Source organism: Pinus tabuliformis, chromosome 7 (genome assembly GCF_031772625.1).
Source record: "Pinus tabuliformis cultivar Carrire ecotype Pingquan chromosome 7, CPIR1, whole genome shotgun sequence".
Classification (NCBI taxonomy): Eukaryota; Viridiplantae; Streptophyta; class Pinopsida; order Pinales; family Pinaceae; genus Pinus; species Pinus tabuliformis.
In genome coordinates, this window is record NC_142293.1 from 1,579,973,950 (window position 1) to 1,580,262,307 (window position 288,358).

Sequence of the window (288,358 nt, forward strand, 5' to 3'; positions counted from 1 at the left end):
CGAGAGGCCACTATGATATGATTCGGCCTCCTAAGTCATGCTAAGGAAGTGGAACCGATAGAAACACACCATACAGACTTTCAACATCAACATTAGGACCCTCAGGAACTAATCCAACCTTTCTGCCAACCAGCCCCTAGGTCCCACTAAGCTTTTGGACCACTTGACCTCTGGACGCTCTCATGCTATGGGCATGCCAGCGTCCAAGGACCTCTGGATGCTCTCATAGGCCTGCAAGCCATCGTCTAGGGAATTTTTTTCATATCGTTGTGCCAACATTCCCAAGATTTGAGCCACTTTTTCAGGCCCAGAGCCCAAGTCACTGCCCATAATAGAATGACATCTTCAGAATAGTAAGATAACATGGAAATGACAGTGCAAAAGCAATTACTTGAATAATACCTTGACTGGACCCCTACTAGCCATGACAGGCATTTCATCAAACATATCATGAATATGTAATCTATAGGTGTAAATAACATATATAAGCATAAGGGTCTCATACTTAGTTGAGAATCGCTAAGAGACATTGATGCCTCAACACATTAACTGCCATTTCATCCATTAGGTCATAGATACATTGTTCATTCATTTACAAGTAAAAACATGATGAGAGCCATACATAACTACTGTCATAAAACACATATATAACGATCATAATAGCAAAAAAAATACAAATGAAATCACAACCATATAAACCAATATAATACTCATAGAAATACAAGGAGAAATAACCTCATATTAATAATGCAAAATCCAAACTCGGGATGGGACTTGCATGTTCCACCCGACGTAGAATGACTGAGCCAAATCTCTCGTCAGCCATTCACCCTCGTGCCATATTGCAAGCACGAATGTGGGATCTCATAGAACACATCAATCCAAAACCATCCAGGGATTCTAGAGGCCATCCACCTCAACCCATCAAACAGTGATTCCACCTCATGGTCGAACATCACAAAACCATCATCATATTGGTCTCTATCCAAGACTTTCAGGGCTTCTAGAGCGTTTGTCCAAACAAGGCTACTAGGACTAGCAACTCAACCCACCAAGGGCTTCCAAAGCATTTTTCAAACCAAGGCTTCCAGGACTAGTAACTCAACCCAAGCTATTACAAGGCTTCAAGAGCGTTTGTCCAACCAGGGCTTCTAGGAACTAATAAATCAACCCAAGCTAAGGAAAGATGAGAACCAACCAAAACAAAACAAGTAAATAAACCCACAATCTCCATGGCTATCCAAGAAATGGAAAAGCTAGGCAATCCACTTTCAATCCAGGGAATCCTCCATGCCAGTGACAGATCATGACTAAAAATCCACATGCATATGTCATGCATGCCAAAAGTAGTGAGGAAAACATACATGCAACTTGGTACCTGCAGGAAAATCCCGTTGTAGTTCTTGATCCTGATGTCCTCTGACACTTTCCTGGTCTTCCTTTGCCTTCATGCTCTAGGAATCCAAGTATGCCACACTCTCTAAGAGTGCTCCAAGTATCCAAGAGTATGAGAGAGAAAGAGAGACTAATGAGAGTTTCAAAACTAAACTGACAAAAGGTTACCAACTGATCCTCATAATCCTTTTTATGAATGAGACCTCTATTTTCTTCATTTTCCATTATTTTCCTTTATTTTCCTCCTCACATTCAACCTTTGACCTTTCACCTCCCTTTTCTCCCGATTTCTGTTATTTTCATAAAGAAATGTGCCAAAAATGCCATTAAAGTCTTAGCCACTTCCTTGGCCAATTTCCTTAGCCATTAATAACCAAATGAATATCCACACTAGGATGTCTTGTCCAACATTCAACTTGGAATAAGTGTCCCATCAACTGTGGTTATTATTTTGCCTTTATTAACTTTTATTACATGGAATTTTCACTAGGGTTGTTTCAATTAGTCATTGATGCTTGAGTGGTTAAGCTCCTTTTCTTTGGTTATTTGTTCCACATGATGAAATTGAGGGCTAGAAATATTATGCCTTTTAGTACCAGGTGACAAGATCTTGGATCCACTTGGCTAACAATGGGAACTATAACCTTAACACTTCCAATTGAATTTGGTGTCTAAAACACCAAACACGAAATTTGTTAAATGTCCACTAGTTTCAAATACACGGCTAGTGACTCGATCAAATCAACGGTGGAGAATTCACCCCCCCACCTATCCTAATTTTAAGGCGGGGGGTTTGTAATTTGTCTTATAAGTAATTAAATTCCCTCCAACTATTTTTGGTATGCCTTGTGATCCCATGATTTTCTCAAATCCGATAGTGGAGAAGTCACTGCACCAACCCCTCCAACTATCTGAACTTTAATAGGGGGCTCCGAAGTCTTTTTTCTTTGCAGTTTAATGCCATTCAAGGTGAAACTGCCACCTGGTTCCATATCCTTACTTTTCCATATCTTCCATATCATCACTCTACCACTTATCATGCCATGTCACCTCCACATCATTGCCATGTGTCACTTCCTTCGACTACCACATCATCACTCTACCACCTGGTGCCCCCTGTATTGCCACTTTATGCTATCACTTGTCTGAAGTCCATATGTAGGCTTAGATAGGGAAATCTCATATTTGACCTTTATTGGGTAATTATCTTGGTGCATCCTTGGATGCTTGGATAAGCACTGAGAACCCATATCAGTATGATTACCCGCCCTTCCAGATTGTTACACACCATCCTCCTAGATCGACCCCATAGATGACTGGATATCTAGTGGCTATTCAGAATCATGACCCGTCTTAACCATGGTTAGATTACATCACTTCAAACTCAAATTTTTCTTCACTTTTGGAGAGTTAGACTGTGTGTCATATGCCACTAGAAAGCTCTTTGAGAGGATTATCCAGCCTAACACTTTTCATGTGCTTTTGAACATGTTATTTAAATATAAAATGCATTTAAAGATAGGCTACCCAACAAACAACCAAGTCATCATAATTTTAGCATATTGTTAATAAAAACAACCAAGACATCAATAACAACATAAGCATTATGCATGAAAAGTCAAAAAGTTCCCCCTAAGCTTAACATCTCTTGACATTAATGACAAAACTTGACATTAATGACAACAACAAATTTCCAACACCACTGTGATGAAAACTTATTTACTTGAATTGTTTTGCCAGGGTCTTAATTTTGATGAGGAGGGACTTGAGTTTAATATCCCTAGAGGGGATCCTTCTTGTCAGAGCTCTGATAACTAGCCTTGAATCTCCTAGCACGATGAAAGTTTTTAATTATTCCTCAAGCGGTGAGAGGCCTTTCCAAAGAGCTAAATTTCAACTAAGTTATTAGGAATATTGCCAAGAATTCAAGAGAAATTTTGTTGTCTTTTTATCTCTAGGATCATGTAGACTCTAACCCCCACCTACCACACCAAGGGTTTTCATGTATTTAGAGTAAAATATTTACTTATCAGAAAAATAAAAATTGTTGAATGACATATTTGAGTTGTCAAATCTGTATAGGTTGAGTTCCCCTAGGATTTTTCAAACTGTTGTAGCGGCTACAACCACCCTCCAAAAAATTTCCTCAGCCCATTTTGGATCCTCCCTACTAACCTTTCACAACACCTTATCTATCTTCATAAAGTACACAAGCTTCAGTGTTACAAGCATCCCATGAATTAGGGAGCTATTTTTAGCAGCTGGGGGTGACATGCAAAGTTGTTTTAGAAGTTTCCCTCCAAGTGTCGCTTTTTCCTAGATTTGTGGCATGCGCGTCATGAGCAGAAACTTATTTATTCGACGCATCAGAGCTCATTCTTTTACATCGATCTTGGATCTCTGACATCCCATAGCACATCCAAGACTCTTTGACACATCCGGCTCAGCTATTCACAGGTAAGTGGCCTCAACTTGTCTTTTTCAACATTTATGTCGCTTTTCATGTATTCGCTTGTGTGAGTGTTGGTTGCTTGATTTCCTTGAATGCTTGCTGTCGTTTACATGTATACTAGCTTGTCCTAGCTCTGTTTTAGTTTTCGTTGCTATCTCAATATTGTCGTATGCATGAAATTGTTTTGCACGAATGTTCGCCAAACTGATGAGTCACTTCACCCACATGCATGTTGATATATTTGTTGAATCTTTCATTCAAGTTCTGCATGCATTTTCAATCACTTCTACTTTCACTTAGTGTCACCATGCATTCACTATCTTATTTGCTTTCAGTTGCCCATCGGCGATTCGGGCCAACCTTGGCCCAAAATCTGCCTTCCCTGAGACTGCATTGCACAATCTAGGGAAGGAAGTCTCAGCCTTCCTCTCTAGAAATGTGCATTTATGAGGGGTAGTGATTGCTGGCCCAAAAAATTGTGCAATGCAGTCCCTGAGCCTGCAATCACTCCTAGCTAGAATTGCACATTGCACAATCCCAACAGCCAACAGCCAGTCTAGATTGCGCATTGCGCAGATCCAACAACCAATCCTGCCTCCCAGACAGCCAAGACTGCCTTTTTCGTAGTTCTGGCAGTCATTCACCCAGCCTCCCAAAAGAAATTGCGCAATCTTGCCCATTAGTTTCTTAGGTATGTGTTGTGTCATTCCCCGAATTTTCTTTGTTTCCACTAACAAATTTCTTGCCATGCTTGTTGCTTGTCTCAAGATATTTCAGGTGTTCATCTGTCTCAATGGCTTCCAAGACAACAGGATCATAGGACACTAATGGAAATGCAACTGGAGCTACAGTTGAGCAAGTGTCCTCTAGTCTGCCGATCTATGAAGATACAAAGTTGTATCTAGACAAGGACATAAAACTTAAGTGTTAAGAGGTCAATGAAACATTTGCAGGCACTTTTAGGGAACACCTCAAAGACCGTCAAGTGTACGTGAATATTCACAAGTCCAGCTTGTACCGGATTTCATGTAGATATCTCGCGTTCCCATGCGCGGACAAGATACACTGGATTGTCTCTCACACTGATCCCGAGAGGCTGACCTTGAGTAGTGTCAGTGGGACGAAGCTTGCGACCTTCTGGGAACAAGATTATGATGAGATGTATTAGATGTCAGAGCCCGTGACTATCATGGAGACTCCATTCAGCTTACCCAACAACAATGCTAACTCTAGAGACATTATGAAGAATTGGGTAAAGGAGCCAACTCGATTCAGGTTGACACCCAACCAGATCTACAAGACAAAGATATTGAGGAAGGCGTACCAATACTTGATCATATTTGCTTATCGATTGTATGGCCAAGCAAGCATGAAAACCTTCCCACAAAGTTGGGTGGTTGCACTGGACCAATTGGCTAGAGAAGGAAAACCATGTAACTAGTCTGACATACTGGCTCATCAGCTGAAGGAACAAGTAACGAAGGCTCGACAATCACCCGGAGGTATGCATGCAGAGATTTACATGTCCGCCTACATCCTAGATGCAATCTTTGCTCGACAGGAGTTCCTGAGCTTGGAGTGGGCTTTATCACTGGCGGAGACTGCTGTGAACACATATTTCAAGTCGTTGTCCGAATGCAGCTTCAAAGGAATAATCACACAGTTGTCTGATCATTTTTTCACCCCTTTGTACAAGATGATATTTGAATAGGATCCACCCTGCATGTCAAAGGAAGCAATGGAGGCATTGATAGGCATTGTAGACTGGTATGCCTCACCATCTGACACTTTCGTCCAAATGCTCAGTGCGGAAAGCCTCCGCATGTTTTGCCAAAGTTTGCCTTGGACGTAGTTGTCATGTAGGAAGTAACATATCACATTTCGACAGGATTGACATCTAGACTGCATCGAAAGAAGAAGACACCTTGGCCCGCTCTTCTGTTGCAGATTAGGTTATATGAGATCCGAAGTATCAAGCAAGTGGATGTTGAAGCAGAACTGATGAATAAGTACCCATTCAACCTCCGACACTACAATCCGTATGACCCACATTTCACTGTGAAATATCATTGCACAAGAGTTCAGTTCAACTGGATCCACGAGGCATGTCATTGGGCCGAGGAGGACCCATGGATATATTGCTATAGTTTCTCCAAACCCAATGAACTAGTTGGCTTCGTTGTGGAGTGGTTAGCGAAGCAACATGAAGCAGCATCACAGAGAGCACTAGCAGTAGCAGCTATAGCATCAGTGGCAACAGAGGCAAGTATACCAGTGCACGATAAAGGTAAGAGGAAGATTGTCGATCGCATGGAGGAGGAGAAAAGCTGCAAGTTTCGAGCAGATCCACTTGTAGAGAAAGCAATTATGGCTATAGAGGAAAGAGGTAGCAACGCAACAAGCGAATCACGTGAAGGCAGAAGGATAAGAAGAGAATGGAAGAAGCAGAGAAGGAGTTGCATGAGTTGAGGGAGCAACTTCGAAAGGAACAAAATCTGCACAAATAGGAGAGGGAAGCGCAACAACAACAGATACAACAGGGGGAGAAAAATGTGCAAACAGACAAAGCAGCACCTGTACAAGTAGTTGATTCATCAAAACAACTGGCATCAGGCGAACAGGGTGAACCATCACAGGGGTAAGACTTCGCTCATGAGATAGAATAAGCACTTCAACAATTGGATGCAGACATGGAGCAACAGGAGTTGGAACAGGATGTCGACCTCATGCCTCACCACAAAGAGGTTGACTCACCCGCTTCAATGCATCCAGATGATGAGAAAGTCTCAGATGACCAAGGAGGCACTGAGATCCTTGGTGATCAGCCAAAAGAAGAGATGCACAACATCTCGTTTGATGAATCCCAACATAGAGTTGTGCAGTCTTGCAGAGTGTCAACTCCGAAGGATCAAACATCTCCTGTGCAAGTTGAAGAACGAGTGATCGTGACTGATGTGCGCAAACATCCAGCTGCCTTGGCCGATGCAACCAGAGTGTATGCCGAAGCCACTAGCTCAAGTGTTCGCTTCCTAATAGCTGAGAATGAGCGAATGGAAAAGGAACTACAAACAACCAAGCAAGGAGGAGACTTGGTGACAATGTCCGCCTGAGCTGAACTGAAGAAGGAAATACTAGATGAAGTATTGTCCCTTGACACAGTTATGTGAGCATTGTACTCCAAGTTTGGTACCATGCACAAGGTAGTCGTCCATCTCAACGGATGGTAGCAACAATGTGCTAGAAGAGCACGTATCTTGATGAACTTGCATGTTGTTGTTGATGACATGCAAACATGGACGATGAAGTACAAGGGAGCCCCACTTCACTTGCCTAAGATGATGAGGGCCAATGCGGTCGAGCTGAAAGCATGTATCCGGAGTCAGATCTAGAATTACGAAGAATTCTCGCATTTCATCACTAGCATACAAGCTTCCCATGCATGAGTATTCAAAAGTATGGATGTTGTGGTGTGCACACATGTGATCCCATCACTTGGGACTCTCACCCAGGTGAAGACAAAGAAATAGGTCTGACTCGAGCTTGAATCGTACTTCGATGAGTTGATGCGCATTGCCACCAGCCCAGACTTGCCCATCAGTGCAGACATCATGCACAAGTATGTTGCTAGTCCGGCCACCTTGAAGACAATGATGCGCATGCTTTCAGATGAGTTGGACACAAAAGCCCGAGTAATGTACCCGGATGCTATGGAGGCAAAGGTCAGGTTTTAGACAAATGTCACCGCGGAACACACAGATACCATCAAGGACTACAGATCTTGGCATCAATATGTCACTGTCGATCAACATGAAGATGTTGAGGAGTTGGACTTCCATGGTTTTCTAAGTCAGAGTGATGTCTAGTTTGGCTTGCTCAAGCCATTTTGTTCACATGGGTACATGTGCATTGTAATGTTAAGTCATGTCAAGTGTAAGTCAAGTGTCAATAGTGGATGTAACAGTCATAGAGTAGGTGAAGAGTCATGAGGGTAGTTGAACAGTCACAAAGGGGAATGTCAAGGGGCACCCCACCCTTTGTTATAAATAGTCCCTCATAGATCATTGTATAGGCTTTTGGTTAGTCGAGCTTCTGATAAGACTATCTTGGAGAAAGCTTGGACAGTATTGTAATGCGCCTTGGCTTCTCCACTACACGGAGCTAGTACATCTCTTTGGAGGAGCAGGTGGATGTGGTTGTAACGTTCCACTGTTGGGGCTAGCGGGATTGCATGGATGTATTGTATGACTGGAACTTACACTTGTTTATATAATAAGAGCGAGCACGTTTTCATGCATATTTTGCTATTGTAGTTGGACTGTTCTGGTTGCTTTAGCGATGTATGTTGTTTAACTTACATAGTTGTGTATGAACTATTTTTTATGCAATTATATGAATCTTGTTGCAGATGTGATGTTGGTTTAACCATCACTTTGGATTGCTGGTTGAACTACTTTCTAGCTTGTGATGCATCTTCGCTCGTGTGTTCCCTTCCCAGTTGAGTATTGTTATAGGTTGCCAAGGGGCGCACTCATCTCACCCCCCATGTGTTAGAACCTATCATACACCTTCCTTGACTCACTACAACAGTCACACCCTTTCTACTGACAGAGTTATATTACTTGCCTCTGTGTGACATCGCAGTCAAGGCATTGATTTACGACCCACTACTGGGACTCCTACACCAAACGGTCTGAGGTCTAATTGGGACTTCTTACCGGGGAGATCCCCTTGACGTGTTGGTGGGTCCAGCACCATCAACACAAACCTTTGAATTTGTTTACACATTCAAAAATACATTTCATGTAATGAAAATAATGATCTCACCAAAAATTGTATCACCAAATTTTGACAAAAAAGGCAAGGACATAGAATATTTAAATTTCACCATTTTTTAAAACTCTTTGCTTGTTAAAATAACATATTATTATTATTATTCATCATGTAAAAAAAACATATATTTTTTGCGTAAATTATATTAACTTGTATTAATAATGCAAAAGGTTACATAGTCCATACTTTTTGTCTACCACTAGGAAATTGGACTAGAAGTGTAATGGCATTTTTGAAGTATTAAAAACAAGATCAATAACAAAGAAATATTTAACTAAATAATCAAGTCTAAGACTGACTAAGACATTAGAAATTAAAATATTGTTACAACTATGTGCAAGTTTATTGAGCTTACACTCATAATCTAGAAACGAAATTAAGAAAACCAAAAATCACTTTTATCTATTGGGAGATTCCGCTAGGATAGGGACAATGGGTTGATCATCCTCTGCCCATATTTGGAACCCACTGCCCCACATCTTCTCTAACTAGTATATCAAATAGAAACCTTCTTTCAGACTGAGCTTCATGTTCACCTGCTTCCAATTCCCCCTATATTGTGTAAGGAATAAGCTCCCCATACTTATAGGCTACTTCCTTGGCACTAGTTTTAGCGTGAGTATGTGGATAGGGCTCATGTCCACTATTATTGGGCCTAAGAGTGCAAAACCCCTTCGAGAAATTGTAATAGAGAAGGAGGGAGAGGCTACATTTCTTGGTCAAACGAGAGTAGGGGTCAGAGATTAGACAAGGGGATTACGAGAGCACAAGAGGGGGAGGAGTTGAGAAGGATGAAATAATATAGGAGTTTGAGGAAACAAAAAATTCATGGCTTGATGGCAATGATCAATGTAGGAGGAGGTCGTCAAGGGAAAACCAAAAGGAAATAAGCAACCAAAAGCAACATTCCTTGTTAATCCATGCATTAGGAAGGGATGAAGGGAGACAACATTTGGGTGCACAAAGAAAGTAAAGTGAGAAAGGCCCAAAGAAAATAAGGCCTAGAGGGAAAGCATCAAAATTGAAAACATAGAGAAAAATGTGTGATTTTGAAACAAAGAAACACACATTGATCTTATAATTGTATCTCCTGCCTTGTGAAAGCTCTTGTAGAGGGAGGAAAGAAATAATGCCTCTATTAACAAAATCACATGCTGAGAATTGGAGTACTAGAGGCACCTTAATACTAGACAACACACTATGAAACCAAATTGAATGTTGATTGCAAACTTTATCATGGTGAGGAGTGGGTGGGGAATGAAAAGACTTGAAATTAGTAAGATGATAACACCCAAATCACTCGTGCCATCCTGCATTTATTTCCTATTCAATGGTTGACGAAGAGGTGGCATGTGCATGTACTTGATGGTTATCATGGAATATTTTGGTGGCCATCCCACACAAGGATTTTTTTTTTTTTTTTTCACTATTTCAAATTAACTCTTGTTATTAGACACTAACAATATTCTTATTATTGATTATATTGCAACATAAGATATATGTATTCTATATAAGGTGAAACCCATTATATGACATTCTCTATGACATCTTCCACATATATAATAATAATAATCTAATTTTAGGGTCATGAGCAAACTAAAAACCGAATTGGTACGAGAGACCCTCTTGTTTGTAGGAGAAGTGACCCATCTCCATGTAACGATTTAACCGCTAAAGTCTACAAAGTTCTACATACACAATCCCACCTTGGATTTGAACTTGTGACCTCTTAAGAGGAAACACATGTTATTATATATTTTTTTATCTAAACAAATACAATTTAGTTTTTAATTAATATATAATAAAATATTACCTTTTTAATTAATGAGATACTTTTAAAAATAATATAAGGAAATTGTTTTTTGTTTTAATAATAATAATAATCTGTTTTTTCTTTTACAATGGTGAATCAGTAACTCGTTGGAGTAATATGCGTGAGGCCCAATATTAAACCTAGCGGTTGGCACTATAACTCCAAGTGTATATCTATTAACATAAGTCAGATATATTAGGAATTGATGACTTAGCAAGAGTTAAGACTCCACGAGGGTGGGGAAGCATACTGTAATAGCCTCGGGTTAAAAGTTCATGTAATAAAGTTAATAAAGACAAAATAAGACCAAGGTGATGGGACACATATTCAAGCTGAATGTTGGGCAAAATATCCTAGTGGGCATCACTTGTTGTTTATTATGGCTAAGGGGAAATTAGCAAAAGGCAATGGCAAAGGCTTTGAAAAGGAAAAAATGCATTATTGGTATTTATTTATGAAAATAAAGGGAAATAGGAGAAAAGGGAGGTGAAAGGTCACATGTTGTATGTGAGGAGGAAATTGAAGGAAAATTGAGGAAAATGAAGAAATTAGAGGCATCAATAATGAAAAGACATTAGAGCATTAGTTTGGGGCCTTTTTTCAGTTTTGTTTTGGAATTAATCTCAGAGAGGAGAAAAGCACTAAGAGGAGAAGGAAAGCAAGCAAGCAAATAAAGGACAAGGAAAGCAAAGGAAGGACAAGGATCAAGCAAGGAAAGGTTGGATCAAGTAGCTTGAGCAAGAATACTTGCATGTAGCAGGTTGCATGTATGATTTCCTAGTTGGTTTGGCATGCACGGTATGTACATGTGTGTATTTGGTTCATTTGTCATTGGATTGAGTTTTTTTGGGTTTCGACAGTGGTTTTAGCCCTTCCTTTCCATTTCTAGACAACCATGGTGTGATGAGATTCTTTCTTGGTTGAGCATTGGATTGCCAGAAGGTTTTGGATCTGGGTGAGGTGGTCTCAGGAAAATTCCAAGGGTTGGGGGTGGAGATGGTTTTCTCTGGGAAGCCTTCAACAGGTGGGTGGAGATAGCAAAATTCCTCAAGGTATGGTGAAGAAATTTTGAGGCATCCAAGCTCTGTTCGGTTTTGTGATCTCGGGTCTGGTTCAGGTGAGATCACAGTATAGTGAGGGTGGAGGTGGTTTAATCTATGGATTCCCTTGGTTTTTTATGGATTGGTTTATCCCATGAGATCCCACATTCATGCTTGGAATATGGCACAGTGGTGATTAACTAAAAGAAATGTTTGGTTCAACCCAATCTATGGTCGGGTGGTACCTGGAAGTCCCTGACTTGGTTGGCTTTTGCATATGCTTAATAAGAGTTAATTTTCTATTGTATTTGGTGAGTAATTGTACTTGTATTATGTGGCTTTAATGGTTGTTCTATCATTGTTATCTACCTAGTTATATGCTGGTGATAAGCATGGTTATATGACAGTTCTAAGTATGGCTCTTATCACATTTTAATTAATGAATGTCTAGTTAATGAATGCATGACCTAATTAGCGTTACAAAAACTATTTTGAGAAGGCATTAGTCCTTCTTGGTAAGCCTGAGATAAGTTTCATATCCCTATGTTCAAATATGCATTCATGACTTGTAGATTGCATGTTTATCATGTGTTTGATAAAATGCTTGTCATGTTTGGGAGGGTTCAATTCAATTCCTTGCTCAAGTACTTGGTTTAGAAGCTTTATTTCTAAGTTATTCATCATTTCCGGAAGTTTCATTGAGTTTTGGGTAGAGCCCTAAGTCTTATCCCTGAAAAAGTGGCTCGGAATTCGGGTTCACTCACGCAAAACTAACTGGAAAAATCCATAGTTGCTGGGAAGCAGGCGTATGGGAGCGACTAGAGGATTATAGTCACTTGGAGGCCTCTTCAAGGGAGTGACTGAGAGCCCAACTCAGTGAAAAAGAGAGTTATCTCAGGGGTTGGGTAGCTCTTGTAACACCTGAGGGAAGTCAATAAGGTCTTAAGTTGTTAACTCCATTTGCTTAAGTTTGTATAGGAGGTTGAGTCTTATCATAGTGACCCTCATCTCATGTTTACCCTCAGAAAACTGGTAAAAGTGGGTAAATATGGGAGGAGGCGGTTACAAGGTGATATCAAAATGGGTTGCACTCTCTTTGGATAAAATCTAATGTTGTCAAGTTTATGTTTGTCATGCATGGGGTCATGGTATACAATTAATATGGTCATGTATGATGTTGTTATGTTGATATGATTATGATTATACATTTAACACGCTAATGTGGACTAATTTTGCAGATGAGATAAGCCTCCACTGAATGTCATTGAGGTATGGTTTTGATTTTGGTATCTATTTAGTTTATTTGACATGACTTACTTGCAGGAAGAAGAGAATCAAAGATGACGGGAAAAATGGTAGACTAAAATTCTCGTGACTCTCCCTATAGATTAGTTTGGCAGCAAAGAGATGAGCATTCTCCTGGTATAGAAAATACATTGAGGAGTTTGAGGGCAGAGATCAAAAGTTGCAAAAAAGACAATGACAGGTTGGTTGAGGCTCAGGAAAAGCAGGCAGAAGTCAATGTAGTGTTTCTTTAGAGATTGTCAGGTTTGTAGAGACAGGGACTGTTGAGGATCATTCAAGAGAAGGAATAGAAAACTAATGGAGCCTATGGTAGTAGGTCTTGGTCTAGATACAGGTTGGATAAAAGGGATATCGTTAGAGGCGGTAGATCACTAGATACACCTGACATGAGGATTGTTATGTATGGGCATCATTCTAATTCCTCATCCAGAAGACAATATCACCATCATCACCATCATTATCATTATAGAAGGAGTGAGTACTTTCCCGAGGAGTTCAAGAAAGTCAAGCCTCTTACATTCGATGGAGAGATGAAGAAGTCAGAAGATGTAGAAGCTTTGTTGCTTGGGATGAAGAAATTCTTTAGATTGTATTACTACTCAGAGGACATGAAAGCCAAAATAGCCATGTTCAGTCTTAAAGGGAGAGCCGACATTTGGTGGGTAGATTTGAAAAATGTCACAATATTCGAGAAGAAGAGTTTATTTGGGATCATTTCAAGAAACTCTTCAAGAAGAAGTACCTATCAGAGAGGTACTATAACGACAGAGCTAAGGAAGTTTATGAGCTACAGATGGGTTCTATGACAGATGATAAGTGTACTAGCAGGTTCCTAGAACTATTAAGGTATGTGCCTTGCCTCAAGGATGAGAAGGCTAAGATGTAGAGATTCATCAGTGTGCTTCCAACAACATATAGAGATTGGATTGAGTTTGATGAGCCCAGATCGTTGGAGGAGGCCATCCGGAAGTTGAAGCATTTTTATGAGTAGTTAATGCGAAAAGCTGAGCCTAAGCATGATTTGAAGGGGAATGGAAAAGTTAAAGGGAAGTGGCCATCGAAGTGGGGAATACCTCAAGATTCAGGTGAGAAAGAAAATGTTTCTCCTTAAAAGAAGTCCAATGCAGTTGAGAAGGGACATGGGTCACAACCTGGAGAGAAGCAGAACAAAGGTGATGGTAGGGGACCATTGTAGTGATGGATATGTGGGAAAGATAATCACAAGAAGGATTGTCCATTGTACTAGGGTGGCAAGCCTCATATCTATAGAGCTCAGGAATCGCCAACAGTTGGGGATGTTGGTCATAATATTCCTTGGATTTATGCAACTATGGACAACAAGCAAGCATATCATCATGCATCCATTATTGAGGTGTAAGGTAAGCTCTGTGGTTAAGTTGTTTCTGTTTTGATTGATCCTGGATCTAATTATAGTTATGCTAATCTTGACTTGGTGGATAAGTGTGGCTTGAGAAAATAAGTGCATACAGGGTCTTAGTTGGTGCAGTTGCCTATAGGTACTGAGAAGAGAGTTCATCACTGGGTAAGAGCTTTTGCATTTGAGCTTAATGGTATGCCTACAAAAACACATCTGAATGTACTTCCATTGGGATCATATAGTATGCTTCTCGGTATGGATTGGCTATACCTTCATAGGACCAAAGTAGACTCTTATGACAAGGCCATTGAGTGCCTAGATGATAATGGGGACAATAGAATCTTGTAGGGAAAGAGGAAGCCTACGTCAGTTAGGTTGGTTACAACTATGTAGGCTAAACGTAGTTGCAGGAAAGGCTGTGTAATTTTTTTAGTTTGTATTTCCAGTGACAAGGGTAAGGATGTCGAGGATGCAGAAATCTTCAAGAGGTACCTTGTATTACAACAGTTTCAGGATTAGTTTCTAGTAGAGATTCCAGATTTGCCTCCCTACGGGGAAGTGGACTTTTCTATTGAGTTGGTATCAGGAGCAACACCAACATCAAAGGCACCTTACAGGATGAGCACACCTAATTTAGTAGATTTGAAGTTGGAACTAAAGGAAATGCTTGATAAAGGATATATTAGGCCAAGTGTATCGCCTTGGGGTGCACTAATATTGTTCGTGAAGAAGAAGGATGCTTCTCTCAGGTTGTGCATTGATTATAGGCAACTAAACAAGGTGATGATCAAGAACAAGTACCCGTTGCCGAGGATTGATGACTTGTTTGATCAGTTGAAGGGAGCAACAATGTTCTCGAAGACTGATTTGAGATCATGATACCATCATGTACGCATCCAAGAAGAGGACATCTACAAGACTGCTTTCAAGACCATGTATGGGCATTATGAGTTTTAGGTGGTTCCTTTTAGTTTGCCTAATGCCCCAACTACTTTTATGCGCTTGATGAATAGTTTATTACATCCTTATCTGGACAAGATTGTGATTGTATTCATTGATGATATATTGATATATTCTAAGAATGAGGAAGAGCATACCGAACATTTGGCAGTAGTATTGAGATTTCTAAGAGAGCATAAATTGTATGCCAATCTTAGCAAGTGCATTTTCTTTTAGACATAGGAACATTACTTGGGACATGTTGTTTCCAAGGAAGGCATAGTAGTGGATCTAGAAAAGATAAGGGCTATCATGGAGAATGTGGATTAGGTCATATCATTCATGGGGTTAGCAGGTTACTATAGGAGGTTCATTAGGAACTTCTCATGCATTGCATATCATATTACACCATTGTAAATAAAAGGTAACAAATTTGAACGGATAGAGAAATGTGTAGCCATTTTTGAGCAGTTGAAGCAATTGTTGACAAATTCTCCAACTCTTAAGATTATAGATTTGAATAAAGAGTTCGTGGTGTGTACAGGTGTTTGCAAAAGAGGACTTGGTGGAATCTTTATGCGGGAGGGTCAAGTGGTGTGTTATGAGTCAGAAAACTGAATGAGCATGAGCAGAACCGTGACTCGTGATCTTGAGTTGGCAGCTATTATTCATGCCTTGAAGATGTGGGGGCATTATCTTATTTGTGTGAGGTCTGTATTGATGAACGATCACCGTGGGTTGAGATATTTGTTCGACCAATTGAATCTGAATGCCAGGTAAGCTAGGTGGTTGGCTACAATCAGTGAGTTTGACTTCGAGATCAGATACATCAAGGGCAAGGAGAACAAGGTTACAGATGCTCTCATTAGGAGAGTGTAGATGAACCACATTGCAGTTGTGAGCTCGTATGGGATAGATTTACAAGATCAGATCTTACAGGTAGGACAATAGGATGAAAAGTACAAGGAACTTAGGCACACGTTACAGTAGGGTACATCTGATCAGGATGTGGACTATCATCTCATGACAAATGGTTTGTTGAGATTCAGAGATAGGATCTATGTGTTGGATGACAATGGGCTCAAGAATCTTATCTTGAAGGAGTTTCATGTCAAGCCATATTCAGGTCACCCATGATATCATAAGATGTTGAAAGCAGTGAAATGGTTCTACCATTGGTCGAATTTGAAGAAGGAAGTGGTAGAGTTTGTGGATAAATGTTTGGACTGTCATTGGGTGAGAGCAGAGTGTAAGCATCTAGGTGGGTTTCTTCATCCTATTCTGATTCCATAATGGAAATGGGAGGTCATTTCCATGGATTTCATTACAGGTGTTCCAAGGACATCAAGGCAGCAAGATTATATCATGGTTGTGGTCAATAGGTTGAGCAAGGTAGCTCACTTCATTCTAATGAAGACTACTTATTCAGCTAGTGAGATAGGACAAGTATTCATCAGGGATATTGTGACATTGCATGGTGTTCCGAAGAAGATTGTGTCAAGCAGGGATGTTAAGTTCGCTTCCAAGTTTTGGAAGGAGCTATTTGCAGGTTTTGGGAAAAAGTTGGCCTTCAGTACAGCTTATCATCCACAGAAAAATGAACAAACAAAGAGGGTCAACAATATTATGGCAGATATGTCAAGGATGTACGTCATACACTAGCAAAGGACATGGGAAGAGTACCTTCCATTGGTCAAGTTTTCTTACAACAATGGTTATCATGAGTCACCGGGGATGAGTCTGTTTGAGGCACTATAAGGGAGGAGTTGTAATACTCCCATCACTTGGAGTGATCCAATGGAAAAGGTACTTATAGGACTGGACATGTTGGCAGAGATGGAACATGAAATGCAGGTTATAAAGAAGAATCTAAATGCAACATAGGATAGACAAAAGAGTTATACAGACCAACACAAGACATTTAAGGAGTTTGAGGTTGGGGAGCATGTGTACTTGTGCATCAAGCCCAAGAACAACTCCTTGAGGATTGGGTCATGTGCCAAGTTGACACCTCAGTATTGTGGGCCTTTCAAGGTCCTTGAGAGGATTTGACCAGTGGCCTACAAACTTGCACTTCCTCTGGCAATGAAAGCCCATGATGTTTTCCATGATTCATTACTTAAAAGATATGTGAAATATGTTGATCATGTTATTGATTGTTCTGTATTGCAAGTGGAACCAGAAGGAGAATTCCAGCTAGAACCTTAGTGCATATTGCAGCGAAAACAACTCGTGCTCTAGAACAGAGAAATCGAGCAGGTTAAAGTGCAATGGAAGCACTTTGGTCCTGATGAAGCTACATGGGAGACGACTGATCAAATGTGGGCTATGTATCCTTCAATGTTTTTCGGTGGAGGAAAATGATTTTTTTGTATTTGCACATATTTATGTACGGTTTCTCTGGTAAATACCGCAATGAGTTGTGTTATAAAGCTCCAATAAGAAATATGGTTTTCATGTTGTCATGATTATCAAGATGGTTTTGCTTTTGAGCAGGTTGTTCATTGTAAATATTGCAACGACTGGATTATAAATATCCATGGGTAGTATGTTTTGGTTTTCAGTGGTTTTTCTAGTTGTAGGTGTCATAAAACACCGAGGACAGTGTTCCTCTAAGGGGGAGGGGTTTGTAACAGCCCTGGGTTAAAAATTCATGTAATAAAGTTAATAAAGGAAAAACAAGACCAAGGTCATGGGACATGTATTCCAAGCTGAATGTTGGGAAACATATGCTAGTGGGCATCACTTGTTGTTTATTATGGCTAAGGGGAAATTGAAAAAGTGAATGGCAAAGGCTTTGAAAAGGAAAAAAGGAGTTATTGGTATTTTATTTATGAAAATAAAGGAAAATAGGAGAAAAGGGAGGTGAAAGGTCATAGGTTGCATGTGAGGAGAAAATTGAAGGAAAATTAAGGAAAATGAAGAAATTAGAGGCATTAATAATAAAAAGACATAAGATCATCAGTTTGGGGCCTTTTTTTCGTTTTGTTTTGGAATTAGTCTCAGAGAGGAGAAAAGCACCAAGAGGAGAAGGAAAGCAATCAAGAAAAGGAAGGACAAGGAAAGCAAAGGAAGGACAAGGATCAAGCAAGGAAAGGTTGGATCAAGAAACTTCAACAAGAATAATTGCAGGTAACAGGTTGCATGCATGATTTCCTAGTTAGTTTTGGCATGCATGGTATGTGCATGTGTGTATTTGGTTAATTATTTTTGTCATTGGCATGGGTTTTGTTGGGTTTTGACAATGGTTTTAGCCTTGCCTTTCCATTTCTGGATAGCCATGGTGTGATGGGATTCTTTCTTGGTTGAGATTTGGATTGTCAGAAGGTTTTGTATTTGGGTGAGGTGGTCTCAAGCAAATTCCAAGGGTTGGGGGTGGAGATGGTTTTCTCTAGGAAGCCCTCAACAGGTGGGTGGAGACAGGAAAATTCCTCAAGGGATGTTGAAGGAATTCTGAGGTATCCAAGCTTTGTTTGGTTTTGTGATCTCGATACCAGTTTAGGTGAGATCACAGTATGGTGAGGTTGTAGGTGGCTTAACCTCTATATTCCCTTGGTTGTTTATGGATTGGTTTATCCCATGAGATCCCACATTCTTGCTTGGAATATGACATGGGGGTGACTGGCTGAAAGAAATATTTGGTTCAGCCCAATCTATGGTTGGGTGGTACGTGGAAGTCCTTGATTTGGTTGTATTTTGCATACAATTAATAAGAGTTAAGTTTCTCTTATATTTGATGAGTAATTGTACTTTTATTATGTGGCTTTAATGGTTGTTCTATCATTTTTATCTACCTGGTTATATGTTGGTTATAAGCATGGTTATATGATAGATCTAAGTATGGCTCTTATCACATTTTAAATAATTAATGCCTGGTTAATGAATGCATGACCTAATTGGTTTTACGATAGCTATTGTTAGAAGGCATTAGTCCTTCTTGGTAAGCCTCAGATAAGCTTTAGATCCCTATGTTCATGTATGGATTCATGACCTGTAGGTTGCATGTGTTACCATGTGTTTGACGAAATTATTGTCCTGGTTGGGAGGGGTCAATTCAAGTCCTTGCTCAAGTTATTGGTTTAGAAGTTTTGTTTCTATGTTATTCATCATTTCTGGAAATTTATTTGAGTTTTGAGAAGAGGCCTGAGTCCTAGCCCTGAAAAAGTGGCTCAGAATTCAGGGTCACTGGCATAGAACTGACTGGAAAAGTCCATAGTCACTGGGAAGCAAGCCTATGGGAGCGATTGGAGGCTTATAGTTGCTTGGAGGCCTTGTTAAGGGAGTGAATGAGAGCCTAAGTTAGTGAAAAATATAGTTAGCTCAGGGTTTGGACACCTGGAGGGGTTGGGTAGCTCCTGGGGGTCCTATAATACCCGAGGGAAGTCAGTAAGATCTTAAGTTGTCGAATATGTTTCTTTAAGGTCATATAGGAGGTTGAGTCTTATCATAGTGACCCTCAGCTCATTTTTACCCCGAGCGAACCCACGAAAGTGGGTAAATGTGGGAGGAGGCGTTACACATACTCCTTGAGCCTTAACATAACGAGCCAAAGATGTTCCCCAATGGGATTTGAAACTGGGTGAAGGGGATAACATCCCATCGTGGCAACCAATCAGTTGTCCCATGAGGAGATGTAATCTAATTTTAAAGTCATGACAAGCTAGACATCAAATTGTACGATAATAGATCCCATTATGAGCAACAATTTAACTACTAAAGTCATGAAGGTTTACATACTACACTCCTTTGGATTTCAAATTATTTTTAATATATAAAGAAATATGAAAAAACAGTTTAGTTACTTATCTCTCTCTCTCTCACTCTATCTCTCTCTCTCTCTCTTTCTCTCTCTCTCTCTCTCTCTCTCTCTATATATATATATATATCTTAAACATATTAAATGGAGGAATGTTATTATAGGTTTTTTTTTTTTCTTGAATTAAAATCTCGCCTATAGTATAAATAGTATGTAAGAGAGTTCTAATGGTGATTGTGCTCCCATATGCAATGGTTAGTGGTTTTGCCTAGCCACCTACAACGAAAATTTTAGTGCTAAATTTTGTAAATGGGCTAATTTTCCAAGTTTTTTCCCAAAACAATATTTGTTAATTCCATTTCTTCTAAAAAATTCACCCAAATTTTATAGGACAAAATTATTTTACCTGTAAAATCACCATAAATTTATAGATACTATAACAAATATTAGAAACTAGAATATTTTACCAAAATATTGCCAAACATTTTAAAGTTTGAATATTAGGGACTAGGAAGATTTGCCAAGGTTCATACACTTTTAAAAAAAAATCCATCCTTAAAATTTTCCCTCACCACCTATGCATCTCTTCCCTCAACATATGGCCTTTGGTCCCACACCCTGTTTGGGTGATCCTCCTCTTTGAAGCAGTCCTCTCCACCATATATTCCCTTGGCTACTTTCGCCTATGTGACCCCTCCTAGGATGACACCTCCCTTTGGTGTGCCTCGCTATGTTTGTTGGTTCCTGATACTAGGTCTCCTTATGATTTATCATCATGAGATCTAGTCTTGGGCTCCGTCGGAGTTATCCCTTTCAAGAATATTCTACCTATTCTTTCTCTATTTTTCTTTACAAATCTCCCTCCATTTCCATTCCCATTGGCTCAAAGGTTGATTAAGAAGAAGATTTTCTCATATATGGTAGTTTGGTTTATCATTTCTTTTGGTTTTGGTTGCTCCTTGCATATCTTCATGCCTATATTGTCAAAAATTGGCTCCTCGTGTTGAAGCAAGACATTTTCATGTACCCTTGTGAAAATGGTTTTTTGTTGTTGTTGCTAAGATATATCTATATATATATATATATATATATATATATATATATATATATATATATATATATGTATATATTAAACATATTAAATGGAGGAATGTTATTATAGGTTTTTTTTTTTTTTTTTCTTGAATTAAAATCTCGCCTATAGTATAAATAGTATGTAAGAGAGTTCTAATGGTGATTGTGCTCCCATATGCAATGGTTAGTGGTTTTGCGTAGCCACCTACAACGGAAATTTTAGTGCTAAATTTTGTAAATGGGCTAATTTTCCAAGTTTTTTCCCAAAAAAATATTTGTTAATTCCATTTCTTCTAAAAAATTCACCCAAATTTTATAGGACAAAAGTATTTTACCTATAAAATCACCATAAATTTATAGATACTATAACAAATATTAGAAACTAGAATATTTTACCAAAATATTGCCAAACATTTTAAAGTTTGAATATTAGGGACTAGGAAGATTTGCCAAGGTTCATACACTTTTAAAAAAATTCCATCCTTAAAATTTTCCCTCACCACCTATGCATCTCTTCCCTCAACATATGGCCTTTGGTCCCACACCCTGTTTGGGTGATCCTCCTCTTTGAAGCAGTCCTCTCCACCATATATTCCCTTGGCTACTTTCGCCTATGTGACCCCTCCTAGGATGACACCTCCCTTTGGTGTGCCTCGCTATGTTTGTTGGTTCCTGATACTAGGTCTCCTTATGATTTATCATCATGAGATCTAGTCTTGGGCTCCGTCGGAGTTATCCCTTTCAAGAATATTCTACCTATTCTTTCTCTATTTTTCTTTACAAATCTCCCTCCATTTCCATTCCCATTGGCTCAAAGGTTGATTAAGAAGAAGATTTTCTCATATATGGTAGTTTGGTTTATCATTTCTTTTGGTTTTGGTTGCTCCTTGCATATCTTCATGCCTATATTGTCAAAAATTGGCTCCTCGTGTTGAAGCAAGACATTTTCATGTACCCTTGTGAAAATGGTTTTTTGTTGTTGTTGCTAAGTTTGATAGTGATAAAGAGAAGGAATTGATATTTAACACGGGTTCATGGTTTTGGGGTAATGTCAACTTGTACCCAAAGCCTTAGTCTCCTTCTTTTGCATCCATGAGCAAAAGTTCTAATTTCAACTCATGTTTGGGTGTGGCTTTCAAATTTCCACTACATATATGGGGTTTTCCCTCTCCCCAAGCTATTGGATCCAATTCCGGAAAATTCAGTTTTGTCTCTCGTAAAATTCAATGGAGAAGTATTACTACTTATACTAGAATTTGTGTCAAAATAATTTTCATTCTTGGGTTCTTAGTTGAAATTATTTTGATTAGCAAATATTTTTCCTAGATTAAAAAATTAGTTTGTGAGTGTGTCTCCTTGCTTTGGTTAAAGAACTTGTTGACGAGCCAAAATGTACCGCCAATGACTAAGGGGTCTCCCTGGTGTGAAGTCCCAATTAGACCTCACACCATTTGGGATAGGAGCCCCATCCGGTATGTGGGCCCGACTGCCACCATGAATGTTTTCTGCTCTTGGTTATCAAATGAGAAGGTGCCAGAGTGGGGCGGGAATGAAGTGCTCGGGCAGCGAAACAAAATCAGACCAAGATTGACAAATTGCAAAAAGAGGTTTAAACAAATCACAACAACGATAAGAAGAGATGAACGATGAGGGCGATTAGTTAGCTAAAACCCCATCAGACATAATAAACAAGAACATGCCGGAGGTCAATTGCGAAGTAGTTCACAATAGGTCACCGACATGGCAAGGAACAAGTAAACACATATTCTAAAGTGAAACATACATGCAACCACTATGTATCAGTACATAACATCTCGCGTATATGAAAGCACTCATACAAATATGGTGAGGTACCAGACAACTAATACAACCACCATGAGTCAGCATGGGAATCAATGCAAAGGGAAGAGAAAACATCTTATTAATATTGCTGCAACTTCAAATACATATCATGCAACTGGTCAATACCCAGTAGTGGAACATGGACTGTTCATACCATCGCCTGGTGTCAAAACCCTAGCCCTACTGCAAACCCACTCTCCTAACTACCAAGAGCTAAGTGGCCTTAGCTCTCAAGCATCAATCAACTATTTCTATTGGCCTCAACTCAAGTGCTAAAGTCCCCTCCTAGTAAGTGAAGGATGAGGGCACATTTATAGAGGTCAGGTGACTATTCACCTACCGTGACTCTTGACGTTCCCTCATGCCCTTTCGGCTACCCTCCTGAATCTTGAGCTTCCCCACTTCTTTCTCAAGCCAAGAATGCTTGTTACATGCTCACATCAGTCTCAGCATACTTGCTGATATAATGATGGTTGAAATTTATGTTATGATAAAAGAGAGAGGAGAGGGGTATAGAGGGTTATTGAAAACCCTAGAATGCTTGATGCCTATGTTTCATTATGATGTAGATGCTTGGTCCTGAACTGATTTGTTTTCTTGCCACTATGATTTTCTTTCATTCATCAAACCTCTGGTGATGTGCCTTGGGGTTAATCGAGGGGTTCTTCAAAGTTTGAAAGGGACCATCTGGCTTGCTAAAGGGGAACCCTCGCCAGGCAAGCTTCATGACATATTGTAATCTTGCTGCATAGCTCAACTTCATTCTTCCTTGCTCCTATTTCTGTGGTCGAGGCAACTTTAAGCAACTGATGAATGTGTGCTCATAAAGTTGAATAGTTCTCCAACTGGTGGTGAATCTATATGATTGAGACATTCATGCCCTTTAATCCTGCAAGAACATAATTTACCCATTAAAATTCAAGAAGAACATATGGCAACAAGACAAGAAATGATTACTACAAAAAATCAATTAATGAATGATCAATTTGAGGTGAAAGAAGAGAGTTTGTTTTCACGGGTGTTGGTGATGGGTTTTTCAACACCATTTGACTCCCCCCTTTTAGCAAGGGTGTTTCCTCCTTTTTTTAGCTTCTCAACGCGTACTTGAGTATTCCAACCATCACCGTTTAAGTCCCCTTAGGGAGCTTGACCTCATCCACACCACATTTTACTTATCCAGATCATAGTTTCCCTTTTCCTGGAAGTTGCACCTTGGGCAGGTCGCCCAGTCGCATAGCAATGTGGGTCGCATGGAGCTATGGATTTCTTAACTGCAATCCTGTGACTAGTCGTATTCCAAGACTGCGATTTGTGAGTTCATGTAGTCTCATTAAAGTGGAGATCGCATGGTCGCAACTGATGGTTGGTCGCTATTCAGGGGATTTCATTCGAGGAGTTGTAATGCAACCCAACATCTTGGTTGGGAGTGCGATCCTCTTGAGGTCGCCAGGTCGTAGGTCGCAGATTTTTTGGTAGCTGTCTCGACTCACTAATATGACTTCGCAACTGGTCGCACTTCCCTGTGATAGCACTTCATCTTTTGCCTATCTTGAGCTTCTATAGTGCGACTTCCATCACCTGGGAAGGGTCTCAATGAAACAATGCGATTTTTTTGGTGAGTTGCACAATCACTGCACTCTGGGGGTCGTGTTCTATCAATCGTTGTGCTTTGGATGGCAGAACATGTGATGCCTATTTTCTCGCTTTCTTCTGCCATGAACAACAATATGTTTCGTGACGATGGCACTGTTGTGGCCTTTACAGCTGATGGGAACACTGCCCTATAGCTCTGCGTTGCGTTGTAACTTTGGTTACAATCAACTTACCTTGCAATGGAAAATATCGTGTTGGCCATGGCCTGTTTTGTCAGTTTACACACTGACTCGTTTACACGACATGAAAATGCATTCTGGTCCTCCTCCGCATGTATTTTAACTCTCGGATTTCAATACACAGAATCGCAACTGAGGTTGATGCCTTGTTTGCTGTCATCCTCTTCGAACTACTGTCTTCAAGGCTCTTTCCTTTTGACGGGTTGTAATATGAAATTGCGGCATCACCTGCAAAAAATTTTAACGCGGCCGATCATGTCCCTTTAACGCCTTCCATTATAGCCAGTTACTGATGCTAGAAGTGATCTTGGATGATTCGAAAGATACGACTGGGTGCTCCTTCGTGATTTTAAACTGTCCTCTCAACACACACAATTAGATGAATTGGTCTCATGAGCATGAACTCCAACCGAGCTGCGAGTGCTATGAAAGGTCGGAAAAAACCCCACATTGTTCAGACATTAAACTTTCGATGGTGCGATTTGTGTCTTACGCGTAGCTTGAGCGTGGACCAGTTTTAGTTTTTTTATGATGGCACCAAATGTGCTTCGTGAGGTTACCCTAAAGAATACGAGGGAGCATCTCCATAGCGCAACTGCAGGGTAGCACTCCTTTGCATTTTTTCGGAGGTAATTTTAAATGACTTCACTTTACACTCATAATATTACTGACGCATCCCGAGATTTCTTTACACAGTCGATGTTAAAATGTAGACTTCATGCCCATAGGAATGAGAACTTTCAACCATGCCTTGTAGAATTTCCTTCATTATTAGACGGTCTTTCTTCCCCATGCAATGTCACTCATCCTTGTTGGTTCAATTCCAAATTTCTTCTTTTGATATGTGCCGTAAACAACTCCAATTAAGGTCCCGCAAAGAGAAGTAATCAATAATTAAAATGCAGAAAGCAATCGATTTAAGATGGTTGGGGTGATAACATAATTATAAATCAATTCTAAGCACATATTGGGAGGTGATTTCACTTTAGACCAACTCCAAATTTGGGAAATTTAATGAGCATGCTTAGTGCAAGGAATTTTTATATCCCATGCTTCCCGGGGTGGCGAGGCAATCATAATGCGTGTGCCTCGAAGTGAAGATACGTTATGGAGAGCAAGGGCTAATTCCAAACAGGGTTGGATCCTTAATCACATGCACCTAAGGCTACGAAGGCGATAAGGGAAAGTCATGATGCTTACAACCTAATGTGCGTTTTGAGATAGGGAACCAACCATGAACCTAGGAGGCCATGACACCCAATGATTATTACCATAATGTCGATCATTTTCTATGAGAATGTAACTATAGAGGTAGATGAATTAGGCTAAATCATGAAGGGAGACATTCGAGGGTCGATTTAGGGTTTCTCTCCAAACCCTAGTATGACCAATCATATGAATGGCAGATTGGGGTCTTGCCCACCCACGCACGGTGTCACCATTAATTTGAACTGTATAGGGAAAATATCTGAAGTCTGGGCAAGACATGACATTTCCAAAACCCTAATGGAAGGTTTGGGTCGATGCACAAGGTGGGGCATGACAAAAGGATGCAAATATATATCACATGATTGCACAAGTGAATGGATTGACGAGGTCTGACAAGAACAAGCCATGTGGTGAATTAACCAACAAACAACTGGAGCATCTCTGGATGGCTTGAGGCAAGCAGCAGGGGACCCAAAATTTTAGATACCACCCAAAAATTTGGGTGGTGTTGTAGCGGCTACAACAATTGGCGAACCACTGGTAGAATCCAGTATCTCTGTTCAACATCCTTGTAATAATCCGAGTCCATGTACGATGCAATGAATATTGAACAGTTACTATGGGAACCTCTTGCATTGCCTCGACCTGTGTAAATATGCCTTCCCTCGTACCCCAGCTAGATCTTGCCAATCAATAAACACCCAATTAATAGTTCACACATGTCGGTAGTTAATGATGATGCAAAGAACAAGGCAGAGGGCTTATTGTATTCAGAATTTTAAAAGTAAGCTTTTGGTGTTTTTCCACTGCCAGTGGGCCTGGACAGTACCCCGGTGGAGTCACTTCAAGAAATCACAAACGTTGCTCCGCTTCCAGTGAGCTTGATCAGTACCCTGATGGAGTCGTTGCATACCTCTCTGCGTAGGAAGCCTTTCTCGATCCTTTATCCTTTATTTGCTTTCATTTTATTTTATGTGTGCATTTGCACTTATCTTGAGGCATTCATTGCGCCAGGGTGGATGAGGGATACCGACTTATTTTACGAGCAAGAGAGGTTATTTCTTGTTTGACAAAAACTAAGAGATATCCTGATTTAGGTTTGCCCTCATGCCAAGCTTTCACATCTCATTTCCAGTCAGCAAGTAAAAAAAAACACAAGTCATTCAAACAATCAAGACCATACGGGGCACTAGGTTTAGGTTATGGGTATCAGTCATTTAAATAGATTAGGGTTCCCCACGAGCAATTTGTTCATATTTTCCTTGTTCATAAATTTGACTCGTAGGAGAGATATTTAGGATTCAAATTTGATGACTAGATCTAAGAGAGGCTACCCATAACCATCACAACTTCACACAATTAGATGGCTAGGGTTTTAGTTTTAGGGTTAGGTGACTAGGAAACTCTGCTAGGGTTTACAAACTGGTGTGAAGAGGTCGAAACAATGCACTTGGAGTAAGAGAAAAAGGTGTGAGAAAGAAATTCATGGCACCACAGGTTTTGCAATCTTCAGGCTCATGAAGGCCCATGCAGCGGCATGCAACATAGGTGAAAATTTCAGGCGAGGTCAAAGGTGAGCGTGTGCCAAGTGAGAAGGCAGGTGTATTGTGTAATGCAACAGACGCGGTGAATGACACAATGTAATGCTATGTGCAGAAGAGATCAACTAATTGTAATTAAAGGACCAATGGAATACATATGCAGAGGTTTCATGAATGTTATTCAACAACAAATAAATGAAAGGACATGAGTGCATAAGGAAACAAGCAGGGAACTAACTACCTACAGTAAAGAGAATGCAACATGACAAATTTAAATCATAAAGAAAATTCCAATGAGCCAACTAATAAGCAAAACTAAAACCTAACTAGTCTAAAGCCCTAGATCCTAATTTTACCAAAGCATAGGTCAGGTTATGTGAAATCAAACTTCCAATGCAGCCACCGCAATAGTTCCCAGCCTGCAAAAACAAATATGACAACAATTAGAAATTGTGGAAAGAGTTGTGCAAAACATAACATGTTTACCTGTAAAGCATGCACAACAGAAAGAACATCTCATCCACCTACAAGGAAATGTGTCAGAAAAGACCTTTCAAGGCGAACTACAACCCAATCCTAGTAAACCGAACCACAAGCGTGAAATTTATAGTCATCCAGCCATAACATACATTCATTTATGCCTAACCCTAAATCCAATGCAAGTAAGACAAGACACTGCCGTTTAGTAAAGGAATGAGCCAGATTGATCCGATCAATGACCCTATCATGATGTAGAGGATGATAAACTTGATAACCTTGAAAAGAGGAGCCCATGTCGGGTGTAACTAAGATCCCTAAGGATTCAAATACATAAACCCTAATTTCAAAAACCCTAGTTTGAAATTGTTCATGGACTGCGTCAAGGATGTGAGGACTTAACATAACCATCAGCGGAAGCTGAAGTGCCTCATCGTCCTGATTGACCTCTGAACCTTGAAACGACACGCCATCCAATATTGGTAGCTTCACAAGATTTGTAGATGGGTGTATACGGTTATTGTTGGTTGTGACCGGACAACTATCAGTGAAAATATTGTGGATGGGATTCATTGTCTGAATATTTATAGATCGACAACTCGACAAATGAGACTCTTTAGATTCCCAAGAATGAACTGAATCAACTGCAAGAGTGTCAGGCAAAGGGGAGATCACGCGATTGGCCCCTTTCCACATAGGAGATTGAAAGGTATCATTTGATTGCATATGTTGATAGATTGTATTGGCTGGGAGACAATAAAAAAGATTTGAGACAATGGCCAGAGCACTTCCTTCAGCAAAAAAATTAGGATATAGAGGTTGATGCACATCAGTTGAAATGTGATGGAAAGATTTGCTCAGAGAGACATTGCTCGAATTAGAGGGTTTCCAAGATGAGCTCGCATTTGGCGAGAAAATGTTGTGAGGAGCGTGATGTGCAGAAACCCTAATTCGACTTGGTTCAGGGGTCTCATCAGGAACGTGAGAACCTAACATAACCATCATCGAAAGCTGAAGTGCCTCAACTTCCAGATGAGTCCCTAAACTTTCAAAGGGCGGGTCAGCAAACTTTGGTGGCTTCGTAGGATAATCACCAAAGGAAAAGTGAATATATATCCGATAAAATGAGAATCGCTGAAACCACCAGTTTGATCAAGCTGGGTATCTGATACATAAGGCTCTTCTTGGATTGGGGGGGAAGAGAGATTAATGAGGGAACCAACTTGAGCTAGATGAGATGCAGGGCCCTCTTCTTTACCTGTTAAAGAATGTGAGTGGCAAAGATCAGGCATAAGGGATTCAGACTCTGCATCCCTTGACAGTGAAACCTCACCCCCATGCACATCATTGCAATCAACATGGGTAAGATAAAGGTATGAATGATATGAAGGAATCTTCAGTGCAGTAGACCCATGAACTAAATAAGGGTAGAATGGATGCACAGGGTGAGATGAAGGAGCACCGATCGGACTCAGACTCACATCTTGCCCATTTATGTCCGCTTAAGAGTAAGACGGATTTACATGCCTGATGTGTTCTGTGGATTTGATAAGACAATCATTACTTGAGACAAGACCAACACCATCGTGTACAATTGAATGAGATCCCATGATATAATGTGACGTATGTTGAATGGATTTGATCGGAGGAGATGTTATTTGATTTTCAGATTCAAAACCAAAAGAATATATGAGGGATTTAGAGGCGAGACCATCAGATCCGTTTCCCATAAAGTATTGTTCATCGTTTGAACCATTAGAAATCCCACAAATAGTAATCACTTCCTCGAGGTTTTGATGTTGTTCCAGATTCAAAGAGATAGGCCAAACAAAATTATGGGAAGAATATGGACACTTTGTAATATGAAAATTATGATGATACTCATGCAAAACAGGACTTGTTTATAATTGAAAATGTTGTAAAGAAACGAGAACCAATCGTTGAAAATTTATATTCAAATACACCCAACCAATATCAATTTTAGGAAATTCAAAACAAAGATGCACAAATCTGAAAGAAAAGCCCTCTAAAGATTCCTCAGGTTTCCTCCTGAGCTCATTTATCCTCTTTAACACATCTTGAAAATCGTACCTGTCAAATGCTTGTTGGAGCTTACCGACGAGTTGCTTGAACGAATGAATGGATGCTGCTGGCAACGTGTGCCACCATTGATTGGCGTGACCTTCAAGGGTGAGGGAGAGAAGTGCACAAGAAAATTCTTCATCGCCAAAAGATTAACAAAACTCGAGGAAATCATAAATGTGCTCGATTAAAGTTGTTCCATCCTCACCATCAAACTTTAACTGAGACAAGTGATGGAGCTACTCTTGGGGAATGGAAAATCGGAAACTAGACAAACCAGATAAACACCCTAGGAGCAAGATTCTGGTCGGAGCCATTAACATATATGAGACTAAACTACAGGCTCCAAGGGCTCTACTTGTCATCTGGCCCTCCTTCTAGCACAAATTTGTTGACGGGCCAAAATGTACTGCCAACGACTAAGGGGTCTCCTTGTTGTGAAGTCAAAATTAGACCTCACACCGTTTGGGATAGGAGCCCCATCCACCACTAATGTTTTCTTCTCTTGGTTATCAAATGAGAAGGTGCCAGAGTGGGGCGGGAATGAATAGCTCGGGCAGTGAAACAAAATCAGACCAAGATTGACAAATTGCAGAAAGAGGTTTAAACAAATCACAACAATGATAAGAAGAGATGAACGAAGAGGGCGATTAGTTAGCTAAAACACCATCGGACATAATAAACAAGAACATGCCGAAGGTCAATTGCGATGTAGTTCACAATAGGTCACCGACATGGCAAGGAACAAGTAAACATAGATTCTAAAGCGAAACATACATGCAACCACTATGCATCAGTACATAATATCTCACGTATATGAAAGCACTCATATAGATATGGTGAGGTACCAGACAACTAATACAATCACCAGGAGTCAGCATGGAAATCAGTGCAAAGGGAAGAGAAAACATCTTATTAATATTGTTGCAACTTCAAATACATATCATGCAACTGGTCAATACCTAGTAGTGGAACATGGACTATTCATACCATTTCCCTATGTCAAAACCCTATCCCTACTGCAAACCCACTCTCCTAGCTACCAAGAGCTGAGTGGCCTTAGCTCTCAAGCACCAATCAACTATCTCCATTGGCCTCAACTCAAGTGCTAAAGTCCCCTCCTAGTAAGTGACGGATGAGGGCACATTTATAGAGGTTAGGTGACTGTTCACCTACCGTGACTCTTGACGTTCCCCCATGCCCTTTCGGCTACCCTCCTGGCTCTTGAGCTTCCCCACTTCTTTCTCAAGCCAAGAATGCTTGTTACATGCTCACATCAGTCTCAACATACTTGCTGATATAATGGTGGTTCAAATTTACGTTAAGATGAAAGAGAGAGGAGAGGGATATAGAGGGTTATTGAAAACCCTAGAATGCTTGATGCCTATGTCTCATTATGACGCAGATGCTTGGTCCTAAACTGATTTGTTTTCTTGCCACTATGATTTTATTTCGTTCATCAAACCTCTGGTGATGTGCCTTGGGGTTAATCGAGAGGTTCTTCAAAGTTTGAAAGGGACCATCTGGCTTGCTAAAGGGGAACCCTTGCCATGCAAGCTTCATGACATATTGTAATCCTGTTGCATAGCTCAACATCTTGCTTCCCTGCTCCTATTTCTGTGGTCGAGGCAACTTTAAGCAACTAATGAATGTGTGCTCATAAATTTGAATAGTTATCGAACTGGTGGCGAATCTATATGATTGAGACATTCATGCCCTCTAATCCTGCAAGAACATAATTTACCCATTAAAATTCAAGAAGAACATATGGCAACAAGACAAGAAATAATTAATACAAAAAACCAATTATTGAATGATCAATTTGAGTTGAAAGAAGAGAGTTTGTTTTCATGGGTGTTGGTGATGGGTTGTTCAACACCATTTGACTCCCTCCTTTCAGCAAGGGTGTTTCCTCCTTTGTTAGCTTCTCAATGCATAGTCGAGTATTCCAACCATCACTGTTCAAGTCCCCTTGTGGAGCTTGACCTCATCCACACCACATTTTACTTATCCAAATCATAGTTTCCCTTTTCCTGGAAGTCGCACCTTGGGAAAGTCACCCAGTCGCATAGCAGTGTGGGTCACATGGAGCTATGGATTTCTTAACTGCGATCCCGCGACCATTCGTATTCCAGGATTGCGACTTGTGAGTTCATGTAGTCGCATTAAAGTGTAGGTCACATGATCACAACTAATGGTTGGTCATAGTTCAGGGGATTTCATCCGAGGAGTTGTAATGCGACGCGATGACTTGGTCGAGAGTGCGACCCTCTGGAGGTCACTAGGTCACAGGTCGCAATTTTTTTGGTAGTTGTCTTAATTCCCTGATGCGACTTCGTGACTGGTCACACTTTCCTATGATAGCACTTCATCTTTTGCCTATCTTGAGCTTCTGTAGTGTGACTTCCATCACCTGGGAAGGGTTGCAATGAAACAATGCAATTTTTTTTTGGTGAGTTGCATAGTCGTTGCACTCTGGGGGACGTGCTCTATCACTCACTGTGCTTGGGATGGAAAAACGCATGATGCCTATTTTCTCGCTTTCTTCTGCCATAGACAACAATCTGTTTCATGACGATGGCACTGTTGTGTCCTTTACAGCTGATGGGAACACTACCCTATAGATCTGTGTTGCGTTGTAACTTTGTCTACAGTCGACTTACCCTACAATGGACAATATCATGTTGGCAATGCCCTGCTTTATCAGTTTACACACTGACTCATTTACATGACGTGAAACTGCGTGCTGGTCCTCCTCTGCGTGTATTTTGACTCTCGGATTTCAATACATTGCATCACAACTCAGGTTGATGCCTTGTTTGCTGTCATCCTCTTCGAATGAATGTCTTCAAGGCTCTTTCCTTTTGACGGGTTGTAATATGAAATTGTGGCATCACCTGCAACAAATTTTAACGCGGCCCATCACGTCCCTTTAACGCCTTCCATTATATCTAGTTGCTAATGCTATAAGTGATATTGGATGATTCGAAAGATATGACTGGGTGCTCCTTCGTGATTTTAAATTGTCATCTCAACACACACAATTAGATGCATTGGTCTTATGATCGTGAACTCCAACTAAGCTTCCAGTGCTATGATAGGTCGGAAAAAAACCCCACATTGTTTAGATGACATAAAATGTGCTTCGTGAGGTTACCCTAAAGAATACGAGGGCATATCTCCATAGCACAACTGCAGGGTAGCACTCCTTTGCATTTGTTCGTAGGTAATTTTAAATGACTTTGCTTTATGCTCATAATATTACTAATGCATCCTGAGATTGCTTTACACAATTGGTGTTAAAATGTAGTCTTCGTGCCCATAGGAATGAGACCTTTCAACCATGCCTTGTAGAATTTCATTCATTATTATTAGACGGTCTTTCTTCCCCATGCAATGTCACTCATCCTTGTTGGTTCAATCCCAAACTTCTTCATTTGATATGCGCCACAAACAACTCCATTTAAAGTCCTGCAAAGAGAAGTAATCAATAATTAAAACATAGAAAGTAATCAATTTAAGATGGTCGGGGTGATAACATAATTATAAGTCAATTCTATGTACATAGTGAGAGGTGATTTCACTTTAGACCAACTCCACATTTGGGCAATTTAATGAGCGTGCTTAGTGCAAGGAATTTCAATAGCCCATGCTTCCTGGGGTGGCAAGGCAATCATAATGTGTGTGCCTCGAATTGAAGATACTTTATGGAGAACGAGGGCTAATTCCAAACAGGGTTGGATCCTTAATCACATGCACCTAAGGCTACGAAGGCGATAAGGGAAAGTCATGATGCTTATAAACCCTAATGCGCATTTTGAGATGGGGAACCAACAATGAACCTAGGAGGCTATGACACCAAATGATTCTTACCATAATGCCGATCATTTTCTATGAGAATGTAACTTTAGAGGTAGATGAATTAGGCTAAATCATGAAGGGAGATTTTCAAGGATCAATTTAGGGTTTCTCTCCAGATCCTAGTATGGCCAATCATATGAATGCCAGATTGGGGTCTTGCCCACCCACACATAGTGTCACCATTAATTTGAACTGTATAGGGAAAATCTATGAAGTATGGGCAAGACATCACATTTCCAAAACCCTAATGGAGGGGTTGGGTTGATGCACAAGGTGGGGCATGACAAAAGGATGCAAATATACATTGCATGATTACACAAGTGAATGCATTGACGGGGTCTGACAAGAATAAGACATGCGGTGAATTAGCCAACAAACAACTGGAGCGTCTCTGCATGGCTTGAGGTGAGCAGCGGGGGACCTAAAATTTTAGATATGCCCAAAAATTTGGGTGGGGTTGTAGCGGCTACAATAAAACTATAAAAAAAAATGACAATTATCAACTTGGTAGGTAGGTTCTTTGAGGATCACTAGCTAGTTTTGTGAGATAATTCTCCTCCAACTCCTCCTTTGTCCCATGTTCCTCCAATATCTCAAGAAAAACAATAGGATTAGGTTCCTCAAAGTTTATCGAAAGTAGATCCAAGGCACATGACTTGGGCCATGAATCCCATGGCAAGTCAAGTCCTAAGACAATTAAAAGTTAGAAATCAACTTGATGGTTTTGAATCTCGAGAACAAGAAGAATCTTTAGAAAAAGACACTCTAAGTCTGAATGAACCAAAAAGCACTCTACTTACTTCCAAATAAGTATGGACAAAATTAGGGAAGAAGTAGAAGAAATCTCCAACAGAATTCCACCCAACCGTAATAACAAGTCATATCTGAAAGCCAAACTAATCATATATTTCTTTTGTATGTTTTATGTAATCAATTTGTGGGAATATATTCAAGTCAGAAATGTTGGACTATAACTCTTTTAAGTATTTTGAAATTAAGTCAACTAAGCTCTTCTTGGATATGTTGAGAGTATCCGAGTTAAACCTTCCTACTTGATAATTTTGGAAAAGATAGAAATTTTCGATGTAACCTCATTATGTTTCATAGATTTTTCTTAATATAATTCTCTAATTACTCTTCACACACACACACACACAGATATATATATATATATATATATATATATATATATAGAGAGAGAGAGAGAGAGAGAGAGAGAGAGAGAGAGAGAGAGAGAGAGAACACAAGGTTTTAATAAAAAATTAGGTCATAAAAGTGATTTTTAAAAGCATGATAAAAATTAAATGATAAAAAGTATGATATGATTTAAATCAAAATATTTTTAACCACATTAACATTTGTTAGAAATCATAGTCTAGACAGTCATAATAACTGTAATGCCCCGCCTTAGTTGATTGACCTTGATACAAGATTAACATTGATTTAGCCTTAAGGCTCACACATTATTCTTTGAGGACCTTAGGTTAAGGATCAGGACACTTGACTCTACTATTAGTGGATATGATGGATGTGTTTATTTCTAATTGATGTTATGACGATGATAGCTTTGAGGGATATGTATGTTTTCTATTGATAACATTAATGGATATGTATATTCTCTATTGATGATATGATGATGACAACTTTGATGGATATGTATGTTTCCTAATGATATTATGACGATGAAAGCTATGATGGGTGTGTTCCTTATGTTAGCTACTTACATTGGTTATGATTCATAATGAACAACGATGCAAGTGGCTAGGTTATGTTGATGGTATTATTATGACAATTACTAACACTGAGAAACTTTGTTACTAATGATTATTGAGCATGACAGGAAACCATGAGAGGCAATTACATGTAATGAGTTGATGACATCTGGTTTGATGGAATTAATATTTGGTCTTTGAAATTCTAAGTTCAGTTTGAAACCTGTTATATATATATATATATATATATATATATATATATATATATATATATATAGATATATATATATATATATATATATATATATCTATTGATGATATGTTAGTGGCTACAGGCACATATTAGTTGCTTGGCCGAATGAATCACACGTGGGTGATGGGGTTTTACAATTGGATGGAATTTCATGGGAGGGGTGGGACAACATCCATGACCTCACTCGCTAGCGCTCCCACCGTTACTTGGGCTAGAAAGGTTGGGGGCGCGCATCAAGGCAAATTCCTTGATCCCCAACACCATTAGTCTCACTATAGTGGGCAACATAATAGATGATATCATTCTCTGTCATTTCACCTAGACTTTCCCCTCGTAGCCATTGGATGCTTGAAGAGCAAGTGGCGTGGCACCCTTGGAACTTCAAGGAAAGTTCTTGAAGGGCACGACTAACTTGGCACCCTTTGCATCACAAATAAAATGTTAGGTGTGGCACCCTTGGCATCACAAATAAAATGTTAGGTGTGGCACCCTTGGCATCACAAATAAAATGTTAGGTGTGGCACCCTTGGAACTTCAAGGGAAGTTCTTGAAGGGCACGACCAACTTGGCACCGTTGGAATCATTAAAAAAAACTAATAAATTTAATCAAGATATGAAAATTCTACAAATTCACATCTAGTGGTAAATGACATTAGAACCAAAGAAATTAAATTAAGAATAAAACTTGGGGCATGGGGAGAATATGAAGAAATTAAATATTTTACCTTGAGAACTCTACCCTTCCCATGTTGGAAAATATTAGGTAGATAATGTACATTAGTAACTTAATTAGGTAAAAGGGAGAAAGAGGGACATAGAGTTAAGTATAAATATTAATACTAAAATAGTTAAACTTCATTAAGAGAAGAGGTTACTGAATTAAAACAAGATTATAAATTAAAATTAGAGAATTTTAGAGAACCTCCATGTGGCAAGAGCCAACCTAAGAATATCCATCTAAGAGGCAAATTGAGTTAAATTAGGAAGTAGTTAGGGGACCAAATCTGAGACTTATCAATTGACTTCAGTAATGAACACAAATTAAGGAGTAGAAAAGGGGGATCAGGAGACAACTATGAGAGGAAATGGTAAATCATGTTGGGGTGAGGAAAAATATTATTTTTAAATTAAAATTTAAGTAAATAATTTTGGAGAGCCTTAGTGAGAGGGTGACACATGGGTGGGTGAATAATAAAACTTTTGGATTAATAAAAATAATTAATTATGCATTAAATTCCAAGGGTCACCTATGAAGCCTCCTATAAAATAAGGGGCAAGCCATGGGAGATGGGACTTTTTATCCTATGGGTGGATGGATAAGACTATCATTGTAGTGGCTACGAGCTATAGTTGTGTTTGGTGAGGTTGAGGACTTTAGATAGGGGACTCTTGAGCTAAGGAGTGCTCACCTCTATTATCTAGCACACTTCCCCCATTATACAACCTCATTGCAGCGCAGGGGTCCACGAGGAAGGAGAATACTCAAGGAGTAGGTTGGGAGGTCAACCGTTGGGTCACTACATTCGGTCCAAGCACGTCAACTTTCACACTTGGAGGCGAATGACAACAAGGGAGTGCAAGTAGCGGCAGTTCAGATTGAATTTTGTCTCTTGGTGAACGATATCTATGTTATTTATGATGTTCTTTTATATCATTTCCTTGTTCCTATAGCTAATAACATGTTGTTAGGCCAAGAGGTGACTCCTCAACTGAATTGTTATTTTGCATTAAGGTTGATCATATATATATACATGGAGGGAGAGACTCTTGGGCTTCATCTCTCAACACCTCTTCATATTCGATGTAACAGTACAAAGTAAATATAAAGTTAATTTCCTAATTAAAATCATAATCAAACAAATAAGCACATATCTATATTACCTGTGATCAAAATCTGCCAGATGACAACAAGGTTTTGGGGACGACTCTCCACCCAACCGTAGGCTCAATTGTGCAAGGATTTGCTGCAACTGGCCACCCCTGAGCCCTCAATCAACGTACTACTACCAATGACTCCTAAGTTTTAGAACATTATTCTCCCAAGAGAATGAAAGATAGAAACTCGTAAAGATGGAATGCCTCCCCATCCTCCTCACCCTCTAATAAATAGAGTAAACATTGGATGGGGAACCACATGCACACACTCCATGTGTCTACATGCGACTTTCATTTTTATCTTTCTTTACTTTTCTTTTGATTTTTTAGTTGTCTTGTTTTATTTCTTTTCTTTTCTTCACCTTTCTTGTTTTAGTTTCTTCTTTTTCTTCTTTTATTTCTATTTATTCTTATTTAGAGAATAATCATTTTTATTTATTATTTTGTATATATTTTTAATATCATTTTTGATTTATTATTTTTATTATTTATTATTTATATTATTTATTATTATTTATTATTTATTGTTTATTATTTATTATTTATTATTTATTATTAAGGGGAGGGATATTACATACTCTCCCACTTTAAGGAACTTTGTCCCGAAGTTATGTTTTTATTATTATTTATTATTTATTTTTATTTACTTCATGTTGCCAACACCCTTTGTTGAACTAGTGTAACCAACAGGCATCGAAAGTCCCCAACACCCCGGGAAATCTCAAGGAATCTCTGTCCTTTTTCCCACTTTCGGCACAAGCCTAACCCGGTCTGTATCCTAGTCCAAGGTTGGCCCCAAGGCTCGCGCCTGACTCAGACCTCATCTGCCCCAAGGCAGGCATCCGGTCCGATACTCAATGACCCTGGGCATCTCGCAAGGCTGGCCCACTCCCTCCACAACTACTAAGGTGCACAGCCCCAGGCATCGAAGTCCTTTACATCCCTTCCAGACTTCGGCATCCCAATCCAATAACAGGAACCTAGCCTAGAACATCAGGCACTTGGCCTTCTCAAGATGTGGTCCAATAGCTCTTCAAGAGCTATCCATCAAGAGCTATACACAAGACAAAGGAACCACTGGCATATGTAGTGTTGATTGAGTTTGTCCCCAACCCATATGGTGTTACTTATTCTCCCTTGTGCGTATGGGCTCGCACGAGATCATCAAATAAATGGGCGCTCTCAGCGCATTTGTGGATTCCCGTGAATCATCACACCTCAACATGCAACCAATGCATTAACCATACCATCATAGTATCATAGAAAATAATCCACATGCCAAGTCTTGCATGTCATCATGAGAACATTCATCAATGTTAATCGCAACATTATGAATGATAACGAACTGCATGCTCATGCATGTCATAAATTTGTACGCAACTATCACATGAATTCCATCATAAGTTAGAACATCAACAAGTTTGCATCAAAGACATATCATTACTTCACATAATAACTGAACCACATGTCCATAACCTCATATTATAGCATCATTATTCCTATGCCACATTATGCATATCATATCCCATCATGAGTATTTAACATTAAATACCTACCATCACGTAGTAAATGAATATAATATCATAATACCTATGCATATCACTATCATCATAAGGATACATCATCATTATAAGAACCACATGTACATCATTATCCTCCTACCATCATATCATGAAACATCGTCAATATGAGAAACATCTCAATACTTATCAAATATAGAATAATACTCTATAAGAATTCTTATCATGATTCATCAGAAAAATCAATTTCATTTACTTTACAAACATTCAACTATGAACTAAGATTATTCAACATCCATCTAGGCTCTATGTTATCTCATCAGTGTTATTAGTGTTATGTTTTCATCAAGATACCAATTAGACAAGGGTCTTTAAAAAAAAAAAAAGATTGTTGGAGTGTTTGAATCGCTTTTTTTGATGGTGTAAATGGAAAGAGCACCATCAACTACCTCTAAGACACCCAAAATCCTCAAACTTGACAATTGTAAGGTGGATTTCCAAAATATCAGTTGTATTTTAGTGAAATTGAGGCCTCCTTAGACTACTCTTTATATATAGTAAGTCTTCATTGAATATCATTTTATTTTGGTGCAATAGAAATTTATATATATAGTAGATCTTTTTTGAATATCATTTTATTCTCACATGATAAACAAGGCCACAATTTTAACTAGACAAATTTCTTGTAGTAATTAAAAAATAAATTGATTGTTGAGTGTTTGAATGACTTTTTTTTTATAGTGGAAATAGATTCAGCATTATTAACAATCCTTAAAGCACCCAAAATCTTAAAGCTTCACAAATCTATGTTAAATTTCCAAAAAATTTCAGCGAAATTGGATTCTCTTTAAACTACTTATTATATACGGTAAGTCTTCATTGAATATTGTTTTATAGTCATCCAATAGATAATTTATATGTAAAAGATATTTATTAAATATCATTTTATTCTCGGTTAAGAGATAAAGTATAAAAATGGTGAGTCAATAATTGAGTTATGGCATGATGATTAATATCCTATTAATGTAATGCAGTAATATAAATATTAAGCCAGAAATAAATAAAAAGACAACATTGTAGGGTGTGTGTAAACTTTCGCAATACTGAGCTCTCTCGCGCTCTTTTGTAAGACTGCATTCAATAAGTAAATCATTTCGTGCTTAGTAACAATACTTATATGAGGGTAAAAGAGGGTTAAAGAGTTACTTTCCAGTAAGGCAAAAAAAATATGTACCTTTGAAGTGGATTTCTAGCTATTTTAGATTTCTAACTTTGAAGCGGATTTCTAGCTATTTTAGATTCCTAACTATTTTGGGACCTGTAGTGATCAATCTCAGGAGACATGTTGTTGTGGCAATTTTCAGGGCAAAGTTCCGCAAAATGTGTTGCGAACTAGCTCTGGCATGCCCGCCCTAGCATATCGTTCGAGCATAGCCCAATTAGTGCTTTTCAACTATTATTTTGTGTATTTCAATTTTCATGTACTGAATACACTGCACTTTCATCATCTGTGATCTAGAATATTCTTTTTCGTGTGTTTGTTTTAAGATATACTTGGAAATTTTGTTTCAAAATCAATTCAGACCTTTTTACCAAACATTCATTTATCCTTATCATGAATTCAGTCCTTCACAAGAACTGTAACGGCTACCTATCCAAACAATATTATGAGCATTTCAACCAAGATTTCTGTAGCACCACTGGTATATAATCTATATGTCATGGAAATTGAAACCATACATTTCCCAATAAAAAAAGTGCAGTCCAACATTTTAGAATATATGACACAACAAAATCATTGGCATTCAAACCAATAGTTCTATCATTATATGCTATGGCATAGAGCCTAGGTCATGACAATACATGAAGAGTCTAGCTTCCTATGGCATAGCACAAAACATGAAAATAGATCTCAACAAAATGAGCAGGAAATCCACGTCTAGAAAGTTCATTTTTGGACATGATTGCATGCCATAAGGTCCAATATCAAAATCTCAGGATAGCCGAAACAATCATCAATTAGCACATAGGTACTGCAAATTTTATAAACTCACCAAGAATTTCAGTTTCATAAGCAGCTCCAAAAGACATTCAAAAGATTTCTAATACTGTTACTGCAAAGAAAATGAAAACAACTGCTTCACTGGCAGCTCAAAGCCTCAAACAACCATCTAAGAGAATCCGGATACTCGAAATTTAACAAGTATAATGGAATCTTACAATGGGCTGGGGAAAAAACTATCTAAAACAACAGTTTTGGTAATTAATATCTACAGCCTATGAAGACACTTGGGCCAAAATGCCATCCACAATAATATAGATTCTTAAAATTCTGCAAGCTGATCAAAAATATCAGGAAGACCAACTAAAATAGCCTAAGTGTGGGAACTCAAAATTATGCCATCTCATAGTAGAGTAAGGTCCCTGGCACAAGGTAAATCGCCAAGCCAACCAAAAACAAATCTGTTTGGCCAAATATAACAAAGAGAGTATGGGTACCCAACATTATGCAAGGACACCCAAAATTCAGTTTGACATATGTAACAGTCCAATCCTCTCAGGTGACCATTGCACTATTGTGGATCTTTTTCGTTCATATTCTATTCAGACTAAATATTTCATCGAGAGTCCTTATTATCCTTATAAAGTTACAAGGATTCATTCATTTCTTATGTGCATGTACCTGTTTTCTCTCACTTAATATTTGTGTTATGTTATTATTTACGCTCTTTGTTTATATTTCATATCATTTATAGCAGTAATTAAACTACAAGGAAACTTGCGTGCATTGCTTATTTTTTTATTTTCTTAAGCACATATCTATATTACCTGTGATCAAAGTCTGCCAGATGACAACAAGGTTTTGGGGACGACTCTCCACCCAACTGTAGGCTCAATTGTGCAAGGATTTGCTACAACTGGCCACCCCTGAGCCCTCAATCAACGTACTACTGCCAATGACTCCTAAGTTTTAGAACACTATTCTCCCAAGAGAATGAAAGATAGAAACTCGTAAAGATGGAATGCCTCCCATCCTCCTCACCCTCTAATAAATAGAGTAAACATTGGATGGGGAACCACATGCATACACTCCATGTGTCTACACGCGACTTTGATTTTTATCTTTGTTTACTTTTCTTTTGATTTTTTAGTTTTCTTGTTTTATTTCTTTTCTTTTCTTCAGCTTTCTTGTTTTAATTTTTTCTTTTTCTTCTTTTATTTCTATTTATTCTTATTTAGAGAATAATCATTTTTTATTTATTATTTTGTATATATTTTTAATATCATTTTTGATTTGTTATTTTTATTATTTAAGTGATTTATTATTTATTATTTTTATTATTTATTATTTATTATTAAGGGGAGGGATATTACATTCGAGCTCTCCTTATTTTCTATTTACACTATTTTACATATTCACCCAATCCCAATGATTAGGTGTCAACATCCCTCCCCCCTCCTCTGAAGGGATGTTGGTGAATCCAAGCATAGTTTTGAATCTTTCGAACTTTTCTCTTCCAAGCGCTTTGGTGAAGATGTCTGCAATCTGATCATTTGTGGAACAATGGCGTAGATGGATAGTCTTGGCCTCTACATGATGTTGAATTAGATGGTATTTTGTATTGACGTGCTTCGTTCGATCATGGAACTTTGGGTTCTTGTCCAACTTTATTGCAGAAGTGTTGTCAATCATGAGTATAGTTGAATGCACTTGTTTCGCCTGCAAATCTTCTAGAATTTTCTTGAGCCACACAATTTCCTTTGTTGCTTTAGTTGCTGCCACATATTCAGCCTTTGTTGTGGAATCTGTTGAAACTGATTGTTTGCGTGACCTCCAAGAGACAACTTTTGATCCAAGACTCATAACATAACCTGAAGTAGATACCCCATTTTCTTTATCTCCATCGAAGTCTGGATCAGAGTATCAAATCAAGTAGAAGTTCCCAACTGTGTATACTTAAGTCCAAAGTATTAAGTTCCCTTCAAGTACTTTAGAACTCTTTTCACAATATGCCAATGTCCCTCACGAGGCTTTTGCATAAACCTGGACAGGATTCCATCAACAAATGAAATGTTTGGTCTGGTAGTAGTCAAGTAGTTGATATTTCCTACAAGTTGTCTATACTTTGTTGCATCCTCAAATTCTTTTCCTTCAATGGATGTGAGCATTAAGTTCTCTTCCATTAGAGTAGTCAAAGGATTGCACTCATCCATGCCAAACTTATTCAACAGATCTCCAATGTACTTCTTCAGAGAGAGGAATATAAACTTCAGATGCTGAGTTACTTCAATACCAAGATAGTAGTGAACATAACCCAAGTATGTCATTTCAAAACCTTTCCTCAATTCCTTCTTTATAGATGCAATATTTCTTTCATTGTTCCCTATCATCAAAATATCATCTACATACACCACAAGAAATACAATATTTTTCCAGCTTTCTTGACAAATAAAGTTGCATCATCAAGATCATAATGTGTGAAGTTGTGTTTCAAAATGTGCTTCTTTAACTTCTTGTACCAGGCTCACGTTGCTTGCTTGAGGCCATACAAGGATTTTACAAGCTTACATACTTTATGTTCTTGACCCTTCACAACAAATCCTTTTGGATGGGACATAAAAACATTCTCTTTCAGATCTCCATTCAAGAAAGCAATTTTTACGTCCATTTGCTGGATTTTCCAACCATTCTGAGCTGCCAAGGCAAAGAGTCTCTGGATGGTAACCCATTTTTTTGTGGGGGAAAAAGTCTCCTCATAGTCAACCCTTCATTCTATGCAAAACATTTTGCCACAAGCCTGTATTTGTGCTTGTCAAGTGAGCCACCAGCTTTATACTTCTTCTTGTAGACCCACTTGCAACCTATTGGTTTGGTTCCAAATGGAGGATCAACCAGCTTCCAAGTGCTATCCTTTATCAAGGCATCATACTCTTCTTGAATCACTTCTTTCCATTCACCGTGAGAAGAGAATTATTTGAAGGAAGTTGGTTCAAAATCTGAAGATAGGTTCAATTCACAATCATAAGAAACATCCATATCAACAGGTGAATAAGAATCATCTACATCACCTCCATTTTTCTTGGTTGGATTTCTTGTTCCTGTCTTTCTAACCTCTTCAGGATGAACACTTTCAAGTGTCCACCATTTTGCAGGACCTTTCCGAGGTGGCCCAGGCTGCTCAGTTGACTGAGCTGAGGCTAAATCAAGGTTGAGACTCCCAATTATGTCAATCACATTACTTAAATTGTCATCAGTGGTTGGAGCTTCATGTGGGGGAGAGAGTGTTTCAGAAAAAAAAAATCCTGTTAGGTCCCTATAATACTAGTGATTTTCCCATTACTATTGTTGTTGTATCCCTTATTGTTATTGTTGTGCCCCTATTATCCCCATATTGTTATTATTTTTCCCCATAGAATCCCACTATTATTATTTTCGCGCATTTATATTATTATTGTTAGGTCGGCTTTGTTTATATTGTGACCCCTTAGGCTCCTATATATAGAAAGGAGGTTTTGTCATTTGAATAATCTAAGAATTGTTCAGTTGTGTAATGTAAAGGAGGTTTCCCCCTCAAGAGGCTTATTTCTAAGGCTTTGATCTATCTTTTCTATCTTTTTGTGAGCTAGTTTCGTAACATTTAGTATCAGAGCTTTGGATTCTAGGGTTTTGCTGATCCAAACAAGTCATCATGGAATTTTTTGCTATATCTTTTTTTCTACGACGTTTCAGAAGCTAAAAAAAAAACCATTTGAGACGAAATCTTGCTGAACCTTGGGCCTGAATTTCAGATCTTGTCTTTCTATATTTTCGGAGATATAATATGAGGAAGTTAGGGTTTTTGCAGACCCCTGAATTACATTCCAAACAGGTGACCTTGGGAAAACCGTCATAACTTAGATTGAATTTTCGTAAGAAGTTACAGAAATAGGATGGATTGTAGATTTTTTGGGTATCATTTTCAAAACCTAAGGTTGAAACAGTGACCCGCGGAACGTCGTACAAATTTGCTCTACTGAACCAGCCTATACTCAGGTCATTGTGGGAGATTTGGCATAACTCTTCATTGGAGAATCCAATATTGATCAGACTTGCGGGGTTAGAAAGACTACTCAGAGGGTTACCTCAGGAAGAAATTTCAGACCTTGGAGATGCACAATTACAGAGATATATCAGATTCAATATCGAGCTCCTACAAAGTGAAAAAAGGTGTGTAGTTTTTTTTTTTAATTTTTGCATAAGCTTGGTTTGAAAATTTAGTTTGAAGGAATTCAAAGGGCATAGTGAAGCAATATTATCTATAATTAATGCCCCGAAGAAAGAAAATGGAAACACCTAGTAAGCAACCTGAAAGCTCTAGCATGACTCATGAAGAAGAGGAAGAAATGCAACATTATAATATCAAAATTACAAGACCAAGTGCAACAAATTTCACTCGCACAAAAACTAACAAAAGCTAATATGGATGGTTTAAAGAAAGAAATAGAAGTTAAGATGTATGGCGTGGAAGCTAAGATGGATGGTTTAAAGAAAGGTGTAGAAGCTAAGATGAATGACGTGGAAGCTAAGATGGATGGCGTGGAAGTTAAGATGGATGGCGTGGAAGCTAAGGTGGATGATCTAAAGAAAGGCATGGAAGATTTGAAGACAAATTTGACAAAGTTTCTACAAGAAATGCTTACTAATGGCGAAAGGGTAGTAAAGGTAAGTCATGATGAGAACAAAATAAATGTTAATCATGATTTCATAGACTCTAACGTTGGATCGAAGAACTACCATGTTCCAAAGATTGATATGAGGAAGCTTGATGGCAAGGATCCCGGAACATGGATACTACAGATGGAGCAATTTTTCAATCTCCATAATGTGCAAAACATACAAAAAGTACGCATTGCAACTTTATATTTGGAACCAAATTAGTTTGTATGGTATCGATGGCTTTGCTCTCGTAAACAAATTGTCACTTGGGATATTTTTACGAATGAAATGATAGCACATTATGAGGATACAAAAAGCAACACTTTTTTTAGCCAATTGATAAATCTCAAACAAAAGGGTTCAATGATGGAGCACATTAAGGACTTCCAATAATTGAATATAAGGGTAAAAGATATTCCAGAGGAGCATAGGATTGATGTGTTCATAGGGACTTTAAAAGATAACATCCAACATGAGGTTTGCCTTTGGGAACCAGATTCATTGGAGAAGGCATTCAGGTTGGCAAGGAAAATGGAAAGCAAAATTATGGCAACAAGGAAGCCTACCACTCACAATCATAAAGATGGAAGTGTTGTTGCCCCTAGACATCCACAACCTACAAAGTTGACACCACAACAATTGGAAGAAAAAACAGAAAAAGGGCTTTGTTACAGTTGTGATAGAAATACACTAAAGGTCATCAGTGTGCCGAGAAGAAATTATTTTACATAGATTGTGAAGAGGAGGAAGAAAAGGAACAAGAAACGTCAAAGGAAGAGGATATACACTAGGAACAAACCCTGGAAAAATAAGAAATGAATCTGACCATATCTTGTAATGCATTGGTTGGAATTACCACTCCTCAAACTATCAAGATAGAAGGGCATATCAAGAAGAAAAAGGTAATAGTGTTGATTGATTCGAGAAGTACCCATAATTTTATTCATTGTAAGATAACCAAGGAATTGAATTGCTTTCTATATCCAGCACCAGAGTGTCAAGTGATGGTTGCAAGCGGAGGAACCATAAATTGCTTAGGAAAGTGCCATAATATCAAGCTATCCATGGGAGAATATGTATTGAATAGCCCAATGATTTCCATTCCAATGGGTGGTGCTGATTTTGTACTAGGAGTCCAATGGCTACAATCCTTGGGTCTAATAGCTTTTAATTTTCAAGAACTTTTCATGAAATTCTCTTCAGAAGGAAAGGAAGTTGAATTAAGGGGCATCGTAGGGAAATCGGGAAAGATAATGAGCTCTAACGGAATGACAAAGCTTCTAAAGAAAGAACAATGAGGCATAATTGCACAATTATGTTCTCTAGAGGTTCACACATCGAAATCATCCATTTCTCTAGATCTCCAAAAAGTCTTGGACAATCATTCCAAGGTATTTGAGACTCCCAAAGGCCTCCCACCTATTCGTGATCATGATCATGCTATTAATTTGATTCCAGGTAGTGTTCCTTCAAACATCAGGCCTTATAGATATCCCTATGTCTAAAAGAGTGAAATTTAGCGTATGGTTGCAAAAATGCTCGAGGTTGGTATAATTCAACCTAGTCAAATTTCTTTCTCTGCTCCAGTAGTATTGGTTCACAAGAAGGATGGATCATGGTGCATGTGTCCAGATTCTAGGGAGCTCAACAAGCTCACTATTAAAGATAAATTTCCCATTCCTGTCATTGATGAATTATTGGATGAACTGCATGGATCAATTTACTTCACCAAGTTGGATCTTCATTCAGGATATATTCAAATCAAAATGAAGACTGAAGACATTCCAAAAACAACATTTAGAACTCATGAGGGTCATTATGAATTTTTGGTCATGCCTTTTGGCCTTACTAATGCACCTTCTACATTTCAAGGTTTGATGAATTCCATTTTCAAACCCTTCCTTAGAAAAATTGTGTTAGTATTTTTTGACGATATACTAATCTACAACAAGTGTTGGAAGGATCATGTCCAACATGTTGACATGGTGCTCGAACTACTGGAGGAGAAACATTATATGCAAAAATCTCCAAATGTTTCTTTGGAGTACAAGAGGTGGAATATCTGGGTCATATTGTATCTCATGAAGGTGTTAAGGTAGACCCTAGCAAAATTAAAACCATTAAGGAATGGAAAATCCCCACATCCATAAAGCATCTACGAGGATTTCTCGGGTTGACAGGGTATTATCACAAGTTTGTTAAGAATTATGCGAGAATAGCAGCACATTTAACAACATTATTGAAGAAAGATGCATTTTCATGGACTCCAGAAGCAACGAAGGCCTTTGAATATCTTAAAGAGGCAATGTGCCAAGCACTAGTCTTAGCTACAACGAACTTCAAAAAAACCTTTATTGTGGAATGTGATGCCTTAGGAAATGGAATTGGTGTTGTTTTAATGCAAGAAGAAAGACCCATTACTTTCGAAAGTCGTCCAATCAAAGGAAAGTATTTACACAAAACTATTTATGAGAAGGAAATGTTGGCAATACTACATGCACTTAAGAAATGGCGACCCTAACTAATGGGAAGACACTTCAAGGTAAGAACAGATCATGATAGTCTTAAATATTTTTTAGAAAAAAGATTATCTTCAGAAGAGAAACAAAAATGGGTCACAAAGATGTTGGGTTATGACTTTGAAATCATCTACAAAAAAGGGAAGAAAAATGTTGTGGCAGATGCACTCTCAAGAAAGGATGAGGATGTGGAAGCATTTCTTTGCGCCATTTCTATTATCCAACCAGATTGGATAAATGAAGCAAAGAATGAATGGAAGAATGACGGGGAAGTGTGGGCACTCATTCAAAAGATACAACAAGATACCAGTACATCTGATACATTTAGCTAGAAAAATGATTCGTTATGGTACAAGGATTAGTTATACATATGTAAGAATTCACAACTCAAACAAAATATTCTTAGGAATTGCACTCCTCTCCCTTAGGAGGGCACTCAAGATTTCTAAAAACCTACCACAGGGTTAAGAAGGATTTTTTTTGGGATGGTCTTAAATAAGATATTCAAAAGTTTGTGGCAGAATGTTTGGTTTTCCAACAAAATAAAGTTGAAGCGATTAAGACCCTAGCACTATTACAACCTTTATCCATTCTAAGCCAATGTTGGGAGGAGGTTTCAATGGATTTTATCACAGTTTTACCAAAGTCCGAAGGAAAGAGTGTTATCATGGTGGTAGTTGACAGACTTACCAAGTATGCACACTTTTGTGCATTATGTCATCCATTTAAAGCGGGTATAGTTTCTACTGCATTTATGGAAACAATTCAAAAGCTACATGGAAATCCAAAGATTATTGTAAGCGATAGAGATCCCATTTTCACTGGAAATTTTTGGACAAAATTATTTTCTTGTCTTGGTATTCAGTTAGCTCATAGCTCATCTTATCATCCTCAATCTGATGGGCAAACTTAGATAGTAAACAAATGTTTGGAAGGATATCTTCGTTGCTTTGTATCTGATAAACACACACAATGGGTCAAATGGTTGCCTCTGGTTGAATGGTGGTATAACACTTCCTTCCATACTGCAACAAAAATGACCCCATTTATGGCACTTTATGGATATCATACACCATCCATCAGATCATATTTAAGAGAAAATTCTAAGGTTCAAGCAGTTGAAGATCACATCGAGCATCAATAACAAGTTCTCCAACTCTTAAAGGATAACCTCACCTTGGCGTAGAATAGAATGAAACAATAGGCAGATCAACATCGCAGCGAAAGAAGTTTTGATGTAGGTGATTGGGTATTCCTATGGTTACAACCATATAAACAAATGTCCCTCAAGAAAGCTAAGAAGGATAATAACTTATCACCAAAGTATTATGGTCCGTACAAGGTCTTGCAAAAGATAGGTACTATGGCATACAAATTGGAGCTTCCTGCAGCTTCCCGAGTGCACCCTATTTTCCATGTTTCATGCTTAAAGAAGGTTATAGGTGACAAGCTTCCTGTTTAAACAATATTGCCAGAACTTGATGCGGAAGAAAAAATCATATTGGAACCTGAAACAGTCAAAGAAACAAGAACTTGATAGCTACGAAATCGATCAATTTTAGAGTATCTCATCAAGTGGAAGAACTTACCCGTTGAAGGTTCCACATGGGAGGATGAAAATTTTATATAGAAGCATCTAGAACTACTCAAGCATTGGGGACAACACTTTTTTGAAGGAGACGAGCATGTTAGGTCCCTATAATACTAGTGATTCCCCCATTACTATTGTTGTTGTATCCCTTATTGTTATTGTTGTGCCCCTATTATCCCCATATTGTTATTATTGTGCCCCATATAATCCCACGATTATTATTTTTGTGCCTTTATATTATTATTATTAGGTCGTCTTCGGTTATATTGTGACCCCTTAGACTCCTATATATAGAAAGGCGGTTTTTTCATTTGAATCATCTAAGAATTTTTCATTTGTGTAATGTAAAGGAGGTTGCCCCCTCGAAGAGGCTTATTTCTAAGGCGTTGATCTATATTTTATCTCTTTTTGTGAGCTAGTTTCATAATAATTCCACAGATTGATCCAGTATAGGAATCCCCCCTTCAAGATGTGGAATCTCATTATCAAATTCTTGAAAAGACTCGACATGTCTGAATCTATTCAAGCGATCAAGCTACCGCTCAACTACATTATCATCCTTGGAAGATTCAAGAAAGATCACATTTCTAGACACTACAAACTTCTTATTCACTTCATCATAGAGATAATATGCTTTGGAGGTATTTGAATACCCCAAGAAGATAAACTTACGGCTCCTTGCACCAAGTTTGTTTCTTTGTTCCTTTGGTATCAAGGCATAACAAGTGAAACTAAAGACCCTGAGATGATTTACTGAAGGAATCTGGCCATAACACATTTCATAAGGAGTCTTGTTTCTAATAACATTAGATGGACACCTATTCTTTATATACATAACACATGGAACTGCATCAGCCCAAAACATCAATTTTACGTTCTTGAAGAACATCATGGAACGTACCATATTTAAGATTGTCTTGTTCATTCTTTCAACTACTCCGCCTTGTTGGGGATTATAAGGCACAGTTGTTTGATGTTTGATCCCATGCTTGTGAAGATAGTTTTCAAATTAATTTGAAGTGTATTCTTTTCGATTATCAGTACGAATAGAGCCAATATGAGATTGTGCATCATTTTCAATCCATGCATGAAAGTTATTGAATGTTTGAAAAACATTATATTTGTTCTTTAATAAATAATCCCAACACATTCTGGTGTAGTCATCAATAAATGTCATCATATATTTATTTACATTTGTATAAGGAACAATCATTGGGCCACATAAGTTTGAATGAATAAGTTCAAGTTTTCTATGTGCTCTAGAATGTGAATCATGAAAAAATTGTTTGCTATGCTTTCCTAGAATACAAGCATCACATTTCTTAAGTTTCCTAAGAACTGTAGGAAAACCAGTAACACCACTTTTCTTCAACATATGGAGGTTGTCATAATTCAAGTGTCGAAATCTAGCATGCCATAGAAGACTTGATGGAAATGTACCTTCATCATAACGAGGATTGTATGAGAAATTTTTTGCATGAGTAGAGGTACCTTGAAACTTCAAAAGTCTTTCTTCTTCTATCCTTGTCATGACAAGTTAGCGATCTGATGATTTTCTGACCTCAACCTTGCCATCAAACATATGAATGGAGTGTCCTTGCTAGTGGATGTGGACCAAAGAAAACAAGTTTCTCCTCAGCTCCGGGAGATATAAAACATCATGCAGAAGAAAGTATGAAGACCAGATAGTTTGAGCCTGATTGTGCCAAGCCCTGATGGCTTGAGTTTTGATTTGTCTGCAAAGTATACTGCTCCATCAACATTGTTAGTAAATTATTCAAAAAAATCTCTTCTAAAGGTCACGTGGTAAGTTTCTCCTCAATCAAGCAACCAATAATTTTTCCAAGAAGCAAGTGAAGCATTAAACAAGTTTTCAATTACTTCAATATTATAATGTGCCACAACATAATGAGCGGATTTGGGTGCTTTACCTTTCCCTTTGTCATTGTTTTTACCTTTGGCTTCATTTCTTTCTTGCTCAATTATGTCCCAAGGCAACTTACATGTGGATGCATCATGTCCATCTCTATTGCAACATATGTAATGAAGATCAAACTTTTTTCCTTGGAACTGTATGCCCCCCTGCCTCTAAAATTCCTTCTTCCTCTACCTCTTCGGCCACCTCTTCCTCTAGAAGAATCTTGTGCACGATTCTTCTCTTTATGTGCAAGACACACATCTTCTTCAGAAGACTGAGGAGTTGTATTCTTCCCAAAATCCTTTTCTCTCTTAGCAAACTTCTTCTCAAGGGAGTCAAAGGTAATCTCCTTGAGGTTTCCACTTGCTTGCAATGACTCAAGATAATTTGAATAAGTGGGATATAGTGCCTTGACATAAGCTATGAGAGGAATGTATCTTTGAACACCAGTGGTTTTGATATCATGCATAATAGATCTTACTTTTGATGTTAAAGTAAGACGATCATCATTTTTCAATTCAAGACTGAATAATTTAATCATCAATTGGACAACTTCAAGTTCATAGTGCGATTCATAGAGTTCCTTCAACTTATGTAAAGATTCAAAAGCATTTAAAAATGGTGAAATATGACGACTCACCTCTTCATTTACAGACGCTGCAATCAAGGCATATGCCTTGCTATTCTTGTTTTCCCAGAGATATATGAGGGAGGCGATTTCGGGCCCCATGGTAATACAACACATACATGTTATATATTAAAAACTGTAATACACGGGACACGTTATATATGGTATGTGGGCTTATATGACGGAGGCGGGTTCGGGCCCCACGATGATATGGAGGTGGCGTGACAGAGGTAGGACTATGGTATGGGGTGAAGTTATATTATTCAACGACCATACGTTATATAAAACTGATTGTTAACCAACATAATGTAAGAAAAAACGGGAGTGGGAGTGGATTTGTTTGGGAGCAAAGATATGGGCAACGACGGTTGCAGGACTCTATGGTATGCAGTGGATTGGAAATCAACAATGTTCAAGCAACCACAATTGGCCTCGTTATATATGGAGTGGTGTATATGAAATCGAGAATTGCGTGATATTATATGGAGGCAATGTGGTATCATACAAGGCAGTATATGCACACAGCGTGGTAATACCACCCTAACACTCGGGTCCCAACGTCAAGAGCGACGTTCAAAGTGTGGTATTGCAGCGTATTATTCAGCATGGATAGTATGGAGTGGGATTGGGAACGTGAAAAATTGCAATGTAAAAAATTGGTGGTATACAAAAATGTTATATGGACAACTATAGGGACCAACCCTAATCCCGAACAATCTCAACAAGTTCTTTCACAAAACTGAAGTTGTGTAGGCAACTAGCTTGGTGAAGGAATTATTTTACATGGACCTGGTGCCCTTTGGTTGATAAACTAGGGTAATTTCAAAAAAAAGAACTAACTTATGTAGATTTGCCGCTTAATCTATCAACGGTTATATCAAATTTGGGTATAATTTGTTTATGCTTTTATTTTTTATTTTATTTTATAAGATAATTCCTTTAGTTGTTACTATAAAAAGAGATCTATGAGTGCATTATCTACCCCAAAGAAGGCCCCAAATCTAGTCACCACGAGCAGCATACAAACTCAAAAAACAGATGGTTTAGAAACAAAAAACGACCCATTAGATGAATATTGGCCCATTGGCAGTACAATAGCTTAACAGTCCATAGAGAGTCCCAAAAACATCATAAAAAAATAGCACAAAGTCTGAGAATAATCATAGAACAAAAATCATCAGCGGCTGCTTGAGAGGCTCATTAGTGGACAATGGTTTATAGGAGTCTTTGGGAATTACACCCCAACGAAATAGAACTTCTCTTAATATTATAGTTTTTTGTTGCACATTAACTAAAATCATAAGCATGAATTCTCAATTTACTCTATCAAACAACCATCCAGTATATTTATGGAATTTCTGGCTGAACAGAAAGGCTCAAGGTTTAAAATAAAACAATGACTAGAAGGCAAAATTAGTGTATGTGCAAAGAAGTGGCACTCTACATTGGCCCACAAATTTGGGTAAGCTTCAAAACTGGTGGAAATTGGTCTAGCAAAAACCCTTCGTCTATGTCCAACTAGATAACAAATAATATAGTAGATAATTCCCTTTCCAAAACCCCGGTAAACTATTTTTAGTTATCATACAGAGAGATGAAGCACTTGATATGAACAGCTCCAGAATCCCTAGGGTAAAACGGATTTCCTCAACATTCTTGGAGCACATTGCATCCATTCAATTTAACTGTAGAATGCATAGTACTAATTGAACCCTGGAAAAGGGGCCCACATTACTCGGTGAAAATAAAAATCTCGAATGCGTTGAATGAAGAGCACAAGTGCTCCTATTTGAGCACAGTTGGAAAATTCAGGACAAAACTACAAAGATATCACTTAAATTGCCCATTATCTAAAAATTCCCTAACAAAATACTTAAAAATAACCTTATCTGACAAAATATCAATAAGCTGACCTCGCCAACCTAGCGATAAGATATGACGAGCTCAATGCTGCCCCGAGGCCGCAATTTATTTAAGATGTAAATACAGAGGATGGAGTGACAATCATCTATGCTAAGTGACAGTATAAAAGCAATGAATATGAACTCTATGGAATCCATTAATATTAAATAGAATGGGCCGTGGAGAAATTACAGGCATGAAGCCATCGAACTATGTTGTAGCGACCATGTTGGTGATTCTCAACACGTCTTTCTCGATGGTATTTTTTCATGTCTTGCAAGTTGATCTTGAAGACCTTATAAAATATACAAATTATAAAATTTAAATTTACCACTTCAAAATATCTTTGGAAAACAAAATTTATAGAAAAATATCCCAATTTTCCAAACAAAATTTATATAAAAATCAAAATCATCTTTCAAGTAGATTTTGCAAACAAAATTTAACAAAACTTGAAATTTGAAATCATTTAGAGGATTAAAATCACTTCTACCCAACAATTGCAGTCTCTTTTTTTGTAGTATCCATCGACTCTTGAGAAATGCTCTCTAACAAAAGAGAGAGACCTCCAATTCCCACAGCCATTGAGTAGTAGGCCAGCGATCCATTGCAAACAAGAGGAGATACCAACCTCAAAACGACTAAAATAAATTTGTGGACACCAAAGAAATCAAGTTGTAGAACAGAGGATAAAACCACCAAAATCTATGCAGAGAAAGCACCATAGCATGGAGCCTTGTGTGTACAGCTCTAGATCTTCGTAGAGAAGACTATGTGTAACAAAGTATGGTGAATTGCATGGGTACAGAAGGGAACTGAACCAGTTTTCAAGGTACAAACATAATTTTCAATTGCAGGATACAAACACATTTTCAATTGCTGGAGTGTGGAAGCAATGGAGTTAATTTGGCTTTTACAAACTTGAGAACATTAGCTCAATACGTTTTAAAACAAAATTAGGAATAAAATCTTTTGAGTCAATCAGAAAATAAACAAACCTAAAGGAATGTATATACGTTGAGATTGTATTAATGTCAATTCCACACTCCTTTGGTCTTTTTCTTAAAAGCTCTAGCTCATGGACACGCTGAGACCCTGATATGATTTCTTCACCGTTGATCAAATTGACAGTACACTGATTAAATATCTTAGTAACACAAACCCGCATCTCTGGGTTGCAATTTGACAACGAAGAAAATTATTATATCTGCCAAAATGTGTTTATTTGTTACCCCAAAATTTTGAAGTATTATTGATGTACATGTCAATCACTAATTAAGTGCAACAGAACTCAAACCAATTTTTAAGCACAACTTTGCGCAAAAATGTTGCTACGTTGGCGTTCCTTTGGTTTGACCTCTCTGGACGGATATTATAAATTTGTTCGTCTTTAGTGGGTAGTTACAAAAATGCCCAATTTTCAGAATGCAACCAACACCCAGTTTCAAATCCTCCATGGCACCGCAAGGCAGCATACAACCTCGAAATAGAGCTGGAAACCCAAGAACAACGTTGTGGGCTCTTGGCATTTCATTTCAAACCAAAATAAAAAAATAAAAGCCTGTAGTTCAGGAGGATAGAAAGACTGTCCATTTCTTCAAACCCGGCCCATGCCCATGAGAAAACAACCTGATCAAGATTGCAACAGACCATTGGAATGAATATGACTTTTTTTTTGTTTAAATTATGGGAGATCTGTATTTGATTAAGTATTCACTTTTGTTTTTGATTTTCTTTTTCACCAATTTTTTTTTGCAGCTTATTAGGGGAGAGCCATGAATGTCACCATACACAAGTTCAGGGTAGAGTGTAATAGATATTTAACAAACAATCATGCATGCATGGGCCCATAGGTCTCAAGGGTTCAACATGGCTCTGATACCAAGTGTAGGGACCAACCATATATATATATATATATATATATATTTTTTTTTTTTTTTAAATACTAAAAATACAACCACAAGAAAATATCATTGGGAACTAAAAAATTATTAAGCATTATATAAAACTTTTCTGAATTTCACTTTATTGAACATATCATCTAATTTACATGTTATTAACTAAAACCCATAATGAAGTCATACAAAAGAATATTATAACAACATAGGTACCGTTCACCAGGAGATAAGATTCAAACTTGTCTTTCCTCTATTTTCCCTCCTTTGTTTTTGGTCACATCCAAGTGTGAATGACGACGTTCTTAATCCGAATGTAATGACCCACCGGTTGACCTCCCAACCTACTCCTTGGGTACTCTCCTTCCCCGCGGACCCCCGAGCTGCAATGGGGTTGTACAATGAAAGAATGTATTAGCTGGTAGAGGAGAGCACTCTTTGGCTCAAGAGCCCCCTCTCTAAAATCCTCTACCTCTCCAAACTCATTATAGCTTGTAGTCACTACTCTGACATAGTCTCATCCATCCAACAATAGGGTAAAAGAAAACTCCCTTCTCCCATGGCCTGCCCCTTCTTTTATAGGAGTCCTCATAGGTGACACTTGACATTTCATGCATAATTAATTATTTTTGATAGTTCAATAGTTTGATTATTCACCCACCCATGTGTCACTCTCACGTCAAGGGTCTCCAAAATTATTTACTTAAATTTTAATTTAAAACTAATATTTTTCCTCACCTCAACAAGATTCCTATTTTTTCGCCTAGTTGTCTCTTGATTCCCCTTTTTTACTCCTTAATTTGTGTTCATTACTAAAGTCAATTGATAAGTCAAGATTTGATCCCCTATCTACTCCCTAATTTAACTCAAATTATCTCTTAGATGGATATTCTTATGTTGGTTGTTGCCACATGGAGGTTCTCTAAATTTCTCTAAAATTTAATTTTTTAATCTTATTTTAATTCACCATCATCTTCTCTTGATTAGGTTTAACTATTTTAGGATTAATATTTATCCTTTACATTTATGTCCCTCTTTCCCCTTTTTACCTAATAAAATTACATTATCTACCTAAAATTTTCCAACATGGGAAGGGTAGGGTTTTTAAGGTAAAATATTTTATTTCTTCCTATGATCCCCTTAACCCAAGTTTTATTCTTGATTTAATTACCTCGGTTCTAATCATCATTTACCACTTGATGTGAATTTACATGGTTTTCATATCTTGATTATATTTATTAACTAATTTATTTATTAATGATTCCAAGGGTTCCAAGTTTGGTCGTGCCCTTTAAGAGCTTCGCTTGAAGTTCCAAGGGTGCCATGCCTACAAGTTTATTTGTGATGCCAAGGGTACCAATTTGGTTGTGCCCTTCAAGAAATTCCCTCGAAGTTCCAAGGGTGCCATGCCACTTGCCCTTCAAGCATTCAGTGACTACGAGGGGAAAGTATAGGTGCAACGACAGAGAGCACTATCATCTCTTATGTTGCCTACTATAGTGAGACTAATGGTGTCGGGGATCAAGGAATCCGCCTTGATGCGCGCCCCCCGGTAAAATTCTCATGAGTGACCCAACTTTGGGACCTACCCTTATGACATCGTGATATTCAAGGCGTAGGTGTTTCAACCTTTCCAGCCCAAGTCACGACGGGAGTGCTAGTGGGTGATATCAGGGACACTGTCCCACCCCTCCCATGCAGTTCCATCCAATTGTATAACCCCATCATCCATATGTGAGTCATTCGGCCAAGCAACTAATCTGTGCTTGCAACCACTAACATATCATCAGAATATAGATAAACATATTTAGCAGGTTTGAAAATTGACTTAGAATTTCAAAGATGAAATAATATAAATTTTCATCAAACCAGGTGTCATAAACTTGTCAGATGTGAGTGACTCTGGTGGTTTCCTGCCCTACTCAATAATCACCAGTAACAAGGTTTCTCAGTGTTAGTCATTGTCATAATAACATCATCACCATCACCTAGTCATTCACATCATTGTTCATTGTGAACCTGAACTAATGCAAGTAGGTAACATAGGGGACACACCCATGATGACTATCATCATCATAACATCAATGGAAACATACATATCCATCAAAGCTATCAACATCGTAACATCAATATAAATCATACCTATCCATCAAAGCTATCATCATCATGATATCAATTGAGAGCATACATATTCTTTATTGCTACCATCATCATGATATCAATAGAGAGCATACATATCCTTTACTACTATCATCATCATAAAATCAATAGAGACCAAACATAACCATTTATGTCACAATCATCATAATATCAATAAAGGACATGCATAACCATTAATTCTACAATCATCATAATACCAATGGAGAACATACATAAACATCACAACCACTACTATCACAACCACTAATAATAGAGTCATGTGTCCAGATTCTCAACCTGAGGTCCTCAAAGAATAAAGTGTGGGTCTTAGGGCTGAATAAATGTTAATGTCATATCACTGTTAGTCGACTAGAGTGGGGCACTACAACATCATTATATAGTGGACAAGTGTTATGTAGTGGCCAATGGGGATTTATAAGGGAAAAGAGGGAAGCCAAAAATGAAGCTGTCTCTAATACCATGTCGGGCCAGGAGGTAACTCCTCAAATGAATTGTGATTTTGAATTAAGGTTGATCATAAATATATACATGGAGGGATAGACTCTTGGGATTCATCTCCCAGTGTCTCTTCATATTCCAACTCTCCTTATTTTCTATTTACACTATTTTACATATTCACCCAATCCCAATGATTAGGTGTCAACACATGTAAAACAAATGATATGTTTAATGCAGTGAAATTCATGGATGTTTGATGTAAGTGCTTAATATTTTTGAGTTCCCAATGTTTATTCACTTACAGTTGTATTCTCGGTTTATCTTCACTGTTAAAAAAAGTAAAAAAAATAAAATAGTGGTATAGGGAAGGGTCCTTACATTTGGTATCAGAGCCTAGGTTCAACCTCTATGACCTATGGAGCCTTCGGGTGGAATGGAGTGGATTCAATCTCTATACCTCATATAGGACTTCAGATTCTTATGATTAGATAATAATTTGGATTACTGAAAAATAAAATAATATATATATATATTAATTTGACACTCCAAATAATATATATAAGTAAATCATCCATGTCATGTACATGCATAATTCCTTGTAGATCTCTTATTAATTTACTTAGCTAACTAAACACATATATTATTGTATATACAAACTTTGTTTTATTGAGTGACCTTGCATATTACAGAAAGGCACTTCATTCAACTGAGTTAGCAAAAAAATATCCCATCCAATTATGAGCGAGTTAAGTGAAGAAATTTGGATACATAATTATGGAGGTCAGTTGAACCAAAAATCAAACTTATGCGTAAAATTATAGTCATAAAGAAAAAGGTGGGTATTTAACAAAGATTACTATCCATTATGGAGATGAATATACAATTGGAGGCCTTGCCTTTAAAAAAACAAGCAAACTAATGTTGATTTGGTATAGCATCAGATGTGCTCTAGCCACGAAAATTGGTGGAGAGGCTAAAGCATATGATATCTCCAATACCCAGGAAGGGTTTGAGCAAATTCTAAACAGTTTGGAAGATATTAAAATAATTAATATTTTTAATGGAGTCCGTAAGTCTAAACTTAGGGAAAATAAAATACTAATGTGAATTAATATAAAAATGTGTTAGAATGGTCCAAAAGTCATGGATCAAGCCAGATCTAATCTTAGCCGTTGATTAGGGACTTAATCTAGGCCGTTGATTTGTCAACGAGAAAAGTATAAGAGGAGGCTTGAGGGTCACTTGGAGAACACACCAAGAGATCAAGATTTCGACTTTCTGAGGCTGGGTTTGCTGAGAAAGTTGAGACAATGATCAGAGTTGTAGCTAAGGGGAAGTGAATACAGAAAAAAAGAGGCAGAGATAACACCAGGAAGATCAACTCAGTAGCCAGAGAGAGGGACGCAGAACCAGCCAAGGGTTCACATAGAGCCAACCAGGGCTCACGCAGAGGAATCCAGGAGTTGTGCAGTGCCTTAGAGGGCCAGCGTGAGTGACGTAGAGGGCCAGAGTACTGATGCAGTGCCTCCAGAGGCTGACGCAGGCAAGCCAGAGTGCCACTGGGCTAGAGAGAGTTAACGCTGTCCTAGAGGCTGATGTTGGGGTTTCGTGGGGCAGATTGGAGCTGTGGAGTTGTCGGAGTTTTTATCCGGGGTTTCAGCCATAATATCTGCTTCCGAGTAGAGAGGTACTACTGCCGAGATTTTTCTCTGTTGGGTGAGTCGGACTTGGCACCCAGATTGTATTTTGAAACTGCTTAATAAATCAAAGCCTCAGATAGCTGCATCAGTTTTCCCACATTGGGTTTTTCCAGGGACATTGGTCCAAAAACAACGGTGTCACTTGTGTGCTTGTTTTTGTTTCCTTCAATTGATGATCTATAATGTGTTGAGCATGTACTTGTATTTATTTCCATTATTTACATGGTAAATAACTTGTTAATTAACAAAACAAGTGGGTGGGAATAAATCATTAAATTACATGAAGGGTTTCTAACAGTTAGACTGAGAAACTTCAACATGGTATCAGAGCGTGGTTGTTGATCATAAGAGAATTGAGGACATCAACCAAGTAGAGTAGCAACAACAGATTACAGCTGTCCCGAGTGACAGAAGTTGTTCCTAGCAGAGAAGCAGCAAGGAAGGGGTGACGTAGTGCCTGTGTCATTAAGTTCGAAACATGGCTCACACAGAGCCCAGGAGGGCTGACATAGTTGGCTGAGGAATCTGTTTTGCCGGTGCCGGGATTGTGCAGAGCCTAGGAGCTCTAACCTTCAGTTTGCTGGGGTTTAGGAGGCTGTGGGTAATTTGTAGAGTGGAGATGGTGGGGTATTGTAGTCAGAACAATACCTAACAGGGCAAGGCTAAGGAGGAGGGAGTTGCTACCGAGGATTTCTAGCTTAGGAATCTGGATCAATGGTGCAGCTGCACTAACAATTGGAGTCGGGGCATCTCGACATTGGCAAAAGGATTTATAGGAGGGAAGTAGAGGAGCAGCGAGATGGCAGTGAATGGGGTAAGAGACCAGGACAGACTAGACGGAGCCTCAAACTTTGTAGTCTGGAAGGCCAGAATCCTATCCGTTCTAGATAGAAATCGTGTCAAGCACTTCGACTTGAGGATGATAGCTATCCCAGTTGACCCAACTGATAAAGACAAGTACAAGGAGGCAATGGGGATGGCCAAGAGCATCATTATTGACGGGGTTAAGGACCATGTAGTACCACATATTGCTGAAAAGGACACGACAAATGAGATGTGGGAGGCCCTAAATAAATTGTACCAGCATACTTCTGTGCAGAGAAGGATGTTACTAGAAAATCAGCTACGATCATACCAGATGCAGAAGGGAGAACAGATCGACCCTTTCCTTGGTTGATTGAAGGAGATCTAAGATCAACTGACTTCCATAGGGGTCACGCCAGATCAAGAATTGATGGTGAGAACAACCCTGAATGCAATCTCAGAAGATTGGGAGGTGTTTTTCCAGAGCATACTAGGCAAGGCGACCCTTCCAGATTGGGAGGAAATATGGACTGCTCTTCGCCAAGAAGATATCAGAAGGCTGAGCAAGGCGGGAAGCAGCGGCAAGGGGATCAGAATCAAGAAGGAGGAGGAGGTGGATGCTGCCCTAGCATCTGAAGGAAAGCATGAGAAACAGAAGAAGAAGGACCTCTCCAAGGTTAAATTCTTCCACTATGGGGAGTTGGGTCATTATGAGACTCAGTGTCCAAGGAAGAAGAGCAAGGGCGAGGCCTTCGAGACCAAGGCTATGCTAGCAAGGGTAGAGAAGGAAGTGGAGACAAATGATGACTCTCCCATGAGTGTCACATGCCACTTGAGCGGAAGTGGGGAGACAATGAGTTGTATTCAAATGGACTATAGGTGATGAGGGGCAGGATCCTCGAGGTACCTAGCCTCTTGGATTAGACCTTGCTATAGGAGCCCCGAAGAGGAGTAGTAGTACTGACGGATGTCAGTAGAGACAGATGCAGATGGATTGACAGAGGGAGCTACAGTGAAGGATTCCCATGACAACGTGAGGTAGTAGTGTGAGAAGAATGGGAGTGGTGCACCAGTGCAAGATGGAACAAAGAGGTGTGCAACGATGTGAGATGCAGGGAGTTGTTGCAGCAATGTAGAGGTCAGATTGGGAGCACTTGTCAACGACAGAGGGAGCTTCAACATCGAGGGTGTCTCTAGCCTGACATAGATGTCAGAGTTGGCAGATTAGTTACTTGCTTCTCAGTAACTGGGTTGCAGTGCAGCAGTTAGCAGTGGCAGTGCTATGGGTAGCACGATGCAACATGATGAGAGGAGTTGCAGTGCAGATGCAGCAGTGGCAGTGGAAGGGCCATGGGAAACAACACGGATGCAGAGGGAGCTGTTGTACAAATGCAACAGTGGTAGTGCCAGGGCCATGGGTAGCAGTACATGATGATACAATGTAGAGTATGTTGGGCAGCAGGCCTAGCATCAGCATAGGGACCGATGCCAGATGATTAGGGTGATGCTCAGTGAGGAGTATTACTAGAGCATAATCCTCGCTAAGAGGGAATGTTGATTTGGGGTAGCATCGGATGTTCTCTAGCCATGAAAATTGGTTGAGAGGCTAAAGAACATGAGATCTCCAATACCCAAAAAGGGTTTGGCCAGATTCTAAAGAGTTTGGGAGATATTAAAATAATTAATATTTTTAATGGAGTCCCCAAGTCTAAACTTAGGGAAAATAAAATATTAATGTGAATTAATATAAAACTGTGTTAGAATGGTCCAAAAGTCATGGATCAAGCCAGATCTAATCTTAGCCATTTATTAGGGACTTAATCTCGTTCGTTGATTTGTCAGTAAGAAAAGTATAAGAGGAGGCTTGAGGGTCACTTGGAGAACACACCAAGAGATCAAGATTTCGACTTTCTGGGGTTGGGTTTGCTGAGAAAGTTGAGAGAGTGATAAGAGTTGCAACTGAGGGGAAGTGAATATAGAAGCAGAGAGGCAGGGGTAACACCGAGAGAATCAGTGCAGTAGCCGAAGAGAGGGATGCAGAACCAACCAAGGGTTCACGCAGAGCCATCCAGGGCTCATGCAGAGGTAGCCACGAGTTGTGCAGTGCCTTAGAGGGCCAGCGCGAGTGACGGAGAGGGCCAGAGGACTGACGCAGTTCCTCTAGTGGATGACGTAGGCCAAGCCAGAGTGACGCTGGGCTAGAGAGAGCTGACGTTGCCCCTAGAGGTTGATGCTGGGGTTTTGTGGGGCAGATTGGAGCTGTGGAGCTGCCAGAGTGTTTATCTGGGGTTTCAGCTAGAATATCTGCTTCCAAGTAGAGAGGTACTACTGCCGAGATTTTTCTTTGTTGGGTGAGCCAGACTTGGCACCCAGATTGTATTTTGAAACTGCTTAATAAATCAAACCCTCAGATAACTGCATTAGTTTTCCTGCATTGGGTTTTTCTAGGGACATTAGTCCAAAAACAACAGCGTCACTTGTGTGCTTGTTTCTATTTCTTTCAGTTGATGATCTGTAACGTGTTGAGCATGTACTTGTATTTATTTCCAGTAATTACATGGTAAATAACTTGTTAATTAATATAACAAGTAGGTAGGAATAAATCAATAAAGTACATGAAGGGTTTCTAACAGTTAGACTTAGAAAATTTTCTTTTTTTGATCAAGTGAGAGTAGGACCATCTATTAATGTGAAAAAAAATTACATAATATACATAAGGCAGCATTAGCTGCAAAGGAGCAAAAGCCCACACAACTGCTTATCCAAGCATGCAAAGAAACTAAGGGACACCAAAGAACCATCCACCCTAAAGGCATCAATCGGGAAAACCGATGAAATAGAGCCCTTCTATCCTTACTGCCGAGCCACCAAAAAACCTTTATCGACGGGGTCCACCGTATCAAAGGCCCACAAAACAATGCCAATAACTCCCTCAAAACCTCCATAGAACTTGAAATCCCGAAGACCGTGCGATCAACCTTCAAAGATCCAACGGTCAAGAGGTGATCTCAGGATGCCAACAAGCATGCCCTTTATCCGTTCAAATGGACCCGAAAAGAACTATGTGCCATCTTTCTAAACTATTTCGGGTCTGAATGGGGAGATAACCATCGAGCAGCTTAACCGCCCGAAATTCACCAGATGCAAGAGATCCATAAAGGACAGTGCAACTAGCCTGAGCTATAACTGCCTTAACGGACCCAAAACATAAATAAGTCACCGCCTGAAAGAATTTTCAGTTCGGATGGAAACTTATCGGTCATGCAGTTTGCCGCCCGAAATCCATAGGATGGTAGCGATCTCATAAACTTGCCCACTCAATAACTAAGTAAACGGGCCCAAAGAGTTAATAGGCCATAAACAATGTATTTCGGGTCCATTCATAGACTTATCATGTATGTAGCTTCCCACCCGAAAACCATAGGAATATAGAGTCCAGGGTGCAGTTTCCGCCCGAAAACCAAAGGCGACCTTTAGTCGGGTGTCTGTCATCCTGCCCGCACTTAACTAAATGCTCCTTCCTCATATTGACCCAAATTCTTCTGTTTCCATCAATCTTCACTCTGCTCATTTCTCATGCTCTGATAGTGCTCCCTGTCTAAGGTCGCTTGTCTGTGATAGTCTTCCCGCAATCGTCCTTGGGGAGTTGCCATCCATTCATATCTTTTATTTCTTTTGGAATAGAGTACTCCTTCATTTTCCAAAATATTTGCTAACCTGTTGGCTGATCGGCGCACATGAACAAAACTAAGGGTTCTCATGGTTCGCAGGTGGGATTGAATACGTTGATAGACCTACAGTAACCGCCAATGTTTCAACACTTTTTCTGGAGCTGAGCCATTGCATATCTTCTTGACCGAATTAATTATCAATTTAGAATCAGCTTCAATTATAGTATTATGTAAATTTGACTCCATCAAGATTTCTAGGCATTGCTCAAGGGCCATTAGCTCTGCCATATTATTAGTGGCCTTCCCCAAATGACTATGAAATATGGCTTTTATGAAACCCTTGTCATCTCTTATTACTCCGCCATAACCAACTATACCAGGGTTTCCTTTAGAGGCTCCATCTATATTGCATTTCATAAAACCATGAGGGGGAGGTTGCCAGAAGTCCTTATCTGCTATTATATGACTTATAGTCTTGTTTATGCCCTGGGGGAAAAGCCCCTGTAGGCCCAAATGAAGAAGAATCTGCTCATCCTGGTCTTGAGGTTGGTTCTTAGGGGGTTTCTTTAGAAGGGTTCCTACAGTCTCTTTGAGTTGTCTTAAGATCTGAGCCATGATACTCTGAGATGAACCAGTTCTATTCTTGAAGATCTTGTTGTTGCGTTCTTTCCAGACATCCCAGATTAGAAAGCCTGGAACCATGGCCCAAGCTTTGTTGATTATATCATTTTCAGAGAAGTTTCTCCTCCAATTCCTCAAAGTACTTGTGATGCTGCAAATGTCCCTGTCCGTTTGTCTGAAGATTGAAGCCACCCAATTCCACAAGGTGGAGGTGAATGGGCAGAGGTTGAGTAGGTGTTCCATTGTTTCCTCTTGTGATTCACATAGCTGGCATCTAGATGGACCAACTATACCTCTTTTTCGAAGGTTTTCCCAAGTCAGAATTTTTTTATGTTGCACCAACCACATGAACAGTTTGATTTTCATCCAGTTTTGGTTCTGCCATAGGTCCTTCCATAGCTTATCAGGTTTGGAAAGTCAAGCCTGAGGACTATTCTCTTGGCTTCTTTAAGGTTGAAGTTTCCTTCTTTGGTTTAACCCATCTCAGTTGGTCTGAAGATGTTGAAGTCAGAATCTTTCTCTATTCCAAGATAGCTGCAAGAGCTTCTGCCTGGGCCTTCAAAGGGGAGTCATCACTATATACTAGGTTCTTCCATGTTCTCCATTTTCCATCGTTTCTATCCTGATCCCAGAAGTCATTTACCCTGAGTAAACCTTTGTCATTAGTATCATTCTTGAGATTGGTAAATTCTTCTCTTAACAAGTTAGGTTCCTGTTGCCAATTGTCCTCCCAAAACCAAGCTAGGTTTCCAACTCTGATCTCGGAGAAAATGTCTTTCTAAACAATGGCTCTATTTTCCCAAGCTTTGTTCCAAATGTGGGAGCCTTTAATGAGCCCCGACATTCGAATGTGCTCCTTTTCTTGCCAAATATTTGCATATTTCTATTTCCATACCTTGGCCCAAGGGGATACCGATTCCTTTAGCCATCTCCACCAAATTTTTGCCCCCAAAACTTTGCTTAGGGTTTCAGGGTCATCAAGTCCCAAACCTCCATGTGTCTTGGGTTTACAGATTTTTGCCCAAGCTACCAAATCCCATTTCTTTTTCTCTTCTCCTTTGCCCCAAAGAAAATCTCTTTGGATATTTCTGATGCGTTGCACAACTCCTTTAGGAGCTGGAAGGGCTGAAAACATAAAGATGGGGACAATTTGTAGTGTTGAGATTGCAACAAGATGATGGAGCTTAGTGAAAAGAGTCACCTTCACTAAGTGGGCCCGCAAGCAAATTATGGCGCAAGTTCTATTTTTGATCACAGTGTGGATGATCACAGTGTGGGTGACCACAGTGTGAGTGATCACAATGTGGGTGACCAAAGTGTGGGTGACCACAGTGTGGGTGATCAAAGTCTATTTTTAGACTGGCTGTCAAAAATAGAAAAGTCAAATATTATTGTCTCGTAATAATATTTGGACTATAAACTTGATCTTATTCTCTTGGAGCACTTCAGTTTGAGCTACAGATGTGGCCCATGCAGCTGTCAGAAGGAAGTACGCTTTTCTTATGAGTCAGTTGAGTTGTTGCATGCATGACTTCAGTTAGAACTCAATCAGTTGAGTTTGGTGGAGTTGATTGTGGAGTTGATGGAGTTGTGTTCAGTTTGACTTGGTTAAACTAGTTGTAGTTAGTCTAACTGCAAATAGACTAATGATGAGTTGTTAAACTAATTATTAACTCATAATACAACTATAGAATACATCAGTTAACTCAGTTGCATGTCAGTGCATGTTCAGTTCAGCAGGGACAGGTGTTAGAGAATCAGATTGCTATCAGTTGTGACTATAGTTGTGCATCAGATCTTGCACAATCAAGGGATTGAGTATGCCAATGAGTTTGCTCATGTATTTGCCCAGTTTGTAGCTTCTGCTCACGTCTTACACATTGTGAGTGATTCTTTGGAGGTCAAATACGAGTTTGGTAAGCCATTCTCATTCATTCTTGAGCAGGTATTGAGCAGTGGAGGCAGGCAAGCAGTGGAATAGATTTGGAGATCAGATCTTAGCTGTATTGTGTGTAACAGGTGGAGCTGGTACTGGATTGCTTGTGATAAGCAATTGTACTTTGTAATGTTACATGGTCTCAATCATTAATATACAGATAGTGTGGGGTTTTTAGCGAGATGCTTTCCCCGGGTTACATACTGTGTTAATGTGTGAATGCTCTTGATGTTTTATTGTTATTGATGCTGCTATATTGATGATCAACGTAGAGGAGCTTATGTATTGTGTATGTATTCCACAATAGTACATGATCAGGATAATCTCTGTTGAATATGTGTTAAATTATTCAAAATTTCTACATGGTATCAGAGGTGCTTGATTTGTAGAAGAGATTTTTTACAGGATATCAAGCAAGGATTGATCATCAGCTCTACTATTCAGGAAGTGTTTACATTCTATTTCTTCAGGCATAGTCTGTAATCGGGCCAGGTAGCCTCTGGATTCATCCTTCCTTTGGAAGGTGAGATATCCGGTGAATGCCCATACAGTCAATCTCTGTACGAGAAATATTGTGTTCTCACGAATCTTAGATCTGAGGCGGTTGAGTTGGTTGCTGGTGGAATTCGAATTTGCAGCAGTGTTTTCTTGGTGACAACGCAACAATGTCTTTCAACGGATTGCGATTGGAGTATGCTCTTGAGGGCAGCTCAAACTATATTGCATGGAAGGACAGGATGGAGGCAGTATTGGATGCTAACGGGCTGAAGGAGTTCATAGATACGGATATCCCAAAGCCTACTGATGCTGCTGAGGCGGAAGTTTGGCAAAAGAAGACTGCAAAATGTCGAAGGATTCTATTGGAGGGCGTGAAGGATCACATTGTGTCCAGCCTCCATGGAAAGGCTACTCCATATTTGATGTGGAAATCATTAACAGAATTATTCCAAAGCAAGAGCGATCAGAGGAAGCTGGCGCTCAAAGATAAACTCAGAAACATCAAATGCGAGAAGGGTGACAGTATTCCCAAGTATCTCACGAAGTTCACTCAGTGTCGAGATGAGCTGGGAAGTGTGGGGGTTACTGTCGATGATGAGGACTTGGTGAGCTTGGCTCTCCTTGGTCTTCCAAAGAGTTGGAATTCCTATCAGGACTCTGTGAATGGTCGGGAGAAATTGCCAGGATGGGAAAGACTATGGTCAGATCTTGTGCAGGAGGAGATCAGGCAGAGTACCAGGGGAGGATCTTCGTCAAAGGGAGCTGATGAAGAGAATTGTGCTTTGGCTGCCAGAGAAAAGAAAGGGAAGAGCAAGAAAGCTTCTCAGTCTGGTGCGAAAGGCAAGAAGCAAGATATGTCCAAGGTGAAGTGTTTTCACTGTCACCAGCACGGACACTATGCCACTAATTGTCCGCAGAAGAAGAAGAACAAGCAGGCTGCTGGATCTTCAGCAGGAGAGGCTCTAGCCTCACAGTTTGAGCTTGATTTTTCATTGATCGCATTCTTGGTTTCAAGTGTGATGGGATCAGTGTGGTTCTTGGATAGTGGTGCGTCTTTTCACATGACGGGAGATAGAGATTTGTTCTCTGATCTGGAGGACAAAGATCTTGGAGTTTACATCGAGATGGGCGATGATGGTAGATACAGTGCGACCGGTATCGGTACCATTTCCTTTGAGAGGGAGTTTGGTAAACCCTTCGTATTGAAGGAAGTCATGCATGTTCCAGGATTGACGAAGAATCTCATCTCAGTGGCGATGTTAGAAGACAAGGGGTATGATGTTGTTTTCAGCGAGGGAAAGGCTTTCCTGCATAGCAAGACAACTGGTGAGACCCGGAAGATAGGGGTTCGAGTGAGGAACCTTTATCAGTTGCATGTAGATGGATGTGCAACAATGGCGGGCAAGGCAGAAGGATTGGTGAGCTGGGATGATGGCGAGTTGTGGCACAGGAGATTGGGTCACCTTCACCATGGAGCCTTGAAGATATTGCAGCAGATCACTACAGGGCTTCCTAAAGGCACACTTGCGCAGTCAGATCAGTGCAAGGGGTGTACTTTGGGGAAATTTGTGAAAGCCACCTTTCACGAGAAGGATAGTCGCGCCACGACGATCCTTGAGAGAATTCACACAGACGTGTGTGGACCTTTCTCAGTTGCTTCGACAACAAAACACAGGTATTATGTGATTTTTGTTGATGATTTCTCTCGTAAGTGCTGGATCTTCTTCATGCAGAAGAAGAGCGAGACATATTCAAAGTTCTGTGAATTCAAAGCACTAGTCGAGAAGGAGTCGGGGAAGAAGGTGAAGGCTCTTAGGAGCGATAATGGTGGTGAATACATCTTGGACGAGTTCAAGGATTTCTGCAAGGCAGAAGGGATTCGTAGAGAGCTCATAGCTCCCCATAACCCACAACAGAACGAGGTAGCTGAGCGGAAGAACAAAACGATTGTGGGTGCTGCACGGGCAATGTTGCATGATCAGGGCCTACCCCTTCACTTGTGGGCGGAAGCATGCAATACAACAGTTTATGTGCAGAACCGTTGTCCTCATAGGATACTTGGCATGAGTACACCTGAGGAGACTTATTCTGGTAAGAAGCCTGATCTTTCTCATTTGAGGATTTTTGGTGCTAACGTTTACATGCATGTGACGAAGGATGCCAGGAAGAAGTTGGAGTCGACCGCAGAGGTTGGGATATTTGTGGGGTACACTGATACGCCCCACAACTATCGTGTGTATTTGCTAGACAGTGGTAAAACTGTTGTGCGACGGGATATAAAATTTCAGGAGGAGAAAGCCATGAAGTGTTCGCTTGAGAGGGAGCTACACTTGCATGCAGATGAGGAGCTATTAGTTCCTAAGGATGAGCTTCAGGACATGGATCAGCCACAAGACGAGGTTCATGGAGTGGAAGAGACCACTCATGCAGTGCCAACCATCAGAGGGCGAAAGCGCTTGACAGAAGCTGAGCGACTGGCTCAAGATGCAGAGAAAGTTGTAGGACCACCTACAGCCCAACGCAGGCAAAGACAGTCACCTGATCGGTACACTGGATACATGGCTCTGATGAGCAAGTGTGTTGTGACTGAGCCATCCTCTTTCGAGGAAGCTGTGGAGGATCCCGCATGGGTAGACACCATGGTGGAAGAGTATGATTCTATTGTCAGAAACAGTGCATGGGAGATTGTTCCTAGACCGGAAGGGAAATCAGTGGTGGGTTCGAGATGGATCTACAAGGTTAAGCAGGAAGCTGACGGGAGTGTGGAGAAGTGCAAGGCAAGATTTGTTTCCCGAGGCTTTTCACAGATAGAGGGGATCGATTATGAGGAGACCTTTGCACCTGCCGCAAGGTATTCTTCCATACGGACGATTCTTGCTCTCTTAGCGCAGATGGGATGGCACATTCATCAGATGGATGTGAAGACTGCATTCCTCAATGGAGTCATTGAGGAGGAGGTGTACATTGAGCAGCCCGAAGGCTTTGAGGTCTTCAGCAGCGAGTCGCATGTGTGCAGGGTTAAGAGAGTGTTGTATGGGTTGAAGCAAGCACCACGTGCTTGGTACACACTGATAGACAACTATTTCACAGGACTTGGATTCTCCAAGAGCGAGGCGGATCCTAACCTATACCAGATTGTGGTGGAGGGTAAGTTGCTTATCATTGTACTGTATGTTGATGATTTGATTCTAACGGGTGATGAGCTGTTGATACTGTCATGCAAGAAGGATCTTGCTACAAAGTTTGAGATGAAGGACTTGGGCCTCCTTCACTATTTCCTAGGACTGGAAATATGGCAGCGCAGTGGTGGACTGTTTGTTTCTCAGGGCAAGTATGCTCGTGAGATACTAGAGAAGTTCAACATGCATGGCTGAAAGCCTGTTGATACTCCTCTTCCTGGAGGTTGGAGGAAGGAGGATTCCACTTCGGGAGAAGAAGTGGATGCCACTGTTTATCGACAATTGGTGGGGTCGCTGATGTATTTGGTCAATACACGACCTGATATATGCTATGCAGTTAACCAGCTTTCACAAGCTATGGTTAAGCCTACCAAGCTCTTCTGGAAGGCGGGTAAGCATGTATTGCGCTACTTGAGAGGCACATCGGGATATGGTTTGTGGTACAGACAGGAGGATGAGGTGAAGCTATGTGGCTTCACGGATGCAGATTGGGTAGGGAGCCCAACGGACAGAAAGAGCACATCAGGAGGGGTCTTCAGTATTGGATCAACAGCAGTTTCTTGGTACAACAGGAAGCAGAGATCCGTGGCACTCAGTTTAGCGGAGGCCGAGTATATGGTAGCAAGTTTGGCTGCATGCGAGGCTATATGGATGAGGAAGATCCTGGTTGGTTTGTTCGGTTCTCATTTGGATCCTACTGTGATTTACTGTGATAACCAGAGTTGCATTAAACTCTCGGCTAATCCTGTATTTCATGATAGATCTAAGCATATTGACATCAGATACCATCATATCAGAGATTGTGTGCAGCGGAGGATCATGTTGCTTTCATACATTCCAACGGAGGATCAGGATGCTGATATTTTGACGAAGGCTCTCACCAAGAGCAAATTCGAGTACCACCGAGGCAGGATAGGGGTTGCTGATAATCCATATCTTGTCGAGAGGGAGTGTTGAGATTGCAACAAGATGATGGAGCTTAGTGAAAAGAGTCGCCTTCACTAAATGGGCCCGCAGGCAAATTATGGTGTAAGTTTTATTTTTGATCACAATGTGGATGATCACAATGTGGGTGACCACAGTGTGAGTGATCACAGTGTGAGTGATCACAATGTGGGTGACCAAAGTGTGGGTGACCACAGTGTGGGTGATCAAAGTCTATTTTTAGACTGGCTGTCAAAAATAGAAAAGTCAAATATTATTGTCTCATAATAATATTTGGACTATAAACTTGATCTTATTCTCTTGGAGCACTTCAATTTGAGCTACAGATGTGGCCCATGCAGCTGTCAGAAAGAAGTACGCTTTTCTTATGAGTCAGTTGAGTTGTTGCATGCATGACTTCAGTTAGAATTCAATCAGTTGAGTTTGGTGGAGTTGATTGTGGAGTTGATGGAGTTGTGTTCAGTTTGACTTGGTTAAACTAGTTGTAGTTAGTCTAACCACAAATAGACTAATGATGAGTTGTTAAACTAATTATTAACTCATAATACAACTATAGAATACATCAGTTAACTCAGTTGCATGTCAGTGCATGTTCAGTTCAGCAGGGACAGGTGTTAGAGAATCAGATTGCTATCAGTTGTGACTATAGTTGTGCATCAGATCTTGCACAATCAAGGGATTGAGTATGCCAATGAGTTTGCTCATGTATTTGCCCAGTTTGTAGCTTATGCTCACGTCTTACACATTGTGAGTGATTCTTTGGAGGTCAAATACGAGTTTGGTAAGCCATTCTCATTCATTCTTGAGCAGGTATTGAGCAGTGGAGGCAGGCAAGCAGTGGAATAGATTTGGAGATCAGATCTTAGTTGTATTGTGTGTAACAGGTGGAGCTGGTACTGGATTGCTTGTGATAAGCAATTGTACTTTGTAATGTTACATGGTCTCAATCATTAATATACAGATAGTGTGGGGTTTTTAGCGATATGCTTTCCCCGGGTTACATACTGTGTTAATGTGTGAATGCTCTTGATGTTTTATTGTTATTGATGCTGCTATATTGATGATCAACGTAGAGGAGATTATGTATTGTGTATGTATTCCGCAATAGTACATGATCAGGATAATATCTGTTGAATATGTGTTAAATTATTCAAAATTTCTACATGTAGGACAACTTTTGTAAGCACTAGCCGTCCTGCTAAATTCAAAGACCTGGTTGTCCATTTCCAGGTTTTTTCCTGTAGTTTATTAGTGACTGGCTCCCAAACTGCCTTGCTTAGGGGTTTATCTATGAGAGGTATTCCCAAATATTTGGAGGGAAGCTGATCTCTTTGAAAACCTAGAATTCTGGTGAGGTTTCTCTGAATAGCAATGTCAATATTAAAAAAGAAAATCTTTGATTTGGTAAGGTTTACCTCTGTACCCACAACCATAGCAAAGTCGTTTAGGATTTGCTTGAAGGCAAGAGATTCCTTTACTGTGGGGGTACCCTGCAGCATGGTATCGTCCACAATTTGTTGATGGGTCAAGGCATCCCGATTTAGGGATAGTTTAAGACCTTGGATTTTGCTTTCTTCTTTGGCAGATTTGATTGCATTCCCTAAACCTTCCATCATGAGAATAAAGAGGAAGGGTGAGAGTGGATCTCCTTGTATGAGTCCTCTCGAAGGCTTAAAGGTTTTTGATGGTGAGCCATTAAGCAGGATTGAAAAACTAGAGGTAGTAACAAGGGCCATTACCCATCTTATCCAGTTATGGTCAAAGCCATATGCTATGAGAACTTCCTTGATGTATGCCCAACTTAGCTTATCATAAGCCTTCGCTAGGTCAAGTTGTATGATCATACATGCCTACTTATTGCTCTTGAGAGAGTGTACCACCTCATGAGCTTGAATGATATTATTTAGAATTTGCCTTCCTTCCACATATCCATTTTTCTCCTCAGACACAAGAGTTGGGAGAAGGGGCTTAAGCCTGTTTGCAATTATTTTGGAAATGATTTTGTATACCACATTGCATAATGCTATGGGTCTAAATCTGTCTGGAGTCATGGCATTTTCCTGCTTTGGAATCAAAGATATGAAAGATGCATTGAGTGCCTTCAAAAAAATTTTTGTTTTTCCTCGAGTCCTCCACCACATCATTGATATCTTGCTTGAATATTTCACAACTGGCTTTGAAGAAGTCGACATTTTGCATCTCTTTGATGACTTCACTGACCTCTTCTTCAGTCACTGGCCTGTTAAGATTGTAATTGTCTTCTCTTGTCACAAGCTTAGGAATGTGCTTTGTGAAGTCCTTGATGAATTGTGATCTATCTATGAGAGGCTCCTCTGCTATGCTTTGGAAATGTTGTACCAGAGAAGATTCTATTTCTTTGTGGGTATTGAGCTATTTTCCTTGAGTATCTTTGAGTTTTGAAATCCTGTTATGAGACCTATGATCCATGGTAGACTTGTGAAAAAACCTTGTATTTCTTTCTCCTTCTTTTATCCATTGTACCCTCGATTTCTGTCTCAAGAAGATCTCCTCTTGCTTGCATAAACCTTCCCAGTCCTGTTGAAGAGAGTCAGCTTGTATTTTACTTTCCTCAGTGAAGCCATCTGTGATGAGGCTCTGGTTAATTCCCTGTAGTTTCCGCTCAACTACTTTTTTGGCTTCGAAGATGTTGCCAAACTCATTCTTATTCCAATCTTTAAGCCTGAGTTTGATGTGTTTCAATCTCTGATGCAGAAGGAACATTTTAGTTCCCTGAACGTTCATATCTTCTGTCCACCATTTTTCAATATTGTTGATGAAGTCAGGATGTGTAAGCCAAATGTTTTCGAACCTGAAAGGTCTGTTTCTCAAAGTGCCTATAAAGGAAGCCTCAAGTTGAATAGGCCAATGATCCAAGCCTCCAAAAGGGAGGATTAAAGCCGACAAGTCAAGGCCCGTAAGGATGAGGTCCTCAGAGATAATGAACCTATCTAGTTTAGAGGCAACTTGAGCAACCCCTCCCCTCTTATTATTCCAGGTGAAGGTACCATTTCTTGTCTCTGTATCTACTAGCTTCATGTTGTTTATGAAGCTCTGAAATGCTATGGAATCTCTGCCTAGTGATCTGGTCCCACCCTTTTTTTAGAGAGAGATCTGATCATATTAAAGTCCCCTCCCAGAATCCAGGGGATAACCGAATATCTTTCTCTTAGCTCCTCCAGTGAGGTTAGAAGCCTGAGTTTATCTTCAAGTTTTTGTGGACCATAGAAATTTGTGATCAAATAAACTTCCTTATCACCCAAAGGTTGGATAACCACTGATAGGTAGTTCCTAGTTGCTTCAGCATCTAGGATTCCAAGTTTCTGGGGGTTCCACAGTGTGAGAATTCCTCCTGTTGTGTTGTCTGCTTTAACTTCTAGATATTCATACTTAATAAGCCATTTGTTGTGTATCTCTCTTATTTTATCTATTGAACATTTTGTTTCCTGGATAAACACCATATCTGGTTTTTCTTCTTTCATTCTATTGCTGAGATTTCTTTGTTTCCTTTTACTTCCTAGACCTCTAATATTCCATGTTGTAAGCTTCATTAAGAAAGATTTGTAAATGAGTAACTAGTTAGATCTTTCATCTTACCTGAGTTGATCATGAGTTTTCCACACTCTGTCAGCAGCTCATTCTGTCTTTTTCTTCCTCTTTTCCTACCTGGGTTCTTGGGAGCTTGTCCCAATGTTGCCTCCATCGTTTTTACCCCTCCGTTTTCCTAACTATCATGGTTCCTTTTTACCCCAGAACCCTTTGCTTGAGATCTCTAGAGGAAGAGCTGTTGTACTCTGTTAAACTGCTCTTGAGGTAGCAAATCCACCCCTTTGGTAGTTCCTTGCTCCAGGAACTTTTCTAGATCTAGATTTTCCCTTTCAAGAATTTCCTGCAGCTCATGATCCTCCGTTCCCACTTCACTTGGGGTCATCTCATGGTCCCTGTCAAGTTCCATAGTGCTTGGCAGATCTTCCTTTTGTTGGTTGTTTTCAGGTCTATCCTCCATGCTGTCATCCTTTTCCTTCTTTGCAGGACTGTCCTCCATTACCTGATTCGCTCCATTGTTCCCATCTTCTTCTTCTAATATCTTGAATCTATTATGACTTGGCTGCTTCTCCTCGTTGATTTTCTTCTGGTTCTTTCTCCCTCCTTTCCCTCTGCCTCCCACTTTGGTAAAGCCTTCCGTATCTTTGCCTGAGGTGGCTTTAATATTGTTCTCCATTTTGTTTGAAGGGCAGTCTCTGAAGAGGTGCCCGTGTTCATGGAATTTGTGACATCTGAAAGGGACATGCTCGTAGTCCACTGCCTGCACCCATTCTTCATCATAAACTTCTAGAATGATTTCATTCGGCAGAGCTCCAGAAAGGTCCATTTCTACGCATATTCGGGCAAAGGAGGTGTATTTTCCATGCAGAGTGGCATCTGATACTTTTAAAAAATGCCCTAGTTTATTGCCTATGGCTTTTAAGGATTCTGGCAGCCAATAATCTAAAGGTAGGGAGTAGAGTCTTATCCATACCAACACTGATGTGAATGTCTCTCGCTCCGGGACAAAATTCATCACCCAAGGCTGCATATAGAGGCCTGCAGCAGCATAGAAGTATGGTCCTCCTTCGAACACTCTGTCTTTATCCTCTAAGCTTGAGAACACTACTGTGAAGAAACCCTTGGATCCAAGGTGCAGATTTATTTCTCCCTTAGGTTTCCAATGGTTCTTTATCCAAGCGTGCAAGGCCTTCTCCATTGGCCATATCCCCATAAATTTGCATATTACTACATAAGTCGCCATGTGATCCCTATGTGCCTGTAGCGCTGGATCACTTAACACCACTCAGGGTGTGATTGTTGACCTAGGTTTACATGGTCCTGTCAGATTCCTGTGGTCAGTTTTCTGACTGCCTCCTCCTATTCTCTTCTCTCTTCTGACTTCCTCCTGATTTTCTGCCTGGCCCTGTGCTCTACTGTTTTCCTGTTTTTCTCTGTCGATACTCCCGGTTTCTGCTTCTATTGGCTTCTTGAAGCGGTTCAAGACTGCATGGCTGTAGGAGGGAGTGGAACTCCCCCCTTCTTGCCCCTCCATGGTGCCCAACACTGATACCCTGCTTCAAACCCTAGTTCCACGCGTTTGCCCCGCAGTTCGCCTCCTTCATTCGAGTTAGACTTAGAATCTTCAAGAACTAAATGGGAGAAAATTTAATTTCTACGAACTATATGTAGAGGCAAAGGTAAAATATATTCCATAAACACTTTTGATGTCGAATTTGAAATTTTGGATATTAGAGGAGTTTGAGTTGAATGTTGTATTTCTACATTGGACTCGCTTGCCTCGTTGTAGCTTTGATTTCAATCACCAAAAAGATTATAAAATAAATGCTTTACTCTCTCAGATGAGTGACCTGATTGTTCCCATAAATGACGTGTATTGCTTGACACATAGATGAAACCAAAAAAGCTACCATTATCATCATAAAACGGGCTATTTGGTTACCTTTTCTTGGAACACCTCCTCAAACTTCTTTTAATAGGAAAATGTCTTGCCCAAATGCCTCTGAGGCAGAATATCCATAAAGTAATTCAACAATATGATTCCAAAACGCAATTTGACCTAAAGGCTTCATAATGTATACAGGTTGGCCCATGGAGTGAAAAAAATTATTATAGTGTTTAACTGCAACCTATTTGAAAGAAATATTGCTTGTCTCTGCTCCATTATTCTCAGTAGAATCCTCTCGACACCGAGGAGAGCATCCTGATTTTTCATGTTGTCCTAGATCTGACATTTCATCGCCTTTTATCTTAAATTGAAGTTGGCTCTCCTCACAACGACCAAACAAGACCTCTGAGGAGAAAACAAGTGCGCCTTCAGAGGGGATTCGAACCATCGACCTCTCTGAGCCCCATTTTCAAGAAAATGTAAGGTTAGGGTTCTATTATGATGATGGAGGTAGTGGTGGTTGTATGTGTCGTCCAACAATTTGGACATGTCTTGTCACATGAGCTCGTGGATCTCTTCTAGTTCATGAATTCTCTGCAAGAGAACTCCAGGGGAATCCTCTCACAGTGCTACAGGTGGAAACCCTTTGACATGACTCATGTTTGTGGTGAAACTCTTAAATAAAGCTTAAAATTGGCGTGTTGTTTTTTGAAATCATTGATGCCTTCTTAAATATGTTATACCATAGACCTTAATTACCTTCTTCATCTATTTTGATGCCACATTATCTAAGTGATATTCCACCATTAGGGGTTTGAAATTTCATTTTGGTTTCTACTACCCTCCATATCTTCGTACCCACGCATTAATGAAACTCTAGTTGTAATTGAAACTTTAGTTTATGTAAATTGTAGATTACATTTTAATATAACTAAAACTAGTATTACCAAATAAATTAAATGGATAGTAAATTTTAATGGGCATTATTAGAAATTGAGAGTTACTTGGGTATATTGGACATTATTTTATTAAGTTAAATAAACATAGTTACAAGAGATATGACTCACCATAATTTATGCAATTCTTGGCATAAAAGGTAGTGTTAAAATGCATACAAGTAGGTAGAAGTAAAAGGGTAAATAATGTTGATTTACAATAAGAGCCCACCAAATGATATGCAAGTAGTTGAACAAAATTAGGGTAGGAGGAACCTATTAGGTCTAGATAATCAATTTGAATGTATTCACATAAAATAATAATAAGATATGAGAAATTTTACCTCAATGTGTGGTATTAAATTATAGTATTGCGAGCAAATCATGAAATAGATATTTAAAATTCCCATTTACCATCAGTGCTAACTAGAAAGTAAGTCATGAGGAAGTGAATATCTAATCATGAATGTGAATGTGTAAGAGTGGGTGGTAAAACTTTACATTCATCTAATATATTTTCCCTTTTTGATATTGAATTTCATCATAAAAGTAAATTCACGAGTATATAGTTAATAAACATGTTTCTTGTCTTAGGGTATTATAATAGTGAGTTTGGTCCTGATGATGGATGGAGTTACCATCTGAAACGTCAGCCTGGTCACAAAAACCACATAGTTCTATTCCGTAAATATTCAAGAACAATATGAAATTATAGTTAAAAACATTTGGAATGAGAGATTTCACATGCTCTAAACAATTATGAAGTTGCATGCAAAGTTGATCAACTACCTTTTTGGTACAAAGATTATATAAGGGTATATATATTTTTAATATTTTTAATAGTTATGCTTGTAAAATTCAAAAAAATTGTAATGAAATCAATCCTATATAAAGGAGTGTGAGAGATGAAGTGATATGCTAAATAAATTAAACACGTCGGTCAAAAATTTCTCTCATGTGATTTCTACCGAAAGACTTTGTTTAATTCATTATGGATCACAGAAGCTTGAATACAGAAAATGCTAAATAAATGTTTTAAAGATAGATAATTTATATCCTTTGCCATCTTTATTTTTTTTAAAGGAGGTTTAGTTTACAATTTTGAGTTTCAATGTGAATATGACATGTTATGTGCCACTAATTAAAGTTAGGTTTAATGTAACATACAACACACATAATTATTTTGTATTAAAAATAAAATAAAACACCTTTATAAACATTAGATATCATATAATAATAAATACATAGTTTTAAGTGGAGATAATTGTAAAATTTATATATGAAAAAAAAAGAGGTGAATGATTTGAAGATAATAAGTTATGGATATTGATGATTGTAAGGTGTATTTAATACAATTAGGATATGAGAATTAGAGTATGTTTATGATGGGAATTTCCTATTTGTATTTCCCTATACTTTTGGGGTGATGGTCAATTAATTATTATATAGGTCTATGTTTGATAGGAGGAAATGATTTGCAAATTTAATATCGTTTATGGACATGAAAATATTTTCATGTTATATAATTTTAAGGAAAAATAGTACGGATATGGCTACTTTTGTTTAAGGTCAATTTATGAAACTTAAGCTCAGCCACTTCCATTCTTTTGATAAGTTTAAGCACAAAATAAACTATGCACAAACATTGACACCTATAAATTTGAGAAAACTACCTAAAATTAAAGTCGATGGATCACACTACGCTAACGAGTCTTTGTTGAAGCATAGAGGCAAATTGCTATGTTATCATTTAGAAAAAATTTAAATTTTGACTATGTATAACTATATTTATCACTAAGGAATTTGAGCATTGGCGTAGGCAGTTGGGAATTAGTTTCATTACATCACAAGAAAATAAACAGTGATCCATCCCAACCATCAACTTCTACGATATTTGCATGTATAAATACAGCTCTAGAAAACTCCAAAAAAAAAATACAATATAAGTGGATGGGTTTATTGTAACAATCCATCTAGTGATAAAATAGAAGAAAGGAGTCACAAAGAGAGTGACAAACTTTATTTCTAGGTCACCAATTCTAGGAAAATGGCATTATGTGCAAACTTGGAATATGGACCATTTGTTCACAAAAAGTACACCAACATTATTCACATGACATATTTTTCAGAATTATATTAGTATGCATTGGGTCACAAAAACCATGACAAGAATGAAGTAACAAATTTATATAGGATGAACTTGTCTACAAGTTGGGACAATTTTACATACCTAGAGGAGAAGATCTAGTTCATCTCAAAAGAAAGGCACAATTCTATGTAGCATGGAAAGAAAATATATAAGAAGATATTTAGCTTGTGAACAAAAGTTGGTGAACATGAATAAATGTACCATAATTTTGAATAAACAGTGGGAGTAAGTCAAAAGTTCCAAATTTTGATATTTACTTGATGTATATGGACAAGTTAGAAGTTCAAATTTCGTGAAACACTATATTTAAGTTGGTGAATACTTAATGCGTTTTTACATGTTAGAAACATCGATTCTCGAGAAGGCCCGAATGTTGAAAGGATTGAGAGTGCTAAAAGAGATAAGAAAAAATATGTGGCCTTAATGATAATTAGGAAATGTCATAGATATGAATTGTAGAAAAGGCTCAAATGTCTTTTAGTCACGTTGAAAATATAAAAAATTTGGGAAGGCCCCTTAAGGACTTTTATTCATGTTCAAAAGTTGAAACGTTATAAAGGTTTGCATTCCATATATTATATATATTTCACGTCATTTAATCAAATTAAATGATCTAATGTGGTGAAGGTGTCATTGCCTTTTCATCATCTAAAAGTATCAAAATTTTCAGAATCATTGATGCATTTTATTCATAATAAGCTTGATGCATTTGTCATGAAAGCACTGATCATTATAACTTTACGATGACACCAATGATGACTAGTTAATAGCCAAATAACTATTTGATACCATCCGCATGAATAAGTTAAGGACAATGATCATATTAAATCCAAACTTTTCTTTGAAAAATCTGAGTAAGATGTCTATGAAGGTGCCAATGCCTTATAGTCATCTTAAAAGTATAATCGATGCATTTTAGTGAGAATAAAATATTGAAGATTTTCAAAAAAATTGATGACTATGATCAACTTACAATAATAATACTGTAAGGTGGAATTCATGCCTTTTAGGCTAAAAAAAAGTCAAATTTTGCGAAGGACAACTTAAAATGATCAAGTTTATCCAATCCTAGATGATCTTGGTCAATATAGAAAGATTTGTTTTGGTGAATGACCTGATGACATTATGGTATGTTAAAAGGATTAAAACTTATAAAGTATTTGACATGAATATAAAATTGTTTAAAGATCAAATATTTTGAAAACATCACTGCCTCTCATGCAGGTTAACAATACGACTTTTCATAACCCATGATGAATAACTATGAGGAGGTTGCTCAAGGGAACATTGACAACATAAAATAGAAACAAAGATGACACTCAGTGGGTGATAAAAATGGCAAGATCAAGGGAATAACCATTTTCTAGGAATAAAAAATTGGGTTAACCAACATGACAATTTTGTTAGGACGAGGGCATGATGATGGACAAACCCATTTGCATACTGGGATAGAAAACTCTACAACTTAGATAAAAATTAGTGAATGAAGTTAAGGACCATTGGGACATATATAGTCCCAGTTATGCGATTTAGGAGGACGTCGAGGAGATCTGTCGCTTTTTTTTCCCTTTTCTATTTGAGGACTTCGGGACGAAGTCCATTGTTAAGTGGGGGTGTATGTAGTGCCGCACCCTAGTTGATTGACCTTGATACAACATTAACATTGATTTAGCCTTAAGGCTCACACATTATTCTTTGAGGACCTTAGGTTGAGGATCAAGACACTTGACTCTACTATTAGTGGATGTGATGGATGTGTTTATTTCCAATTGATGTTATGATGATGATAGCTTTGATGGATATGTATGTTTCTATTGATATCACGATGATGATACATCAATGGATATGTATATTCTCTATTGGTGATATCATGATGATAGATTTGATGGATATGTATGTTTTCTATTGATATTACAATGATGACAACTTTGATGGATATGTATGTTTCCTACTGATGTTATGATGATGAAAGCTATGATGGATGTGTTCCTTATGTTAGCTACTTACATTAGTTATGATTCACAATGAACAACGATGCGAATGACTAGGTCATGTTGATGATGTTAATATGATAATGGCCAACATACATGTGATGAGTTGACGACATATGGTTTGATGGAATTAATATTTTGCCTTTGAAATCCTAAGTCAGTTTGAAACCTACTATATATATATATTTTGATGATATGTTAGTGGCTACATGCTCATGTTAGTTGCTTGGACGAATGACTCACACATGGGTGATGGGGTTGTACAATTGGATGGAACTTCATGGGAGGGGTGGGACAACGTCCTTGATCTCACCCACTAGCACTCCCATCGTGACTTGGGCTAGAAAGGTTGAAACAACTTCTCTTGAAGATCATGATGTCGTGGGGTAAGGTACCAAATTTGGGCCGCTCACGAGGATTTTACTGGGGGGGCTGCATCAAGGCAAATTCCATGATCCCCAACACCATTAGTCTCACTATAGCGGGCAACATAATATATGATAGCGGTCTCTGTTGTTGCACCTAGACTTTCCCCTCGTATCCACTGGATGCTTGAAGGGCAAGTGGTGTGGCACCCTTGGAACTTTAAGGGAAGTTCTTGAAGGGCACGACTGAGTTGGCACCCTTGGCATTACAAATAAGCTGTTAGGTGTGGCACCCTTGGAACTTCAAGGGAAGTTCTTGAAGGACACGACCAACTTGGCACCCTTAGCATCATTAAAAATAAACTAATAAATATAATCAAGATATAAAAATTCTACAAATTCACATCAAGTGGTAAATGACATTAGAACCAAGGCAATTAAATTAAGAATAAAACTTGGGGTAAGGGGAGAATAGGAAGAAATAAAATATTTTACCTTGAGTACTCTACCCTTCCCATGTTGGAAAATATTAGGTAGATAATGTACATAGATAACTTAATTAGGTAAAAGGGAGAAAGAGGGACATAGATTTAAGTATAAAAATTAATCCTAAAATAGTTAAACTTCATTAAGAGAAGAGCGCGGTGAATTAAAATAAGATTAATAAATTAAAATTAGAGAAATTCAGAGAACCTCCATGTTGCAAGAGCCAACATAAGAATATCCATCTAAGAGGCAAACTGAGTTAAATTATGAAGTAGTTAGGGGACCAAATCTAAGGCTTATCAATTGACTTCAGTAAGGAACACAAATTAAGGAGTAGAAAAGGGTGATCAAGAGACATAGGAAATCTTGTTGGGGTGAGGAAAAATATTATTTTTAAATTAAAATTTAGGTAAATAACTTTGGAGAACCTTAGTGAGAGGGTGACACTTGGGTGGGTGAATAATCAAACTTTTGGACTAATAAAAATAATTAATTATGCATGAAATGTCAAGTGTCACGTGTGAAGCCTCCTATAAAAGAAGGTGCAAGCCATGGGAGAAGGGACTTTTTACCCTATGGGTGGATGGATAAGACTATGTCATTGTAGTGGCTACGAGCTATAGTTGAGTTTGGTGAGGTAGAGGACTTTAGAGAGGGGACTCTTGAGCCAAGGAGTGCTCACCTCTATCAGCTAGCACACTTCCTCCATTGTACAACGCCATTGCAGCTTGGGGGTCCACAGGGAAGGAGAGTTCCCAAGGATTAGGCTGGGAGGTGAACCGGTGGGTCACTACATTCAGTCCAAGCATGTCAACATTCACACTTAGGACGACAACAAGGGAGTGTAAGTAGCGGCAATTCATGATTGAATATCATCTTTGTTGATTTTGGGTAGCATCGGATGTTCTCTAGCTCCGAAATTTTGTGGAGGAACTAGAATACATGAGGTCTCTAGAACCCAGAAATCGTTTGGAGAAATTCCAATTGGATGAGGAGTTATTAAAATAATTAATATTTTTAATGAGTTCCTAAGTCAAAACTTAGGAAAATAAAAATGTTAATGGGTATTGATAAGAATATGGGTGAGAAACTTCCAAGTGACGAGGATCAAGTTGGCTTTAATATTAACCATTGACTAGGGACTTAATATCGGCCGTTGATTCATCAACAAGAAAAGTATAAGAGGAGGCTTGAGGGTCAGTTGGAGATAAACTTGAGAGATCAAAGAAGTTTGATTTTTCTAGGGCGAGGTTTGCTGAGAAAATCGAACAAGTGATCTGTTGCAGCAGAGGGGCAGGGATAGTTGAGGTTGGAGGATCTTCTCCGGGACCTTGAATACACATCAGAGAGAGGCAGAGAGACACTATGGTAGGCAACGCAAACCTTGTGAGGATGACGCTTGGCTAGGAAGGGCCCACACATTTCTAGCGAAAGGGAAGAGCACCCCTTTAGCATAAATCTGAATTTAGCCTGGGGAGTAGCAGAATCAACCAAAAAGGCTGACGTTAGAGCTTCAGGAGGTAGAGGAGGGAGCGTCATGCTAACGTAGTGTACCAGTGTGCTCCACACAGGCCCACGCAACTACTGCGTAGGGGCAATGCAGTTGTAGCCGGGGACGATCAATCTAGTTGCCGGAACAGAGAGATTTTTGTCAGGTGAAGTGAGGTAATCTCACTTAGATTTTTGCTAGTGTATTTTTATCTCTGTAATTGGATAGATGAGAGGGCATCCATAGTGTACTAAAAAATACTCCTTAATAATAAAACCCCAAGATCTAATACACCAATTTTCTTGCATTGGGTTTTTCCAGGGACAACTGTCCAAAATTAATGGTGTCCCTTGTGCGATTGTCTCAATTTATTTATTTTCATGATATATATGTATGTGTAGTTTGCAATAGTGTTTTCATCGTTGTTTAAATAATTAAATAACTTGTTTAATGTAAAGAAAAAGTAGGAGATGATAAACCAATGATTGCAGTAGGATTGCCGATGTATAGATTCAGAAAATTTCACATGGTATCAGAGCATTGTAGATCGTAGGAGACTGAAGACACCAATCGAGAGATCCAGAGAATTTGCTGGAGAGAAGCTGTTGTCCTGAGTGACAACGTTGTTTTAGATGCAGAGGAGCAGTTGCAGGAGTGACGCTGTCACGCCCATGAGCTGAGCACGTGTGATGTGCGAAGGTGGGGTGCGGGCACCTTTGGTTAAAGGTGACGAGTTGTTGGGTGCAACGAGTCGGGCGGTCAGTTAAACGCGCTCGAGTCACATGCGACGAAAGTTGCGACGATGGGACAAGTTGGTGTGCGACAAGTTTGGCAGTCGGTTAAACGCGGTCGAGACATGAGTTGCGACGAGCCAACACAGAGGTCGAAATTTGGCCAAGTATGGAAAATCGCGATGGCAAGCTTATATGGTGGACAGTTGGGTAGGTGGACACGACAAACCAACGTGAGGGGCGCGCCGACATGAAGATGTGGTGTGATGGCTAAATTGAGTGGTCGGCCTAGGTAGGCTGACCCACCTTATCACTTGGAGAGTTCATATATATTGGTGAACGTGTGAAAGAGATAAGGCATAAGTTCAAGCTTCAAAAGCAAGTTCAAGGCGTACTCTATACTTGGACAAGCAAGGAGGGTGAACAAACAAGAGGACCGAAAGTGCAAGCGGACTGAGGGCCGCAACACTTGGCCAAAAAATAAAAAACTAAACGGGCGAGCTGCGGTGGGGCGACCCTGCCCGAACAAGCTGTAGGTGGGGAGACCTTGCCTGGACGAGCTACGGTGGGGCGACCCTGCCCAGATTAGCTGCAGGTGGGGCGACCCTGCCCAGAGGAACTGCGGAGGGGCATGTCTGCTCGCGGATGAGCTGCAGTGGGGTGCACCTGCATGGACGAGTTGTAGTGGGGCACGTCTAACCGGTGAGCTGAACGAAGGGTGTTGCTGAACGAGGGTGACCCTGAACAAACGCGGGGCGCTGCTGAACAAAGGGGTGACCCTGAACGAACGTGGGGGCACTAATGAATGACGAGGGCAACCCTGAATGATGGAAGGGCGCGGTTGAACGAGGGACACCCTGAACAGACATAAGCGCAAGGGTGAACGAAGGGCGACCCGGGGTGGGGCGAACCTGAACGATAGCCTGAACTAAAAATTGGAAAAATTGTACAGGTGAACTTGGGGTTGCCTTGCAAAGGTTGTACATGTATAATTACTTGTAAAAGTGTATTATTATTATTATTTGGGCAGACTCTAACAAGGGAGTTTCCCCTCCCTTTAAAGAAGATTATTCACTGTGCATATGTTTATAAATGATGATGATGATGAATGTATTTTTGCTGTGTTAAAAAGATGAATGCTTAGTAAAAGTTGAAAAATAATCTAAGTGTTGAATGTTAGGCGTAGTCTGTACTTGAGAGTATTGATGAAAAGAAATCGGGTAGTGGTGTCGCACCTGCCTATGTGCGGTTGAAAGACTACTGCCATGATAGGGGCGTGACATATGCAGAGCCAGAGGAGTGATGCAGAGGCTCAAGCAGTGCCTGCGTCAACATTTCGAGCATGCAGAGGATGACGTAGAGCCAGAGAGGAGCCCACGCAGTGACTGCGTCAAGTCTCTGGGCCAGTGTAGAGCCTGAAAGTTTTGAATCAGCCAGTTGTCGGGGTTGGGGGAGCATAAAAGATTCAATCTGAGGAAATGGTGAGACATTGTTGTTGTTGGTGCAGAACAATGTCTGTGGAGATAGAGTCGAGGTAGTGGGAATCATTGCCTTGACAAATTTTTAGCCAAAGAAATCTAGATCCGAGTTGCAACAGAAAAAGAGCATTGGAAAGGAGTGATTCGGCATTTGGCCGAAGGATTTCCGTGAATGAAATCAGGACTCATAGGGAGTCTAAAGGAGCTTGTCCCTTAGAGGGTTTCTTGTGCCAAAGAAATCCAGATCCAAGTCTTGCTAGATTGACAACAAGAGAGGGAGAAGAGAACTAGTCCTATTATGGAGCGGAGATTGCAATGAATGGGTTGATGGATCAGGACAGATTGGATGGAGCATCCAATTTTGTCATCTGGAAGGCTAGGATCTTGGCAATCTTAGATAAACATCACATCAAGGACTATGCCTTGAAGTTAGTTGTTGTGCCGGTTGACACTGATTTGATGAAGAAGTATGAGGAGGCCCAGGCTAAGGCCAAGTGCAGGATCCTAGACGGGGTCAAAGATCATGTAGTACCACATATTGCTGAGAAGGAAACAACGAGGGAGATGTGGGAGGCACTGATCACCTTGTACTAGGGCTCTTCCGTCCAACAGAAGATGCTATTAGAAAATCAGCTGAGACAGTACTAGATGCAGAAAGGAGAGGAGACCGATCCCTTCCTTCTCATGTTGCAAGAGATTCACGACTAATTGACTTCCATGGGGTCTACATGAGATCCTGAGTTCATGGTCAAGTCTGCCCTAAATTCAGTCACTGAGGACTGGGAGAATTTTGTCCAATGTACCTTGGGCAGAGCAACTATCCCCAGTTGGCAGGAGATATGGGAAGCTCTTCGACAAGAAGAGCTCAAGAGGTTGATCAAGACAGGGAGTAGCGGCAAGGGAGCCTAGGTCAAGAAGGAGGAGGAGGAGGATGCAACTCCCGCATCATCGGAACAACAAGGGCAACAAAAGAGAAAGAAGAAGGACATAAACAAGGTCGGATGCTTCAATTGTGGGGAACTGGGACATTATGCCACTCAGTGCCCCCAAAGAAGGGAAAGGGGGAGGCTTCTGACTCAAAGGCTTCTCCAACAAATATGACAAGGAAGGCGAGGATGAAAATTGCACCATGAGTGCTCATGCACCTTTGGAGAAGAGGTGGGGTGATATGGAGTTGTAGTTGAGAGGACTACATGTGGGCAAGATCCTTGAGGTTCCCAAACTCTTGGATCACATACGACTACATGAGCCCTTAAGAACAGTAGAAAAATGACGTGTATTAGTTGGAGCGAGGTGTGATGGAGCGACAGTGGCAGAGCTAGAGTGCCAAACTTTGAGGCAACACAATGGATGTTGTAGGAGTGCAAGAGGCATAGAGAAGTTTGTAGCAACACAGTAGTAGTGGAGGGTTAGCACAGATTAGCATCAGAGGTAGCTTCAGCATCACGAGGCATCCATACTAACCAACATGTCAGTTTTTCGGTGAAGTTTCAATTGCTTACTTCTCAAAAACTGAGTTGCAGTGCAATAGTTAGTAGTGGTAGTGCTATGGGCAGCATGATGCAACATATTGAGAGGGAGTTGTAGTACAAATGTAGCAGTGGCATTGGCAGAGTCATGGCAAACAATACAGGAAGCAACAGCTCAATGGATGAAGGGCATCAAGCCGAGCATCAACGCACAAATGACCGACACAATGGATCAATGTAATGCTTCTATGGGGAAGTATTGCTAGAGCACATTCCTCGCTAAGAGGGAGTGTTGATTTTGGGTAGCATCAGTGTGATATAGCTCTAAAATTTGGTGGAGGGGCTAGAATACATGAGATCTCCAGAACCCAGAAATCGTTTGGAGAAATTCCACCTGGATGAGGAGTTATTAAAATAATTAATATTTTTAATGGGTTCTTAAGTCAAAACTTAGGAAAATAAAAATATTAATGGGTATTAATAAGAATATGGGTGAGAAACTTCTAAGTGACGAGGATCAAGTTTGTTTTAATCTTAGCCATTGATTATGGACTTAATATCGACCATTGATTCATCAATATGAAAATTATAAGAGGAGGCTTGAGGGTCAATTGGAGATACACTTGAGAGATGAAAGAAGTTCGATTTTTCTGGGGCGAGGTTTGCTAAGAAAATCGAACAAGTGATTAGTTGCAGCAGAGGGGCAAGGATAGTTGAGGTCGAAGGATCTTCTCCGGGACCTCGAATACACAACAGAGAGAGGCAAAGAGAAACCAAAGGAGGCAACACAAACCCTGTGAGGCTGACGCTAGGCCAGGAAGGGCCCACACATTTCCAACCAAAGGGAAGAGCCACCCTCCAGCAGAAATCCGAATTTAGCCTGGGGAGCAACAAAATCAGCCAGAAAGGCTGACGTCAGAGCTTCAGGAGGCAGAGGAGGCAGCACAGTGTTGACGCAATGTCCCAGTGTGCTCCACGCAGCTACTACGTAGGGTTAGCGTAGTTGTAGCCGAGGACAATCAATCCAGTTGCCGAAATAGAGAGATTTTTGCAGGTGAAGTGAGGTAATCTCACTTAGGTTTCTGCCAATATATTTTTATCTTTGTAACTAGATAGCTGAGAGGGAATCTACAATGTATTCAAAACTACTTCTTAATAATAAAACCCTCAGATTTGTTGCACTGGTTTTCCCGCATTGGGTTTTTCCGAGGACGATTGTCCAAAAATAACGATGTCCCTTGCGTGATTGTCTCAGTTTATTTTAGTTCATGATCTATATGTATGTGTAGTATGCAATAATGTTTTCATTGTTGTTTAAATAATTAAATAACTTGTTGAATGTAAAGAACAAGTAGGAGATGATAAACCAGTGACTGCAGTAGGATTTTTTATGTATAGGTTAAGAAATTTTCACAGTCTCCTGGTGAACGATACCTATGTTATTTGTGATGTTCTTTTATATGATTTCGTTGTGCCTATAACTAATAACATGTAAAACAGATGATATGTTTAATGTAATGAAATTCATGAATGTTTGATGTAAGTGCTTAATATTCATGACTTCCCAATGTCTATCCGCTTATAGTTGTATTCTCAGTTTATCTACGTTGTCAAAAAAAAGTATAAAAAAAAAATAGTGGCATAGGGAAGGGTCCTTACAATGACAAAAAAACGAAGTGCTACAACTCAAATATACAATGTTGAGAAGTAATCATGTCAACACTTGGAGGAGGTTAGCCACGATCATTTGGAGGAAAGTCCTAACCAATAGTGTGAATGTTGAGTTAAAATTGCACTTACATTTACATAATTAATTCTTCATAGAACTTATTCCCATGAAGGTGCTACTGGTATCACATGTGGATTTCAATTGCATTGATTTTAATTTATATTTTAATATGCTTATTTCTTCATCCCTTGCACCTGTCATTGGTGTGAGAGTTGTTTAATCTTGTGGCAAACTTACATTTAGTTGTTGAAATTCATATATATAAGAAATCAAATTTTCCCTCGAGTAGGAACTTAGATTGAAATTTCCACAATTTGTGTCAATTTAGAATTGGGAAAAAAACTTTAAAAATATTATTCCACTAAGCACAAAAACATGGAATATGATGGAATTCTAACCATCCTTGAAATTTCTAATGAAATTTGTAATCGGGAAAATATTCATTTTTCTCAAAAATAACTTATTCCATTTAAGTGTATAGTGCAATAATATTGAAATACACATATATATCCCATCTTAAAGTTATATATATATATATATATATATATATATATATATATATATATGTATAAATATTATAATTCTCATGTTAACTACATGCCCCTCCCCCTCCCCTCAAAAGAACCTCCCCCATTCCCCATCCTTTCCCCCCAAAAAGGAAAGGAGTAGCTCTCCTATTTATAAAACATCCCAAATAAAGAGTGGCTCTCCTATTTATAAAACATCCCAAATAAAGAGTGGCTCTCCTATTTATATAATTGATTGATTTAATGAAAAACTATGCTTATTTACTTAATCTCCCCCCTTCATTGTTTTCATTTTTTTTTTAAGACAATGGGAAAACCTATGATAACTCAATGGTCAAACCAGTAGTGGGACAATCATCATTGGATGTTATCTGCGAATGCATGTTGGCTCATCAATGTTATTCAAGGAAAACCACACCAACTGGAATTACACGTTGGTGGTCCATAAGGGGGCAAACTTTTACTCTTACCAGATGCCTCTAGGTCTTGGGTCGTTAACTTGTTTCCTTTCGTCCAAGGAAGACAAAATTTTAGCCAAGCATAATCACTTTTAGTGCATACTCTAGGCCCATATCTAGTTGTGAACTTTGGGGTTTGACCCCACGACCTCGATTTTTTAATTGTAATATATAATTTTATTTTTAATTTTGAGATATCAAATTTTATTTCTTCTATAAATTTGAGGTAAAACTTATATGTAGGATACATTTCTAAATTGTAATAGATATTCTACCTTTGTGATGCATGGCAATAAGTTTGACTATGTTGAAACTTACAAGTGATCCAAATTTTAATAGCCTCATTTATGACCTAGTTAGGGAGGAACAAAGACTTTGAAGAGGGAGATTGTGATGAAACTTGGATCAGAAGTATTTGTAAACTAATTTTGTTTGGTTGACTACATTTGGTTGATTGACTACAATTTGGCTTACTAGTGTCCTAGAAATCTCATGAGGCACTAACATTTGGCAAGAGTAGTAGCCTACTTAGGGATGTTAACAACTTTGGAATAAATGTTGACTAGGTTTTACATGAATTTAAATGAGTACCTCTTGGGCCATTGCTTTAAGTGCAATGGTCATTGGGTGAGGTAGGTTGTGAATGATTTTCTCTTGTTTTGAGGAAAAAAAAGGAAGAAGAAAGAAAACAAAAGAAATTGAAAATGAAAAAAGAAGATCTAACCACCTTTTTAAAACATTGTGAAGAGGTTTCTCCACTCATTTTCGCTAACAAACCTCATAATTTATTACATCCATGGACTTAAATAAAAAAATGATGGAATCTATCCATTGGGTTAAGTGGAATTCAAATACACTTGTATTATAATTTTTGGTAGTGCATTGCCCATTGCTCATTTTGGTGGTAATTCCATCGCCAAGCATCACCTTAATGCTATCATTCATCTACCTTCATTTCTTGATTGACCTCTTTTAAGAAGCACATGGATTTCACCCAATAATGGGAAGGCCCGTACTTCCATGAAATAAACCCTCTCAATTGCTGCTATAAGTTTAGCATTTAAGCCCTACTTCACCAAGGTAGGTCGAAAAATAAACTTTTGAAGCTCATAGAGAAGAAATATGGGATGAACATTACTACTTTAGAACAACTTTTCTCCTTTATTGAATTCAATGTTGTCCTTATAAATTTGACAAAGACACAGGGAAAATGGGATGAGTTGCTTTTCATATAGGCTCATAATCACTTCAACCAAAAATTAGTTGCAAGTTACCTAGGAGAGATCAACTTGGACCACATTGTTTGATTTGTACCACCTTGTCACATGACCCTTAGAGGTCACACAACCCATTTTATAAACCATTGCAACTATTTTCTCTTCAAGTTGAACACTACCATGGAAGACTGGATTTTTACTAAGACCGATATAAAAGAAGGTATGTTGTTTTGATTCCTTATCCTCTTTGCTTTCCATTATCACATCATGGTTGGGCATAATTATTGGTGAAAGAAGGTAGGACTAGGGTAGTTAAAGAAGCTAAAGAAGTGTTAATATGGAGAGGGACATGATATATAGTAGTTGAGAAATGTCATTTTTATCTTCTTCAATATTGGAGATTTAACCTCAACATATATGGGACAAGGTCTAAGGTTTACACAACTATTGTAGAAATTAGGCATGTAATTGCAAAAAGAGGCTGTTTTGACAATGGAAATCCAAGGAAGTCATAACACGGATGTTGAAAATTGAAAGCCAAGGAACTTGTTAACAAATGGTAATTGGTGGTTGGACATATGAAAAAAATTAATGCATCCTTGACATAGGAAGATATATAGCCATTTTTAAGTGGCTCTTGATAGATGAAAAAAGAATTTAGGAAGATACTTATCTTTAAAAGAGCACATTATATGTATGTATATATATATATATATATATATATATATATATATATATATATATATATATATATATATATATATATTACTTCTATGGTGAATTGGTAACTTATTGGAGTAATTTGGGTGAGGTCCAAGATCAAACCTAGTTGTTGCCTCTATAACACCAATAATATATCCAACAACCTAGAAGCCAGATATACCAAAAATTTATGACTTAGCAAGAGCCGAGACTCCATGAGGGAGGGGGAGCCTACTCCTCTAGCCTTATCACAACGGGCCAAGGATGTCCCTATGTGGAATTTTGAGACTGGGTGGAGGGGATAACATCCCATTGTACCAACCACTCAGTCGTCCCACAAGGAGACAATAATGTAATTTTAAAGTCACAACAAAGCCAAACACCATATTGGTGTATGATACCCTCTTGTTCATGGACAAGGGACCTCCCTCCACGTTATGATGTGACTACTAAAATCTACAAAGGTGTATATACTTTACCTCCTTTGCATTGAAGCTATAACCTTTTAAGATAAAACACACATTCTTAATCATCTGTCAAACTCAAACAATACATAGCTCCATTTAAATTACAATATAATATAACCTTATCACAAGTTATTAACATTTTATTTAGTAAAAAATCTCATGGAAAAATCCTCAGGGAATAATTTAAACATTGTAGATAGACTTCTCGAGCTAAATTGTGTAAGTAAGACGAAGGCATACACTCATCCTCAAGGAAAAAAAAAAAACTTTTTGAATAAATAGTTTTTGACAACATAGTATAATGAATGTGAAGTGTGGGGGGAAATAAACTAGCGCCCGTAGGTAAACACTGATAAACATCTCTGATAAACATCAAAACACTTAACCCATTGTACATCTCACGTTGTCGTGATAAAACATATCATAAAAGTTAACTAAATTATAACTTTATTTTAAATTATTATTATTATTTATAAAAAGAATTTATATATAAGTTTTATATTTATACATTTAAAAAAACATGTAACAATATTCTTAACCATGAAGATTCACCCCCAATTTACCAGGAAATTTTTTCTTCCTACAATTCCATGCAAAATCACATGCCCAATATGACATGTGTTATATGACACTTTTTTTAATTAATTAGTTTGTAATAAATTAATTAGAAAAGCATAACTAACTTGGAGATAAATCTTAACTTGTGATTGAATTCTACTATCAATATTCTAGTATATTCCATGGACATCAAATCTCTAACATCCACTTAATAATTACTGATAATTAAATTAAAATTATGGAAAATTTATTATAAAATAGACACGCCTATTAACATAATAAAAAATCAATTTAATAAAATGATTAAAATGAAAAGAAAAATAATATTTTTTTAATCAAAAGTAGCGATTTTTTTTGTAAGTATAATTCTATTAATCATTTGCTAAAATACAAGGTGAGCTCTTGATGGGAGCATCCTAGCACTGATACCAACATACTAAGAAAACAAGAGGACAATGTAATCACTGCGTGGATCGAATACATTCCTTCTTTCCTTTTTTCTTTGGAACGTCTATCCAATTGAGGAGTTGGAAGAGGCTGTTGTGTTAACCATTATGGCTAGACTCTCTACAGGGTTGACTTCTAGAACTTTGGCTGCTTCTTTCTTGCTATTTGAATTGTCAGACTCATGAGGATGCTTTTGTCCTCCTTGGAGATGATCTAAGGATAATTCCATGTTCTGTGACTCTACCTCTGGAGAGGGAACTGCATCTGACTGAGCTTCAGGTGTCTGGATGATCTTTGTTGTGGGCTGATTCGGAGCCCAAGAATGCTTAACTTCCTGCTCAAGGGAGAAAGCCTTCGGGAGATATGGAGGAGACAAAGAGGCAACATAAGACTTATGGATTTATGTGCTTACAGAAGGCACTTCCTGGTTTGACTGAGCTACTCAAGGCTGCGAGACTAGAATTTCTAGAGGAGTAGGTCTCTGTTTGGAAGATTGAGAAGCCCGCTAGCCTTTCTTGGTTTGTCTCTTTTGTGGCCCTAAAGGGGGAGAAGGATGAAATTTGTGTTGAATATCTCCCACTCTTGGAAGGGTCTGCATCGAAAGTGATCCGGATTTAAACAGGAACGCAATAGATTACAGAGGTAAACATAAATACAGAGATGCGATAACCATAAAAACAGAGATGCCGCAAAAATAATATTTCATTTCATTAATGGAGAATACTGAAATATGCTTACAAATAGAAATAACCCAGCTAGGGCGATGGTAGCTTATCTCTGAGAAGAGATGTGTCGGCTACATGCCTCTGAACTGTTTCCAACTGTGTTTACAATGAGGCTAGAAGGCCTATTTATTATTGAGAAACAATGGAAAACCCTTCACATTCCAAAACCTAACCCTAGAAGATGAAACGCCAAATTGTGGCCCCGTTTTGGGGTGAGTAGGACAGCCAACTTCCCGGGGTCCCGAATTGGTCGTATTATCTCCGTTTGACGCGCATGATAGCCCGTTGGAAAGATCTCTCGAGGACTACGACAGAAAAGATGATTTTTATCAGAAAAATCGCTGGCGGTGGATTTCCCAAAAAACATTGTTTAGGGCCTCAAAACGGCTTCGGAAGTTTAGGACTCGAAAAACTGCTAAAAATAGTAAACTGTGCTATAATTAAGGAAACTGAAAACTGGAAGAGACAGTTGTGGGGGTCCAAATGGAATAGGTGGGTGGCCACCAACATCCACCTGGATCATTCTTCCCCCTTTAGGAAGCAATGGTCCCCATTGAGCTGAGTTCCTCCCTGAGATGAGGAAGCTTCTGTTGAGCTGGGTCTCTGGTGAGTTGTTCTGCAATCTCTGATGTGTCTAGAAATGGTGGGGAGCATGGTCGATGACGATCCAAATTGAACACTCGGTGCAAGCGAAGGAATGGAGGAATGCTGTGCTTCAAAGCATTGTTGCCCGTAGCCTTGTTACTGGTGTAAGAACCATGTCGGAGTGGTCTGAGTTTCTGATGGGTTCTGGTAAGGCGTTCTTTCTGCAGATGTAACCAAACTTTGTTGCCCACCTGAAACTTGTGTGGTACCCCTGTGGGTGAGGAGAAGTTGTTCCTGTGTTCTGTCATGACTGTATCCCTTTGCTGTTGCTGCTGTGTGGAGGAACCCTTTGCGGGGGTCATGGATGTAGCAACAATCTTCCCCTTACTTTGGGAGCGAACCAAACAGAAAATGAATATCCTAGTCTGGGAGATGAGCTTGCTTCCTTTCTTGGCAGTGATCAAAGAGGTGGCGGTAGGTGGGGCTACCTCCAGTATCCTGTATAATGAATTATCCAAAGAAATAATGACAGCGCGAGGCCTTGACTCATACACAGCATGTCGCCTCCACAAGTATGGCTGGCCTAATAGTACATCACAAACATCCAGAGGTGTAACATCACACAATACCTCATCTGTGAAGGGCTTGATGTTGTAGGCAAGGCGACACTGCTGGCGAACTTTGAGATCTCGTCCTTCGTGAAGCCAACCGATACTGTACGGCTGTGGGTGTGGTGTAGTTGGTAGGCCCAACCGCTTCACGACCTCTGCTGAAATGAGATTCTTTTGGCTGCCACTGTCGACAATGAATTGCAGTGGCGAACCCTTCACCCACATCTGTGAGTGGAAAATACGTTCCCCCTCCTCTGGATCTTCGGGCTCATTTTTCTGGATCTTGGCAGTAGCAACAGTGGCGCTGGGATCTGCATCAAGGATCTACTTCCCTTTGTCATTTCCCTTGTCAGGTTCTGACTCATAGTCGGAACATGCATCTGATTCGGAAGCCTTCAACTCGGCCACTAGCGACTGCTTGGTCCGACACTCACTTGTGTTATGAGTGGGACTCTTGTGGAACTCACACCACTTTCCTGTGTCCTTCCTCGGCTTCGTGGTGGTGTTCTTTTCTTGCGGCTTCGACGAGTTGTCTTGGGTCACCCCACCTTGGCTTTGTCCTTTGGGCTTCGGCTTTGCAGATCCAAAGTCTCGCTTCTTCTGTTTGAACTTTTGCTCGATTTTAACAGCATAGCGGTATGCTGTGCCGAGTGAGGAGATGTTCAAGAACTCCATCTCTTCCTGGATGTATCTGTGTAGGCAACCGCGGTATTTGAGAACCAGATGCAGCTCAGAATCTTTGATACCCAACTGCGTGCGAAGGGTATGGAAAATATTTGTGAACTCTAGCACATCTTGGTCTCGTCCCTGCCGCAATGTGGTACATTTGATGTATTTGTCCTCATAGCTTCCGACAGGGTAGTACTGCTCCTTGATGGCATCCCGGAAGTCATTGCAAGTGGGTGCGGCTGAAAACAGTGAGCCTGTACTTTCATCCTTCTGCTCGCAGTATGTTTCCCACCAGTCCTGGACGTGGGGGGCTGCTTTGAGAAGAGCGAAAACAATCTTTTCCCGACTTGAAAATTCATGAACAGAAAAATGCCCATCTAGCAGATTTAACCATTTATCTACGGCATCTGCGTCCATTTGACCCTCGAATATGGGGATTTCAAAATTAACTTGTACCTTAAACGGTGTGGCGTTTCCAGAGTAGCTGTTGGAAGCCGATGCGTCGCCTCTGGGTAGCCGTTGAAGGATCTGCGCAAAGCTATCCATCATCGCGTTCCTTTGCCGCTCGAGGGCTTCTTCGAGCAAGATTCTGATAGGATCTCCTGCCCCCTCGTCTTTCTTCTCATCCGCCATGGGAGGTCGTCGAGATTTGCGAGGTTGGTCTTGCAAAGGTTCGACCAATTCAAGCACTAACTCCTTATATCCCGACCTCGTTGGGGACATGCAAAGAAAAACAGAGAAAAAGTAGACCGCTTTGATACCACTGATCCGGATTTAAACAGGAACGCAATAGATTACAGAGGTAACCATAAATACAGAGATGCGATAACCATAAAAACAGAGATGCAGCGAAAATAATATTTCATTTCATTAATGGAGAATACTGAAATATGCTTACAAATAGAAATAACCCAGCTAGGGCGATGGTAGCTTATCTCTGAGAAGAGATGTGTCTTCTACATGCCTCTGAACTGTTTCCAACAGTGTTTACAATGAGGCTCGAAGGCCTATTTATTATTGAGAAACAATGGAAAACCCTTCACATTCCAAAACCTAACCCTAGAAGATGAAACGCCAAATTGTGGGCCCCGTTTTGGGGTGAGTTGGACAGCCAACTTCCCGGGGTCCCGAATTGGTCATATTATCTCCGTTTGACGCGCATGATAGCCCGTTGGAAAGATCTCTCGAGGAATACGACAGAAAAGATGATTTTTATCAGAAAAATCGCTGGCGGTGGATTTCCCAAAAAACATCGTTTAGGGCCTCAAAACGGCTCCGGAAGTTTAGGACCCGAAAAACTGCTAAAAATAGTAAACGGTGCTATAATTAAGGAAACTGAAAACTGAAAGAGACAGTTGTGAGGGTCCAAATGGGATAGGTGGGTGGCCACCAACATCCACCTGGATCATTCCTCCCCCCTTAGGAAGCAATGGTCCCCATTGCGTTGAGTTCCTCCCTGAGATGAGGAAGCTTCTGTTGAGCTGGGTCTCTGGTGAGTTGTTCTGCAATCTCTGATGTGTCTAGAAATGGTGGGGAGCATGGTCGGTGACGATCGACATTGAACACTCGGTGCAAGCGAAGGAATGGAGGAATGTTGTGCTTCAAAGCATTGTTGCCCGCAGCCTTGTTACTGGTGTAAGAACCATGTCGGAGTGGTCTGAGTTTCTGATGGGTTCTGGTAAGGCGTTCTTTCTGCAGATGTAACCAAATGTTGTTGCCCACCTGAAACTTGTGTGGTACCCCTGTGGGTGAGGAGAAGTTGTTCCTGTGTTCTGTCATGACTGTATCCCTTTGCTGCTTCTGCTGTGTGGAAGAACCCTTTGTGGGGGTCATGGATGTAGCAACGATCTTCCCCTTACTTTGGGAGCGAACCAAACAGAAAATGAATATCCTAGTCTGGGAGATGAGCTTGCTTCCTTTCTTGGCAGTGATCAAAGAGGTGGCGGTAGGTGGGGCTACCTCCAGTATCCTGTATAATGAATTATCCAAAGAAATAATGACAGCGCGAGGCCTTGACTCATACACAGCATGTCGCCTCCACAAATATGGATGGCCTAATAGTACATCGCAAACATCCAGAGGTGTAACATCACACAATACCTCATCTGTGAAGGGCTTGATGCTGTAGGGAAGGCGACACTGCTGGCGAACTTTGAGATCTCGTCCTTCGTGAAGCCAACCGATACTGTACGGCTATGGGTGTGGTGTAGTTGGTAGGCGCAACCGCTTCACGACCTCTGCTAAAATGAGGTTCTTTTGGCTGCCACTGTCGACAATGAATTGCAGCGGCGAACCCTTCACCCACATCTGTGAGTGGAAAAGACGTTCCCCCTCCTCTGGATCTTCGGGCTCATTTTTTTGGATCTTGGCAGTAGCAACAGTGGCGCTGGGATCCGCATCAATGATCTGCTTCCCTTTGTCATTCCCCTTGTCAGGTTCTGACTCAGAGTCGGAACATGCATCTGATTCGGAAGCCTTCAACTCGGCCACTAGCGACTGCTTGGTCCGACACTCACTTGTGTTATGAGTGGGACTCTTGTGGAACTCACACCACTTTCTTGTGTCCTTCCTCGGCTTCGTGGTGGTGTTCTTTTCTTGCGGCTTCGACGAGTTGTCTTGGGTCACCCCGCCTTGGCTTTGTCCATTGGGCTTCGGATTTGCAGATCCAAAGTCTCGCTTCTTCTGTTTGAACTTTTGCTCGATTTTAACAGCATAGCGGTATGCTGTGCCGAGTGAGGAGATGTTCAAGAACTCCATCTCTTCCTGGATGTATCTGTGTAGGCAACCGCGGTATTTGAGTACCAGATGCAGCTCAGAATCTTTGATACCCAACCGCGTGCGAAGGGTATGGAAAATATTTGTGAACTCTGGCACATCTTGGTCTCGTCCCTGCCGCAGTGTGGTCCATTTGATGTATTTGTCCTCATAGCTTCTGACAGGGTAGTACTGCTCCTTGATGGCATCCCGGAAGTCATTCCAAGTGGGTGCGGCTGAAAACAGTGAGCCTGTACTTTCATCCTTCTGCTCGCAGTATGTTTCCCACCAGTCCTTGATGTGGGGGGCTGCTTTGAGAAGAGCGAAAACATTCTTTTCCCGACTTGAAAATTCATGAACAGAAAAATGCCCATCTAGCAGATTTAACCATTTATCTACGGCATCTGCGTCTATTTGACCCTCGAATATGGGGATTTCAAAATTAACTTGTACCTTAAACGGTGTGGCGTTTCCAGAGTAGCTGTTGGAAGCTGATGCGTCGCCTCTGGGTAGCCGTTGAAGGATCTGTGCAAAGCTATCCATCATCGCGTTCCTTTGCCGCTCGAGGGCTTCTTCGAGCAAGATTCTGATAGGATCTCCTGCCCCCTCGTCTTTCTTCTCATCCGCCATGGGAGGTCGTCGAGATTTGCGAGGCTGGTCTTGCAAAGGTTCGACCAATTCAAGCACTAACTCCTTATATCCCGACCTCGTTGGGGACATGCAAAGAAAAACAGAGAAAAAGCAGACCGCTCTGATACCACTGATCCAGATTTAAACAGGAACGCAATAGATTACAGAGGTAACCATAAATACAGAGATGCGATAACCATAAAAACAGAGATGCAGCGAAAATAATATTTCATTTCATTAATGGAGAATACTGAAATATGCTTACAAATAGAAATAACCCAGCTAGGGCGATGGTAGCTTATCTATGAGAAGAGATGTGTCGGCTACATGCCTCTGAACTGTTTCCAACTGTGTTTACAATGAGGTTCGAAGGCCTATTTATTATTGAGAAACAATGGAAAACCCTTCACATTCCAAAACCTAACCCTAGAAGATGAAACGCCAAATTGTGGGCCCCGTTTTGGGGTGAGTTGGACAGCCAACTTCCCGGGGTCCCGAATTGGTCGTATTATCTCCGTTTGACGCGCATGATAGCCCGTTGGAAAGATCTCTCGAGGACTACGACGGAAAAGACGATTTTTATCAGAAAAATCGCTAGCGGTGGATTTCCCAAAAAACGTCGTTTAGGGCCTCAAAACGGCTCCGGAAGTTTAGGACCCGAAAAACTGCTAAAAATAGTAAACGGTGCTATAATTAAGGAAACTGAAAACTGAAAGAGACAGTTGTGAGGGTCCAAATGGGATAGGTGGGTGGCCACCAACATCCACCTGGATCATTCCTCCCCCCTTAGGAAGCAATGGTCCCCATTGCGTTGAGTTCCTCCCTGAGATGAGGAAGCTTCTGTTGAGCTGGGTCTCTGGTGAGCTGTTCTGCAATCTCTGATGTGTCTAGAAATGGTGGGGAGCATGGTCGGTGACGATCCACATTGAACACTCGGTGCAAGCGAAGGAATGGAGGAATGCTGTGCTTCAAAGCATTGTTGCCCGTAGCCTTGTTACTGGTGTAAGAACCATGTCGGAGTGGTCTGAGTTTCTGATGGGTTCTGGTAAGGCGTTCTTTCTGCAGATGTAACCAAACTTTGTTGCCCACCTGAAACTTGTGTGGTACCCCTGTGGGTGAGGAGAAGTTGTTCCTGTGTTCTGTCATGACTGTATCCCTTTGCTGCTGCTGCTGTGTGGAGGAACCCTTTGCGGGGGTCATGGATGTAGCAACGATCTTCCCCTTACTTTGGGAGCGAACCAAACAGAAAATGAATATCCTAGTCTGGGAGATGAGCTTGCTTCCTTTCTTGGCAGTGATCAAAGAGGTGGCGGTAGGTGAGGCTACCTCCAGTATCCTGTATAATGAATTATCCAAAGAAATAATGACAGCGCGAGGCCTTGAATCATACACAGCATGTCGCCTCCACAAATATGGCTGGCCTAATAATACATCGCAAACATCCAGAGGTGTAACATCACACAATACCTCATCTGTGAAGGGCTTGATGTTGTAGGGAAGGCGACACTGCTGGCGAACTTTGAGATCTCGTCCTTCGTGAAGCCAATCGATACTGTACGACTGTGGGTGTGGTGTAGTTGGTAGGCCCAACCGCTTCACGACCTCTGCTGAAATGAGGTTCTTTTGGCTGCCACTGTCGACAATGAATTGCAGCGGCGAACCCTTCACCCACATCTGTGAGTGGAAAAGACGTTCCCCCTCCTCTGGATCTTCGGGCTCATTTTTTTGGATCTTGGCAGTAGCAACAGTGGCGCTGGGATCCGCATCAATGATCTGCTTCCCTTTGTCATTCCCCTTGTCAGGTTCTGACTCAGAGTCGGAGCATGCATCTGATTCGGAAGCCTTCAACTCGGCCACTAGCGACTGCTTGGTCCGACACTCACTTGTGTTATGAGTGGGACTCTTGTGGAACTCACACCACTTTCCTATGTCCTTCCTCGGCTTCGTGGTGGTGTTCTTTTCTTGCGGCTTCGACGAGTTGTCTTGGGTCACCCCGCCTTGGCTTTGTCCATTGGGCTTCGGATTTGCAGATCCAAAGTCTCGCTTCTTCTGTTTGAACTTTTGCTCGATTTTAACAGCAGAGCGGTATGCTGTGCCGAGTGAGGAGATGTTCAAGAACTCCATCTCTTCCTGGATGTATCTGTGTAGGCAGTCGCGGTATTTGAGTACCAGATGCAGCTCAGAATCTTTGATACCCAACTGCGTGCGAAGGGTATGGAAAATATTTGTGAACTCTGGCACATCTTGGTCTCGTCCCTGTCGCAGTGTGGTCCATTTGATGTATTTGTCCTCATAGCTTCTGACAGGGTAGTACTGCTCCTTGATGGCATCCCGGAAGTCATTCCAAGTGGGTGCGGCTGAAAACAGTGAGCCTGTACTTTCATCCTTCTACTCGCAGTATGTTTCCCACCAGTCCTTGACGTGGGGGGCTACTTTGAGAAGAGCGAAAACAATCTTTTCCCGACTTGAAAATTCATGAACAGAAAAATACCCATCTAGTAGATTTAACCATTTATCTACGACATCTGCGTCTATTTGACCCTCGAATATGGGGATTTCAAATTTAACTTGTACCTTAAACGGTGTGGCGTTTCTAGAGTAGCTGTTGGAAGCCGATGCGTCGCCTCTGGGTAGCCGTTGAAGGATCTGCGCAAAGCTATCCATCATCGCGTTCCTTTGCCGCTCGAGGGCTTCTTCGAGTAAGATTCTGATAGGATCTCCTGCCCCCTCGTCTTTCTTCTCATCCGCCATGGGAGGTCGTCGAGATTTGCGAGGCTGGTCTTGCAAAGGTTCGACCAATTCAAGCCCTAACTCCTTATATCCTGACCTCGTTGGGGACATGCAAAGAAAAACAGAGAAAAAGCAGACCGCTCTGATACCACTGATCCGGATTTAAACAGGAACGCAATAGATTACAGAGGTAACCATAAATACAGAGATGCGATAACCATAAAAACAAAGATGCAGCGAAAATAATATTTCATTTCATTAATGGAGAATACTGAAATATGCTTACAAATAGAAATAACCCAGCTAGGGCGATGGTAGCTTATCTCTGAGAAGAGATGTGTCGGCTACATGCCTCTGAACTGTTTCCAACTGTGTTTACAATGAGGCTCGAAGGCCTATTTATTATTGAGAAACAATGGAAAACCCTTCACATTCCAAAACCTAACCCTAGAAGATGAAACGCCAAATTGTGGGCCCCGTTTTGGGGTGAGTTGGACAGCCAACTTCCCGGGGTCCCGAATTGGTCGTATTATCTCCGTTTGATGCGCATGATAGCCCGTTGGAAAGATCTCTTGAGGACTACGACGGAAAAGACGATTTTTATCAGAAAAAATCGCTGGCGGTGGATTTCCCAAAAAACGTCGTTTAGGGCCTCAAAACGGCTCCGGAAGTTTAGGACCCGAAAAACTGCTAAAAATAGTAAACTGTGCTATAATTAAGGAAACTGAAAACTGAAAGAGATAGTTGTGGGGGTCCAAATGGGATAGGTGGGTGGCCACCAACATCCACCTGGATCAGAAAGGTTGTGTTTTCATAGCCTAGAGGCTGCATGAGGGGGTCCTCTAGCTAATTTATGCAGATTTTGTTTGGAAGTCCACCACTAAGATGCATTTCTACACAGAGTCTTGCAAATGTGTAGATGCCTTTCTGGAAATTTTCTTTGTCAATCTTGATGAAGCACCCAAGAGCGCTACCTATCCCTTCCAGTGACTGAGGATCACAAAGGGGACTAGGCAAGTTGGGAAACCTAACCCAAATAGGAGTCTTTATGCCCTCCATGTCTAGAGGGATGAATTCAGGAAACCAAGGTTCTAAAGAGAGGCTTGAAGGCCCCCAGAACCAAGGTCCCTATTTAAAAGTATTTAGACAATCTTTTGGGTTATTGAAGAAAACAACAAAATAACCCTTAGAGTAGAGCTAAAGAGAGTAATATGTAACCTAAGTTTTGTTCAACCAGTCTCTCATGGCTGGAGCTGAGGGAAAGAACCCATTAAACATGCATATAATTGTTGGAAAATGAATTCAATTCGTATTAAGAAAACTGTACATATAAATACAATGTTGAAACAATTGGATTCAATTTCCAAGGTTTCTTGGACTTTACTAACTGACTTTATAACGTACCATAACCCTAACAGATTAGGTGTCCAACATTCCTCCCTTAATTCAAAGGGGTGTATATGAGCCCAAGAAGATAGTTAAAATGTAAAAATGCATGACAAGCAATGGCTGAATGAGCCCTCTAAAATGGTGGTTTTTAAGAAAGACCACAAACCAAAAGATGGGAGAACTCGAGGTCTCAACTAGTGGTGGTTTAAGGTTGACCAACAAATTTGGAACTAAAGCTCAAAGCAGCTCATAGAATAGTTCCAAATAGGGCTAGAAGCTGAAGTATTCTGCTAGTGTAAGTGCTCCCTAATAATGGTTTGAAGATAACCACAAACTGTAGTGGAAACCAAAATCTTCTACATGTGGTGGCTTAAGGCAGACTAACAACCAAAAAATCATGCTTATGGAGCATGAATCTGTCTTTGGCTACAACTTTGAATTTGACTATGTTTGACTCTGGCAGTTGGCTCAGGTTCAGGTTGTGGCTCAGGCTTGCTTGATAAATCTTCGAATGATGAACCTTCAAAGCGATAACTTACCATCAATTCCCCCCCTGTTAGATACAAGGTGAGAAGATGAAGAAACCTTCATTATAAGACTAGTCAATACTCGAGAAAAAATTATGTGGTATGACTGATATATCTTCTTGGTTGTTGAAGACCATTGCCAAGAAGCGATCCATCCAAGATGAATCTTCGTTCTTGCAGGAGTTTTGTTTCTAGAACATTTGTCTGAATGATGAGTGTGCTTACCACAATGCTCATAAGGGTGAATATCAAAACACGATCTTTCATATGGCCAACTCAATAACAATGTTGGATTCTGACAATCTGCGGATGCTGTGAAACAAGAGCTTGTAAAGATGGATCATCCTAAAGGAATCCAGCGCTGCGAAACTAGATGGGCTTGGAATATTCCAGAATATGAAAGGACACATCCTTGTCATATCCGAGACCAGTTCTATTCTTGTTGTTCACAACTTCTTCCCAAGGTTTGATGAAGGTCTTGGGAAGTGTAGGTTGAACCTTCACATCTACATGTAAATCCGCTCCTGAAATGGCTCCATTATTCTGATGAATCTCCGACTGCTGGGAGTCAGGCTCAAATAGGGAGTTGTTCTAAACAAGAACCAATTTAGAATTACAACTCTTCTTTTGTAGTTCATCTCATTGTAGCTGAGACTCAAGTTGGAGAAACTCAACCGTCTCTTGTGCATGATGTAGATAGATTCTAATATCAGCAAGAGTGAATTTGATGATATTCACTGTTTCCTCAACAGTAGAAAATATGAGATTGTTTAGTAACTCTAAACACTATTAATTTTAGCCATTTTACAATAACTTAATTTCAAAATATTATGGGTGTCAGCTTCAACCGAAAATGCACCCGCTTACAAAACAACTTCAAGTCAAATGTATGAAATGTAGTGTAGTTTTCTAGAAGCTCAACAAAGCTCAAAACTTGATGTTTGACCATCTTTGAACTCCATCCATCACACTTTCTATTCTTGTTCCAATAAGAGACAAGTTCAATTTGATAAACAAAGAGGTTTCGTCCAAGCAGATAAAGGGGTGATTTCACCGAGTCGCCAATAGGTCGCTATTGTCATCAATGTCTACCAAGTCAAATCAATTCCATGTGGCCAGTACTGTTAAGCCATTCAATTCTTGAAAACCTTACTTCTCCTACTGGGTTTGGAGATGGAGAGTAGGCTAACAAATAATTAGCTCATATAAACCAAGTTCTAAAGCACAACTGAAACCACTTTATTATTTTAGTGCTCTATTTCGAATGGGCATCTCTCAGAAGAATTGGCCTCCTCCATATACAACACAGACTTCTATCTTCTCGAAATCGACATAGGAACAAGAACAAGATCAATAATGGCTTCTATGGTAGTCTCACTAATTGACTAGTTGGCCGGTTCGATTATCACCGAACAAACTCAACCATATTTCATTCACAACATTATGAAGCCAAGTGCCCAAAACAATGTTTCAAAACCTTTCCCCTAAAAAAACAGAAAGTAGATACACCAAAATTGAATCTCAATCTATTCATGTATCAGATGGAATGATAAAATTTTCAATAACCCAAACACAGATAACCTTCACAAATTTACAGTAAAAAACATGCAGAAGGCACGTAGTGGAAAGAAATAGCTCAAGACTTACAGAGAACTCAAAATGGCCAACTCATTCAATGAACATACATTCATAGTGGAAGCTTTGTCAGAGTCGTTGAGATCATAGATAATTTTCTTAGTCACCAACACTCGACGCCATGGACGAATTGCTAAAAAAAAACAAACCCAAGTATACTTAGAATTCTTTGAGACTTCACTTGGAAGTTCTCTACTGCTGCTTAGATCTTGATCTCCTCCAGATTTCAACTTTCTCCTTAGTTTGCCAGTCGCTTAACTCTAGATTGAATATGAAAGAAGAGTGCTCATGAAGGCCACAAAAATAGTGATTCAAGTTAAGCAAGAAGCTAGATATACCTCTACTCTAATACCACTGTTGGAAAATGAATCCAATTCGTACTAAGAATATTGTACATATAAATGCGATGTTGAAATAGTTGGATTTAGTTTCCAATGTTTCTTGGATTTTAGTAATTGATTACATAACACACCATAACCCTAATGGATTAGGTGTCCAACAATAATTACATTTTTTGCATAAAGAAAGGCATGCACAATAGAGACATCTTCAATTACCTTAACATATGGAATCTCTTCTGAATGTTCAATGATGAAGGATGGGCATGAGAGGGCTTTAGGAGTAGAGTTGGAGCCACCCCCCTTCGCTGCTTTGCTTAAGGATTTCTTCTGCGATGGATGCTCAACCCGTGGAGTTGGAGCTTTGGCTTGACCTAAAGCTTGGAAGGTCTGCCACTATGAAGGGGTTTGGCCTCTGGCACCCAAGAGACCCGAGGAAACTAGGACTGTAGCGTCCCTGCCTATGCTTAGAGCATGGATAGAAGTGTCAATCTGCAATCTTCAGTGACCATGCACTAGCTCAAACTATGAAAAGGGTAGACTCATTGCTTTGGAAATTTGAAGCTTAATGTCTGCAATAATAACTGTGAGACAAAGAGGGGTTCCATCTAGAGGTTTCACAAAGAAGGAGAAAACCTTAGATTCATTGTTGAATTTGGGACTTCAGATAAGGACATCTAAAGTCGAGGGATGACAATTAACAAAGGCTTGAGGCGACTATGAGGGAGCCACAAAGCTTATTTCAAGAGCAGTCCAGAGAGTGGTGGCTAGGGTTTTCCTATACTGCGCCATTCACATTCTCTATTCCCTATGCTATTACCCTATTTCTTGAATTTATCAAATTCATTATTAATATTACTAATTAATTAATTTATTTTTAATAATATAATATAAAAAAATTAAATAAAAAAATCTATTTAATAAATTAATTTAAATAAAAGGAAAATTATTTTTTATCAAAATCAACTAATAAGCATCATTAAAAAATTGAAAGATAATAACATATATATTTTGATACCGGAGTGAGAGTCTTCCGACTCGACATATCAATTTGGTTTGGTTCAGTGCTCCTGAGCTGCATTTTATGTAAATTTCTTTCTTCAAAACAAGAAAAATGGACACCAGCATGGAGACTGCGATGAGAGACGGTGGGCTATTGTCCCTCATCTTACCACGGCTGTCGGAGCGGCAGGATATGCTCTCGGCATCCATGGTGTGCAAACAATGGAACGACGTGCTAACATGGTCTGCCCAGAAATTTACAGTCAGGTCCCGTACACTTCTCCCTTCTTTCCTTTCCCGCTTCAAACACCTTAATCACTTGAATCTCGGGCAATGCTGTGATCAATTACAAGACCGAGATCTAGAAATGTCCTCCGTGTACCTTAAAAGCCTAGTTATATTATCATTAGGCAACCCGGAGCAGCCCCAGGACTGCATTTCGAATTTAGGGTTTGTAGGGGTTGTAAAAAATTGTACTCTGCTTGAGCAGGTTGCCTTGTCTTCCATGTCCAATTTGTTGGATTATGGCATTGAAGCCATGACTAGAGTTTGCGAGCGGCTGATGTCCCTCAGTATTGAGAATTGTGGGAATTTGTCTGATGGTGCCCTGGAAAGCTTAAAATATTGCAAGAATATCCAAGAATTGACTTTAAAGGGTATTTTCCGATTCACTTCGCCTGGTTTGTCGAAAATAGGAGAGAGCTGTCCGAGGCTTCTGAAATTAGCATTGGAGCCTGATTATTCCGTCGATATTACCTCTGGCCTTAAGTCCCTGGCTACCCATTGCGTCCAACTGCAGGAATTGTCTTTGAAATTCCGACGTGGGGACTTGAGGGAGTTATCGGGGTTATCAACTCTGATTGCGTTGCGAATAGAGACGGATCAATGCGATCATCAATATTCTGTAGCAAGCATTGCTGCTGCAAACATGAACCTGAAAGAATTGGTGTATTATAATAATTTTGCACCATTGAATGATGCTGCTCTTACCGTGATTATACAGAATTGTAGAAACCTTGAGAAGCTTTGCTTGTCGGCTTCACTATTGACGGACTCGGCTCTGTTGTGTATAATGGAATGCAAGGCTCTAAAATCCCTTGCTCTCGATTACTTCAGTAGTGAGGGGCAAGGCTTGCCTGCAATCGGTTTGTGCGGGATCCGATTGAAGGAGTTCTCGCTAGCATATGCGAACAAGGTCAGGGATGTGGATTTGGAAATTTTGATGTATTCCAACAAACAGCTGGAGAGAGTACATCTAAAATACTGCTCAGGACCATCTTCAAAGGGGTTCTCAACAATCAGTCTGTGTTCTAATTTGCAATATTTGGATCTCAGTTTTACAGATGTAGATGACTTAAGCTTGGCTGCTATAGCAAATGGTGCCAAAATGCTGAGGCATTTGAGCTTGGTTAGATGCACCGCTGTTAGTAGTATGAAGATCTTGTCGAATTTTAGGGCATTGGAATATTTAAACGTTAGCCAATGCCATTTTGTGACTGACGAGGGGCTTGGCTTTCTTGCTGCCAGTTGCAGGAAGTTATCTCATCTAAGCTTATCATTTACAAGGATAACAGATGTCGGCTTAATGCATCTTGCATCTTGCACTATGTTACGGACATTAGAAATTCCTTACTGCAGAGGAATCCAAGGCCCTGGTTTGGTTACAATTGCATTATCATGCAATTCGATTCAGTACTTGGTCATAAGTTATCACTTCAAGGGCACACGAGTATTAGAGGAGTTGAGAAAACGGTGTTGCAGGGTACAATTGGAAATGGAGCGCGAGGATTTGTTTACATTTTGGTAAGTGTAAGCATCTGATATAGCAGATGTAAAATATGCAAAGGGAACTAAATTTTTTTCTGCTTAGAGGCCAACAATCCTGGGACAGAAAAGTATCTAAAGGGCTTGCAAGACGTGATTCATATTGCTGTTTACAATATGAATGGATGACATAGCTTTACTTCTATCTCAATTCCATGCATTCTATGTTCTGGGATAGAGATGTAAGACGTGCTTGGCAGGAGAAGTGTTTCAATTATTTAAACATGCCAATCGTATTTTCTGGGATCTGCAATTATATATTTTCTAGTTGACACTAATCTCCCAGCTGGAATAGTCTCTGTTTTTTGTTACTTTCCAAGGAAATCCTCATAGGGAAATCCCTGGGCACACTCCCCTACATTTTTTGGATGGTACCTAGTGTAAAATTGTAAATCTGATAGTGACATTGAGTGAACATGCAACAGAAGCAGCCAGCCTGAGGATTGATCCCGAGAGTTCCCACACAATGCTCAAGTCATTCAACCTCTTGAGCTAGCACAGTTAACTTGGAATAGTCTCTGTTTTATGTTAACATGTTATACTTTATCTCCATTTTGAAGTGCAATATAAGATCTTGTGCTCCATTTTGAAGTGCAATATAAGATTTTGTGCATATTGTATTGAGTTTGAAGTGTAATGTTGGATTGTACATACTGTATTGCTACTTTTCTGCAAGATTGCTGTTTTCCAATATTTTTTTTCTTTTCAGAGTTCTTCAGCTGTGTTCTAGATGGTCCTTTTCCTACAATAGCAGGTACGGCTTTTCACTCTTATGGAGCTTAAATATCAAGCAAGGAATGACGACAGTACTGAGTAATGTGCCCCAGGGAGCCACTTGCTACCTTTACATTGCTGGTATTGATTGATAGCCCTAAATATTTCTCGTTCGAGGCATGCATTCGACAACAAAAGAAACCAAAAAAGAAATTATAAACATCATAGTTTCAAAATTTCTTTTTGAATATAGAAGTTTGAATGAATCTGATGTTTTCACTCATTCAAAGAAGTATTGAACTACGGAACATAAAAGAAGATAAATCACTTAATCCAGGAGTGTAGATTTGACTATCCTTGGTTCCTTTCTGTCTACCTTTTGAGGAAAGGGGGTACTTCTGTTTTGTTATTTTCACTGTCTCTCTGATGCAGAGCTGCTATATGCTTTGATAACCACATTGCGATGTACTTAGCCAACTCTTCGAGACAACGGAGCACCACCCCAACCAAATATCATTGTATACATTTTACTGGGAGCTCACAACAATTCTGACACCAAATTATAATGCCTGGATCTGTACGTGTGATTTAATAGGCCCATGTTGTTTCATTCAAAGAAATATTGAACTAAAAAACATAAAGGAAGAAAAACAACTTAATTCTTCAGTTTTCATGCGACTTACCTTGGTTCCTTCCTGTTTGCCTCTTCCTCTTAAGGATGGGGGTACCCCTGTTTCTGATTTTCATTGTCACTGTCTAATGCGGAGCACATATATGCTTTGATACCAAAGTGCGATGCACTCAGCCACTTTTTCGAAACAAGAAAGCCCCAATTCAACCGAAATATTACTTATCTACTTGGAGCACACAGATATTCTGACACCAAATTATAATGCTTACATCTGTAAGTGTGATTCCAGTGCCTTATGTTCTCTCCAGTCACCCTGGCAATAAACAGGAGATGCCAACCTAAACCGCACGCTATGGATTTGTGCATGAATCATGAAGAAGGAACCACTTGCAATTATTACGAATTCAACAATTGCGTAATCACATTGAAACGCGTAATCACATTGAAGGAACAACTTGCAAGTATTGCACATTCAACGAGTAAACACATATATAGAATGCATCATAATGTGTGAAATCTAGCAATACAAAATGTCTATGCAGTACCGATTGCCATAGGAGCATGAATACGTGGAATGGTTACCCAGAAGTGATTTACCACCGTTGCAGGCATTCGTAGAAAGTCACCTACGAATCAAGAGATGGGGTGAGCAGGGCAAGAGTTTTCCTGTCAGTTTTCTCTTTGAATGCACGGTGATAAAGCGAAGGTTTTCCGATTAGTAGTCTCTAAACGCACCGCAACGCACCCCAAGGCAATGTTGCAGGTTTGAGCTAGGAAACAGTGCAACAAACATGAACCCCAATGCCAAGTCCCTTATTAGTATAGGTTCAAGCAATATCCTAGGGATTTAGATCTCAATATAGGACATGGTCTCATCATAACATCCCTTCTTAGATCTCAATATAGGACATGGTCTCATCATAACATCCCTTCCAAGCTCTTATGGTTACAATGACCAACTATAACTTTGCATATCGAATGTCCATTTGACATACCAGTGACATGAGAACCAAAATGGCTAGATGGGTAGAGAAGGAACCCTTCAAAATGACAATTGAAAGTATATGGAATGTTGGCATGGGAGCACGAGATGTCAATATATTTCTGAAGGCTCTATGTGGTGTAGCCACCTTTCAATCATTTAGAAGTTTAACTATTGACACTTGGCAAATGACTTTACCCCTTTTTTCTTTGTTTATCCTCTTGTCATACCAAATTCCCCTTCTTTTACTAGGCAACCATTATATGTGCATATTATATCACCTATGTTTCTCCTAGACAACCATTATATGTGTTTTAAATTAGCAGAACTTTACATGATTAGTAAATTTGTTGTATTTTACCTCTTTGCGAACATATTTCCTTTTTTTTTTTTATATCTTCTGGGTGCCATCCTAGCAGATTTGTGGGATTTGGCTTGGATCCATGTTTTGTAAGGTGTTATACTCTTTTTTACAAAGTGCATTGCTAGGAGGTTGGCTTAGATTCCTCCTTTTTGGTGGGTTGCTATTTTTTTCTCTACATAGTGCATTGCTATCCTAATAAAAACTAGTTTTTGTTGTGTGATTGTATACTAATTTACAAGTCCTTTTGAGGTTCCTAATCTTTGTTTTTTATTTAACTTTAATGATTTCCAAAAATTGGGAGCTTAAATGGAATCACTCTCTTTGAGTGAATGAGAGAAAATATACAAATGCATTTTTCATTGTAATTGATTCTAAGTGTATAGCTTCATCATTATCTAGTCTTGATGATGAACCACACTTGTTGGTTCGAAACGCGTCGGCCAAAAAATTCCCTCATGTGATTTCTACCGAAAGACTTTGTTTAAATGATCAAAGAGGTTGTGACATAGGTTTGGAAGTATAAAGGATTTCACAAGAAAAAAGCTTAAGATTTAATATGTTTGTTGATATTTTAGGTTTTTATATGTTTTAATGGCTAATCTTTTGGATTCAATCCACTAAGGGGTTATCTTGGAAAACGACAACAAAGGAAGAAGCAATGATGACAATTACAAAGGTACTTTGGTACCCCATTGTTGGCATGTTTAGTGTCTGTGCTATTGGGAAATGGTGAGTGGTGCTTTGCTTGTTACACAATGATTGATATGATCAAAGTGTATATGATGCGTGTTTGATAATGAAAGAGATCACAAACATACAAGAGTTTGATAAATTAGTTGATGTGTAGGGTCATCTTATTGTTGTCATTGCAAACCCCTTGGAATTAATCTAGATGTATGTTGGAAAACACCATTAAAAGGAGGAGATATGGAAATAGTGAAGTACTTTTATGCAAATAATAAGTGATCATCACTTGAAATGGATCCATGAAGCAAAATCTTTATTCCACAATGAGTAGTGGTTAAGTTTGAGAAGTTGATTAAAGAGGAAGAGAATGGAAACTTAGTAGATCAACAATAGGTTTACACCATTTTGGTACAAGAGATAGCTTTCGAGAATATAAATTCCCTTTCTTGCATTGTTTGATCAAATTCACAATCCTACGTTGGTGAGATTTACTAAGAACCTCAAAGAGACATGTTCAATTTTTTATGGTGAGAATATGTCATAGGACATTTTCTTTTCTTTTCAAAAGTTGTTGGGTTAATGGCAAAGGTTGGGGAGAGGAATTACCTTCGCTTTCTACTCTCAACTTTGTTGAAGTGTTGTACTCTTTGCAAGTAATCTCAATTGATTGGAGTTCAATTAGTGGACTGATTGTTTGGGAAAGACAACTAGGAATGGACTTCTACAAGTCTAGTTAGGGACAATCAACTAGGATGACAAGTCGACAAGTTGGCGGTTGATTCAATAGGTCGACAATCAAGTGGAAGAGCAGTTACATCAGGCGAAGTCAACAGGCAATTGATGTCAGAATTTACTCTCACATACCTTGGTGCTAGGCTTGTGAGAGAGAAATGCCCATAAAGTGTGATGTGTGGGATTTGCACCCAAGCTATGGGCTTTGTATCCAAAGCGATGGGGTCTTGTGCCCAAGGAAAGCATTTATTATTTTAATTTAATGTTGAGGTTGATGTTGGAGGTTTCTTGAAGGAAAATGGGGCTTCCTAAGGGCCATTGGACAAGTATAAATAAGAAGCCAATGGAGAGGCTTGTGGACAAGTATAAATAAGAAGCCAATGGAGAGGCTTGTGGACAAGGAGATGAAGGATTATTCTTCTTATGAGGAGCAAGAGGCTAAAAGAGACATAGTCACAGGTTGCTAAAGGCACTGCAAGAGAAAGAAAAGAGGACAATTGTTTGGGTTTAAGGTTTGTGGATAAAATAAGTTTTGGTTTGAGGTTCTGCTGTTGTAAAGGATAAGCTTGAGCCTTGTGGAAGGGCTGGACTGTGGTTTTGGTAGGCCACAATTGAGGAAATGCTGGGATGAGCCTTGGTTTTGTTGTAGATAGGAAATCATAGGCTAGAAGAAGAGGAGGCCACATTTAGGAGGACTTGGCCACTGGAACAACAGAAGGACAAAGGTCTAAGGGAGTAGGCCAAGGGCCTGAGAAGGCTACAGGAAGTTGGTTGAGGGGTTAAGGAGCTGGTTGAAGGTGATCCACAAGGAAAAGTGAGGTTGCATGCTTATGGTGGACAATGGAGGGCTACTGCAACAAGAAAGGGCTTACACATGGGTGCTATAAGGTTCGTGGAGGCCTAAAGGAACTGGCCATAGGGTTGCCAGGGAAGCAGCTAGATTTTTAAGGGTTTATTGTTTGTGTTTATGTGGTCAAAGGATTGTGATAGTGTTGATATTTGGGCGGAGAGGGCAGGACAAAGTCTTGGCCCTAGGTGATTTGGTCAAAGGCTTTGACTTGATATTTGGGTATTTGACAAGTGATTGTAAAGGGCCACTTTTCTTGGTACTAGAGACTTGTGGATTTTCTTGTTAATGGACTTGTAAGAAATTAGATTGGGCATCAATTCTTGTGTACTATACATTGATCTAATTGCTGGTATATTCTGTTGTGTAAGTTGTTTTAAAGTTACACATTTTCAGTGTATTTATGTTTTCTAGCTAAAACATAGACCAAACCTGGGGTGTATGGAATTCTAACATGGGTTTAGAGCTACTTTGAAGTTTAGTTGGGTCAAAATTGTGCACAGGTGGTAGTTTTAAGAGGGAGTTGAGTTGTGTTATTGCTGAAGGAAGGACAACTAGTCTCTTGGATTTCTGGATAAGAATACAATAGAGAAAATGGTTTATGGCTTGAGGTTTGAGGACCGGTTGGAAGGGATATCCAATTATAGTTCATGGAAGGAAAGAATCAAGCTAGTGTTGTTGGTGAATGATCTGTGGGATTATGCCAACACCCAGATCAAGGCACCAACTGATGCAACATATTTGGCTTTGCATAACAAAGCAGATGCCAAGGCCAAGTTGGTCATTCTTGATGGAGTCAAGGATCACTTGATACCTCATCTTACTGGGAAAAACATTGCATGGGATATGTGGGAAGCTCTGAAAGTGTTGTTTTAGATCAAGAACGAAAATCAGAAGATGGTATTAAGAGAGAAGCTTAGGGACATCATGATGACAGGTTCAAAGAACATGATTTTGTATCTCACTAGAATTTCGCAAGTTCGTGATGAGCTTGCAGCTATAGTGGATAATGTTGAAGAATAAAAGTTGGTGAGGACTACATTGAAGGGCTTCTCAAAGTAGTGTAAACCATTCATCAAAGGAGTAGTATTATGGGATAATCTTCCAGATTAGAACAGGCTGTGGGATGATTTCATCTAGGAGGAACTTTAGGACGAGTATCTTCAAAAGAAAAGTCCTAATGATGAGAACGTTGCCCCTTGCTAGTACGCTGAAGAAGGGCAAAGGGAAGTTCAACAATGGTAATAAAAAGGACTTAAGCAAAGTGAAATGCTTTACATGTGAAGAGTTTAGTCATTATGCGAGCAAGTGTCCACATAAGAACAAAGGAGGGAAAGATAAAAAGCTTGAGGTGGCAATCGTTGCTCCAACTATAGTCAACAGGGATGACTTTGATAAGAGATTCGATGAGGAGTTTTCTCTTATCTCTCATTTCTCCAGGAGCACCATTCGTGAGGGTGCTTGGTTCCTAGATAGTGGAGCTTCAAAGCATATGACAGGAACACAAGAAGTGTTTAAGATCTTGATTGAGTGGGGCTCTAATCTACATGTGAAGATTGGTGATAAGAGTTAGTATGCAGTTAGAGGAACCGAGACTATACCATTCAAGATGGAGTCAGGTTGATTGTTGTGAGTCTAAAATGTACTTTGGGTACTGAAGCTCAGATTTAACATGCTTTCAGTCTCAACAATTGAGGCAAAGGGGTTTGATGTTATATTCTGGAATGGAAAAGTGATGCTCAAGCCTAGTGGATCTAACTCTAGCCTAGGAGTGGTTCTTGGAGTTAACGAAAATGGCCTGTGCAGGCTAAAGGGCAAGTCAATTGATCAAGGACAGAAGGTTTTAGAGACTCAGAGGGAGTCAAGTTCTAGGGAGTTCATCGATTCAGAGAGAGTCAATAACCTGAGAAGAGTGCGTCGCCAAAGGGAAGAAAGGAGACTTCCATATCTGAGAATAAGGAGCCATGTTCTGCCCTAAAGGCCTATCAAGAAAAGAAGCATGGGGCTTCTAGTAATAAGGAAACTTCCAAGAAGCGTTCTGTTCTTACAATAGGTTTTGCTTATGTGACAAGAGGTGAAGCTTGTGATGAATGTTGGAGAGTAGTTGTGGAAGAGGATTGTGTTCCAGTGTGGGAAACAAAGAGACTTCCAAGGAGTGGAAGTATCTCCCTCGCTAAGAGGAAGTGTTGAAATTGGATAACATCAATAAGTACTCTCACATGTCCTTGGTGCTAGGATTGTGAGTATAAATGGACAAGTATAAATAAGAAGCCAATGGAGAGGCTTGTGGACAAGAAGATGAAGGACTATTTTTCTTGTGAGGAGTAAGAGGCTAAAAGAGGCCTAGTTGCAGCATGCTAAAGGAACCATATGAGAAAGAAAGGAGGACAACTGACAGGGTTTAAAGTCCGTGGACAAATCGGGTTTTGTTTGAGGTTCTCGTGGTGTAAAGAATAAGTCTAAGCCCTGTGGGAAGGGCTGGACTATGGTTTTGGTAGGAAGTAATTAAGGAAGGGTTGGGTCGAGCCCTGGTTCTATTGTAGATAGGAAACCACAGGCTGGAAGAAGAGGAGGCTGCAACCAAGAGGAGATGACCGCAAGAATAGCAAGAGGGCTGAAGGCCTAAGGGTGTAGGCCGAGGGCTTGAGAAGGCTATAGGAAGCTAGCAGTGGGGTTAAGGAGCAGGCTAAAGGTGACCCACAACAAGGAAAAGTGTCGCTGTAGGCCCATGGTGGAAAATGGAGGGTTTCCACAACAAGAAAGGGCTTACACAAGGGTGTTGTAGGGTTTATAGAGGCCTAAAGGAGTCAACCATAGGGATACCAAGTAAGTAGCTGAAATTTTAAGGGTTTATTGTTTGTGTTTTTGTGGTCAAAGGATTACGTCAATGTTGATACTTGGGCAGAGAGGGCTAAAAGGACAAGCCTCAACCCTAGGTGATTTGGTTAAAGGGTTTGACCTGATATTTGGGCATTTGGCATGCGATTGTAAATGGCCACCTTTCTTGGTATGAGAGCCCTGTGGATTTTCTTATTAATGGAATAATATGAAATCATATTTGGGCATCAATTCTTGTGTATTATACATTGTGTTAGGTATGTTGAAGAAAGTGTAACTAGGTTCGACCTTCATAATGACATGATCTTTGTAAATGATGAAATAAAAGAAATGAAATTATTTTTGTATGCCTTGCTACACAGGTTTCATGAGCAAGAGTTTTATTTGTTAGTGGCTCCCATTGCGAGCCTTAGGGTTTATTATTGAGTCAAAGAAGCTCTTCTTGAAGCCTATGTTCAATTTATACAAGTCTATAGAAATTTCTTAAAGCCCTCCAAAGACAAGCACAATCCCTCTTGAAGAAGTCAGCCTCCAAACAAGATAAAAAGAAGTCATGTTGGCTCATAAAAGGAGACACAATGATTCCCTCTCTCATGTCGGCTTATATGCATGACTAAACACTATGATCACAGTCTTAGTGATCACTATCTCGACATACTAGACGTAGTCACAATCTTGGCATATTTGTGATGAAGGAGGATCTAGGTGATCTCGCAGTGACACTATCTCGGCATACACTCTAAACACAATCACAATCTTGGCATAGTTGTGATGAGGATGATCTCGGTGTGACATACATTCTAGACGTAGTCATGATCTTGACTTAGTTGCAATCATGGTCACGGTCATAATCTTGATGAAGATCTCGGTGCAACTCTCATGTCTCCGTGCAGAGATCTCATTGTTATGATGAAGATCTCGGTGGTACAACAATGATGCAACATTGATCTCGGTGCAACAAGGTGCAACTATGATGCAACAATAATGAACTCGGTGGTGCATTAGTGAAGGCCTCAGTGTTGCAACAATGATGACTTCAGTAGCAGTAATGATGATCTCAACAATGACGAAAAAGAGGATTGGTGTCTTGGTCTTGGAGTGGCTAAATAGGTCAAGGGTCATGGTCTTGGTATTCGTCAATTAGAATCTCTATAAGAAGAATTTGTGCGGGTTTTCCTCTTAAAGAGTTAGAGGTTTTGGCCCTAGCAGAAAGCCAACATCTTGTGTTCTTGTCTCTTTTGTTTTGGTAACTATTTGATGAACTAAGAAGACACACTCTAATAATAACAAGTGAAGATTGTGTTACTAAGAAAAAGTTAAAAGTACCTCACAAATATTTATCATGGCGAGAAGAATATTATTAACCTAATTTGCCCTAGATTCTTCAACATGGTATCAGAAGTAAGGCGCTGAAGTCAAAGGAATGGCAACAAAGAGACATTCAAGGATCAAGTTTCAAGAAGGGCATCAAAGCAAGTTGAAGGTTATCAAAGAAAATGATCAAGATCTACATTTGAAGATTCAAGCCCTGATTTTGATCAAACGTTAGATCAAACCCTAGATTGAAGAAGCAGTTTACAGAAGCAAGAGCTTTTGTTTCCAAAGTTGCCATCAAAAGGCCACCAAGACCCTCATCAAGGCGTCTGGAAAGAAAGGTAGCTTGAAGGACCTCAAAAACGAAGATCACATCATCTTGAAGAAAGTAGAAACCCTAGAAACAATTTTGATCTACACTACAAAAGAAGGCGAAGCATATTGAAGGCGAGAAGGCATTGTCATCATCTTCAAGGTTATAAAACAAGCAAGGATCATCTCCTTGCCCTAGAAGAAGATCTTCCAAGGAAGCAACAAATCATCCTCATCAAAAGGAGTAATATTTTCCATTGGAGAAAGGCTTTTTCATTTGAAAGAAGATCATCCAAGAAGAAGCTCTAATACATCTTCTTCAACCAGTGATCAAGTAGAAGAGTTCATCTTCACTTGTCAAGTAAGTATCTTTCATTCATTAATTTATTTGGTAAAATGACTTCATGGTTGCAAGGAGATCTATAAGTTGGATAGGTCATCAAAATTCCTTGCATAAGAAAGGAGGATAGATATAGTCCTCGAAAGAGAAGTCATTGATATCTATGGAAAAGTCTTTGAAGGTCAAGCATTGTTTGAATGCATGGAAAAAGATCAAGGGACTCATAGGATTCTTATGAAATCAATCAAAGGTCCTCTCATCCCTATGTAGCAGAGGAGACATCAAAGAGATATATGAAATGCTAGAAGATATATTCTCTGAAAATGCAGTAAAGAAGGTCATATCACTTAGACCCGATCTACACAAAATTGAAGGTATCAAAGAATGAAGGGATATATTTATAAGATCTCAATTGGGAGATCTGGGAGAGATGATAAGAAGATAATCATCATTGTTCTTAAATGCACTAAATTTACCTCATTTGACAACTTGTGGTCTCTATGCTAGATAGAAAAAGACAAGTTGAGGGCAAAAGTGTTGAAGGTTAAAGGACTGCAGAAAGGAAAGGGAAGTTTGGTCCTCAAACAAGACAAAACAATATAGCTAAGATTCAATGTTATGGAAAGAATGTTCATATCACCGGAAAGATGGAGGACGCTGAAGAGAAGGGCCAAGGAAAGAGGGAGTAACATATTTCTACTATGATTGAAATGGTATCCCTCCCAAAAGGGTCTTATCATAAGCTCCTAAGTCTTTTGTTATAGATATGACCATGATAAATAATAAGATGCATCGTGGCATCATGGAAGCATTAGAAACAAGAGCTCATGACATGACCATGGGAATCATGAAGGATATAAGGAACTAAATCCATGGCAGTGAAACATATGGAATATAGCTCTTGAGAACCTCATTGGACATTGAAGGAAATGATGAAGTCATCTAGGACAAGGCTCATCATACATCAAGTCAAAAAGGAAACATCTGATAGATGGGGATATGCAATACCTCAAGATTCTTCGATGGAATCCTCATCAGAGGGTTCACTAATCTAGAGAGGAAGCAAATGTTTCATCAAGAACTCCAACTTGTGGAATTCATGGAATGATGGTATGATGACATGAGAAATGAAGCAGATCAAGGGGTTGAAGATCTTTTCAATCAAGGAAGTTGCTAGAAGAAGCCTAGATGACCTAAAGATAAATGAGGTATGTATGCTTGTATTTAATATTATAAAGTCATGTCATATGGTTGCAGGTAACATGGATCACTACTTCTATCTTGAGAAGTGTGATCAAGGGAAAAAGGATCTCCTCCTCTGAAAGGATGCAGGAAGGCATAAGTCACACTAGATGAAATCAACATAATATGTCCTCATATGAAGTATGAGGTGGTTGACTACAATCAAGGAACTCTGATTGGAAGCTCCTGGGAATGGAATGTGTAAGAAAGGAAGAGATCGTGAGATATGCAACCATGATGAAGGCGATCAACATCCAAAAGACCAAGAAGATTTGACTAGGAAATCTCTCGGAAAGATATGAAGACTCTGATGGAAGTTTGAATAAGATGGAGACCCTTGACAATGGATATCTTTGGGAGATGTGTCAACATGTATGCAGGATGTTGATACCTACTGGAAGATGTCATGATGAAGAGCCATCTCGTAAGGTACTATTTGATTTAATGTTATGTTTTGATTTCTTGAATAATATCTGGATGAGTTCATGCAGGGCTACTGGAACAAGAGTTGTAAGCACAAGTACAACTAGCATTCATGTGGTGAATGGAAATTCTTGAAAGAAGCATGATGAGAAAGAAGTAGCCATATGAAGAAGGTTTTAGATATATACCAAGAAGGCCACTTTCCATGAAGAAATGAATGACATGACGAACCAAGGAGGAAAGTGATCGATGGATAATGCCCTACAAGGAAGAAGCTCAATTGAATTTCATGACATCAAGGAAGGAAATTGATCAAGCAGCTAAAGGACCCACAAAGAAGAAGCTGCTGATGAAAAGGAGAGTCCCTAGTTAAGAGGAAGCTCTGACAAGTCCCTAATTGAGAGGGAGCTTGGGCAAGTTCCTGGTCAGAAGGAACTTGGGTACATTCCTTTACAGGAATGGGCATATCTTCCCTAGTTGAGAGGGAGAGATAGACACAACATTCTTGTCTTCACTTGGGAAGAAAGAATGGAAGATTGGGTAATTATCTGGCATGCGATGCTCTTTGAGGATTTGTAGGGCATCCAAAATAAGAGTAGGCAAGAGGATTGATATTCTTTGAGGGTTGGGAATCCAAGATAAGAATAGTCCTAGAAGATTATACTTAGTGAACACCCGGGTGGGTATGAACCTTGAGAGACAATGATGAAGGTGTCTATATTCATTGGTCTCGCCAACATTGTGCTCTAATCTGATGAGAGATAGAGCTATCAATCAAGGCCTTGTTGTGGAAACAATGTTGGTTACTATGATGCTATACAAATGGGTTACCAATCCGATTCTTCTTATGAGAAATTCTTCAGATTGAGAATGACCAAGTGCCATTACAAATACCTTCCTAGTTAAGAGGGAGTGTTGAAGAAAGTGTAATTAGGTTTGGTCTTCATATTGACATGATATTTGTAAATGATGAAATAAAAGAAATGAAATTATTTTTGTATGCCTTGCTACATGGGCTTCATGAGCAAGAGGTTTATTTGTTAGTGGCTCCCATTAAGAGCCTTAGGATTTATTATTGAGTCAAAGAGTCAATGTCATATGAAGAAACTCTTCTTGAGCCTATGTTCAATGTATACAAGTCTATAGAAATATTGTAAAGCCCTCCAAAGACAAGCACAATCCCTCTTGAATAAGTCAACCTCCAAACAAGATAAAAGAAGTCACGTCGGCTCATAAAAGGAGACATAACGATTCCCTTTCTCATGGCGGCGTATATGCATGACTAACCACTATATGTGGCTAGGGTCACCATAGAAAGCACATAACTCAGATTCATCTGAAGTTTTTGGAAGGCTATTACAAGAAGATTTCAGATGTCACTTAGGAGGTCTGTCCACAATACCAAAGAAGTCTCAACCTTCTCACAATCTCAGCGATCACTGTTTCGACATACTAGACGCAGTCACAGTCTTGGCATATTTGTGAGGAAGGAGGATCTAGGTGATCTCACAGTGACACTATCTTGGCATACACTCTAGACACAATCACAGTCTCGACATGGTTGGTGAGGATGATCTCAGTGAGACATACATTCTAGACGCAGTCATGATCTCGACTTAGTTGCAATCATGGTCTCGGTCATAATCCTGATGAAGATCTTGGTGCAACTATGATGCAACAGTAATGAACTCGGTGGTGCAGTAGTGAAGGCCTCAGTTTTGCAACAATGATGACTTCAGTAGTAGTAATGATGATCTCAACAATGACGAAGAAGAGGATTGGTGTTTTGGTATTGGAGTGGTTAAATAGGTCAAGGGTCATGGTCTTGGTATTCGTCAATTAGAATCTCTATAAGAAGAATTTGTGCGGGTTTTCCTCTCAAAGAGTGAGAAGTTTTGGCCCTGGTAGAAAGCCAACATCTTATGTTCTTGTCTCTTTTGTTTTGGAAACTATTTGATGAACTAAGAAGACACATTCTAATAATAATAAGCGAAAATTGTGCTAATAAGAAAAAGTTAAAAGTAACTCACAAATAGTTATCATGGCGAGAAGAATCTTATTAACCTAATTTGCCCTAGATTCTTCAACAAGGTATGTGTTATATTTTTTCATGACTATGTTCGGGTGCTGTTACGTTGTGTCGGATGCAATGGTGGGGTTGTAGGGGGAAATAGCCCCCTTGCACAAGGTCCAGGGCAGTGCCCCGATTGTTTTTTGGAAAACCCGAGGATGGGGGTGGACCCACCCATGGTTTTGTGCATGATGGTTTTGCCCATGGTATTTTGTAGATTCAGTCAAGGGAACTATGATTATGTTTTAATCCAAGATTAATGGCTTGGGGGTTTATGAATGTTTTGACACATATATAATGTATTGCAACATTGGAAGGAATATAATGAAAAATCAATATGGTTTTCTCGATTTTAGGTTCCAAGATAAAAGTCTCTGTGTATATTTTATGTTTTTTTAAGAATTCGTTTGTAGGTGATTTTTGTATAGGGTTAAAACCTTCACATTGATCTAATTGTTGGTATATTCCGTTGTGCAAGTTGTTTTAAAGTTAGGCAATTTCAGTGTCTTTATGATTTTTAGCTAAAACATAAATTATATGAGGGGTGTGTGGTACCTCTGTAGACAATTCTACGTTAAGGAACTGTGCCAGAACATCTAAAATGTTTTGTTTTGTTTTGGATTTTTGGATGACCAATGCTTTAAACTATTAAACAGGTGCAAACTCTTAATTATTTATGATATATTAAAAGGGTTGACTCTTCACCTTTAACATAATTTAGCTTTGAAAAAGATGTGTAAGGTTGAACTTAAGAATATATATGATTCATTAAATATTCAAACATAATATTTAACTAGTCATATACAATTGATGCGTGTAAAATGCTTTTACAGCCAAACAAAATATATTTAAAGCTTAAAGGGAAGTGACAATTTAAAGATGTAGATGAATTAATTAAAATAGAAAGTTCCAATTAACTAATCTCTGTAATTGATTATAACTTCATAGGGGTTTTCAGATAGATTGACATTCAATCTTATCTTACCCAGATTTCCCATTAATTTCAAACATATGCAAAATTAAATAAAATGAAAACATAAGTAACAATAGAAGTACTCATAAGAACACAAGTTGTTTCAAGATGAATATAGAATCCTTCTTTCAGAGGATTACAATTTTGCTTACTAGTTTATCACAAGGGTTCAACCCTTCATACTTCGAGCTACAAAGTATTTATACAACTTTCTTCAAAATATCTTGATTTAAAAAATCAAGATTTATTTACAAAATATCTTTGAAACTAATTACAAAAATAGAACTATAAAATATAAAACTTGAACTGCTTGGACATCATATACATAATTCGAGGCTTCTAGTGATGACCGAGGTTGTAAAAGATGTTGTTTTGTTGCCTTTCCTAATCATCTATTCTTTTGCTCCTATAAACCTGTATCTTGTTGCTGAAAATCTGTTAAAATAGGAAACTTGAATTGCTTGGACATCTTACACAAAATTCGAGGCTTCTTGTGATGACCGAGGCTATAAAAACTGCTGTTCTGTTGCCTTTCCTAATCATCTGTTCTTTTGCTCCTTTAAACCAACATCTTGTTGTCGAAAATCCGTTGCCTGCTGCTGGAAACTTGATGTTTGTTCAGTCAATGAGCTGACATATCTTTTTCCATCTTTCTTCATCAGGAATGGAATATTTTATTAATTTTCTGTAAGTCTCATCCACTTCAGTGTATTTCTGAAAGGTGGGTTTGACTATGAACAAATGTTTGATTTCATGTTGGATTAACAAATCAAAACTCAAACCTTCAATATAATCCTTCCCTGTAATGGTTCCCTTGATCTTAACAAATCTTGATTTGTCCACAACTATAAAATGCAGTCTACACTGGTATTCTTCAAGGGGAACCAAGCTGTCTCCCATTTCTCTTAAACCTAGAAGTCCTTTCTAATGAAGCATATTAATTTTTTTATGAAACTTCTGGATGCTAGCTTCTAAATTATGACACTTATTTTGTAATTGCAATAGTAAATTTCTTTTGGTAAGTATCCTTTTGACTTCCAGAATAGTTTCAATTCCATTTTCAATGTCATAGTCTTCTAGCTCTTCCCTTGTTTTTGAATCCAAAATTCTAATCAAGCCTGTTGCATCTCCTCGTTTATGACCCAAATCTTTCTTTACTTCTACTATTACCTCCTTTGACTTCTCCAATAATTATTCTTGCTCAAAAATGATTTCAATTGAAGGCCATAAATTAGTTATGGACTCATTGATATCCATCCAGATATTCTCTTTGGCTTGTGCAATGGCTTGAGCAATAAAAGACTCATTTTCAAGGGTCTCTATTCTCTGAGTCAATCTTTGAGTCTTCTGTGGCTCTGCCAAGTAAGCATTATTAGTTTTGATCTTCTGCTCCCGAAGATTGTTGCGTTGGGCCTTTAGATTTTCAATTTCTTGACCTTTTATAGATAAATCTCCCATTGCTTTAGCTAAACCGACCGCTGAATCCATGGATTGCGTTTCCACTGTTATTGTTGTTGCAATAGAAGTCCCTGCTGTTGAAGTACCTGCAATAGAAGCTGTTGTTATGGGAATGACTGCTGATACATTGGATTGCTGTTATTTTTCCTTTAATAAATTCTCTAATTTAGTCTCCATCTTCTGTATCTGCAAATTCTGTTCAACAATAATCTTAAACATGCTTTCTTTCTCTTTCTCCAATTCACCAACTTCTTTGGTCTGTGGATCTTCTGTGGTAGGGAGTTTTAGCTTTTTTCTTAATGCTAGGATATCAACATTTTTACTCTTGATCATTTCTTCGGCAACCTTAACATTACTGGGATCATATCCCAATTTAATTCCCTGATCTTCTAAAACTTTTATTTTGGTGTCTTTAGCCATAGATGAAATTTTCTCTAACTTTTGCTGTGACTGGATATTGTTCACTGAAACCTGCAACTTAGATGCTGCCATTGCTGAGCTAGTCAAGGTGGAGTAAATCATTTCTCCAGCTTGCTTGTGTAAATCAATCTGGTCAATAGGATGAATATGTTTAGTATCAAAAGCAAAAACATACTTTTTGTAGTCTTTTGCAGTCCTAGGGAAGGGAACTTTAGGCTCTAGGAGGGCCATCTGAAACTGTCCTTTCTCAGTATCCAGTGCAGAAAGAAGCCTGTGCTGAGAAGCTGAAGTCTGCTTCTAGAATTCAGAATAGGTGGTGGCCTTTAGTGCTTCATTTTTCTTTTTGATTTCCCTGTATCTAGCAAAGATACTTGGCTCTGTTGCAATATGAGTTAGCTCTCCTGTCTGAGCTGTTTCTAATGGGTCTTGAGAAACTGAAGATACATGAGAGCTTGAGAAAATTTCCTCAATCCTTGGAAAAGTTGCAGCATGGGGACCTGTTAAAACCAATGTGGTCTGTTCCTGTGAACTCTCTTCCTGAAATGGCTCTTCAAGAGGATTCTTCTTCTTGTACATCATAAAATATGTCTCTTGAATTTATGAAATTAGAGGGGAAACACTTTCCCTTTCCCTTCTAGTCTGTTTCTCCTGTGGAACTGGAGCGAGTAATGTTGTCGAAATGAAGACCTGCTCTTCTGTGTCTTGCAATGTATTTTCCTGCCACTCCTCTTAATTCATGTACCGTTCAATTTCTGGTCTAGGAGTTTGTGCATAAGGAGTAGTTTTCTGTTCTACCCTTAAATTAGAAATAATCCCCAAGGGATCATAAGACCTTGTAAAACTTAATTTTAACTTCATTTGTTTCAAAAGAATATTTGCCTCTTTCGCTGTTGTTTTGGTGTTGCAAATGAAGGGTCCAATCTGGGCCTTTAACTTGAATTGAGACTTTTTCTTAGCTGACACAAAGTGCAACTCATCCATGTTCATCATCTGCCTAATATACTCTAATGCAAAAATCCTGATTGGCACAAACTTAGGCAACTTATATGGAGGAAGCTCACATCCATATACTTTGATCTCTGTGTAGTTTTGATACAGGTACCAATCTCCAGTATTTGTTTGCTCATTGAGGTGGAGAATTCTCTTGATTTTAGGTGAAATCCTAGGAACAACATCACTATTGAGCAAACATGAAACCATATATAGGAACTGATTTGTGTAATCACTGAAGGAAAATTCATTGGTGTTCTTCCTTACCAAGGAAGTCCAATGAATTACAGATTGAGGATTACCTTGTTCATCTAACTTTTGTAATGGAAACTGAAATTTATCTGCTTGATGAAACAATAATAGGTTTGCTCATTGAGGTGGAGAATTCTCTTGATTTTAGGTGAAATCCTAGGAACAACATCATTATTGAGCAAACATGAAACCATATATAGGAACTGATTTGTGTAATCACTGAAGGAAAATTCATTGGTGTTCTTCCTTACCAAGGAATTCCAATGAATTACATATTGAGGATTACCCTATTCATCTAACTTTTGTAATGGAAATTGAAATTTATTTGCTTGATGAAACAAGAATAGGTATACAAGAACTGATTGGTATTTAAAGGCTCCTTCAGTAGAAAACTTCAAGAATTGATCATGTATAGCTTCTGACATAAATTCTTTGTAATTGAAGATAATTGAGGGTTTTTCACCTATTGAAAACACTGATAGAAATCCTAGAATAATTTCATCAACCCATTGATTAGTTGGATAACTCAATAGACAAGAAACCATTGAGACAACTTGTCTAGTCATATCTAGAAACATTGAGGAAGGGTACGGAGGATTTGTTCTTGGTAATTATTCATTTTCAGGTAAAAATATCTTGAAAATCTTAGCTCTTTGAGGGAAAGTGAGTTTTTTTTATAGATTTCCATGAGGGAATCTACAAAAAAAGGGTGCAGAGGGGTTGAAGGTTTAACTTGAAGCATTTGGCATATAGACTTAGGGGATACTGTGAACATAATATCATTTTTTTGAGTAATAATGGCTCTTTGACTTGAAATGTACTTAAAATGACACCAGGCTACAAATTCTAGAAAGAAATGCGTTTGAGGAAAGATGAATTGAGGCAGGAAGGAGTCCCACATGATCAATTGATCGCTAACATAAGAGAATTCCGTTTGGCCCAATTATGCAGTTCATAATGATTGAACTTACACTGGCTTTCATAAATTTTGTAGTGCTGGTCAACTAAGGGTAATTTATCTAAGTCTACAACAGGGGAAAGAATTGGGTTTTCTTCAACTAGTTTAGACTTTCCTTTAGAAGAAGACATGTTGAAGATGTAATTAGGTAAGGACTGTCGTTTTACCAGGTGATTAGTTGATTGATGCAGTGATGAATGCTTGAGCGCTGGTTCTGGTTGTAATAGACTTGTGCATTCAGCTATTGGATGAACATAAGCAAAAGGAATGGATAAAAACATCTGTGTTTTATTTATGCATGAGGATTAAACCGTTTGGAGGGATAACCATTGACAGGAGCGAGGTATTTATTGCGGGAAGGCAATGGTCATGGTGGAGTGATTGGATAATATAACGATTAATAAATGGATGAATGGGAGTTGGAAAAATGGCGGAGGCGGAGTGGCATTTTATTTTTGGTGGGAGCGGAAATGGTCAATCCGCGGCTTTTTAGGTGGGGGGGTGGGGGGTGGATGGTAAATGGTTTTGGGGGGGGGTCCGAAATGAATGAGAGGAGGACACATCGATGGCGACAGTTTTGTGAATTCAACTTTTTGGGACCCCCATTTAGTTAAACATTGGAAACGCAGGGGATGGGGGGGGGGGTAGAAGAGTCCGAAATGTCCCCCCCAGTCATTGATCTGGGTGGGGAACATCCCGACGGTCCAAAATAGCATAATTATTACAATAAATGAAAAATGTCAAATTAGACTTTATAAAATGATTTAATCAGTCTCTAATTAATGTTTAAACTAATTAATAATATATGTATGGCGACATTTAGATTAGCACGCCTTTTGCACAAGTTTTTTTTTTTTTTTTTAAATCCCTTTTCTTTTTCTTTATATATATATATATTATTTTTTCAACAAATAAAATGTAAAATGCAAAGTAGGTTACAATAGGGTGCAAAGAATTCTAACATGAAGTTGATAATCGACTAGAGCAGTTGAAGGAATCACAGTTGGGCACACTCCATAATCAAACAAGATTGGTGGTAGAAGAAAAATTGACTACAATTGGAATTGGTCAGGAAACAATTATAAGTCCTAAGATTAATGTGATCTTGGCCAATAATTTTCAAACACTTTTACTATTTCGAGAAGTTACAAATTAGGTATTTTTGTGCCTATAAATAAATCATAATGTAAGGCTAATGAGAGGATGATCAATAATAATGATCGATAAAGATTGAGTGATTTATGAGCGCATTGGTAGTTGTGGACTAAGGTTTTTGTTCATTATAATCTAGTTTTGATATTCGATCGAGAATATAAGAATGGTGAATTTGAAAGATTCACTAGTTTTCTCGCTTAAGGGTTTTTGGGATAAAATCTTTGGTGCTATGTGAATCTTTATGGTGCGTCATTGTTTATTTTATGTTCTTTAAGTTCTTTCATGTGCATTTAAAGGTTTATGTTAGTTGAACTTGTCTCATTTACATGTGAATTTGAATTTGTATTTGAGGTGAAAATCAGGTGCCTTAAGCCCAACATCTAGTATCAGAGCTCATTTTGGCTGCAGAGGGACACCAATATTGTCAAAGGTTGAGAATTTTGATCATGGATTCAAGAAAGACATTCTTGATTCGATTTGAGATAAGCCTATTTGAGTGAGAGTCTTAAGACATAAATTTGGTTAAAGAATGATGATCGGTAGTACAAGAATTGAGATTGAGAAGTTTAGTGGTTAGATTTTTGAGATTTAGAAGCTTAAAATGAAGGATCTCCTCGTAGATTGAAAATAATGGATCATTGTGCATTTCAGAACGTCTTTGACTAGCATGTCAATAGAGGATTGGGAGAAACTAGAAAGAAAATTATTGAGTGCAATTCGTCTGTCTTGCAACTTTGGTGTTGTTGAATGTCCTGGGGGAAGATATTACCAAGAAACTGTGGGATAAGTTGAGAAATTTATACTAACTAAAATCATTGGTCAATAAGTTTTTTTTCGAAAGAAACTCTACCTTTTAAGGATGAGAGAGGGTGATTCAATCATATAAAACGTACATGCGTTTAATACTATGATGAATCAACTATTGAGTGTGAATATCTCTGTTATAAAAAAAAATAAAAAATCATATCATTTTGTTGTGTTCTTTGTCAGAATCATGGGGAAGTCTAGTTGTGGCTATTGGGGGTAATACAACCACCTTGATTCTTGATGATGTGATGGCATCTATGTTATTAAAGGAGATGAAGAGAAGGAATATGGAAGGATCAACCAAAGATGTGTTTCGATCAACTGACAAAGGTAAATGTAAATTCTCCAAAGGTATATCTAGGTCAAAAGGAAAACCTAAGTCTTTTGCTAAGTCAACAAGAAGATGTTGGAAATGCAGTAGAGCGTTACAAAGAGACTAAACCAAAGATTTATGAGCAAAGCAAGGGATATGATGAGCGATCGATTGAAGGGAGAACTTATTTGGATGGAGGGGATGTCTATTTAGTTTTGACAATTACACAGTCATATCATGAGGCATGGTTGATTGAATCAAGATAATTTTATCATATACACTCCATAGGGAGTGGTTCTAGGAATATGAAGAATATGATGGAGGGGATGTCTATTTAGGGAAGAGTTGACAACTAGGATAGTTGGTCAAGGTCAAATTCAGCTAATACTTAAGGACAATAAGAGTAAAACATTTCCAGATGTACAACATATGTCATGTTTAGCCAAATCCATTATCTGTAAGTCAAATGGGTGATATAGGTGTGCATACCATATTCAAGAAGGATTCATGTAAGATGATTTGTGGTGCAATGGTGTTGATGAGTGGTGTTCACATTGGGACATTGTATAAGATATTGGAGCATAGTGACCCAAGTGGTTGTAGTGGTGTAGTCGTTTCTAAAACCAATGGGTCAACCTCTTTTCTAGTCAACAAAACCATGTTGTGGTATCCGAGGATGCGACACATTGGAGAGAAAGGATTTTGAGCTATGCAATGTAAAGGTATAGTTAATGGTTTACCTGGTAACTCTTTGGAAGTCGATTTATGTGAAAATTGTATTTATGGGAAACACGATCGTGTTAGATTCCCATCTAACACTATAAGACAAATGGATTTTTGGATCTAGTTCATAGTGAAGTATTTGGGCCAATGCCAATACAATCACTAGGTGAATCTATATATTATGTTTTCTTCATTAATGATTTCTTTAGGATGACATGGTTGTATTTAGTAAGGAACAAGTTGCTAGACATAGTGTGTTATTGATGACAACCAGTGTCATTGATGTCAAAGGGGAAATTTAAGAAAGTAACAATCTCATTAATGAGTCAAAGGAAGCAACATGATAGTCTGTGTCTTGCCCAATCACATCAATGGTGTCAAAGTGGTTCAAATTTTATTGAGTTTTTGTTGAAGTTATCATGTTCAAATGAAGCAATGGATGACATGGTTGGATAGTCCTCTCCGATACCTTTCCAACCAATATCACACTTGGTCAAACCCTTCTTGGATGAGGAGTTATGACTGTTTGAAGTTCATCATTGGGAAAAAGGCCTAATCAAGGGGTCAAGACCCGCAAATCCAAAATTTGTTAAACTCTATGCAAGTTGCCGAGCAGATCAAGGTTCTTTGGTATATCAATGGCAAAAAATGTACGAACATGCACGATGTTTAATCTATTAAAGGTCATGCACCTTTGTGTAGATTTAATGAATATCATGGCCATACGAAGAATGAGTGGCAAATAATGCTTCAACATGCACGACTGTTAATCGAGGGAGTGCTCCACCACATAGGCCTACTTTAGTAAGTCAGAATTCAACATATCCACAAGGTGACATGGTAGCATGATTAAGAGCACATGCGGCAAGATAGGATTGGTTGTCGATGACACATAACAATGATATTCGTGATGATGTGGCACACTAAATGGGCAATTTGGTTGGCTAATTGGATAGATTTTGAGTGACCATGGCCCACTTAGGGCATGCCATGTGTTGAGGGTGACATCATGATGACATCAACATTATTTTGCCTATGGACCCTAGAACTAGGTCACATGGCAAGGGCACATGAGCTTCTTCAATCCGTGTTGGTGCCCAAAATTCATATTTGTATTTGCCCCCAAATTTCAAAGTCGCAATGGCCTTGATAAATTTCATGCTTGCTCACACTTATATATACATATGTGGCTAGTTTGTTTGGGTGTGCTCATTCATCGAAACCCCTGTTTCGTTCAGAGACATCAAAAGGTGGCTTATCTTCTTGAAGGCGCTTTCTCTATTGTTTTGGCATGTTGGATCATTCACAGTGTTGGCTTGAAGGAACAAGAGCTTTCTGTGTATTGGCCCAGGTAGTGAGCTCTAGTGTGTTGTGCTGGCCCAAAGGCGCAGGTCGTGTTGCGTGTATTGGCCCAAAGGTGAGCTTTTTTGTGTTCATTGTATTTGCTTAAAGGCAGCTCTTTTGTGTCTCAGGTGAGCTCTGTTGTGTTGATTTTATTGGCCCGAAGGGTGCTCCGTTGTGTCATGTATATTGACCCGAATGTGAGCTTTGTTGTGTTCATTGTATTTGCTTAAAGGCAGTTCTGTTGTGTCTCAGGTGAGCTCTGTTGTGTTGATTGTATTGGCCCGAAGGGTGCTCTGTTGTGTCACGTATATTGGCTCGGACGTGAGCTCTGTTGTGGCCTAAAGGCAAGGTCCATTGTGTTAATTAAATTTGCCCGAAGGCAACTCTGTTGTGTTGCAGGTGAGTTTGTTGTGTTGATTATATTCGATTACACGAAGCTTGATTGTGTCATAGGTGAGCTTTGTTGTGTTGATTGTATTGGCTCGAAGGAATATTTTTTGTGTTACGTATATTGGCCCGAAGGCGAGCTTTGTTGTGTTGATTGCATTTTATTGAAGGCGTATCTGTTGTGTTGTAGGTGAGCTCTATTGGGTTGATTATATTCACTCGAAGGTAGCTTTCTTGTGTCACAAGTAAGCTCTGTTGTGTTGATTGTATTGGCCAAAAGGCGGCTCTGTTGTGTTACGTATATTGGCCCGAAAGCGAGCTCTGATGTGGCTCGAAGGCAAATTTGTTATGTTTTGTAGTATTGGCTTGAAGGCGTAGGTCATGAGCTCTAGTATGCTATCGTGAGCTCAATTGTGCTCAGTTGCATTGACCCAAAGGTAAGGTCATGAGCTCTGGTGCATGTCGTGAATTGTGTTGTGTTGTATTGGCCCAAAGGCACAAGTTGTGAGATTTGGTATGTTATGTTGGCCTGAAGGTACATGTCACAAGCTTTGGTGTGTTATGTTGGCCCAAAGGCACAGGTCGCGAACTTTGTTGTGTTGGCTCAAAGGCGCATGTTGTGAACTGTGTTATATTGGTTCAAAGGCTTAGGTCATGAGCTTTGTGTGTTGTGTTGGCCCAAATGCGCAGGTCATGAACTCTGTGTGTTGTATTGGTTAGAAGGCTCAAGTTGTGAGATTTGAGTGTTGTGTTGGTTTGAAGGCATAGGTCGTGAGCACGGTTGTGTGTGTTGGCTCGAAGGCACATGCCACAAGTTATGTTGTGGTGTATTGGCGCAAAGGCATAGGTCGCAAGATTTATTGTGTTGTATGGTTGTATGTTTGAATCTTGTCTAATATGTATGGTTAAGCCTGAAGGCTTATCCTTTACTTTGACAAACATAGGTATAGATCATTAATATGTATTTGTTGGGTAAGATGAATGATTAGCTTAACAATTGAATTGGTTTTGACAATGTAGAACGCGCGTTACAAAAACTTTATTTTGTAGGCATCAGACTAGAAAGGTGCAAATTGTAGAACAATTAGTTGTTTACATAGTATTCAAAACCGGAATTGGCCACCGGACCGGTCCACCTAATAAATTGGGTTTCAAATTGGAATCGGTAAAATTGGAACTGGTAAGATCTCAATGAACCATTTTTTTTTAAAATGCATGAAATAATTAATTTTTAATGAAAAAAACTATTTTTAAGATTTAAAACCATGATTCCAAACTAATAGAGGCATATGCAAATTTTTCTCATCTATATACTATGTGAAGGTGAATATATCAAAATGGCACCGAGTGCAACACATATCATCGACAAACTACATAAGAAATGAGGCTCTATATGGCCTATAAAATCCAAAAACAATGCTACAAGCTGTGGGGCCATTGGCCTACTACAAGAATACAAGTCTATAGGTACATATCAGTGATCTACATGATCATTCCTCATCATGATCAAACTCATATCCACTACTAGACACATGATCATCAACAAGAGATACATAAACATCATCTTGATCAGAGTCTGATGATGCCTCAACCTCATCTGCAACCTCAATAGTAGCACCACTAACAATAGAACTGGACCTAATGGAAGCACGAGTTGGTCGAGTTGCATGAATAGTTCCTTCCATTGGTTGTTTTCCTTTACTTGATTTAGCTACTAATTGGCATTCCAATGGTGCTACCAGTTCTACATTGGGATCAACCCCTCCAACGCCACGTCAATGTCAAAATCAACGCCAAACTTAGGATCTTTAGTCTCCTCCACCCATTCTGATGTTGGATCAATATCGTCCAACACAATGAGATCTAGATCAGGTCTTCTATTCATCATTTTCTTGTGCCTTAGTCGAAGGTTGTATTGCATGAAGACAAGCTCATTTAACCGTTTTGTTCCAAACAATTTCTCTTATTCATGTGTATGCACTAAAAAACAAACCAATTGTACTCACAACTTGAAGCACTGCAAGTTTGGTCAAGGACTCTAACTTCAAACTGTTGCAATTGAGGACATTGGTCGCCAAATGAGTCCCACCAGTGTGGTGCAAAGAAAAATACATTAGTTAGTAACTTAGTTCATTTTATTACTTATTTACATCTATTTACAAAAACTTAGTTCATTTCATTACTTATTTACAAGTATTTACAAACAATTTGAATTTGTAAATTTGTAAACAATTGAACTGAAAGAAAAACAAATTGAAATGGCTTACCTGGTTTATCCACATCTCTTGCCATCTTTGCCAAGTTTTTGTCAAAGGTACCTGCCGGCATACTGAAAAGAGTAAGTTGTCTATGTATTTCCAACTGGTCAGAATGGTTAGGGACCATGCGCTCCAAGCAATCATATAATCTCTCTGACCTTCCCAACCTGCAGATCTCCTAGTCAAGCTTTATAATGATACTTTGGGTTCAAAAAATACCTAGCTGCATGCATAAGACAATGGAGTTGATTGTTCCATTTGTTATCAATGATCTCCCAAATACACCCATATTTAGCTAATTTATCCTTGTAAGCTGCTCGTATCTGCTCCTTTTCATGATCCATAGCTTCATAAATGTATCCCATGGCCAATTTTCCCCCATCCTCCACCCATAACACCTTAACAAGGGGCTCAGTAATTTTCACACGCTCTACAGACTTTTCCAAAAATAATTGTCAAAAACTTTCTTTTTGGTGTCTTTGCCATCTTGTCTACCAACCCACCGAGATGAAGTCCATTCATTAGAATAATTTTTTTTTTCCAAGTTTTTTTATTGAGAATTGGGACATTGTGATGTAAGGAAGTGAGTTGCAAATCTCATAATTGCAGGGCTAGCAAGCTCTTTGACCCCAATGTTTTTACTCATTAGGATCAATAGCCATGAGTCGTTGTAGATGTAGTTTGTGATGTACTTGGAATGCTCTACAATGTTTTTTTACCCATGTCCACTTTGCCTATGTCCTCAAGCATGAGGTCTGTGCAATGTGCAACACATGGATTCCAAAATATGGTCTTATATTTAGACTCTAGCATCTTTCTAGCAAGAACATATTTTGGGGCATTATCTGTGATGACCTGCACAACATTATGCTCCCCCACTGCCTAAATAATCTCATCCAAAAGCTCAAATAGAAGGTTTTCATCCTTCACCTTATCAGATGCATCAACTGATCTAAAAAACATGGTTCCTTGGGGGCAAGAAACAAGAAAATTAATGATAGTGCAGTTCTTTCCATCGGTCCATCCATCTAACACGATGAAACAACTTGTTTTGAGCCATGAATCTCTATACTTAGCCACATACTCATCAATGGAACACATTACTTTTGCAAAAAATCTCCCCTCAAGTCATGCACACTAGGGCCTTTGAAGCCCTTTCTTGCAGCTATAACATAGTCCCACATAGCTTGGTAATAAGGTGATCGAACAACATTAAATGAAATATTTGCATCAGACCACCATCTAGCAATGTATTGAAAAGAAGATTCTTTGCATTGCTTTTCCAATGGTCATCCAAAGTTAGTTGACGTTGAGTTAGACTTGGTTTGGAGGAAGTGGGATTAACAGAGGCAATGGTGGCAGAGGTTGAGAAATAACTCTGGATGTTCATCATCTTTTTTCTTTTATATTGTTGGCCTTGATGATAAGACCCAAGATCAAGAGGAACATAGTGAAAGGGGTCATTGGTGGAAGGGATAGAAGAGGAGTCTTTAATCTCAAAATCATCATACCCACCATCTTTCATGGCTTGTAGAATTTCCTTCTTCCTTGCAATTTCTTCTTGGATATCCTTTTCCCTAGCCTTATTATCCTCAAACTTCACCAGGTATTATGCCCTAACAACACCTATCACTTCCTTTGGTGCATCACATGGCTTTACTTGGCCTCTTATCTCAGCCAAGTGTTGTTTCAACTTGAGAATACCCTACTTCCAATAGATTTATTGCAAAATTTGCATATCATTTTTCCATTAATCACATCACAATGAGCCCATGCAATGTCCTTGGCTTTTGGAGGCATGGTGGATAGAAATATTTGAAATTTGCAAATTAAAACAAAATTGCAGCCAAGTAAGATGGAAAATTTAAGATAAATTTGGGAAAAAAAATGGGGTATATTTAGCCTACAAAATTTATGTTAAAATTGACAACTAGGGCCAAACTCCATGTGGGTCATCTTATTTAGCGCAGTTGATATTTTTCTTGGATCCCTCTCATCAAGAGGTGTAGGATTGATCTAAAGATCGTCCAATTCCCATAATTATTCATGGAGTTATGAATTTATTTGTGTTATAAGACAATTCGTCAAGGTTGGCCATCAACTAAATAACACCCACATGTGCTCAACATTTTCGTATAAAAGGAGATGACTTGAGAGTCATTTCACACACACTTCTCTCTTGATTTCTCTCCACTTGTCTTGGGTTTTAGTGGAAGAGAAATCTAGGAGTAGAAGCCCTAAATGCAGTCCTAAGGAGGAAGCCCTAAACACAGTTCTAAAGTGGATGCCCTAGCCACAGTCCTAAGGAGGATGATCTAGCTCTCAACGCAGCTATGGAGGAGAGATCTAAACGTTGTCCTAAAGAGGTCATGACACCTAGCCGCAGTCAAGGAAGGATCTATCTACACTAATCTAAAGAAGACTCACACATGCTGTCAAGGAGGGTTAGGTGCCCTAGGTAATAAGGGATGACACAACAATCCCATACGCTGTCCTAACCTAGCTGTTAGGAAGGCTGAGGTAATTCTAGACAACGTGATTTGGAGAAGACATAAGAAGGAGAACTCGCATTTTGGAGAGGATATCTTATGTTCAGGCCACAGGTTGGTAGGCACCTCAGCGAAGGAAAAAAAGGCTTAACTCTGTAGCCTTTTCATGACTGTTCTGAAGGCTAGACAACCAAGCAGGAGGGCCGAGTTGTGTAAGGGAGAACTGGGCTACTTGTGATGAGTTTGAGGGTTGTATTCCTGTGATCTAGGGCAACGGTTACTACAGCAAGAGACCGAGGCCTGTTCTGAAGTAATCAAAGGGCTAGTTGGAGAGTCTTGGGGCTAGGAATTAGCCTTAAGGACAACGTGTTGGAGCAGCAAGCTTAGAAGGGAAGACCGCAGTTGTAGGAGGCCTTAGGAGCTGATTGGAGGGGCCTAACAAGGACTGTTAGGAAGCCCTAACCAATTTGCTGCAAACATATCAAACCTCAATACAGTGAGCTAAGGCATGTTGTCTATGACATCTCTTGTAGGTGTTGGATCCTAGATGAGGATCAATTTTGTGGGAGCCAAATTGGTGGCTGTACATAGTGGTATGGTACATGGGTATTTAGTGCAGCAAATTCATGGTGCTGCTATGGTATGGAAAAGCACAATGGGACAACCATGACATTGTGTAGCAATGGCACAATGGGACAACCATGACATAGTGCAACAGTGGCACAATGGGACATCCATGACATAGTGCAGCAGTGGCACAATGAGACAGCCATGACATTGTGCAGCAGTGGCACAATGGGACAACCATGACATAGTGTAGCAGTGGCACAATGGGACAACCATGACATAGTGCAGTAGTGGCACAATGAGACAACCATGACATTGTGCAGTAGTGGCACAATGGGACATAAAACATGTGCAGTATGGTGTAACACGATGAGGTGCATCATGATGAAGAGATGCAGTACAATGATAGGTGAAGGAGTCACCTTGGAGAATCAGTTGAAGCAACATGTCTTCAACTGATCTCATGTATCATCTTGTTAGAGATGATCTATGCTCTTATCTAGATAAGTCAAAGTGTTGACTTTTGTTGTAAATGTACTATCTCTCTCTCTCTTCTGAACTATTGAAGAACATATAAGAAGAGTTGATCAAGGGTTTCCCCACATTGGGGTTTGTCCCTGGCTAGCGCCACACCTTGTGTCCACTTGTCTTGGCTTTTCTTCAATGATTTATGTTTATGTTCTATTTGCAGTTTACCTTAATGCTGATGTGATTGCCAATCTGGAAAATATATTGAGCTAACTGTGAAAATTTAAATAAATTGTTCTAAGCATAGAACATACCTAAAATTAACATGGTATCAGAGCTGAGGTGAAGACAAAGCCCAAGCAAGAGTGAAAGAGAAATCATCGAAGACAGTTGGGTAAGGACAAAAGGATCAATGGATTCCTCATCCCTCTTCAAATTCACCAAGGGTGAAGTTGAAGCAGTAAATATTATTCGAGTGGTGCAACGGAAGCATCTGATGGCCCACCTAAAGATTAGTTCAATGGGAAGTCCAGATCTAAGGGTGGAAGAAAAGGCAGATGCCTTGGTTGTAATAGGTTCTGCCATTATGCGAAGGAGTGTTAGAATGGCAGAGACACATCTCTGATGAAGATAACAATCATTCCAGGGACATCTTCAATGATCGGAGGAATGACAGGTAACGCAAGTCATCAAGGAAATGGCTAACTCTTCAAAGAAAGCAAGGAACCCCAGTTATGAAGAATCAAATGTTGTTTCTGATAAGATAAAGAAGCGTTATCTTGTATTGGCCCTCTTCTTCAGATTTTGTGGGAATCTGGCTTATTGATGGTAGTGCTTCAATGCACTTCATCAGATAGAAGGGTGGTCTCTCAAATTTGGTAGAGATGGAAACAATCATGGGATTATACTTGGAGCCAATGCCACCTATCACAGAAAGAGTGTAGGGAATGTTACCCCTCAATTGAATGAGGGTAACTTGATTCATTTACAAGAATCTCTTTTGTGTACCTAATCGTAAGAAGAACTTGGTGTTCATTTCGGTAATGGAAATCAAAGGTTTCAAGGTGGCATTCACCAATGGAAAGGTACGTGTTTGAAAATAGAATTTTCAAAGATGCTTTCACTCATGGGTTCAGGGTTGGAAATTTGTATCAAGTCGCAGGATGGTCCATTGGGGATCATGTCAATTGACATATCTCATATATAGCACCGAAGTTTTACTTATTATAGGACCCTACCCGATGTGAGTCAGATGGTGACAAGGATGCCTGAATTCAAGAAGAGCATGAAGGTACATGTCTGAGATGTACTGAAGGAAAATATTACAAGGGGAACATTCCCCTCATGTAGCAGGTCCACAGGTTTGGAGAAACCCAAGGAGTTTGATATTCATGATCAGGAATCTCAAGTATACAGGTAAAATAAATTCCTCTATGGCTTGAAGCAAAACACCTTGGGCATAGTATGAGAGGATTGATAGCTGTCTGATGAAGCTGAGATTCACCAGGAGTAAAACCAATCCAAACCATTACTCGAAGGTTGTGGATGATAGACCTCTCATAACGACACCTTCTAAGGATGACCTATTCCTGACAGGTGAAGACTCTCACATTTGCAGAAGTAAGAGGGAGTTGGATTCCGGATGTGGAACAGTAAAATACAAGCCCGTGACTACCTTGAGGATCTCAACTTTCAAAAGTTATATGGTAGTGATGACAGACTAGATTTGGGAAATGCCTTTGAGTTTCATAAACTCATTTGCATTGATGTTCTTGGTGAATTTCCATCCGGACGTATGATTTGCAGTTAGTATGATGAGCTCATATATGGTTGAGCCTCAATGGATTGGTGCCAAGAATCTTCTGAGATATCTTTAGGGCACAATCTTTCATGGATTGAGATACACTGCCGGAAATGTGAAGCTGCATGATTATTCGAATGCTGATTGGGCAGGCAGTATGGAGGATTGTAAGAGCACTTCCTAGTGCTGGTTCTCTTTGGGTTCTGTTCGATATCCTGGATGAGCAGGAAGCAAAAGTTGGTTGCTATAAGCACCGCTGAGACCGAATACATAGCTACAGGTACGATCTCGTGTGAAGCTACCTAGTTGTGGAAGCTCTTCAACGAGCTATTTGTACACATGATGGATACCACCGTGATCTTCTGTGTCAACCAGGGGGGGATTTGATTGTTGAGGAATCACGTATTCTATGATTTCTCCAGTATATAGACATCAGATACTACCTTATTTGGGATATGGTACGTTGATGAGCGAGGAGGCTCTATCGCATTGAGACTGATGTGTAGGTTGCAGACATTATGTCAAAGCCCTGGGGAAAGGTCAAATTTGTGACTTTCTCGAACGACTTGGAGTCGTTGAGAGACCTTCTTGTGAGGGTCCTCCATGTTGCATGCATTGAGCTCTGGGAGCTCTGTGGGGCTTGGGGTACTTAATGGAGCAACACACGACCATAGGGCGACTTACCCTCCCCTAATAGTGCGCTATGTACAGGGTGAATGGATCAACCTTCCCCTGTGATACCCCGAGGCGACTTAGGGACAATATGAATGGTTCTTCCGCCGAGACATTCTACCCATGCAGTCTAGGACTCATGGGAAGTACCTCTCATCTGGCCAATGAGCAGGGAAATGGGGTTAGGGACCATAGTAGTACTATCGATGGACGCATCGTTGTATCTACCGTACTCCCTATGCTAGGATGACCTCCATTGATCTAGGATCAGTATGAGTGGTTTGAGACACTCTCCTGTGATATTGATCTAGGATCAATCAAACTGAATTCGGATCAATAGAGAATGGTATGAGACATTCTCGATCAATTCTTCTTCTTCATGGTTCAACAGAACAGAGCAGAGCAGAGCTCAGCAGAGCAAAGTAGAGCAGAGCAGAGCTCAACAGAGCAAAGTAGAGCAGAGCAGAGCTCAGCAAAGCAGAGTAGTGTAGGGCACTGATGGCAGAGATAGTACAGTCAAACATATGGATCAATGGATGTAGTTCTCCCTAGTTGAGAGGGAGTGTTAAAATTGACAACTAGGGCCAAACTCCATGTGGGTCATCTTATTTATGGAAACTGATATTTTTCTTAGATCCCTCTCATCGAGAGGTGTAGGATTGATCTAAGGATCATTCGATTCCGATAAGTATTCATGGAGTTATGAATTTATTTGTGTTATAAGACAATTCGTTAAGGTTGGCGAGCAACTAAATAACACCCACATGTGCTCAACGTTTTAGTATAGAAGGAGATGACTTGAGAGTCATTTCACACACACTTCTCCCTTGATTTCTCTCCACTTCTCTTAGGTTTTAGTGGAAGAGAAATCTAAGAGTAGAAGCCCTAAACACAATCCTAAGGAGGAAGCCCTTAACACAATTCTAAAGTGGATGCCCTAGCTGCAGTCCTAAGGAGGATGATCTAGCTCTCAACACAACTATGGAGGAGAGATCTAAATTCTATCGTAAAGAGTTCATGACACCTAGCCGCAGTCAAGGAAGGATCTATCTACACTAATCTAAAGAATACTCACACACGCTATCAAGGAGGGTTAGGTGCCCTAGGTAAGGGATGACACAATAATCCCATACGCTGTCCTAACCTAGCTGTTAGGAAGGCCGAGGTAATTATGGACAACGTGATTTGGAGAAGACATAAGAAGGAGAACTCGTATGTTGGAGAGGAGATCTTATGTTCAGGCCGCAGGTTAGTAGGAATCTTAGCGAAGGAAAAAAAGGCTAAGTCTGTAGCCTTTTCATGACTGTTTTGAAGGCTAGACAACCAAGTAGGAGGGCCGAGTTGTGTAAGGGAGACCTGGGCTACTTGTGATGAGTTTGAGGGTTGTCTTCTTGTGATCTAGGGCAACAGCTACTACAGCAAGAGACCGAGGCCTGTTCTTAAGTAATCATAGGGCTAGTTGGAGAATCTTGGGGCTAGGAATTAGCCTTAAGGACAACGTGTTGGAGCAACAAGCTTAGAAGGGAAGACCGCAGTTGTAGGAGGCCTTAGGAGCTGATTGGAGGGGCCTAACAAGGACTGTTAGGAAGCCCTAACCAGTTTGCTGCAAACATATTAGACCTCAATACAATGAGCTAAGGCATGTTGTCTATGACATCTCTTGTAGGTGTTGGATCCTAGATGAGGATCAGTTTTGTGGGAGCCAAATTGGTGGCTGTATATAGTAGTATGGTACATGGGTATTTTAGTGCAACAAATTTATGGTGCTGCTATGGTATGTTAAAGCAGAATGGGAAAACCACAACATTGTGCAATAGTAGGACAATGGGACAACCATGACATAGTGCAACAGTGGCACAATGGGACAACCATGACATAGTGCAATAGTGGCACAATGGGACAGCCATGACATTATGCAGCAGTGGCACAATGGGACAACCATGACATAGTGCAATAGTGGCACAATGGGACAACCATGACATTGTGCAACAGTGGCACAACAGCACAACAAGCATGTGTAGCATGGTGCAACATGATGATGAGATGCCATACAATGATAGGTGAAGGAGTCATCTTGGAGAATCAGTTGAAGTAACATGTCTTCAATTGATCTCACATATCATCTTGTTAGAGATGATCTATGCTCTTATCTAGATAAGTCAAAGTGTTGACTTCTGTTGTAAATGTGCTATCTCTCTCTTTCTTTACTGAACTATTGAAGAACATATAAGAAGAATTGATCAAGGGTTTCCCCACATTGGGGTTTGTCCCTGGCTAGCGCCACATCTTGTGTCCTTTTGTCTTCAATGATTTATGTTTATGTTCTATCTACAATTTACTTTAATGCTGATGTGATTGCTAATCTGGAAAAGATATTGTGCTAGCTCTGAAAATTTAAATAAATTGCTCTAAGCATAGAACATACCTAAAATTAACAATTTAAGACCTGAAAACTAATAGTTGAACTTGAAATTTGATAGCATAAAACACATAAAAAAATTAAATACATGGACAACAATGAAATATGGATTTTTTTCAAGTGAAAATCCTTACGTGGAAATGCAAGTTAGCTCCCTTAGCCTCCTCTTATGCCAACTCCACTAACAACTCCAAAATAGGTCCAAGTTCAACTCAAAGCTTCCAAGATGACTACTCCAACAAAAACTCAACACTCTCCAAGCTCACAATGAAGCTCACAAAAACTCCAAATGAAATGTGCGAGGCAAATGAGAGGGGAGAGCTCCTTTTATTGGCTTGTAAGAGTTGTTTCTGGAGGGAAACAACCCTTAGTTTCCCTCAAAACCACCTCACAAGACAAAAAATTCACCTAGTGGGTCCACAGCTGGCTACGTTGTGAACTGACCAATCTATGATGGAACCGACTGGTTTATGCCCAGATTGACCTAAAATCGAGCGAGGGAGGGTGACTAACTGAGTTTTTCTACCAGTCCAGTGGGTTTGGCCAATGAATTGGCCGATTTTTCTGGTTTCCAGTTCAAATCGTCCAGTTTTGAATACTATGGTGGTTTATAATGTTTTTGGGTTAAATTAAAGACAATTTGATTTTAAAAAAAGGGGGAAATGGATTGTATTGTTTTTTGATCAATGTAAGGGACACGAAAATCCATGAGAACATATTTTGAAGTATAAGATGTTGTTTCAAAGTATTTTGAGCCATATTAGAAGGTTGGACGTTGATGCAAGAAATGAAGTATAAGCTAATGCTGATGTAAGAAGAACAAATTGACGTAGTGAAAATATTTCAAAGAATTATTTTGTGAAGAGATTGTGGATCCGGTTTGAAACATTGTGAAACATGGTTGACATCAGGTTGAAGAAGGAGGTGGGTGACTACATTAAGGTTGATGCCTCAATCAGGTTGTAGCCTACTGCAAGTTGGTGCTTTCATGTCATTGAGGTTGGTGCCTTAGTCATGTTGTAGTCTAGAACAGGTTGGTGCATGCAAATTTATGTAGTCAAATTGAATAAGATAAGAATAATTTGTGGTTTTCTCCAACAAGGGTTTCTACCTACATCTAGTGTCTTATTATGATGATGTCCTGATGTTCTTTAATGATGCATGTTTATGGCTACAATTTTGATTAATTGGTATTTTTTTAAATTGATGAAAATTTTCCTTTACACTTATTCACCCCCCTCTTAGTGTATTCTTTAGTCTAATAATTAGTATCAGCGCGGGTTCCTTTAGGAACAATTAATCACTAGAAGGTTGATCTCAGGGAAGATGACCTCTATCAGATCATCAAGAAAGCCTCCTTAATTTGATGGAACCAACTATGCTTTCTATAATATATGAATGGAAACCTACATCATATCCTTGGGAGCTTGTGCTTGGGAAACTATAGAGAATGATTATCAAGTTCTTAATACTCCATCCACTGATATGACCGGTAAGGTTATCTATACATCCAATGGAATAACTAAACATGCTATCTTGAGTGGCTTATTAGATATCAAATTTGTTAAAGTAATGCATTGCATGTGAGCCTATGATCTATGGAACAAGATCAAAAGATGCTATGAAGGGGGAAATGAAGTGAAGGAAACCAAGCTACAAACTTACAAGGGATAATTTGAAAGTTTGAAAATGGAAGAGGATGAGAATATTGCTTCATACTTTCTTCGAGTAGACAATATTGTCAACTTTATCATAGGTCTTAGTGAAGAAGTCAAAGAAGGTGACATTGTTCGAAAAATATTGAGATCATTTCCTTCAAGGTTCAATCCCAAGGTATCAACCCTTGAAGAGTTATTAGACATTGACAAGTTGAGCATGGATGGCTTCCTGGTGCACTCACAACATATGAGCTAAGGACAAAAAATGACGAATCAAGAATTAAAGAAGCAACATTTAAAGCAAACAAGGATGGAGGAAAGCACAGGAATCAAGAATACTCCATTCATGAATTTGATGAATAAGAAGGCAAGTTCATTAGAAAGCTAAAGAAGGGATTTGGAAAGTTTAAATGTAAGCTTCATTTTAAATGTTTTGAATGTGGAAGAATAAGACATTATGCTTCTAAATTTCTCTATGCAAAAATGAATAATAGTGATGATGGAATAAAATTCAAGTCTAAGGATCACAAGAAAAGGTGAAATGCCAAAAAGAAAAGCTTCTACTCAAAGGAAGAAAATGATTCCGAGAATAATGAAAGTGTGATTGATGATGAAAGAGGTGAGATAACATTCTTAGTTGAAGAATAAATTGAAGCACAAGTAGATTATGAAAGATATGTCATAGGTGCGTTAAAAGAAATAAAATGTCTTAGAAATATGGCGAGTCAACTATAACAACAACTGCAAGATAGAGATCAAAATGCATATTCCATTGTCTCTCTCAAAGTTTAAGTAGAAGAAGCCAAATGGATAAAGGAGCTTCTGTGAAAACAACTAAATAAAACAGACAAAATTTGTGAAAGATTGGAAGAAGAAGCTGTGATTTTGAAAGAAGAATTAGAACAATTCAATTGAAAATTAAAACTCCTTAAAGGGTCTGAGTCATTATATCTCATCTTCATCATCCAAATATCTCCCCTAATCAAAATAGGTCTTGATTATTAGGAAAATTATGAGACATCTAAAGTTAAAGATACCTCAAGAACACCAGATGGAGAACAACCTAAGAGTCATGCACATACATTCATTGGATCCAAAAACAACTCATCTGAAGACTTCAAGCAAGTAATGAATCGGCCCAAGATGTTCATATCAATATCTCAAGTGACACTTAAAAGGACACCATGAATCAACAAGAGCCATCTAGCTCAAGCAAGACAAATTAAAATGAAAGTATAAGACCCCTCCATGATAGAAAATCCTCTCAAGGGTTCCATAAGTAGCAACAAAACAATAGAAAAATATCAACAAAAAAATGAAACACTTGCAAGGAACATCTTCAAAACATATGGCTCATCAAGTTAATCTCATGCCACCACCATGTATCAAAATATGTTTCTTGGTCATTGTTTCGCATGCACGAAATTTGGACACAAAGCAAGGGATTGTAGAACCTGTTAAACACACATGGACAACAAAGGAATATGAAGGATAAATCATGAGAGTACAATTTTTATTAACAAGAGATATACATTTATAGTACAATATGTGACTGTTGGGTTTCACATCCCAAGGTCTCTTGGACTACTTTGTCTATTCAGCTTCTACACTAACCCATTGAGGATTAGGTGTCCAACATTCCCCCCCTTAATCCGAAGGGTTATGTATGAGTCCAAGAAGAGAGCTGTAATACAAAATGTGCAAAAATGCATGGCAGCACTAGGCTGAATGTGCTCTCTGAAATGTTGGTATAAAGGGCGGTGGTTTAAGGATAACCACCAACACTGGAACGCTTAGTGTAGTTCCCAGAACTCTTCCAAAACTGGCAAGAAGCTGAAGTCTTCTGCTAGAGGAAGTGCTCCTATTGTTTTGAAGAGGGAAACCTTCAACCAATAAAGGGAGGTCTCACCCGGCATAAAAAGGAGAACTTCAACCTGAAAAGGGAAGTCTCAACCTGTGATGGTTTAAGGATGACCAACAACTCTGGAATGCTTAATGCAATTCCTGGAACTCTTCCAAAACTGGCAAGAAGCTGGTGTCTTCTACCAGAGGAAGTGTCCTCAATTCTATTCCTGGAATTCTTCCAAAACTGGCAAGAAGCTGAAGTCTTCTGCTAGAGGAAGTGTCTTATATTACCAACTGAAGGCATGTTCACGGGCATCTTTGTCTCTGGCTACAACTCTGAAACTGGTGTGGCAGGTTGTGGCTCAGGCTCGCTTGATGTGACTTTGAAGCTTGTAGATGACCATCATTTCCCCCCCCTGTCAGATACAAGGTGAGATGATGGAGAAAACTCAACTGCAAGACTGTTCAATACTCTGGAACAAGTTCTGACATGTGTTTGGAATATCTTCTTGGCTGTTGATGCCCATTGCCAAGAAGCAATCCATCCAAGATGAATCTTTGTTCTTGCAGGACGTTTGTTTCTGAAGCATCTGTGTGAAGAATGGCTGGTTTTATAACAGTGCTTACATGGATGAAGATCAAAACAATGATCTTTCAAATGGACAACTCGGTCACAGTGTTGGCATTTTACAATCTGTTGTTGTTGTTATTGTTGCTGTGGAAGAGGGGCAGAGTCTGGAATAGTTGAAGCTGAACTGTCATGAGGAGCAGGTGAACTGCCATGAATGAATCCAACACTTTGAAACTGAATGGGCTTTGAGTAGTCTGGAATATGAAAGGACAAGTCCTTGTCATATCCAAGACCAGTTATGTGCTTGTTGTGGACAAGCTGTTCCCAAGGTCTGATGATGGGCTTGGGAAGTGCAGATTGAGTTTCTGCATCTGCATGTACAACTGCTGCTTTATTTGAATGAACTGTAACATTATTGACTTGCTGCTGATGGGTGGTTGTCTCAATGTTCTGAACAAAAACAGGTTCAGAATGATGTCTATTTTGATGTAGCTCTTCTTGTTGTAGCTGTGATTCAAGCTGCAAAAAATCAATTTTCTCTTGTGCATTTTGTAGACAGACCTGAATGTCTGTGAGAGAAACTTTGCTGACTTTTAATATATCATGATTAGTAGACAATATGAGAGTTTTGAGGAACTCTAATACTTCACTGATTCTAGCCATTTTTTTTCTTCAATGTCAGATTTACACCTTAAAAACTGATCACAACTACTACTCAGTGCAGAAAAGTAATACCCACTCACAGTACACAGTAATATCCTTTATAAATGTGCAGCAAATGAATCAAGGAATCAATGCATATATATGTAGACAGAGACTATAATGAGTTTTAATACCACAACTTGGGTAGCAACAACTGCAAACTTGCTTGGATCCTTCAAATACTCCTTCACTTTCAAATCAGAAATGATGGCTATCAAAACTTCAACAATTATAACACAATTCTCTGATCTTGCCACTTTCCACTTTCTGGCAATGAAGATAAGCAATGAGAGTAAATTCCAGCAAGGACTTTCAGACCCAGAATGCTGCTCCAACACTTGCTCAGGTCATAGGCATTGGAATGAGTCTCTAGCACGCTGAACCAACAGTGATAGACCTCCTTATATGTCCAAATACTTAGCAAACTGTACAGTGCTGGTCCTCTGGCTTATATTAGTCAACAGTACAGTACCAATTTCAATGTAGCAAATGACTTGCTGCTTTAATGTACTTCTCAAATTATTCAAACTACTCACACTGTGAAAAAGAGAGTCAATCTTTGACTTTCTTTGCAAATGAAATTTGTCGACAGTCTTAGTAGAGCCTGGTTTGTGTCATCAAGATACTAAATATAATCAATTGCAAGGAAGCTAGATCGAACCCTGCAAACTGATTTCTCATAGCTGAACTAAAGCTTCAAGAGAATCAAGTATCTTCACCCAGTGTTAGAATCGGGAAAATTCTGAAACGATCAACAATGTATCTTTAACGCAGTGATTTGTCAAGCCCCTTTTTGGAAGGTCAAAACTCAATAATTCTTCAAATTTAACATTTGTTTGCAAAGTAATGGCATCATTGGTTTCAAATCCTCAACTAGCAATGGCCCCTGGATTTGTCCCCTTCGCAAATGCAACACAAGGAATACAATTTAGATGCAGATCACCTATGGATATAATGAGTATTTCAGCCTCCAATTTGACTCCTTAATAAATTTGGCATAGGCCTTCCATTTGGAACTGGTGGGATGATTGCTGGGTTGGATTCTGTACGCCAAGTGGAAGCGAAGTATCCAGCTTTGTTATTCAAATAGCAACTTACAGCTTATGTTGAAAAAATATATGGGATTATCCGTGACAATCTTAAGAAGGAAATATCTGTGTTGCTTGGCCTATGTATCCAGGTACCAAGAACACCAAGAGAAAGCGCAATTAAGATATCTCGATCCCAAGCAAATGCAAACACACAACAAGCATCCAACAATCATTGGCAAAGAATTATCAAGAGCCTAACCAATCTTCTCCAAACTCTTCGTGGAAATTAAAGTCCCATCTATTCTTGTTCGTAAGGTATTTACCCAGACATTTGCATACGTCAATGTACAGCTTTTCAACAACCTCCTTTTACAGCGTGAATGCTGCTCATTTAGCAATGGAGAATATGTAAAAGCAGGGTGGGCTGAACTAGAACTTTGGTGCTGTGAAGCAAAGGAAGAGTATGTAGGCTCAGTCTGGGATGCACTCAAGCATATTAGGCAAGCAGTGGGATTTTTGGCTATACATCAAAAGCCAATGAAATATTTGGATGAAATTTCCCACGATCTCTGTCCGGTTTTAAGCATACAACAATTTTATAGAATCAATACCATGTACTGGGACGATGAATATGGCACACACAATGTGTCTCTAGATGTTATTGCAAGCATTAAAATGTTGATGGCAAAATATTCAAACGATGCTCATGGAAATTTGTTCTTGTTGGATGATGACTTGAGTATATCATTCTCTGTTGATGACATCTCAAAGTCTACGCAAGAAACAGATCTGTCAGATATTAATCTACCGTCTCAGCTTCTTGAGAATTCAGCTTTTCATTTCTTGTTGCCATGTACTCTGTAATATAGAAGGCTACATTTTCTGTTATTTTCATCTCTTGATCAATGGCGTTATCAGCTCATGAGCAGCTATTCCCTTGCAACATACAATTGGATTTTTATCCAGATCTTGTCTCAGAGCAGTAGAGTACACGACTGAGGAGAATAGTTGCACCCACTCCGCACAATTAAATCTGAAAACACAACTCAATCCTCAGGTAATGTGACAAATAATACATCCCTTATTGTCTGAGCCCAGGTCGCTGGATTCAAAGTCCAGAGTGCTAAGAGTACTGCATTATGGAGAACATCGAATTATACAGGCACACGAAAACCGCGTATATATAACAGAGTTTATGTAAAGCAGTGTTTTAACACATAGCATTTCTATAAAACAACGTTTCACATAGCATTTCTGTAAACCGCGTATTCAATGGACTCCACGCTCGCCGCATACCATGTCATCTCCACGCATGCGTATAACAGCGTTCAGGTATTATAACCACAATAATATGCGTATAACAGTGTTCAGGTATTATAACCACAATAATATGCGTATAACAACGTTCAAATACCAAAACGATTTCTAATGCATACTCCAGCAATCACCAGACAGGATTTGAATGTTTAGTGGTGAGGATTCCACGCTCACCGCACCAAGCGCCTCGCCCAAACTTAGAGATACAAACTGAAGACAGCATCGCACGAAGAACAGGCAGAGGAACGTTTCAACCTGGAGCAGCGATTCATTCAGGTGAATGCACAACGCTTCTGAAACGTTTATGAAACCATGACCATTTCCATGTCAGGACAGCTTGGACAGCGCTGGCAGTGTCAGGCAGAGGAGCGTTTCATCGTTCAAGTGAATGTGGCAGACAGGGCACAGGTCTGTATAAAAGGAATATGGCAGACAGGGGTCAGAGATGTCAGTCAGCAGTGGATTTCAGGCACCAGACACCAGCAGGTATTAACAGGTTGCAGCTAAAATTTAGCTGAAGAAATATTCATGAAGTTCATGGCAGAAATAAACTGCACAAAAAGGCCATAAAACAAATGGATCAACTTAATTATGCAGGGCAGGAATACGCGTGCTTTGATACCATGTTAAACACACATGGACAACAAAGGAATATGAAGGATAAATCATGAGAGTACAATTTTTATTAACAAGAGATATACATTTATAGTACAATATGTGACTGTTGGGTGTCACATCCCAAGGTCTCTTGGACTGCTTTGTCTATTCAGCTTCCACACTAACCCATTGAGGATTAGGTGTCCAACAGAACCTATGATGATTATGTCAGGTATAGAGCATACGATCAAATTCCTATGCTCAAATATTTAGGAAATCAAATTAGGGGTTATGATAATAGGTTATATGGGTCATTCCCGCTAATGTTGAAGATCAATATAGAATGTTTCAAGTGTCATAATGGAGGACACATACAATTGACTACATGATTGAATTGAGATGGTATAAGGGAGAAGGGCTGTCTAATGAGTCAAGAATAAGCACCAAGGAATGGAGAATGAAACATGATGAACTAAGATTATATATGTTCTCTCAGACCTAATCGATTGGTTAAGGCTTCATTAATAATATAGTAGTTTGAAATAAAACTTGAAGAAGTAAGATTTGTTAAAAATATGCATTTGCGGTGAAATTCCACTTTGAACTACTCATTTTATGGAGATGATGATGGAACTGAGTTCCTCTTTCCTAGAGGACCAAAATCGACCTAAAAATCACCTCGTTCGGACAAGCATAAGTTAGTTTTTGATTTTGTGCACCCACTCATGGATATTGGATCAGGTCGACTTCACTCTCATGCACACTTGGATATGTTAGCCTCAACATCAAATGGACATTATTGGACACCCCTAGAAGTCTATAAATATAATTGACCTATAAGCTCATTTGGGCATCACAACATCAAGCATATTCTTTTCTATTTGATTTGGTTCAACACATTAGCAAAGGAAAAGGTCGTATAGAGGTTCGAAGTCTCAGATTTGAAGCTCACTTAAAAGTAGGGTTTTTTTTTTTTTTTTTCGGATGCAGGCACAAAACTGGGAAATTTCGTCCCTAGACACATGCATGCTATGTTCAAGAAAACATCTAGGAAGCTACAAACGCACACACTCTAACCTAAAGGGAGTGTCTAGGGGTTTAACTACAGTTGACCATCATTCAAAGTTTTCTGAAGTTGTCTAAAATCTGAATGAAGTTGTCTTTGATATATTTTGCCACTGTAAACTAGTTTATGAAGTTGTTGGGTTGTATTATTGATCATATTATATTGGGCTCATTGTACTCTCCGCTGAACATTTTATGACAATCTAATAAATTAAGAATTTCAAAGGGTTTTCCCCCTAGTGGGGTTTTCCCCTGGTCTTTGACCAAACCTAGTGTCTCTTGTTGATGTGTTGATTTCCTTGTTTGCCATTGCATATATTGTTCTATATTCAGGTACTGTTGATGAACGAAAAGACTAATTGTAATTTGAAATTTGCTAATTGAAGTTTGGAATTGGGCTAAAGTAATTGATACAACGTAGAACAATCTGAAAATTAACATGGTATCAAAGCTAAGGTTAAGGACAAGCCAAAAAGGAGACAAGCCTTGAAGCACTCATATTTGCAAAGTTGAAAGAACCGATCTAGTCAAAGTCAATATGACTTCCTACTTGAAGAGTGATGAGAAGTTGGGTGACTCATCTAATTTTGTTTCGTGGAAAGTTAGGTTGAAGATCATCGCTGATAATAATGATGTTTTGGACTACATTCAAGGAAAGGTACCTGAGCCTCTAGAGAATGCATATACTTCTGTCAAGAACAAGTACAAGAAATGTGAGTTGAAAGCGAAACAAATTACAGCTAATGGTTTACAAGATAATATACTTGCTTATGTTGGGAACTTGAGAAGGTTTAAAGACATGTATGATAAGGTAGTTGACATGTATGGGGTCAACAATTTGAATGCACTCCTCGCCTTGAAAGATCAACTCAAAGACACCAAGATGAACAAAGGAGAGCCCATACAATCCTACATAATGAGGATATCTCATATTAGAGATCAATTGCTAAGAGTTGGAGAAGCTGTGCCTGACAAGGAACTCGTGGTCGTGACTTTGAGGTCTCCATCCTATTGGGGAAACATTCATCACTACTATAAGAAACACAAATGTACTCCCTTCATTTTATGAAACTGTTGGAAAGCTCTCTCAAGAAGAGTCAAGGATGATATGAAGAGGAAGGATTCAAAATCACGAATAAGGAGGATCCATTGCATACATCGCTCATGACAAGAAGAAGAAGAAAGGGAAAGGAGGTCCATCAAATCGAGGAAAGCCTCCTCCTCGAAATTCAGGTGGAAGAAAGCTACAATTATAATTAGAAAGGGCACTATGCTGGAGATTGCCCCGAGAAGAACAATGGACCATATTATAATACTAGAAGCAACAACAATAGGTTCAATGGTCAAAGAAGGAGAGAATACCGAAGGAATGGAAGAAATTATAGAAGAAGAAAAGATGCTCCAAGTGACCATGAATAAGATTTTCGTCCACAAAAAAAGTCAAAATTCTCTAGGTATGAAAGTAATGTTGCGAATCAATCTAAAGATATTATTATTTCCTCTCTTACTAGTTCATCTCCTCTAGATTCGTGGAATAGTTGGTTGGATGATAGTGGGGCCACTCATCACTTCTTTGGTTACAAGGAAGTTCTCTCTAATTTGGTAGAGAGGGAGTCAAATTTCAAAATCATTCTTGGAGACAACTCCACTCATCCCATTAAAGGTTTTGGATTCGTCAAATTTAATTTGAATTATGGGGAATCTATTGTACTACATGATGTAATGTATGTGCCCAGGTTAAAAAATAATTTGGTATCAATATCTGCTTTGGAAGACAAAGGGATGATGGTTTCTTTCATCAAAGGAAATGTTCTTACTTGGCATGTTGGATCACTTATGAGAGATGCATTCACTTTGGGAACAAGATATGAAGGACTCTGCAGGGTTACGAGAAGACCACTACTAGCATTGGTTCATAATAAAAATCATCTAAGCAAATTATGGCACTAAAAGTTGGCTCATATTCATTATGATGCTCTCATGAAATTGGAGAACTTGGTCTCAGGGATTCCAAAGGTTCAAGCTCAACATGACGGAGTATGTTTGGAATGTGCGAGTGGAAAAATGACAAGGGTACCGTTCTCCTCTAGTGAAAACGAGACCACTGACATCCTCCATCTCATTCATTCCGACATATGTGGACTGATGCCCATACACTCTATTAGTGGATATCTCTACTACATGACATTCATTGATGACTTTTCAAGGAAAACATGGACATACTTTTTGAAGCATAAGGATGAAGCCTTTGAAACATTTAAGGAGTTCAAAGAATTGGTTGAAAATCAAACAAGGAATAAGATCAAAATATTTAGGTCTGATAATGGTGGAGAATACATGTCAAATGAATTCATTGACTTTTGCAAAAATGAAGGTGTCAATAAGGAAACAATTGTGCCATGCACTCCCAAACAAAATGGTTTAGCTGAAAGAAAGAACATGTCTATACTAGAAGACACTCGAGCGATGCTCCATGATCAAAAGTTGCCTAAATTTCTTTGGGCCAAAGCTTCACATGCTACCGTATATGTTCAAATTAGGGTGCCTCATCAAGCTTTGGAAAACAAAATTCCTGAAGAAGTATTTACGGGTGTGAAGCTCAACATTAGTCATCTTCGTGTATTTGGATGTCCTATATATTTCCATGTGATGAAGGACAAAATGAACAAATTGGAAGCTACAGGAAGAAAATGTACGTTTGTTGGGTATTGTGAAAATTCTAAAGCATTGAGAATATATTAGCAGGGAGGTTACATTCGATGAAGATACTGCCATTGGAAAAGCAAGAGACCTTCCTCCACCTCCTCCTCCCAAGAAGAATGGTGATATGGATATCTTGGATGGCCCATTCGTGCTCGAATCCGACACTGATATTGTTGATGATCCCATGGAGCCCACAGATCCCTTAGATTCTCCTCCTAATAATCCTCCTACTAGGAAGAGACCACTTTGGCTCCGTGACACTCTCTAGGATGCTGATAGTCATGTGTCCGTTCGAAGATCGTTTAGAGAAAGGAAGAAGCCATGCAGGTACCAGGGATATGTTGTAGCCATGAGCACTATGATTTAATCCAAACCTTCCACATTCGAAGAAGCCGTAAAAGAATAAGTTTGGAAAGATGATATGGCCGAGGAATATGAATTTATTATGAATAATGATGTATGGGATGTTGTGCCGAGACCGAAGAGGAAATCCATGGTAAATTCGAAGTGGATATTCAAGATCAAACATGGAATTTATAGAAGCATTGAAAAATACAAGGCGAGGTTCGTGGCTTGGGTTTTCTCCCAAAAAGAGCAAGAAGATTATGATGATATATTTTCACCTGTGGCTTGATATACAACCTTTCATTCAGTAGTTTCCCTTGCCGCAAGTCAATGATGGATCCTTCATCAGATGGATGTAATGTCATGTTACAAGTATATGTTGAAAAACCACATGGGTTTGAAGTAGAGGATTGAAAAACACACGTTTGTAGATTGAAGAAGGCATTATATGGTTTGAAGCAAGCCCCAAGAGTGTGGTATGCCCGCATAAATAATTATTTGGTGAAGCGATTCACAAGAAGTAATACCGATCCCAACCTCTACTTCAAGGTAGTCCAAGGTATGCCGCTGATTTTGGTTTTATATGTTGACGATATATTCCTAACAGGTAGTGAGCCTCTGATGATCGAGTGTAAGAGGGAGCTATCCTCTGAATTCAAGATGAAGGACCTTGGACTCATGCACTATTTTCTAGGCCTTGAGGTGTGGCAAAGGCCTGGTGAGATTTTCCTTTCACAAGGAAAATATGTTGTGAAGTTGTTGGAAAGATTTGGAATGATAGAATGCAAGTCCCTACCCACACCGATGGAAATGAACTTCAAGAAGTTATGTGGAGAAGTTGTAGGACCCGATTTGGCGAATCCATCTGAGTATAGACAGTTGATTGGGGCTTTGATGTTCCTTGTGAACCCCTGCCCAGACATATGCTATATAGTGAACAAGTTGAGTCAATTCATGACCGAACCTCTCCAGGCACATTGGACCATTTCCAAACACATTTTGATATATTTACAGGGAATGATTACACTTGGTCTGCGATACTCTGTCGAAGATGTTCGACTTCATCGATACATTGATCCTTACTGGGTGGGAAATGTTATTGACATGAAGAGTACGTCAGGATTTTGTTTTAGTCTTGGATCTGCGATGATATCTTGGATGAGTAGGAAGGAGAAGTCCGTAGCATTGAGTACTGCTGAGGCAGAGTATATTGCCGCTAGCATGGCTAGTTGCGAAGCAGTTTGGTTGACGAAGCTCTTTGGAGAACTATTTGAGCAGGTCTTGTTGTAACACTATTTATTTTTGATAAGTTAGTATATTAGTCAAAATAATTTTAAAATGTTAAATTAGGATATTGATGCAAAAAGAAAGAAAAGTTAAAATGTTAGGCAAAATTTGATGTTTTATAGGCATCCATATCAATAAAATGTTAGGTGTCAGCTGCCCTAAATAAAGAAGGAAAAAGGAAAATAAAATGATAGGGAAGCAAAAGAAAGGAAAGGCTTCATTTTATGTTTTTGTAAATGCACAGGCTGCTAGTATAAATGCGCCACAATCAAACATCAAATGTGTTTTCATGTGCAGAAGAAAAGACAGAAGAGTAAAGGTTTACTCTAAAGGTTTATATATTAATTTTGGGTATTAATACTATCCTAAGTTTTAAATCCCATTCCCTAAGTTTTAATCCCATATTACCCCTCTGCTCATAATTCCCTTCACTTTTATTTCCCTAAGTTTAACACCCCTCTTATATCGCATATTCCCCGACATTACATAAAATCAATTCTCGACCCCACTGAGAAATCCCTTCACATCACGATTAATTCCCTGCTATGTTACACTTCATCTCTGCCCATCTTCCCACATTCAACGACCCGTATGCTATTTCGGCCACCCTCACCATCCGAGCTTTACTGCCGAGGGGGGGGGGGGTCCGAAATGGGTAGTATACCAAATCGCGCCCACCCCTACGTGTCAACTCCTAAACATTTCAAACCCCCCACGAGTGAAACCACAAACCACACCCCCCTCTCCAAAACGCTGATTCCATTTCTCTCGATACCGCTTCCCTGAACATTGTGCTCCCGCAATTTTTCTTCTACCACATCATCCATCCATTAAAATCCATCAAATCACATTCATTCCTTGCAGAATTAACTTGTTAAGCATTCAATTGGCTTAGCCATTAATTCAACGGACCCGCGCCACCAACGGAAAACCAAATTGCTATATAAACCTCCTTCCCATTTGTCAACAGGTTACTGAATTCATGTTTTATCACTGCTAATTGATTTGATTACAGGTTGTTGGACTCAATCCCGACATTGTCAATCGCCAATGACACTATCTGTCTGATCATTTCTAGTTTATTCCTTCTGTTCCTGTCTCCAGAACCTGACTTCTGTCTATGAATTGTCTCCTCCCAATCCATTTTTCACTCCTGCTCTTAGCCATAGCCAAAATTCCTCCAAAGGACAAAGGGCCAGAGGAAATTGTCAATCCTCTGATCCATCCTCCTATAGACCTTCATCACATTCCTATGGCTGACCAAGATTACAAAATTCATGAGACACTCTGTGAACTTGACCTCTTCGAGATGTACTGTTGGCTCGAAGACAAGTATATTGATAAATCAGATGATATCCAGCTGTGGGAGTCAAACCTACCTCACTACATCTTTCCTCGTACCCACAACACCCCTGATTTCATTAGAAAATGTCATGCTTCATACTTGCCAAGCCAAAGGGCCATAGTCACCCCCACTGGAGAAATTTTGTTTACCATAACCCCTCAGGCCATTGATCAAATGATGCAAGCCCCCACAATAGAGAATGCTACCCCATTTTCTTATGAAGCACTGGTTGAAATATACTAGAAACTAGACTTTTCCAAGAGAGCTCAAACTCTTGAACTATTTTTGACACAAGATGCTGCATTACCAAAGAAAAATACACCTTATCCCTCCTCCATATTCCGTGAGAGAGCCAAGCAAATTATCACTGTCATTTCCTATCTCCTTGGCTACTACTCTGATCAATGGGTAGATGAGGCCATTATAGGATTTTTATCCATCTTCTCCGTGAATGTGTGTGGTCTAAAATGCATATGCAAATTATATTTTAATTTAATTTCAACCCGGGAAGGTAAACTTAGAAGTGCTTATCTAAAATATATAGATCTAGAAAGATTCCTAATTTTTCCAAGATCTTAAAGTCCCCTTACAAGAACATATTCATTAATATCTCTTTCAATAACTAATCAAACTTAGATATAACAATTGTTTGAGATCTATGATTCTCTTACAAGAACATATTCTACAAGATCTCTTCCAAGATTAGAACATCTAATAAGAAATTAAAAGCTGAAATAAAATAAACCTAGATCTAATAATTGTTTGAAATCCTACGGTCCTCTTATAAGAACACCTTCAAATAAGATTCTTCCAATATTAGAACATTTAACAAAACTTGAAAGTTGAAATCAAACAAAAACATAAAATAAATTATAAACAAATAAGCATGCAAGTGAGGCCATGGGGGCCCTCCACAACTCCACAAGCATATCACTTCACTGGAGACTTAGATGTAGAAGCAAAATTGAAGTATGATCCTTTATTTCAAAATTCTAAGATTACAAACTTCCAGATTACAAATGGAGGAGATTGTACTCCTATTTATACAATGGGATGAGTAACAAACTCATAATGATCATCCACTAATCTACTTTCCCATTATTACAAAATATGATCCCACAAATCTCTCAAGCATTTTTAACTACTTTCCCATTATTACAAAATATGATCCCTTTGAATCCTGCATAAATCTCTCACATATCTTGGATAAGATATGCCAACCAAATCCTCCATGATCTTCTCCTTAGGAATTGGATAAGATATGCCAAGCAAATCCTCCATGATTTTCTCCTTAGGAATTGGATAAGATATGCCAACCAAATGCTCCATGATTTTCTCCTTAGGAATAGGCTTGCATAATTATCTTCTTAATATGGTGGAGGAGATATTAATTCTTCACATATTTCCTACACATCACAAAACTCACATATTCTTGAGATATATATAAAAATATGTATATTTTCTAATATTTAATCATAAATTCACTTGTAATACAAAAAAGAATAAAATGGAAAATAAGAAGGTGAAACCAAAATGTATGTATGAAAATGATATGATAAAAGGTTAATGGGATGATGAAATGTAAGGAATAGTGAAGAAAAAGGTGGATGAAAATATGACATTTATGAGTCCCAACAAGATGCTAAGCCCTCAATTGTGTTTAATTTCAACCATTTTGTTGTAGAGTCCATTCATCAACAATTGGTTAAATTTCCAACTGAGGAGGTATTTAAATATGCCTCTATTTTAATCTACATGTTCCTATACTTTTAGGGGGACAATATTAACCTGTCTTTGCAAAAGCTGGATGAGAAGGGAAACTAGCAGTCAGTCATTTTTTGGACTACTCTGGTCATGAAGGAGCAGAAAGAGTACACTTACAAACAATTTATAGAGATGTTTGTTCACCCAGTAATAGGTCTCATGAACAACATAATAGAACCAAGGATTAGTGAAGAAATCAAAAGGGTGTTGCAGCTGTCAGATCAAGTTCAGACAGGGGACTGGTACCTGTATGAAAATTATTCAGAAATAAGGATATTTGGATGTGAGCTCCCACCTTACAAGCTGCCAAAATTCCTCCCAATGAGGATTTTTGCCTTAGAATACATCAGGCAGATGATCAATATGGATGAAATCCACTTCATTGCTGCCAAGAAAAAGTCCCAGTTTAAGATAAAAACACAGGTTGGCCCTTTCATTTGCAACAATAGGGCAACAGGGGAAGAGGTAGATAAGCTTTTGAAGGAAACATAGTTCAATCTCAGTTTTACCTAGTCTTATGATCCATTAGGGATCATTTCTAAACTAAGGATAGAAACCAAGTCTACTCCTTACTTTCACACACCCAGGCTAGAAATAGAAAAGTACAAGAATCAACTAGAGTGGGTTGAGAACACCTTACAGGAGGTAGAAGAACAATAGGTCTCATCATCAACAGTGCAGACTCCTACCATGCAGGAGAAGACAACCAAGAGGAGAAGAGAGGAAGAGTCCCCTTTAGGGACTGATATTTTCAGTGAGGGGTTTAAAATTATGTACAGAAAGAAGGCTAAGCTTAGTTCCAGACTAAGCCTTACCAAAGATTCAGAGCAACAGACCATTATCACCACTAATGAGCCACTTCTTTCTTCATTAGTGGGTGATTAGTCTACACAGTCTCCTACTACCTCTTCAACTTCACAAGAGCAGCAACAAATAATGCAGACAGGTACATCTACTTCAGGTGAGGCAGAGAAGAGCATAATGGATATCTTCAAGGAAATAAAAGTCATAAATGAAACCTTGAAGATTAACACTTACAACCAGTTCTGGAAGAAGACTTCTGGTGCCCAAAGCAGGTTGCTGTCAGCCTTTGAATCAGAGAAGGGGAAAATGCAGATGGCATTCCTTCAGGCACAAGTTCCTTAGCCCAAGGGAGCATCAGACTACAAAAATACAACTTTTGAGTTTGATGTAAAGGATATACATCCCATTGACCAAATGGAGATGCATAAGCAAACTGGGGAAATGATTTTCTCTACTATCACTAACACTGCCATGACTTTGTCCAAATTACAGGTTACACTAGAAAATGTCCAGTCACAGCTAAAGATGGAGAAATTTTCTGCTCTTGCCAAAGACACTAGGATTAAAACCTTGGAGGATTTGGTAATCAAACTGGGTTATGATCCTATAAACATCAATGCTGTAGAGGAGCTAGTCAAAAAGAAGAATTTGGATATAGCAGTGTTGAGGAAGCAGTTAAAACTGCCAGCTACTGAAGATCCTCTGGCTAAGGATATTACAGAGATAGAGACTCAAAAAGCAGATATGATGAAGCTCATCATGGAGCAGACTACACAACTCAAGCAAATGGAGACAGAGATGGAGAAGCTAATTAAGGAAAAAGAAAAAGCTGCTAAAAAGACTGCCCCCTTGGAAGCACTCCCTATCATAGTCATTCCTACAACCATACTAGCTACAACAAGTACAGGAGATGCTGCAGACTAGTTGGCCAATGCAGTCCAAAATATGTCTCTTCAGACTAAGGAAATCAAGAAATTTCATGATCAAGTGAAACTTCTGGAGGATCATCAAAAGAAATCTGAGATTTTTCATGCAGCAGAGCTTCAGAGAGCTCAAAACCAAATAGAAGTATGGAAGAAGTCAGTAGATGAGTCTTCCATTGGCCACACTCTGGGTAATGTCAAGGAAATTATATGGAACAACATCATTGAGGAGATGGATGAAATCTGGCCATGTATCCAAATTATTTTTGAGCAAAAGGAGTTGATGGAAAAGGCAAAGTAGACAATTTCCAATATAAATGCTCAACTGGGAGAGATGCCTGCTACAACCAACAACATTATAAAGTTTCTTAATTCTAAAAACAGGTATGAACTGGATGATCTAGGAGTGGATGACAGGACTGAAACCATTCTGGAGGTGAAGAAAGTTATGACTAAAAATAACTTAGTAGTGTAGTTGACAGAGAAGTGTCACACTCTTGAAGTTGCAGTCAACAAATTTTTCACAAGGATTGATGCATTGAACAAGAAGGGTTTGCCTTCATTGTTTGTGATCAATGATAAATTAATGACCAAGGAGGACATATTTAAAGAAGCATCAAGACATTTCCAGGGACACATCCAAGTCCTCCAACATCAAAGGTTCCATGATAGACAGGGCATTTTACGAAGCAATTAACAACATATGTTTTATTCAACATGAGATAAAACATATTTTCACTGTAAAACCCACTTTTGCTTGGTATACTGAGGTAGATGAAATCTACCGTAAGGTAACCAAGATAGCAATCCCAGATGAAGAACGTTGGGAAAAGCTGTGTGAATTTCAGGATTAAGGGCAGATCAGCTTCACCAGCGCAATATCCGAATAGTGGCTACTCAACAACAACTTTCCTTCAAAACATGTACAAATGTTTAGATTTGTTCTTTTTGATCGAATTACTTCTGTTTCCATTAGTTTTAAGTAATAATAGAATGTCGTGTCATTCAGGAATTTATTGCAATATTTTGTATTTTTGATTAAATACTTCAGCCTGCCGAAGTATTGAGGGTTGCACCCTTGAACTAGTTATCACACAGATTTGTACTAAGCTGGAGCATTTTTGATTTAATAAAAGATTCTGGATTTACTTCATATGGCTTGTCTCTCAGTGAGTTGTTTTCATCATGTTTTTCATTATGTATTCTTCATATAATTCAATCCTTTTATAGTCATCTGATTGAAAATTTAATTGAATCTCAGTTTCATTTTGAATCTGTTATGAAGTTGCATTTAAATAAGAGATTAATTTGCAAGATTATATGTTATTGTAAATTCCTCTTTGAACTTAAATTGCACTAGATTTATGTAATAGTTTTATTATATTCTGTTGATCTAGGAAACATTGTTTTCTTGATTTCTGCTTATGAATGGTTAAATACTCAGTCTGAATATTTAATCACTTATACTTCTCTATATTCTACTTATCCATCTCATTTAAATCAAAATAACCATATGTATTTAAAGAACAACCTTTTGTTTTATTAAGAATCTTTCTAAGTTTAAAGCACCTGTTTTTTAAATAGTTCACTGGTCCTCCAAACCATTAAAATCAACAAAACATTTTAGATGCTTTCGCATAGCCAATTGACCTTAGGTTATCTCAAAGGAAAATAGGTCCTAGACACTACAGTGATATATTGCGATAACAAGAGTGGGATCCATCTGGCAAACAATACTGTGTTCCATTACAAGTCCAAGCACATAGAGATTCGATACCACTTCATTCGTGATATGGTACAGAGAGAAGATGTTTGACTCCTTCACATATCGATAGATGAGCAGATTGCAGATATTCTCACTAAGGCTTTGCTGAAAGGGAATTTTTTGGTCTTCAGAGAACAACTTGGACTGATGGATGTGACCCCTCTTGATAAGGGGCACCACTGATTGAGGACATTGAGCCATACTCTTCCCCCCTAGCTGAGGAATTGAGATGGAGGGCTCTTAGGGTTGAGGGAACTCGGGACAATAGGGTATCACCCCTATCTATTACCCATAGGTTTGGAGTAGTAGCTCACCCTATCTTGGTCTTTGCAGAGTATACCCCTGTTGGCATCATACCCACAAGCTGGGATTGTTGGGATTATCCCTCCCCGTTTAGCCAACGGGTGAGGAGGCTTGGGGGCGTGAGATCCTTACCTTTTGTAAGTTGGGTATTTCACTCAAGCTAGGATTATGATGTAGGTGTTCTACCACATGAATATTAAGGGTCATTGTTGAGAAGATCGACGGGCAATAGGATGGGTTGAGTAGTAGCTCCCCTACATCATCTATTTCTCGATATCAGTTGAGTTATAGCTCCCCCATGATATTTAAGGTAGTAGCCTGATGACATATTTTCGGGTAATATCCCGATGACAAAGATATTCTGGGTAGTAGCCCGCTAACAGATATTTCGGGTAGTAGCCCGCTGATAGAGATTCTGGGTTGTAGCCCAATGGACAGAGGGTGGTAAATTTTGCTCCCCATGATTCTTCTTCTTTATATTTGAGAATGTTTTAGTAGATAGAGTTGAACATATTTGTACACATGATGACAAGATGGCACATTGATCGATGGACAAGTTTTACAGGTGTAAGTCTCCCTAGTTGAGAGGGAGTGTTAAAAATATGTAACTGTGGTCAAATTCCACTTTGGAATACTCATTTGATGGATATGATGATGGAATTGAGTTTCTCTTTTAGAGAGGACCAAAATCGACCTAAAGATCACCTTGTTCAGATAAGAAGAAGTTGGTTTTTGATTTTGTGCACCCACTTATGGATATTGGATTAGGTCAGCTTTACTCTCATGCACGCTTAGACAGGTCGACCTCAACATCAAATGGACATTGATGGACCCCCCTAAAAGCCTATAAATACAAGTGACCTAGAATCTCATTTGGAGATCACAATATCAAGTATCTTCTTCTCTTCTATCTGATTTGGTTCGACACATTGGTGAAGGAAAAGGTCACATAGAGGTCTGAAGTCTCAGATCTGAAGCTCACACAAAATTAGGGTTTCTATTTTGGATCCTGACACAAAACTGGGAAATTTCGTCCCTGGACACATACATGCTATGGTCAAGACAACGTCCAGGAAGCTACAGACGCACGCATACTAACCTGAAGGGAGAATCTAGGGGTTTGACTACAGTGGACCATCATCAGAAGTTTTCTGAAGCTTTTTGAAATATGAATCAAGTTTTCTCTGATATATTCGGCTACTATAAACTGGTTTCTGAAGTTGTTGGGTTGTATTGCTATCATATTGTATTGGGCTCATTGTACTCTCTGCTGAACATTTTATGAGAATCTAATAAAAGAAGAATTTCAAAGGGTTTTCCCCTTAGTGGGGTTTTTCCTTGGTCTTTGACCAAATCTGGTGTCTCTTGTTGATGTGCTAATTGGCTTCTTTGTCATTGCATAAATTGTTCTATCTTCAATTACTGTTGATGAATAGAAAGACTAATTGTAATTTGAAATATTTCTAGTTGAAGTTTGGAACTGGGCTAAAGTAATTGATACAACATAGAACAATCTGAAAAATTAACAAGATCACGAAGGATAAATATATGATGAGAAGAGTCTGAGTAGGCCAAGGAAATTATGTTGCATATGGGCAAAGAGAGTATCACCATAAGACATCTAGCGTCAATAAGAAATAAGTTGAGAAATCCAAGGAAGTTGAGCAATTCACATTGGGCTTATTATAGTAGATCAAAGGATTTGTGGAAGCATCTTAGATATAATAGGTGGAACATGTACATAGTGGGAATTATTTGCAAGAAGAGAGGTTATTGACTTATTCACATTACAGAGAGTCAATGTTCAAGGGGAGATTTCATTCACAAAAGGATCAATTCCTCAGGAAGAATCTTCAACAATTATGTAGCATTGGTAAGTAGCCATCATCAACATGTCCCTTTGCCATTGATGTTAAAGAGGGAAAGAAAACATAGATTGAAGCAATAAGAGGATTTTGAAGATAAAGTAGACATTGACGGAGATAAAGCATAGATAGGAAGCAAGATTGAGTAGAAGTTTCACAGTCACTAGAGTTTTTCCTAGCAACATGGTAGGGGGAATTCCCAGCAACATGACAGGGGGAGTTTAGTCCATTACCATTAATGACCATCAATGTGTGGTGTTGTTGTCATCAATGACAAAGGGGGAGATTGTTATACATAGTGTTGTCATTGATTTCAAAGGGTAAATCTAAAGATGCAACAATGTTATTGAGGAGTCAAAATAAGCAACACGATAATCTGATGTCTTGCCTGATCACATCAAATGGTGTCAAAGTGGTTCAAAGTTTATTTGGTTTTTATTGAATTTATGATGTTGAAGTGAAACTATCGAGGACATGGTTGGGTAGTCCTCTTCGATACCTTTGCAATGGTATATCACACTTGGTCAAACCCTTCTTCGATGATAAGTTATGATTGCTTGAAGTCCATCATTGGTAACAAGGCCTAATCAAAGGGTCAATACCCACAAACCCCAAATTCGTTAAAACCTGTGCAAGTTTCCCAGTGGATCAGGGTTCTTTGGTAGATCAATGGAAACAATGTAGATCTGATAGATCTCATGGCCATACAAAGGAATGAGTGGAAGATAGTGTTTTAACAAGCATAACTGTTAATCGAGAGAGTGCCTTGCCACGTAGGCCTAATCTAGCCTATCATATTTCAACGCATTAGCAGGGTGACATGGAGCTATGACTATGAGTACACGTGGAAAGACAAGATTGGTTGTGGATGGTATGTGGTAGTGAGAGATTCGTGATGATGTGGTAGGTGCCATGTGGCATACTAACTGGGCAATTTAGTTGGCCAATAAGATAGATTTTGAGTGACACGTGGCCCACTCAGGGCATGCCATATGTCAAGGGTGACTCCATGATGTTTCCCGCATTATTTTGTCCATGGACCCTATGACCGAGTCACATGGTGAGGGCATATGAGCTTCTTTAATTTGTGTCGGCCCCCAAAATTCAAATTCGTGTTGGCCCCAAACTTCAAATTTTATGCCCACTCACCATATATACATATGTGGCCAATTCTTTTGGGTGTGCTCGTTCATAGAAACATCTATATGGTTCAAAGACATCGAAGGGTGGATTATTTTCCCGAAGGCACTCTCTTTGTTGTTCTAGCACATTAGATTGTTCATAGTGTTGGCTTGAAGGCACAAGAGATTTGTGTGTATTGACCTAGTTTGTGATCTTTGGTGTGTTGTGCTAGCCTGAAAGCGCATGTCGTGACCTCTATTGTGTTGTGTTGAGCGTATTGGCTCAAAGATGAGCTCTGTTGTGGCTCGAAGGTGAGCTTGGTTGTGTTGATTGTACTCGCTTGAAGGTAGCTCTATCTTTTTGCAAATGAGCTATCTTGTGTTGATTGTATTGGCCTGAAGGAAACTCTATTGTGTTACGTATATTGGCCCGAAGGTGTGCTCTATTGTGTTGAATGTATTTTTCTGAAGGAAGCTCTATTGTATTGATTATATTCACCCAAAGGAAACTCTGTTGTGTAGTAGGTGGGATCTGTTGTGTTGATTATATTGGCTTGAAGGCAACTCTATTGTGTTACGTATGTTGGTCTGAAGGCAACTCTATTGTGTCGTAGGTGAGATCTATTGGGTTGATTATATTCAATCAAAGGAAATTTTTTTGTGTCACAGGAAAGATTTGTTGTGCTGATTGTATTGGCCCGAAGGTAGCTCTATTATGTTACATATATTGACTCAAAGGTGAGCTTTGTTGTGATCTGAAGGTGAGATATGTTGTGCTAATTTTATTCACCTAAAGGAAACTCTGTTTTGTTCTATAGTGTTGGCCCAAAGGAGAAGGTTCTGAGCTTGGTTGTTTATTGTTGCATTGGATTGAAGGTGCATGTTATGAGATTGGTTGTGTACTATTGTATTGACCTGAAGGCGCAGGTTGTGAGCTTTGGTGTGTTATTGGCCCGAAGGCATAGGTCGTGAAATCTGTTGTGTTGGCCCGAAGGCACAGGTCATGAATTATGTGTGTTGTATTGGTTTGAAGGCTCAGGTCATGAGGTTTGAGTGTTGTGTCCACCCGAAGGCTTTGGTTGTGAAATCTATGTTGTATTGACTCGAAGGCTTAGGTCATGAGCTCTTAGTGTTGTGGTGGCCCAAAGGCATAGGTCGCGAGCACGGTTGTGTGCATTGGCTCAAATACACAAGTTACAAGTTCTGTTGTGGTGTAATGGCTCGAAGGTGCAGGTTGTGTGGTTGTTGTGTTGTATAGTTGTATTCAAATCATGTCCGATATGTATGGTTAAGCTCGAAGGCTTATCCTTTACTTTGAGAAACACATGTCCATATCATTAATATATATTTTTTGGGTAACATGAACAATTAGATCAACAATCGAATTGGTTTTGATAGCATTTGATTTGGGAGAGTTCACAAGTTCGATTTTGGTGAAGTATATCGCAATTTATTTTTTCTCACCTAAAGTTCATTTTTTCGAACACTTAGTTATATTGGAAAAGGGAATTCTGTAGAATGTGTGGTAGAAAATGTTCATTTTGTAGGCAGTGGACTAGAAATGTTTGTTTTGGGTTAAATTAGAGATAATTTGATTTTAAAAAAAATAAGGAAATGAATTGCATTGTTTTATGATCAATGTAAGGGACATGAAAATCCATGAGAACATATTTTCAAGGACAAGAAGTTGTTTCAAAGTATTTTGAGCCATATTATAGTGTTGGATGTTTATGCAAGAAATGAAGAATAAGCTAATGTGATGTAAAAAGAAAAACTTGACATAGTGAACAAATTTGGAAGAAGTATTTTGTGGAGATCTTGTTGATCTAGTTTGAAATATTGTGAAAAGTGCTCCACATTAGGTTGAAGAAGGAGGTGGGTTCCTCCATCGAAGTTGGTGCCTCAATCAGGTTGTATCCTACTGCTATTCGGTGCTTTCATATCATCGAGGTTGGTGCCTCAATCATGTTGTATCCTACCACAATTCAATGCTTGCATATCATCGAGGTTAGTACCTCAATTAGGTTGTAGCCTACAACAAGTTGGTGCATTGATTTTTTTTTAGGGGTGGTTGCTTCCAACAACTTGGTGCCTGAAAATATATGTAATCAAATTGATGAAGATAAGAAGAATTTGTGGTTTTCTCCCACAAGGGTTTCCACATACATTTGGTGTTTTATTATGATGATGTGCTGATGTTATTTAATGATGCATGATTATGGTTACAATTTTGATTAATTGGTAAATTGTTTAAATTGATGAAAATTGTCCATTACAGTGATTCACCCCTTCTCAATGTATTCTTGAGTCTAACAAAAGTATAAATCTTTACAGAAATTTTAGGATTTCAGATCTCTGATGAAGGTAAAGGTGTTGAGAACTGACAACATAGATGAATTATGTGGAAAAAAGTTTGAACATTTTTCCAAATAACATGTGATAGTATGCTAAACCAATGCCTCATATGCTCATCAACATAATGGATTTCCTGAAAGAATTAATATGACATTGAGGGACAATGCAAGAAGCATTCTTAATATCGCAAGATTGGCACAAGAATTTAGGTAGAGGCGGTCAACATTGCATGTTATCTGGTAAATAAATCTCCATCATTAGTGTTAGTCAACAAAATTCCATATGCAATATTGTTTTATAATAAGCCATCACTCACATCTCAAATTTTTTGGTTGTGAGGAATTTTTCCATGTTCCAAAGGAAAAGATCACAAAGTCGGATATCAAAAAAATCAAGTGTATTTTCATTGCCTACAAGGATGGAATAAAATGATATAAGCTGTGGGATCCAATCACAAGGAAGACAATTTATAGTTGAGATATGATATTTAGGGAAGTTATATGTACTCCTAGTAGTGAAGAGACTCCATGAAGGGACATAGGAAAACACAAGGCGATGTTTTGACTTGAAGTTAGAGGAAAGTGACTTATATGAGTCGATTGAGTCAGTTGAAGAGGTTGAACAACAAACAATGGTTTTGAGGAGGTTTGGTCGAGTAAGGTAGTAATCTGAAAGGTATACCCCACTTGATTTTAGGTCTGCATTTGTGCTAATTGAAATTGATGATGAATCAAGGTCAATTAGGGAGGTAGTCGACTCGATAAAACGTAAAGTTTGGTAAAAATCCTTGAAGGAAGGAATGGATTATTTTCATAAGAATGTGACATGGGATTTGGTTAAGTGACCTGATGGGAGGAAGCGTGTTGGTTGCAAGTGGGTTTTCAAGAAAATATTGAATGCAACAGGTCAATTTGAAAAGTACAAGGCTTGATAGGTGGTGAAAGGTTATTCCGAAGTCGAGGGAGTCAACCTTGGTGAGACATTTTTCACTATTGCAAAATTAACTTCCATTAGAGTACTAATGTCTCTGGTTGTAGCATTTGATCTAGAGGTAGAGTAGTTGAACGTAAAGATAACTTTTTTTGCATGGTGCCTGGAAGAAGAAATATGAAAATAACTTGACGGTTTTGTAGTAAAGGGTAAGGAGAAGTTGGTTTGCAAGCCGGGGATGTCCCTTTATGATCTGAAGCAACGACTCAAGGTGTGGTATTAGAAGTTCGACATGTACATCCAAGGATTGGGATTTATATGAAGAAAATATGATCACTATGTATATATATTTAAGGTTCTTGTGGTTGGGATTTCTAATCAATGGTGGAATATCCACATATTTAAAATTTTGAGTCGACTTTTCAGAACCACTAGCCGGGTCCATCTTCAAGACTATGTATATCTCAAATCGAAAGGTAAGTGTTTCATATATGTAGTGCTATATGTCAATACCATGTTGTTGATTGAAAACAACATGGGTGAAATCAAGGAGATGAAGTTGCAACTATATTTCAAATTCAACATGAAGGATTTTAGTGCTACAAATTTCATTCTTGGATGGAGATCAATAGAAACTACACAATCATGAAACTCTAGGTAAATCAAAGAAAGTAAGTTGAGACATCAGAGAAATTTTGAGGTCTAAAATGGGCCTCCTAAGAAAAATGTACAACCAAAATAAACTTTATAAGAACCAATATGATTCAAAATGACAAATCTGTCAACCATAGAGGATGATTCACCATTTTGGAGTAAAAAAGTAAAAAGATTAAAAAAAATAAAATAATAAAACTACTTTTTCAACTCGTATTTTCAACTTATCTCCCTAATTTTTTACTCAAATTTCAAGTGGGAGTACTTGTTAGATGCAAAATTTGATTCCTCATCCAAGGAGTACCCATGTTGCATACTTTAGATGGACCCTACTACACGAAAAATGAGAAATACATGAAAAAACATGATTGAAATCATGTTTTTTCATGTATTTCTCATTTTTCGTGTAGTAGGGTCCATCGAAGGTATGCAACATGAGTACTCCTTGGATGAGGAATCAAATTTTGCATCTAACAAGTGTTCTCTCTCGAAATTCGAGTAAACCCATAGGGAGATAATTTGAAAATACGAGTTGCAAAAGTAGTTTTTCATTTTTCCTTCTAAAATTTGTTGATGTAATCTAATCTTATTTTATTATTTCCACTATTATTTTATAATTTCCTTAGGAGGCCCATTTTAGACCACACAATTCCTGTAATGCAATTCTAAAGTGTTTCAACTTGTAAAACTATAAACCTATAAAAGTACCAAACTCTGTTGGGGCAAGACTAACGAATGATCAATGTACAAAGACACATGAAGAAAGAGAGGAAATGACCCTTGTTTCATATGCAAGTGATGGAGGTAATTTGATGTATGCAATGGTCTACACTCAACTAGATATTACTCATGCAGTGGGAGTATTGAGCAAATACGTGGAAACATTTGGAAAAGAGCACTAGTGCAATGTCAAAAGAGTATTAAAGTATTTACATGGCATAATTGATCATGCAATCTGCCACCATGGAATACAAGGATTTGTCAATGCTGACTAGGTTGGTGATTTGGACAGAATAAGGTCAACTAATATATATGTATTCAAGTTGTTCGGTGGAACTATTAGTTGGATGAGTAAACAACAATAGATCATGTTGAAAATTAGCAACTCAGAGATGAAATTCCTTAAATAAAATTTCATTTTTGACAATTCTACTCTGACTTTATAAAATTGGAAAGTCATGTCTAACATCTCAAGCATGACTTTCCAAAAATGGTAAATCACCTTGTATCAATTCGTAATCAAGTATAGATGTTGGAAAATCACTTATCATTAATCAATCTTAATAGTTCAATTTTTGAGTTATTTATCAATATTATCACTACCTTTACTATTATCCTTATGATATTATGACATTATTATTATTAAAAGAAACTTCAAGTCACCTTATCATCATCATTTAATCACTTCGTACCTCTATGTCTCACATAGCTTGCTGTAATTCTCCCTCTCTCTCTTAATGGTCACTCTCATTAAATTCTTGTCATAAAAGATCTCTTATGCTTTCATTAATGCAAACATTAGTCTCTCTCTTATGCACTCATTAAGACATGGCATGTTCCTCTTATTCACAATAAAAACATGTCATAAAAGATTCCTCTTACACCTCCTTAATAGCATGAGTTACAAAGACATTCGTACCTCCTTAATGACATAAGTTACAAAGACATGTGCATCTCCCTAAATGGAATATGTAACTCCTCCTCAAGGCATGCGTATTGCTCCTACTTTATGACCAAAATTTGTTGCTCCGCTTATATATGTATCTCATATCATCTCCTTCTCACATATGCATTTGGAAAGAGGGATTCGAACTTGAGAGAGAAAGCTGGAGAGTCTTGAAGTAGATTGTGAGAGAGAGTTGGAGAGACTTGAAGAAGATTATGAGAGAGAGAGAGAGACTTGGAAAGTAAGAACAAAAATTGAAGGTTGATTCTGTGTTTGCATTAGTCGTTGCTACCAATTATCTTCATGCTATAACTTGTTAAGATTTGAGTGAATTTACTCATTCTCTTGATATATCATTGTACTTTATATCTATGTTGAACAATTGACATCTAATAGAAGAAGAATCTGGTTGGGTTTTCCCCTTGTGGGTTTTTCCCTGGTCAATGGACCTAAATTCTATGTGTCTTATATTTTTCTTGGCTGTCTTCAATTGTGCATTTGGTTTATGTTATATCTATAATTGTCTAACTAACATTGAAACAAAAAAAAAGTTTTGGAATAAGTAATTGTTACAACATAGAACATCAAAATTTTAACATGGTATTAAAGATTTGGTGAAGACAAACCCAGAAAGATAAGAACTGTCATTCTTCTATTTTATATTAAAATATCACTTGCCACTCCTTTTGTTTACTACTGAAATATCACTTGCTGCTCCTTGCTACTGAAATCTGTTTGACTAAATCAAGATGTCTTCTTATTACTTCAAGAATGAGGAGAAGTTGAACGATGCTTCGAATTTTGGTCCATGGAAGAAAGGATTGCATATTACTCTTGAGGAACATAATTTACTGGAATATGTTGAAGGTGAGGTAGCAGAACAACCAAAAAATTTGAATATTGCTATCAAGGCAAGATATAAGAAAGAAAAATTCAAGGCTAAAACAGTTATCTTTGATTCTCTTGGAGACTATCTCATCACCTATGTGTCCAACTTGAAAAATATATGGAAATGTATGACAGGTTGATTGAAATGTATAAAGTAAACAACTTGAGTCAAATCCTTTCTTTGAAGAATCAACTCAAGGACATTAAGATGAACAAAGGAGACACCACTCAAGCATAATTCATGAGGATATCAAAAATCAAGGATCAACTATCAACTGCTGGTGAAATTGTATTTGATAAAGAGCTAGTGTTGATTATGCATGAAGGTCTTTTTCCTATTTGGGAGAATTTTATTACTACCATCAACAACAATGATAAGTTTCCTACATTTGATGAGCTCATAGGAAAGTGAAGTCAAGAAGAGGCCAAAATGATTTCTAGAGAAAGAATTCCCAAACATGAAAAGGGAGAACCTACTACCTTTGTTGTCCAAGGAAAGAAGCAGAAAGGAAGAAGAAGTCATCATTTTCAAGAAAGCCTGCGCCCAGATCCAACAGTTCCTATAAATGGAGCAAGGAATTATTAGAATTTCAATGCTACAATTTCCATAACTGTGGCCACCATGCTCGTGACTGTCCTAAAAAGAGAATATCACTAAGATCCAACTTCGACAATCCTAGAAAAAACTTTAGATCTGATTATAGAAGAAAAAGAGAAGCTCCTACTATTCGTAAATAAAGCCACATTCTTCCAAGACTTCAAGGAACCTAAGTTATGGTAATAATGCAATTAAGACACATTCAGAGTATTTTTTTAATGCTCTTTCTAGTTTGTCTCCTAGAGATTCTTGTGATAACTAGTTGATTGATAGTGGTGCTTCAAGGAACTTTATTGGTTATAAAGAAGTTCTCTCAAATTTGGTTGAGAGGGAGACAAATATGAAAATCATACTTAGAGATAACTCTACATATCCTATAAAGAAATCTGGTTATGTTTCTTTTCATTTGGATGAAGGTGAAACTATTTCTCTTCAAGAAGTTTTGAATATTCCTAGTTTGAAAAAGAATCTTGTATCTATATTTTCTTTAGAAGATAAAGGAATGAAAGTTCCTTTCAAAAATTGAAAAGTCCTCACTTGGTCAATGAGATATAGCATGAGAGATGCTTTCACTTTGGTATCAAGGTTTGAGGGTATCTATAAAGTCAATGGAAGACCAATGCATGAACTGATTCATGACAAGAATCATCATTGTGAATTTTGACACTGAAGGTTCGCTCATCTGCATTATAAAGCATTGCCCCATGTCAGAAATATGGTTTTCGGAATGCTGAAGATTAGATTGGATCATGATGGATTTTACCAAGGGTGTGCAAGTGGGAAGTGTTTAAATGGACAATTCCCTTCAAGCTAAAGCAAAACCAATCAAGTACTTCATTTTTGTACATTCTTATTTATGTGGACCTATGCCTGTAACTTGTCTTGGTGGCTACTTGTATGATATAATATTTGTGGATGATTTTTCTTCGCAAGACTTGGATTTTATTGTTGAAAAAAAAAGTCAAGCATTTAACATGTTCAAATACTTTAAAGCTTTGGTAGAAAAACAAATTGAAAAGAAGATCAAAATATTCAGATTTGACAACGGAGGAGAGTTCACTTTAAACGATTTCATTGACTTTTGCAAAGAAGTTGGAATCAGGAAAGAGACCACTGTACCATATAACCCAAAAAAAAATGGTGTGGCTAAAAGAAAGAACAAAACCATCATAGAAGGAGTTAAAGCTATGTTGTATGATCAGAAGCTACTGAAGTTTCTTTGGGGAGAAACTGCTAACGCTGTTCTCTATGTCCAAAATAGATCTCCACGTCGAGCCTCAAACAACAAGACTCTTGAAGAAGTCTTCACTAGTGAAAAACATGAAGTAAGGCACTTGAGGATCTTTGGCTGCCCTATCTACTTTCATGTGCCAAAGGAAAGGAGGACCAAGATGGAAGCTTTAGAATTATAAATCTTACAAAATATACGTGCTTGGTCAAAGAACTATACATTTTAGCAGGGATGTAACATTTGATGAAGATGCAGCTCTTGGAAAGGAAAGAGACACTCCTCCTCCTCCTGCTAATGTTGAAAGTCAGGATGATGCCTTGGATGCTCAAGAAGACCTTGAGCCTAAGCTTGATCTTGCTGATGAACCGATGGATCTCATGGACCCCTTGGATCCTCCTCCAAATGATCCTCTTGCTATAAAGAGGCCATTATGGCTTCGTGACACACTACAAGATGCTGATAGACATGCTACCCCTAGAGGAATCTTCAGAGAAAGCAAGAACCTTGTTTTGTTCTAGGGATACATTGTAGCGATGAACAAAATTATTCAGGACGAACCATGCACTTTTGAAGAAGCAATGAAAGATCAAGTATGAAAATATGAAATGACTTAAGAAGACGAGTCCCTCATACATAATGATGTATGGGAAGTAGTTCCAAGACCCAAAGATATGTCTGTTGTGACTTCCAAATGGTTGTATAAAATCAAACATGGTGTGGATGGCATTATTGAGAAATATAAAGCTAGATTTATGGATAGAGGTTTCTCTTAGAAAGAAGGAGAAGACTATGATGACATTTTTGCACCCGTTGCTCGATATACTACCATCTGATTATTTGTGGCTCTAACTGATAGCTAGGGATGGAATCTTCACAAAATGGATGTGAAAACTGTTTTTTTTTATGGCTTCCTTGTTGAAATTTGGTACCGGAGGACAGGTGGTTCCCTAAGGTTTTGATCTTTGGCCTAGGGAAAAGTGTCCAAAAGAATTCAATTTTTCTCCTAAAGTGACTTTATAATTTTTATAAAGTCAAATCTAATTTAAAAGTGACTTTAAGTGATAAAGTTACTAAAGTCTAATTTTAAAGTGACTTTAATAAAGTCAATGTAAAATTAGAAAGGAAAAGTGACTTTGGAAATAAATGACTAAGTGGGTCTTTATTAAAGTGGGGTGAATTAAAAAATAGAAAGTGAGATTTAAATGAGCATTTAATCTTAGCCCTATATCTCAATCTATTTCAGCCATTGGATTTAGGGATTACCCAAAAGTCACTTAGGGTTAGATTAAGGGAGGAAAAGGAGGAAAAGGTCATTCATTCTTTCATGAGCAGATTGAGAGAAAGAGAGCAAGAAAGCAAGGGAGATTTCTGGACAGGGAGGAGAAGGAGGCAGCATCTTGGCACACATTCCAAGGCAGCATTTTAGCAAATCTGTACAACTGAGTGAGCACACAGTGAAAGACAGATATTGGGCACGATTTTCTAGAAATCCGTACAACAAGTGGCTGTACCTTGGCATGCAAATCGAGGCAAATCCATACAGCGTATTTAATGGCAGCTTGCATGCTTTTCTAGGAGGCCTTACAACATTTATTGCTATTCTGTTTTGCTGTTGGAAAGTTTTTCAGTTTGCTGTGAGGCACGAAAAACGAGATAAGTTGTAAAATTTGCTTGCTGATTTTTTTGCTGAATATTTCTCACTGTAAAAGGCATTTTCGAGAAATAAGAAAGAGCTCTCGAACTGGTTTTCCCCAAGAGTTGTAGGGGGTTTTTCCAGGGTCACCTTGACCAAAAATCACTGTGCTTAAATGTGTTGAATGGATGTTTATATGTGCTGATTTTTATATTTTTGCATTTTCCAGCATTCTGTAAAATTTCTAGAATTTGTGTTTTTAGCAAAATTTATTTTCCAGTTGTTGAATGTATGGATATGGGAAATGGCATTTAACTATTTTGGAGAAATAAGGTGAAACTAAAAACCGGGGTGGGAAATGAGAAATTTTTACATGGTATCAGATGTTGAGTGCTGAAGTGTAGTTTGGGACAACAAGGAGGAAAATTACAGCCTGCTGATTTTTCACTCAGAAAATTCCAGCAAGCTGATTTTTCACAAACAACAGTTTTATTTTTACTACAGCAGTGCTATTTTTCAGTTTTAGGATAACAAGATGTCATTGGGATTGAGGGTGGAGGATAGGTTGGATTAGCATAGAAATTACAACGTTTGGAAGGAGAGAATGCAGAGTATCTTTGAGGAGGCAGAAGTCTGGGACATCATGGTGCATACCACACAGAACTCTGTTATTGTGCCTACTGATGCCACTCAGTTGGCTGAGTATAATAAAAAGAACAACAAGGGTAACAGACTAATTCTAGACGGAGTCAAAGACCATTGCATTCCTCATGTGAGAGGAAAGAGAAATGCCCATGAGATGTGGACAACATTGTCCAATCTCTACCAGAGTACCAATGAGAATCGGAAAATGGTCCTGAAGGAGAAGCTGAAGACCATTAAAATGGGTAATGATAGTACATCTGGATATCTCACAAAGATTACTAATGTGAGAGATGAGTTGGCAGCAGTTGGAGAGGTCATTCCACCCACTGAGTTGGTGTGGATTGCAGTGAATGACCTCCCCCGTTCATGGATGAACTTTGCTGATGGGGTTTGTGCACGTGAGACCCTTCCCACATGGGAGAGGTTTTGAGATGATTGCATTCAGATAGAGATCAAGAAAGGTCAGCTTGGGGCAGCCAAGCCAGTTGAGCAGGATGAGGATGTAGCACTGTTGGCAGGAGGCAAGAAAGGCAAAGGGAAGAAGCAGGCTTCCACAAGCAGTGGTGGGGGCAAAGGCAAAGGTAAAGGTAAACATGATAACACACAGAAGGACTATTCCAAGGTGAAGTGTTGGAATTATCAAAAGATGGGACACTATGTAGTTATGTGTCCAGAGAAGAAGAAGAAGAAGGGGAAGAACCAGAGCATGGCAAATTCAACAGAGGTTGAGGACTTTGCTGATCATTTTGACTGGGAGTTTGCGTTCACTGCGTGTAAGTCCTCTAGTGCAGGAACACCTACCACATAGGTTCAGAGGGAGCATGCTTTTCCCTTGATTAGCGGAGCATCTTCGGGTATCTGGTATGTGGACAGTAGGGCTTCACGTCACATGACAAGAGTCCATGAGTACTTCTCAGAGCTTTCAGAGAGTGACACTGATATAGAGGTAGTACTTGGTGATGACAGAGTTGTTAGAGTAGTCGGGGTGGGGACACTGACATTTCAGAGGGAGTCCAAACCTCCCTTGAAGGTGTCAGATGTTCTTTATGTGCCAGGGATGAGGAAGAACCTCATATCCGTCTCAGCTTTGGAGGACAGAGGATATGAGGTACTGTTCAGGGGAGGACAGGTGTTGATGTATCCCAGGGGCACTCCAGTTGATTCAGCTAGAGTGATAGGTGTACGCCATGCAAAGGTGTACAAGTTTGCATTCCAGCCCCTTTTGGCATTGAGCAGTAGTACCGACAACGGAGCTAGCAGTTCTAAGCTGTGTGAGATTTGGCACCGTAGGATGGGGCATATGTATCATGGAGCCTTGAGGACCTTGCGGGAGATCGCTACAGGTGTGCCAGATTTCAGTATTGATCACTTTGATACTTGCAGAGGATGTGCGATGGGCAAGTTTGCCAAATCCCCTTTTCCCAGTAGTGACAATAGAGCGACTGGGATACTTGATTTGATTCATTTCGATGTGAGCGGTCGGATGTCTCATGTTTCCTTGAGTGGATATGAGTACTATGTTTTATTCATTGATGATCACTCCAGGAGGACCTGGATTTATTTCTTGAAGACCAAGAGTGAGGTATTCAAGCCGTTTAAGGAGTTTAGAGCTCTTGTGGAGACATAGATAGGTTGGAAGATCAAGTCCTTGAGGTCGGACAATGGGGGAGAGTACACCCTTGGAGAGTTTGTTGACTATTGTGCGGAGGTAGGCATTAGGATGGAGTTCACTGTTCCTTACAACCCCCAACAGAACGGGGTTGCGAAGAGGAAGAAAAGATCCATCGTAGGGGCTGCCAAAGCCATGTTACATGATTAGGGGTTGCCATTGTTCTTGTGGGCAGAGGCTTGCAACACAGCTGTTTATTTGTAGAACAGGAGTCCGCATCGTGCCTTGGGGCACATGACTCTGGAGGAGGCTTTTTATGGGAAGAAGCCTGATATTGGTCATCTTCGTATCTTTGGGTGCATTACATACTCCTACATATCCAAGGAGAAGAGGACCAAACTAGAGCCCGCTGCAGAGAAGGGTATCTTTGTGGGCTATAGTGAGACCTCAAAGGCCTTTCGGATTTACATTCTTGCACAAAGGAAAGTTGTTGTCAGATGGGATGTGAATTTTGAGGAGGACAGGGCCTTTAGGAGGTCACGGGAGTTAGAGTGTCTAGATCAGCCAGACCCTCAGCAGCAGTTGAGTCAGTCGCAGGGATCCAGTGGGCAAGGATCAGGAGGATCCGAAGGTACATCTATGAGGATGTCAGGTCCGTCAGTGAGCAGTGGCTTGCCGAGCCAGAGGGGTGGTGCTTCGGGCAACATGCAGAGCAGTTCACAGAGCAGTTCACTAGGAGTCCCCTAATGGATATTTCACACGGTACCTCAGCTTCTACAGGTTCAGGTGCAGGCAGGAGGACAACAGACAGACAGTCAGGAGTTCAGGCTCCTGATGATGATGGGGAGGAGGAGTTTCATTCTCCTATGGGAGAAGTGCACTCAGGGAAGAGGAAGCCCAAGTGGCTTCAGGACACCTTGAGAGATGCCACATCTGTTGCTGAGCCTAAGAGGCTAGTCAAAGAGAGTAGACCACCTGAGAGGTTTTTTAGTTATATGGAAATGGCTACCAGTATCCTTGACTCTGAGCCTTCTAGCTATGAGGAGGCAGCTAGCTAGCAGGTCTGTAGAGAGGCTATGTAGGAGGAGTATTCTTCTATCATGAAGAATGATGTTTGGGAGGTGGTGTCGAGGCTTGAGGGCAAATCCGTGGTTACTTCCAGATGGATTTACAAGGTAAAGCATGCTGCAGATGGCAGCATTGAGAAATTCAAAGTGAGGTTTGTGGCTAGAGGGTTCTCCCAGGTAGAGGGAGTTGATTATGAGGAGATCTTCACTCCCATGGCTTGATATACTTCGATCCGCTCCATTATATCGATAGCAGCAGAGATGGGTTGGAAGATCGACCAGATGGATGTGAAGACTGCATTTCTCAATGGCTTCATACAGGAGGAGGTGTACATTGAGCAGCCACAGGGCTTTGAGGTGCATGGGAAGGAGTCCCATGTGTGCAGATTAAAGAAGGCCCTTTATGGCATGAAGCAAGCTCCCAGAGCTTGGTACTCCAGGATAGATACATACTTGCAGGGGATGGGTTTCACAAAGAGTGAGGCTGATCCGAACCTTTACTATATTGTGATAGGTGAGGAGCCTCTCATTCTGGTGCTGTATGTGGATGACTCGGTCATTACAGGTGCAGAGAGACTCATAGAGCACTGCAAGAGAGATCTTGCGATGAAGTTTGAGATGAAGGACATTGGCTTGATGCATTACTTTTTGGGTTTGGAGGTGTGTCAGGAGGAGGGGCATTTCTTCCTGGGGCAGGGGAAGTATATTGTGGACATCCTTGGCAGATTCCACATGGAGGATTGTAAACCCATGTCGACACCGATGATCACCAACTGGAAGAAGCTTCATGCTTCGGATTCCGAGTTGGTGGATCCCACATTGTACAGGTAGCTAATTGGTTCCTTGATGTATTTGGTCAACACTAGACCAGATATTTGTTTTGCAGTCAACACGATGAGTCAGTTTATGTGTGAGCCTAGCAAGGTTCACTCGGTGGCTGCAAAACACATTTTGCGTACTTGTAGGGGATAGTGGATTATGGTCTGGACTACAGGTAGGGGGATGGAGTGAGATTGGCAGGTTATACTGATTTTGATTGGGCAGGTTGTGCTTTTGATAGGAAGAGCACTTCAGGGTGCTGTTTTGGGTTGGGTTAGCAGTAGTTTCATGGTTCAGCCGGAAGCAGCAGTCAGTAGCATTGAGTTCAACGGAAGCATAGTATATGGTAGCTAGTCTAGCTAGTTGTGAGGCCATCTAGCTTCGCAAGATGTTGTTTGGCGTATTTGGTCAGTCGTTGAGACCTTCAGTGATTTACTGTGATAATCAGAGTTGCATTAAACTCACGGAGAATCCAGTATTTCATGACAGGTCAAAGCATATCGGGATCAAATATTATTTCATCAGAGGCTGTGTTTAGAAGGGCGCTGTGAAGCTTGAGTATATTCTCACTGATGAGCAGGTTGCGGATATTCTTACCAAAGCCTTACCACGGGGCAAGCATGACTACTTCAGAGACAAGATGGGTGTGGTGAGGAACACCTTCCTTGGTAAGAGGGAGTGTTGAAATTTGGTACCGGAGGACAGGTGGTTCCCTAAGGTTTTGATCTTTGGCCTAGGGAAAAGTGTCCAAAAGAATTTAATTTTTCTCCTAAAGTGACTTTATAATTTTTATAAAGTCAAATCTAATTTAAAAGTGACTTTAAGTGATAAAGTTACTAAAGTCTAATTTTAAAGTGACTTTAATAAAGTCAATGTAAAATTAGAAAGGAAAAGTGACTTTGGAAATAAATGACTAAGTGGGTCTTTATTAAAGTGGGGTGAATTAAAAAATAGAAAGTGAGATTTAAATGAGCATTTAATCTCAGCCCTAGATCTCAATCTATTTCAGCCATTGGATTTAGGGATTACCCAAAAGTCACTTAGGGTTAGATTAAGGGAGGAAAAGGAGGAAAAGGTCATTCATTCTTTCATGAGCAGATTGAGAGAAAGAGAGCAAGAGAGCAAGGGAGATTTCTGGACAGGGAGGAGAAGGAGGCAGCACCTTGGCACACATTCCAAGGTAGCATTTTAGCAAATCCATATAGCTGAGTGAGCACATAGTGAAAGGTACATATTGGGCACGATTTTCTAGAAATCCATATAGCAAGTGCACAGAAATTGAGGAGCAGAAATCCGTACAGCGAGTGGCTGTACCTTGGCACACAAATCGAGGCAAATCCGTACAGTTGGATTGTTGGTTTTTTCTACACGCAAATCAAGGAAATTTGTACAGCGTATTTAATGGCAGCTTGCACGCTTTTCTAAGAGGCCGTAGAACATTTATTGCTGTTTTGTTTTACTGTTGGAAAGTTTTTCAGTTGGCTGTGAGGCACGAAAAATGAGGTAAGTTGTAAAATTTTCTTGTTAATTATTTCTCACTGTTAAAGGCATTTTCCAGAAATAAGAAAGAGCTCTCGAACTGGTTTTCCCCAAGAGTTGTAGGGGGTTTTTCCAAGGTCACCGTGACCAAAAATCACTGTCTTTAATTGTGTTGAATGACTGTTTATATGTGCTGATTTTTATATTTCTGCATTTTCCAGCATTTTGTAAAATTTCCAGAATTTCCGTTTTCAACAAAATTTATTTTCTAGTTGTTGAATGTATGGATATGGGAAAGGGTATTTAACTATTTTGGGGAAATAAGGTGAAACTGAAAAACCGGGGTGGGAAATGAGAAATTTTTACATTCCTCAAGGAAGAAGTATTTCTGGAGCAACCATAAGGCTTTGAAGTGCATGACAGGAAAACTCATGTGTGTAGACTGAAGAAATCTCTCTATGGATTGAAGCAAGCCTTAAGAGCTCGATATGGTCGCATTAATAACTTCTTGATGATGCTTGGTTTTACTAGAAGCGATGTTGATCAAAATCTCTACTTCAAGGCGATCCAAGGTATGCTTTTGATTTTAGTATTATATGTTGATGACTTATTCTTGACTAGTGGAGAACCTGTTATCCTCCAGTGTAAGAGGGAGTTCAATTCTAAATTTGAAATGAAAGATCTTCATTTAATGTACTACTTTTTGGGCCTAGAGGTATGGTAGAAACTTGGTGAAATTTTCCTTTCTCAAGGAAAGTATATTTTCAAGCTTCTGGAAATATTTGGTATGACAGGATGTAAGTCAATGAACACACCGATGGAAATGAATTTCAAAAAGTTATGTGGTGAAGTTACGAGACCTAATTTGGCTAATCTTTCCAAGTATCAACAACTTATTGGGGCAATAATTTTCCTAGTGAACACTAGATCGGACATATGTTTTGTGGTCAATACTCTGAGTCAATATATGATTAAACCATTACATGCACATTGGTTTGCTGCAAAGAATGTTCTGAGATACCTACATGGGACCACGAATCTTGGATTGAGATATACTGCCAGAGATGTGAGACTACATGGGTACTCTAATTCTGATTGGGTTGGTAAATCCTAAAAGAAAGAGCACATCTGGATGCTAATTTAGCTTGGTATTTGCCATGATATATTGGATGAGTAGAAAACAAAAGTCTATAGCTCTTAGCATGACTGAAGCTGAGTACATTATTGCTAGCATGGCTAGCTGTGAGACAGTACGACTGAGGAAGATCTTTGGAGATCTATTTGAGCATGTGTTAGATACAACAACAATATACTATGACAATAAGAGATATTTGTCTTGCATAGAATCTCATGTTTCGTGACAAGTCCAAGCACACTGAGATCAAATATCAATATATCTGGGATATGGTGAAGAGAAGAGCAGTAAGACTCCATCATATTGCAATTGATGATCAAATAAATGACATACTTACCAAGCCTTTGCTGAAATGGAAGTTCTTGGTATTTAGAGAGAAACTTGGACTGGTGTATGTGACTCTTCCTAGTGGGGGTAGTCATGGATGATTGAGAATAATGAGATATTCTCTTCCCTCTTGTTTTATCTCCCAAGTTCGGAATGGATCCAAGAGATCTCCTGGGGTTGAGGGAATTTTTGAATGTAGGTTATGTGCGATCCTTGTCTTGTGTTGAAAAGTGGTAATCCTACCTATCATCAAGTCTAGGACTTGCCAAGAGTATACCCCATATACATCCTACCCACAAGTTGAGCTTGTTGGGAGTACCACCCATCTAGCCAATGGGTGTGGTAAAGATTGGTTGTGCGCGATCCTTGAAAAGTGGTAATCCCCCCAAGCAGAGGTGAGACTTGGTTGTGGATGATCCTTGTTAAGTGGTAAAACCCCCAAGCAGAGATGAGACTTGGTTGTGTGCGATCCTTGACAAGTGGTAATACCCCCAAGCAGAGGTGAGACTTGGTTGTGTGCGATCCTTGTCAAGTAGTAATCCCCCCAAGCAGAGTTGAGACTTTCTTGTGCGTGATCCTTGGCATGTATTCAAAAGTGGTAATCCCCCCAAGCCCATGTCAAGATGGGAAGATCAGTGGATATACGGTGATAGATGAATCTCCCCTATGATGATTCTTCTTCATTAAATTATGACATCATTTTTCTAGAGTAGAGATGATTAGAGATGAACAAAGAAAGCATACATCTTTTTTACAGAAAGAAATTCCTCCCTAGATGAGAGAGGGAGTGTTGAAAATTAGCAACTTAGGGATGAATTTCCTTGAATAAAATTTCATTTTTGACAAATATGGAGTGAATTTTTGAAATTAAAAGTCATGCCTAGCATCTCGATCATGACTTTCCAAAAATAGCAAATCACCTTGTATCAATTGGTAATCAAGTATAGATGTTGGAAAATCACTTAACTTATCATTAATCAATCTTAATAGTTCAATTTTTGACTTAAACATCAACGTTATCATTACTTTTATTATTATCCTTATGATAATATGACATTGTTATTATTAAAATGAGCATCAAGTCATCTTACGTTCATCACTTACTCACTTTTTACCTTTATGTCTCACATATCTCATCGTAACTCTCTCTCTCTCAATGGATACATTTCACTCTCATTAAAGTTTTGTCATAAAATATTCTCTTATGCTTTCATTAATGCAAATGCTACTCTCTCTCTTATGACTCATTAAGACATGGCATATTCCTCTTACTCACAATAAAATCACGTCTTAAAATATTATTCTTACACCTCCTTAATTGCATGAGTTACAAAGGCATGCATATCTCCTTAATGGTATGAATTACAAAGGCATGCGTACATCCTTGATGGAATAAGTTACAAAGGCATTTGCACCTCCCTTAATATAATATGTAATTCCTCCTCAAGGCATGCATATTTCTCTTGCTTTATGACCATAATTTGTTGCTCCTATATATCTATCTCATATCATCCCATTCTCACTATGTGTGCATTGTGAAAGAAGGAATTTAAATTGAGAGAGAGAGAGAGTTGGAGAGAATTAAAGAAGATTGTGGGAGAGACTTGAAAAACATTGTGAGATAGATAGACTTGGAGAGTAAGAGCATAACTTGAAGGTTGATTTAGTGTTTGCATCAACTGCTGCTACTAGTTATCTTTGTGCTACAATTTATTCATATTTGGGTGAACTTACTCATTCTCTTAATCTCTCATTATACTTTGTATCTCTGCTGAAAAATTGATATCTAATAGAATATGAATCTGGTTGGGTTTTCCCCTTGTGGGCTTTTCCCTGGTCATTGGACCTAAATTCTCTGTGTCTTATCTTATTCTTGGTTGTTTTCAATTGTGCATTTGGTTTATGTTTTATCTACAATTGCTTGAATAATATTGTAGCAAAAAGACGTTTTGGAATAAGTAATTGTTACAGCATGGAATATTACAATTTTAACAGATCGTGGCATTATTGACAATGAAAGCTGAATACATAGTAGTCCCTCATACAAGCAAGGAAGCATTCTGGCTATGTTCAAAGATTAGGTTTGTTCAATAAGCAATAAGGATGAGGTTGCTATATTCAGAGTACAATTTTTTTGGCAAAGAACCCATCTTACCATTCAAGGAGAAAAAACATTAATGTACAATACCATTTCAATAGAGACATGGTGGAAAGAAAGAAGGTGTTGTTGGTAAATAAAGCGATGGTGAAGAATGTTGCAGAATTCCTAAAAAAGTTGGTGAGTTCTTTATTTTAATAATGTCTTTTGGATTAATAACATCATAAGTTGCTAGCCGATGTTTCAAACCATCTAATGTGGTTCATCCTCAGGACAAAGGGAAATTCTCTTGTTGCATAGATGAGTTATGCTTAGGGTCCTTGGTTCACTAAAAACATGATATTGACAGTTCATGTAAAGAAGACACCAAGTGGGAGAGTTTTGAGGTGTTATACTCTTTTCAAGTAATCTAAGTTGACTATAGTTCTGTCAATTGACTGTAGAAGGTTCGAGCCATTAGGCAACTCCAAAAATATGACAAAGATGTCTTGCTAGAATTCGCTGGAACATACCTCATCCTTTCAAGGAAAGCGTGTATATAATCACATAGAAGAGTATAAAAAATCATTGATAATGGTCACTTAAATCCATTGATATAGGACCACAGATAATCATAAAGGAAGTTCTAGATACTTACAGAAAGAGGCCGTAGATGAAACAAAAGTAACCACACAAAGAAGGTCACATATAGGTTTGAAATAACCACATTAGTTTCACCATGTCAGGCCTTAAAACTAGGCTGCATATGAGGGAGAACAAGCCACATATATCACTAAAGATAGACCATATATTCCACAGTAGATAGGTTGCGCAAGAGATAGATATTAGGTCGCAAAATATCCATAAAGAAGGCCACAAACATTTCCATAGAAGAGGCCACATTCCACAACAAAGATAGGCCACATTAGGCTGCAGATTTTACCACTAAAGAGGCTGCATTCCACCACAAAGATAGGCCATATTAGGTTGCAAATATGCCTAAGATATGCCACAGATAAAATCCATAGAGAAGTCCAAAATATAATTCCAAATGATGGAGGTAAGGTGCCAATTTATAGTTGTTTCTTTGAGTGAAGGGACACAACATTTGGGGCTGAACAACTTGTAAATATTATGAGGCCGACTTGAATTTGAGCCATAACAAATTTAAACAAATTAATATTTACCACATAATAACATGACTTGAGTTCTTTGATGGGCCTTCTTGAAAATACTTGCCCAAATAAATTTGTCACATCAAAGAGAAGTGTTAAGAACACATTAATAATAATATTTGTCTTATGGGGCAAGATGGGATTCTTTTAGGGTAGCTAGGTTTCCCTTTGGGGTAATTGGATTTCTCTTAAGGAAATTCATCTCAAAGTTGCCCAAAATTTCAACACTCCCTTTTAACAAGGTAGGAATTTCTGGCCACACCATGTGTCTCATCTCAGATATATATGACTCATCATAATAGAAACTCATCATGTCTCATCTCATCTCATCTCAGCTGAATAATGATGTCCCGATATAAAGAAGAAGAATCATCACATGGGAGATCAATTTACCACCAGGGTAAAGATCCTCAAAAACCTATATTGAATGACAATAGGGGAGACTGATTTAACACTCCTTAGTAAAGATCCTCCATACCCTATGTCCACCGGTTTATCCTCATCGACCATAGGGGAGATCGATTTACCAAAAGTGGTAAATATTCTCTATACCCTATTGTTTTGGGTAGAATCACCCTAGGGTCTTGGGTTGGGAACCCCAAAAGAGCGGAGGGCATACAACATAAAGAGACACACAAACACAAAGTCCTAATGCTTAAACAATTAAACTTGGTAGAAAAGGTCTTTCCCATAGGTCCTACGTTTGAGGTCATTCTCGTAGGGTTCAAACCCTTTGCTTCTTCCTTGCTCTTTAATATCTACAATTCGTTAAAGGAAAAGCATATGCACCAAAAAGAAATGAAAGCATGTTCATGATATCAAGGTTAGATCATATAAGCATGTAAGAAAATAAGCATTAACGTGAGATTTTATAAGCAAACCATGACATAAATTAATGCATAAACACCATAATAATCAGGAACAAGACAATGCCTCTTTAATGTAAGCTAAAGAAAATATAGAAGAACTACAACCTGAGTCGTCTGCCAACTCCAAGCAAAACCAACCTCCAGATCCGTCCTGCCTAGGCCTCAACAATCCTCCTCCATAAGTATACACAAGAAATTCATGAAGGGATGATGAACATCTCAAGAAGTAAACATGGGTTTCCAATGACTGAGAATGCAGAAGGCACATGGATATCTTTAGACTTGATTAGGGATGTAATCGACTATAATATCAATATCTAATCCTTCCTCCTCCCTTAGGCCTTCCCACGGAGATGTATTTATACTTCTCCAAATTAGTTTTTTTTTTTTCAGTTGGGAAACAGTTGGCCCACGATCTATAGTAGGTGGCTATCCGTTCAAACCTGTAAACCCCGCCTGAATTAAGGGAGATTATATAATTTTTAATATTTTTAACACCTATACGCAGGTTGGGTATATGCTGACCCTTGTGTACACGCGCTTTAGATAAGGCATAACCGTGTATGGGATTTAAAACATTGTTTTTTAGAAAATGGACCAAGTCTGGTAGGGAAGGGTTTCCCTAGGCCATATCATAGAGCATCAAATCTACCAAGGGTGGTAAATGGTGCTATAATAGATGCCCCCTAATATATGAGGTTAGAAGGGGTACATGATGGCTGAAATGTATTAAGTGTATAGAAAGAATCATGCGAGGACCTGAGAGGAGTTCACCAGATTTTAGCCTGCCAAGCCAGTGGAAGAGATCAGAAAGAAAGCTGTTGTCTGAGGCAGGCATACCCATGCTCAGAGATAATAAAGCATGTCCACATATCAAATACAAAAGCAGACCCAATATGTATACAAGTATAAAAGAACTGAAAATACATAGTGGATCATCTGATCATATCCATAGAAGTACATGTCACAATATCACATATAAAGAACTGATCAATGATGTTGAAGTAGAAAGCTGATCATTAAAGTCATAAAGATGATCCAAAAAGTACCAATTCAAATAGTGGAACAAATGGTATTGCATGCAACTCGGGTGCCAACATATAGGATGTCGCTGTGATGAACTGCAACATATAAGGTAGATGGTGTCACTAGCAGAAACATGAGGAACTGACAAGTGAACCAACAAATGTTGATGCAAACTCGAGGTCTTCACCGACCACCATGGTACATTTATACTCAATGGGACTAAATGATCTAAAGTCGACCATGTGAGAAATCATTTGATTACTAGTCATTGATGTATACCGTTAACAAACGCGAGACTACTCACTGATAATGATGATGAGAGCCAAGGTACCCAGTACAATCTAACAAGTGCGAATAAATGATCTAAAGTCAAACACTTGGAAGAATCTATCAATTAGGAGACAATGATGTATTCCTGCTCTTAATAGCGAAGGAATATGCCACTGATGACTGCAAACCTAAGGAACTACCAAATGGACTCTAGACCTTGTTCCGAGAGCAATGAGTTGAATTCGATGGGAAAATATATGCTGGAAGGAAGGCATTAAGGCATCTTTCATCAATCCAACACAAGTGTAACCTGCAGAATAATAATGTGGAAGGAATCAGATGAAGAAAGATGTAGTAACAAAACTGAAGCACGTTTCTAGTGTACACAAGATGTAGCTAGCGTACAACAGAAACCATTTATACCAACCAATAATGAAAGCTGACACAGAGAAGAGGAATCCACCAATGAGGTCAAATGGAAACCAAGGTACTGCACGAATCCCAATGTGTCATAATGAAAGTTGACGTAAAACACAATAGAAATGACTCAATCAAAGACCCATGATACTGATCAATGCTGAGCACAAGGTCACCTATCAATGATGGAAATAGGGCCAGGGTTCAACTCTAGGTCTACTCTTAGAGAAATTTGTCATAATCAATAAGAGCAAGACCCGCCAACAAGAAGTCAATGGAAACCTTCTGAAATCGGCACGAGCAAAGGACCAAATAACTGATGTGATAGTGAACATGACTCTGAAAATTAGGGATGGCTGACTGAAAATAAGTCAAGAGACACCGCAAAAAGGCCGACTCAGGTTTACTTCCCTTGAACAAAATCATGACTCAAATGTGACAATATGGTAGCATATGATAACTTTGTATAAGTTTGTCATGCAAAAGGCACAAACAAACTCTCCATATGATTGGAAGATAACCAAATGGATGAGTACTGACTCAATAACAAGGTTAAGGCTCTCCTAAGTCAAACTAAAGCCCATCCCAATGGAGGAAAGACTTAATTTTGAGTTCTTTTTTCAAGGGAGAAACAATTGACTCTAGCTGCCATCAATCATGGAAGCAATGTCCCGTTCCCATTTTTTTTTAGAATATTTAATTGTTTTGTCTTTTTAATATTTATAAAGCCCGTAAAAGAACAAAAGAATGGCTATAATACAGTGGAAAGAATGAGTGTCGAAGTACAGATGTTCTAGTTCCTGGGAGTGGAACATGCCTATGCTCAATGCAAGGTGACGAAACTGGTCAATGACACTCAAAGGAATGTTCTTTCCACAGATAAGTGGGTGTCAAGTTGCAGAGACTAAATGATTGCAGGGTTGATTTTGTAGAAAGGTCTGGCCAAAAAAGAGGCTTAAACATGAGTCCAAATGAAGTCGGCTTGAGGCCAAAAAGAGGAAAATAGTCAACATGCAATGCAGTGGTACAACTCAACACAAAGGAGCCTCTAGGGTATAAAGCCAAAAAAATAGCGAAGAAGTAAGAGAATGAAGCTTCAACACACAAGTCATGGCGGGACTAAAGAGGACTCCCAAGCCTACACAATACAACAACATGGGCACCATATGCTAAAGAGAATCTAACTAAGATGCCCATGTAAAGGTTGGCTCTACCATCACATCACGATTTTATAAGTCGGTGAGTGAAAATGGTTTAAAAACCAAGACATGATGGGGTCGACCCTATGGCCAAGGTATCACGGTATGGAGGCTAGTATGCAAAATTCAATGGAAAATTATATCCCTAACCTATATACCAGTGAAAAACGATACCTGCCATGATGGGTCTGCGGTCATGGAATTGAAGTGGTCTCTCAAAATCTCCAAAGTGTCCTAAAAAAATGACCCATCCCAACACTCCAAGCCAAAAAGGTCACAAAGCTCATAAAGTTTTGCAAAGAAAATATGAACTTTTGAAAAAATTGATTTTTACATGTCAACCTATATAAAGACCTTTTGACTTACAATTTTTCATTTGTATTGTGAACAAGTGAGTGAAGGAGCTCTGGAGAAAAAAATCAAGCAACCTCAATCCATCTGATTCGTCCGTCAGTTCAGCCTTCAACTATCCAGGTAATCTCCTAAATGATTCTTAGATAAATTTTATTGCTTTTCAAATGTCTTTTTTGAAAATTTCACCATAGAAAAATAGTTTAAAAATTTGTTCCCTATGCGCATGCGGGGTGGACACGAAAAAATCGCATATAAAACAACCCTATACACGACTGTGTATATAGTGAACCCACATGTGTGCAATTTGAAAATTTAAAGCACAATTTCTAATGATCCAAAAACATTTGTTTTGCAGGATGTCTATCACATGGAGAGAAAGGGAACATAGTGTAATTGACAATGAAGTGATGGATGATCAATCGTTAGATTCCTTAAAAGGATGTGGTTTGTTAAAAATTTTCAAGATGCCAAACATGAAGGAAAACACCAAATTACTAGATATGTTGATCCATTATTGGGATCCGGAAGAAGATGCCTTCATCATTGACCAAATGCCTCTAAGAATAGAAATAGAGGATGTCTATTTTATTACTGGTATTTCCCAAAAAAGAGAGAAGGTCAATTCGATGGGAAGAACTAGAGGGAGCCTTAGTGTAGAGGACTATGTACATAACTACTGCCCAGTGAACAAAGAGAAGATTGGAACTCAAATTCCAATTAAACATGTAAAGAGATTAGCTTAGAGAATCATTCTCTTTACCATTTCTAGAGTGAATGGGCCAGCCTCTCTACACCAAGCTTCTCGAGTTTCGATGAGTCTAGGAGTAGACTGTCTTACAAAAGTTTTTGATTAATGTACACCCCTCTTCACTAACATGAAAAATAAACTTGCATCCATCAGAAAAGGTCAAACAAAAAACTTTGGATGTGGAACCATTTTATGCTCCTTTTTCTTTGAGAGAGTACCATAGCTTTGACCTAAGGTATTGTCCATCGTTAGCAGCCCAAGGGATCCTCGAATGGGAAGATGGGCTGATATGATGAAGATACTAGGGGGCGATGGGGTCCTTAGAAACACTTTCAACGACGAGTTCTTCTCCTGGTGGGAACAACAAGTCATAGCTATTGAGGACTACTCCTACACTAGCATGGATTTCAGAGGAGACCAAATCTGGTGTTTCCATCAAATGTAGCATGGGGAGCCATAGGTAAACATGTTTTTAATTTTTGAATTATTTTAAGATTTTAAGTATAAATAAACTGAAAATATTTTTTATGAGACAAATACTTACAAAATTATTTTGATCATGACACATCTATTGGACCAGTAAGACCTGCGTGTCTACGTAGGCACAAGCATCATGGAAGAGGCGTGGAGGGGTCCGCAACTAAGACCGAAAGGATCCTTCATGCTGTACAGAGAAGCTTGGTAAGACTAACTCACCAGGTACCTATGGCAGCCATTGAAGACCTTCCGGAAGAGATGCAGAGGCACGTGGTAGGAGTGCCATGTGATTGGGTGCGACTATTCCGACGGGTGCCAAATTCCATCATCTTCTTTCATGATGCCCCCCCTAAGCAGGACCCATAGATATAAACTTATGGATGATCAAATCTTTTGATTAGACATGATTATATTCAACAACATTGTTTGAAGTAGGACCGATACATACACCTTTTGAAACCAACAGTTGGCCGGATGGATGATAAATCACCCGAGCCGCGGAAGCAAGTGTTTAGTAAATTTAGTGTCTTTAATTGCTTGCATAAATTATCAACCGAGGTTTGTAAGCTGATGAAGTGTAGTGCACTATATGTGCTTAGTTAACCCTTCTTACTTCGTTGTTTTGTATTTTTATATTGTTTTGGGGGTTTCTGTTCTTTGATTCCTAATGATGTACAAGAACTATGAGAAACTGAATCTAAACTTCCTAAAGGTGAACCAAGAGCTGAAACTAGTCAAAATCTAATTTAAAGAAAGGAAAAACATAGCATCTGTCCTATCTCGTCATTAATAATAAGTCATGAATCTAATTCTTAAAATTAATGGTGAAGTTGTAATGCATGTTGAAATAAATACAGAGAATGAAATCAACTGAAATACTTCTAGTTACTCTAACCTTCAATTTTGAAAGATAACCTTCTTGAGATGGGATACAAGAAACTTTCTGTACTTTATGATCTAGAGAACTAAATGAAACGTGCAAAAGGTAATTGACTGATTTCAACCATTGTGTGAAGTGAATGTTTAACCATTTAGTTTAGGATGAGTATCAACTTGAAATGGTGATAAAAAACATTCATTAATGCAGTGGATTGACAAATTTGTCCTAGAAAATAAATAACAAAACAATGAGTAAGCTAGACAACAATGCATTCTCATTACTTCAACCTTACTCTGTTTAGAAACAAAATCATTTCCTTTCATGAAATGTGTTGGAAGAACAAGATTGCATAATTGAGTTTTAACATTATGCTATTGATCAAAACTAAAATAAATCAACCTAAGTTAGAAATACTGCTAAAAGCAAATAATGAAATTAAAACTAAACAAAAAACGAATGGAAAGAAAACCTCCTTCAGTGCAGGGGCCCTCTGCAACTGACTGGGTTGAGCTGCTAACTAATTGAAAATTCTCTCTTAAATGATCATTGGTCAACACATGATTTATATTATAGAAAAGAACGAAGTCCCAAATTATAGAGTTGGAAATCTGAATTTAATACATAAAATTCTCCGAACCCCCCTCAGTTCTGTATAACCAGTATTTAAAAGGAAATAATCATAACTGTCTTTGAGGAAAACTAGCTACAGGTGGCTCATACGTATTACAACAGAACTGTGTAAATGTCTGATCAGATACAGGTGACTTAAATTCGAGCGAGATGTTTGCAACAAAACTGTTAACACAGGTGGCTGGTCCGAGTTAATGCTTGCAACAGAACTGTTAGATTTATTGATTAACCACGAAAGAGCAGGTGAAGAGTCCTATTGCTTTCGGGTATCATATGTTTGACTCCACCTTTGACTACTATCTTGAGCTTGCTTCCTTGTCGATCTAGGTTGAGTGAATATGATAGAATCTATGTGGAGACAATTCTAGAGATGCCCATGTGGTCTGATTCTTCATTTGACACCTGGAACTTGCCAGATCATGGAAGTAGCTATAGAATACACAGTTAGCTGCAGAATAGGCTGCATTCTGTAGCTAATTTGCAAAAATTTATTCAAATAGAAAAAACATAAAAATATAACATGTCAATCATTTAATGCCTTCCTTAAGACAAAACCTATCATTTATCATCGATTGGGATCTGTAATCTTATGGAAAAGCAAGGGAAAAAGGTGAGAAAAGCTGTCAAGGAGAGGGTAATTCTGAGGTTCAACATACCCCCACTGCAAAATCATTGCATGTCCTCATGCAATTTTCCAAAAATGTGAATTATTCTTTCCTATTGCATTTGCTCAGACACTTCTGCTAGTACATCCAATTTTATTCTTTTGCTCTTCTTTGAAGTGACTACCATTCTGGGTTTCTTCATAAGAAGCCTGTATTTAAGGTTGATGACTGTTCTGTTCAAGCTTCTATTATTCCTCTTCAACTTCCTATTCTTCTTATACCACAGCCCTAGATGAAGAATTGTATTATCATGAATAACCTTGTCCAATTTACTTTGTTCCCTCAAGGTTTCATTTTCTTTCTTGATATGTTTGTTCAATATCTCTAACTCATAGATTTCCTGTTTGAGAGAGTCAATTAGAGGTTCTTGTGTATTGATAGAGGGTTCTGGATCCATTGAGGCACTTTTCCTTTCCAGTGATTCTATATAGTCATATATTTGTTGTTGCATTGGGTCTATGCTTGGAGATCTTTTGCTGGGGCTGCCTTCGAAATACTGTTCAGGAGAATTTTGAGGATTGTGTGCAGATGGAACATTATTAGGAGATGGTACTAGGGTTTCTTCTTCTAAATTTATGAACTCCATCCCCTTTGATGATATCTTCTTTACCATACCTCGGAGTCTAGAGCTCCTTCTAAGTTGTAGAGGACTTACGTTCTCCTCCTTTGTACCCTTTTTCTCCTTTCTTATCTTTTCTTTTCTCTTGATTTGTTTCCTAATCTCTGTCAATTCTTCAAAGATTAATTTTTCATCATCTTTTTGTAATGAAGATTCAGGTTTGTTTCCAGTAGTTTCACCAGCTTTCTTTTTCATCTTCCCTTTTTGCTTGATTTGCTTCCTGATCTCTGTCAATTTTTCAGAGACTAGCTCTTCATCATTTTTCTGCGTTGAGGACTCAGGTTTGCTTTGAATGGTTATACCGGTCTTCTTTCTCTTACTCCTGATATTACCTTCTTCAGGTGACTCTGGTGCCTCTTGGAAATAGTTTCTTATCAGGAAATTTTACCAGTAGCTCCTATTCTTTTCAAATGAAACTCAACCAGTATCTTTACCAACCCATGATGGTACATGGTTGTGTCTATGAATTCTATTTTCTTTTGTACATTTGAATCCATCCTTCTTAAACTATTTAGCAGGAAGAAAGGAAGATTTATTTTTCCATTTTCTAGAAAGTTCATCAATAAACGTATATGGTAGACATACATGCACCTGAATCTCCCCTCACACGTAATAAATTTTTGTAATATCAAAAACATGCTTCTCCATTTACTTTTAAGTGCTGAAATAGGAATTCATTTTCTAAACAAAGAGACATCCATACCTGGGTTCCTGAGGATTACTTTCCATGATTCACTGTGGAATTATTTGTCTTTTAACCATCTTTCACCATGTCTCGCAAGTTCTGTAGCCTCTGTTATGAAGGATTATGTTACTGCAAACTTAATGTCTCCAATTTCTACTTCTATACCATTAAATGATCTAGCAAAAAATTTTGTGATCTCTTTGTGAAAACCATCAAAATTTTCAATGAATTTGAGATATCCAGCCTCCTGCAACATTTCCTTAAGTTGTGGGTATCCTTCCATATATTTTTCTCCTACTGGCTCTGTCGTGACAATGAGTCCCATGGCTTCTGTTTCGCAAAATTTCTTAACCTTCAGAATTACTCTCGTGGTATATGAAATGGATTGATTGCGAGTATGGTGAAAAAGAACTACGAGTTTGCGTGGAATAAGTAGATGATGAGGGTTTGGAGAGACGTGGACAAGTTGGTCACATCATAGCCATGATCATTAACAGATAGAGTTATTAGGGGCCGTTTACGTACAGAGTATGGAAAGTGTAGCGGAGATGTGGTATGATGAAGTTATTATGGACCGTTTTGTATTGAGTATGGAAGATGTGGTATGATGAAATGGCAGTCAAATCAAATGATGACTCATTAAGGAGACATACGATTATCCATATTATACATGCCTTATGTTTTTAACTCACTGTTTGAAATAAATTTTGCATTTTACCTTTAAAACTTAACCTTTCTACTTGATAACTCTTTTTGTGTTGATCCGTAGGTACCCTTTTAGGATGTTTGGTCTCCAAAACTGGATTCTTCAATTTCTTGTATTCATGATTTATTTATGAGTTGGACAATTGTGCCAAAGCTGATAAGTAAGTTGTAGCTGCAGAATCAAATTAGCTGTAGAATGGAATCAACTGCAAAATGTGAAAAGAAGGAAAAGTGAAGTATGGCTATGGAATATGAGTGTAAAAATGAAATGGAAATGGGTTATGATAGTGAGATGGAATGAGACTATGAATTTGCAGACTTTGAACTGCAAATGAATGTAGCTTTTTGTCACTACTTATTACAGAAAGGAAATGGAAAATATAGGATGTCAGAAATCTCTGATTTTCACCCTGTATTTTTTGTATAAGTATGCCAATCAATGATTGGTTTTCAAACTCATACAATTTATTTATTTATTATTATATATATATTTTTTTAGGAAAAATAAAGGCTAAGTTAGTGGAGAATAAGAATTCTTCTTCACTAGCTTCATTTCAGGGTTATTTTGGAAAATCGTAATGAACTCCTCTCTTGAAATTGGCTTTTGATATATCTTCAACCGATGACCATTCACAAGAAGAGGTATTTTTCTTTCAGCTATTGTCCTTATCCTTACTACTCTGTTATTAAATGCTTCTTCAATCTCATATTGCCCAAGCTAATGAGTCTAAAACTTCCATTGAAAATCTTTGAATTTTGAATCGAAGAAAAGTTCCCAATCTCTTGCTTGAAACTTCTTCTCCTTGATATATTTATCATGCCATTTAGCCCCTTGCTGTTGGACTATACTGGTTCTTTGAACTTCATCTTGCCTAATTTCATCAAGCTGATTGAGTTGCTCCAATCTATGTTTTTGTGCCTCTGATAAATCTAGTTCCAATTGGACTGCCATATTGAAGGTTTTGATTTGAAACTCTATAGGGAGCAGGACTTGTTTCCCATAAACAAGTTCATAGGGTATATGTACCGTTGTGTTCCTCCATGTAGTTCTCTAAGCCCATAAGGCTTCAAGAAGCCTTTTTCCCCAATCTCTTCTATGTAGATGCACAGTTTTAATGAGAATTCCTTCAATCACCTTATTTGTAGATTTAACTTAACCATTTGCTTGTGGATGATAGGGGGTAGATTTCCTATGTTTTGTCTTGTAATATTCCATGAGACTCTTCACTATTTTAGATGTAAATTGAGATCCCTGATCTGTCACAATTTCTCTTGGAACACCAAAACAACTGAAGATGTCCTCAAAAAGAAAATTAACTATAGATTTTTCATTAGCAAAAGGTAATGCTTTAGCCTCTACCCATTTAGTGACATAATCAATGCACACCAATATATACTTCTTTTGCTTAGATGGGGGATTAATTGGTCCAACAAAATCCAAGGCCCATTTTTCAAAAGGTTCAATGAGTACCTGAATTTGTAGTGGCATTTCATTTGAAGAAGCAGGTTTTCCTACCCTTTGGCAGCTATTAGACTTCTTGACATATTCTTTGGCATACTTGAAGATGGATGGCCAATAATATCCTAAAGAAAAGATTTTATAGGCTGTCCTCTTGTCAGCAAAGTGTCCAACACATGGTTCATCATGACATGCCTTAAGAATCTCAGGCATTTCATCTTCCCTAACACATCTTCTGATCATGAGATCTGGACCTGTTTTATACAATTCATTAGTGATCCATGAGTATCTTTCACTTATTTGAATGATTTTTCTTTTCTCTCTAGGAAACAAATGTGAAGGCAATTTCCCTGTGACTAAGTAATTGGCAATATCTGCAAACCAAGGGGCCTGAGTAGTCACTGTAAAAATATATTCATCAGGAAACTTATCTTCAACTAGAGTGTCGTCTTTGATATTTTGAATTCTGGACAAGAAATCAACAATTGTGTTTTGTTTTCCAGGTTTGTCTAGCATATTAATATTGAATTCTTGCAAGAGTAATAACCATCTTATAACTCTACCATTAGTAATAGGTTTATTCATTAAGTGTCAAATTGCAGAGTGGTCTGTATGAACAAAGGTTTCATAGCCTGTTATATAATGTCTGAACTTGTTGATAGCATGAAAAACAACTAAAAATTCCTTTTCAGTTACAATATAATTTAACTCGGTGGAAGTCAAATTCTTGTTTAGTAGATGGCATAGGGAATCAAATCTTTTTGTCCTAATACAGCTCCCAAAGCTGTATCTGAAGCATCTGTTGAAATGTGAAAAGGTAGTTTCCAATTTGGACCTCTCAAGATGGGTGCTTCAGAAATTATTTCTTTTAAAGTCTCAAATGCTAACTGGAAATCAGGATTCCAATTGAATTCACAATCCTTGGTGAGTAATTTGAAGAGTGGGGATGCTATTTTAGTGAAATTTTCTATAAATTTTCTATAGTATCCTATAAATCATAGAAAACTTCTAACATCCTTTTGACAATTTGGAATTGATAATTTAGAGATGACTTCAAATATAGATTTACCAACTTTAATTCCATCTCCTAAAATGTGATGTCCTAAAACAATCCCTTCTGTAAACATCATAAAACATTTTTCATGGCTTTGTGAGAGGTTTTCTTCCTTACATATTTTAGAACATTTTCCAAATTTTCTAAAGCTTCTTCAAATGTATTCCCATAGACTGTAAAGTCATCCATATATACCTCTACAAAATCATGTATTAGATCAGAAAAAATTCCTAGTACTGCTCTTTGGAATGTTGCAGGTGCATTACATAATCCAAAATGAGGTACTCGGTAGGCATAGGATACCCATGGACAAGTAAATGTCTTCAAGTGCCACCTGAATTTGATCATAACCATTAAAACAATCCAAGAATGAGAAATACTTCTTACCTGCTAATGTATCTAACACTTGATCTATAAAGGGCAAAGGAAAATGATCTTTAAGGGTAGCTTTATTCAATTCTCGATAATCAATGCATACCCTCCATTTACCATTTTTTTTAGGCACAATCACTAAAGGGGAAACCCGTTTGTTGTCTAAAATTAGGTAAATGGAGTTTAGATTCAAAAGTTTTTGCGGCTCTTCTTTCACAATTTACCTAAGATTTGGATTAATCCTTCTTTGAGGTTGTCTGATAGGTTTACAATTTTCCTCAATGTAGATGTGATGTATACAAGTCTTATGACTAATTCCTTTCATGTCAGTACATTCCCATGCATATGCAACAGAATGTTGTTGTAATGTTTTGATTAGCTTTTCCCGTTGTAATTTCTCCAAGTTATTATTTATGTTCAATGTTCTCCCTATAAAGATTTCAATTGTAGAGATACCAAATTCTTCCATAGAATAAAGAGACATCTGCCTAGATGAAAAATATTCAATATTGGATTTTTCTTGGAATTGATCATGTTCATATTCTGTAGATGATTCAAAATTTTCCATTGTATTCAAGATTTGAATATCTTCACTAATGTCTGAAATAGTAAAGAGAGGCTGAATTCCATTTTCATCATCAATCCATTCTTTGTCATCTATTTCTGTGATTGTTCTTGCTGGAGGATATAGAGTGAATTTATTAGTTGAATTCCCATCAGAAATATACATGTCACTAGATCTACAACTAATGAAAGCATCAGCTGTGGCCAGCCAAGGTCTTCCTAATATAAGTGGATGTCCTCCTAGATTGTTCTTGGGGGTTAAGATCATAAAATCAATAGGGTATTCCCAAGAATCTAAGGACACTGAAATATCTTCTAACACACCATCTGGTTTGATTACAGATCTATTTGCTAATTGCAGTAATGTAGGTGTGTAAAGAAGATTAGGAAGCTTGAGTTGTTCCATGGTTTGTTTTCTCATGATGTTTATTGCTGCTCCTAAATCAATCAATGTATTCGGAATTTCAACTCCATTGATATGTGTTTTCACAATTGGACTTCCTGGATCTACATATTTTTGTATGGAAATTTTTCCCATCATTATGTCTGCTATTTTTCCTACTAGGTGAATTCTTTTTGTTTCTTTTTCTTTTCTTCCTGGTTTCTTTATGCTCAACTCCTTTATTGTTTTAGCTAGGATTGGAATATCCTTAATGGCTTGTAACAAATGGATTTTGATACAGACATTTTTCAATTCATCTAGAAAATCATAATTAGGCAACATAATATGCTTTTCTACCCCTCTATCAACTTGTAATCTTTCAAGAAAAGGAGGTGTAGAAGTAGATACTAGTTGCTCAATGATAGAAGTTGAGTTCATTGGTTCTTTCTATTTTTCATTTTCAGTATTTTGGTTTTGGAGCTATGTTCTTTCAAAATTTTTATTGGGCTATAGAGAAGCTTCCTCAGAATGATCTTGTTCCTAAATAACTATAGAAGGCTTTTCCTTTTCTAATATCCTACCAGATCTTAGTTGAACATCATTGAGTTCTAGAGGAGTGATCATTTAAGTTGGAAATTGTTGTCCTTCCACCATTTAAGTATTTTGAGGATTTTTATTGTTGGGGTTTGGTAATGGTTGGGTAGGTAAATGATTTGATCTCTACTAAAATGGTAGTAAGAGTTGAGGATTTTGATTTTGAAGTTGAGATTGCTGGTTTTGTTGTGGGAATGGTAGTGAAAGTTGAGGATTCTGATTTTGAAGTTGTGGTGGATGATTTTGTTGTGGAATTTGTGGGGGAGGATAATTTTGATATGATGGAGGATATTGATAATATTGAGAAAATCTTCCATAAGGATTTTGTATTCCTTGAGCCCAAGGTTGAGATTGAGATTGAGATTGAGGTTGAGGTTGAGGCCAAGGTTGCTGCCAAGAATTCCAATTTGGTGGGGCTGAAGATACATTTGATTGTTAAATCCCTGATTTTGTGGCCCTTGCCAAGGTCTTCTAGAGACAAAGCAAAGAGATTCTGCTGAATTTGGAATTTTTTCTTCTTGAAAAATAGCCTTAAGACCTGGAATTGAAGGACAACCCTTGGTCTCATGGTTTTCTAAACAAATCACACAAGTCTCTATGATTTTTGCATCCAAAGGACATTCTCTTAAAGTGTTTTTTTTTTTTTGCATTTGGGACAGAAAATAGCTAAAGCATCAGCCTCAGTTTTCTGCTTGTTTTGTAACTTAAGGGTGTCTATTTGCTCACTAAGGCTCCCTAGAATATCTGTTTTGAATTCATCAAGCATATTCCCAATTTCTGCCCTACTCACTGATCCAGTTGCAGATTTATTTACTCTAACAAGAGAAGGATCCCTTGGAGCTCTCCAAATTTTGGATTTTCCTCATGAGAGATGAACACATAGTTCTCCTATGTCACTTAATGGGAGTTGAGAGATATCTCCGTTCCCCATCATGTTAAGGATATCTATCCACTCATCTCTGATGGATTTTAATAGAAGAGCTTTTAAGTTATCTTCATCTAAGTTATCCATCTTTGCTCGTTTCAAGTTATAGTTGAATCTCTCAATTAAATCCTCTAAATTTTCATCCTCTCTTTGCATAATTTTGAACACTTCATCCTTGTGACTGGTAGGCATGCAATAATCCAAATACTTGTCTAAAAACACTTTCTTCATGTCATTCCATGTTCTAATGGACTGAGTGACCAACCCCATGAACCACTTCAAAGAAGCTCCTTTCAACGTTGAAGGAAACAACTTAAGTTTTTGAGAGTCTTCTAAATAATCATAGGTTCTGCACAAGACTTCAAATTCAAATAAAAATGTTTCAGGATCTTCACTTTTTAACCCATGGAAATTTGGGAGGACAGAAGGTGAGATATTTTTCATTGTGGCAATTGTTTCTTCATCAACTATAGGGAATCCAAAAGAATGACCATTTTCCCTATTTCCTCTACCTCCTCCATTATTTCCTTTGCCTTCTCCATTATTTCCTCTACCTCTTCCTCCTCCAAATAGTGTGAATTCTCCATCCTCTCCTTCTTCTGCCATTATAGTTTCTTCAGAGTCAGTATAAGATTCAACTTGCAAGGTTAATTTCTCTTCCTCTGGTTCCTCTATTAATGGTATGTGGGAGAGAGGTTCTACTTCTTGTTCCTCACTAGGTATTCTTAATTCTTCAACTAAAATATGCTCCCCTGTGGAGGTGAAAAATGCTACTCCTTCTGTTGGAGATCCAAGATTTTCCTCCTCTAGGACTGCCTCAGTAGATGAAGTAGGAGATCCTCTTGATTGAATTTCTGACCTTAGAACTTCAGGAGTTCTATGGCTAGGAGTATGAGCTTGAGATGGAGGTGTATCTCTTCTTAGTCTTGGTGGAGTAGGTGGTGTTGTAGGAATGGAACTCCTACCTCTAACTATAAATCTACCCCTAGAGTCTCTTTCTCTACGCATATCATTTTTTTTTGAATGTAAGAGATAAGGTTACCTAATTTACACTTCCCCAGCAACAACGCCAAAATTTTTAGTCAATTTAGTGTCCTAAATTGCTTGCATAAATTATCAATCGAGGTTTGTAAGCTGATGAAGTGTAGTGCACTATATGTGCTTAGTTAACCCTTCTTACTTCGTTGTTTTGTATTTTTATATTGTTTTGGGGGTTTCTGTTCTTTGATTCCTAATGATGTACAATCTGAACTATGAGAAACTAAATCTAAACTTCCTAAAGGTGAACCAAGAGCTGAAACTAGTCAAAATCTAATTTAAAGAAAGGAAAAACAGAGCATCTGTCCTATCTCGTCATTAATCCTAAGTCATGAATCTAATTCTTAAAATTAAGGGTGAAGTTGTAATGCATGTTGAAATAAATACAGAGAATGAAATCAACTGAAGTACTTCTAGTTACTCTAACCTTCAATTTTGAAAGATAACCTTCTTGAGATGGGATACAAGCAACTTTCTGTACTTTATGATCTAGAGAACTAAATGAAACATGCAAAAGGTAACTAATTGATTTCAACCATTGTGTGAAGTGAATGTTTAACCATTTAGTTTAGGATGAGTATCAACTTGAAATGGTGATAAAAAACATTCATTAACGCAGTGGATTGACAAATCTGTCCTAGAAAATAAATAACAAAACAATGAGTAAGCTAGACAACAGTGCATTCTCATTACTTCAACCTTACTCTGTTTAGAAACAAAATTGTTTCCTTTCATGAAATGTGTTGGAAGAACAAGACTGCACAATTGAGTTTTAACATTATGCTATTGATCAAAACTAAAATAAATCAACCTAAGTTAGAAATACTGCTAAAATAAAATAATGAAATTAAAACTAAACATAAAACGAATGGAAAGAAAACCTCCTTCAATGTAGGGGCCCTCTGCAACTGACTGGGTTGAGCTGCTAACTAATTGAAAATGCTCTCTTAAACGATCATTGGTCAACACATGACTTATATTATAGAAAATAACAAAGTCCCAAAATACAGAGCTGGAAGTCTGAACTTAATACATAAAGTTCTCCGAACCCCCCTCAGTTCTGTATAACCAGTATTTAAAAGGAAATAATCATAACTATCTTTGAGGAAGACTAGCTACAGGTGGTTCATATGTATTACAAAAAAACTGTGTAAACGTTTGATCAACTACAAGTGACTTAAATTCGAGCGAGATGTTTGCAACAAAACCATTAACACAGGTGGCTGGTCTGAGTTAATGCTTGCAACAGAATTGTTAGATTTATTGATAAAATACGAAAGAGCAGATGAAGAGTCCTATTGCTTCTGGGTATCATATGTTTGACTCCACCTTTGACTACGATCTTGAGCTTTCTTCCTTGTCGATCTGGGCTAAGTGATAGGATAGAATCCATGTGGAGATGATCCTAAAGATGCCTATGTGGCCGGATTCTTCATTTGACACCTGGAACCTGCCAGGCCATGGAAGTAGCTACGGAATACACATTTAGCTACAGACAGGCTGCATTCTATAGCTAATTTGCAAAAATTTATTCAAATAGCAAAAACATAAAAATATAACATGTCAATCATTTAATGCCTTCCTTAAGACAAAACCTATCATTTATCATCGATTGGGATCAGTAATCTTATGGAAAAGCAAGGGAAAAAGGTAAGAAAAGTTGTCAAGAAGAGGGTAATTCTGAGGTTCAACAGCAAGGTTCTGGGTGTGTCTACTAGCACCATCAGGGAACCCTAGAGATATCAAATCGTCCATCAATACCTGCCAAAGAAGATCAAAAATATCGTCATCACTACAAAATTGATAGATATATATGCACACATATATAATATTTACAACCAAGCAAATTCTAGGCCGAAGCCTAATCAAAATACTTTTTAAGATAGAGCCCATTTCCAAGCTCCGCTAATTCGTTTCCCTCAAAATCAATCAACTTATAAGATCCCTTTTTCAAGACATTTTTAACAATGAAGGGACCGTACCGTCCTCCAGATTTGTCTTGCCCAAGCCTCACAATCCTCCTCCATAAGTATACACAAGGATTTCATGAAGGGATGATGAACATCTCAAGAAGGAAACAAGGGGTTTCCTATGATTGGGAGTGCAGAAGGCATAGGGATATCTTCAAACTTGATCAAGGATGTAATCGACTATAATATCAATATCTAATCCTTCCTTCTCCCTTAGGCCTTCCCATGGAGATATATTTGTACTTCTCCAAATTAGTCTTTTCAGTTGGGAAACAGTTGGGGCACGGGTTATAGTAAGTGGGTATCTGGTCAAACCCGTAAACCCCGCCCGAATTAAGGGAGATTATATATATTTTTAATGTTTTAACACATACACGGGTTGGGTATAGTCTGACCCACGTTTATATGCGCTTTAGATAGGGCATAATCACGTATTGGATTTAAAACATTGTTTTTTAGAAAAATGGACCAAGTCTAGTAGGGAAGGGTTGCCCTAGGCCATATCATAGAGCATCAAATCTACCAAGGGTAGTAGATAGTGCTATAACACCTATGTCATCTCCAACATGATCATCAGTGATCAAGTAGCTGAACACCATGCATCCCAGACTTAGGGAGATCAATTTACTAGATGCATCTTCCATAGGTAAAGATCCTCCAAACCTAAGTCTCCACTCATTGGCCAGATGAGTGGCAATCCCGACAAGCCCAACTTGTGGGTAGGATGCATGTTAGGGTATACTTGGTTAAGGCCCAGACTTGACAGTAGGGGGAGATACACACTTACCACAAGTGGTAAGGATCAGACACATCCCTACATCAACAATAGGGGAGGTACACACTTACCATTCCTAGTAAGGATCAGACACATCCTATTGTCCATGGCTCACAAGGAGCACCCTCAACCTTAGGAGCTCATAGAGATCATTGTTCATTATCAACCAAGAATCCTTCTCAGAAGGGATATTTTCTCCACAACTGTAGACTTCTCTTTGAAGACCAAGAACTTCCCTTTCGACAAAGTCTTGGTGAGAATGTTAGAAACCTGCTCATCAACTGAAGCCTCACTGCTTTAATTCTGTAACAAAGTTAGAGCCTCAATGCTCCCTCTATGTAATAGCCTCGTCAGTCCCTCAGAAGTCACATTGATTGTAATATGATCAACCATTGTTGGACATAGTGCACTAGAAGTCTGCTACCTATCACCCAAGAAATCATGGCAAACCCCATGTTGAAGCAACACCTCAATGTTTTCTTCCTAATTACAACACTCCTAGTTCACTTAATATAAACATATCTCTTCATTGTCTCAATCCATGCAGGTATCTCAATACCAATTTTTCAACATTCCACCATGCATGCAAAATCTCTATCTATCTTAGGGAGCACGCTGTAAAGTAAGGATCCATTTAGCTCCTGACTCATCGTGGGACCCACCAAATCTGTATCTAAAGAGGAGTCTCTCAACTGCTTCAGTGAAATTCATCATGCCAAGTCTCTGACATCATACATTCCTTTGACAAGGAAGTCCTCATCATCTCTATGTTACATTTCTAATTTCAAGAGGTGGATTTCTTGGGCTCAGAGGTCAAGTCGCTCTCGTATTGATAAGTTGATATGATGCAGTCAGAAATAAATAATTAGTATATAAAACCAAATATCAAAGACATATCTAGAACCTTGAAGAGAGGTTGTTGTCCACATTAGATGTCCATCAATCCAAGTATACCAAGTCTAAAGGACTTGCTTCAATCCACAATCATGAGTCTCCTACTCATTTACCTCAGAGCCTTGAGGTAACTCCAAGCAAGCTTCTTCCTTAAGTGCATCATGGAAGAAGCTCACTTCACATGCATATGATAATAATGCACTAGGAATAGGTGTTAGGATCTTATCACACTCCTCTCTCTATGAGGGCGTATTCCTTACCACTATTGAACTTAATCTCGCAGAAGCATATGATATTGTGTATATTTGTCATTAGAATGGTCCTTGCATGAAGAATATAACACCTCATTAGAATATTGCATGATAGTTTATTCGATCTAAATAAGAAGCCTCTTTTAGTCATAGTTATCAACCTCGAACACTACAATCCTTCCTCTGAGGTTTGGGATCTTGTCCATTGCCACTCTACTCATGGGATGACTCTACATCCTCCTCAATCTCAATATTGAAGTCTTGGTCCTTACATCCATCTGATGTACGTGTTGACCCCAAAACAAGAGCAATAGTAATAAAGTAGATAAACATAATGAAAGTGTACATGATGATTAGGTAGGGCTATCTTTCTTCTCTAGATATGAGAGTGGCTCCTTCATTTTCCTACACCAACTCCCTCTTTGAGCTAACTCTTCTTGTATTACTATGCATTTTGATGATCCTCAAGATGGATCTCCTTTCCTTGATTACATCCTCATCCAAGAAGTTAGAAGCATTCAAATACTCATGCAAGAAGAATAAACAATACTCTAAAATGATAAATATAAACAAGAGTTGATCTGTAAACTGCTATGTATAGTGCACTAGACAATTCGTCACAATAGATCTAATATTAATACATTAAAATTATGAATATCTACACTATTACATTTTTATTAAAAATATAGATCTATAAATTTAACTGTAATTAGTGCATGCGTGTGAATGGAAATTATGTAGAAAATTATAGAACGACAAAATAATCTCACACACATATAAGACACAAACATTGCTCTGGGAAACCCTTTCGGGAGAAAATCCAGCTAGAAGGGGAGGTTGCTTCGCTCTCTTTCTCTATCTGGAAAATAAGGCTGTAGGTACAAAGAAGTAACGCTTGTGGCCCATGGGATACTACAATACACAAATCCTCTCTGTGTACACTACCTCCTATCTCTCCTAATTATCTTTGCTTAACTATGGAACAAAATTCTCTCGAAATAATGGAATGCCTCTTCCTCCTAGTGGTCCAGTTATAACACAGTCCGATAGCATACTAGTGGTTAAGTTTGACTACATCAAGTCTTAATTAGATTTACAATATAGACTCTTCTAGAGTCTTTTACATCACAATCACGTGGCTAATCCCTTTTCCATGAATAGTGGGGGCTGACGCGAGATCCTCCCAAATTATAGGTGTGAAAACAAGAAGGTCAACTTTTGAGTGGCATAATTTTTTCATACGAACTCCGATTGACGTGTTTCTTGCGTCATTGGAAATATATTTGTGTGTAGAACAACATGAAAATTTTCCTCGCTAAAATAATAAATTTTTACCCCCAAAAATGTCATTTTATGCCTCAAAACACTCCCAGAAGGTTTCGGATCTCGTTTTGCCAAACTGGGTCCTACAGGTAAAAATGGTCCCTTGAGCTGATTCCTCCACTTTTTCCACTCTAAATACATAGTTATGGATGAAAAAAATATAATGATCCATTCTTGATCAAGAGTAGTTTCAAAAATAAATAACATTAACCCTGAAAGTACTTATCTTTAACGAGGTTTGTAGGAAGCTATCAACTCTCTCTTGATCCTGCCTCCTTCTTAGCCATGAGGTACCATTGTTCATCAACCATATGTCAATGCCATCTTTAGAAGAAATTCATCCTCTTGAGCACCACCAATATTCTCATTCCAAAACCTTCCAAGCCTGGTTATTAATATAAAATATAATCATATGATCTGCATCATGTTGAAATATGTAACCAGGTTCGGTCTTCAAAATGACATATATAATCATGGTTTTATGTATTTAATGAAAAGAGAAAAATAAATTTATTATTTGTATTCTTGAGGCATGGGTTTCATGCTCAAGGGAATTTTATTTTTAGGTCAAGCACCCATTGAGTGCTTCTAGGGGTGTCATAAAGTCAATTGAGTCATTTTCATGTATTGAAGACACATTTGGGCATATTAAATATTGTAAAGAAAAATTTATTGAGTCAAAATAGATTGAAAAGACCCTCCAATACCTTGTAATGGAACAAAGATCAAGTCGGCCTACACGAAGGAACAAGTCAACCTCAAGATATCAATTCGTACCCCTCACAAGCCTATAAATAAGAAGGAATTCAACCTCATTTGCACACTCACTCAAGAAAGTTCGATCTCCTCAAGGTAGAAGATGGAAAAGGATGAATAAGAAGAAGAATATCAAGATCAAAGTTTTTGGTCCTCTCTTTATCTCTCTCTTTCATTAGGGTTTCTACTGTTTCTGGGCTAGACGAAATTCTAAAGCTGCATCGAAGTTGTGAAGCTGCAAGGTCGAAGCTGTGAAGTTGCAAGGTCGAAGCTGTGAATCTTCCTCTAGATCGAAGCCGTGAAGGTGCTAGGTGGAAGCTGCATCAAGGTCAAAGCTGTGCAATTTCTAGGTCAAAGTTACTGAAGCTACTAGGTCGAAGTTGCAGAAATTGTTGTTGGGGTCGAAGTTGCTAGAAGGTCGAAGTTTGTTACTGGAAGTCATGGAAGGAAAGAACATCAAGAAGGAAGGATGACTTGGTCTTGGAGGGTCTTGGTCAAGGGTCATAGGTCTTGGAATTTGTCAATTGAAGTTCTATAAGAAGAGAAGAATTCTGGTGGGTTTTCCTCTCAGTTGGAGAGGTTTTGGCCCTAGCTGATCACCTATATCTTGTGTCCTATTGTCTCATTTTTATTTATGATTTGGTAGCTGTTTGATGATAGAGAAAACTAATAATAATAAAGGAAAGAAGAAGTTAATCAAGTAAAGTAAAAATACATCACAAGCAGTTATCAAAGTAAGAGAAATCACCTACACTTGTTGCCCCCTAGATTTCTCAACATGGTATCAGAGCTAAGGTGACTACATCAAGGAAGGGAAACACAAAGAAGGATACTCGTTAGGGGGATTTTTAGTTCTAAAATGGGCCTCCTAAGTAAATTATAAAATAATAGTGGAAATAATAAAATAAGATTAGATTACGTCATCAAATTTTAGAGGGAAAAAATAAAAAATTATTTTTTCAGCATGTATTTTCAACTTATTTCCCTATGGGTTTACTTCGAGTGGAAACACTCATTGGATGAAAAATTTGATTCCTCATACAAGGAGTACCGATGTTGAATACTTTCAATGGACCCTATTACACAAAAATGAGAAATACATGAAAAACGTGATTGCAATCATGTTTTTTCATGCATTTCTCATTTTTTGTATAACAAGGTCCATAGAAAATATGCAACATGGGTACTCCTTGGATGAGGAATTAAATTTTGCATCAAACGAGTACTCATTCTCAAAATTTGAGTAAAACCTTAGGGTGATAAGTTGAAAATACGAGTTGAAAAAGTAGTTTTATTATTTGATTATTTTTTAATCATTATTTTTTACTCCAAAAATGGCGAATCATCCCCCATGGTTGACATCATCATCATCTTGAATCCTATTGGTCCTTATAAAGTTTATTTTGGTTGTACATTTTTCTTAGGAGGCCCATTTTAGACCTTAAAATTCCCTAATGCTAGGGATGAAGTATGAAGAGATCATCTTGGGTACATTAAGAACATAAATCATCAAGAAGGACTAACCTTCTCATCATTTTGAAAGGGAATAATTAAGAGCATCAAAGAAGACCTCAAAACCCTAGCTCATCCAAAGAAGGTTTCCACACTTCAAACGTTCTTGGAAAACTCACATTCTACAATCATTATCACAAGGAAGGAAGAGCAAAGCTCTTTTGGGTCTGTTTTTATGGGCTATATTCTCCACACATGCAAATTATTAAGACATCCTTCTGTAGCAACAAGTATTGAATTGCAACCACCATCAAGGATCAAGTTCTCCTTTTCAAGTTTAAATAACAATAAAAAGAATTCAAGTCAAGCGAAGTAGAAAGGAGGAAAATTTTTCCATCTTCTATCCACACGTGTGAACTAGGGTTATTGCAGAAATTCTGAAGAAAGGCTGAAATTCGAGGTTGTGAAACAAGTTTAACTAGCATTTCCTTGAAGGAATAAAAACAAGAAAAAGTGTTGTCATCATCATCAAGGAACAATGTGATCTCCCTTTGAGCCAAGGATAATTTTTTAGGAAAGACATCTTCACCAAGAAGACATCTTCTATTATCTACATCATCATCAAAATCAAGAAGGCATCAAGTTGAAGATTTTATCATCTAGGAGTATGTTCACTTGACAAGTATTTTTATATCTGTATATGTCAAAATGACTTCATATTGTAAGGAGAAAAACAAATTGGTTGGGTCGTCAAACTTTATTTCATGGAAGAAGATGATATATTTGATCCTCATAGAAAATGAAGTCATTGGTCATGTTAAGGGTTTAATTTTCGAACCACCAAAAGAAGAAGCTCAAGCTCTACAAGATGAAGATATCAAAAGAAGAAGGAATAAACTCATACTTTATGAGGGTATCAAAAATAAGAAACCAACTCCAAGAGTTGGGAGAAATAATGTTTGACAAGAAAATGATTACCATAGTGCTCAATGCACTACAAGAAGAATGGGGCAACTTCACATCAAGAATCTATGTGAAGAAGGAAGCTACTGCATTCAATGAACTATGGTCATTGTGAAAAATCAAAGAAACAAGGTTGAAGGAAAAAATTGATGTAGGATCAAGTGATTAAGCTTAAGCATTTGCTTCCACGACTAGAAGAAAAGGAAAGTTTGGGAATCTTGGTCCTTAGAAAGAGAAGAAGAACATGTCGAAGGTTCAATGTTATGGCTGTCATGAATATCGACACTACAAGAGAGATTGTTCAAAGCTCAAGAAGGACAACAACAAAAGAGGAAGGGAATAAGCCCATATCACTGAAGAAGTGGAGGAAGATGAAAAGAAGAAATTAAATAAGGAGGAAGTAAAAGATCTCTAATATGATTGAGATAGTCTTCCTCACCTAGTTCTTTTCAAGTTTATGTTCCAAGTTTTCTGTTGTAGAGAATAACTATCATGGTAGTAATTATTAGAAGCATGATAAGATGCATCATGTTATGAGATGGCATCATAGAAGCATACGATTGAAATCAAGAGCTCATGACATCATCATAAAGAAGCATGAAAGATAGATAAAATAGAAGTCTATGGCTGTCACATATAGACGGATGTAGCTCTACGCAGCCTAATTATAAGCATAAGTAGTATTGATGGGAAAAATAAAGTCATCTAGTATAGATATCATTACACATCATTCAAAAGGAGCATTTGCAGGATGAGGATGATCAAGATCCTTCGTTGGAATCTTCATTGGAAGGTTCACCTTCTGGAAGGAGAAAGTGTTTCGCCGGTAATTCCATATTGTATGGGATTCATGGGATGATGGTATGATTTCAAAAGAAGTGAAGCAGTTCAAGGGATTGAATTTCTTTCAATAAAGGAACTTTCCGAAGGAAGTCTAGATAACCAAAATAAAGAGATGAGCTATGTATGCTTGTACTTGATAAAATAGAGTCATGTCATAAGGTTGCATATATCATGAATGAGTGCTCTACCTTAAGAGCATGATCAAAAGAAATAATCTCCTCCCTGGAAAGGATGCATGAAGGAATGGTTCACACATTGACTAGATGAAATCAACAAAATATGTCCTCATATGAAAATATGAGATGGTTGACAAAGTCGAAGGAACTATGATTGGAAGTTCATGGGAGGAAATGTGTGAATAAAGAAAGGAAGAGATCATGAAAAATGCAACTATGGAGAAGGAAATCAACATCCAAGGACTAGAATATTTGACTATGATAACTCCATGGGAAAAATATGAATATCTTGATAAATTCTAAAAAAGAAAGAGACCCTTGACATTGTATATATTCTGGAGATGTGTCAATATATATGCATGACACTGATGCAAACAAGGAGATGTCAGGATGAAAGACCATCACAAAATTATTTTGATTTAATGTTCATTTTCTATTTTTGAACAATATCTGCATGGACTAATGTAGGGCTACCAAAGGAAGAGTTGTAAATTCCATCTACAACTGACACTCATGTGGTAGGATGCAATATCCTGAAGGAAACATGATGTAAAGTATGTAGCAAGGTATGAAGGAAAGGCCATATATGGAATAATGAATCACTTTACAATGAAAGAAAGGATGACATGGATGACATGATTCATGAATGAAAGTGATGGATGGTTGATTCCCTACGAAGAAGTCCCAAAAAGATTAAGACTCCTGAAAAAAGAAAAAGAAGTTCATGAAATTGAAAGAAGGAGATATTCAAGCAGTTGGTTGTCCCATGATCTCCACCTAAAGAGCTGTTGGAAGCAAGTCCCCAGTCAAGAGGGAGCTTGATCAAGTCCTTGATTAAGAGTGATATTGGACACATTCCTTTGATAGGAATGGGTACATTCCTTCACTGGAATGGGCATATCCTCCATATTCGAGAGGGAGAGATAGAATGGAGGATTGGGTAAGCATCTAACATCTGATACTCTTTGAGGATGTGGTAGGGAATCCAAGATAATAGTAGTCGTAGAGGACTGATATTCTTTGAGGACTAAAAATCCAAGATAAGAATAGTCCTAGTGGAACATACTCTGAAAGAACCTGGGTGGGGTATTCTCTAAGAGAGACAATGATGAGGGTGTCTATAAATCATAGGTCTCACCAGAATTGTGCTCTGATCTTGTGGAGAGATAGAATTGTTAGTCAAGGCCTTGCTATGTGACAATTCTGGATGATATGATGCTATACATATGGGTTAGCAATCAGACTCTTCTCATGAGAATTCTTTAGATTAAGAATGTCCAAGTGCCTTGTATAAAATATGAATACCTTCCTAGTTAAGAGGGATTGTTGAAATATGTAACTAGGTTATGTCTTCATAATGACATATATAATCATGATTTTATATATTTAATGAAAAATAAAAATAAATTTATTATTTTTAATCTTGAGGCATGGGTTTCATGCTCAAGGGAAATTTATTTTTAGGTCAAGCACCCATTGAGTGCTTCTAGGTTTGTCATAAAGTCAATTGAGTCATTGCCATGCATTGAAGACCCATTTGGAAATGTTACAAATTGTAAAGAAAAAATTATTGAGTCAAAATAGAGTCAAAAGACCCTCTAAGAACTTTTCATGTCACAATTATCAAGTCGGCTTACTTGAAGGAACAAGTCGACCTCAAGATAGCAATTCGTACCCCTCACAAGCCTATAAATAAGAAGGAATTCAACCTCATTTTCAAACTCACTCAAGAAAGTTCGATCTCCTCAAGATAAAAGCTGGAAAAGGATGAAGAAGAAGAAGAATATTAAGATATAAGTTTCCGGGCCTCTCTCTCTCTCTCTCTTTCATTAGGGTTTGTACTGTTTCTGAGATAGACAAAATTCTAAAGCTGCATTGAAGTTGTGAAGCTGAAAGGTCGAAGTTGTGAAGCTGCCTCTAGATTGAATATATGAAGCTACTAGATCGAAGCTGTTGAAGCTGCATCAAGGTCGAAGCTATGAAGCTACTAGGTTGAAGTTGCTGAAGCTACTAGGTTGAAGTTGCTGAAGCTACTAGGTCGAAGTTGAATAAATTGCTGCTAGGGTAGAAGTTGGTGGAGGGTCGAAGTTTGTTGTTGGAATATTTGGAAGGAAAGCTCATCAAGAAGGAATGATGACTTAGTCTTGGAGGGTCTTGGTCAAGGGTCATAGGTCTTGGAATTCGTCAATTGAAGTTCTATAATAAGAGAATAATTTTGGTGGGTTTTCCTCTTAGTTGGAGAGGTTTTGGCCCTGGCTGATCACATATAGCTTGTGTCCTATTGTCTCATTTTTATTTATGATTTGGTAGCTATTTGATGATATAGAACACTAATAATAATAAAGGAAATAAGAAGTTAATCAAGTAAAGTAAAAATATAGCACAAACAATTATCAAAGTAAGATAAATCACCTACACTCTCCCCTATATTTCTCAACACATCATACCATCTCCTTCTAGGGTTACTATGAATTTGTCACTGGTGCTTAAATAACTCAATGGATTCAAATTGATCATATCATATCATAAATAAATTCTAAATCACACTAGGGTTCCAATGCTATAGAACCTTGGCCTTTTCAATATTCAAGGCCACTCTTGGGGTTTTCTCTCAAACCCTAACCATTATTTGTAAGAACAAGGGCTCCCTAGGGTTTTGTCCAAACCCTAACATTATTTTTAGGTCTCCAAAATATTCATCTCTTTTACTCTACTTGATCGTTAAATCCATCATAGGTGTATTCATGGAGGTGATATCAATTAATTTTCATCAACCTAGCTCTTATACCATGTTAATTTTTAGGGATATCTTATTCTTTGCTGTAGATAATTGCATTTTTAAACATTATCAACAATTTACACATTACATTCACCCCATAACATCATTTCACCATTAGCAAATAGGTAGAGAGAAAAATAACAACAAAAATGCAATGGAACAATAAGGAACACTATAAGAAAAACATACACAATAGAGACACCAGGATTTAGGTCAAAGACTAGGGAAAAACCCCACAAGGGGGGAAATCCAACCAAGTTCTTCTTCTTAGATATTCATCAAATGTTCAACTGAGATACAATGTATGAATATTATGAGACATAATTCTTTCATCACCAGTCACATTTGGCACCTAGGGCCAATCCTGTATCATAATAGATCATCATAAGATAACAATGACAAATACAACAAAGAGGCAATTACAAGTCCTCCTCAAAGCTTCCTCCAAATCACTATAGGTAACGTAGATCTCCGTCTCAATTATATACATCACTATCATAACAAAATTCATCATTTTTCATAAGATCACTCCCATACATCAAGGTCACTGTTATATAGATCACCATCACATATCAAGAGCACTGTCATATAGATCACTATCACATATCAAGGGAATTTTCATATAGATCACTATCACTGTCACATATCAAGTCATATACAACACATACATCACTTACATATTGCCATACTATGAAACATCTCGGTCACAAGGACATGCCATGCATCATTATCATAGAGGGAATGCCATTCAATGCCTTTGGCACACATCTTGGTCATAAGGATACTATCATATATATTGTCATACATTATAAGAGTTATTGCCATCCAATGTTGTCATATGCACATGTGTCACTGCTCCAAACATCACTATCATAGATATGTGAATCACAACCCAAATATCACTGTCAACAATCACAATCACAAGAGACATATCTTACTGCTATACCTCTAGGCCATATATCAAGAGTCACAAGAATTATTGCCATATATTATTGTGCAGTCTTAACCAAACATAGAAGATTAGGGTTGCTCATGTAAGCCACAAAGATCTCCTAACATACCTCATAGAGGTGAATCAAACAATTCCCTAATTACGAAAGGTTAGAGCCATTAGGGTAGATAAAAAAATATGCCAAATATGTCTTGCTAGACTTCGTTGGAATGTACCTCATCCTCTCAAGGAAAGTTCGTATGTAGTCACATAGAAGAGAATAATGTTGGAAATAATACTGAGAGGGGGGGTGAATCAGTATTATCTAATTCTTTTAATAAATCTTCTTTATTTGTTCTTTGAATTATTTTTGCATGTCAGTACCATAAAATAATGAGCATGAACAAAAGAAAACAGATAGTCACACCAAAGAACACAAGATGTAAGGTGGAAACCCAATGTGGGTGAAAACCACCTGCTGCAATATGTCTCTATCTTCTTCCAAATTAGAAACTCCTTTTACAATGGTTTTGTACTGGTGCAGTCCTTTACCAGTACGCAGGCTGGAACCTGCAGAGAGCTACAACTCTCTCTCTCGTTTTCCAGTCTCTCCTGGAAGGGAGCTACAACCCCCTACTTCTTTTCTTACAAGGACCACTTTTCATAAATTTTCAAACTGGATCCATAAGCATCAAATGATCATCAAGTATAAGAGAATCACCCAATCAACTGTAGTAACCAGATCAACAATAATAGGACCAAACCCAGAACACAACAATGATAAACAAAGATCTTAAGAGAAGTAAGCACCCTGCTCAACTGCTCGCCTGCTTACGTAAGCACCCTACTCAACTGCTGGCCTGCTTACTGTACTCACCCTGCTCAACTGCTAGCCTGCTTACAGTACGCACCCTGCTCAACTGCTAGCCTGCTTATGTACGCACCCTGCTCAACTGCTAGCCTGCGTACCTCGCTCTGAGTCCATTGAACTACCTGCGGACCTCCGCACCTACAACCCTTCTGTGCCTGCGTATGTACGCACCTGCAACCCTTCTGTGCCTGCGTATGTACGCACCTGCAACCCTTCTGTGCCTGCGTACCTCCGCACCTTCAACTCTTCTGTGCCTGCGTACCTCCGCACCTGCAACCCTTCTGTGCCTGCGTACCGGCGCACCTGAAATGCTTCGTTCCTGCGTACGTACGCACTTTTCTTTCACTGTACCTGTGTACCTTCGGGCATAGATGATTTCAAGACTTCAGAATTAACCCAGATAGTCAGATCTACAGATCTGAACATGCGCCGAAGAGGTCTCAGTCCATCAATAGATTCGCCTTATTTAGATCTAGACCAGATCTAGCCCTCGTAAGATATTCAACCCAAAACATGCTCAAGCCAAATGATCTCCTTTGCTTTATATAGGAAAGCTCTTCCTTAAAACATGGATCAATACCACGAGCCGACACCATAATAACCCAATACCGTCGGCTAAATACCAAGAGTAAAACATAAGAAAACCCCACAGTGAATTTCTTTGCCTTGAAATGTGTGCACTGGGGGTACGCACCTCCTGAACGGGATAACTGCGGGTATGTACGCACTTTATGTAACACTGACCTGCGTGTACGCACCTTATGTAAGGTGTACCTGCGTACCCTTATTTTCTTCAATATTTGATAGCTGATCATCAATCTCTGCTGCTGACTTGAAGTACTGTGATCTATCACCTGAATGGGTTGCCATCAAGGACAACACTTTAGCCATAATGCCAACAATCTCCCCCTTTGGACTTGATGGCAACCTCAAGACTTAAGCTTCATTCTCCCCCTTTGACATCAAGGGCAAAGGGTTATGCTCCCCCTGAATATGAACCAGATCTGCAACGAAGAACCATAATCCACCATTAAAGAGATAGAGACATATTGCAGCTACTTCCAAGATCTCCTTTTGCACATCCTCCATAATGCCAACAATGCATTAGATGCTCCCCCTGAACCTGTACCATCAATCAGAAGAGGTTCAGCAACAAGATGATGCATCAACAACCCCCAGCTTTTGCCTGAGGTATTCAAAAGTGTCCCTGGGCAATGGTTTGGTGAGAATATCAGCAACTTGTTCCTTAGAAGGAACATACTCCAACTTGACCTTCTGTTCAAGCACTTGTTCCCGGAGAAAATGATACTTGATTGGTATGTGCTTGGTTTTTGAATGCATAACAGGATTCTTTGAGATGCTGATTGCACTTGTGTTATCACATAAGATGGGGATTGGTGGTGTACAAGTGATTTGAAAATCCTGCAAAGTCTGCATCATCCAAAGGAGTTGGGTGCAACAAGATGCAGCAGCAACATATTCCGCTTCAGCTGTAGACAAGGCAATCGAACTCTGTTTCTTGCTGAACCAAGATACCAGTCTGGAACCCATAAAGAACGCACCACCACTTGTGCTTTTCCTGTCATCCACGCTTCCGGCCCAATCTGCATCTGTATAAGCATGAAGTGTAAGATTTGTATCTCTAGGATACCATAAGCCATAATTTTGAGTCCCTTGAAGATATTTGAAAATTCTCTTCACTGCCTGAAGATGAGTCTCCTTCGAATTTGCCTGAAATCTTCCAACTATTCCAACTGCATGCATGATGTCCGGTCGGGTACCTGTCAAATAAATTAAACTTCCAATCATAGATCTGTAGGTTGGTTGATGTACTGCTGCAGATTCATCATTTGCACTGAGGCTACATCCTGTGACCATGGGTGTACATACTGGTTTTGCATCTTCCATACCATATTTCTTCAAAATCTGTTTGAGATACTTGGTTTGAGATAAAAAGATTCCTCCTTCTTTTTGTTGGATTTGCAAACCAAGGAAATATGTCAGTTCTCCTAGCAAGGACATTTCAAATTCTTTCTGCATGACCAAGGAAAAACTTTGACTCATAGCTTCTTCATTGCTCCCAAAAATAATGTCATCTACATACACAACAAGTATTAGCAATTTGTCATTTTCAACTTTTATATAAAGATTGCTATCTGCTGATCCTTTTGAAAAGCCTTGTTGATGAAGATATTTGTCCAAATGGTAGTACCAAGCCCTTGGAGCTTGTTTGAGACCATAGAGAGCCTTCTTCAATCTGCATACAAGATTTGGATCATTTCCAAGAATGAACCCATCTGGCTGTTCAATGTACACTTCTTCTTCCAAGTCTCCATTTAGAAAGGCTGATTTCACGTCCATTTGAAATACTTTGAAGTTTTGAAAACTTGAGAGAGCAAGGAACATTCGGATGGCCTCAAGTCTTGCAACAGGAGCAAAGGTTTCTTCAAAGTCTATTCCTTCTTGCTGCGCATACCCTTTACAAACAAGTCTGGCTTTGTTTCTAATTACTTCTCCATTTTCATTCAATTTATTTTTGAAGACCCATTTTGTTCCGATAACATTCTTATCTTTTGGTCTAGGATCCAGCTCCCAAGTGTTGTTCTTTTCGATCTGCTCAAGTTCTTCATCCATTGCTTTCACCCAACATTCATCTTCGCATGCCTCTTTCACATTTTGTGGTTCAGTAGAGGAGAGTAATGCCAAATAGCTTGAAGCTTCTGCAACTGTTCTTCTTGTTTGTACACCTGCTTCTTTCTGGCCCATAATCTGAGATTCTGGATGATTCTTCTGAACATATCTAGATGGAGTCTTTTCTTCTATTCTTGTTTGCTCCTCTGGTTCTTCTTGAGGTTCTTCTTCTTCATCATTCTGTCGTTGGGGGTAGCCTTCATCTTCTTCGATGTCTTCATGATGTACTTGCCTAGGAATGTATCCCTTCTCATCAACCACTACATCAATGCTGTCAACAATTCTGCCAAGTCTTTTATTGTAGCATTTGTATGCTTTGCTATGTGGAGAGTAACCAAGAAGAATGCCTTCATCTGCTCTAGGTTCAAGTTTTCCAAGCTTCTCATCAGTATTCTTGATATAGCATTTGCTCCCAAAGATTTTGAAGTGCTTTACTGAAGGAGTCCTACCACTCCAGAGCTCATGAGGAGTTTGAGTGCTGTTCACCCGGACATTTGTTTTGTTGAGAATAACAACTGCAGCATGTGCAGCTTCACCCCAGAAAGTTGCGGAAGTTCCTGACTCATCAAGCATAGCACGAGCCATTTGTTGGACTGTTCTGTTCATTCTTTCCACAACTCCATTTTGCTGAGGAGTTCTTGCTGTAGAGAATTCTCTTCTTATCCCATGTTCTTCACAGAAATCGAAAAATTCATTTGAAGTAAATTCCCCACCTCTGTCGGATCTGAGGCACTTAATTTTGTGACCTGATTCATTTTCAACCAAGGCTTTGAAGGATTTGAATTTTTCGAATGCTTCATCTTTGTGCTTCATAAGTCCTAACCAGACAAACCTGGAGAAATCGACAATGAATAATATCAAGTATTCTTCTCCTCGAGGTGTTCTTTTCCTGAAAGGACCGCATGTATCTGTATGTACTAGCTCAAGAGGCATGCTAGCTGATCCTTCTTTCTCTGGAAAGTTAGTTCTGGTTTGTTTTCCAAACTGACATGATTTGCATATGGTGTTGTCAGGAATTTTGATATCTGGAAGATCGCGAACTGCCTGATATTTGCATGCTTTCCTTATTTGTGAAAAGCTTAGATGTCCCAACCTCCGATGCCATAACCAGTGCTCATCATCCTTGCTCAGATAGCATTGTTGTTGTCCTTCTTCAAATATGTACAGATTATTTGGAGTTCTTTTGCCTTTGATCACTGTTTTACCTGTATCAAGATCACGAACAAGACATCCATTTGATCTGAATATAACCTCGGTTCTTTGATCACACATCTGGCTGACACTTAGAAGATTATGCTTCAATCCATCAACATACAAAACATTTCCAGCCTTGACCTTTTCTTTTAACTGAGCAATGCCTTTTCCTTTTATAGTTGCAGGAGTATCATTTCCAAAAGAGACTTTCTTTCCCTTTTCTAGAGTAGAGTAAGACTCAAGTTTTTCTTTATCACCTGTCATATGCTTCGAACATCCACTGTCAATGTACCATAGATTTTCCTGTCCTTCTACATAAAATGCTATCCCACATCTTTCTGTTTGAGGTTCCTTTATTCTCCATGTTTTGGTGCTTGAGGCTTGTTCCTTTTTCTGCTGAAACCTGCTCCTGCATTCAGAGTCTTCATGACCAAATTTATTGCAAATAGAACATTCAACTTCATTTTCAAGAACCGAAAAGTTGTTATAGGTCCTTTTTGTAATCCCCGTCATACTTCTTTGTTTTTGAGCTTCCCTAGTCATGATCGTTTTATATGCAACACATTGAGCTGCTTTGTGACCAAAGTTATGGCAAGAAAAGCATTGTCCATTGAAGAAACTTCTGCGGTTATCGAATCTACCAGCCAATTGATTGTAATTTCTATTGTCATCTATTCTTGAACCAAATTGAGAAGATTTTACCTGTGGCTGGTTGTAGCTTTTGTTCACCCTTAAGATGGATTGCCCCTGATAGTTTCTGTTTGTAATTCGTCCCTGCTTTACCTGATGATCTTCATTGTGCTTTTGCTCATTTCTTCTTGCTGCATCAAGATAACTTTTTGAGGTGGATGCTTGAGAAGTTTCTCCATTATAGCCCAGACCTGTCTTGTTTAGTGGAGACCGCTGCACATTGATAATCTCATCCAAAGTTTCAGATCCTTTGACAAACTTGAGATTAATAGCTTTTGTTTTCTCAATCTCTTTTCTAAGACCAACAATTTCACCTTCTAATTTTTCAAGATGTTTTTCCTTTTCATCAATTTGAAATTGTAGAGTATCAATGATCATGTTCTTTTCTTCTATACATCTCTTGAGTCTAGTAATTTCATCATAAAGGTTATCCACATTTATAGCATCCATATAATCATCATCTTCAAATGCCATTAACAACTTATATTCATTACCTTGTTCATCTTCATCACTGTTTGATAGACCATCACTATCTTCATGAGTGTAGTAGCTTTTCTTATTTGCATTCTGTTTCTTGTTCCATCTAACAGGTTCCTTTCCTTTATCCTTATAAGGAAATTTTGCAGCATAATGACCTACTCTTCCACAAGCAAAGCATTTAAAAGGTAACTTACCTCTGAATCTTCCAGAACCCCTTTGAAGATTTCTGACAAAATTTGATTCTTCTTCCTCTTCTTCTGGGACGTGGCTCGCTTCATAATAATCTCCTTTGCCTGATTCCTTGAAAGCAGCTTCTCTTCTGTCTGATGGACCTCCCTTTCTCATTTCATAAGCAGTTAGAATTCCATGTAGCTGAGACATAGTAAGAATTCGTAGATTTTCCTTTTCTTCTATTGCAGATACTTTAGATTCAAACTTGGGGGACAATGATCTTAGAACCTTTTCAACTACAATAGCCTCTTTTATTTCTTCACCCAAATTTTTCATACAGTTAACAACCTCATCTACCCGAAGAAAATAGTTAGCCACACTTTCATCATTATACATTTTGAGAGTCTCATACTGAATTCTGAGAGTTTGAAGTTTAGCACGCTTTACCTGTTCATCTCCTTCATAGCTCGTGACAATTTTGTCCCATATCTCTTTTGCGGATTTATAGTGCAATACCTTCATGAATTATGATTGAGATATACATCCTAATAGAGTACTGACTGCTTTCGCATTTGTTTCATACTTCTTTTTCTCGGCTGCATCTGTAGGAGTAGCTGAAGGAAAAGCGTAGCCTGTCTCTACAATGTCCCAAACTTCTGTACCAAGAGATTGAAGATAGGCAGTAACTCTTACCTTCCAATAATTGAAGTTTGTCCCATCAAAAACCAGTGGCCTGATTGATGCTTCTCTCTCGTAGTTGCTCATGATGAACGATCTACCTTCAAGCGATCAAGCTTCTCTGAAGGACCTGCTCTGATACCAATTGTTGGAAATAATACTGAGAGGGGGGGTGAATCAGTATTATCTAATTCTTTTAATAAATCTTCTTTATTTGTTCTTTGAATTATTTTTGCATGTCAGTACCATAAAATAATGAGCATGAACAAAAGAAAACAGATAGTCACACCAAAGAACACAAGATGTAAGGTGGAAACCCAATATGGGTGAAAACCCCCTGCTGCAATATGTCTCTATCTTCTTCCAAATTAGAAACTCCTTTTACAATGGTTTTGTACTGGTGCAGTCCTTTACCAGTACGCAGGCTGGAACCTGCAGAGAGCTACAACTCTCTCTCTCGTTTTCCAGTCTCTCCTGGAAGGGAGCTACAACCCCCTACTTCTTTTCTTACAAGGACCACTTTTCATAAATTTTCAAACTGGATCCATAAGCATCAAATGATCATCAAGTATAAGAGAATCACCCAATCAACTGTAGTAACCAGATCAACAATAATAGGACCAAACCCAGAACACAACAATGATAAACAAAGATCTTAAGAGAAGTAAGCACCCTGCTCAACTGCTCGCCTGCTTACGTAAGCACCCTGCTCAACTGCTGGCCTGCTTACTGTACTCACCCTGCTCAACTACTTGCCTGCTTACAGTACGCACCCTGCTCAACTGCTAGCCTGCTTATGTACGCACCCTGCTCAACTGCTAGCCTGCGTACCTCGCTCTGAGTCCATTGAACTGCCTGCGGACCTCCGCACCTGCAACCCTTCTGTGCCTGCGTATGTACGCACCTGCAACCCTTCTGTGCCTGCGTATGTACGCACCTGCAGCCCTTCTGTGCCTGCGTACCTCCGCACCTTCAACCCTTCTGTGCCTGCGTACCTCCGCACCTGCAACCCTTCTGTGCCTGCATACCGGCGCACCTGAAATGCTTCGTTCCTGCGTACGTACGCACTTTTCTTTCACTGTACCTGTGTACCTTCGGGCATAAATGATTTCAAGACTTCAGAATTAACCCAGAGAGTCAGATCTACAGATCTGAACTTGCGCCGAAGAGCTCTCAGTCCATCAATAGATTCGCCTTATTTAGATCTAGACCAGATCTAGCCCTCGTAAGATATTCAACCCAAAACATGCTCAAGCCAAATGATCTCCTTTGCTTTATATAGGAAAGCTCTTCCTTAAAACATGGATCAATACCACGAGCCGACACCATAATAACCCAATACCGTCGGCTAAATACCAAGAGTAAAACATAAGAAAACCCCACAGTGAATTTCTTTGCCTTGAAATGTGTGCACTGGGGGTACGCACCTCCTGAACGGGATAACTGCGGGTATGTACGCACTTTATGTAACACTGACCTGCGTGTACGCACCTTATGTAAGGTGTACCTGTGTACCCCTTATTTTCTTCAATATTTGATAGCTGATCATCAATCTCTGCTGCTGACTTGAAGTACTGTGATCTATCACCTGAATGGGTTGCCATCAAGGACAACACTTTAGCCATAATGCCAACAATCTCCCCCTTTGGACTTGATGGCAACCTCAAGACTTCAGCTTCATTCTCCCCCTTTGACATCAAGGGCAAAGGGTTATGCTCCCCCTGAATATGAACCAGATCTGCAACGAAGAACCATAATCCACCATGAAAGAGATAGAGACATATTGCAGCTACTTCCAAGATCTCCTTTTGCACATCCTCCATAATGCCAACAATGCATTAGATGCTCCCCTGAGCCTGTACCATCAATCAGAAGAGGTTCAGCAACAAGATGATGCATCAACAACCCCCAGCTTTTGCCTGAGGTATTCAAAAGTGTCCCTCGGCAATGGTTTGGTGAGAATATCAGCAACTTGTTCCTTAGAAGGAACATACTCCAACTTGACCTTCTGTTCAAGCACTTGTTCCCGGAGAAAATGATACTTGATTGGTATGTGCTTGTTTTTTGAATGCATAACAGGATTCTTTGAGATGCTGATTGCACTTGTGTTATCACATAAGATGGGGATTGGTGGTGTACAAGTGATTTGAAAATCCTGCAAAGTCTGCATCATCCAAAGGAGTTGGGTGCAACAAGATGCAGCAACAACATATTCCGCTTCAGCTGTAGACAAGGCAATCGAACTCTGTTTCTTGCTGAACCAAGATACCAGTCTCGAACCCATAAAGAACGCACCACCACTTGTCCTTTTCCTATCATCCACGCTTCCGGCCCAATCTGCATCTGTATAAGCATGAAGTGTAAGATTTGTATCTCTAGGATACCATAAGCCATAATTTTGAGTCCCTTGAAGATATTTGAAAATTCTCTTCACTGCCTGAAGATGAGTCTCCTTCGGATTTGCCTGAAATCTTCCAACTATTCCAACTGCATGCATGATGTCCGGTCGGGTACCTGTCAAATAAAGTAAACTTCCAATCATAGATCTGTAGGTTGGTTGATGTACTGCTGCAGATTCATCATTTGCACTGAGGCTACATCCTGTGACCATGGGTGTACATACTGGTTTTGCATCTTCCATACCATATTTCTTCAAAATCTGTTTGAGATACTTGGTTTTAGATAAAAAGATTCCTCCTTCTTTTTGTTGGATTTGCAAACCAAGGAAATATGTCAGTTCTCCTAGCAAGGACATTTCAAATTCTTTCTGCATGACCAAGGCAAAACTTTGACTCATAGCTTCTTCATTGCTCCCAAAAATAATGTCATCTACATACACAACAAGTATTAGCAATTTGTCATTTTCAACTTTTATATAAAGATTGCTATCTGCTGATCCTTTTGAAAAGCCTTGTTGATGAAGATATTTGTCCAAACGGTAGTACCAAGCCCTTGGAGCTTGTTTGAGACCATAGAGAGCCTTCTTCAATCTGCATACACGATTTGGATCATTTCCAAGAATGAACCCATCTGGCTGTTCAATGTACACTTCTTCTTCCAAGTCTCCATTCAGAAAGGCTGATTTCACGTCCATTTGAAATACTTTGAAGTTTTGAAAACTTGAGAGAGCAAGGAACATTCGGATGGCCTCAAGTCTTGCAACAGGAGCAAAGGTTTCTTCAAAGTCTATTCCTTCTTGCTGCGCATACCCTTTACAAACAAGTCTGGCTTTGTTTCTAATTACTTCTCCATTTTCATTCAATTTATTTTTGAAGACCCATTTTGTTCCGATAACATTCTTATCTTTTGGTCTAGGAACCAGCTCCCAAGTGTTGTTCTTTTCGATCTGCTCAAGTTCTTCATCCATTGCTTTCACCCAACATTCATCTTCGCATGCCTCTTTCACATTTTGTGGTTCAGTAGAGGAGAGTAATGCCAATAGCTTGAAGCTTCTGCAACTGTTCTTCTTGTTTGTACACCTGCTTCTTTCTGGCCCATAATCTGAGATTCTGGATGATTCTTCTGAACATATCTGGATGGAGTCTTTTCTTCTATTCTTGTTTGCTCCTCTAGTTCTTCTTGAGGTTCTTCTTCTTCATCATTCTGTCGTTGGGGGTAGCCTTCATCTTCTTCGATGTCTTCATGATGTACTTGCCTAGGAATGTATCCCTTCTCATCAACCACTACATCAATGCTGTCAACAATTCTGCCAAGTCTTTTATTGTAGCATTTGTATGCTTTGCTATGTGGAGAGTAACCAAGAAGAATGCCTTCATCTGCTCTAGGTTCAAGTTTTCCAAGCTTCTCATCAGTATTCTTGATATAGCATTTGCTCCCAAAGATTTTGAAGTGCTTTACTGAAGGAGTCCTACCACTCCAGAGCTCATGAGGAGTTTGAGTGCTGTTCACCCGGACATTTGTTTTGTTGAGAATAACAACTGCAGCATGTGCAGCTTCACCCCAGAAAGTTGCGGGAGTTCCTGACTCATCAAGCATAGCACGAGCCATTTGTTGGACTGTTCTGTTCATTCTTTCCACAACTCCATTTTGCTGAGGAGTTCTTGATGTAGAGAATTCTCTTCTTATCCCATGTTCTTCACAGAAATCGAAAAATTCATTTGAAGTAAATTCCCCACCTCTGTCGGATCTGAGGCACTTAATTTTGTGACCTGATTCATTTTCAACCAAGGCTTTGAAGGATTTGAATTTTTCGAATGCTTCATCTTTGTGCTTCATAAGTCCTAACCAGACAAACCTAGAGAAATCGTCAATGAATAATATCAAGTATTCTTCTCCTCGAGGTGTTCTTTTCCTGAAAGGACCGCATGTATCTGTATGTACTAGCTCAAGAGGCATGCTAGCTGATCCTTATTTCTCTGGAAAGTTAGTTCTGGTTTATTTTCCAAACTGACATGATTTGCATATGGTGTTGTCAGGAATTTTGATATCTGGAAGATCGCAAACTGCCTGATATTTGCATGCTTTCCTTATTTGTGAAAAGCTTAGATGTCCCAACCTCCGATGCCATAACCAGTGCTCATCATCCTTGCTCAGATAGCATTGTTGTTTTCCTTCTTCAAATATGTACAGATTATTTGGAGTTCTTTTGCCTTTGATCACTGTTTTACCTGTATCAAGATCACGAACAAGACATCCATTTGATCTGAATATAACCTCGGTTCTTTGATCACACATCTGGCTGACACTTAGAAGATTATGCTTCAATCCATCAACATACAAAACATTTCCAGCCTTGACCTTTTCTTTTAACTGAGCAATGCCTTTTCCTTTTATAGTTGCAGGAGTATCATTTCCAAAAGAGACTTTCTTTCCCTTTTCTAGAGTAGAGTAAGACTCAAGTTTTTCTTTATCACCTGTCATATGCTTCGAACATCCACTGTCAATGTACCATAGATTTTCCTGTCCTTCTGCATAAAATGCTATCCCACATCTTTCTGTTTGAGGTTCCTTTATTCTCCATGTTTTGGTGCTTGAGGCTTGTTCCTTTTTCTACTGAAACCTGCTCCTGCATTCAGAGTCTTCATGACCAAAGTTATTGCAAATAGAACATTCAACTTCATTTTCAAGAACCGAAAAGTTGTTATAGGTCCTTTTTGTAATCCCCGTCATACTTCTTTGTTTTTGAGCTTCCCTAGTCATGATCGTTTTATATGCAACACATTGAGCTGCTTTGTGACCAAAGTTATGGCAAGAAAAGCATTGTCCATTGAAGAAACTTCTGCGGTTATTGAATCTACCAGCCAATTGATTGTAATTTCTATTGTCATCTATTCTTGAACCAAATTGAGAAGATTTTACCTGTGGCTGGTTGTAGCTTTTGTTCACCCTTAAGATGGATTGCCCCTGATAGTTTCTGTTTGTAATTCGTCCCTGCTTTACCTGATGATCTTCATTGTGCTTTTGCTCATTTCTTCTTGCTGCATCAAGATAACTTTTTGAGGTGGATGCTTGAGAAGTTTCTCCATTATAGCCCAGACCTGTCTTGTTTAGTGGAGACCGCTGCACATTGATAATCTCATCCAAAGTTTCAGATCCTTTGACAAACTTGAGATTAATAGCTTTTGTTTTCTCAATCTCTTTTCTAAGACCAACAATTTCACCTTCTAATTTTTCAAGATGTTTTTCCTTTTCATCAATTTGAAATTGTAGAGTATCAATGATCATGTTATTTTCTTCTATACATCTCTTGACTCTAGTAATTTCATCATAAAGGTTATCCACATTTATAGCATCCATATAATCATCATCTTCAAATGCCATTAACAACTTATATTCATTACCTTGTTCATCTTCATCACTGTTTGATAGACCATCACTATCTTCATGAGTGTAGTAGCTTTTCTTATTTGCATTCTGTTTCTTGTTCCATCTAACAGGTTCCTTTCCTTTATCCTTATAAGGACATTTTGCAGCATAATGACCTACTCTTCCACAAGCAAAGCATTTAAAAGGTAACTTACCTCTGAATCTTCCAGAACCCCTTTGAAGATTTCTGACAAAATTTGATTCTTCTTCCTCTTCTTCTGGGACGTGGCTCGCTTCATAATAATCTCCTTTGCCTGATTCCTTGAAAGCAGCTTCTCTTCTGTCTGATGGACCTCCCTTTCTCATTTCATAAGCAGTTAGAATTCCATGTAGCTGAGACATAGTAAGAATTCGTAGATTTTCCTTTTCTTCTATTGCAGATACTTTAGATTCAAACTTGGGGGACAATGATCTTAGAACCTTTTCAACTACAATAGCCTCTTTTATTTCTTCACCCAAATTTTTCATACAGTTAACAACCTCATCTACCCGAAGAAAATAGTTAGCCACACTTTCATCATTATACATTTTGAGAGTCTCATACTGAATTTTGAGAGTTTGAAGTTTAGCACGCTTTACCTGTTCATCTCCTTCATAGCTCGTGACAATTTTGTCCCATATCTCTTTTGCGGATTTATAGTGCATTACCTTCATGAATTCTGATTGAGATATACATCCTAATAGAGTACTGACTGCTTTCGCATTTGTTTCATACTTCTTTTTCTCGGCTGCATCTGTAGGAGTAGCTGAAGGAAAAGCGTAGCCTGTCTCTACAATGTCCCAAACTTCTGTACCAAGAGATTGAAGATAGGCAGTAACTCTTACCTTCCAATAATTGAAGTTTGTCCCATCAAAAACCGGTGGCCTGATTGATGCTTCTCTCTCGTAGTTGCTCATGATGAACGATCTACCTTCAAGCGATCAAGCTTCTCTGAAGGACCTGCTCTGATACCAATTGTTGGAAATAATACTGAGAGGGGGGGTGAATCAGTATTATCTAATTCTTTTAATAAATCATCTTTATTTGTTCTTTGAATTATTTTTGCATGTCAGTACCATAAAATAATGAGCATGAACAAAAGAAAACAGATAGTCACACCAAAGAACACAAGATGTAAGGTGGAAACCCAATGTGGGTGAAAACCCCCTGCTGCAATATGTCTCTATCTTCTTCCAAATTAGAAACTCCTTTTACAATGGTTTTGTACTGGTGCAGTCCTTTACCAGTACGCAGGCTGGAACCTGCAGAGAGCTACAACTCTCTCTCTTGTTTTCCAGTCTCTCCTGGAAGGGAGCTACAACCCCCTACTTCTTTTCTTACGAGGACCATTTTTCATAAATTTTCAAACTGGATCCATAAGCATCAAATGATCATCAAGTATAAGAGAATCACCCAATCAACTGTAGTAACCAGATCAACAATAATAGGACCAAACCCAGAACACAACAATGATAAACAAAGATCTTAAGAGAAGTAAGCACCCTGCTCAACTGCTCGCCTGCTTACGTAAGCACCCTACTCAACTGCTGGCCTGCTTACTGTACTCACCCTGCTCAACTGCTTGCCTGCTTACAGTACGCACCCTGCTCAACTGCTAGCCTGCTTATGTACGCACCCTGCTCAACTGCTAGCCTGCGTACCTCGCTCTGAGTCCATTGAACTGCCTGCGGACCTCCGCACCTGCAACCCTTCTGTGCCTGCATATGTACGCACCTGCAACCCTTTTGTGCCTGCGTATGTACGCACCTGCAGCCCTTCTGTGCCTGCGTACCTCCGCACCTTCAACCCTTCTGTGCCTGCGTACCTCCGCACCTGCAACCCTTCTGTGCCTGCGTACCGGCGCACCTGAAATGCTTCGTTCCTGCGTACGTACGCACTTTTCTTTCACTGTACCTGTGTACCTTCGGGCATAGATGATTTCAAGACTTCAGAATTAACCCAGAAAGTCAGATCTACAGATCTGAACATGCGCCGAAGAGGTCTCAGTCCATCAATAGATTCGCCTTATTTAGATCTAGACCAGATCTAGCCCTCGTAAGATATTCAACCCAAAACATGCTCAAGCCAAATGATCTCCTTTGCTTTATATAGGAAAGCTATTCCTTAAAACATGGATCAATACCACGAGCCGACACCATAATAACCCAATATCGTCGGCTAAATACCAAGAGTAAAACATAAGAAAACCCCACAGTGAATTTCTTTGCCTTGAAATGTGTGCACTGGGGGTACGCACCTCCTGAACGGGATAACTGCGGGTATGTACGCACTTTATGTAACACTGACCTGCGTGTACGCACCTTATGTAAGGTGTACCTGCGTACCCCTTATTTTCTTCAATATTTGATAGCTGATCATCAATCTCTGCTGCTGACTTGAAGTACTGTGATCTATCACCTGAATGGGTTGCCATCAAGGACAACACTTTAGCCATAATGCCAACATTCTCCCCCTTTGGACTTGATGGCAACCTCAAGACTTCAGCTTCATTCTCCCCCTTTGACATCAAGGGCAAAGGGTTATGCTCCCCCTGAATATGAACCAGATCTGCAACGAAGAACCATAATCCACCATGAAAGAGATAGAGACATATTGCAGCTACTTCCAAGATCTCCTTTTGCACATCCTCCATAATGCCAACAATGCATTAGATGCTCCCCCTGAACCTGTACCATCAATCAGAAGAGGTTCAACAACAAGATGATGCATCAACAACCCCCAGCTTTTGCCTGAGGTATTCAAAAGTGTCCCTGGGCAATGGTTTGGTGAGAATATCAGCAACTTGTTCCTTAGAAGGAACATACTCCAACTTGACCTTCTGTTCAAGCACTTGTTCCCGGAGAAAATGATACTTGATTGGTATGTGCTTGGTTTTTGAATGCATAACAGGATTCTTTGAGATGCTGATTGCACTTGTGTTATCACATAAGATGGGGATTGGTGGTGTACAAGTGATTTGAAAATCCTGCAAAGTCTGCATCATCCAAAGGAGTTGGGTGCAACAAGATGCAGCAGCAACATATTCCGCTTCAGCTGTAGACAAGGCAATCGAACTCTGTTTCTTGCTGAACCAAGATACCAGTCTGGAACCCATAAAGAACGCACCACCACTTGTGCTTTTCCTGTCATCCACGCTTCCGGCCCAATCTGCATCTGTATAAGCATGAAGTGTAAGATTTGTATCTCTAGGATACCATAAGCCATAATTTTGAGTCCCTTGAAGATATTTGAAAATTCTCTTCACTGCCTGAAGATGAGTCTCCTTCGGATTTGCCTGAAATCTTCCAACTATTCCAACTGCATGCATGATGTCCGGTCGGGTACCTGTCAAATAAATTAAACTTCCAATCATAGATCTGTAGGTTGGTTGATGTACTGCTGCAGATTCATCATTTGCACTGAGGCTACATCCTATGACCATGGGTGTACATACTGGTTTTGCATCTTCCATACCATATTTCTTCAAAATCTGTTTGAGATACTTGGTTTGAGATAAAAAGATTCCTCCTTCTTTTTGTTGGATTTGCAAACCAAGGAAATATGTCAGTTCTCCTAGCAAGGACATTTCAAATTCTTTCTGCATGACCAAGGCAAAACTTTGACTCATAGCTTCTTCATTTCTCCCAAAAATAATGTCATATACATACACAACAAGTATTAGCAATTTGTCATTTTCAACTTTTATATAAAGATTGCTATCTGCTGATCCTTTTGAAAAGCCTTGTTGATGAAGATATTTGTCCAAACGGTAGTACCAAGCCCTTGGAGCTTGTTCGAGACCATAGAGAGCCTTCTTCAATATGCATACAAGATTTGGATCATTTCCAAGAATGAACCCATCTGGCTGTTCAATGTACACTTCTTCTTCCAAGTCTCCATTCAGAAAGGCTGATTTCACGTCCATTTGAAATACTTTGAAGTTTTGAAAACTTGAGAGAGCAAGGAACATTCGGATGGCCTCAAGTCTTGCAACAGGAGCAAAGGTTTCTTCAAAGTCTATTCCTTCTTGCTGCGCATACCCTTTACAAACAAGTCTGGCTTTGTTTCTAATTACTTCTCCATTTTCATTCAATTTATTTTTGAAGACCCATTTTGTTCCGATAACATTCTTATCTTTTGGTCTAGGAACCAGCTCCCAAGTGTTGTTCTTTTCGATCTGCTCAAGTTCTTCATCCATTGCTTTCACCCAACATTCATCTTCGCATGCCTCTTTCACATTTTGTGGTTCAGTAGAGGAGAGTAATGCCAAATAGCTTGAAGCTTCTGCAACTGTTCTTCTTGTTTGTACACCTGCTTCTTTCTGGCCCATAATCTGAGATTCTGGATGATTCTTCTGAACATATCTGGATGGAGTCTTTTCTTCTATTCTTGTTTGCTCCTCTGGTTCTTCTTGAGGTTCTTCTTCTTCATCATTCTGTCGTTGGGGGTAGCCTTCATCTTCTTCGATGTCTTCATGATGTACTTGCCTAGGAATGTATCCCTTCTCATCAACCACTACATCAATGCTGTCAACAATTCTGCCAAGTCTTTTATTGTAGCATTTGTATGCTTTGCTATGTGGAGAGTAACCAAGAAGAATGCCTTCATCTGCTCTAGGTTCAAGTTTTCCAAGCTGCTCATCAGTATTCTTGATATAGCATTTGCTCCCAAATATTTTGAAGTGCTTTACTGAAGGAGTCCTACCACTCCAGAGCTCATGAGGAGTTTGAGTGCTGTTCACCCGGACATTTGTTTTGTTGAGAATAACAACTGCAGCATGTGCAGCTTCACCCCAGAAAGTTGCGGGAGTTCCTAACTCATCAAGCATAGCACGAGCCATTTGTTGGACTGTTCTGTTCATTCTTTCCACAACTCCATTTTACTGAGGAGTTCTTGCTGTAGAGAATTCTCTTCTTATCCCATGTTCTTCACAGAAATAGAAAAATTCATTTGAAGTAAATTCCCCACCTCTGTCGGATCTGAGGCACTTAATTTTGTGCCCTGATTCATTTTCAACCAAGGCTTTGAAGGATTTGAATTTTTCGAATGCTTCATCTTTGTGCTTCATAAGTCCTAACTAGACAAACCTGGAGAAATCGTCAATGAATAATATCAAGTATTCTTCTCCTCGAGGTGTTCTTTTCCTGAAAGGACCGCATGTATCTGTATGTACTAGCTCAAGAGGCATGCTAGCTGATCCTTCTTTCTCTGGAAAGTTAGTTCTGGTTTGTTTTCCAAACTGACATGATTTGCATATGGTGTTGTCAGAAATTTTGATATCTGGAAGATCGCGAACTGCTTGATATTTGCATGCTTTCCTTATTTGTGAAAAGCTTAGATGTCCCAACCTCCGATGCCATAACCAGTGCTCATCATCCTTGCTCAGATAGCATTGTTGTTGTCCTTCTTCAAATATGTACAGATTATTTGGAGTTCTTTTGCCTTTGATCACTGTTTTACCTGTATCAAGATCACGAACAAGACATCCATTTGATCTGAATATAACCTCGGTTCTTTGATCACACATCTGGCTGACACTTAGAAGATTATGCTTCAATCCATCAACATACAAAACATTTCCAGCCTTGACCTTTTCTTTTAACTGAGCAATGCCTTTTCCTTTTATAGTTGCAGGAGTATCATTTCCAAAAGAGACTTTCTTTCCCTTTTCTAGAGTAGAGTAAGACTCAAGTTTTTCTTTATCACCTGTCATATGCTTCGAACATCCACTGTCAATGTACCATAGATTTTCCTGTCCTTCTGCATAAAATGCTATCCCACATCTTTCTGTTTGAGGTTCCTTTATTCTCCATGTTTTGGTGCTTGAGGCTTGTTCCTTTTTCTGCTGAAACCTGCTCCTGCATTCAGAGTCTTCATGACCAAAGTTATTGCAAATAGAACATTCAACTTCATTTTCAAGAACCGAAAAGTTGTTATAGGTCCTTTTTGTAATCCCCGTCATACTTCTTTGTTTTTGAGCTTCCCTAGTCAAAACCGGTGGCCTGATTGATGCTTCTCTCTCGTAGTTGCTCATGATGAATGATCTACCTTCAAGCGATCAAGCTTCTCTGAAGGACCTGATCTGATACCAATTGTTGGAAATAATACTGAGAGGGGGGGTGAATCAGTATTATCTAATTCTTTTAATAAATCTTCTTTATTTGTTCTTTGAATTATTTTTGCATGTCAGTACCATAAAATAATGAGCATGAACAAAAGAAAACAGATAGTCACACCAAAGAACACAAGATGTAAGGTGGAAACCCAATGTGGGTGAAAACCACCTGCTGCAATATGTCTCTATCTTCTTCCAAATTAGAAACTCCTTTTACAATGGTTTTGTATTGGTGCAGTCCTTTACCAGTACGCAGGCTGGAACCTGCAGAGAGCTACAACTCTCTCTCTCGTTTTCCAGTCTCTCCTGGAAGGGAGCTACAACCCCCTACTTCTTTTCTTACAAGGAACACTTTTCATAAATTTTCAAACTGGATCCATAAGCATCAAATGATCATCAAGTATAAGAGAATCACCCAATCAACTGTAGTAACCAGATCAACAATAATAGGACCAAACCCAGAACACAACAATGATAAACAAAGATCTTAAGAGAAGTAAGCACCCTGCTCAACTGCTCGCCTGCTTACGTAAGCACCCTGCTCAACTGCTGGCCTGCTTACTGTACTCGCCCTGCTCAACTGCTTGCCAGCTTACAGTACGCACCCTGCTTAACTGCTAGCCTGCTTATGTACGCACCCTGCTCAACTGCTAGCCTGCGTACCTCGCTCTGAGTCCATTGAACTGCCTGCAGACCTCCGCACCTGCAACCCTTCTGTGCCTGCGTATGTATGCACCTGCAACCCTTCTGTGCCTGCGTATGTACGCACCTGCAGCCCTTCTGTGCTTGCGTACCTCCGCACCTTCAACCCTTCTGTGCCTGCGTACCTCCGCACCTGCAACCCTTCTGTGCCTGCGTACCGGCGCACCTGAAACGCTTCGTTCCTGCGTACGTACGTACTTTTCTTTCACTGTACCTACGTACCTTCGGGCATAGATGATTTCAAGACTTCAGAATTAACCCAGATAGTCAGATCTACAGATCTGAACATGCGCCGAAGAGATCTCAGTCCATCAATAGATTCGCCTTATTTAGATCTAGACCAGATCTAGCCCTCGTAAGATATTCAACCCAAAACATGCTCAAGCCAAATGATCTCCTTTGCTTTATATAGGAAAGCTCTTCCTTAAAACATGGATCAATACCACGAGCCGACACCATAATAACCTAATACCGTCGGCTAAATACCAAGAGTAAAACATAAGAAAACCCCACAGTGAATTTCTTTGCCTTGAAATGTGTGCACTGGGGGTACGCACCTCCTGAACGGGATAACTGCGGGTATGTACGCACTTTATGTAACACTGACCTGCGTGTACGCACCTTATGTAAGGTGTACCTGCGTACCCCTTATTTTCTTCAATATTTGATAGCTGATCATCAATCTCTGCTGCTGACTTGAAGTACTGTGATCTATCACCTGAATGGGTTGCCATCAAGGACAACACTTTAGCCATAATGCCAACAAATAAAAGATCACTGATAAAGGTCACTTAAATCCACTGAGATAGGACCACAAATAACCATAAAGATACTTACAAAAAGAGGCCAAAGATGGGACAAAAGTAGCCACACAGAGAAGGACGCATATAGGTCTGAAATAGCTGCATTAGTTTCAATATGTTAGGCCACCAAAATAGGTTGTATATGAGGGATAATGGGCCACATATATCACTAAATAATGATGACATATTCCATAGTATATAGGCCACACAAGAGACAAAGATAAGGCTGCAAAAGATCCATAAAGAAGGCTGCAGACATTACCACAGAAGAGGCCACATTCCACCACAAATATAGGTCAAATTAGGCCAAAACATTTACCACAGAAGAGGACGCATTCCACCACAAAGATAGGTCATATTAGGCCACATAGATGCCTTATATATGCCACGGATAGAATCCATAGAGAAGTCCAAAACTTAATGCCAAATGATGGAGGTAAGGTGCCAATATATAGTTGTTTCTTTGAGGGAAGGAACACAACCTTTGGGGCAGACCAACTTGAATTTGAGCCATAATAAATTTAAACAAATTAATATTTGCAGTATAATAACATGAATTGAGTTATTTGATGGGCCTTTTTGAAAATTCTTTCCCAAATAAATTTGTCACATCAAAGAGGAGTGTCAAGAATGCATTAATAATAATATTTCTCTTTTGGGGCAAGATGGACTTCTTTTGAGGTGGCCGGGTTTCCCTTTGGGGTAATTGTATTTATCTTTGGGAAATTCATCCCAAAGCCACCCCAAATTTCAACACAGCTCCAAGCAAGAATAAAAGAAAGGAGAGGGGACATCCATGTTGCAGTCCCCTTTGAGTGTGGAAAAAATGAGACACAAAACCGTTGATCAAAATTGCAAAGGAAGTCGTTGTGAGACAAATCATAACCGAAGCGATGAATGTCACTTCAAAGCCAATATGATCTAATAGTAGATGAAGATAAATCCAGTTGACCCGATTATAGGCTTTTGAATATCAATACTTATAACAATACCAAATTGTTCTTTTGAGATAACTCTAGAGAAAATGGGTTTTAGTCATCGAGGAATAACTTTGGCAATAATCTTGTAAATGCAATTGCGGAGAAAAATTGGCCAAATGTCATAAAAGTTTCTAGGGTTGTCCACCTTTGGGATCATAGTTACGAAAGTTGAGTTGAAAGAGGCTAGCACTTTCCCTGACTGTCTAGATTCCTCTACCACCTTTAGAAAATAATTCCCCAAAAAATCATAGAGGTGCAGAATAAACCCTTGGGCCATCCATCAGACCTTGGGATCATATCCTTTTGAAAGTTGTGTAAAACTTCTTAGATTTGCACATTTAATATTTCCTCCATTAAATTGTGATCGTTTTCCTCCTCGACAAATCTAGGAATGAATTGAGCTACTCTAATAACATCTACTATGGAGGCACCTTCCTTGTCTTTGAATAGGGTGCCAAAATGCTATTTCCCTAGGTTTGCGAGCTCCTCAAAATAAGAGGCAATGCCCTCTTCCTATTTTTCTAGTTTCCAGATCATGTTATCCATTTTTCTTCATTTAGCATAATTTTGGAAGAATTTGGTATTTTCATCTCCTAGGTCCATCCAAATAGCTCTACACTTTAACCTGCATGTCGCTTCCTTGTCTTCCAAAAGTTTCCTTTTCCTAGTCTGATGTTGGAGAAGTTTAGGCTTTGTGTCATCACTGAGGAACCCATTGTCCTCAAAATTCCCTAGTTGCTTTAGTTCTGTCTCAATATCCTTAAGCTCCTGTGCATCTCTAGTCCACTTTAAAGTTTCCCATTGAATTGTCGCCATTTTGACCTAGGAAATATTTCTTGAAAAATGGATGTCAACAAAAGTCCCAAAGGTACTAAGGGTTATGTGAGACTTTGATGGATTTAACCAAATTTAAAAAATCTTTTGTTGGAAACACTGATTGGGGGGGGGGGGTGAATTAGTATTTCATAAATTTAAACAATTTAAGTATCAAAAGAATTAACCAATAACATCAAATCAATTGAACACAATATATATATGAAAAATATATTTATATTACAAGGGAAGCTACAATTTTCATATTTACTAACTACAACTAGAAGGGTTGCAACCTCAAGATTTACTAGTTCCCACTAGAAGGAGGAAACAACCTCCTGAAGTAAGCTATAACTTCCTTCCTTAGCACCACCCTGCCACCCTATAGAATAAAAGATAAAATAAAACCTTGGGCTCTCGTACCAAGGATAATGACCTAATTGTTAATTTTTAGGCCTAGATTGTTCTCTGATGTAGATAATTTCATTTTAAAACTTTTCCATCAATTACATATTACATTCACCCCATAATATCACATCATTAGTAGCAAATATGTAGAGATAACAATAAACATCAACAATAGAGTGAAACAATAAAGAACAACTAAAGAAAAACATACACAATAGAGACACTAGGGTTTAGGTCAGAGGCCAAGGAAAAACCCCACAAGGGGAAAAAACCAACTAGATTCTTCTTCTATTCGATATTCATAAAATATTCAGCTAATTTACCAACTAGACTCTTCTTCTATTTGAATTCTGATGCCATATGTAAGTTCCTACCTTACTAACCATCAAGAGTGTAGAGAAGTAAAGGTTACGTTGAACACTATCACTCAAATTTTTTTTACTCATAATATGGCTAACTTTGTTATCACAACAATCATGTTTCTTCACCTATTTCAATATAAGAATATAACATAAGAAGTTAGGGTACCTTTCCCTTAAAACTAGTGTTGATAATATCACCGAAATATCGGTGATATTAAAAAATATTGCAATATTTTCGGCAAGCCGAAATATCGCGATAATTCCTTTCCTGAAAATATCGCGATATTTCCTAAATATCACCAATATTTCCTAAATATCACCGATATTTCGGAAAAATATTGCTCGAAGACCCTAAAAATCGTCGGGTAGGTTGGGCCGCGGCTAGAAAAAGAAATTTTGGTCACTTCATTTGCTCATTTTGGTTTCTGAGCCTTGGAGAAGGAAGGGGAAGAGCTTTGTGGTGGTTGTTAAGGAGGGATTGAGGATCAAGCAACCATTATCACCACCAACTAATTTTTTTGTTTGTGGATCAAAGATTGAAGACCAGTAAGACAAACTTAATTTCTTCCATTAACATGTATGTTCTTAAAAACCCCTATGTTAATGATTTTTTTCATAGATTTAGGGTTATGTTTGCTTGCCTCTTTGCCTACCAACATTTTTCTGCTTTGTTTTTTTTCCATTTGATATGATTTTCATACCCATGAACCAATGCAAGGGTTTTCTCCATATTTGGACAACAAGCTTCATTTTTTTTATAACTTTCTTATGCACCCTCTTATTGCCATTTTTCATTCACATTGCAAATAATGTAGTAAAAAAATATTTTTTAAAATGAGGTGGTTATTACTTATTATTTTTTCTATTGGGGTGTTTAATGCCAATTTTTTGTCATTTTGGTGCCCTAGGTGTGAATTAGTTCACTACAAATATGCAAAAAGCCTTGGACCCATTTTGGGAGTACAGGGAGCATGATAGTGGGACAAATCAGGCATATCTATCATGCAAATTTTGTGGGACCAAGATGGAAGGAGGGCTTACACGATTGAAATACCATCTGGCTAGACTCCCTAGACATGATGTAATGATTTGTACAATTTCTAGTGTGGATCTTATACAAAAATCTCTTGAAGCAATTGATGAAAAATACAAAAATATAGTTGTTAGGGAGAGGGCACTGGTATCAGATAGATAGTTGCTAGTTTTATTTTTTTCTACATATAACTGATGATGCTAAGATACTTTTATATATGTGATGTTATTTTGTATTGGTTCTCCACATTTGAGTCATTGATTAGACAATTATCAAGGATCAAAAAAATTTGGTATCACCTTTGATGTATCATTTTTATTTTACATCCACTACATCATATATATCAGTGCTTTCTTCATATTTATGTGCCAATGTGTTTATTCCATGTTTTTATTGCTTTATATGTTTAAAAATCTGAAAAAAATGAATATATTATGCATTCTTTTATGTTTTCTGATATTTTAGTTGATATTGCTGATAAGATGTTTTATGGACCCTCGCCAATATTTTTCCAATATTGATATTTTCAACGCTGCTTAAAACCAATTGCAAAACACATTTCTCCTCATGTTTAAAAGAACATAGCATATGCTCTTTTCATACTTATACACGAGTTCTAAGTAAGACTGGAAATAAATTCCATCATAATTCCATGTGTGAGCATTAAGCTTAATCAACCTATTTGATCCCCCTAGATTATGCTAAATAGGTCCCACTTATTGACTCTTTACATCATAACCACAAAAACCTAAAATATCATGCTTCTATTAAAAAAATAACATATAAGGGCATGCTTATTAATCTACCTGTAACACGGTAATTGAAGAAAGAATATGTCTCTTTTCATCAGAAAATCTAATGATATTTTTATGAAATGGAAAAATGGAATCACAAAAGATATTGACCCAACAATGTTTCCAAATTCATCAACTCAAAATCCTCATTCCAAAGTATTAAAGAAAAATATTTACATAATGGCATTGTGTCAATCATGAGACTCGTATAATGAATGTTACAACAAGAGTAACTACTGTCACAAATTCAGAAGCATATTATTCTTCAAAAAGTGCCAAGTAGAACAATGGACTTGCCAAAATTAGGCACAATTAGTTGTTTTCTACAACTACTCAAGCATAAGACTGCACCCATGAATACATGCATATTGGAAAACTTATTATGCTCATTTGCACAAGTAATTAAATCCTATAGAATTGGTTACAATAAAATCGTTGCCAACAACAACCTATCTTTTTCATGTATCTTCAGATAATAAAAATAACAATTGTCCTATTCGCTATTCACATTTCAACAACTTATTAAATTCATTTTCACATTCATACAAAATCTTACAAACATAGGAAGTTACATCTATTAAATAATCTATTCATAAATTTTTAGTACATAAAAGTTACAGTCAGTAAGACATTTACTCTAAAAATTTATATGCACAAAATATACAACCATTGAGGCCTTTTGACAAACACTTTGCAAGCATGTCATCTACAACCATTGAGGCATTTTGTGAAACACTTTGTAAGTATGCAATCTATGTCCATTGAGACTTTAAAACAACAATTTCAAAGTGCATGAACTAGATTATTGTCATCAATATAGATCACTAGGTAAATCCAATATGAAAAAAAATAGCAAAACCAAATAATAGACAATTCATACAGGAAACAACAAATATGCAAAATCACCCAGATTAGAGAATCATAATCTGAAAACTTGTTTTTTGGAATCAAAGTGGGGGATACATGGTCATATGGTATGAATACCCCCTAATCTTGAGCTGAATCACAACAGAAATTCCCAAAAATGTGATTCTTTAAAACAACAATAGAAAAATTCCTACTATCTCATTTATCACTTTGATCAAACACTTAGTGTGCAAACTTCATCTACAATTGATCTGAAATCACCCTTAAATGACCTTAGAGAAATAATGAAGGTATTACAGACTTAAGTTTTGGGGTGTGCCTATGTTATTTTATGCAACGGATCGATAAGATTGTGAAATACACAGACATTGAAACAGTAAGAGAACACAGTAAGAAAATAACTAAACACAACAAATTTAATAAGGAGTTCACCCAATCCTCCTGGGCTACATCTCCTGGTCCAGCCTTCAGTGGTGGCCTTTCTATTGTGTCTTAAAGCAGAGTTTTTACAATAAGGAGCTCAATTTGAGTCTCACTTAACAGATGATGATCAATAGGATTGTACTTGGATCCCCCAAGTCTCTAGAGTACACAGACTCCCCTTATTGAATCTCAACCTCAACTGGTCTCAGTGGTATGAGTCCAATTTGGTACTCAATACCTGACAGGTATACACAGAAGAGTTGCTTGAACCTCTCAAGCCTTCTCTGGAGTTCACAGACTCTCGGACTCTCTCTGTCTCTGTCTGTTCGATGTTGCCTTTGCTCTATAGGTCAGCTCGGCTTCTCTGTTCTCTACAATTCACTTCTTTCTTGCCTCTCGGCTTTCTGCTTCTCTTTCTCTACCTCCTTTACTCTTTGTCTATTCATGGCTTAAAGCCAATCTGCTCCCCTGACTGTTCATTACCGCTTCCCGGCTTTCTGCATCTCCTGCCTCTGCATGCTGGAATTCCCCTGCTCTGCATCATCATCGCTATGTAATGCTTCACAGAGAGGTGGCCACTTGTTTCCTCACGAACTGAGTGTCAATTTTCTTTGAATGGTCTTTATTTCCGTTGCTCCAAGATTGCCTGTGAAACTGATTCCTCTGCCAACTCAGCGGTCATGCCAGACTTCAAATCTCATATGACTCAGCCTATTTCCCTGTCGAATCTGGTCATCCATCAGAGCATTTCTTCGCCATTGATCTGGAGCCTCTAGGTCCTATGGTCTTTGTCCATATCAGGGGGGTAAGTAGCATGACCTTTACCCGCGTGATGTGAGTGGTTTTCTCTCTCATCTACTGGACGCGTGTCACCCAGTGTATGGCATCGGGCGGGACTTGGTCGAACCCGCTTACCACTTGAAGCCCTTCCGATATCCTATCGGTTTTAGCGTGAGACTCGCCTTCTGTCGGAATCGGCGATTTCCATATGGTTTTATGCTTTTTACTCGTGACCAAGTGCTTGGGGCTTTCCTTCACTGAGGGGGACACCCTGCGATATGCAATTAAAGTGCTAATCACATATCACAGGGCATCCCCCTTAGTGAAGGAAAGCCCCAAGTGCTCGATCATGAGGAAAAAGCATAAAACCGTACGGAAATCACCGATTCCGTCAAAAGGCGGATCCTGCACTAAAACCGGTAGGATATCGGAAGGGCTCCAAGTGGTAAGCGGGTTCGACCGAGTCCTACCCGATGCCATACACTGGGTGACATGTGTCCAGCGGATGAGAGAGAAAACTGCTCACATCGCGTGGGTAAAGGTCATGCTACTTACTCGCCCTATATGGACGGAGACCGTAGGATCTGGAGGCTCCAGATCAATGGCGGAGAAATGATCCGATGGACGACAGGATTCAATGGGGAAATAGGCTGAGTCATATGAGATTTGAGTTCTGGCATGACCGCTGAGCTGGCAGAGGAATCAGTTTCGCTGGCAATCTTGGTGCAACAGAAATAATGACTGTTCAAAGAAGACTGACACTCATTTCGTGAGGAAACAAGTGGGCACTTCTCTGTGAAGCGTTACACAGTGATGATGACACAGAGTAGGGGAATTCCAGCGGGCAGAGGCAGGAGATTCAGAGAGCCGGGAAGTGGAAATGAACAGTCAGGGGAGTAGATTGGCTTTAAGCTATGAAAAGACAAAGAGTAAAGGAGGTAGAGAAAGAGAAGCAGAAAGACGAGAGGCAAGAAAGAAGTGAATTGCAGAGAACAGAGAAGTCGAGTTGACCTGCAGAGCAAAGGCAACATCAAGCAGACAGAGACAGAGAGAGTCTGAGAGTCTGTGAACTCCAGAGAAGGCTTGAGAGGTTCACTCAACTCTTCTGTGTATACCTGTCAGGTATTGAGTACCAAATTGGACTCATACCACTGAGACCAGTTGAGGTTGAGATTCAGTAAGGGGAGTCTGTGTACTCTAGAGACTTGGGGGATACAAGTACAAATCCTAATGATTATCATCTATTAAGTGAGACTCAAATTGAGCTCCTTATTGTAAAAACTCTGCTTTAAGAGACAATAGAAAGGCCACCACTGAAGGCTGGACCAGGAGATGTAACCCAGGAGGATTGGGTGAACTCCTTATTAAATTTATTGTGTTTATGTATTTGCTTACTGTGTTCTCTTACTGTTTTAGTGTCTGTGTATTCGCAATCTTATCGATTCATTGCATAAAATAACATAGGCACACTCCAACACTTAAGTTTGTAATACCTTCATTATTTCTCTAAGGTCATTTAAGGGTGATTTTAGATCAAGTGGTATCAGAGCTCTAGGTTGTTAAGGTTAGACAAGCTTGTGCTGGATTTTGTTGTTGAATGCTAACTAGATCAAATCTTAAATTAGGAGAAGGAGAATTGGTTGAAACTAACCCGGAAATGGGAAGAGTCTATCCTCAGAATAAAATGTCAGAAGAAAGTCCCTTGGGACCAGACCCCCAATTTATAGATAGTTTCTTGGCCATGAGGTCCATGGTAGAGGAAATGTATAGGGACTTTAGGAAACATAGAGATGAAGATTCATCAAGCTCCAAACAAGATAAAGAGAAGAAGAGTCTCTCCTCCATGACCACTCAAAAGGCAAAGGGAAAGCAGAAAACTTTCTCACACCTCCTAATAGCCCTGAACATAAAAAGAAGACATCTTTGAATAAATTAGATGTTAAATTTGATTTACCAATATATGATGGAGAGTTGAATGCAGAGAAGCTGGATAATTGGATCAGACAAATTGATGTTTATTGCAAAGTGTAGAGTATCGACTCAGATAAGAGTAAGATTCAGTTGGCCAGCCTACGCCTCGGAGGCACTTCCTTGGTATGGTGGGAAGGCAGGACACAAGCCGACATGAAGAAACATGGTAAGATTCTTTCTGTCGAGTGAATTTGTTTCTGCAATAAAAAAGCAGTTCTATCCACTAGCTTACATGCAGCAAGCCATGATGAGCTAGCACACTCTTCACAAATTGAAAAGGAAAAGTGTACAAGGTTACACCCAAGAATTTAGGAAAAGAGCTTTGATTCTAGGAATTTCATTAGACTCACCTGAGACTCTTTTGAAGTACATAGGTGGTCTACACAACTACATGAGGCACACTATCCTCATGTTTAATCCCACTAGTATAGATGAGGTATCTGTTCAAGCTACGCATTTAGAAGCTAGAGGAAAGAATGGGAACCCAGAAGTTGGGGGATCATCCAAGCCCATTGCAAGCAAGAATAAGGAGAAAAGAAAACAGAAATGGAAAGAGAGGAAGGCCAACACTGCACAGAAAAGCAAGTCTTCATGCACTCACTATAAGAAGGATGGGCATGATGATGAGCACTGTTGGATCCTGCATCCAGAGTTGAGACCTAAGAAGTTCGAGGGCAAGAAGAAGAAGATTGCTGTAGCTATTCAGAAAGATTTGGGGTCAGACTCAGGAGATGAAACAACCATTGCAGCCACAGGTATAAAAGGTAAAAATTCTGAAGCATCTACTAGTAATTTTGCACAATCTACTAATAATGAAGAAAATGAGAGAAAAATACATGAGCTTTTCCATATTCGAGTTATTTCCAAGCATCAAAAGATTGATACCTTGTTTGTGTTGTGGCCAACAACAACCCCCCTTCTTATTTGGTGTTATTACTAATACTAAATAAGTGGGGACCCTTAGTCAAAAATTTAAAAATTAATTAGTGCTTGTATTTCCTTTTTAATAAAACTTACCATCATAAACTTAGGAAAATACCCTTGAAAAATATAAAAAGTTTAAGTTTCATGATAAGGTAAGACAAAATATTTCCTTAAGAAAAATCGCATCGCAAAAAGGATAACAAGATACCTCCTTGCAAGCCGAATTCTAAGATTGCGAGATCGCGATGCGAGACTACAAACATATATCGCATTGCACGCATCAAAGCCCACTTACGCTGAAAAATCTTAAATCACCGATATGCGATGGCATATATCGCAAAATCGCATTTCGCAGAAAACACTTTAACAGAAAATTGTCATATGCCATGCTCCTGCGATATTGCGATTTTGCGATAGAGCGGCAAAGCGATAGAACGATATTGTGATATTGCAACACAGCGATCTACGATATTGTGAAGCAAATCGCAAAATCGCTTCGTCGCAAATCTTTAGGGCTCATTATTCGAGAAAACTATTTCCATAAACCAAGACCTAGTTATGCGCGTTAATGCTAATTAATGAGTTAGTTGCCAGTTGTTAATGAAATATGGTTTTGTGCTTATCGAAAAGCCAGTTCACGTAAGGTGGTATATTTTATATGTCTTCAGCATTTAAAGCTTTCCCGTCACCTTTCCTTATCATTACTCTCACCTTACTTGTAAACTGCAGGAACGAAGAACAAAGAATTATACAAAGTAGTATACAGGATATTATGGGGAAGAAAGGCAAAGCTTCGAGCTCTGATGACAAAGAAATGACACCCCTATATACAGACACTGCCTGTAATAGAGATGCTGGTATTACTACTTGGGAAGGCATGTATAATCTACTTGAAGAAGAGAATCCCAAGGTGATGGAGGTTACGGCTACTGCAGGTTCACAAGGGTCTTCTGAGGCATCAGTTGCAGATTTAGCTTGTTCGTTTTTACACCGGATAGCGGCGAGGCCCAAAATTCTCCCATACACAGACATGGTTAAATGGGTACTGGACAGCGCTGACATCAAAAACAGACAATTTAAAACTCAGGGTCAAGAGCTTACGGAATCATTATTTTCACAAAATTTGAGCTTTATATCCGCTAAAAGAAAACGCGCAAAAGGCGAAAAACGCACCAAGGAAGCCTAGATCAAGAAACGCAGGCAGTTTCTGATGCGCGCTGGGATAAACATCTTGAAAAAGAAAGATTCTAATTGCTCAGTCACTTGTAAGCCCAAAAATTTGTAAAAAGAACGCTAGAGGTTAAATAAAAAGTAAAACTTGAATCCTAAAACCAATAGTAATTGTCTGAAACATCTTCAATATGGTATGTACATATGAACAAAAATTGCAGACAGGCTGGAGACAGAAGGCTCAAGAAAAGGCAGAATCAATCAAAAGATTAACTAAGTTGAATTGGGATTCTTACTAGGCGTATTTGGTAAAGCCACACAGCCAGTGTATGACTCTCAAATGCATCATCAATTCTGCCGAGAAGATGGTGCCATCTCTCGCTGATTCCGTTTTTGCAGGACAGTTAAAGTCTGAAGTCGGTCAGCTGACTCTTCTCAAGCAAATGCTGAATGCTTGCGATTTCAAGGATCAGATACAGAAATAGTTAGTTGTTAGTTTTAGATTCAATATTAGTATTAATTTTTCTTTATTTTTGCCTGAAAAAGGACGGTCATTTAAACCATATCCTACATTTTTGTAATAAGTTATTTTTAGATTTAGTTATTAGTATTTAAACCCTTCTCATGCATTTAGAGAAGGGTCCTGAAATTTATCAAAAACTTGTCCTCAGAACATGCACTTTTGCACCCTTCGAGGAGGTTTTGATGAATGAATGGAATAGGATTTATTGATATCTGTATTTAATATCTACTACTGATGTTGCACTTCTGTACTCTTAGTGGATGTTGGATTAAGAAGAGATAAATCATTATCGCTTGAATCTCATGAGTAGAACTAGTTATAAATGGTACTTCTATCTCTTAACTATTTCTGCCTTTGTGTTAAAAGTGATATTCATGTTTAGCTGTTTATATATTGATGCGTGAATGTCTGAGTTATCATTTGGCACTTTTGTACGGTGATAGCTATTTATTTATGCTTAATGTATGAGTAGCTTATTATGCGATATGCCTTTCACAATTGTTTCGTCTAACTTTTTATACGAAGTGGTTTATCTGTATTGAATTATTTTCTCATAACAGTTGAATGATCTTTATTATCGATTGTTATCTGAAATCATTTTAGATCGCATAACAGAAGGATTACACCCCGGGTTAGTGTAGACTTAGATATTTCTGCTTATTAGAATACAATTTGCATGTTATTAGATTAGAGTTAGAATTAGAGCATCTCACTTAGGAACTTTTAGAAAGGAAATATCAATTCTTCACACACACACATAAATTGGGAAACTGGTCCCATATCCCCAGTCAGACCCACTATACCAAATGGAAAAGGAGTTGCTAACCAAGGTCCGGACCGGGTGGGTATCCCCCTTGTTGTAGACCCGATTTTCGGGGCTTCAACATATTTGGCGCTAGAAGGAGGGCCTCGAATTGTGAATGGAAAGCAAGTCTAAATCTAAATACCATTCTGAGAGTAAATCACCCTCACCATCTCCCCCAACTTCTCCATTGCATTTAGAATCCTTAAATACAGAGCCAGAATTCGCGAGAGAAACAACCGCTGCTACAAACCCTGACATTTCAGAACAATCTACTATTGAACCTCCTGAAGTTGAATCTTTGATTCACAAACTTCAGCGATTTTCTATATCTCCTCAAAGATCTGATAAATCTCAAGGCAATGTGACTTCACAATATAACCCTGCTCATCCTCTTACCAGATTAAAGAGTGAAAAATTTGGCGTTCATCCAACCGAGTTACCTCTACCCACAAGGAAATATCCTAAAGGGTCTGATAGCGAGACTCTTTCATCATCATCATCCATCTCAACCTCTCCACTGCGAAGTCAACCATCCACTCCTCCACTTCAGATCATTGTTCATCAGTCCACCGGTACTCCCACATCTCCTTCTCAATCATTTGGAGTCGTAATATCCTCATCTTCTCAACCGCAGGGATCATCTTCTGCACTTTCCTCTGTTAATAGATCAACGATGGCCCAATCTCCATGGAATAACCCAGGGGCAGTCTTAATGCCTGCACCCTTGAGTCAGCTACCGGCCCATCCTGAAAAATGGCTGCCTAAGTTTAATCCTGAGGCAGGCATGCTAGCGGAAGAACATATAAATAACTTTATGCTATCCATAAATCTCAATGGAGTTACCAACGAAGACACTGTTGTTCGACTTTTTCCTTATACTCTGCAAGGAGCAGCCGGATCATGGTATTTTTCATTACCATCTGGATCTATCACTAGTTGGGATATCTTCCAAGAACAATTCCTTATTAAGTTTGGTGATGATAGGTCTACGGCGACATTGATCAACGACCTGTCTAACCTTAGGGCCGAGTCAAAAGAACCTATCAAATATTTCAATTCACATTTCAATAAACTCTTAAACAAAATTCCTACTGCTTCCAAGCCTAGCGAAGAAGTGCGAAGTGAATGGTACATCACTGCTTTACCATCAAACATAGCAATCTTTGTTGATAGGGCTAACAAAACAACTTTAGCCGAAAATATGAAAGAAGCAATAGCAGTAGAGAAACGTATTATAGCCCTAGAAAAGAAAAATGCGATAGAAGAACGAAAATCCAAGAAGGTTTCTTTCAAGGAAGATCCCAAGAAAAAACAATCGAAAGATCCATTCGATTTAGAAGGATTACAAAAAGTTTTGAAGACCATGTCTAACGAGATGATCGACATTAAGAAACAAGTGGTAGAAACTTCTTCTAAAAAGCCGTACAAACCTTTTAAAAGAAACCCTTCGACCGATTCCAAACCCCCTAACGCTATTACAAGTGTTGAATTCGAAGAAGAAGAAGAGGAAATCGCTACTGAAGAACATACTGATGAAGAACAAGTTGTAGAGTTACAAGGTATGTGGGATTTCATCCTCCCAGATGAAGAGGATCAAGAGGCATCCCCAGTTAGTACTCGCAGTAGAAATCAACATGATCCTCCTCAACCTACACCTAAGCCAAAGAGCGCAAGCTCAATGACTAAGGATAAGGTCGCAGCCAAGAAAACGACACCTAAAGCGACTCAAACCAGCCCAGTCCAAACAAACCCATCAACTCCATCTAAAATGCTGATCGTTTCGGATGAAATGGAGTATAATACCATAGAAGACATGAAAAAGACTAGGGCCAATATCACGTTTTACGAATTGAGCAAGTTAAAACACCAGGAAAAGATACTTTTGAAAGAATTACATGTTGTACCAGTTGCACCTTTGCCTGCCGCTGTAATCTCTCAAGCTTCCCATGACATGGGAATACCTCCAACTAATGCGATTAATAAAGTTGATCCAAATGATATCGCCTTAATTGGAGGAAGATTGAGATCTCATACTTCCCCATTTCTTCTTACTTATGAAATTTTCAATAAAAAATTGCATAATTGCTTAGTGGATTCTGGAGCTTCATCGAATATTTTACCAAAGTCAATATGTGCAAAATTGAACGTTCAACCACAAAAATCCACTATGCGCATAGTTCAATTATATCGATAGCAAGTCGAAGTGATTGGCGAATTAAATCAGGTTACCATAAGGCTGTCATCCAACCCAAAGGTATGTCAAGTTATCGGCATTTTAGTTGCTGATATTCTGGAATTTTATGGCTTAATTCTTAGCAGAAATTGGTCAGAAAAAATTCATGGATACTTTGCAACTGACTGGTCGCACATGTGGCTCCCTTACAATGGTAAACCAAATCAAATAAAAGTTGAGCAAGAAAGACATCAGAAATACATAGTAATAGAACTGGAGGGAGAAAATGAACCAGTAGCATACAACAATAACATCATTGGCAACTACTTAGTAGATTCTTTCCTAGGAAATTTTAATGCTCATACTTCACCTTACTTAGAACATTCTGTTTTATCTCAAGTAGAAATTTTTTCTCAAACAGATAGTTCTAAATGTATTAATTTTATAGATAGTCCTGTAAATAAATCTTTATTTTGGAAATTATTTTTTGACGGTTCTAAGTCTAACGAAGGAGCAGGAGCAGGATGTGTGTTAATAAGTCCAGAGGGAGATAAAACTATGCTAACTTGCAGACTCGAATTTGATTACACCAACAATACTGCAGAATATGAGGCTTTAGTCCAAGGGTTATACAAAGCAATCGGATTAGACGTCAAATACCTTCAAGTTTTCGGAGATTCTGAAATTGTAATCAGACAGGTACGTAATACTATACATTGTTTATCAGGTTATTTAAAACATTACCAATCTTTAGTTCAGGATCTGACTGAACAATTTTTAGCATTTAATATTTCATCAATTCCCAGACTCTAGAATGCTAGTGCAGACCTCTTAGCTAACGTAGCTTCCAAGCTCATTCCTTCATAAGATTTTATCCCTGATCGATTTTAAATTGAATTAATTTTTAGACCATCTATTCCTGATAACATTACCAATTGGAGGATTTTCAATAACGACCTTGATATCGTGAGTTTCCTCACATCTGAAGGATCCTACACCAATCAAATAATTGACGAAGACCGACATGACCAACAATTGCAACAAGATAGCACTAACAATGCCATACCTAAGTCAGTAGTCAAGTTATAAGACCTTTATGATTTGAAAGATTGGTTTAAAAGATCTACCAATTCAAAACTCCAAAGTTAAACTTTGAACTATGAATTAGTAAATCTAGGAACTGATACCAAACCACAGAATATCAATCTAGGCCTTGGTCTAGCTCTTGAAGAAAAATTAGTGTATATTCGTCTCTTGAGACAATACAAAAGTGTCTTTGCTTGGAATTATGATGAACTCAAAACGCACGACACCTCCATCATCCAACATACTATTCCAATGATAGACGATGAAAAACCTGTCCAACAAAAGTTGAGAAAGATCCATCCCAATCTAGAAAAACAGATCAAACCTGAACTCAATAAGTTATTGAAAGCCAAAATAATTTTTCCTGTTTGACATTCCAAATGGGTTTCCAATATGGTTCCTGTTAGAAAGAAAAACGACGACATTAGAATCTGCATTGACTTTCGAAATCTTAACAAAGCCTGCCAAAAGGATAATTTTCCTTTGCCTCCCATGGAACAAATACTTCAGGCAGTCGTGAGGTTAGAATTAATGTCATCTTGGATAGATTCTCAGGATACAATCAAGTGTTGGTACATCCCGATGATCAATTAAAAACCACATTCAGAACTAAATGGGGCACATACACATATCAAAAGATGCCATTTGGTTTGATTAACGCTAGTGCCACATTTCAGAGAGCCATGGACATCACATTCAAGGGGTTAGTTAATAAATCAATGGAATCTATTTGGATGATATAACTGTATATTCCAAAAAATGAAACAATCATCTTAGAGATTTAAAACAAATCTTCCAACATTGTCAAAGGTATGGAATTTCACTTAACCCAAAAAAATCCTTTTTCGCATTAAGTGAAGGAAAACTTCTCGAGTTCATAGTATCAGAATCTGGAATTCACATTGATCCTGACAGAATCAAGGAGAATTCTGCAATACCCTTACCTCACAACAAGAAATACATGCAATGTTTTCTTGGCCAAATTAACTTTGTAAAGAGATTTGTTCCATATTTTTCAAGAATTGTGTCTCCTTTACAAGCAATGATTAAAAAGAGCTCAAAATTTAAATGGGGCCAAGATGAATATGAGGCATTCAATCTGATCAAACAAGCAATTGTTAATGCTCCATCTTTAGCAACTCCTAATTTTTCCGATCTTTTTATTTTATATACATTTGCCTCTAATAGATCATATGCTGCGATACTCACTCAAGCAAATCAAGAAAAGGCAGAAGCCCCAATTTATTTTTTCAGTTCCAATTTACAAGGGGCTGAGTTAAATTATTCAGATGTGGAGAAACAAGCTTATGCTGTTTTCAAAGAAATTAAATATTTCAGACCTTTTTTACTCAAAACACATACAAAAATCATAGTACCGTTTCCAGTGGTAAGAAATCTTCTAGTACAGAAGGATGTGGGTGAGAAAAGAGCCAATTGGGTTACTGCCTTACAGGAATATGACGTAGAAATCAAACCAGCAAGTATTATAAAAGGTCAAGGTTTTTGCAAAATGCTGGTCGGAGCATCGCTTATGTCCGGAATTCCATCTGCAGAGATACAAATGTACGAGGTAAGCCTAAACAACGTTGAGTCATTACATGCTAATATCATTTATTATCTAAAGAATGGATAGGCTCCTTCAAACCTCGATCATACCAAGAAAAGAGCTCTAAGGTTGAAAGCCAAACAATATCAACTCATGAACAATGTTCTTTTTAGAATAAATTATGATTATGTTCTCCTTAGATGTCTTGAGAAATCTGAAGCTGAAAAAGTCTTGCAGGAACTCCACGATGGGCCAGCAGGTGGACACTATGCTGGAGATGCTACTGCTCATAAAATCTTATGCACAGGCTATTACTGGCCCACATTATTCAAAGACTCACATAACTACGTGAGGAAATGTCAATTCTGTCAAACTTCTGCTGGGAGACAAAAGAAACCATCCTTGCCACTACAACCAGTTAACATTAAGCAGCCTTTCGATCAGTGGGGATTGGACATAATAGGTGAGATCGTTCCTCACTCTACTAAATAGCATAGATATATCCTTACAACAATAGATTACTTTACTAAATGGGTAGAAGCAGTTCCACTCAAGACGGCTAATGCTGAACATATCATCAAGTTTATAGATCAGTTCATAATCACTAGGTTTGGGTTGCCTTCTGCTTTAATGTTTGATAATGCATCATATTTTTCTGGTAATGCAATGACTGAATTTGCACTCAAAAGGGGTTTCAAGCTTAAATACTCCGCCAATTACTATCCACAGGGGAATGGATTAGTTGAATCTACAAATAAAAACTTAATCAGAATTATTAAGCGAACCATTGACCAAAATCATAAAAATTGGCATAAGTCTTTAATATATGCTTTATGGGCAGATCGAATAATGCAGAAAGCCTCCATCGGCACTTCCCCCTTCAATTTAGTTTATGGGAAAGAAGTGGTTCTTCCAACTCATTTGGCAATTCCCTCTTTAGCCTTGGTTCAATATATTGATGAAGCACCAACTTCTTCCTTACAACTAAGGCAGTTGGAAATAATTAAGTTAGAAGAAAAACGAGAACAGGCCAAAATAACTCACGCTCATCATCAAGCATGAGTAAAAGCCTCTTTTGATTCAAACATGATATCCAAAAAAGACTTTCAGATGGGAGATCTAGTTTTAAAATGGGACAAGCCTCATGAGGAAAAAGGGAAACATACAAAATTTCAAAAAATGTGGCTTGGCCCTTTCCAAATCATAGAAGTCATAGGTCCGTCCACTTTTATGTTATAGGATTTAATAGGAAAAAGAGATTCTTTACCTGTTAACAGATAGATCCTCAAAAAATATTTTCCATATAAGATCATCCTTCTATTTTGAAGATTAGTTTTTATTGCCATTATAAAACCGGTTGTAAATGGTTACATTTGAGATTTATGAAAAAGACACAAATTCTCTTTTAGATTTTGTTTTTTCACTTGTATAAATAGAATTCTTTTAGAAAATTGATCATTATTATTGAAAGATACAGTTAAAGACTCTAGGCCTAGAAATGATACTAGTTTCAACTTTGTAAATTTTGACAAAAAACGACCTTTAGTGGGAAATTGTTTTATATCAGTCCAATGAAAGGTATCAATAACAAAAATGAAGATTCTCTGTAGAAAAGCTCTTTCCAAAAAACTCTACCATTGTCGTCCAGAGCTGTCTTAAGGAAACAATGACTTCCTCCCCACCTAGGAAACTTCAACGTTCAGAGAATAATCCAATGATACACTTTAACTTAAAGAGTAAGAGGTCTCATCACGAGCCGGCTTATCATGATCATAGATATTATAGCTTGCTAACTTTGCCAATACTGCATACCACAACAGGGCAATGACTCAAGATTGTTGCAATCAAAAGACAAGGGGTCTCATCACGAGCCAGCTTGTTCAGCAAAGCCATAAATCAAGTGAATGATTGTGTCATAAATTGGCTATCAAACAAAGACATTGTTCTTTAAGGGTAAAAAAAGAAAATGAAAGCAATAAGTGTGGATATGGATTTCTCTTTAAAAGTTGTAAATTTCTCTAAGTAGGATACAAGATCATTGCTAGGTAACAGGTAACCCTGTCAAGGCTATAAACGCCTACTGGCAGCAGAGGCTCTACCTACGACAAATGAGCATATTCAAAACTGATTTACAGAGAAGGCTTTGTTTTTATCTTTATAAACCAAGTAATGACTGATGTAGATACAAGGACTAGCTTGAGGGAGTAAATAATCAAAGTTGAAAATAGAAGAAACAAAATATCATTGATAGGTAAAAGCATAATGTACTTTGTCTTTCTATAATAAAGTTTAATTTTCTGGAAAATTTTCTGTTTTGGAAGTTTAGAAAATCCAAAAAAAAAAGCAAAGATAACTGGTTCTTCCAAGTGAATCGCCAATTGTTGTGGCCAGCAACAACCCCCCTTCTTATTTGGTGTTATTACTAATACTAAATAAGTGGGGACCCTTAGTAAAAAATTTAAAAATTAATTAGTGCTTGTATTTCCTTTTTAATAAAACTTACCATCATAAACTTAGGAAAATACCCTTGAAAAATCTAAAAAGTTTAAGTTTCATGATAAGGTAAGACAAAATCTTTCCTTAAGAAAAATTGCATCGCAAAAAGGATAACAGGATACCTCCTTGCAAGCCGAATTCTAAGATTGTGAGATCGCGATGCGAGACTACAAACATATATCGCATTGCATGCATCAAAGACTGCTTACGCTGAAAAATCTTAAATCACCGATATGCGATGGCATATAGTGGCGAGGCCCAAAATTCTCCCATACGTAGACATGGTTAAATGGGTAATGTACAACGCTGACATCAAAAACAGACAATTTAAAACTCAGGGTCAAGAGCTTACGAAATCATTATTTTCACAAAATTTGAGCTTTATATCCGCTAAAAGAAAACGCGCAAAAGGCAAAAAACGCACCAAGGAAGCCCGGATCAAGAAACGGAGGCAGTTTCCGATGCGCGTTGGGAAAAACTTCTTGAAAAGGAAAGCTTCTAATTGCTCAGTCACTTGTAAGCCCAGAAATGTGTAAAAAGAATGCTAGAGGTTAAATAAAAAGTAAAACTTGAATCCTAAAAGCAGTAGTAATTGTCAAAAACATCTTCAATATGGTATGTACATATGAACAACAATTGCAGACAGACTGGAGACAAAAGGTTCAAGAAAAGGCAGAATCAATCAAAATATTAACTAAGTTGAATTGGGATTCTTACTAGGTGTATTTGGTAAAGCCACACAACCAGTGTATGACTCTCAAATGCATCATCAATTCTGCCGAGAAGATGGCACCATCTCTCGCTGATTCTGTTTTTGCAGGACAGTTAAAGTCTAAAGTCGGTTAGCTGACTCTTCTCAAGCAAATGCTGAATGCTTGCGATTTCAAGGATCAGATACATAAATAGTTAGTTGTTAGTTTTAGATTCAATATTAGTATTAATTTTGCTTTATTTTTGCTTGAAAAAAGGACGGTCATTTAAACCGTATCCTACATTTTTGTAATAAGTTATTTTTAGATTTAGTTATTAGTATTTAAACCTTTCTCATGCATTTAGAGAGGGGTCTTGAAATTTATCAAAAACTTGTCCTCAGAACATGCACTTTTGCACCCTCCGAGGAGGTTTTGATGAACGAATGGAACAGGATTTATTGATATTTGTATTTAATATTTGCTACTAATGTTGCACTTCTGTACTCTTAGTGGATGTTGGATTAAGAAGAGATAAATCGTTATCGCTTGAAGCTCATGAGTAGAACTAGTTATAAATGGTACTTCTATCTCTTAACTAGTTCTGCCTTTGTGTTAAAAGTGATATTCATGTTCAACTGTTTATATATTGATGTGTGAATGTCTGAGTTATCATTTGGAACTTTTGTTCAGTGATAGCTATTTATTTATACTTAATGTATGAGTAGCTTATTATGCGATATGCCTTTCACAATTGTTTCGTCTAACTTTTTATACGAAGTGGTTTATCTGTATTGAATTCTTTTCTCATAATAGTTGAATGATCTTTATTATTGATTGTTATCTGAAATCATTTTAGATCGCATAACAGAAGGATTACACCCTAGGTTAGTGTAGACTTAGATATTTCTGCTTATTAGAATACAATTTGCATGTTATTAGATTAGAGTTAGAATTAGAGCATCTCACTTAGGAAATTTTAGAAAGGAAATATCAATTCTTCACACACACACACATAAATTGGGAAACTGGTCCCATATCCCCAGTCAGACCCACTATACCAAACGGAAAAGGAGCTACTAACCAAGGTCCGGACCGGGTGGGTATCCCCCTTGTTGTAGACCTGATTTTCGGGGCTTCAATAGTTTGATAGTGGCTCACAAGTAAATTTAATTTTTGAAGCAATTGTAAAGAAGTTGGGATTACTGACTACACCTCACAAGAAACCATACCCATTATTTTGGTTAAGTGATAAAGCACAACTACAGGTGACTAGATAATGTAAACTTAATTTTTCTTTTGGGTCAACATTTGTAGATGAGGTTGAGTTAGATATAGTTCCTTTGGATATATGTGGAATTGTTTTAGGAAGTCCCTACTTGTATGATAGAAAAGCTATTTTCTATAGAGCTGAGAACAAGTATCTCCTCGTTAAAGATGGAATCGAATATATTGTAAGAGCTCATAAGCTCAAGAATAATTATACTCTCATAAACTCAGGGCAGATGAAACGAATTGTAAATTCATGCAAACAATTTTTACTGATGGTTGTAAAGGAAAAGAAACCTGATAAAACCAATGTATTTGAGGGCTGTGATGCTAAACAACAAGCTGATTTAGAAAAAGTTGTTTCAGAATATGATATCTTGTTTCAAGAACCTAAAGGTCTGCCACCCAAAAAGGAAATAGTGCATGATATTAATTTGCAACAAGATGCTCCATTGCCTAACATTGGAATGTACAGGTTGTCCACTTTAGAGAATTCAGAAATCAAGAAGCAGGTGCAGGAGTTGCTCGAGAAGGGGTTCATCAGACCTATCACATCACCATGTGGGTCTCCGATCATTTTGGTGAAAAAGAAAGATGGCTTGTGGAGAATTTGCATTGATTAGTGAGCACTGAATAAGATAACAATAAAAAAATCGTTATGCCCTTCCTCGCATAGATGATCTATTAGATCAGTTAAAGGAAGTTGTTTATTTTTCCAGGTTAGACTTGCATAGTGGATATGATCAGGTCAGAGTTACAGAACAAGATGCATGGAAGACTGCTTTCAAAACAAAGCAGGGATTGTATGAGTGGCTGGTTATGCCTTTTGGCTTAACTAATACTCCTGCTACTTTCATGAGAACAATGAATGATGTACTTAGACCTTTTCTTGATGATTTTGTTATTGTATATCTAGATGACATTCTTATATTTAGAAAAACGTGGGAAGAACATTTAAAGCATGTTAAGCAGACACTAGATGTTTTGAAAAGAGAAAAACTTTATGTTAAACTCTCAAAATACAAATTTGGCAAAACATCTTTGAATTATTTGGGACATATAGTATGGGGTGGTGAATTGAAGATAGATCCTTCTAAGGTGGTAGTCATTGTAAACTGGCCTAAACCCAAATTTGCTACAGAAGTTAGAAGCTTCTTAGGAGAAGCACAATATTGGAGAAAGTTCATTTCTAACTTTTCCTTAATTGTAGCTCCCTTACATGCTTTAACAGGATTGAACAAGGTGTTTCAGTGGGGAGGCAAACAACAGAAAGCCTTCAACACCTTGAAAGAAAAGATTAGTATAGCACCAGTACTAGCACTGCCCGATTTTCAAAGACCATTTGAGATCCAAACGGATGCTAGTGACTATGCCATAGGAGCAGTGTTGATACAACACAATAAACCCATATGTTATCATTATGAGACATTTAATTTTGCAGTAATTAACTATCCCACATATGATAAAGAATTGTATGCATTAGTACAGAGTGTGAAAAAGTGGAAACATTACTTAATGGGCAAAGAGACAGTTATACATACTGATCATCAACCACTTCAATATCTACACTCCCAAACTAAGTTGCAACAATCAAGACATTATAGATGGATGGGTTTTCTACAACAGTTTCATTTAGTCATCAAATATAAAAAGGGCATACACAATAAAGCTGCAGATATGTTATCAAGACCAATTATAAATGCATCTACTAAAGCATAATTCAGTATTGCATGAGAGCTACATTGAACAATATGCTCACCATATAGATTTTAAAGATGTATATGCAACTTTAAGTCAAGGCAAACGAGTAGAAGAATTGGTTTATCACATTAAGGACCAACTCTTGTATCATTGTGGGAAGCTATGCATTCCACAAACTGAAAGAGTAAAGATAATTCGAGAAGCACACACTTCTCTAATATCAGGTCACTTTGGGGTAAGTAAAATGGTTGCACAATTGCAAAGATTTTGTTATTTGCCAAAATTGAATGAGACTGTTTCTAGATATGTAAGAGGGTGTACCATGTGTGCTAAAAGCAAGCTCATCAATAGAAAACTAGGCTTATACACTCCACTACCAGTTCCTTCTCATCCTTGGGAAAGTGTTTCCATGGACTTTGTTGGAGGACTGCCTAAATCTAGGAAAGGTCATGACTATTTATATGTTGTTGTGGATAGGTTCAGCAAAATGTGTATTTTTATACCTTGTAATAAACATATTACAGCTAAACAAACTGCAAAGTTGTTCTTTAAGCATGTATGGGTTCATTTTGGATTACTCACTTCCATTGTATCTGATCGAGACACCTGATTTGTTGGGAAGTTTTGGTCAAGTCTATGGGAACTGATGGGCACCAAACTGAAGAAAATCACAGCCTTTCATCCATAGACAGATGGCCAGACATAAGTGGTCAACAAGACAGTGATCTAGTTGCTCAGAGGCTATTGCAGCAAGCATCCCAAACTTTGGGATGAACATTTGTGTTATGTGCAGCATGCTTACAACCGAGAAAAACATTCTTCTACACAGAGATATCCTTTTGAGACCTGTTTTGGTTTCACACCAAGGTCTCCCTTGGATTTTGTTTTTGGTAAAGACATAGCAGTTGATGGACACAGTGATGTGGACAAGGCAACCAAGTTCATTGAACAAATCCAAGAGATTCACCAGGTAGTATAGGAACAACTAGAAAAGAGCCAAGCCAAATACAAGGCAAGGCATGACAAGCATCGGATGGAGCATAGTTTCCAAGTTGGTGATCAAGTCTGGCTGTATATCAGCAAAGATAGAATGCAAGGTGAAGGTAAAAAGCTAAAGCCAATAAGGTATGGACCTTTCAAGATACTTGAGAAAATTGGTGAGAATGCTTTCCGCCTTGATTTACCAGCTTACATGCACATCTACTCAGTCGTTAATGCAGACAAATTGAGACTATTCGAACCTTCATTAATTGAAGATCCCGAAGAGCAGAGTCAATTACCTTCTATTGATGATCTGTTACCTGAATATCTCAATGAATTGCAAGAAGACACAATTCTGGACAGAAAGGTAAGGATGACGCGCAGGGGAGATGTTGAGTACCTTAGGATTGGACTCGAGGGGTCAAAGCCAAGTAGTGCAAAATGGATAGAGATTGGACAAGTGAGACAACTATACCCTCACTTACTCGATGCTTGAAAACCAACTTTTGGTGGTTCAAAATATTTTTCAGTGGGAAGGCCGTGATCCGAATTGGATCCTTAGACATTATCTAAGTTTTCATGACTGTTTCAAGTTATGTCAAGCTTCAAGATCTTATGAATATTGAGCTTATCAGAAATAACCTCTAGACAATGGAAATTTGTGGTCAGCACGGAACAACAAGGACCCTCGGTCAAAGAGTGCAGACCATTGGCCCATGGTGACCATGCACTGGCACAAATTGACAAACGGGAGGTCAAATCCAAAAACAGAGGCAGTTTCTGATATGCGATTAGCGCTTTAACAACCCTGCAAGTTCTCGATCAACAATTCGGATCAACAACCCCACAGGTTGTCGAGGCACTTCAACCCGAGATGATGGTTATGTCAGGTCCTCGTTGTCCTGAGGTTGGTTCCACTTCCTATCAGGAAAATTTAAAACACCCAAGGCTCCTCATCACTTATCTATATTCATTGAAGATCGATCCAACACATAGGTTTCACTTCCTCCACCTGAATCACACGATCCCATTGCTTATGCATTGGAGGAATCTTACAGAACAAGAACAATTCCACCTGTTTCTCATGTTTGCTTGCATGTCACATTCAAGAGAGTGCATATGCTTAACATCTGTACATAGTGTATCACAACACCATGGTAAGTCCACATAGTGCTTGTCTTGCACTTTCACTTTTTTCTTTTCTGTGGACGCACTTAAACTCATAGTGTGGTTTTCTTCATTGTTATATCTTTCATGTTTGCTAGTTCGCTTGACTGTGATTTTCGTGAACCATGCCTTCATCAACATGGGTCGCCTAATGCATTGATGGTTGCATTGGAAATATCACTTCACGTGATCAGACCCATGCACCGTTAGCTTAGGAGTAGGAGTAGTGTTTTCTTTATGTATTGTTTGCTTGTATGCATGTTTGCTTTCTTGCTTTGTTGTTTGTTTGCTTGCCTTCTTGATTTTATTACTTGCTTTGCTTTCATATTCACTTCTGCTCTTTGCTTTGTTATGTTTTGTTCGCTTGTTTTATGTTCGTAGGTTAGTTTTGCATGGAACTGTGATAGACTCTTGAAACAAGCAAGGTAAAGTACAAGAGGACCTGTATAATTATCAATACTTGGTTATCTGTTGTCATCTCTCTCTATGTAGAACTTGTTGTTTTCAGTCAATGATACACCATTGGAAAATACGTTTTGTTCGAAGTGAATCTTGGTGAAAACACAACTCTTGCGCTATAACTAGAACCACCTACTCTAGTTGGTTGTTTTGGGTTAACCCTTGGCAGCTCAGTCAAGTAGAGTAAGGTGAGGGGGAAAACCTTAACAAGTATTTTAGAGGTATATATAAAATACCTCTCTGAAGGAAAAACCTCTTCTTCTCTCAATAAGTCGAAATCCCTCTTCGACCTCTGAAATAAATAAGTCCTATGCACAATTATCGAAAAATGAAAAATGAAAAAGTGAAATTTTTTGAAAAACGAATTAGGCGAAAGAAGAGAAAGGATTTCTGCGCAGAGAGGTGATGCAAGTAAATTTATCGGGGTACTAACTAGGCTCGATGGCAGCGGAGAGATGCTTGTGTTACTGTGTGACTCTGTCGGGGTACTGTCTAGGCCTGTTGGCAGCGGAGCAAAACCAGAGATGAAACTTAAACTCTAATAGTCATATTGCTTGTGCACCAATATACCCCTCATCCCCAATCGAAACAACTGTGTTGGATTGGCTTGGAATGTGTGCTGACCGATCAAGAGCATGGCGGGTGCTATATCTTTCAATAAAGCTAGTGTGGAAACCATGATGATCAGAGAAACAAGGTCCATTAAGAGAGCTGGAGTTCTACTAGTATGTCGCCAAGTGTTGTAGTGGATACAACCACCCTCCAAAATTTTTCCTTAGCTTCATTTTGGAACCTCCCTACCAACCATCCTTAGCAACATGTCTTGCACATTCTAGTTACATATGTTTCAGTTGAGTTTCAATGGCTTATCAGCTTGTGTCTGCTAGCTTGTTTGCCTCCCACCCGCAGGCTGACATTCCAAAGCTTGGTCATTTTCTGGTTTTTATTCTCACTTGGAAAATTATGCAAATATGGAGGGGAAACAACCTTCCTCTCCATAATTGCACAAACCATCAAGGCAACCTACTGCTCTCCATAAATGCACAGAGTAGCTAGGCATCCTTCCCTCTAGAAATTGCGTAGAGCAGCCCATCAATGGGCTTGCTCTAAAAAATTGTGCAATTTTGGCTGACATTCAGGGCTTCTGTCAAGAAATTGCATAGAGCTTAAGGGACAACCAGACCAACTCAACCCATAAATTACGCAAAAGTCACTCCAAGGCTTGTAATCTATTGCATGTGATCCCAAGTTGACTGGTTCCCTCCAGGATTGAGCAATCTTGATTTGCATGCATGGGATAATTTTTTTGAAAAAGAAAAAAAGAAAAAATCAAAAAGCATCCCTAGATTTTAGGAATCCATTTTAGCAACCAGAGATTACATGCAAAACCCATTTTAGAAACCTCCTGCCAAGTGTCGCTTTTTCCTAGATTTTTTTCATGTACGTCATAAACCTCGATCTTATGAGAACTATTTATTCGATGCTTCAGAGCTCATTCCTCACATCAATCTTGGAGCTCTACCATCTCACATTGCATCTAGGAGTGTTTGACACACTTAGCTAAAATTTTTCTCGATAAGTATGCTTTCCATGTCTTTTGTTGCTTTTCTGTCACTTTTTGTATTTCGATTTGTGTGAGTGTTGATTGCTTGGTTTTGTTGAATGCTTGCTGTCGTTTTAATGCATGTTAGATTGTAGAAGTACTGTTTCAAGCTTTGCATTGCATCTCACTGTTTTCGCATGCAAGACATTGTTTCTGCACTGATGATTGCTCTTGCAGTGACTCACTTCACACACTTACTTGTTTTCCCATTACTGAATCCCACACTCACTATTTTCATGCATGATCATTCACTCCTGTCTGTGCTTCGCTTTGCACATGGATTCAACCTTTTCATGTTTTTAGTCGCCCGTCAGGGGGTCTGGGTTGCCTTAGCCCAGACCTTGTCTTTCCCGACTTGCACTCCACATTTATGAGAGTGAAGGATCTGCCTTCCTCCCAAAAATTGCACAGAGCTCGTTCAACACTTGCTCTATGTAATTCTGAGAGGCAGCGCCTTGCTGGCTCCCAGAATTGCACAGATGCAATTTTCTGGGTTACAATCATTACTGATTGAAACTACACATTGTGCAGTTTCAATCCTCAGCAAGCCAAGATGGATTGTTCTCTGCACAATTTCAACAGTTAGTCAGCCCACTGACAGTCCAGACAGTGTTCTGCGCAGTTTTGGCAGTCAGTCTCCCAGCCTCTTGGTGAAAATTCCGCAAACCTTCCAGTCAGTCACCCAGGTGTGTTGCATGTTAGTCCTCAAGTTGTTTTGGTTTTCAACTGACATATTGCTTTCCATGAGTGTTTCTCTATCTCTAGGTATCATAGGTGTTCGTTCGTCTCTCAGTAGTACAAGTACAATGGATTCCAAGAGAGCAGGGTCAAAGGATACCATTGAGAGTGTATCTGGATGATCCAAGTGGATATTGGTGGCCACCCACCAATTCCACTTGGACCTCCACCATTGTTTCTTTCAGTTTTCCAGTTTCCTTAATTGTAGCACAATTTACTATTTTTAGTAGTTTTTCGGGTCCTAAACTTCTGGAGCCGTTTTGAGGCTAGTGATTTTCTGATAAAATCATATTTTTTGTCATAGTCCTCAGAGATATCTTTCTAACGGGGTATCATACACGTCAAACAGAGATAATATGACCAAGTTGCGACCCCGGGAAGTTGGTTGTCCAACTAACCCCAACGGGGCCCATAAACTCTTGGTGTTACATCTCCTCAGGTTAGGGTTTTGGTTGTTTAGGGTTTCCTCTTATTGTTTAATAATAAAACATGCCCTTGAGCCTCATTGTAACACAGTTCAGAGGCATGTATCCACCACATCTCTTCTCAGAGATAAGTTACTATCGCCCGAGCTAGTCTTATTTCCATTCTGTTTGTAAGCATATTTCAGTATTTGATATTAATGAGATGAAGTGTTATTTCTACTACATATTTGTATTTATGGTTATATCTGTAATTTGTTGCATTCTTATCTAAATCCAAATCAGTGGTATCAGAGCGGTCTGCTCTTTCTCTGTTTTTCTTTGCATGTCCCCAATGAGGTCGAGATATAAGGAGTTAGGGATCAAACTAGTCGAACCTTTGCAAGACCAGCCTCGCAAATCTTGATGGCCTCCCATGGAAAATGAAAAGAAAGACGAGGGGGCGGGATATCATATCAAAATATTTTCAAAGAAGCCCTCGAGTGATAAAGGAACGCGATGATGGACAACTTTGCCCAAATCCTACAGCGGCTACCCAAGGGCGACACATCTACTCTTGGAAGCTACTCTGGGAGCGCCACACCCTTTAAGGTACAAGTTAACTTTGACATTCCCATATTTGAGGGTTAGATAGATGCAAACACTGTAGATAAATGGTTAAATCTACTAGAAGGATATTTTTCTGTTCATGATTTTTCCAGCCGGGAAAAGGTCACTTTTGCACTTCTCAAAGCAGCCCCCCATGTCAAGGACTGGTGGGAAACCTACTCTGAGTAGAAAGATGAAAGTACAAACTCACTAATTTTAGCCACACCCACTTGGAACTCATTCCAGGATGCCATCAAGGATCAGTACTACCCTGTCGGGATCTATGAGGATAAATACATAAAGTGGTGCAACAGGGAAGGGACCAAGATGTGCCGAGTTTACCAATGATTTTCATACCCTTCACACGAAGTTGGGTATTAAATATTTTGAGAAGAATTTGGTTCTCAAGTACCGTGGCTACCTACATAGGTACATCCAAGATGAGATGGAATTCCTGGACATCTCCTTGCTCGGCACGACATATCGATATTCCGTCAAGATTGAGCAAAAGTTTAAACAGAAGAAGCGAGACTTTGGATATTCAAATCTGAAGCAAGGGAAAGGTGCCCCCAAACCACACAACAAAGGATAAAGCCAAGGCGGGGCAGCCCAGGACAACCTACCAAAGCCGCAAGCAAAGAACAACACCACAAAGCTGAAGAAGGACACAGGAAAGTGGTGTGAGTTCCATAAGAACTCTACTCACAACACAAGTGAGTGTTGGGCCAAGAAGTCACTGGTGGCCGAGCTAAAGGCTTCGGAATCAAATTCATGTTCTGAATCTAAATCAGAACTCGACAAGGGGAATGGCAAAGGGAAGCAGATTATTGATGCGGAGCCCAACGCCATTGTTTCCACCACGAATATCCAGAAGGGGGAACCCGAAGATTCAGAGGAGGAGGAGTGCCTCTTCCACTCCCAGATGTGGGTATAGGGTTCCCCACTATAGTTCATTGTCAACACCGAGAGCCAAAAGAACCTCATTTAGGCAGAGGTCATGAAGTGACTAGGCTTACCGACCACAACACATCCACAACCATATACCATCAAGTGGCTTCACCAAGGATGGGATCTTCATGTGAGCCAGCAGTGCCACCTTCCATACAACATCAAGCCCTTCACGGATGAGCTATTATGTGACGTTACTCCCCTTGAAGTTTGTGATGTATTATTAGGCCAACCATACTTATGGAAGCGACATGCTGTGTATGAGTCAATGCCTCATGCTGTTATTGTTACTTTAGGAAATACATTGTACAGGATACCAGAGGTAGCACCACCTACCGCCATCTCTTTGGTTACTGAAAAACAATGCAGTAAGCTCATTTCCAAAACCGGGAAATTTGTTTTCTTGATAATACGCCCTAAGGGAAAGTAGAAGACGGTGGCCATGACCTCTAGACAGGGCCCCTCCGGATGACAACAATAGATGGACAAGGTCATGGAGGAGTACGAGGACATCTTCACCTCCCCCGCAAGGGTGCCTTTGCACTGTCAGGTCAGGCACTCCATCGATCTGACCCCTGGTGTGCCACTAACCAATGGACCAATCTATTGGCACTCCATTTTGGATAATGACGAAATCAAGAGGCAGATTCAGGAACTGATGTAGAAAGGTCACATCTTTTAGAGTTCACTGCCTTGTGGGAGCCCGATCGTGTTGGTATAGAAGAAGGATGGGACTTGGAGACTCTGTATTGACTATCGGCCGTTGAACAAGATCATTGTCTGGAATAGGTACCCAATCCCACGGATTGATGACCTTCTGGACCAACTGAATGGGGAAAATATTTTAGCATGATCGATTGAAATTAGGATATCACCAGGTACCGATCGAACTCTCCGATGTGTGGAAGACTGCCTTCAAAGCCAAGGGGGGCCTTTTCGAATGGTTGGTTATGCCTTTCGGGTTGACGAATGCTCTTGCAACCTTCATGAGGCTAATGGATGACATCTTGCGGCCATTCACCAACTCATTTGTAGTGGTATACTTGGATGACATCCTGATCTTCAGCCAGAGTTGGGAAGATCACCTCCACCACATTTGACAGGTTCTCCAAACACTGTGACAAAACAAGATATGTGCTAATTTGGAGAAATAAACTTTTGGCATGACCCAGGTTTAGTATTTTGGATACATTATTGATGAATATGGGGTACATGTGGATCTAGCCAAGATCCAAGTCATTCAGGATTGGCCAGCTCCAACCACTTTGACAGAGCTCCGCAACTTTCTAGGTCTTGCCAATTTCTACCGCAGGTTCGTGTTGGGATTCTCTCACATCACTTGGCCCTTGAGTCAAGTCACCAAGGGAGGAGAGAAAGAAAAACTCTTTTGGTCTGAATCTCAACAAAAGGCATTCACAGAGTTGAAACATCACCTCTTATTTGCACCAATGCTCACATTACCAGACTTGCAACAACCATTTGATATCGAGACAGATGCCTCTGACTATGCTATTGGGGTAGTCCTTACTCAATAGGGGCATCCAGTGGAATATCACAGTGAGACACTTTCAAACATATTCCAGAAGTATCCCACTTATGACAAAGAGATGTATTCCATTGTGTAGGTCTGCCGACAATGGAAGCATTAAATTTTGGGGAAGGAAACAATCATCCACACAGACCACTGGCCTTGTAGTTCATACAGACACAAGGGAAGTTGTAGAATGATCACCATCATAAGTGGTCCACATACCTGCAAGAGTTCCATTTGAATATCAAGTATAAGAAGGGGAGAACTAATAATGTTGCAGATTGCCTCATTCGACCACCGATTATGGCATTAACCACCGTTCTCAACTCTTGTGGGCACGAGACTTCTGATTGGCCACTTCTCTACAAAAGCAACCCAAAATTCTGCCACACATACCAGACGCTCTTGGAGGGTCAGCAAGTTCCAGATTTTCATCTCCAGGATGCCATATTATCCCACCTGGGACACGTTTGTGTTCCTTCAAGCGAGCATGCCAATATGATTTGGGAAGCAGACTACAGTTGGGCCGCTGGGCATTTCGGGGTCAAGAAAACAATGGTGATACTGCAAAAGTATTTCTATTGGCTGAATCTTTGATAGGATGTCAGGAAGTACATCAGATCCTGCACTACCTGCACCATTTCCAAACTGACCATCAAGAAGCAAGGCCTCTATACTCCACTACCTACCCCTAGTTGACCTTGGGAATCCATCTCCATGGATTACATGTCGGGCCTTCCTTCTACTAAGCATGGCAGTGACTGTGTTTTTGTGGTCATCAACAGATTCTCGAAGATGGCCATTATGGCTGCCTGCAAGAAGAATATCACAACAGAATCCACTGCTAAACTCGTCTTTGAACGAGTGTAGGTACACTTTGGGATCCCACAATCTATCATCTTAGATCAGGACAAAAGGTTCCTTAGCACATTTTGGTCCAGTCTCTGGTTGATGCTGGACACCAAGCTCACTAAGTCCAAAACTTTCCATCCCCAAACTGATGGCCAGACAGAGGTCATCAACAGGATGATCGTACACATTCTGCACATGTATAACTCAATGCATCCATGCACATGGGATGAGATCCTCCCCTATGTCTAGAATAGCTATAACCGAGCTCTCCACAACTCGACTGGCCACAACCATTTTCAGGTGGGCTTGGGATTCCAGCTACTATGTCCCATTGATGTGGCCATGCCATTTGTAGCTACTCAGGAAGATTCGACTCATGTCCAATCCAAAACCGATAAGGTGAACAACCTCATTGAGCACATCCAACATGTTCGCCGGTAGGTCCATGAAATTATGGAGAAATCAAATGCCAAGTATAGGCAATGACATGATCAACATCGGGTGCCACACAAGTTTCAGGTGGGCAAAAAAGTCTGGTTGCATTTGCAAAAGGAATGCCTTATCGAAGCCTATTGGATAATCAAACCACTCCGATATGGTCCTTACACCATTACCAAGGCTGTGGGAGAAAATGCATTTGAGCTCATCATTCCCCCATTCCTTGGCCTACACCCAGTGTTCAATGTGGACCACCTTCAACCATACTTCCCACCATTGCTAGACACATCAGACATTGTAGAACAACTCACACCTACAAAGTTAAATCCATATTGCATGGAACAAGCCACAACTGATCGGATCATGGACACATAGATCAAGCACACTCGCCAACAGAAGATCCAACTGTATCGAGTTGTCAAAGCAGGCCAACTCCTTCACCAGGGCAAGTGGCTCACCAGGGAACAAGTTCAGCAAAAGTTTCCTCATCTCGTGGAGGAACTCAACACAATAGGGACCATTGCTTCCTAAGGGGGAAAGAATGATCCAAGTGGATATTGGTGGAAAATTGCCAATTCCACTTGGACCCCCACCATTGTTTCTTTCAGTTTTTCAGTTTCCTTAATTATAGCACAATTTATTATTTTTAGCACTTTTTTGGGTCCTAAACTTCCGGAGCCGTTTTGAGGCCCTAAACGACGTTTTTTTGGCAATTTATTGCTAGTGTTTTTTTGATAAAATCATATTTTCTATCATAGTCCTCGAAGAGATATTTCTAACTGGGTATCATGCGCGTTAAACAAAGATATTATGACTAAATCGTGACCCCGGGAAGTTGGCTGTCCAAATAACCCCAACGGGGCCCATAAACTCTTGGCGTTACATCTCCTCGGGTTAGGTTTTTGGTTGTTTAGGGTTTGATATTATTGTTCAATAATAAAAAGGCCCTTGAGCCTCATTGTAACACAGTTCAAAGTGATGTAGCTGCCACATCTCTTCTTAGAGATAAGCTACCATCGCCTGAGCTAGTCTTATTTCCATTCTAGTTGTAAGCATATTTCAATATTTGATATTAGTGAAATGAAGTGTTATTTCTACTGCATCTTTGTATTTATGGTTATATCTATAATTTTTTGCATTCCTATCTAAATCCGGATCACTGGAGAAGTAATCGAGCAAGTGTCTATGAGCTTGCCCATTTATGAAGACACTAAGCTATTCATAGACAAGGAGATCAAGATGAAATGATAAGAAATCAATGACACATTTTCAGGCACATTTAAGGAAAAATTGGAAGACCGCAGGGTCTATGTTAACATACACAAGTCTAGATTGTACAAGATTGCATGCAGGTATCCCGTGTTTCCATGTGTGGACATGATCCACTGGATTGTCTCACATATTGATCTAGAGACAATGGTGTTGAGCAGTGTCAGTGGAAAAAAACTTGATACCTTTAGGGCGAAGGAATTTCGGGAGATGTATCACTTGCCATAGTCGGTGATCATGATGGATACACCCTTCACCAGACCTAACAACAATGCAAACTCAAGAGACATCTTCAAGAGATGGGTGAAAGAGCCATCCAAGTTCAGGACGGCACCCAACCAAGTGTACAAGACAAGGATACTATGGAAGGCATATCAACACTTGGTCATCTTCACATGATATTTATACAACCAAGAGAGCACAAAAGACTTCCTGTAGAGTTGGGTGATTGTGTTGGATCAATTGGCGAGCGAGGAAGACCTTTCAACTGGTCTGACATGTTGGCTCTCAAGTTGAAGGAACAGGTAACAAAAGCCCGACATCCCCCCAAGGGCCAGCAATTGAATATATTCATGTTCGCTTACATACTTGATGCAATCTATGTCCCTCAATAGTTCCCACGTTTGGGTTGGGCATGGACACCTTTGGAAACCTCTGTGCACACTTGTTGCAAGTTTTTCTCTGAATGTAGCTTCCGTGGAGTTATCATACAACTATCAAACCACTTCGTTACCTCGGTATACAAGACGATCTTTGAGAAGGATCCACCTTGCATGTCACAGGAAGCAATGGAGGCATTGATCAACATAGCAGATTGGTATGCCTCACCCGTTGGAACCTTCATTTTGATGTACAATACAAAGAAGGCTCCGCATGTTTTATCGAATTTTTCCATGGATAAGTTTGTCATGCAAGAAGTTTCATATCACATCTTGATAGGGTTATCAACTAGAATGAATAGGAAGAAGAAGGCACCTTGACCCACTCTTCCTTTGCAGATCAGGTTGTATGATATTCAGAATCTCAAGCATCCTTAGGCCGTACGAAGGAATTCAAGAGATTCACCTTTGGCACCAGAAGTTTCAATCCGTATGACCCACATTGCTTAGTAAAGGACCACTGCGAGAGAGTGCATCATCCTTGGATCCATGGGGCATGTCATTGGCCTGAGGAATACCCATGGAGATACTTCTATCACTTCTCAAGGCTCAATGAACCGGTCAACATAGATGTAGAGTGGTTAGCAAAGTAGAAGGTAACAACATCTCAGAGAGTAGAATCATCAACAACAACAGAGGGCAAAAGACCTACGTTTGAAAAGGTAAGAGGAAGGTTGTTGATAGCACAGAGGCAGAGCAAAGATGCAAGTTCAAAGTAGACAAACTTGTGTTGAGAGAAACTTTCAAGATTGAGGCTAAGAGGTGATAGCACAATAGAAGGACCGCATAAAGGAAAAGGGAGAAACAGAAGTTGGAGGAAGAAAAAAATGAGTTTTGGGAGTTGAAGCAACAACTCAAGGAAGAGCAGGAGATGCACAAAAGAGAGAAAGAAGCACAACAGGAACAAGAACATTAGGAGGCAGAACATGCACATATTGATGAAACTGCGCCCATATAGGTTATTGACTCATCTGAGCAGCCATCACATAGTAGACATGGTGAGAAGTTGTAGGAGCATGACTTTTCTTAAGAGATTGAACATATGCTAGAGAAAATGGACACGGATGTGGTTAAGCCAGAGTTAGATCAAGAAATTGACCTCATGCCTCAGGACCAAGAGGCCACCCCACCAGCTTCACCAGATCTGGAAGCAGAGCAAGTCCCAAGTGATCAAGAAGACACTGAAATCCTTAAAGACAATCTATAGGCAGGGATGCACAACATATCTTTCAACGAGTCACAACACAGAGTTGTGCAGTTGTGCATAGTGCTTACTCCGGATGTCCATGTATCTCTTGCGCAGTTTGAAGAACGAGTGATCATGTCCGATGTGTGCAGACATCCAGCTGCATTGGCCAATGCTACCAAAGCATATGCCGAAGCCATAAACTCGAGTGTTAGATTGTTGATAGCTGAGAACAAGCACATGGCCAAAGAGTTACAAGCAACCAAGCAGGGAGGAGATAAAGTTACAACATCCGCTAGAGCAGAGTTGAGGAGAGAGATACTAGATAAGTATCATCTCTCAAGATTGTCATGTGGAAGCTGTACTTCAAATTCATCACCGTGCATAAGTCATTTGTCCATATCAACGGTTGGAAATAACACTGTGCGAGGAGAGAAAACATCTTGTCAGATCTACACATTGTTGTTGATCTTATGTAGATATGGATAATGAGGCACAAGGGAGCCCCATTGCACTTGCCAAAGATGATGAAGCCGAAGTCGGTAGAGTTGAAGGCATGCATATGGAGTCAAATCCGGAACTATGAGGAAATGTTGCAGCTCTTCACCATCTTACAGGATTTACATGCATGGGTGTTTAGGAGCATGGATGTCATTGTGCACACGCATGCGATCCCAACCATTGGCAAACTCACTGAGACAAAGAAAAAGAACCAAGTCCGACTGGAGATGGACATGTACTTTGATCAACTGATGCGTGTAGCCACCAGCACAGACATGTAGATGAGCACAAACACTATGCATTAGTATGTTGCTGGTTTGGCTGCACTCAAGACTATGATGCACATGTTATCTGACGAGTTGGACAGAGGTTCCAAATCAGTGTACCTGGATGCAATGAAGGCAAGAGTTTATTTTTAGAAGGATGTCGCCATAGAGTAGGCAGACAACATAACAGACTACCAAGCTTGGCATCAGTTCGCCACCGTCGATCATCATGAGGATGTCGAAGGGTTATTCTTCCCACAACTGTCCAAGTTTTAGTGATGTCTTATATGGCTTACTCAAGCCCATTTTTGTCTCACATGGGTACATGTGCAGATTTTAATGTAAACATGTTGTAAAAGTGAAATACTAAGTGTCAATAGTAGAATGTAACAGTCATGTAGTAGTTGAAGAGTCATGAGGGTAGGTGAAGAGTCTCAAAGGGGAGTGTCAAGGGTCACCCCATCCTTTGCTATTTATAGAACCTCATAACTCATTGTACAGGCTTTTGGGAGCCAATATTCCTATAGGGATAACTTAGAGAAAGCTTGGAGTGTATTGTAATGAGCCTTGGCTTCTCCACAATGTAGAGCTAGTACATCTCTTTCGAGGAGTAGGCGGTAGTGACTGTAATGATTCGCTACCAGGTCCAGTGGAAGTCATGGTTTTATGTATTATTGGATATTTCACTCTTTTAACATAACAGAGCCAACACATTTCATGCATATGTTGTTATTGTAGTTCGACTATCCTGGTTACTTTAATGATGTATGTAACTGTAATTTACACATGTATATATGGACTATTCCATATGTGTTTGTATGAATCTTATTGAAGCGTGTTGTTGGTATAATCTATCACTTTGGATCATCGGCTATCATTCTTTCCATCTCATGATGTATTTTTTATAGTGTGTTCCATTTCAAGCTGCGTACTATCACAGGTTTCGGGGCACACTCTTCTCCCTTTCCGTGAGCTAGAGTCTTTCATGCACCTTCCTTGAATTGTTGCAAGGTCACACCCTTGCTACCAAAAAGGACATCTTACTAACCTATACGCACAACCATAGTCAAGGCGATATCGTACTACCCACTGTTATGACTCCTACTCCAAATGGTCTGAGGTCTAGTTGGGACTTCTTAACGGGGAGATCCCCTGACATGTTGGCGGGTCCAAAACCGTCAATACTATACTAGCCAATGATAAGTCAAGAATAGCTTTATTTTAATTTGCCTTTTCTTCAAGGGAGTCAAGTACATTCACATAGTTAGACGTTTCATTTAACTGAACACTTTCCCTTTGACAAGTTTTTTTCTCCTTCCGCTTTCTCTTTCCTTTCTCTACATTATTGCTGCTAGCCTCTTCATACATGATTTGCAATCTATCCCAGATTTCTTTTGCAGAAGTTAAATCTATTATTGTATCAATATCATTATTATGAATAATGTTATATATGACACATTTTGTCTTAGCATTCCACTATTGTTCTTGCAAAGATGGAGAGTCTTTATAATAGCAATCACAGACTAGTTTCCACACACTAGGTCCATAAGCTATCAATTTTGTTTTAACCTTATCTATCCACTCATGAAAGTTTTCTACACTCAACATAGGTACACTTCGATAGTCCATGACTCAACCAAATCTACCTTCAAGTTGTTAGGTTTATACAGAAGGAATTGGCTCTGATAACAATTATTGAAAACTTGACTAAACTGGGGGGGGGTGGGTGGATTAGTTTAGCATAATCATGGACATTAATATTCTTTTCATTTAAAACTCATTAATCAAAACATTACATGATAAGCTTAACAAATAATGACCAACATATTGAATATGTGAACAACAAGTAATAAGAAAACCAAACCATCACATGAACACATAATAACAACACACATTGACACTAGATATATGTGGAAACACATAAAGGGATAAAAGCGCGATTTTATTATTGTTGTGATGCAAAGGCAAGATCCTACTCCTTATTACATATGATTTTCTGTAGGCCCCAACCTACAGGAGGCTACTACCTCAATTTTCTGCAAGTTGCAACATGCAAGGAAGCTCTAATTCCCATATGATTTCTGTAGGCTACAACCTAGAGGAGGCTTCTACCTCAACCAGCTCCAATTGGATATTTATCAAGCTTCAACTTGAAAGGATACTACCATCCCATTATACAAACACAAAATAACAATGTGTTGGTTTACCTGGTCATAAATTTTGCATATCTCCATCTTCATTTCTGCATATTCTTGACTTCAAATATGCTTCACATCAGTTTCATAAGTGCCAAGTCAATAATGCATATTAGTTCAATCAACTCTCTCATATTCATCCGTTCTCTAACTTTTTTTTTTCCTTCCAAAATCACATATTTTATAGAAATTGTTTGTCCTCTGTTTGTATCCCACATAGAATATGAAGTGAATAGGCTTGAATCTTTTCCTTCGACTCATTCATTTCTGAACTCTTTACATCTTGAATATTGGAATACAAAAATAAATAATCCACCCAATATTAATTTCAACCACATGTAATGATTAAATGCATCAAACTAATGCCAACATCAAATAACAATATTTATCATTAATGCATCACAACAATCTTTGCAACATTTTTCCTTTGCCTTGGAGTCTTGCCTTTGCATCACAAAAATTAAGCTTAATCAACAATTTCACATCACAAATTCTTCATTAAACAATCCTTGCAACCTTATCCAAGCATCAAGCCATCAACTTGCCATCATGGTATTTGTTGCTTGTTTGTCCCTTGCTATTCCTGTGATGCTCCTTTGCCTGCTGCTCCTTTGCCATCGATGAAAATATTGCCAACATGCATGTGTCATGCTGCTCTAGTGCTCCTTTGGGGAGACCTGTGGTAATTTGCTGCATGATATTCAAAACGTCATGATGCAAATGGCCAATTATTCATCAACATCACGACTCTGCACCTTCTCCACCTTTGTCCTCAATGCAACACAATCCTCCACATCTAGCTTGTAGAGTTTCTTCACATGAACCTCGATCTTCTTCACTTGTCCTGTGGCTATGTGTCCTAGGAATGACTTTCCCTTTCTTAATATCACATCATAACCACGGTATTCCCAAACCGCAATGAAGACAAGATTCTTGTTTAGACCCAGAACATACCTCACATCCTTGAGCCTAAGAGGCAAGCTCGACTCCCTCTGAAAGGTGACTGTACCAATCCCAGTCATGTTGTACCTTCCATCATTTCCCTTGGCGATGTGCATCTGGATATCCTTCTCCTCCAAATCACTGAAAAAATCTCCATTCCCCGTCATATGAAATGAGGCACCACTGTCCAGGTACCACATGCTTCCCATCACTATGTTGGCCATGCATGAAATGAGAGTAAAATCAAGCTCGAACTGTGAATCCAAAGCTTCACCTACCACTCCTCCTGAGGTCTTCTTGTTTTGACACTTCATGGCATAATGCCGGAATTCATGACAATGAAAGCACTTGATTTTGGACAAGTCTTTCTTCTTGCCCCCTTGACTAGATTCTGCTTTGGATTGGGATTTCTTCCCTTTCCCCTTCTTTTCATTTCTATCCAAGGCAGAATTATTCTCATCCTCACCCTTGGATGAAGTCTCATCTCTGGTATTCTGCCTTATTTCCTCATATACCTATTCGGACCATATGCGTTCCCAATTTGGTAGTTTCTTCCTCCCATTCACTGAATCTTGGTAGTTGTGCCAGCTCTTAGGAAGGCCTAGAAGGGCTAGGCTTTCCAAATCATCCTCTGCTACAATAACACCAACTTGACCAAGTTCATCATGAAATTGTGTGAACCTACTCAAGAACTATGGAACGGTCTCGTTCCTCTGCATCTTGATATTTCGAAGTTTGTGCTTGAGCACTAGCTTCTTGTGGTCACTACTATTTTGGAATAGATCTTTCAATGTTGGCCACATTGGATATAAAGTCTCTTTCCCATGGAGATTTGAGATAATATGATTGCGTACTCCCTCCAATATGATTCTCCTTACCTTGACTACACACTTCTTCCATACTGCTAGATCCTTAGCATCAGATGCTGCTGGTTTCAAAATATCATTATCACTGAATTCATTCAACCCATTATCTTGCAATATTTCCTCCATGTGGTCCTTCCATGCAACATAATGTGAGCTTCCCTTAAGGGCATACTTGAGCCTTATTCCATGAAAACCATCTTTTCAGTCCTGAAGAAAACCTGCAACATTGATCTTTAAATTCGAATCTCCTGCAATGACAACTTCAAAACCTCTGCTCTACAATGATTCCAGCTCTGATACCATGTAAAAATTAATGTTTAGATTCAAAATTGCTCATGAAATTTACTAAATCACAAGACTTGAAGCTACTCTACTGATCTACGGAAGTTAATTCACCATCTAGAACACAAATCATAGACATGCAAAAGGAAACATCACACATGCACATAGATTTATCTAGGGGAAATAAATTGCTCAAAACCCCTTACTATCTATATTGCATTAATCAGAGAATAGAGATGAAATACATATTCTTGCTCAAGCTTGAGCACACCCTGAAAGTGTATAGTCTATCCATTTGCCCGACTGACTGAATCTGGCGAACACTTAGCCAATTTTCAAGCCCTCCAAGATCCTAATTCATTGCACTATTCCCTTGGGAAATTGGCCCCTATTATTTAGGAATTTCCCACTATTGAATTTCTCAATTCACTAGGGTCCTTCCTATGACTACATGCAACATTTGTACACATTGGAATATGCTACAACTGATAGTACACTGTCTTGGAATCTCCATCTACTATCTAACTCTAATTCTCTGCATGCAACAATTATTTTGGGTTGATTCATTAGTTAACTGGTTGATCACTGAGTGTGGTTGAAGGTCCACTTCCACAACATGACCTCCACTAGTTCTTCTGACAGTTAGAACTAGTTAAACTAACAATAACTCAAATAACTGAAACAGATTGCTACAAATTACCAATCAAACATGCTAAACTAAAATCAAGCTTCCGCAACTTGAATTATATGAGTTAACTAAGTGACAAGCTCCATTTCACCTTAGTTAACTACCTTCAAGATTTATGCTAAAATAGAAATTCATTTATTCTCTAGTTTGACCAAGGGAAAGTCAAACTGAGATTTTCTTGCAACACTTTGAACACAAAATATAAAAATTTAGATGATAAGGGGTATTTATAGGCCAAAAAAAGTCCAAATCCCATCTCTCAAAAGGTTCTATCACCAATTGAGGTTGTAACAACATTTCACCTGATCATATGGGTTGGCCCATCTTTGGCAATTGTCACATCCTTGCACATACTTTCGTGCATCCTCGAATATGGTAGGTCAAAAGTAGCCCATTTGAAGCACCTTATGACATGTTCTCTTATCAAAAAAATGTCCACCACAAGGCTTATCATGAAAAGCCTTCAAAATCTCATGGATTTCATCTTCCCTTACACATCACCTAATTTGATGATCTAGCCCAACGTGAAAGAGATAACCATCCACCCAAAAGTATCAGGAACTTTTTGAATGATTTTTCATTTTTCCTTACGATAAAGGTGGTATGGAAGTATTCCTTCAATGAGATAATTAAAAATGTCTACATACCATAGTGAGTAAGTGGAAACTACAAAAAGATATTCATCCAAAAAAATATCTCCAATAGGTAAACTATTAATATTGTTAGGAAGTCTAGAAAGGAAGTCGTTTACAAAATTACCCTTTCCAAGCTTTTCCACAATAGTGATATTAATTTCCTGTAGTAATAGTAACCACCTTGTAACCCTACCATTGGTGATTTGTTTTTTCATTAAAAACTGAATGACAGAGTGATCAGGATGCACAAAAGCCTGATAGCCTACAATATAATGTTGAAACTTGTTGATAGCATGTACAACAAAAATAATTTCCTTCTCAGTTACCATAAAATTTAATTCAACATGGGTCAAATTCTTGTTGATATAGTAGATAGAACAAGGCTTACATTCTTCTTGTTGTCCCAACATGATCCCAATAGCAATTTCAGAGGCATCTATAGAGATATGTAACGACAAGGCCCAATTGGGTCCACATAGATAGGAGCTTATGCTACAAACCTCTTTAGACCTACAAAAACGTTTTTACATTTATTAGTCCATATAAATTCTGCATCCTTTGAAAGTAAGGAAAACAATGGGGATGCAATTTTAGAAATTTTTTCTATAAAACACCTATAGTAGCCTGCATGCCCTAGAAAACTGTTTACCCCTTTTTGTGCTTTAGGAGTACAAATTCTTAAGGTTGCCTCAATCTTCACCATATCAACCTGTATCCCTGTAGTGAAAAGATAGTGCCCTAGAACATTCCCTTCATTCATCATCATATGAAGTTTTTTAGTGCTCAAAGAAAGGTGATTTTGTTTACATCGTTTAAGCACCTTTTCAAGATTATCTAATGCTTCATCAAATTCATCACCATATGGTGCAAATTCATCCATAAAAATATCTAGGAAGTCATTAATCAAGCATGGAAATATTGTTAGATTTTAAGCTTCTGTGGAAGCTTTTTGCAGTGTCATGATCCGGATTATCCACAGTTTCTTGTTCATTCTATCGACGTTTCAAACCCCAAAGGGGGTCCGTCATCAAGACTAATCAGAAAGAATATGAATGCAAGTTTATTGAGAGAAGAGCCTTTCGACCTGGGTATAAATAAACCTAGAACCCTAATTTTATAAAGAAATCGACATTTATATATATGATTTCTTATTTTTATTTATTTTTATTTTATTTTATTTTTATAATAGTTTTATACATTTTTTTATTTTTTTAATTATTTATTTAGCTTTAATTATTCCCATTGTTTTAACCCTGAACCTAAAATATTTTAATTGATATACCAATTCATAAATAAGTTTAATTTATTTATTTTATTAATTGATTAATTCTTTATTTATTTATTTTTATTTAATTAATTAATTTAAATTTTTATTAGTTTAATCTTAATTATTTCTATCTATAATTCTTCTATTTAGCCCTAATTTTCTAATTGATCAATTAATTGATTAATAAACTAATTTATTAATTTATCTAATTAATTAATTTATAATCTTTATTTATTTATAAATTAAATGTTAATTTTTGGTTATTTATTGTTTGTTTAATAATTTGACTTATTTAATTTAATTTTCATTTTTATTTAGAATTAATTAAAACTACTATAATTAAATAATTAAATTAAATTAAATTAAAAGCCCAAAAGGAAGGAATCTATAGGAAAATGTGCCCTAGGGGCAAGTGAAGGTCGTTTTATCCTGGTCTTCAAGGGAAATTTGGATTTGATTGTGACCACTAAACCCATCAAGAAATGAAAGATTTTCCTTACTAGATAGGGTATCAAGCACCTAATCAATTAAAGGTAATAAGAACTGGTCCTTCAAAGTGGCCTTAGTGAGCTCCCTATTGTGAACACAAATTCTCCATTTTCCATTCTTCTTTGGCACAACAACAAGTGGGGACATCCACTGGGTATCAAAGATTGGATAAATGGAATTTGCATTCAATAATTTTGGAATTTCTTCTATAACAACAGCTTCCAAAGCTAGATTCATTTGTTATTCCAGTTGTCAAATAGGATGAAATTCATCCTTTAAATAAATACGATGAGTAGATAAACTAGGGTGAATTCCCTTCATGTTCGTATAATCCCATGCAAAATCTTTGTTGTGCTTTTCTCAACAGTTGAATCAACTTTTTTGTTTGTTCAGGAGATAAATTAGGGTTAATAGTTAAGGTCTTTCCAAGCTCAGTTTCATTTGGAACACTCTTAAGATTTGGGGTAGTTGGTATCTTTTTTGCAATATGATCATCAGTTGCATCATCTTAACTGGGTTTGTTCATTATAAAACTTTGAGTAACAATAGAGGGTTACAAATAAAATTGCTAATAGTGTCATCATCTGTTTCATTTTTGAAGTACAAGGCCTTTCCAATAGTAAAGAGTGATCATGCATCATCCCTTTCTAGCCCTAAAATTCAAACCATAAAGGGTTTTCATAATCAAATCTTGGTTTAATTGTAGGGTAAAGAAAAAGTTATTTGTAGTATTTCCATCAAATATTGTCATGAAACCTGATCTACAACTAATAAATGCATCTGCAATGTCTAACCATGGTCTACCCAAAATCACAGGGTGTCCTCTTAGGTGTGTCTTCGTCTATAACACTAAGAAATTAGCTGGATATTCCTAAGAGTCTACTGAAATACTATATCCTCTAAAATTCCCTTATGTCAAATTTTAGACTTGTCAGTCGGTTCCAGTACAATAGGGGGTAGTGTTAGATTGGTGAATCTGAGCATCTCAAAGGTTTTCCCAGTCATTACATTTACTATAGCACCTAGGTAAACCAATGTATTTGAAATGGATATTCATACAGTGTGGATAGTCACTGTCAGATTCCCTAGGTCATCATACTTGGTAGGTCGAATTTCACCCAACATCAATTCTAACAATTTTCCCACCACATGCACAATGGGAGGATCTCGGGGTTTCCTACCAGGTTTCTTGAGTCAAAGTTCCCTTATTGTTTTTACATAAATTGGGAAATTTTTTATTGCTTGGAGTGATAAAATTCAAATATACCGATTCTTTAATTCCATTAGAAATCCAGAATCGGGTTGTTGGGTAGCCTTAGCTACAAATGCTTTTTCTGGATAAGGTGGATCCAAAGGAGTATCATTATTAACAACAACCTCAGCTATTATAGGCCCAAAAATGGTCTTAGAAGTAACAATGCTATTAGCCTTTACATATGTTTCAGCTTATTATTTATCTAATGATATTTGGAATGGATTTTTTTCCCAGGGTAAGTTATCATCTTCATTTTTTGGAACAACACGGAAATTTTCAGATTTATTATCCTCCCTAACTGCAATCATACTTCATTACATCGAACAAGGGGGATACAATAAGTGGGGAAATGGGTGCCTCAACTTGTTTCACCACCTTATTATTTGGATTACACTTAGGTTGTGCAGGTAATTGATGTTGTATAGGAGGGTTACTTACTGGTCTATTAGAAGGAAGTTGTAGTCATTGTTGTTGCACGAGTAACTACATAAGAAATTCTCTTGGAAAAGAGGTTCCATGCCATCCTTGGGGACAAATAAATTTTTTATTTGGAGGGGAAGGCCACTGGGGCCAAGACATCGATTACTGAACTAGGGGAGGATTAGGAAACTACCAAGGAACTACAAGATATTGCATTTGGTGAGAAACTTGTTGAGGATTTTACATATTAGGCCATGTATAAAAAGAAGATAAATGATCTTGAACTATACCTTGTGATTAAGCTTGTCATGGTTTCTTGGAGTCGATAAATTATGTTTCCTCATCCTCTTCACCTAAATCCTTGAATACTATTTTCAGTTCTACTAATGATGGGAAATGTCCTATAGAATGCTCTTGCTTGCAAATGTTACAAACTTTTATATTATTGAGTGGGAATTATCTAAGATGGTGCTTCTTTATTATGCTTTTGTTTCACTTGTAACATGTATAATTGAGAAGATAAAGAGATAATAATATTGGTTTTAAAATTTTCAAATAAATTATTGATTTTTTCCCTTGTCACCCTACCATTAACCGATTTTTGCATTATAGCAGAAGTATCTCGTGCCAAAGTTTTGTTTCTCACTGATCTTATTAAGCTTCTTAACCAAAGCAAAACTATGTCATCGTAGGGTTCCTTAGATATGTTTCCTTTTCCCATGAGGTTCAACATATCCAAAAAACCATCCTTCCTTAATGAGCCTCGGTATTGCAAAAAGAATGTTGCAAATCCCAAGGCTACGAACTTTAATTATCAACCCGGGGTTCGTACAAACTTAAGAGGTATCGACACTATATGTGCGGCATGCAATGTGTCCTTCCCTTGATGTCATGATGTAATGGAATGCATGTATTGAATCCAAATCCTAAACTAATTGCAGAAAATGAAATGTCCGAAATGGAACCTTATCCTATTGCAAGAAATAAAGTACAAGGAAAGAGATTGAAATCAAATGCTAAAACACGCCATTTTCTAACTAACTGCGAAGAGGCTTTGCTTCAAAATTGTCAGGCCAGGCAGTAACTCTCCAAAGGCAGAAAAAACTGATTCGTCTAATTATTCCATAGGTAGGTTATTGTTATATACATTAGGAGTGATTATTTAGTTCATCTTCCGATGACTGTTCACATTCCTGATTTATTTATTTACAAATTCCCCAATCATGAAGATTAGGTGTCAACATTCCCCCCTTAATCTAAAGGGATGTTGGTGAGTCCAAGCATCATTCTGAATCGTTCAAGCTTTTCCTTTCCAAGTGCTTTGGTGAAGATGTCTGCAATTTGCTCATTTGTGGAACAATGACGGAGATGGATTGTTTTGGCCTCAACATGATGTCGAATCATATGATATTTAGTATTGATATGCTTTGTTCGATCATGGAACTTTGGATTCTTGGCCAAATTTATTGCAGAGGCGTTATCAATCATGAGTGGAGTTGATTGTACTTGTTTTACCTGCAAATCTTCAAGAATTTTCCTGAGCCACACAATTTCTTTCGTTGCTTCAGCTGCTGCCACGTATTCTGCTTCAGTTGTGGAATCTGCTGGAACTGATTGTTTGCGTGATCTCCAGGAGACAACTCCTGATCCAAGACTCATAGCATATCCTGAAGTAGATACCCCAGTTTCTTTGTCTCCATCGAAGTCTGAATCAGAGTATCCAATCAAGCTGAAGTCGTCCACCTGTGTATACTTGATTCGAAGGTCTTGAGTTCCCTTCAAGTACCTTAGAACTCTTTTTGCAGCAGACAAATGTCCCTCACAAGGCTTTTGCATGAACCTGGAGAGGATTCCAACAGTAAATGAAATGTCTGGTCTGGTAGTAGTGAGGTAGATGAGACTTCCTACAAGCTGTCTATACTTTGTTGCATCCTCAAATTCCTTTCCTTCAATAGATGTGAGCTTTAAGTTTTGTTCCATTGGAGTAGAAAGAGGATTGCACTCTGTCATGCCAAATCTGTTTAACAAATCTCCAATGTATTTCTTTTGAGAAAGAAATATGGATTTTGGATGTTGGGTTACTTCAATGCCAAGATAGTAATGAACATAGCCCAAATCAGTCATTTCAAAACTTTTCCCCAATTCCTTCTTTATGGATGCAATGTAGCTTTCATTGTTCCCTGTCATTAAAAGATCACCTACATATACCACAAGATACACAACTGTTTTGCCAACTTTCTTGACAAATAAAGTTGCATCATCAAGATCAAAATGATTGAAGTTGAGTTTCAGAAGATGCTTAGTTAGTTTTTCATACCAGGCTCGCAGTGCTTGTTTGAGGCCATACAAGGACTTCACAAGTTTGCATACTTTATGTTCATGTCCTTTCATAGTAAATCCTTCAGGCTGGGACATAAAAGCATTCTCTTTTAGATCTCCATTCAAGAATGCAGTTTTTACATCCATTTGATGGACTTTCCAACCGTTTTGAGCTGCTAGTGCAAAGAGTGCCCGGATGGTGGCCCATTTTGCTGTGGGGGCAAAAGTTTCCTCATAATCAACCCCTTCCTTTTGTGCAAAACCTTTTGCCACAAGCATAGCTTTGTGCTTGTCAAGTGAGCCATCAGCTTTGTACTTGTTCTTGTAGACCCACTTGCAACCAATTGGTTTGGTTCCAAATGGAGGATCAACCAGCTTCCAAGTGCCATTCTTTATGAGGGCATCATACTCCTTTTGCATCGCTTCTTTCCATTCATCATGAGAAGCAACTTCTTTGAAGGAAGTTGGTTCAAAATCTGTAGACAAGTTCAATTCATAATCATAAGTAACATCCATATCAACAGGTGAATTAGAGTCATCTACATCACCTCCATTTTGTTGATTTGAATTTCTGGTTCCTGTTTTTCCAATTTCATCAGGATGAACAATTTCAAGTGTCTTTGTCAGCCACTTTGGGGGACCTTTCTGAGATGGTCCAGGCTACTCTTTTGATTGAGTTGGGACTGAATCAAGATTGAGTCTCCCAATTCTATCAATTACATCACTTAAAGCATCATCCTTTGTTGGAGTTTCATGCAGAGGAGATTGTTCTTCAGAAGAAGATTCCACATGTTTTTCTAGTATAGGAATCCCCCCTTCAAGATGTGGAATCTGATTATCAAACTCTTGAAATTATTTCGTTTTTGAAAATCTATCCAAGCGATCAAGTTGCTGCTCAACAACATTGTCAGATTTGGATGATTTAAGAAAAATTACATCTCTAGATACAACAAACTTTTTATTTACTTCATCATAGATACAGTATGCTTTGGAGGTGTTTGAATACCCCAGGAAGATACACTTATGACTTCTAGCACCAAGTTTGTTTCTATGTACCTTTGGTATCAAAGCATAACAGGTGGAACCAAAGACCCTGAGATGTTTTACCGAAGGAACATGTCCATACCACAATTCATAAGGAGTTTTGTTTCTTATAGCATTAGATGGACATCTATTCTTTATATATGCAGCACATAGAACAGCATCAACCCAAAACATTATCTTTACATTTTTGAAGAAAAGCATGGATCGTACCATATTCAAGATTGTTCTATTCATTCTTTCAGCTACACCATTCTGTTGGGGATTATAAGGCACAGTTGTTTGATGTTTGATCCCATGTTGGCGAAGATAGTTTTCAAATTCATTTGATGTATATTCTTTTCCATTATCAGTGCGAATAGACCCAATATGAGATTGTGCATCATTTTCAATCCATTTATGAAAATTCTTGAATGTTTGAAAGGCATCAGATTTGTTCTTCAATAAATAAACCCAACACATTCTGGTGTAATCATCAATAAATGTCATGATATATTTATTTCCATTTGCAGAAGGAACAGGCATTGGACCACATAAATCTGAATGAATGAGTTCAAGCTTCCTATGTGCTCTTGAATGTGAATCATGAAAAGACTGTTTGCTATGCTTTCCTAGAATGCAAGCATCACATTGCTTATGTTCCCTAGGAATTGTAGGCAAACCAGCAACACCATTTTTCTTCAATAAGCGGAGACTGCCATAGTTTAAATGTCCAAATCTAGCATGCCATAATAAACTTGATGGAAGTGTACCTTCTTCATGATGAGAAATATATGAGAAATGTTGTGCATGAGTAGAGGTTCCTTGCAGTTTGAGAAGTCTTTCTTCTTCTATTCCCCTCATGACAAGTGAGTGGTCAGATGCTTTTCTTACCTCAAGCTTGCCATCATACATATGAATGGAGTGACCTTGCTGGCGGATGTGGACCAAGGACAACAAGTTTCTCTTGAGCTGTGGGAGATATAGAACATGATCCAGAAGAAAGTCTGGAAGACCAGGCAGTTTAACCCTAATTTTGCCAAGCCCTGATGGCTTGATTTTTGACTGATCTGCAAAGTATACTGCTCCATCAACATTGTCAGTGAAATCTTCAAAAAAATCTTTTCTATGAGTCATATGACAGGTTGCTCCTGAATCAAGAAACCAATCATTTTTCGAAGAAGAAAGTGAAGCATTAAACAAATCTTCATTTACTCCAATGTTACATTGTGCCTCAATATAGTGAGCATATTCAGGTGCTTTACCTTTGTCTGTATTATCAGTTTTACCTTTCTGCTGGTTTCTTTTCTGCTCAATATTGTCCCATGGTAGCTTGCATGTAGAAGCATCATGTGATCCATTTCGTTTGCAGCGAATGCAATGCAGATCTGCCTTTTCTCCTTGAGAATGTCTGCCCCCCCTGCCTCTGAAGTATCTTCCTCTCCCTCTTCGTCCACCTCTTCCTCTTGTAGAATATTGAGCAGGATGCTTTTCTTTATGAGAAAAGCAAACAGTCTCTTCAAAAGATTCAGGGACTGTCTTCTTTCCAAAGGCTTTCTCTCTTTCAGAAAACTTTTTCACAAGACAGTCAAAGGTTATATCTTTAAGATTTCCATTTGCTTGTAAAGACTCAAGATAATTGGAGTAGGTAGGATAGAGTGCCTTGAGAAAAGCAATAAGAGGGATATCCAACTCAACCTTAGTGGATTTGATATCATGCATTATAAACTTTACTTCAGATGCAAGAGCAAGAGGATCATTATTTTTCAGTTCAAGAGTGAAGAGTTTAATCATGAGCTGAACAACTTCAAGTGCAGAATGTGAGTCATAGAGTTCTTTCAACTTTTGTAAAGCTTCAAAGGCAGTTGAATATGATGAAATATGAAGATTCACCTCTTCATTTACAGATGCTCTGATTAATGCATAGGCTTTGCTGTTCTTGTTTTCCCAAATGACGAGCTCTTTCTCTGATGTAGGCTACACTGGGTCATTGTCTTCTTCTCCGACACACACTCCTTTCCACAACTCATTGAAGATGAGGGTGTGTTTTATCATCCAGGACCATTCAGGATAGTTCTCCTTGCCAATGAGAACTATTCCTACCATAGAGATGATTGAATGCATTCTGTAAAAAATACTTCTGCTGATAAAAAACTTCTGCTGATGTATAGTGAAATTGTACTCAGATATATTAAAAAACTGAGGTATTATTTTGTCGTGGTATATGGGGGACAACGTTAAAAATACATATGGTTGCCTTTCAAGTCATATCTAATGCAGAGGTATAAAAAATATCATCACATAACCACGTGTATTAGCTGTCTCAAAGCAGCACATAAAAACCACACATCAAGAGTAGCATACGATGTCATGCTTCAACGCATCAGCAAAAACAACTCATCTTTTCACATTCCCATGCAGTGGAGCCCCAGCCTCGGCCATTCAAAGGTAAAAGAAGTTTTCTGCAAAAGCTGATAGTGTTACTTCTTAAATAATTTTACAGTCTTCGCATTAATTCCAATCGCCACAAGAATACAGATGGTTACTTTCAGTTATTTCACAAAGCAACACTCTGTACAGACATTCTTAGAAAAGAAAAAATGTACAAGAGCCTCAGATACTCGTGGGTTCATTTCCCACAGATGGCGCCATCTTATTTGTCTTTAAATACGATGGTCAAATGTACATGTTTTCTAGCATGACTTC

At 38.7% G+C, this 288,358-nt stretch overlaps 1 protein-coding gene and 1 pseudogene across 1 annotated transcript; both read left to right on the forward strand.

The window, feature by feature from the left end:
- The first annotated feature begins 108,545 nt into the window (after positions 1-108,545).
- Positions 108,546-110,959, forward strand: LOC149254111 (F-box protein At1g47056-like). Its single transcript, XM_089460068.1, has one exon. The coding sequence runs from the start codon at positions 108,646-108,648 to the stop codon at positions 110,338-110,340; it is 1,695 nt and encodes a 564-aa protein (XP_089316194.1). The 5' UTR covers positions 108,546-108,645; the 3' UTR covers positions 110,341-110,959.
- Positions 110,960-150,108: 39,149 nt separating this feature from the next.
- On the forward strand, positions 150,109-150,979 carry LOC149254112 (myosin-11 pseudogene; annotated as a pseudogene).
- Positions 150,980-288,358: the final 137,379 nt, after the last annotated feature.

Coding starts and splice junctions, on each gene's coding strand:
- LOC149254111 (XM_089460068.1), top strand. CDS start 108,646: ATGGACACCAGCATGGAGACTGCGATGAGAGACGGTGGGCTATTGTCC.